This window comes from Dasypus novemcinctus, chromosome 22 (assembly GCF_030445035.2).
Source record: "Dasypus novemcinctus isolate mDasNov1 chromosome 22, mDasNov1.1.hap2, whole genome shotgun sequence".
Classification (NCBI taxonomy): Eukaryota; Metazoa; Chordata; class Mammalia; order Cingulata; family Dasypodidae; genus Dasypus; species Dasypus novemcinctus.
This window is the reverse complement of record NC_080694.1, coordinates 34678635-34965643: the sequence shown is the minus strand read 5'-3', so window position 1 is coordinate 34965643 and position 287009 is coordinate 34678635. Positions and strand designations below refer to the sequence as shown.

Below are 287009 nucleotides of genomic sequence, written 5' to 3'. Positions count from 1 at the left end.
CATGAGGCTGGAATCGTTCTTTCCCCAGGGAAGTTAAGTGAGATCAGACGCTCTATGCTTTTAAAACTTCAGTGGTAGAAGTTGTCTGTTGGAGTGACAGCTATGAAACACATGGTGGGGGGTTGTTAAGGGAGAGCCAAGATTGTGTGACGGTGAGAATGCCTGGGGTCTCCTAGGACCTCCAGCTTCACAATTCAGTAAACACAAGCATCCTTCAGAATTCTATTTCCTCTCCATAAATATCTGGTTACAATATCTTGAATCCTCAGGCTGAAATCTGTGGCACAAGAACCAAAATTTAGAGCAGAGTGGGGAAGGAAAAACAATAATAGCAACCATTAATTGGACACCGACTCTCTGCCAGACTCTAAATTAGGGAATTCACACCCAGAGCAGGTAGAGATGTCACAGGGTACAAAGCTTAAACACACCAGACGTGTCACATTGCCACTCTTCTTTAACTCCATTTCATCTCTACCCTGAGTCTCCATTCTGCTTAGCGTATTTGCTCCCAGGTTTTCTCAGTCGTTTCGCTTTAAATGCAGTCAATTCAGATTTGGGTCCCTTTCCTTCTTTCCAAGAGGGCATCAAAGTTTCAGAAACCAGTTGTCAGGGGAGAAGGAGTGGGAGAAGTCTGATATGAGGCCTTCTTCTGCCCAGCTTGGAGCTGCCCTGGGATGTGACTCTGCCTGATTGATGCTCAGTTGTTGGACTCAGTGGCCCCAGCATCTCCTGATCAACCCATGGGACCTTGCTTGAAGTGATCTCACATGGTGGGTGGCACTTTCCTTCTTCATTTTCCTCACTCTTGAGGTGCCTGTGGTTTTACCAGCTCTCAGGCTAATTTCTGGTTTTCCCCTTCTGCGTACATGAAGAGACTGCACTTCCCATTCCCTTGAATTGGATGGCCTTGCGACATGTTTTTCCTGACAAAATGTTAGCAGAAGTGATGTGTGTCACTTCCAGGTAGAAAACTTTAGGAGCCAGGGAGGAATTCACCACCTGCCTTTCCCTCTGCACGGTGATCAGCAATGGTGGACTTCCCATCATGCCAGATCCCTGGGTAATTTAGTTTGCTGGGCTGCCAAAATGCCACATACCAGATGTGGGTTGGCTTTTGCAATGGGGATTTATTAACTTACAGACTTACAGTTCTGAGGCCATGAAAACATCCACCTCAAGGCAACATCAGGCCATGTTTTCTCCCATGTGGACTCCTCTATCACATGGCAAGGCACATGGCGGCATCTGCTGGGCTCTCCCCTCTCCTCCAGGTCGCGTTGCTTCAACTTCCTACTTCCCTGGCTTTCTCTCTCTTAATCTGAATTCCTTCCTCTTATAAAGGACTCCAGAAAGAGGATTAAGACCCATCCTGGGCCACACGTTACTGAAGTAACCTAATTAAAAGGCCCTTAACTGAAGTAACCTCATCTAAAGGTCCCACCCACAATAGATTCACACCCACAGGAAGGGAGTAAGTCTAAGAACACACTTTTCTGGGGTCCATCCAGCTCCAAACTGTTACACTGGGTGAGGACAACAGGAAGCAGGCACATCCCCCTCAAGATGGACATGCTGCAGGAGCTAGAATGAAACGTTATTGAGGGAAGCGGATGTGACTCAACTGATAGAGCATCCCCCTATCATATGGGAGGTCCAGGGTTCAAACTCAGGGCCTCCTGGCCCGTGTGGTGAGCTGGCCCACACACAGTAATGCTGCACGCAAGGAGTGCTGTGCCATGCAGGGGCATGTAGGGGAGCCCGACATGCAAGGAGTATGCCCCTCATTGAGCTGCCCCACGTGAGAAAAGCGCAGCCCACCCAGGAGTGGTGCCATGCACACGGAGAGCTAACAAAGCAAGATGACGCAACAAAAAGATTACAGATTCCCGGTGCAGCCAAGAATGCAAGCAGACACAGAAGAACATGCAGCAAATGGACACAGAGAGCAGACAACAGGGGATGAGGGGAAGAGGAGAGAAATAAATAATAAAAATATTAAAAATTGAAAAAAAACCTCTATTGAGATTTGGGAGTTGTTACCATTGCATACCTAGCCCATTCTAACTCAGATGGGGGAGATTTGAGAATGTTCTCTGGGGCCATGGGAGAAAGGAGGTTCCCGGGGCCTCTCCACACCTGGCCTGCCCATCATCGTTCTCGCACTATTGCTTCCACTCCACGATGGGCAGGCGTCCTCTCTACCAGGTTTGCTCTGATCCCAGCCTTCCACTGGTAAGTGGGAGCACTCGCCAATGCCCAAACATTTTGGAGTCTTCTATTATCATTTTCCACCAAAGACTTGGCCCAAGATGTAGAAATAAGAAAAGGGAGCACGCCAGACTCTACTTCTGTTGTTGCCATTGTCACCGTCTTCGTCTCAGGATCTGTTCCAGTTCCCAGGGGCAGTATGGCCCACTAGTCATTGATTCACTCTCCAGCGTATTGTTTATGCTGTAAACTTCATGCCCGTGTCATCCACAGCTCATCCTCCTCAGTTTCTCAAGCCTCGGCTCTTGCACATCAAAAGCCTTTCCTCTCCAGAGTACCATCTCTGAGTTTCCCTTTTCTTTGTAAATTTGTAACTTCTATTGAAAAATGTACCCAAGCAATACATATACATACTTAAAATCAAAAAGAGCTACAAGCCTTTTGGAGGAAAATCTTTAACTTTTCCAATAATTCCAGTATTTATAGCCATATCCGTAAATAATATCATTAGACCACTATTTCTTGTTTTATCAATTTTAGACATTATCCATTAACTTCTTGTTGTAGAAAACAAATATTTAGTTCCTCCTCCACCACCCTCCCAATACTGGCAAGTTCACCCCCTCAGTTGTTACAATGGCATGACCTTGAACTGTGATTCATTCATTCCTTTCAAATGGTTTTTCCTTCTGGATCTAATAATAGTAATCAATTTTTTGCAGATAATCATTTTTCACAGGCTTGCTTAGTTTTCAGATTACTAAGTCTTCCAAAAATTTCCAACAGAATTATAAAAAACCTCTGAGTACTATCGTTCAGATGGCCAAACAGGCCTCACTGGATTCCGTTTTTTCGAGGATGTGCCTCTCCTGGACCCCCGTCCTGCTGCAGTCTGGACTGGGAGCCTGTCCGTCTCCCACACAGCCTCCCCCTGGCACTCCCTTTGCTTTGGCTGGTTGGGGACGCCCTGCTCTCCAGAACCCATACCTTCCTCATTCTTGGCGTACCTTTTAGTTTGGGTAGCACATCCTCCAATAACTTCATGAGAAAATCTGCATGGGCGGGAGATAGTTTTAAGACCATGAATGTCTGAAAAACGTCTTTGTGCTCCTCTTCTTCTGGATTAATTATTTGGTAGGCTGAAAACCATTCCTCCCCGGCCCTCCATCTTCCATGGTAGCCTTTGAGAAGCTCCGCTGAATTTGGATTCTCTCTCCTTTGTATGTGACTTTTTTTTTCCCCTTTCTGGACAAGTTTAGGATTTTCCCGGGCTTACCTGTATTTAGGATTTCAGTAATGTGCCGAAGGGAGGACACCTTTTCATGTGTTGTATACTCGTGTTTGGAGGAGCTTTCGGTCTAGCAATTTAAGTCTTTCACTGTTGAGTTGGATGCTTAAGATTTGTGCTCTTGATTTATGTTACATCTCAATAAAACATTAAAGAAAAGGAAAGGGGCGATGTATTTTGGAGTTCAGAAGCAGAGACGTTAACTCTTTTGATCTGTGTTCTCTCCCATGAGATGACATTCTGCTAAAGAAGAGAAAAGGTGAAAAGGGAGTCTGTTTTCCATGAAAACTTTGTGTGGGAAGAATGTGGCTAATATCTCAGGATTTTATATTGCACAGTTTCCTAGCTTATCCAAGCTTTACAATTGTTCTGTAAGGTATGTGTATCTATTTTACTGATGAGAAAATCAAGGCTCAGAAAGTTTAAAGTCACTCCCCCAAGATCGCACTGCTACTCACATTTAATCTGATTTGGAGTCCTGTTGACCCCCAAGCTCATGTTCTTAATCATGAATCTGTCATGCTTCCCTAGGGAGTGATAAAAGGAGGGAATGGAAGAAAAGAAGAAAAATCAGGCCTCTAGCAGATAAAAGGAAATGCCTGTTGCTCCTCATGTCAAACCACAGACTTGAAAGCATTGGCTTTTTTATTTTCTCTCCCTCTACTCTGTTAGGGAGGATGATGAATCTCGTGGGGAGACTCAGATGAAAACCTGAGCTCCCTGAGGCCAGAGAGAAGTATTTTATGCTTGTTTCCTCCACAGAACCCAGCAAAGCTCAGTGATCTGTAAAATGCATTTGTAGTTGACGAAGAGGGATCTAATTCTACTGCCCCACATGGTTCTGAGACGGTAATCTATCTGCACGGAGCACACTGTCCCAGCCTTGGAGACAGGGCGAGAATAGCCAAATGGATCCCCTTCCTTTGGGACTCCTTCCCGTAAACGCGGAGTGTAAAATCCAGCTAGCTGGTCCCGGGGGGCTTCCACCAGAGGGCCAGTGATAATAGTTCCAGCATATTGCCAGTGAATCTGCCTATTTCTTTCCCATTTCAATGGTGCAAAACTCATCTCAGAGTTTGTTTCTCAAGTGACACAACAATCTCAATGAAGTATGACTCCTCACGGCTGGAAGAGAAATCTGGAGAAAACAGAGGTAAATATTTCTCTGGTAAATGAAATTGTCAATTGGATTCTCTTCCACAATTAAATTTGCTAATTTAGTGTCTTGGTTTTGCAGCACAATGATTAATACATTAAACCAATTAAACTCCAAGGAACTCTTCACATTTGTTTGCAATATTGTTTCAGAAACGCACATACAGAATTAGTCTGAACCAAAGGTGTAATTTATTTGTCTGCAGTCTGAGTCACTGAATTCCCACAAGGTAACTTTCAACTTATTCTTCCTTAGTCTCTATGGAGTTGCGTTTTTGTGAGTTTTTTTTTCCAAAACCTGTGATTTATTTAGAAGCAGGGTGCCCTGTATTTGCAATTTCAGAATTTGCTCATGTGACTTAAGAAACTTGTGAATGCTGCACTCTATGTGACTTTCCAGCTCTGAACTGGACTAGAGCAAGAAATATTGCTATTGGGATGGCTTTATCCCCAAAATTGGGCAAAATTGTCTGCCAATGTGGGAAAGATAAAATGAGAAGGTAGAGAGGCTACCACCACCTTTCAAATCTACTAAACTTGAAGGCATTATAGCACTAGATGAATATTTTACCTCAAGTTCAAAAGAAGATCTCTTCCTAAGCATTTCTTCAGCATTCTACCTAAAGATGAAAAGGAATCAAAGATGTAAACAATTATTAGACCCCAGATATGTGACCTCAAAATTTTCTAGACCAACAATCCTTGAGAATACTGTGAAATCCAATGGTAGGTGGTACACCAGGTGCCAGCCTTCCATTACAGTTTGCTGCTAACTCCCCGTATGATTGAGGGTGATTGCTGACTTCCCCGGGTCTCAGTTTCCTCATGTACACAACGGGGACAACCCTGGCAGGCCCACCTCACAAGGCTGTTTTGGGGTTCACACGATTTAATGTCTGTGGAAGTCCTTGGCAGTCCTAATGCAAAGTATTCTTATCACTGTTTTGTTTTGTTTTTAGTTACTGCTAATAAACGGTGGTGTCCACACAGAAGTCTTTATAAAAGTACCCACTGTGTTGCAGGAAGAAAATATTTGAATGCCTCTAATGTTTAGCTTCAACTTTTAACTTCCAGTGTGTGCGTTGTGATGCATGCGATCTTTGTGTATTTGGTGGTGCACTGGCTTGCTCAGTATCTGTTTGACCCTATTTACCTTCCACTTTCCTGGACCGTAGAGGCTGGAAAGCTAAAACTCCATACTGCCCCCACGCCCGTGGTGGCTGAGAATCCTCGTGGTTGAGTATGTAGCTTGCCAATAGAATGTACTCACGGAAGACTTGGATTTGGAATGGGGTTAAGAAGGAGGTAAGCAGAGCACTCATGTAAACCGGGTGACTCTGGACCTAGAAGAATTTCTCAGCAGCTTCCTGATCCCTGGTTTGCAACTCAGGCAGTTGTTCCAGTACTCAGGAGATTCAGGGAGGACTTCCCGACCCCGCAACTTCCTGGCTGCAGGGGATGCAGGAGCTTCCTTGCCAAGCCAGTTCTCAAGTGTTTTTTTCTGGGGGCAGAATCATTCCTTGAGTTCCAGTCTAGAACTTATTTCTCCAGATTTCCCCCCAAAAAGACTGTTTGAACTTTTTTTTTTAATGAATCCTGAAAAGAGAAGAATTATGTTTTTGAACTAACCCATTCCTGTGGGAGTGAGCCTCAGGTTGAGTCCCCACCCTCCTGTTAAGTCTGATGTAAACAGAGACACCCAGAGGAAAAGGAAGACATGGTATCCATCCAGCCCTGTGAGAGAGAGCACTGCAGGAAACCAGAGAAGCCAAGGGCTGACAGGTCCCGGAGTGGTGAACCAGCTGAGCACAGAGGCACAGGAAGACGGCCCTGAGGGGCTGGGCCAATGGAGCAGCTCAAGAGGAGATGAGCCATAAGCCTGAAAGCTCACAGCCGAACTTGGGAAGAAAGCGGAGAAGTAGAGACTGAGGGAGGAGGCTGGTAAGAGACAAGCCCTATGCCCAGTTGCCCATAGTTGAGCTCTGGGAGACAGTAGATTCTGGAAGGGAAGCAAAGACCTCAGCAGAGATCGGCCGACATCTTGCTTCACCAAGCGGCAGGACACTAGGATCAACAGCACCTGATTATTTGTGAGAAGGGATCTCTGCCAATGCCTTGAATTGAACATTTCATGTTCTTGGAACTGTAAACTTTTACCCTAAATAAAACCCCCATTGTAAAAGCCAACCCATTTCTGGTACTTTGCGTCAGCAGCCCTTGTGGAAAACTAAGACAGCCCCCTAATTCTCTGTTATCACATCCTTGTCTGTCTAAACTCTTTGTTATCTGCAACTGCACCCAAACTGATACAATGCTTAATAAGGAATGCATCAGCCTGGGTGGAGTGAGAAAGCAGAAGCCACACCAGAAATGTGAACAGAGAAAATACAATGCATAGTTTACTCACTAGAACAGAGGGTTAATTACAAAGAGGAGCATAGAAGAATATAGGAAAGAATGTAGGAAGCAGCCATGCCTCTAAGAAGAAACAAACTTGAAGGAGCACGTCCAAGGGAGGAACAAACGTGGACAGAGGTCTTCCTTACCTCTTGCCCAGGCTGAGATTCTGACCTAAGTGGAAAGAGAAAATTTTCACTCAAGTATCATGGACCAGGGCTGGGGGGTAGGAAACTGCCTGCCCTGGTGCCAGAAAAAAGTGGCTCAAAAGACATGCACTGGAGTGTCAGTGAGACTCCTTGGGGAGCTTCTCACTGGGGTGTCAGTGAGACTTACTGGAGGTCCACCCGCTGGGGAGTCAGCAAGACTTACTGGGGAGCTGCCACTGGAAGCTTTGCCTCACATGGTCTCCTATATGGGGAGCCACTGGCAGCCAAGCTGTAATTGACAGCGGGGAAAGTGTTGGATCCAGGATGAGAAGCTTCTCCCCCTGGCAATGTGTGACCAGTCAGGAGAGAGAACCTGCCCAGAATTTGAACAGGCTCAGTTTAATATCAAGAAGTATTAACTCTAACAGGGAATTGGAGTCATGATGGATTGGCTAGTAGAAAGTAAAGAGAACTCTAAAAAATAAAGGAAATGCAGATATAAGGCACAGCCACTGCCCCTAGGACTTAAATACAGCATCAGGCGAGAGCTGCCCCCGCCCCAGACTGAGATCAAGAGGTCACAGCCGTGGCCAACCAAATGGCAGAGAAGTCACCCTGGTGTCTTGCTGGCAGAACTTGCTGGAAATCTGCCCTCTAGTGTGCCCGGGAAAGCTGATTATGAGGAAGTATTTCACTGGAGGCACTCTACTACCAACCCCCTTGAGGGGGTGCCAGGGGAACCTGTTGGCCCCTGGGTGCTGTAGGCACCACCACTGCAGGAGGGGCTGTGAGAGCTACAGAAGCCCAGGAATGGGCCTGGGCATGTGGGAGCCACCCAGCTGCAGGAGCCAAGCAAGCAAGCACCTGGGAAGTAAGAAGCAAAACCCTTGTCCTCCTGCAATATCTCTCTAGTGCCTTCTACTGACAAAGCTTAGCATCATGCCAACAAATAAAAATATCTAAAGGGCCCACGTCCATTTTCACAAAGCAGACACAAAGGGCGAACTCGGAGCTCAGAGCAATACATTGATAGTTGGTACACAGTGTCTCTCCAGCACCCTCTTCCATTAAGTCTTAATATTGTGCCAGCTGGTAAAGGAGAACTGTTTATAGGGAGGGAGCACTTGGAGATGAGAAGCAATGCGTGGATAAGTGGCACAGTCCACCCCTTTGGCTATTTAGCTCCCAAAGGCAGCCTTGTCCACACATGTGAACTTTCGTTTCACAAGCCTATGTTTTCACCTAGCAAGATACAGCTATCCTTGGTGCAAGTGAAGTTCTCATTCCTTCCCCAAAATGAGAAGGCATACAATTCCAGTAGCCATTGTATCCCATTGCTGGCTATATTAATTATTGCTCAAATTCTGCCACAGTCCTACTGAATGGTGTCACCTCCATACCAAATGGCGAAGTTAATTTGCGTATAAAATAATGAGAGAGAAGAAGATGGTTAACATATACAAATAAAGACATGCACATACAAGCCATGAGAATATAGGCAAAGCTCATTCTGGAATCAGTTGCAAGGCTATAAATCAAATCAATGACTTTCTTATTCCACTATACATTCCATATTTCCCTTGTCCTCAGTCCAAACTTTGGCTGATCATTTGGGTCATTAGCTGATGGAATAACAACTCAATCTTTCATTCCTAATTGGGCTGAATCTTCAACATGTCCCCCTTATGTACTTATTTTTTTGTGTGGCTGAAGTTTTCCCATTAACCTTTCCTATTAGTCATAGAAATATTTAGAGATACCCCATAAATACAAGACATAGTTATAGTTCTTGGGATGGTTAGGTTCATGTGTCAACTTGGCCAGGTAATGGTGCCCAATTGTTTGGTCCATCATCAGTTGAGTTGATTCCATCTATGGATCGTTACTGAGGAGATTGCCATCAGCAGTGAGTGACATCTCATCCATTCAGAGAATTCCCATCCTACTTCAGACAGCCAGAGTCTCCTGGAGAACTCATCAAGGATCTTTATCAGAGTCCCTGGCTTGCACCCTGCCCTATGAAATTCGGACTTGTGCATTCCCACAGTCATATGAGACAATTTTATAAAATCTCCTACTATTACAGACATCTCCTTTCAGTTCTGTTCCCTAGAGAACCCTGATTAATACAGTCCTCTTTTGCCCACTGGGTAGCAGCAATTTAATTCCCTCCTTGGTTATTGGGACCAGTAGAGCAGTCCCATTTTCTACCGATTGGTTCAGTAGCATAGGGAGAACACTCCGGCCATCTTGCAAGTCAATGAAACCATTATTGTGCCCTCTGCTGGAAGGATTACCCCCTTGGGACTAAGACCTTCAAACCAGCAAAGTCCAAGATATTGAGTCAAGAACCAGAAATTCTGTGAGTGGGTTATTAGGCATGGCAGAGAGAGGAGCCAGTTCCCCTTCCACTCCTTGATTCTTAGCTCCACAGATCCTGGCGAAGGAGGAGACAGTGCCTGGTAATGGTCTCCAAGTCAAGGATATAACCACGTCCTATAAGGAGAATCTTATCTTTTCAGGATGTTGTGTCCCAACTGGCACCATAAATGAGTCTTCAGTAAGCCATTCCACTTTTCAGTTAGGCTCACCAGCTGCTTCCAGGTATGTGCTTCTGTGGACCTGAGACCATCGCTGCATGTCCTTTGTTGTGAAATGTGTTTCTTGATCAGAAGCCATGCTGAGCAGAATACCACAATGGTGGATAAGGTCCACCATCTGGAGTCCACATATAGTGATGCTGGCCAAGGCAATAGAGGCAGCCAAGGTATTTTTGCATCCAGTATGTGGTCGACACCTGTGAGGATGAATCACTGCCCCTGAAGGATGGAAGAGGCTCCAATGAATCAACCTGTTCTCCAGGCAGCTGATTTCCCCCTCCCTCCCCCCACCTCGAGAATAGTGCCTTATGGGGCTCAGTGTTGTCCCTGTTGTTGGCAGATAAGACACTTAGAAAAGTTTCAGCAGCAGCTTCCCTATCTAGAGGCAAGAGCTTCCTGGTTCCACAGCCCCTGACTATGGCAGACGTAGCTCCTCTCTGTCCAGTTCTGCAGCATTTTCTTGGGAGTCATTCCTCAAATTCCAGTCCACAGCCTGTTCCTCCAGATCTTTGCAGGTACCTAATTCCATGGATTAAACCCCTTTCTGTTTAAACTTTCTCATCTCTACAACTAAACCCTGTGTGTTACAATGCTTTAGAACTATCATTAATATAATGTATTTGCACAACAGCGTGTAAATATAAATGTACCTGAGATGCTTAATTTTTTAAATCATGTTTTTTAAGGCATGACTTAAAGAAAAACAAAAACAAAAACAATTTGGAGTCTTCTACCACAGAGCATGCCATGGTCCCTGGTGGCCATGAAATGTTTAGTGGGACTCTCTGAGTACCTTTGTGGTTATCCAAAAATGACCCAACTTCAAATTTGCTCTAGATTGATGAAGCATGTAATGCAGCTCTTTGCCATGGGCCATGCAGGGATGACACGTTTCTGAATATACTGCCCTCATGGGGAAGATGACCTTGAAATTGCTTCATTTTTCTCAAACCACCCTCTGGGTCAAATCTCTCTTCTCATGCCTAGGCTGGATCTTGGACGGATGCCATAGCCTTTTTAGTTTTAAGGAATGTCTTCTAGTTGGATTTACTTGATGCCTTTCAACCACCCCTAGCCCCAGCAATCAGCATAAAGAAGGGTGATTGGTGTAACTACTTTATAGGTATTTTCTCTTTATCACACTTTATCAAGTATTCATAATGGAGCTCAGAATATTTTAAGGAAAGAGTTCATAAAGCGAAGGACAAAGAAAAGTTATTGTCTTTTTCTGTCTGTGGCATACTTCAGAAATAATAACAGGTCTTCTTCTCCACCCCACCCCATCCCTCAATCCCCCACCTCTCCAATTTCCCCTGCTCTCCATCCTTCAAATCCCCATCCCCTCCCCGCCCCACCCCCCATTCTGACCCTGTTTATTGAGTACAGCTTCATTTGTCACTTCCGTCTCATGGAGCCACCCTGTAAATTTCCTTCACACTTCCTGCAGGGCATCTCTCTTAGGCAGGAAACAGCTTCTCCAATACTGTTATGAACCAGCTCTCTCCCCGATAAGCTACCGCATTGGTTCCTTAAGTTGGCATATTTTAGGTGTCAGTTTTCCCAACAGAGACCAGAGTTCACCAACACACAAGGACCATTCTACAATCTTTGTCACTGTCAAAGAATCCCTGAACAACAACAAAAAGCCAAACAAATCTGGAATAAGCCAATTGGCACACCAGCCATACTTTCATTTATTTCTGCTTTTTTTTTTTTTCTGATTTCAATTTTTCATCTCTGCTTTTGAGGATAACCCCCCAAATTAATGCCAAGTGTCTTATTTAAGTCATTTTAGAAAATGGTGATAATAGGGTGTGCCTGCTGCTTTTACAAAAGAAAAAAAAAAAAAGCAAGAAAGCCAGTTTTGGCACGTTGCCCCATCTCATTGTGCCCAGTCCTGTTCCCCATCAGATTCTCTGTTTTTCAGGCTAGCTTTGTGTGGAAAACAAAGTCACTTAGGGACACTGTAAGAGCTTATTGATTATCAATAGTCCATTCTGTGGTTGGTACTTAGACAAGGAGGGGAAAACAAAAGAAAAATACAAATAAGCCCAAAATTTACTTCTGCGCAAAGAAATGGCCCAAATACCAGTGTGACACCTTCCCAGGCCAGATCATTTCTTGCACTCATTAAAATTCAAAAGTGGTGATCCGGAAGGCATGTCCTGGAGATTTCCCAGAGTCTCACTAATGGGTCTCTCTAGCCTCTTTCTATCCCTTCAGCGAAGGAGGGAAAGAAATACTTAAGGTCTTGGTTCTCGAACTTGAGCCTGCCTCAGAATCCCCTGGAGAGCTTGTTAAACCACAGACGGGGGCCCCGCCCCCAGAGCGGCTGGTTCTGTAGTCTGGGTCAGTCCCCTAACTCGCATTTCTTACACATTCCCTGCTGAGCCTGACGCAGCTGGCCCAGGGACCAGTCTTTGAAAGCAGAGGTTTAAGACATGGTAAACCACAGAGGTTCAGAACACATACTCTGGTCATCAGCAGTGGTCCCAATCCTGGCTCCCACACTCACTGACCCCGAGACCTAGGGAAATTGCTGATCATTGCCTCAATTTCCTCATCTGTAGAATGGGAGAAATAGCAAGACTTGCTCCATAGAATTGTCAAGGCATTTGAACGAGTTCACATGGATAAAGCACTCAGAAAACCACCTGGCACGTGGGAAAGACCAGGCAATGTTTAGCTAGCGTTCCATTTTCATTTAGATGATGGCTCTCGGTTGTTCTGTGAGCCTGGTCCGGCCCTGAGTGTGCCAGCCTGTTGTACCATTCCTGAGTTCTCCTCTCAGCTCTACCAATTATTCGCTCTCTGACCAAGATAGTCAACTCATGCCAGGTGCTCAGTTTCCACATCCGTAACATGGGAGGTGACTTTGAAGGCTCCCTTCTAGAACAAATGCAAAGTGATTTTTGCCCTGACTGGAAACTCTTTGAATGTTCCTGGGCCATAAGCCACATGCAGGTCCCCTTCTTCTGTTAATGTTCAAACGTATCAAGACTTGGGTTTGAACTTGTTCTTGGACTTCCTTCTCTCTTTCAGGTGGGTCTCCCACCTCCCCCTTTCTGTTGTGGAGGAAAAGGGAAGGGAAGAGAGCAGAGCTGGAGGCAGTACAAACATTTCATGTATGGCACCCTCTGGGGTAGGCAGTGGTGAAAAGGGGTCAACATCTGTTTCCAGATGAGGAAACACCTTAGGAAGGTGGAGACACAAGCTCAAAGTTAACAGCTGGCAGATGATAAGGTAGACAGCTGAGCCCTATTCAGAGGTGTATTGCAAGTGCCACTAGGGTGGGGAGAAGGTGATGGGAGAATAGACAGACGGACCCAAAGAAATGTGGGAAGAGCCTCACATCTATCACCCTTGCTTGCTCCTCTTTGGTTTTGATCCTTCAGGACCGAACCAGAGGTCCATTAGTTCAGACCCTTCTGGGTGATGGGGGTCTCTAATGGCTGACCTTCTCCTCTGGTTCAGATGCTTTACAGGGGGCCAGATGGACAAGACCCCACACCTGGTAGTGCCTCCCCCACTGCTATTTCTTCCTTCTCCTGCTCCAAGAGCTCAGCCACTTCCCTCCACTCACCCTACCCCTGCACTCCCAGAGAACAGTTAATCACCTGTCAAGGCTTGGAGCTCACCTCCTCCCTCAGTGGATTCTGGAACAGATGCCCCTGTCCCCTGCACTGACAACTCTTCCCTCTTTGCAGCCTCAAGGCAGCTCAACCTACCTGGCTCCATTGTAGCCTCAGGGACATGTTCCCCATCTCCCTTTTTCCCCGTCTCAGCTATGGTTCATCTTGGAGCTCCACATACTAGGGTAGTCGCTGGTTCTTAGGGCCCTTCAGTCCACATACATTGGGGACCAATGAATGGATGTCCATATATACACCATCCTGACAATTCATTAATAAAGCTCCTATTGTAGGCACCTCACCCCTGCCCAGAACTATGCATGAAAACAGGGAGTGACATTGGCTGAAAACTCAGAGCTCACTCATTTATTGAGTGCTGAGACAGAAAACGAGCAGTTCCCGACTTCCAGAAGCTCCCAGCTGGCCATGTTCTCCTATTGGACATAAGCAATCTCACCAAATGTCAGCCTCAGACCTAACTCTGAAACCATGACAGAATGAGATGAAGCAGGCCACTCCATAACTGTGTCTAAGCACAGACAAAAACAATGTCTTGGGGATGCCCACAAAAATAAGCTCCTTCTTCGCCCCCCCCACCCCCACCCCACCCCCCCACCCCCGCCAAAAAACCCTCTCTTGGCTGAAAGGAGTGACTTTGCCAACTACGGATTTATTGTGTTCTGGTCCCCATTCCTTATAGGTAAGATTTATTGAGATGCCAATCATAGAATTGGCTCCGCTTTCTGAAAACATCCAATCTAGAACCAATCCCCTCTTCCTCAGACCTTCTCCCAAATCTTCCAACCAAGCCCAAAACCAATAATTAGTTCTGTCTAGCATCATCTTACTGAGACAAACTCCCATTCCCCATGGTGAGTGTTCTTCCCTTCAATGAGTAATAAACCAGCTGGTTCAACTATGTGTTTTCCGGGTGGTCTCTGGATGGCTGAAGGTCCTTAACAATGCTGTTCATTTGGCTTTTGTTTGATGGAGTGGGATGTGCTAATTACCAATATTTTGATGGAGTGGGATATGCTAACTGCTGATATTTTGAAAAGGAGGTGTTGAGAAGAGGATAAAATGAAGGCATTGACAAGAAGGATTTGGCAATTTCCAAAGGGACAGAAAAATTGGGAGGGGATATTAAGGTAGGCTGCCTCTCCAGTGGCAAGCCAATCCTTTCCTTTCTCTTCCAACAAAACCTTCATTAAAGTTTATATTATTTATCAAGCTCTAGAAGTTGGGTTGTATTTAGCAGGGAGGAGGGCTGGCTAAAGAAACTAGCGTATAAACAGATACCTCATGAGAAGTGGATGGTACCAACGTCCATTTGGGTTACAGAGATTTCCTCTTCCCCAGGCAGATGCAAATATTTATAAAGCAGACACTTTGGTCATGATGATAATAATAAATTCCTTTTGTCCCCAAGTATCTGTTACCATGCACTGACCATAGCAGGGGAGTGAGGAGCACTGACTGGGGGACAAATGATAGAGGGAGATCCCTCTATGACGTTATATTAATAGTAAACTCTCCAGTCTTCTAAAGAAAGCCAGGTTGCAGCCACCCTTCCCCAAGCTGGTTGAATTAGCATGGGTTTCTGACCCCAGGGAAGCCAATCCATAGGATGGCTGGTTGCCCAAGAAGTGTTCTGCCTTCAGGGCTCTGTGCATCAGGGATGACAGTGGCTAATGGATCTATTCTTGTCCTTCCTTGGAAAGTTCAGACATGAAGTAATAAAGAGTGAGCAACTGACAGGTACCCAAGGTGGACATGCAAGGCATCATCTAGGACAGTCCTACAGTCCTTCTCAAACTTGAGTGTGCACACAAATCACCTGGAGCTCTTAATAAATGTACATTCTGATTCTGCAGACCTAGGGTGGACCCAAGCATTCTGTATTTCCAAAACCGATGCCAGCTGACACTGCTGCTGCTGGACCACAAAGCACACCTTTTAGAAGGACCTCTCCTTGGGCCTCTGCCTAAAAAGGACTCCTGGGTCTGAAGGACTAAACTATTCTCAATGGGTTCATGGGATCCATAAATTCAAGGCAGTAATTCTCAACCTCTACAGCACGTTAGGACAATGCAAGGAGCTTGAAATAAATTGCCAAGACCCCATCCCCCAGAGATTCTGATTTAGTTGATCTGGGGGGGGAACCAGCATTTTTTTTTAAGTCCCCAGGTTATTCTACCACTACTGTCAGGTATCCATCCCATAGGTCATATATTTACAAGTTCACACATATACCTGTTAACAAGTGACCCTATATTTGATAAGGGTCTAGTATCCAGAAAATATAAAGAACTGCAACAACTCAACAACAAAAAGACAAATAATAACCCAATTTTTAAAAATGGACAAAGCAATTGTATAGACATTTCTCCAAAGCAGATATACAAATGACCAATAAGCACAAGAAAAGATTCTCAACATCATTAGCCATTAGGGAAATGTAAATCAAAACCACAGGCGGTATCTTTTCACACCCACTAGAATGTCTACTATTTTTTAAAAATGGAAAATAATGAGCATTGGCAAGTATATGGAGAAATCAGAACACTTATACATTGTTGGTGGGATTATAAAATGTAGCCACTGTGGAAATCAGTTTGGTGTTTCCTCAGAAAGTTGAACATAAAATTACCATATGACCTGGCAATCCCACTTAGGTATATACCCAAAAGAATTGAAAGCAGGCACTTAGATATTTGTACACCAATGTTCATAGCAGCATTATTCACAATAGCCCAAAATGGAAGCACCCAAGTGCCCGTTAGCAGATGAATGGATAAATAAATGTGGTATATTCATATTATGGAATACTATTCATCCTTGGAAAGGAATGCTACAACATGGATGAACCTTGAAGACATCAAGTTAACTTAAATAAGCCAGACATAAAAAGATAAATATCATATGATCTTGCTTTTTGGAAATACTTAGAATAAGCAATTTCATAGGGGCAGGTTGTAGATTACAGGCAAGGGGAATAGGGAGTTGCTGCTTAATGGGTACAGAATTTCTGTTTGAGGTAATGAAATTGTTCAGGTAATGGATGTTAGCAATGGTAGCACAATATCATATCAGTAATCAATACCACTGAATTGTACACTGGAAAGTGGTTAAAATGGGAATTTCTGAGATGCTTAGATGTATCATGATAAAATGTTTTTTTAAAAAAGTGACCCTAATCATAGGAATTTCAAGCACCAATTTCAATGGTGGGATAATATTGGCGGACAAGCAGGTCTTTTGTTCTTCAAATATCAGGATAAGGTCATCTTAGCTCTTTGTAAGATGGTACTTGCCAGGAAGTATAGGGTGCTGAGACACGGCATGAAGTCCCAGTTGTCTCCTGTAGAAGATAGAAATGTGCTCATTCTGCAAGAATGCGTTGAGTGGTACTGAAGACAACTACTACTAGCTCCTACCCTGCACAACACCTGTCAATCCTCAAGCAATAGGAAGAAGTCATAATCTTCCAGATGTTAACGGCTTTTTAGCAGAAAGAGGATGCCTGATGGGAATGGCCTTCGGCCATTAGTAGTTTAGGGACCGTGACGCAGGAAGATACTCCCAGAAGCATGACAATCATCAAATATATCTGTGAAAGAATGAGCCAATGCAGGTCTATCACGTTGACAGTGAAGGCCAAGAATTGAGAAAATCTGAAAATGCCATGTTGATGATAAATTTTTAAAATCATGTTGAATTTGAAAACGACCAGAAAATGTGTTCCTGTTAAAGAGTTTTACTTTTCTCCTTGCCCAAGGGTATGGCATAGGAGCACCAAATTCTAAGTTCTAGATGATCCAGCATGCACGTGAACATTGTTTTGCAACTGCCTGTTTACAGCTGCCTCTTTCCCCCCCATAAGTTCCTTCTCGGGAAGACTGTCATCTTCATCAGAGAGTCCTCCATGTCTAACATGATGCCTGGTGCTTGGGAACATCATAGGTGGAAGGGAACTCCATCAGGGCAGAGTTGCTTGTGTGCTTTGGGTAGGTGGCTCCATGCCCAGTGCAAGAAAATCACCTGCACACAGGAGTGGTTCAATGAATATTTGATGAATGAGCATCAGGTAGCAGAGGACTCCGAGAGTCAAGTTCTCACCACCCTCACACGTGCCCTCTGATCTCCAAATTATTTAATTGCCCCAGGTGGTTGCAGTTCTAGCAGAAGGGAGGGCAGGAAGAGTGAGTGGCACCAGGGACAGCCAGGAGGGACAGGGAAGGCAAAGCATCTTGGACACTGACCCCTCCTCTGACTCTAGTGGGGCAGCCTCCTCCTTCCTTGCCCACCACTTAGCTCGGATAGCCAAGAACCCAACCTACCTTTTCACAGAGTCGTGTTTCTATTAATATGTATAATGACCAAAGAGTTGTGGTTGTTGACACCTTCTCTGTCTCACACATCACACCTGCCTCCCACAGTGTCCTGACCTGGTGCTCCCAGTTTTACCCCCAAGTGGCCCTGAAAGTTGCCGTTTTTCAAACAGAGGAGACACAGACCATTTTGCAAGCAGCCCCAGGCTGGGACTGCACACCCGAAAGAGACTTCAAGTAGCAGAATTGATATTTTGGAAACAACTAGTAACCTGATGTTTGCTCACCAAAGTTGCCTAGGTTGAAGTCTATCAATATTAACCAACTAAGAACTGCTGACAATCTGCTGTGAGTCTAGGACTCTGCTAAGCAATACTGCAAGAGCTGCCAAAGAAATACCAAGTGGTCCAACCTTGGAGTAGCTGACTGCTTACCTGGGCAGGAAAGTGTAAGGTAGAGCAAGTAGGTGCTTCATTTTGTGACGTGGACGCTAACATGAACAGCAGTTCAGGGATGGGAAGGTAAACGTGAGCAGGAGTAGCTGGGGAAGGTGGGGTTGGGACTTGAGCAGGTGGAGACAGGACAGGGAAAGCTTCCTTTGTGAGGGTAATTGCATGAGAAAAAATGCAGAGGTGGCAAAGAGCTTGATGTCTGGTGGGAATACTGAGGAGGCCAGGCTTCCTGGAAAGAGATTGTGTGCTGGAATTACTAAGAAACAAGGTAATTTGTTGGGGTGAAGGCCCCATAATGAGCTCTGCAGGCAATTCTGATGCTGGTGGCTCTTTGGTCATACTTTGGTTTGGGTTCTACTAAGATCAGTTGCTTGCAGGGTCTTCAAAGGGACATCTAATTCCCAGGCACCAGAGTTGCTGGATCTATAAGTTCCAGGCAGTTGGAGAGAGTTTGACTTTAGTCCTTGACTTTCCAAGTCCAATTTCTGGGAATATATCCTAAGAATATTTGGGACATTTATTATCCAGTGTCTGGCTCGGCATGTAGGATCATATATCCCCTGGCCCTCTTTGTGGGCAGCTGTGATGCTATAGAAGAGCACTGACCTCAGGCAAGTAAACTTCTGCTCCCGACCTAGCCCCACCACCCCAGGAGGCCTAAGAGCCACAATGGTCTCAGTGTTGTCATGGGGGAAAATATTATCTGTGACAGTTTGAAGCTTTGTGAATTCCAGAAAAGATCATGTTGGAACTGATCTATTCCTGTGGGTGTGGGATTGCATTTGATTCAGTTAAGGGACCTTTTGATTAGATCGCGTTAGGGCCTTTGATTGGACTATGTCAGTGAGGCGTGACCCAGGTTGGGTCTAGGCCCTCTTGTTAGGGTCTTATATAAGTGGAGAGCTGAAAGCAGAAACACACAGCAAAAAAGAGAGCTGCCATTTTGCTCTGCCATGTGAGAGAGGACTCTAGGATCACCTACAGTTGCAGAAAGACAGAGAAACTGTGAAAGGCTGAGAGAGAGGCTGGAGGCTGGAATCAGTGGAGCAGGCCAGAGACCAGGCCCAAGAAGAGATGAGTCAGTGTGTCTGATCACCCACAGCTGATTTCAGAGAGAAGGTGAGCCTGGAGGAGAAAACAGAGCTCTGCCACCATTTTGCCTTACCACATGGCAGGAGTCCAGGATCGCCCTCAACTGTAATTCAGTGAGATGGCATCTATGATGATGTTGTGATTTGGAAATTTTCACAGCCTCAGAACCAATAAATTCCCATTATAAAAGCCACCCCATTTCTGGTATTTGCTCCCAGCAGCTTTAGCAAACTAAACATTACCTGTCCTTAGGATTGCACAAAGGGTTAAATAAGACCACAAATGTGGAGGCATTTTGTAAGTTCCAGAATTCTTGGGCACAGCCATCCAGGCTCCCCTAAGTGATTTAATAGGAAAATGAATAAAGACAACCATCTCCATCATACTGCTCTTTTGCAGGAGGGCTCTTCCTTGGGAATGATTTCCAAGAAGAAGCCAAGAATGGCAAATCCTGTGTTACGAGGATCCTCAGCTGTGTGCAGTCTCAGCCCCGACAAATGCCTGATGGGTTGGCAGCATCTGCCATGGCATGGGGAAGTGTGGGGGGGTGAGATTGGCAGAAACTTGTGCTCCTTAGCCCAGGCTACCTGTGCCTCTGCTAGTCAGTCTGGGCTCTTGCTTCTCAATTTTCTAGGCTTTCAGTAATGCTACCACCACTCTCCAGCACCAGGATTTGTCCTTCAAGGATAAGGAAGACTAGAAGCAATGTTTAATGGCTAAACCAAAAACTACCATCCTAAACCACCACGAGATACCACTTCACACCCATTTGGGTGGCTACTCTTTTAAAAATAGAGACTAGCAAGTGTTGGAGAGGACGTAGATAAACTAAAACCCTTAAACATTGTTGGTGGGATTGTAAAATGATGTGGCCATTGTGGAAAACAGCGTGGCAGTTCCTCAAAATGTTAAACATAGAACTACCACATGACCCAGCAATTCTGCTCCTAGGTATACACCCAAAGAGCTGAAAACAGAGATTCCAACAGGTACTTGAACACCTGTGCTCACAGCAGCCTCATTCACAAAAGCCAAAAAGTGGAAGCAACTCGTGTCCATCAGCAGATGAATAGATTAAAAAATGTGGTTTATATTCAATGGAATATTATGCAGCTGTAATAAAGGAAGGAAGGTCTGATACATGCTATAACAAAGTTGAACCTTGAAAGCATAATGATGAGTGAAATAAGCCAGACACAAAAGGACAAATAGGTTATGAAGTATCTAGAATAAGCAAATTTACAGATAGAAAGAGCAGAGTTTACCCAGGGATGGGAGTAGAGGAGGGTGGGATGGGGAGTGCTTAATGGGTAAAAAGCTTCTGTTTGAGGTGATGAAAAACTTTTAGTAATGGAAGGTGGTGATGGTAGTACAACATTGTAAAAACAATTATTGCCACTAACTTGTATACTTAAAAATGGTTAAAATGACAAATTTGAGATTTTACGTTCTTTATGTTACCACAAAAAAAGAAAACTATACCATCCTGTCCATTCTTAGTATTTTCAGAAACTAGCAAATTGTTTCACACTAAATTAACATTTAATGAGTGAATGCCTGCATGTTCTCATGAATGAATCATGGCTAGATGCCAGTTTTTTTTAAAGGTAAACTTTATTTCAACTTCAAAAGGTAACAGATAGAGGAGCGGATATGGCTCAAGCAGTTGGGTACCCATCTCTCATATGGGAGGTCCCAGGTTTGGTTCCCAGTGCCTCCTAGAGAAGACAAGCAGATGCAGCAAACTGACACGATGAGTTGACGCAACAAAGCTGATGCAATGAACAGATGCAATGAGCAGACAAACAAGCAAACACAACGAACAGGGAGTGGATGTGCTCAAGAGATTGGACTTCTGCCTCCCACATGGGGGGTCCTGGGTTTGGTTCCAGGTGTCTACTAAAGAAGATGAGCAGACACAATGAGCAGACACAGCAAGCAGACAAAAGGCAGTGTAACAAATTATGGAAGCATTACTTTAAAAAATTCTGTCCAGGCACATTTAGCCTAAAAGCAAACTCAGTTGTTTCTCCAGTGTTCAGCAAGATGAATAAAAGAGCACAGACTGGTTAAATGACATGACCATATTCTCCTTGTTAATGAAGAAAATGAAGGGAAAAAAACGCTTGATCATATTCATAGCTCTTAAAATGAAACCTCATATTCATTGTTTTCACCTTTACCATTGATATAGGGCCTTCTTTACCTTTGTTACAAAAATATTACAATAGTGTTAAACATAGTCTGTAAGTTACATTCGTTGTATTTTTCCCATGTATCACCATATTCTTAACACCTTGTAATAGAGGGACATTCTTGTATTTGTATTATTTAACCACAATCCTCATTTACCACCAAAATCACTATTTTATACAGTCCCCAGCTCAGCTAGTCTCTCTAGCTGTCTTTCAATTAGCATTAACCACCCTAGGCTACCACCTGCGGCCACAATCACATTCATAACTCACCAGTGTGGGTTATACTCATTAGAATGTGTTAGCAGATGCCATTTCCTTGAGCAGCTCACCCTGAACTGAATCACAAAGGAAACAAAACATGGGATCTCCCCATACCATCTCAGACAAGACAAATATTTATGATGATTAACAGGTAATAATTATTAGCGAATGTGCCCATGTTTCCGCGCCCCTCCATCCCGTTTTGCCCCAAGAGCCCTTTTTTTCCAGTCTCCCAGTTAGAGCTTCCCATGCTGTGCCATAATTACGTGGCTGCACGTTGTCTCCCTCACTAGACAATGAACTTCCTGAGGACAAGAAACACTCTGTCTTCACCTCTGTGTGGCAGGCGCCTGGCCCACGGTCTCTCCCACGGCCAGGGGATGAGTCAACCGGTAAAGGAGGAGGAAAGGTTGTCAAAATTCCAGAGCCAGAGAGTTTTTCAACCACATCTTCCTTCTCTCTCATTCCTTTCTCCCACATCTCATCCCTTAAGGGAACCAAATCAGGCACCACTTGATTTATTTTGGTCTCTGTGTCTGTGAACGCATACATTAGCTGGCTTTCTAAAAAGAGGTGGCTATTCGAAGACTGGCATTAGATGTTATTCTGGGTGCTTGCAGAGCTAATTAAGGGATTAGAACATTGCCCTCACCCCTGGCCGGAATTGCAACACTTCCTGCTTTTGAATGTAAAGCCTGCAGTAAACATAATTCACTGTCATTTTCAATGTCCCGGTACATTGCAGAGACCCATTTAAGATAAAGGACTTTCAAATGCCTGATCAGTCTAGTTTGAAAGCCTCTACAGAATGAATATGCTATAATGTATTCAAATCATTTTAAATCCGGGCCCTGCCTTGATATTTTTTTTTTTATTGTCTTCACTGATGACAACACGAGTTCAAAAAAAATTGGACATCACCAGTGAGATTGTTCCCTGCTGTCTCACACATTGGCCATTAATTCAAACGCTTATCCTTCCAGCACAATCAAATGAGCAGACAGGTTGCAAGATGAGCCCCGGGAAATATGGTTCTGTGACCCACACACAGTGAGGTGCACAGAGCTGGAGTTGCTTAAACGTGTGTAGTGTTTTTAGATTCAGATAATCAGAGATATATTCAGAGGAGGGATTTCAAAAGCTGTCGCATACAACAGAGAAGTATTTTAAAATAGATATACAGCATCCAAAATGTAAAATGAGTGAAAAAAATTCCTATTAAAAAAAGTGTGCACTTTTTTACGTAATCATTTTTGACGTGCTTTTCCAGCATTCCTTTATGCAAATGTGGATATAGTTTCATATGCTTCCTCCAAAGAGGAAGCTTTCAAGGGAGAAAAGTCACTGGCAGGGGATGTTTACTTTGTATTTACAACATATTATGACATGTTCTTACAGCATGATCTAAGTGCTCATTTAATCCTCAGATCAAATCCAAGTGGCAAGTATTATTATCAACCCCATTTTATAAATGAAGAAACAGAGGCAAATTCAGACTGAGCTAAATAACTTGCAGAAGCAAGATTTGAACCAGGCAGCGTTGGCGCTCTTCACCCCTCTTTGCCTCTCAGGTGAGAGAGAAACATCTGTCTCCAAAGGGACAGTCTCCCCCACAGTTTTCTGCCTGAAAACCTTCAAGAATCATCCCTACTTCCCAGGATCTAGAAGAGAGACCAAAGAGGTCTACGGAATGCAAGAGGCAGGGGCTGGCCAAGAGGAGACCCAGCTCGGGAGCCACTGTGGGGTCAGTCTGTCCTGAGACGTGGAGATGTTTGTGTCACCCCAGGCTTGCTGTGAGGCCGGTCCAGTGTGTGTCAAAATGCAGTTCAGCGAACCGGAGAGGTGTTGCAACTCTCCTGAGACTCAGGGCCCAGCAGGCACTTATCCAGGTCAGCTAACAGGGAGGTGAGGATGGTCAACCACCACACCAGGGAACCGAGAGTGTCTACAACTGCAAGCGGGAGAATCCCATCCATCATCCTTGTGGGATCTAAGCCCCCTCTTGATATAAAGGTGGGGTGGGCATCACAGAGGAATAAAATATGGATTAGAGTATACTTACTGGTATTCTATTATAGAATTGCTGTGACTGTAGCAATGGAAGAAATTGTATCATTGATAAGGAGACAGTGGTCACGGGAGTTGTGAAGGCAGGGAGAGGGAAGAAGAGATGTGATGGGGGGCATTTTCAAGACTTGGAGTTGTCCTGAATGATACTGCAGGGACAGAGGCTGGACATTATATATCCTGCCATGACCCACTGAACATACTGGGGGAGAGTGTAAACTACAATGTAAACCATTATCCATGTGGTGCAGCAGTGCTCCAAAATGTACTCACCAAATGCAGTGAATGTACCACGATGACGAAAGAGGTTGTAGATGTGGAAGGAGGGGGGTGGGGTGGAGGATGGGTTATATGGGGACCTCTTATATTTTTTAATGCAACATTTTCTGTGATCTGTGTATCTTTAAAAAAAAAAAAGACAATTAAATAAATTTTTTTTTTTAAAAATGCAGTTCCACCTGGATGGTCTTTTGTCTACTCCAAGACGAGATCAAAGCTCCTCGGCATGTGTGCGTGGCCCTTCTGGTCGTTTGCAAAGAGAATGGAGCTCCTGAAAATATTTTAATCTTGCTAACCTTTAAGGTGAGAACATAAGAAATGATAGGTGACAAGAGGGCTCCACAATGGATGATAAAATGGGATACGAGGCATATGAAGTATGATGGCTTTAGCAGACATGACTTCCCCAAATGGTGGTCTCATCAGAATCCTATGGACAGAAGAAGTCGGGGAGCTGGTCCAGGGGGGCAGGCCAGCGACAGGATTAGTTGATGCCCCTGGGGACAGCAATGGTCTCTAATGGAAGGAAGGGCGAGATGGTTCCAGGACCTGACAGTGTGGTGTGTTAGAAAATCAGAGCTGAAAGGCCTACCTCAAAGGACAGGTGACTTAAAAGAGATACACTGTACTCATTCTGCCAACCAAACATTTTTGCACAAATGCTTCCCATCAAAAGTTCAACATTTGTGGGAAATGGGAGTGGCTCAAGCAGTTGGGTTCCTGTTTACCATATAGGAGGTCCAGGGTTCAATGCCCAGGGCCTCCTGGGGAGGGCAAGCTGGCCTGAGTGTCACGCTGGCCTATGCAGAGTGCCGACCTACGTGGGAGTGCCACCACGCGTGGGAATTCCTCCCCGTGTGGGAGTGACTCCCGTGCAGGAGTGCCAGCTGACGCGGAGAGCTGGCGCAGCACGATGATGCAACAAGAGACACAATAAGAGACGTAGCAGAATAGGGAGTTGAGGTGGCACAAGAGAAGGATTGCCTCTCTCCCACTCCAGAAGGTCCCAGGATCAGTTCCCGGAGGTGCCTAATGAGAAGACAAGCAGACACAGAAGAACACACAGCGAATGGACACAGAGAGCAGACAATGAGGGGGTGGGGGGGAGAGAAATAAATAAATCTTAAAAAAAAAAAGTCCACCATTTGCTTCTGAAGATTCTTCATGAAAGAAGACCATGAAAGGAAATTCAACTAGTGACACAAGCCACATAAAATAACTTGAGGAGACAATGCTTACGAAAGCGATAGCATTTCTGAATTTGGGGATTTGCAAAATGCTCCAGATGCATCCTTAGGGAGTGGATGGCTAGAGTCTGCTCCGCAACCCAGACAGCAGATGAAAAGTGCCAAACAGAAAGGGGGTGCCCAGAGAAAACTCAACCTAGGCTAATGGATTGCCACGAACAACCACTCCAGATCCAGGAGAAGGCACCCCGTGGCCCAGAGGCATGCACACTCGGGCAGCGAATCCACTCTGGCCAAGAGTGAAACACTGAGAAAATCCTGGGGAGGGAGTGCCAGTCAAAGACCCCGAGTGATGAGGGAACGCAGGAACTGGCGGCAGATTAAAAAGTGCCATGGACAACACCAGGGCTTGCCTCTAACTTTTTCCATCTAGAAGAACTTACCAATCCTTCAGAAAAGAGAGACTCCATCTATGCCCTCCCTACTGTAAAAAGGTGTCCTTGTACGAATAGTTAAGAAAATCACAGGCAAGTTCACCCACAATTGTGTTAATTCTTCTCAAGAGATTCCTTGTGTTGTTTGCAAAACCCCGAGTTAACGAGCACACTTTATGACAAATAGGGATGAGTCTTAAATGGAATATAACAACCATAATAAAAAACAATGGACAAATTGACCTACACTCAAATTAAATACTTGCAGGTAACAAAAGACACCACCGACAAAGTTAAACAGCAACAAAACATTTGGCCACAGCCTGGATCAATGCGTGCAACTGCTAACGGGGCAGAATCCAGAACATATGGAAATCTCTACGAATCATGATTTTTAAGACTGAACACTTGGGAACAACCTACATCTTCACCAACAGGAAAATGGATGACTAAGTTGTGATCAAGTCACAAGATTCAATACGAATATAGCCGTTCAAAATGAATGTCACCGTTCTCCAAGTCTCAACAGGGACAAATGTTGAAATTAGAATTGAGCAAAAATATAAGTTGCAGGAAAATGCATAAAGTGTTCTTACATAAAAATACCAAACTACTACCGAATATTGATTATGTACGCATATGCCATGGAAAATATGAAAACATGGATGAAAAAGATACCAGTATCAGAACAGGGGTTCCTCTGGGGAATGGAGAGGGGAGAAGGGAGGAAGCCAGAGGAATTACTACTCTAGTTTTTAAAATTATGAAACAGGGATGGCTATAGGTTAACATCTGTAACCTCTGGATGGTGCAATGTTATATTAGTTTCTGGACTTTCCCATATATGTAAAATATTTCAGAGAGAGATTGAGAGAGAATCTTGGAGGCGTGGGAAACAAGATAACCTCCAGCCATACTAAGCATCTTCTTTTCCCATCCATAGTCAGGCAACAACTGCATTACCTGGAAGCTTGTTAGAAATGCAGACTCTGGGGACCCACTCAGACCTACCGAATCAGAATCTGTACTTTCACAAGCCCCAGGTAATTCCTTTGTACACTGAAGTTGGAGCAGGCTACACGAGATTGCCCCCGTCACCCCCATCACTCCTGCCCCTTCCACCTACTGCCATTTTGAAGCTGTCTTTTGTTGCAGGTCACAGAGTCCCGAGACTTCTCCAACCCCTCTCAAGGTCAGAAGTTGCTCTGTGTTTGCCAGTTGCCCCCTTTTACCAAAACACGCAGCATTATTATCTGCAGGACCATACATTCCTCAGGAGTTGTGCTATATCAAACTTGGGGTTGTGGGTCTGTTTAGTCTGCTGGGCTGCCAAAGGCAATATACCAGAAATGGGCTGGCTTTTACAGTGGGAATTTGTGAAGTTATAAGCTTATCGTTCTGAGCCAGCAAAAATGTCCAAATAAAGTCTTCATCGGGCAATGCTTTTCTCCCCAAATACCAGTTGCTGGCGATCCTGGGCTCTCTGTCAAATGGCAAGGCAGCTGGTGGTGTCTGCTGGTCTCTCCCTTCTCTTCCATGTTTCGTTGCTTCAGCTTCTGGCTCCCATGGCTTTCTCTCTGCTCCTGCAGCTTTCTCTCCATCTGTCTCTCTCTCTCTCTCCATCCTGTTTATAAAGGAGGCAGTAAGAGGATTAAGACCCACGCTGGATCACGCCCTAATGAAGTAACTTAATAAAATGGCCTCAACTACAATAGGTTTACATCTTTAGGGATGGGTTAGCCCTAAAGACATGATTTTCTGAGGTCCACAAAAGCCTCAGACTCCTACAGCTGCCTATCACTGTATGTGCACACAGCCTCTGTTCCACACACATTTTTTGAATGACGGAGAATTCGTGTTTTTAGACCCTGGTAAGGCCATCTTCGTCTATACCACAAATGTTCATCCAGAGACCAGAGTTTCTGATTCTGGAGCACTTTAATACTTGGATTTCATTTCTTACTCTCTTTTTAGGTTGCAAATCTAAAGTAAATTAAATTCATTTAAAAATTACTAGCATTTTTTTTTTAAGTACAGCTTTAAGATTTTGGAACAAAGTGCTTTTTTTTCTTCATTGAACCTCTTCATATATTGATATAGAGATTTCTCCACTTCAGAAACTCTTCAGGAACTGGATTTGGCTCAATGGATAGAGCATCTGTCCACCACATGGGAGGTCCAGGGTTCAAACCCCAGGCCTCCTTGACCCATGTGGAGCTTGCAGTACTGATGTGCGCAAGGAGTGCCGTGCCATGCAGGTGTGTCCCCTGTGTACAGGAGCCCCACATGCAAGGAGTGCGCCCCACAAGGAGAGCCTCCCCATGCGAAAAAATCCAGCCTGCCTAGGAGTGGCCCCGCACACATGGAGAGCTGGCACAGCAAGATGACGCAACAAAAAGAGACAGATTCCCGGTGCTGCTGACAAGAATGCAAGCAGACACAGAAGTGCACACAGTGAATGGCCACAGAGAACAGACAATGGGGGATGGAGGTGTGTGAAGGGGAGAGAAATAAATAAATGAATAAATCTTTTTTTAAAAAAAGAGAGAAACTCTTCATCTTTTAAGGAGTCTTGGGCACCATCTGATGAAAGATGTGGAACTTCTCTCCAGATGAATATACACAATTGGCATCTAATTCCAGGATCCCACAAATCACAAGGAAAGAGCTTTTGCTCTGTCCACAAGACCCCGCATGACCGCCCTCACTTTACTTGGTTCTTGAGTTTTCCCCTGTGTCCTAGGAGGAAAGAAATGTCAGTGAAATTCCCACCATATGCCTTCTTTGAAGGCAACTTCATTTCTCTCGACGAAAACAATCCCAGCAACTCACCAAAAATGATCACCACCTTAAAAAGTCTCACCACGGTTGGTGGGTAAAGAGATGTTCTAAGGCTGGTTTCCACCTACAGGTCTAGAGGACAGGAAGTTACCACTAGAAACAACCATTCCTAGTCAGAGACAGGGGTGGGAAGAAGAGGGAGGAAACGAGAGGCGGAGGCAAGGAGAGAGGACGAGGGCGAAGGCTGATATAACTCCATCCAGACCACAGCTTTCAGTAGGGAGCCTTAGCTTGCCCTGCCCTTAGTAAATGGACCAAATCAGGAGCTTATCGAATGCTTTTTCCCTCTTAAGATACATAGAGAGGGTGTTGGTAGTAGTTGGAAAAGCAGTGGAAATAGTTCATTCTATTTACTAGATCATCAATCCATCGAATGGTTTTATACACTACAATAACAGGTAACACCCAAAGGAAGCATGAGATGGGAGGGGCAACTGGCATTAAAACTCTGGTGTGGGTATCAGAAGCACATATCAGAAGCCTCCAGATTGGTTTTCATTTGCCTTAAAAAAAAAATCCACACCCACCACCTGCCTCTAACCAAGCCCCCCTTAGGGGAAACAACTTGGGGAGGCAGTTCACCTTCCCACTCTTGCTTCAGTCTGGAACCATAAGTCACTTAAAAGAATAATAATAATAATAACGTGTTTGCATAGTTTTCAACTTTGCAAAGCCCTTCCTCTTTGTTTTGGTCTGTCATTTAAATTATTACGTTTCCAGAAAAAAAAAGAGCTGGGTGGAAACTTCTTCCTCCCTTCAGCCCCACAGCTCCACCCCCAGCACAGCCCCTGGGAAACACCCGCAAAGTCCACAGCCTTGTCACGTTCTGACTCAGTGCTGAGTCACCCGAGCCTGGGCTGTGTTTTGCTCTGTCTGTGTGTGGAACTCTAAGGTGTTTGTGAAATGACTCCCTGGGGGCCCACAAGGAAGCACTTTCTAGATTCCGAGCTCTGAGGTCAGAGGTTGGCTGAAAATGACTTAGAAATGTTTGGAAAAGGCTTAGGCATTTCATGCAGGGCAGAGTTCAGCGAAGAGACTAGCCTTTCCAGAAGAATTCCATCTCTGGGATTCATGAAGAATCGGGACGTAAAGAGACACTGTACCAATAACAGTTTTACTCTGGATTTTAATTTACTTTTTTTTTTTTAAAGATTTATTTATTTATTTATTTATTTCTCCCCCCCACCCTCCACCCCAGTTGTCTGTTCTCTGTGTCTATTTGCTGCATTGTCTTTGTCCGCTTCTGTTGTTGTCAGTGGCACGGGAATCTCTGTTTCTTTTTGTTGCATCATCTTGCTGTGTCAGCTCTCCGTGTGTGCAGTACCATTCCTGGGCAGGCTGCACTTTATTTCACGCTGGGCTGCTCTCCTTATAGGGCGCACTCCTTGCGCGTGGGGCTCCCCTATGCAGGGGACACCCCTGTGTGGCAGGGCACTCCTTGCACACATCAGCACTGCGTATGGGCCAGCTCCACACAGGTCAAGGAGGCCTGGGGTTTGAACCATGGACCTCCCATGTGGTAGACGGACGCCCTAACCACTGGGCCAAGTCCGCCGCCTTAATTTACTTTAAATATTGCATTGAAGTTTTAAAAAGAAGCCACCCTCATCAAAATAAGAGAAGTAAAAGAAGCACTTCCAATGATGGAACTTGCTTCCTCCATCTGTGGCTGATGAAATTTATGAGTTTGGTGCTAACAGGGGAGTCAATTAGATGCATCATGGGACAGCTGATTTTGCTTTGTTTCACTTATTCTACCACCATTTATCGAGCCTCTTGGAGGACTTATAGTTTCATGGAGGGGCTCAGAGAGACCCTGTTTTAATACACATAAGTTATTTGTTTCCAGAGATATGAAGCTAAAGAATGACCAGGGAAATCCACCATTCATGCTAGAGGCTAAAATGCCCTATTGGTTGTGTGCCAATTGTTTTGTTATTGACGGTAAGGTACTCTCTGGGGAGGCAGCATCGAGGAGGTATTGATCAGGAGTCAGAAAAACTGAGCTCTAGTCCCAGACTGGCCTCTAGGGAACTCTCCATTTAGGGCAAAGGATCCATTCCATTTTCCTGTGCCTCAGTTTCCTCTCCCAGAAAATGAGGCCTCAGGTCTACGGCCAGAGGTTCCATCTAGCTTCCTTGTTCACTGTCACACAAAATCTGTACTTTCCTGCCTGGAAAAGGGAGGCATCCTTCATTTCCTGTTGGCTTTCTAGAAAGAGAACCATTCTTGGTGACTTGCAAATAGGCTTCACAAGCTCAGCACTTAACAAGCCACTTCCTTTCCTCTTCTATTTTGACTAATCACCTAAGATAGCTATTAAAACAAAGGAGAGACCCTTTCTCCTTGCCCTGGGCATATGTTACAAGTGGCTTTTTGAAAGCGCCACAAAGGACTTAATTGGTCTGAGTTCACAGTTGGGTTTAAGGAAGAGACCATCTCTTAGCAACAAAGAACTTCAAAGAGGGAGGCCCAATTCCAGAATTGAGGAGAGAGTTAGAGACTTCAGGAAGGAGAACAACTGACTCCTTTCCTGAGGTGGCCGGTTCGCCAGGGAAGACCCTATCAAACTATTGATGAAGGAGTGTTTGTAGAATCTTGTCCAATCGGGAACAGCAATGGAGGTCTCATTCTGAGATCTCATTGCCTGGGAAAGTGCCCAGCGCCCCCATCTCACTCTTACTGCATTGAAAGGGGAAGAGAAGAGGGGTTGGGGAGAAGGTCCAGAGGGGCAGGGGGCTGCTCTGGTTTGCTAATGCACAGCTGGAGCGCGGGACCTATCTGGTAAAAGGGTTCAGACAGCACACCTTTATATGGGGAAGGAGCATTTAAATTCCTCACCCGCTTCTATTGGGGTTTGAACGCTTTCTCACTTTCTCGTTAATTGAAAATGCGAAGGAGAAAAGCTCAGCCAAGATCAAAAGGGGGAGGGGCGTTTTAAAACGGAGGTGAGAAGAAAGCAAACTCTATTGCTGGCTCCTCAAAGGCTTGCTTCATCTCGCACGGAACAGGCACCAGGATGTTTCCCTTTCCTAAGAGCTTTTATGGGTCTAAGAGGAAAATGATTACCATCGGAGCCGCCTCAAGGACAACAGAAGGCACCGTCCACATATCACTGTCGTTAGCGGCGAGTGATAGTTCTTCGCTGAATCACTAAACACGGTTTCAGTGGACTTCGGGACACTTGCCTTCAAGTCAAGGGTGTAAAACTCCTTCACGACAGAATATTCCGAAAGAATGTGCTGCAGATTCCAAATGCAAACTCAAGAAAAGAGGGCCACAAAAGGGTTCAAACAACAGCTGCATTTTGTTAATAAGTCTTTCGTCCTATCTTTTTTTAAAAAAAGATTTATTTATTTATTTAATTCCCCCCACCCCAGTTGTCTGTTCTCTGTGTCTTTTTGCTGCGTCTTGTTTCTTTGTCCGCTTCTGTTGTTGTCAGCGGCACGGGAAGTGTGGGCGGCGCCATTCCTGGGCAGGCTGCACTCTCTTTCATGCTGGGCGGCTCTCCTTATGGGGTGCACTCCTTGCGCATGGGGCTCCTCTACGTGGGGGACACCCCTGCATGGGGTGGAACTCCTTGCGTGCATCAGCACTGCGCATTTGCCAGCTCCACACGGGTCAAGGAGGCCCGGGGCTTGAACCGCGGACCTCCCATGTGGTAGACGGACGCCCTAACCACTGGGCCAAGTCCGTTTCCCTGTCCTATCTTAAAGAGGAGAGAAATTGGTATGTACCAGGTCCAGCCTGCTTGTTTAAGAATATCTTGTTTCCATACGTAAAAGTCTCATCGGATGCAAACCATCAGGGTCAATTATATGTAATAAGATAAAATTTGGCATTATAACCATTTTTTTAAGTGAGCCATTGAAAAGTGTATTAATTACACTCACAGCGTTGTGCTACCATCACCACCATCCATGACCAAAACTTTTTCATCAGCCCAAACAGAAGCTCTGGACCCATTAAGTACTAACCCTCCAATCAGCCTCCCCCCGTCCCCTGCCCCCACCCCCAGCCCCTGATAACTGCAATCTACTTTCTGTCTCTATGGATTTTCTTATTCAAGATGGTTCATGTAAGTGGAATTATATATTGTCCTTTCGTGTCTGGCTTACTTCACTTCATATAACATTTTCAAGGGTCACCCATGTTGGTTGTACCATGTATCAGAAGTTTATTTTTTTATGGCTGAATAGTATTCCATTTTACGGCTTGAATGCCTTTTCTTTATTCATCTATTTCTGAACACACGGGTTGTTTTCGCCCATTATGGGCATTTAAAAGTCAACCAATTGGGAAGCAGATGTGGCTCAAGCAGTGGGGTGCCAACTACCACATAGGCCGTCCCAGGTTCAGCTCCTGGTACCTCCTAAAGAAGACGGCAAGACAGAAAGCTGATGCGGCAGGCTGACGCAATGAGAGGACACCAGGAAGAGACACAACAAGTGGGAGCAGAGGTGGTTCAAACCATTGGGCGCCTCCCTCCCACATGGGAGATCCCGGGTTCGGTTCCCAGTTCCTCCTAAAAAAAAAAAAAAAAGATGCACCCGCGAAGAGCAGACAGCGAGTACAAACAGTAAGGGTGGGGAGGGGGGATAAATAAATAAAAATAAATCTTAAAAAAAAAATCAACCAGTGAATTATAGATGAAAAAAGAAAGGCAAAATCATATAGTGGATCCACATGAAATGAGTTTAGATTCCCCTGGTTTGGATCCTTTCTATGGAAAGATTCCACAGGAGAGCTAGAGCTTTATTCGGCTCCCTTGAGGAGCCTCAAAACCAGCTTCACAGGTTAGAGGAATAAGGTATGGATTAGAGTGGACCTACTGAGATTCTATTCTGGAACTATGGTGATTAGTAATGGAAGAAATTGTAGCACTGATGTGAAGAAAGTGGCCACAGTAGCTGCTGAGGGCAGGGAGAGGGAAGAAGAGATACGATGTGGGGCATTTTCAGGACTTGGATTTGTCCTGGGTGATGCTGCAGGGACAGATGCTGGACATTGTATGTCCTGCCATGGCCCACTGGGTGGACTGGGGGAGAGTGTAAACTACAATGTAAACCATTATCCATGTGGGGCAGCAGTGCTCCAAAATGTACTCACCAAGTGCAATGAATGTCCCAAGATGATGAAAGAGGGTGTTGATGTGGGAGGAGTGGGGTGAGGGGGGTGGGGGATGGGGGGTGGGGGTATACGGGGACCTCATATTTTTTTAATGTAACATTTAAAAAATAATAATAAAGAGGGAAAAAAAAAGGAAAACAAACCAGCTCAGGGCTCTGGCCTGAGCTGACGCACAGAGGCCTCAGGCGGAAGGGGAGGGACCCACACGGAGGGGAGGGCCGTTGCCAACAGTGGGGTTTTCTGAACATCCCCCGCAAAGACAGAGGGGAAGATACAGGATTTTATACTCCAGTGCCTTTGTGGGAGAATATTTTTGAATCCAAAATAAAAGGGATCCAGGCACGTTTATGAGGTGCCTTCACTGTCCAGAGTTCTGTTTTGTTCCCGGAATCGGGGTTCATGCTGAACTCATCCCTGGACAAGGCGGATCATCCCTGGAGAAGGAGGGGGGAGGAGTCATAGGCGGCAGGACAGGCCTACGTAGGGCTGCCATAGGGCAGCCATCTTGAGCTTCCTAATGTGCCGCACCATCGAGGAAGCCAGTGCCAGGAGCCAAGGCAGGGGTCAGGGAAGCCCCCGGGCATGCCTTTCTATGGGAAGGACAGGGCACAGGGAGGCAGGTGGGGTGGACGCCAGGCAAGAGACAGGCCCCATAGAGTCGGAGAGACCTGTCCTCACCCCTCCGCAGAGTGCTTGCCTGCCAGAGGAAGTGTCTTACTGTAGTGAATTAGAATACTGAACGTTGGCCTGAGACCAAAGGGGGTTTCTGTTTTGAATCCTGGTTCTGGTACTGTGTGGCCTTGGGCAAATTTCTTCACAACCTCGTTTCCTCACCTCCAGAATGGTTGCCATGCTCTTCCTTCACAGGTTTCGTAGGGTCTTGTGGGGCAATTACATAGAAAGGGGTTCGAGTGAACAGACAATCTAGCAATCAAGAGTGCTAGAATGGGTCATGTTTCTGGTTATGTCAAAGGTGCAGAGAGAGATGTTTGCAGCAAGACCTGGCAAGCCAGACAAAAAAACAGGACAGAGTTCAGAGGGCTGCTCGGAGTGGCAGGCAGTGCACTCGAGCTCCATGTCTATGCAGCTCTGCTGGAGAATTATTTAGCAGGGCTAATGGAATGGAATGGCCATTGGGGATTCCAGCCTCTCTGCTCTGTTTGATTGGTATTGGACTCAGACCCCAGCCTGGTGGTGACCAAGAGGAGATAAGTTCAATATGAAGAGATGAGTGGTTGAGTCAAGAGGACCACGTCTGACGCACCTAAATCAAGTTGAATACTCGTACAGCCGTTGACAGTGGCAAATGCCCTTTGTTGATGTGCTCCCCTTTACTCCTCACTGCAAACCCATCTGATCGTTGGGTAAGACAGGTGTTACGACTATTCCCATTTTATAAGTAAGGCTCGTAGAAGTAGCCATGCCTTGCTCAAGGTCAAACAACTAGCAGGTGGTCGAGTTGGCACAAAAATTCGAGAGGTCTGAATTTAGACGTTCTGCTTTCCCTGCTATATCCTGCTAAGTGTTTCTCGGGGCCGGAAACTTTCATCCTCACTGACTTAAGCTTTGATCCCTAGAAGCAGACCCTGAGATGAGTGTTCATAAAGGAGGGCAAGGGCTGCTGCTGTCCCACACTCCTCTGTCACAGGGCGAGGGGCCACTGAACTCCCAGCTACTTCCTGCTCCCTCGGTAAATCAGCTCCAGGAATCCAAGAGTGAAGTCTGCTTGGGGCTGACGGAAGTAAAAGCAATTTGAAGCTGCCCTCCCATCCCCCCGTACCCAGCCTTCTAAACAAAAATGTACCCGGGACTTGAGGGGCTCTGGCCAAAGCCCGACAGTGTCTCCTGCAGTCTCCTTAATAGAAGGAAAGTGCTTGAATCCCAGTATCCTAATGATGGGGAGTGTTGATGGCAGTCCCACACTTGCTTGAAGTGAAAGATGGAGTTTAAGTACCTTGGAGACACTGGTGTTTTTGTGGTTAATGGTTCCTTCTATTTATTCGTTGAGGTATCCTGAAAAGTGGCAGATATTTTTTCCTGACACAGTTTGTAGCGAACGCCTCTTCCATTTCCTATTTTAGATGAGAGGCTCCAAATGACATCTATATTTTTAAAACTCTAGAATCTGCATGGCATTTCTAAGAAGCACAGTGGAAGTGGACATCTGTTCTTTCTTCTTCTGGTAACGGTAGCCCAGTTCCCCTGTAGGAAATTCTGCATCCCCCGTTCTCAGTCAGGGTTGGGATCAGGCTAAACCTGCCTCCCGGGTCATGGGACCCAAGCCCAGCCAATCGGAGCAGGGCAGCCTGGGAGCTGGGCCAGGATAGGTTCAAAAACAGCACACAGCCCAGCTAGCAACACTCCGAGCCAATGAGATGCCAAGCTGGGATATTGGGGGCTTTTAGAGAAGAGACACTGCCTTTTGGCTGGAGCTGTCAGGCATAGGTACAGAAACCACCACATAGAACAGAGAAAGAAAGCAACCCCAAGGGGTCAAGAAAGACATCACGTGAGCACCAAGACTCGGCCATGTCTACCACCATGCAACCCTTGGTCCTTTTGGGTTAAACGAGGTAATAAAGTCCCTTTTCTGAATAAGGCAGTTTGCCTTGGGTTTTCTATAACATGCATCTGAGAGAATACAGATCCACTCACATGACATGTCATCTCCTATAGACTTTTTGCTATGTAAGCAAATACAGGAGCCTAACCTGCTGCTAAAATAAATCCAGTTTTAGATACTGACAGGTAAAGTATTCCCTTGAGCTGTAGACTCACCAATAGCACGTGCTGTGCCCATGGCCACTTGTGTCCTCAAAGAATAGGAGCATTGTTCTGATTTCATAAATGTCATTAGTTCCTTGCCAACTCACACAGTGCTCTCCCAACCCTCAGGTCTGAGTTCCCACAGTGGACAGAAGGACTATTTTGTGGTTTGGTTATCTTCCAGGTATCACTCTCAAAAAGTGAGATATGATTTACCACCCAACCCAGCAATCCCTCTCCCAGATATTTATCCAGAGAAGTGAGAACATAGGTCCACACAAAAACTCTTCATGAATGTTCATAGCCAGGTTATTCATCGTAGTCCCAAACTGGTAACAACCCAAATGCCCGTTAGCAGGGGAATGGATAACAAGTTGTAGCATATTCACTCAACAGACCTTTACAAAGCAATAAAAAGAATAAAATGCTGATCCGTGGGTGAATCTCAAAGGCATTAGTTATGCTGAGTAAAAGAAGCTGGACACACAAAAGAGGACATGCCATTGAAATCCTTTTCTTCCAAGTTCTACAACAGGAAACACTCATGAGAAAAAGCAGATGGGTAGTTGCCTCAGTTACTGTGTAAAGTGGAAGGACTGACAACCAAGAGGTTTTATGTCTTGACTGGGCTGGTGGCTTCACAAGTGGTATACCTGCATCATCCCACTGTACACTAGAAATGTGTACATACAAATTACACCTGAATAAAGGTGATTTTTTTCAAAGTGAAGTATTTCCTTAGGATTTTCTTTACTTCCCTTTCAAACTCATAATGTATATGTTTAACATAGAATCATTGCATTTTATTCTATAAATGCTATAATGAAGTCATATTGTAGAAATACCACACACCGTTCAGCCCCACAGACCCAACACTTCCCTAAACCTACAGTTCTGGTTAATGTCTTTGTTTTTTTGTTAGTTTTGTTGAAGATTTATTTATTTATTTCTCCCCCCCTCCCCCCATTGTCTGCTCTCTGTGTCCATTCACTGTGTGTTCTTCTGTGTCTGCTTGTCTTCTCTTTGGGCAGCACCGGGAACTGATCCTGGGACTTTCTGGAGTGGGAGAGAGGCTCTCAATCTCTCATGCCACCTCAGCAACCTGGTCTGCTGTGTCTCTTGTTGTTCCTCCACTGTGTCACTCTTTGTTGTGCCATCTTGCTGTGCCATCTCTCCACTCAGGCCAGCACTCCTGTGTGGGGCAGCACTCCATGTGGGCCAGCACACCACACAGGCCGGCTTGCCACGCAGGCCAGCTCGCCTTCACCAGGAGGCCCCAGGAACCGAACCCCGGAACTCCTGTATGGTAGACAGGAGCCCAATCACTTGACCCACATCTGCTTCTCTGGTTAATGCCTTTGTATGTTCATTCCTGCTGTTCCTTCCGCTGGGAAGACACTGTTCCTTCTTCTCCTCTCGGCAAAATCTCATATGTGGTTCCATTCTCATTCATTCTTGCAAATATTTATTGAGTTCCGGGCCCTGTGGCAGGCAGTGGAGCTACAGAGACGAATAAATCACAGACCCTGCTCTTTTGGGGACATATACTGGAAAATGGAATTTACTTGAATGCCTTTAGATTTATACTCCCTTCGTTATCTGGCTGATAACCGTGAACCTGGAGGCTATGGCCTGCTCTATTAAATTACCTAAAATCATGTGGGTTCTTCCATACACGTGTCTCCAGACTCCCTAAAGATTCTGTGTTAACTCTAGAAAAAATGGAATCATGTAGGAGGTTAACAAGGTGAGAGAAAAAGCTCTGAGACAAAAGAAAACTTGGTTTAAATGCATTTCTGTGTGGATGATAAAAACATGATGAAATATGGAAACTTAAACTCAAAGAAAAGGAGAGACTTTAAACAGTTACAGTTGTTCTGATTTGCTGAGATAGGGCTGGAGGCCCAGCCCTCCTTGCTGACCTTCTGTAGAGGCTAGCACTGGGCCATAGCAAGACAATTTCACTGATGTTTATGTCCATTAACCTTTTGGAATGCTTTTTAAAATTCTGTTGCTATACCAAGACTTTATTAAGATTTATTTTTCAAAAAAAGTTTTTATTTTGCTCCCTATCAACTTTGAGTTCCAAACCATTACATCTTTTCTTGATTAAAAATCTAACTACAGGGAAGAGGATTTGGCCCAATGGATAGGGCATCCGCCTACCACATGGGAGGTCCAGGGTTCAAACCCCGGGCCTCCTTGACCCACGTGATGAGCTGGTCCATGCGCAGTGCTGATGCGCACAAAGAGTGTCGTGCCCTGCGTAGGGAAGGCCCACGCACAAGGAGTACACCCCGTAAGGAGAGCTGCCCAGTGCAAAAAAAGTGCAGCCTGCCCAGGAATGGCGCTGCACACATGGAGAGCTGACGCAGCAAGATGATGCAACAAAAAAGAGACACAGATTACCGGTGCTGCTGACAAGAATACAAGCAGACACAGAAGAACACACAGCGAATGGACACAGAGAGCAGACAACTTGAGGTGGAGAAGGAGAGAAATAAGTAAAAAATAAATCTTGAAAAAAAATGTAACTATAGAGATAGGACTTGCATAAATATAGGAACGTTACTGATTCAGAGTTTAAAATAAAATTTTAATATTCAAAAAGTGTTAAATGACTTTTTTAGAAAATTAGCCTTCGCACTTTGGAATAGTTTTAGACTTAGGGAAACTTGCCAAGATAATACAGAGTTACCACAGCCTCCACAACCAGTTTCACTTGTTATTAACATATTAAGCAAGACAGATACATTTGTTACAATGAATGAACCAATATCGATACATTATTGTTAACTAAAATCCGTATTTTATTCAGATTTCTACTGTTTTTCCTTCATGCCCTTTGTCTGTTTCAGGACACCACATTACACTGTGTCCTTGTGTCTCCACAGGCACCTCTTGGCTGGGATGCCTTCTTAGATTTTCCTAGTTTTTGATCCCGTTGACATCTTTGAGGAGGGCTGCTCAGATATTTTATTGAATGTCTCTCAATGGGTATTTGTCTATTTTACCCCTCCTCGAGGGTAGAGTATTTACGTAAATTATTTGAAATTCTTCGGCACGGGAAATTTATCTCTTCTCCCCCATTTATTTATTTTATCACTTGTTTGTCTCTAAGTATGGATTTGTGAATATTTACTGGAGACTTTGGGTTATAAGCCAAAATCTCAAATTGTTCCAGGTTTGGCCATTAAGACTCTTTCATTTGGCTCCTGTGTCCCTTTTGGGTTTGTCATTTTTTTCTTTGAGTACTTCTTTACCTTCTGGCACTAGAGATGCCCCAGGCTCATCTTGTATATTTCCTGCTCCAGCCCTGGAATTAGCCATTTCTTAAAATATCTGGTTCCTTTCATTGTACTTGGTATTAGAAACCAAGACCTGGGCACTAGGTGTGCTGGTTGCTACCAGGTATTAAGTCGCATTTTAAAATAGCAAAACTATTTTACTCAATAGCAAGGCAAAATTTTAGTTTCGTTTTTAAAATACACTGTTGATTTAGAAAAAAATTTCCAGTGGCTTTACCTCTGTATATATTTTTTGCTATAGGAATGCTAAATTTTTATTCAAAGCCTTATGAAGTGGCCTGCCATTTAGACAGAAGATCCTGTACCCACTTGGCCAACGTTAAAAATACGAAAATCTTTTGTGATAGGCATAAATTCATTTATTACAGGCAAAAAGTTCATCTAAAAGAAAATCTTAGTCAAAAGATCTCGCCTCAGAAATTACATCCTGTGACACATCCTAACTGATTCGTGACTCTCACCCTCCTCTAGTGTGGCAGTGTGAAGCTGGGTGGACCCGAGAAGATCATGACCTTAGAGCTAACCCATTCCTATGCATGTAAACCTACAGCAGGTTGGACCTTTTGATTAAATAACTCCAGTGAAGGGTCTTCGATTAGATGACATGCCTTAATCCTCTTACTGGACTCCTTTATAAACAGGAGAAACATGCAGAGAAAGAGCCAGGAAAAAACTCCTAGATGCTGAGAGAGAAGGCCCCAGGAGCCAGAAGTTGAAATCAACGGGACACGGAAGCTGAGAAGAGCCACTGAAGCCAGAAGCTGAAAGCGGAGACCAGGAGGAGAGGAGAGATTGACCGACACTACCGTGTGCCTGATGGCCTGCAGCTGCAGCTTGGGGGACGCAGCGCCCGATGATACCTTGATCTGGATACTTCCGTGGCCTCACAGCTGGAAGCCTTTAACCTAATAAATCCCCACTCTAAAGGCCAATCGATTTCCAGTATATAACCTTGGCAGCTGTTTAGTAAACTAAAACACCTAGCTTGTAGTCATGAAGGGAATCGGTTCAATAGCTTTAGATCTGCCTAGAAGAAGAGGCAGACCATCCAGGGCTGCGTTTTTATTCATTCCCATTTAGGATTAATAGGGAAATGGAGGGGAACGGTTGATGAAAGAGCATTATTTTAATCTCTCTTAGGAAGTGAAATTCCTTTCCTTCAATCCTTGCGACTTGATTGGTCAACCCTCCTAAACAATGATTACCATCACGTTGCTCACGCATTGCCTAAAGGCCAGTGTCCAGACTCAACAAGCTTCATTAAGCTCATTTGGGATGGTTCTGATCAAACAACAACAAAACATTATTTCCATCCTGGAATAAAATACGTAACATACACATGGAAGGCCTGGTGGCAATCTGTCCTTTTCCCTGCACGTGTATGTGTATGTATGTGTGGCAAAGAACATTCCTAAGCACAAGAGGGCAAATGGGACATTTGTGATTTTTTAGCAAACAAAAGCCGATATCAAATTTAGATCAATTCGTTAAACTTATTGTTCTAACCCAACAAAAGAGTATAAAATTAAATTTTGACCAAGCTTATAAAAGCAACTGGGCCCTATCAACCATGTTTATAATGGAGTCACTTTTTGCACAGAAGTCTTATCTTCACTTCCTTATTTATTTTCACTTGGCCTTTTGATCAGGAAGGGTGAATTTGGCTTGTTCTCAATGAGTAAGTCTTTTTCTCAAGATATTACCTGTAGCTTTCCTTAGGATAACTTAGATGACATTTTTATTATTTCTGTCACCTAACAAAAGTAGCTTTTTCACTTTCATTTATGATAGGTTTTGTAAATGTCAAGTTCCTTCTTAAAGAGTCAGTTAACATTCTAAAAGCCAAAAAACGATATAAGTAATTTTCAAATATACACAAATAAGAGTTTGAAGTAATTTGGTATCATTCTCCCACCCCCCCCCCCCAATTAAAGTAACTTTCTTTTCAAATAAATATCAAATTATTTGAAAAAAATCAAACTGCAGTAAGAAAAAGAAAAACACATGGTATGGCATGATGTGATATGTCTCTAGAAAGTATTAAAGGACATGAATATGCTGCTAAAAGCAATGTGAAATCCATTTGGCATGACTAGTATTGTACATTTTAAGTTAATTAACCTTGACACCAATTCCCTGGGATTAACTTTTACAGAATTATGGAGAACTTAAAATTAGGTTTCTGTCAACATTAGAAGTAAGCTATTATTTTCTTCTGTTATCTCCAAGGAAATAAAAATTTTCAAGTGTACTCATTGTCAGATGACAACTTTCATTTCTTTATTTTCTGAAATGTTAAGAAATGACAACCTGGTAGTTTATTTAACATGCTTTCAAAGGAAGAGAGGGTGATCTACTGCTTTCTCAACTCCTTTAGGGAGATTCAGTGAACTCAGGATACTAGCATAAATCCAGGGCAGGCGTGCTTAACCAGGGGCCCGTGAGCTTGAATTGAAATTCAAAATAACATTATTCTTGTGGGGCCGTGTTGGTGCAGGTGTGATGTAATTATTAAATAATGCACAGTGTAGTGTGGACTTAGTAAGGGGTCCATGGTCTTCACCTGGCTGGCAAAGGGGTCCATGGAACAAAAAGTTAAAAAACCCCTGCCCTGGAGGCTCTACAATTGTCACCATCTTCCTCTTTCCTCCTTCTTTTTTAGGTCTCCTTAAGATGCCACTCGTGGTATGTTTTAAGGAATTGAAGGCCAGTTTATTTGAAATTAGTTACATTTTAATCTTCTTGACTAGATTTAGGGGGAAATGTTGATCCAAAAGGGATTGAAGGCAACCTTTAATCTCATCAGCAATTTAATTACAATGGTCAGTGCCACGGATGGCTTATTTCAAACATTTAATGTTGATTCCTTTCAGCTTTGGTGTTAGAGGATGCCATTTGCTAGCACATCTCAGAATTCCCGGAATGTATTATTTGAAGTTTTTTATCCCCCTTTTTTGTACAAGGACTAACAGCAGCTTGTTATAGAAGCTCTTCCCCAGTCCACTCTCCCCCACCTAAAAATGCACATTTTTAGACATTAACAAATATCTTTCTTAACTCTTTCCTGTGGTTTTATAATCTGTTGATTATATATTTTTATATACTATAAAAATATATATTACATATAATCTATATATTATATATATAATCTATTGGTTATATATATTTATATATTCAAATAAACCATTTCAACCTGCGTGTTGAAATGGAGAGAGGCCTGGAACTTCAAGTCCGAAGATTTGGGTTCAAAACTGGCTGATGTAGGGGCATTTTTGGGATTTTGAGTTATTCTAAATGACATTTCAGGGTCAGATGCTTGACTTTATATATCCTGCCATAACCCACTGAATGTACTGGGGAGCGTGTGAACCATAGGGAAACTGTTACCCGTGTGGAGCAGCAGCGCCCCAAAATGTGTTCATGAAATGCGATGAGTGTGCCACAGTGATGGTGGGGGGTATATGGGAACCTCTTATATTTTTTAATGTAACATTTTTTTGTGATGTATATATCTTCAAAATAACACAATTTACAAAAATTATGAGATGGGGGCTGGGAGTGGGTTATATGGGAACCACGTATGTTTTGTTTTTTTAAAGTGTTTTTTTTTAATGTAACGTTCCTTGAGATCTCCTAACTTTAATTTTAAAAAAATAACATAAAAAATAAAATTAAAAAACCCCAGCTGTCTTTTCGCTGCTGCTTTCATCCAGCAGTCAGCCGCTCGGGGCTCATCTGAAGACCCGCCCAGGGAGCCGGCCAGGACTGTCTGAAGAGTGTGTCTCTGAAAGCCAACCATGCAAAATTAGCTATTATTGCCACTGTTATTACTGGAAGGGCCGTGAAGTTCACTGGCAATATTGGCTTTGTGATGAGTTAGAAGAAAACAAATGGTCCTTGTTACTTTGGGGAAAGCAAAGCCAAACGCAGAGCAGACTTCTGGAAAAGCCAGGCACCGAAGAGGAACTAAACACAATCTGTAGAGCTTTCTTTCCATTCCGAAAGAGAAACGCAGGTTGTAGAGACTGGTAACAGAAGGAGTGGTAAACAGCTAAACATTGATTCAGCGCTCACTCGGTTCCAGGCTGGGGGCTAAGCCCTCGGCGTTGATCTTTAATTTCTTTGCGGGGAAAGGGAAGGGAAAGTCAAGCTAATAAAAACTAATGTGAAGTTGGGAAAATAGACACCTCCCCGCCGGAAGCTCTTTAAATGGGGGCCGGTGTCCGCGGCTCGCTGTCTCCTGGCAGCCCTTCGGGGCTCCTTCCCGCGGGCTGGCTAATCCGCCCTCGTTACCCAATCAGGAAAGCGCGGGCCTCCCCACCCCCTCCGTTCTCACCCCCCCGGGAGCCTTTAGAAAGAGTTTCCTCGCCTTAAAACACAAATGTTCGCGCGGGTCTTCTACCCACGTTGCCCGCTGCTAAATTAACCTTCAGGGCGAAAATGTATTCCACCCAATTCTACAGCGTTAAGCCGAACAGAGAAAGGAAATGCAGAAGAATGCATTCGGTGTACTTAGCTTAGAGGGGTCCTTGGAGAAGGAGAAAGCGTTTCACTTTTTTCCCCCTGGCCCCCACAGCAGGCTGAGAACGGGCGGCTGCATCTAACGCTTCCATTAATAAACTTGGCCGCATGTGACCTTTCTCCAACATGGGTGGACGCCGGGGTGAAACGTGCCGTGCAAGCAATTATCTCTCTCTCTTTTTTTTTTTTTTTAGCTTTTTTTTGGTCTTTATTTATGCAATCATCTCTCGTGCCGGGCCCGGGGTGCAGCGAGCGAATAAGACGCCCGCAGCCGCTTGCCGCAGGGCCCGGGTTCTTTGCGCAGCGCTGCGGGGCCACGTTGGGCCCTGCAAGGCCGAGGCCGGCGGGCTTGGCCGGTGGAGACGCGCGCAGAGATGTGCCTGGAACGCGAATCCGGAATCTTGGCGAGCGGGTGGCGAGCGCCGTGACCCTGCGTGTTTATAAGGGGCATATAACTCGAGCTTGACATCTGTCCTGCTAGCGTGGTGCTCGGGGCATTGGTTTTGGGGGGGGGGGGGGGGGGGAAGAAAGGGCGATTTCCGAGTGGGGGGTGCGGCGGGTCGCGGGTGGCCGGACGCTGCGGGTGGCCGACGACCTGAGACTGGCCAGCGCGCCCCCTTGACCCTGCCGGGTTGAATCCCGCCGGCCCTCGGAGAACACAAACCCACCGCCTCCGCGCCTCGAAAAAGAGCCAGAGGGTCGCTGGAGGCTCCGGCCCCCCGAGCAGGGGATGTGGGCGGCGTAGGGGGGGGGGGGGGGGGCCTCGGAAGCAAACAGAGGTCACGGAGACCAGGTGCCCGCACGGTGGGGGACCCTTGAAGCCAAGCCTCCCCACCCGCTCCCCCGCGTACCCCGCCTCCGCCGGGACCCCGAGGCCTGCCCGGCCGTCCCCCCCGCGCCGCCCCGCGCCGGCCTCTGCTCCGCCCGCTCTTGCCCGCCGGGACTGGGAGATCGTGGCGGTCAGGCGCGCCCGCGTGTCGCGTCCTTCCCCTCCCCCGCCCCCAGCGGCTCCCGCGGCGGGATCGGCGGCGCGTCCCGGCTGGAGGGGGCGCTCGCGCGCGGAGCCGGGCGCAGCAGGTGCCGCGGTTACCTCCACCTCGGCGGGGGGAGAGGGGGCGGGCCCGGGCGCGGAGGGAGGCGGGGGCTGAGGCCCGCGGGAGGCCGAGCGCGCGGCCGGCCCCGCCAGGTTGGGATCCCGAGCTCGGGCTTCCGGAAGGCGCCCGGAGTCCGATCCGTCCAGCCCGGAGGACGCGGGGCCCCGCTGGCCAGCACAGCCGCCCGCACAGCCGCCGGCCCCGGGCTCCCGGAGCCGGCCCCGCCGGGGCGCAGCGCCGCCGCCGCCTCTGCCGCGCGCCGGAGCCGAGAGCCGCCGGGAGCCGCGGGAGCGGCCGGGAGCGCAGGGCCGGCGGCCGCGCCGGGGCTGCGGGAAGCCGATGAGCGGCGGCGGCGGCGGCGGTGGCTGAGGGCCCGCGGGCCGGCCTCTGCCCGCCCCTGGCCGCCCGGGCGCCCGAGGGGGCCGCAGGCGGCGGGCGGCCCGGGGCGCGCGGTCGGGTTCGGGGGCGGTGGAATGGGGACGGCCTGACGCCGCCGGAGCCGCGGGGAGCGCGCAGGACGCACGGACAGCGACCCGCTCGGGCGGCCGCGGGCGGGCGGGCTGCGGCTGCGGGCGCCGGCGGGCGCGGGGACGGCGGCGGCTCCCCGGCCTACGGCGCGCTCTATGCGCCGCGCTCGGCGCCGCGGCCCGGGGCCATGGCCATAGAACGGCGGCGCGAGGCGGCGGGCGGCGGGCCCGGGCGGCTGCAGCCCCCGGCCGCGGAGAACGGCGCGCTGCCGCCCGGGGACGCGGCCGCCTCGGCGCCCCTGGGGGCCCGCGCGGGCCCCGGCGGGGACGCGGACGGGGAGATCCAGTCGCTGCCGCCCCTGCCCCCTCCGCCGGCCGCCGCCCCGCACCCGGGCAGCTGCTCCTCGGCGGCGGCGCCGAGCCTCCTGCTGCTGGACTACGACGGCTCGGTGCTGCCCTTCCTGGGCGGCCTGGGCGGGGGCTACCAGAGGACCCTCGTGCTGCTCACTTGGATCCCGGCGCTGTTCATCGGCTTCAGCCAGTTCTCGGACTCCTTCCTCCTGGACCAGCCGAACTTCTGGTGCCGCGGCGGTGGCCCGGGGGCCGAGCTGGCGGGGGTCACCGCCTCGGGCCGGTGGGGCGCCCGCGACCTGGGGAACTGGACCAGCCCCCCGCCCGCCACCTTCTCCACCACCGCCTGGGGGGCCGCGGGCAACCGAAGCAACAGCAGCGGCGCCGACGGGGGCGACACACCGCCCCTGCCGTCCCCTCCGGACCAGGGGCTCAACGCCTCCCACTGCGACTGCCACGCGTGGGACTACGGCATCCGCACCGGCCTCGTCCAGAACGTGGTCAGCAAGGTGAGGCGCGGGATCGCCCCGCGTCCTGCTCGCGGGCCCTCTCTCCTCCTCACCGCTCCCACCCCTGGGGCCCCGGGCGCCCACCCCCTGCCCTCCGTCCCCGGCCTGCAGAGCGACGGCCAGGCCTGGGCCGGCGGGGCCAGCGCGGGGAGGCAGTTCCCAAAGCGCTCCCTGCCTGTGTGTGCAGGCAGCCGACTCCGCCTGCCCTCCACGGCCCCGGAGTCGAGGTGCACCCATTTGGGTGCGGAGTGAGGCTTTTGCCGCCCCCCGCCTTGACACTCCAAGGGAACCCTAGCTTTTGCTAGTTTGCGCCCAAACTCCTGTCCCCGCGCGCTGGGGAGGGCTCGCCCTCTCCCCCCAGGAGGACTCCAAACGCCGTCCTCCCTCGCTTTGGAAAACCAAGCAGGACAGGAAGTGTGGCCAGAGCAGTAAAGAGCTTTTGAGGAGGCTCTGGCCCCCTCCCCCTCTTCTTCCTCTCCATAGACTGGCATGTTGGAGTGACTTTGCCACTCCAGCGTCGCCTTAAATGCTTTCTCAGGACTTCAGTAAACTGTAGTGGCGTGCAGGAAGGACTGTGAATATGCAGCCGGGTATTCCCGGCTCCCTCTGCTCTGCCAAAGCAGGTGCTTCGGTCTGTCGAGTTGAGACCCGAGTCAGATTTAGCCAACACCCCACTTGCACTTGACGTCCAGTGGAGAGCCCCCTTGCCTCCTGGGTCAAACGTTGTGCAGGTGGGTGTAACGGTGTTAAAAAATCCTTGCCGTTGAAATCCATAATGTTCCCGTTGTCCTAAAATATAGGGGAGACTGCAGGCAGGTGGAGCAGTGTGTGTTTGCCCCTTCTGCCTTTTAAAAGGCTAATCTACGTCTCAACGTCAGTGACTACCCTCTCCCCTCCCCCCTCACCTGGGAGCCGTCCTGGACAGCATTTTAAAATGCTTTGTCTCCAGGCAGGAATGAAATTTGACAGGTAATCATAGTCAAGGCGTATATGTGCCTCCCCTCCCAACTGTGTTGGTAAACAGTTGTAGCTCATGGATGTGTAAGACGAAACTCTTACATCATCATGACCATTGTTTGAATCTGGTACCAAGCTGGCAAGAAATGCTCTGTTCTGCGGGAGCTGTCTCAATTATCTGTCCTTGCAAGTCAGAGGGGAAGGTCCTGGTAGCTTGTTTCACCTTTATCCCCCCCTACTCCCCTTGCCCCCAAAAGCCTCTCCTTTCTAAAGGCGTTTCTCTGACTGTTTCCCATTGATAGAGGGCAATATTTCCTTTGGCCAGCCTAGAAAAATCTAAAACCATGAGCACAATGACTATTTGAATCTCCCCACGTATGTCTGTTAAACTAAGGATTTGGTGACATTTTTCAAGGGCTTTAAGCCCCTTTTTAGAGTAGAGGAGGAAGAAGAGATCAAAGCAAGTGTGGTTACTGGGGGCTCTCTATCTTGGGGTCAGAGGAGGGGCGAACTTGAAAGTTAGGGGGTGGAACGGGTGCATTAGCTTTGCAGTACGATCACGAAACAGCTCTTCACACTTTGCCAACGAGGCTGGGAGGGAAGAACTAAAATAGTTCTTGAAAACAGACTTCAGAGGCTTATTGGAGACCTGAACAGTTTATTTTTTTAAATTTTTCATTAATCATCAAGAGGGTCAAAGACAACACGAAGCTGAGATGGCAATTCTGGGAGCTGAAGGCTTGGACCAATAATTAGAGACACATTTTCTTATAAGAGAAAGGCAAGAAAGGACATATTGATTTTTGTGGACAAATAAGGTCTAAATAAAGGTCTGTCCTTCCACGAGGTTTTGTTTCATAACATGGTTTAAAGAGCTTCTCAAAGCACATCTTAGCAGGTAGTAGGCAGTCTTTTTTCTCTGTGTGTGCTGGAATAGTGTCAGATGGACATGTGGGATGCATGATGTGCTGATTGGTGCTGGAATTCTAAGTGTCAGGCGCTTGTCACCTCTGGTGGTAAAGTGTAGCAGGTTTTCCGCTCCCGGCAGTATGTGAAAATTCAGGGTTTAAGGACTTGCCTTTTGTGCTGTAGTCCCCGGCTCCCTTCCGTGCACTCTTCCCTTGGAGTATTGTCATTGGAACTCCTGCAGCATGTTCAGGGAACTTAGAATATGCATCCCTATTCGATGGTACAGAATTGCTGCCAGACACAACTCTTGCTTGCCCTCTTTCTTATTCAGGGACTGCTGTCATCGCACCTGCACAGGTTAAACCTCCAAGCCAGCCAGAACCACAGTCAGAAGGGATCTTAGGGCCCACAAGCCTCTCTCCGCCTGATTAACATCACTGACTTGGAGTTATCCATGTCCTGAGTTTGAACCCTTCCACCGATGGGGAGGGAGTGTCATGTGGGCTCAGCAGCCCCTTCTGTCCTTGCTCTTCCTTGCGGGGAAGTGAGTCATTTTTGGCGACTCACTTGGGTTACTTTATGTGTCGCTGTGCAGCTCACGCCTCCCCGTGATTCTTTTTTTTTCATAGAATACATTTCCAAGTATTTCTTTCTTTCCCAGCCGAACAATCGCTAGCGACTTCAGCCCTTCCATACTTGACAAAAATCTGCCGCCTCTTCACGAGACTGCCTGTTCCAGTTGGCATGGATGTCTCTTGCCCGTGGCACTCGAATACACCCTGGCAGGCCCAGGGCGGGCTGAGAAAAAAAGAGGGCGATGGATTCCATTCACGAAACCTGCAGTTGACTGCATGAAGGGTTAAGGAGATATGACGTGCTTCTGACTCATGTTGGGACATGGTTTCCAAAAACCACCAGGTCTTACTTAGGTGGTTGCTGTCAAGTCAGCTCTTTCTCAGCCTGCCCTTGGTACATGTGTTGCCCAATTCAGGTGCCATCTTAATAGTTTTGGGTTATTAGATCTCCCCTTTAGGATCCTCCCTCCCTCCCACCTACCCACCAGCCTTGGTCATTGGTATTTTCATGCATCGTTGGCCAACACAATGCCGTCAAAATGTATAATAATGTATTTCTCTTGTGCAGCCGTTGATAGGTTTCAAAACATTTTCCCATACGTTATTTCCTTTTATTAAGACTTTTAAGAATGCCCAAGGCCAGTCTTCACACAGAACGCCATTGGATTTTCTGTCAGTTAACACACATTTGAGTACGCCAGTACTCAGAGGGACCAGGTGTTTGTGACTGCAGAGGTCTGGGTTTTATCTCCAAGCCACAGCAAAAGGTATTGTCAGCCCCTTCCTGAAAAGGACACGCACAAAAATTCCTACCAAGGACCCAGAGAGGAGACTTGGGGGGGACTGAGGGTAGGGCCAGTGCCCAGCTCATTGGGCTGCCCTCCCCCCACCCCCCAACCAGGCCATCCCCCACCCCACCCCCAGCAGCACAAATTCTCAGATCCTTGAGGTTTTGGTCAGCATGGTTTTAAAAAAAAAATCACTCTACTGATCTAAAAGTCTTTTCTCTTGAAAATTTGCCCTAACAAACCCTGTAGTGTTTTGAGTGACTCCTTGCTGGTCTAATGCCCACCTCTTTCTTGAAGCATCTCCAGAATTTTGCCAATAATCAGAGTCAGCTAAAATTTCCAAATTTTGCCTGTTTTCCATATTTGAAGTTTGGGAGGTTTGTCCATGTCCAATTTTCCTGTATTTCTTTGCTCCTCCGTGAATTGTCAGATTGCTGACCTTTGTCTTGGAAATAAACTTGAGAGTTGCTTCAGTATCCTTAGGAAGTGATTGGTACCTTTTTCTGAGACTCTAGACTAGAAGTCATTTAAAGTGACTAGGATTTATTTGGCTAAGATAAAAAGTATTTAGAAAATCCTTGCAATAGCAACAATTTCAGTCATCACCCACCTTTCTATTATCTGCACCTGATAACTTGTTTGCACCTTTAAAAGGCTTTCCAGGTATAAATATTTTTACAGTTCCAATCAGAGTGCTCTCGTAACTGAAGCTGCTGCTTTCTCTTGACACCATATCAGAAACATTTGTCCAAGTCTGCAGAAACATTTTAAAGGCTTTTACGTGGTATTTTTAACTTTCTGATTTTCCCAAACTTCTCAGATTATTTTCCTAACCCTGGCCTGACTACCATTACGTGGTCCAGGGGCAATCTTAACTTATTTTCTCTATTATCAACAATACAACAGTGAAAATCTCTACACACATCTATTTTTTTTTTTAATAATTTTTTTTTTTTGAGGGACCGGGGCTGGGGATTGAACCCAGGACTCATGTAGCTGGCACTCAACCACTGAGCCACATTGGCTCCCCTGAGTTTGGTTTTCTCATTTGCTTGCTCGTTGGTTGAAACCGAACCCAGGACCTTCCATGTGGGAAGCAGGTGCTCAACTGCTGAAGCCACATCCACTCCTATTTTTAAAACTTGATCGTAATAGCCAATGCATGCACCTGGTACAGAAAGCAGACATTAAAAGCGAGCTTTCTTCCCATCTCTCCTGACCTCCCCCTTCATGGACAGCCAGAGCTCCCAGTTTCCTATATACCCTTCCAGCAATATTCTAAGTACGTTTCATTTCTCACAAATAGTACTGTTATCCACGGGTCTATGCCTTTTCTTCCCTTAATTTATACTGGAGATTGAGAGCTCCTCATTCTTTTTTTTTAACTCCCATGCAGTATTCCAGTGTATGACTGTACTTTAGTTAACGAGTCAGCTACTGAGAGGGCAATTAGGTGGGTTCCAGACTTGGCTCTCGACACGACTGGAATGGCACCTGGTGCTCATGAACATTTGCATATGTGCCAGACGTTCTTAGAAGCGGGACGGTCAAGATACCTGCATTTTTCTTTGGACAGATGTTGACCAGTTCACATTCGCCAGCGCCGTGGGCAGTCCTGTTCCCCCCACCGCCCCGGCCCAGGGAGGTCAGCACATCATGAAAATTTCTTTCCTTTTTTTAAAAAAAAAATAATTCATTTTATTTTTAAAGAAGCTTTACATAAATGTTACATAAAAAATGTAAGGGATTCCCATATGCCCCCCCCACGCACTTCCCCTCATTAGTGTGGTACATTGGTTACAATTGATGAACATTTATTGAAGCATTGCTATTACCTGTGGTTCACAGTTTACAGTATAGTTTATACTCTGTCCCATACAATGCGGTAGGTTATGACAAAATATAAAATGGCCCATATCTGTCATTGCAAAGTCATGCAGGACAAATCCAGTGTCCTGAAAATGCCCCCATATTACACCTGGTCTTCCCTCTCCCATCCCTCAGAACCTCTGGTGGCTGCCGCCTTTGTATCAATGATAAGAGTTCTTCCATTGCTAGAATAATAATAAGTCTATAGTAAAATAATGATAAGTCACTTTAGTCCATTGTTTATTCCCCCATCTTGAGGATTTGGGGATGGTGATGCCGGGCCTTGGATCCCATAGGGGAGATGGATGGGCCTACCTTGCTTGCAGTTGCAGACTCTCTTCCTTGGGATGGTTGTTGTCCATCATCATCTCCTTGTTAGTTGTCCTGGGTGAGTCCAGTGAACATGGAGAGGAGGTGTTACAACTCGGCTGAAATTCAGGGCTCAACTGGCCCATGAAAAGATCAAAGATTTAAGTCTCTGGGACACATCTTTATCAAGTGTAGTGCAAATTATAGGTTCAGAATAAAGGGATGGAAGAGCCATATGTAGAGAACGTATGCCTGAGTCTAACTCTTTACACTGGGGAGCATAAATTCCAAAGTCAGGCTCACGGACAGGGTGCCGAAATGAAAATTTCTTATAACACAAATTTGTGCAGTAAGGTTTAGCAATTAAGAAGACATGATTTCTACATTGAGAACTATTGTAGGCCCAGTACAAACAAATGGATCAGGAAGGTGACTTAATATGTACACCTGCAGAAAAAGACCCTAATATTCTGATATTTAGTCAAACAGAAAGCTCTTAAGAGAACACACTTTAATATCCAGGCACAATTATTTAGGTATTATAATTTTTTTTTTTTTAAGATTTATTTATTTATTTAATTTCCCCCCCTCCCCTGGTTGTCTGTTCTTGGTGTCTATTTGCTGCATCTTGTTTCTTTGTCCGCTTCTGTTGTCGTCAGCGGCACGGGAAGTGTGGGCGGCGCCATTCCTGGGCAGGCTGCTCTTTCTTTTCACGCTGGGCGGCTTTCCTCATGGGCGCACTCCTTGCGCGTGGGGCTCCCCCACGCGGGGGACACCCTTGCGTGGCACGGCACTCCTTGCGCGCATCAGCACTGCGCATGGCCAGCTCCACACGGGTCAAGGAGGCCCGGGGTTTGAACCGCGGACCTCCCATATGGTAGACGGACGCCCTAACCACTGGGCAAAAGTCCGTTTCCTGGTGTTATAATTTTTGTTCTCACTTAAATGTTTAAACCAGTTCTTCAGTTTGGCTGATGTGTGTGAATCTAAGAGAAGGCACCTCCCTCTCTCCTTTTGAGAGTAACTTAATGGAGCATAGAGACAATGAACTTTAAGTAAAGATACAGTTATTTAACACAACCTATTTTAGGTGAAACTAAATTAAAATATAAAACTCTGATTTCTCTTTTTACCTCTTATGATGGCAGTGACATTCTACAAGGACACCAGGAGATGATAATCTTTGAATATGCTTTAACATAGAATATAAGATTTAAAGTTAGTGTGCATTGGTTACTACTAGGTAAAGAGTTCTATGAAAGAATGCAACTCTTTAAATCCCCATTATTTAGGGGGAAAATATATACATACTAAGATAGCTCAACTGCTACATGACCAAGCTTTTAAATGTTGGCTGGTTTGATGTGTAAGAAATTATATTTAGTTACTATTATAATTTGCACTGCATTTATTATGAGAGAGCTGAACATCTTTTGGAAATTTGGGGGGCCATTTGTATCTCCTTTTCTTTGAACTATCTCTTCATGTCTTTTGCCTTGGTGGTTGTGTGTGTGTTTGCGGGGAGTGTTGTTTTCTTACTGAATTTATAAGAACCCTTTATATATCAAGTAAATGTATCCTTTTGGGTGTCTTGTAAATGTGATTTTCCCCAGCTGTTGGGCTTTTGCTTTTGTTTATGGTGTTTTTCTTATGCAGGAACTTCTGGTTTTTATATAATGAAATATATTAATCTCTTCTTTTTATGGCTTCTGGAGTTTCTGTTAGATTTGGGGCTTCCGTACTTCTGGAATGTTAGGGGAAAAGGCAAATGTTGTCTTCTGATGATTTTATGATCTCATTACCTCTTTATTTTGGTGTTCTAGGTACCAGTTTTCTATTATTGAGCAATTAGGATGAACTGCTAAAAAAGGAGGTATTAGGTTGCTGCGTAACCAGCGTTTCATGCCGGCTTTGATTTGCTCGTAACCACTTCTGGACGTTTAGTTTGGCTGTGGCTCTTATTGATGGGAAGACCAAAAGCTAAGCAGCTGCTAAGCCGCTCTTTCCATCTCCTTTTCAGAGCCTGCGGGTCTCCCCTTTTCCTTCTTCACCATCTTGTTCTGAATTAGCTTCAAGTTCTCTTTGTTGTCTTTAGCATCTTTCCCCCCAAGTCTCCATTCATTCTGGCCTTGTTTAGGGTCATATCGGACTTTTTGGGTGTCAGCCTTGGCCTTGCCACAAACCAGTGGTGGGCGGGAGCCGCTGGGGCCAGAACTCGCTTCACCCTCGGGAACGGCAGGCTGTCCTGACACCAGCCTCAGCGGGAGTCTTTACACCACGGGGATTGGCCACTACAGATGACACTTTGACTTTTTTCTTCAGAGAGGTGGTTGTTAGACTTTGTCAGCTCCCCTCTCCCCTCTGTCTCCCCTCTGAGAGGGACCCCTGGGCCACTCCTTTCCTTTCTTTACTTTCCCTTCCCTCCACAGAGACGAGCCTATTTTGAGCCAAGCATTGGTGGTAGGTGTTGGGGTGCAACGCTAGGGGGAAATCGGTGGCTCGCCTTCCATGGAGCTCAGGGACTAATGAGTCACCCCTTAATGACTCATGGTAATAACCTCTTAATTGTAAGTGGAGCTGTGGGTGTGGAAAGAAAGAAATTGAGAAGATAGACAAAAAACCCGACCCAGCCTAGCTGAGCTGCGAGAGAGCCTGACATCTGGGAAGGTGACTGAGGTTGAGGAGTAGAGGGGCAGAGCGCGTGTGTGTGTGTTCCAGGGGGAGGGAACAGCATGTGCAAAGTCCCTGTGGTAAAACCAAGCGCCTGGAATTGAAAGGAAGCGTATTCTGTCTGGGAACCTCAGAGGAGGGGACATTATAAGCCATATTAGGAAGTTTCGCAAAGAGAGTCATCAAAGAGTATTTTATGAGGGAGGGAGAGCATCAGTGACATGGTCAGAATTTTATATATCTATCTGATTACCTATCTATAAAAGTTTCTTTGTGGCAACATACCTACAACAGAGAATCTCCCATTGTAACCACTTTCATGGGTACAGCTGGGTGGCATTAATTATACTCACCGTGGTATGGGGGGCTACCTTCACAGCATCCATTACCTGAACATTTTCATCACCCTAAACAGAAGCTCTGCACCCATGAAGCATCAGCCCCCATTGCCCCCTTTCTGGAGCCCCTGGTAACCTCTAATCTATGGTCTGTCTCTATGAATTTGCTTAATCTAGGTATTTCATATATAGGCGATCATACGAGATTTGTTCCTTTGTCCCCGGCTTATTTCATTCAACGTGATGTCTTCAGGGTGCGTTCATGTTGTCCTGTGTATCGTAACTTTATGGCTGAATAATATTCCATTGTATGGATAGACCAGATTTTGTTGATGCATTCAGTTGATGGACACTTGGGGTGCTCCCACCTTTGGGCTATTGTATTACAGCTATGAACATTGGTCAACAAGTATCTGTCCGAGGCGCTGTTGGTTGGAGATCTGATAGGGGGACTTAGGGAACTGTGCAGTTAGACCAACCCGAAGACGGCAAGTTATACAGAACCTGGCAGTAGAGGCAGACATTCTGGGAACACATGACGTATTAATCAGCCAAAGGGGTGCTGATTCAGAGTACCAGAAATCTGTTGGCTTTTATAAAGGGTATTTATTTGGGGTAGAAACTTACAGCCACAAGGCCCCAAAGAGTCCAACTCAAGGTTTCTTCCTTACCAAACTCTGTTGCCACATGTTGAAGCAAGATGGTGGGCGATGTCTGCGAGGGTTCAGCCTTCCTCTTCCCTCTTAAGGCTCCATGGTCCCAGCTTCTTCCCATCTCAGCTGTAGGCTGACATAAGGCTTGTCTCTCTCCCGGGGCTCATTTCTTTCCAGGCCTAGCTGCCTGGTCTCTTCAAAAGGTAGGCTGTAGACTATCGGGTGAATGGCTCATCTTGTCCCAGGGCCTCTGCCATGGCTATGGAACTGTCTCTCTTCCTCTGTATATCTTCTCTGTTTATCTTCTTCCGTGTAAGATTCTGTTTTATCAGCCCACCAAGAGGGCGGGGACTCAATCCTGCGCATCCTAATGACATGGTCGAATCAAAGCCCTAATCATGATTTAGTCAAGTAAATGTAAAGCCTCTGAATTTAAATCAACCAAAGGGTATCATGCCCAGAGGAACAGACCAGTTTACAAACATAATCAATATCTCTATCTGGAATTCATAAATATCAAACTGCCATACATGAGGAGGTGAAATCGGCCAGGCATGGCAAGGAATTGGAAATGGAGGGCGAGGCGAGGGACCCAGGACCTGGCCCTGAGCCTGGGATGGAGAGATGCGGGTCTGCTGAGGAGGGGGAGAGCGTTGTGGTTGGAGGTGGCCCCACCAGAGGCTCAGGGCAGCCGGGGACCTGTTCGCACTGCTCTCAGGAGAACAGCTGACCTGACGAGGATCTTGAAGAGTTGCTGTGGGAAGTCATGCTGAAGCAGATCCAGGTGGGCAAACCTAAAACCTGTGCTCAGGGCTATAAGGGGGTGCTCATTAAATTTCCCTGAAGCCAAAGAGCCCTTGGTGTGAGGGAATCATCGGGCTTGGGTTTGCTTCCATCCAACCAGCTTTAACTTTGCGAATGTCTGGGCTGGGAAAGGTTGAGCGCCCGCCATGTTGGATATTGTCTTCTAGTTCCAAGGCTTCATTTGACAGAGAAGACGGAGGCTGGGGCTGGGGTTCGTTGACTTTTTGTTTTTTTAAAGATTTATTTATTTATTTATTTCTCTCCCTCCTCCCCCCACCCTGGTTGTCTGTTCTCTGTGTCCATTTGCTGCATGTTCTTCTTTGTCTGCTTCTGTTGTTGTCAGCGGCACGGGCATCTGTGTTTCTTTTTGTTGCGTCATCTTGTTGTGTCAGCTCTCCGTGTGTGTGGCGCCATTCCTGGGCAGGCTGCACTTTCTTTCGCGCTGGGCGGCTCTCCTTACGGGGCACACTCCTTGCACGTGGGGCTCCCCTACGCAGGGACACCCCTGCGTGGCAGGGCACTCCTTGCGCGCATCAGCACTGCGCATGGCCAGCTCCACACGGGTCAAGGAGGCCTGGGGTTTGAACCGCGGACCTCCCATGTGGTAGGCGGACGCCCTAACCACTGCGCCAAGTCCATTTCCCCATTGACTTTTCCAAAGCCGCCAGCTTGTTGGGGGAGGAGCCCAGACGGGCGTCTGTCCGCCCCCCCGCCCCTGTCAATCTCCCTGGCATTCTTGTCCGCCATCCAGAGTGCCTCTCAGCCCGGGTGGAGGGGGCCAGGAGGCAGCTGGCAGGGACCCCCACCCATTTCTGGGTGATACTCTTAAACCGGTCCTCCAAGGTGGTCCTTCTGTTAGAAATCCCTATTTTTGTAACCGTACAGTTGGGGTGTTGTTGCATGGCAACCTGTGTGGGTGGACTTGAGCAGGCCACGGGGCCTGGGAGCTTTCTCTCCTCCCTGCCCCCCCACACTGCTTCACACCGCCCCCCCCCCCAGGGCCCTGCCTTGCTGCTCCTCCAGCTCCAGGCACCAGAGACTAAACCAAGCTGTCCGTGGCCCTCTTCTGGTCGGAAGGCTTCAGGGGCTCCCTGCCACCTACCGGGGAGTAAACTGCTGGCCCAGTGCAGGTGCCCCCAGGCCTTTGCACACTCTGCTGCCTCCCCATGGTGGCCCTGTGCAGCCCCCCACCCAGTCTCTGGGCTGCCTCTGTGCTGATGCTGCTCCACTTGCCGTCGCTGCTGCTGGTGGGTTGGTCCTTGCCCTTCCTGGGCTCCCAGGAGACCCGTCTATGTGCTCTCCAGCATCCGGGTACCCAGACTTGGGGGATCGTGGTGGAGAGGATGCTCGTCCACCCCGCCACCCCACAGGAGGCGCACCCGGTCATCTTTTACCCACAGAGCCCAGCCCAGCAGACGTCCAAGCTGGCCTGGGTTCCGTGATGTGAAAAGAGCGCGAGCCTTTGAGCTCGCAGGTGTGGGCTCGAGTCCCAGTGTCCTTGCTAGACTTCCTTCCCCTCACCGGCCCTCTGCAGCCTCCCGTGTCGAGGGGTGCTCGGTGCTGTGCACCTGTAAAGAACCTCACCCATTTCTTCCTCCTGTCTGTGGGTGACGACAGGCTGAGTCCTGGTGGCGGGAGCTGACCGTGCATACCTGGAAAGGTCATTAACTCCTGGCCAGCTCAAAGGTGTCTCTGCCCTCACCCAGCAACCGATGATGGGAACTAGGTGTGTCCTTCGGATGGGAAACCAGGTCACTGGCTGCCAGCCTCCAAGGAGACAGGTCCAAAGGGACCCTCAACCTCTTTTGTCCCACGGACCTCTTTGCCAGTCAGGTGAAGACCACGGACCCCTCACTAAGTCCACACTCTTCCTGTGTGTTATTTAATAAATGCATCCCACCGTCCCCGTGAGAGTCATGCTTTTTTGAGTTTCAATTCAAGCTCCCGGCCCCTGCTGTAGGAGGCTCGTTTGTTTTTGGAGGAATGAGAGGACGGGGCCCTGCGGGGGGCTGCGCCAACCTGGGTGGGTTTCCTGGGTTAGACATTGGATTTTATGCTGTTCATGGAGAACAGTCTTAGAAATGCTTGAAAGTCAGCGTCTGCTGGGCCAGGTGAAAGCGCGGCTCAGAGCGAAGGTGGAATCTTAAAGAGCAGCTGGTGGTGGCCTTGCGCCCCTGCTCAGTCTTCTCAGAGGTCAGAGAGCGACCTTGAGGGGGCAGGGGAAGCTGGGAGAAAGGGCCCCAGGCCCCCTGCGAGAGCAGCTCCTGCTCGCTGAATGGTGTGTGGGAGGCGGTGCCTTGGACCACAGTGTTCTGGAGAACTTGACCTTCAGTGGGTCGCGGTTTGGTGCCTTTTGTTCTTTCATCGGCTCAGCGTTTCCTAGATGCTGTGTATCCCCAAAGACCGGCCCTTCTTCCAAACGGGGTAAGGGGCTGTCGTTACTGATGGCCCTGTTTAGCGGATTTCCCCTAAAATAAACCTAACTGCTGCCAGCAGACAGGGCCGGCAGATCTTCAGACCGTTTTCATTTGCATAAGATTATTTTCCCTCTCCAACCTCTCTCCGTCTGATTCTTTTTGTGGCAAGGAACAAAAACAAATGTCAAATGACATTAAAAGAATAAAAAAAGGGAATTTACTGGAGAGAGGCCAGGCTGGCTGCTGGAGCCCAAGGGCAGAGCTCTGCCCGCCTCCCCGCATCTCACCGAGGCTAAGTCAGCTCTCTTCTCTTCTCCAGAAAGTGGGCGCCCTTCTCCCCCCAGGCAGCCTTCGTCTGATGCTTCGGCTCACCTGGTCCAACTCCAGATTCCTGGGAGTGAATCCGACTGGTCCAGCTTTGTGGGGAGAGGCATTCAAAGCAGGGTTGAGGTCCCCCCCAGGGCTGGGGCTGGGGAGAAGGTGTGTGTTGGGGGGGGGGGGAGGAGAAGCCCTTTAAACCCCGTGACCTCTGCAATAGTAGCTGTCCTTCATTGGGGTGGAGGGATCGGAGCTGGGCAGTCAAGAATAATCGAATATTGAGGATCTAACCATTAAATATTTATTTATTTATTTATTTCTCTCCCCTTTCCTCCCCACCCCGGTTGTCTGTTCTCTGTGTCTATTTGCTGCATCTTCTTTGTCCGCTTCTGTTGTTGTCAGTGGCACCAGGAATCTGTGTTTCTCTTTGTTGCCTCATCTTGTTGTGTCAGCTCTCCGCGTGTGCAGTGCCATTCCTGGGCAGGCTGCGCTTTCTTTTGCGCTGAGTGGCTCTCCTTATGGGGCGCACTCCTTGCGTGTGGGGCTCCCCCACGCGGGGGACGCCCCTGCGTGGCAGGGCACTCCTTGCGCGCATCAGCACTGTGCATGGGCCAGCTCCACACGGGTCAAGGAGGCCCGGGGTTTGAACCGCAGACCTCCCATGTGGTAGACGGACGCCCTAACCACTGGGCCAGGTCCGCCGCCCCATTAAATACTTTAAGCGTTCTTTTCCCTTCCAAAGACTTGGAAGGTAACTTACTTAATGCTTAGGATGGAATTGGAGGCAACACACCCCGATTCCGTCTTTTCTGGTGAACAGGGGACGCTGCCCTTGGCAGCCCCAGGGCACTATGGGGACTGCAAATTGCTACCCCCCCACCCCACCCCTACACCAGGCCAGCCTCTTATTTTCAGGACCACCAGCTGCATAATTTGTGGGGTCCAGAGCAAAAGAGAAATGAGGGGCCCCTTGCTCAAAAAGATTGAGGACTGTCAGGCCGGTGATAAGCCAGGGGCCGGCTTAGCAGCCCCCGCGCCCCTGCCGCTCCTGACTTCCAGCCCATTCTTCCTCGAGATCCCCCCCTGCAAAGCTGAGCAAGGGTTCCCTGAGCCTCCCCTTCACCCCTCTTCTTCCTCATTTCCCAAGATCCTTTTCTCCTCCCTCCGCACACCTTCGTTGGGTCTTACGGCTCTTTCGAGTTGCTTTGGGTCAAGAGTGAAAACATACTTGCTGAGGGCCTGTCCCCCTCCCCGTGGGGGCCCCGATTGCGGTTTGGGCCTGAGTTGGCGCACGGTGGACAGGAGCATGTGGGCGCCCAGGAGGCCCTCTCCCACGTCCCCGTGGCCCGAGAACCGAGCCCACGGCTTATCTGAACACCCAACGCAGGGGCTGAGTCACAGCCATGCGTGTCCGAGAATGTGAAGTCAGGAATGCCGGGTAAGTGTGTATCAGGACTTTTGTTTGTTTTAAGTGGGGGGGAACGGCGGGGCCAGTCCTCCGTCTAATTTAATTCCACTAGCACTTCTTTGCTTAGGATGGTTTTAAAACTAAAGGCCGAGGAGAGGATGCCGGCAGCCTGCGCAGAATAACGGAACCACAGGCCTCCCAGCGGTCACATTAAATTATGGATGGGCTGTGCACTCCGCACCAGAGCTTTTCTTCCCAGATGAGATTAAAAGCCGCTTTGTGCATGTCTAAAAGAGGCTTTACAAGCCGGACGCCCGCGACTGTGGCATCGAAGAACTCCACTGCCCTCGAATGAGAGTGCCCTGGCTCCTGTTGATGCCATCAAAGTATTCGGCCCTCCTTTTTTTTTTATTTTTTAAAGATTTATTTATTTATTTATTCCCCCCCTTGCGGCTTGTTCCTTTCTTTGCTGTCTCTTCTCTGTATCCATTCGCTGTGCATTTTTTCTGTATCTGCTTGTCTCCCTTTGTTGTATCATCTTGCTGCACCAGCTTTCCGTGGCGCACGGGCTGTCAGCTCTCCACGGCGCACGGGCCTGCTTTGCCTTCACGAGGAGACCCTGGGATGCAAACCCAGGGCCTCCCATATGGTAGAAGGGAGCCCAACTGATCGAGCCACAGCTGCTTCCCAGGCCCTACTTTTTAAAAAAGATTTCTTTTATTTATTTTTCCCTACCCCCTCATTGCTTGCTGTGTCTGTTCGTTGTGCGCTTGTCTTCCTTTTTAGGAGGCACCGGTAACCAAATCCAGGACCTCCCATGGAGGAGAGAGGTGCCTATCGCTTGAGCCACCTCCATCCCTGCTGTGTCTCTCATTATGTTTCCCTCCTTGTGTCTCTTGTTGCACCATCTTGTTGCATAATCTTGTCGTGTCAGCTTGCTGTGCCAGCCTGTTGCGTCAGCTTGCTGTCTTGTTCATCTTTAGGAGGCACTGGGAACTGAACCTTGGACCTCCCATGTGGTAGATCAGAGCTCAAACGCTTGAGCCACATCCCCTTCCCTGGCCCTACTTTCTGAAGACAGTTAAGCATAATCCCAATTTCCTCTTCTGTCGCCTTCCCCCTACCCCCGCCCGCTTCCACCTGAGCATCTGCTCTGGGGTGGGCCTTTGGCTGCAGGTGGGAGGAGGTGGCCCCTGCCCCCGAGAAGGATTTCATGGAGTAGCCAGAGGCCATTGGCCAGTGGCCATCAGAGGCCAGCGAGGAACAGGCTGGGACAAGTGTGCGAGGGGGTGGGTGTGAGCGCACGGGCGTGCCATATGAGGGTGCAGAAATGAGCTGCCCGTGGAGAGAGGGACCCTGGACAGGCAGGAAACTGTGCTGTGAGAACACGGGGGCCAGAACTCCAGAGCATTCCCCGCCTCGCACGGGGGCAGGGGCTGTGGCCTTGCGTGCAACCCTGGAGGAGGGTTCGAATTTTGGCAGGGGGCCTGGCACCGGCTCAGAAAGGGCCTGTCCTTGCAGGGGACCCCGCCGAGGCATGCAGGGTGGGGAGGGCTGGGTTGGCCCGGCCACGACATGGACAAAGCACAGGAGGGGGCTGGAAAGTCATCCCGTGGCGACTGCCGTTGATCTTATTTGTCTCCGGTAAACGGCGCGTCCCCCGAGATTGGTAAGCAGGGACGCGACAGAAGGGCTCCGTTCTGGGACTGGAGGGGAAAGACTCAGGAGACAGTGCTCCCCGAGCAGGGCCTGGGACCTCTGGCACGTCTGACCTCAGCCTTCTAACGTCCAACAAGTCCCCCCACAGACGTTCGCCCGCCGCCGCTCTCCCGCGCCTGTGAGTCTGGGCGTGGGAGGTGTGGAAGATCCCCCTTCCCCTGTGCTCTTGTGCTGCCCCACGTCCCCCCACGGGCTCCCTCTCTGCCCTACTGGGGGCGTTGTGCAGCACCCCTCAGTGCCGAGCCCGGGGCTGCCTCCACCACGTGGATGGCCTCCTCTGTGACTTGGACGCTAACCATTGGTCCTTCCTGCCACGCTCTCCTTGTCTTCCGGGGGCACATGTGTGTGCGGTGCCACGTTCCCCCCCACCCCGCCACATTCCCTGGGACCCCCGGGGGCCGCTCCTCCTCTACACTGAATCCTTTCCTTCCCTGCCCCAGGGGCCTCGTGTGAGTCAGCCAAAGGGGTGCTGATGCGAAGTGCCAGCACTCTGTTGGCTTTTACAAAGGGTGTTTATTTGGGGTAGACGCTCACGGTCACAAGGCCCTGCAGAGCCCAGCTGAAGGTCCCATAAGAGGTACTTTCTCACCCAATGTCACTGGCCGTGCGGTGAAGCAAGATGGCGGGCGACGTCTGTGAAGGTCCAGCCTCCCTCTTCCTCTTAAGGCTCCGTGGTCCCAGCTTCTTCCCGTCTCAGCTGTAGGCTGGTGTATGGCTTGTCTCTCGCCCCCGGGCTCGTTTCTTTCAGGGCTCGGCTGCTCTGTTCTCTCTCCAGGGTCAGCTGAGGACTATCAGGCTCATCTCTCTTCCTGCCTGTGTCTTTTCCTGTGTGAGTGTCCATCTGCCAAGGGGGCAGGGACTCAACGCCCTGCTGATGTGGCCAAACCAAAGCCCTAATCTTTATTTAATCCAGTAAACGTACCCCTTGAATATAATACAATCAAAGGGTAGCACACCCAGAGGCACAGACCACTTTATAAACATAATCTCTCTTTTTGGAATTCATAAATTAATATCAGACTGCCGCACCCGACTTGAGGCAGCCTCCAGCTCCTGCCGCCGTGCCCCATCTCTCGAGTCCCCACCGGCAATCTGGGTGTCTCCTGGGAGCTCTAGGCCTGCGTGTCCCAGTGCCCACTGGCCTCTGAGCTGACCCGTCCCCTGGCCCCCAATCCCAGTCGGTCCCTCGTCTGGCCAAGTGGCTTGCCGGCTTCCCGGCTGCAAGTCCTCCGTGGTCCCACCAGGCCTTTAGGGTAAGGCCGGGCCTGATTGGCAGGTTTGCAGGTCCCTGGTGCTGGGCCCCTCCCTGCTTTTCCTGCCCCCATCCCATAATACCTGCTCCCCGCCCTGTGCTCCAGCCATGGGTGTTTCCTCAGTTGTCCTCTGCCCGTGCACCAGCTGATGCTCTACCCAGAATCCGCCGCCCCATGCACCTGCCAGCTGTCCCAGCTGCCCCCTGGGAGCTCTTCCTGGCCCCCCATCCACCTCCTCATGCCTGTTCCTGGCCCAAATGCACGTCCTCAGTACCCGGGGGACCTGGTGGGCTCTCATTTTGTTTGTCTTTATTGGAGAAGCTGTGAGTGTACGGAACGATGGCGCAGATGCCCGTACACCACGCTGTTAGGACGCCTTGCCTTGGGACGGGATGTGGGCTACAGTGGATGGAAGCCCATTTTTCCAGTGCTACTCTTCACTGTAGCCCGCGGTTCAACTTAACTGTTTGTGTAGTGTGGGTCCATGGATTTTTTAAAATTTCATTTTTTAATTTTTATTCTACCAGTAAGCTTTTCTCTAAGGTAAGATGGTGGTTAAGAGGCTTTTGCTTTCGTCCCAGTAAGGAAACGTGGTTTGACCAGAAGAGGACCAAGAGGACGGGGCATACCTGAGTCCCAGGGTCAGACCGCAGGGAGCTGGTGCGGAAAAAAGCGATATTGTTCCTCTGAATAGCAGCTAAGTGAACTGGGGTTCGTACCGGGCTGAGCCGTTCCTTGGAGTGAAACCCGAGATTCAGCTGGCCCATCTGCATCGAGGGCTGGGGTGTGCAGAGCGCAGGGCCTGGGATCACCTGGGACACTGCTGGGAGTACCCGCGGACCCACCGTGGAGATGCCGCAGGTTTGTTCCAGACCACCGCGATGAAGCGGGCATCGCAGTAACGTTGAGTCGTATGCATGTTTTCATTTCCAAGGGCATTTAAGTGATGCTTCCACTATCCTGTGGTCTACTAAGGGTTTGTTTCCGTCTGCTAAAGGGCTGCCAAGGCAAAGTACCAGAAATGGGTTGGCTTTTATGGATGGGATTTATTTGGGGTAAAAGCTTACAGTTCCAAAGCCGTGGAAAGTCCAAACCGAGGCACCACCACAGGTGCTTCCTCACCAGAGTCAGCTGCCACGTGTGGAAGCAAGATGGCCGCCGAGCCAGCCGAGGGCAACCAGGCATGGGCTTGGCTCCTTCCGGCCTCCTGTATCAGTCCCAGTTGTTCCGCTCTTTTCCTGAGGTCAGCTGTGAGCTCTCGGGAATACGGCAGGGCTTGTTCCTCTTGAGCTGCTCCGTGGGCCCAGCCTCTTGGGGCTTCACGCTTAAGCCACCCTCTAGTCCTCTCTTCCATGGCAGGATCAAAGATGGCGGCCTCCTTTTCCTGTGTCTCCATTTTTATCAGACCCAGCAAGCGGGCAGAGGCTAAACCTGAGCCACTCCTCGCTGACATAGTAAGCCCTAAATTGTACCAAGTAATCCAATCAAAGTTCCCTCAGCTGAATTTCATGCAATCAAAGGATATCAAGCACATTAGTTTAAAAACATAATCTTTCTCCTTTGGGGATTCATAAAATAGTCTCAGCCTGGCATAATGTGCAATAGCATCATGTGAGAAAAAAAAAAGGACATCCCTTCGTTAAAACGTGACACAGAGACGGGAAGTCAGCACCTGCTGTTGGCAAAATGGCGCCAATGGACTTGCCCCACACAGGGTGGCCACAGACCTTCAGTTAGTGAAAAGCGCAATACTTGCGAAGTGCAGTAAGTCACAGCGTGGTGAAACGAGGTATGCCTGGACACCCTGGCTCTACGTGTGTTCAAGATAAACAATGAACTTTTATATTCGCCCAGGCCGGGATTTCTCAAAATCGGCACTATTGACATTTGGGGCTGGATAATTCTGTGACGGGGGACGGTCTGCTGCCCTGCAGGATGTTAGTGGCACTAGATGCCAGTAGTACCCCCGCCCCAGGTGTGACAATCAAAAATGCCCCCAGCACACTGCCAGATGTCGCTTGGAAGCTGAGTCACCCCACGTGGACGCCACTCAGAGAGCACTTGTAAGGAGCTGACGCCCAAGTGCCACCTCCCGGAAGCCCCACGTGGAGCCAGGGGGTCCAGGCGTACCTCGTTTCACGGCTGACAGCCCGGGAGCCACAGACAGGTGTTCCATCCCACGGGGTAAGCATCGCCGTTCAGCTGGGCTTCCTCTGCTCTCTGTGAGGCCAGGGTTTGCCAGGTCCACTCGCACTCCCAACAGATTTCAGCGGGCGTGTGTAGCCTTCCTGGAAAGTGCATTTTGAAAGAAGGCCCGAGTACATAATGGCCAAGTAAGCGTCTGTAACGACCAAGTCGCCTCTTTAAACATACCTCTTTAAATGCTTAGGATAACAGTTAATTCCTTAAAAGGAAAACATTCAATGGAAAGGAGAATGCATTTATCTTTGAAATGACTTTTTTCTGGAACTAACTCCCACTAAGGTGGTTTCGTGCAGTGTAGATCAGGACGAGACGGGAACGCTACTCACTTTCGCCGGTCACAGGTGCAGCTTGCCTTCCTACCTGGGCACGTGGTGGTGTGAGTGTGACCGTGCAGGAAGAGTCCCAGCAGAACGTTTCCTATGGTACTTAGGGCAGAACTTTGTCGTCTCAGAGAGTCCATGGGCAAGGTGGGAGCAGAACTACTGGAAGGTGCTCCCTCTGCATGACCAAAGCCTGGCATCTCCCCAAGGCTGCAGTTGCACCGTCCTCCTCAACATGCTCTCCCCTTCTTAGAGTATCCCCATCATCTTGTTTATACCACCGGCTTGGCCCTAGATTCGGTAGCCTTGTATATCCCTTTGAAGTGTTTGTGCTTGAAATTCTGGATATCCCTGGTATAGATCTCTCACTGCCTGCAGTAGGTGAGACAGCTCTGTGTTCTGTAGCTGAAACGAATGTCCGATCTGACTCACAGAAGCTACTTTCTAGCAGTAAATAAAGATGCTTATACCAGACACCACCCATTGAGAAGCTGTGAAATACAAGAAGTGGTTGCATTTTCACTGGGGCCTTTCCACAGCATGGGTAGTTTCTGGAGCTCTTTTGCGTGGTGAGTCATCAGATCTTCTGGGTTCCAGAGTAGGATTTTTATTATTTCTGTTTTAATAAAAGATTCGTCTTTAACCATTGTCTGGGAAGTCTCATAAGAAGCAGAGTTGTAAAACTGAATATCGTCAGGCCTGTGAAGTTTTTCTGTTTTTGTTTGTTTTGTTTTGGTCCTATGTGTCTGCGTTGATTTGTGTTTTAAGTGGACAGTTAGTGTCGCTATTTGATTAATTTCTCATTTACCTCCTCATTTCTCCCCATTTGGAAGTGGTGCTCTTTTTGGATAAGGAGTGACTAAAGGGAGGGGTTGTGAAAAAGCAAAACTGTAGTCTTGATTATGAATCTCATTTTCCATGGTAATTTCAGGGAAATTGACAATGACCATGAATTTAAAGACTCTGAGTTTATCGTATTGGAAATAGGTTTTTAAGCTTCCAAAGGGCCAATCTTCTCCCTCAGTACTGGGAGACAATAATACGCAGCAGTCTTTCTTTAGCCTTCTGTTTGAATCTGTATAGCAAATTTAGTGGCTTAATGGGATATACTTGGGAATAACTGTTAAATAAATCCTGGGATGGGAAGGTGTGGGAGTAAGTGTATGTTTCAATTAGGAGGGAATGGCGTGATGTGGTGAAGAGCCTTAAAAACTCAGGGTCGCAGGTAGGATGCTGTCTTCTGCACAGAGTGACAGGTTGGTGTGGTAAACTGATGCAACAAGGAGACGCAATGAGGAAACACGATGAGAGACACAACAAGCAGGGAGCGGAGGTGGCTCAAGTGATTGGGCACTTCCCTCCCAGATGGGAGGTGCTGGGTTCGGTTCCTGGTGCCTCCTAAAAAGAAGGCAGAGCAGACACGGAGAACACACAATGAACAGACACAGAGAGCAGACAGTGAGCAAAACAACAAGTGGGGTGGGGAGAGATAAATAAATAAAATAAGTCTTTTTTAAAAAAGCTGATAGCGCGGAGCACGCATCCTTCTCTCATCTGTACCAGCTCAGGCTGCATCTCTGCCCCTGAATCAATACCAGCCGCTCAGGGATGCCGTACCTCCTGGAGTGGCTTAGGTTGAGCTCCCTGGGTCCAGCCTAAGACGGCTGGTTCTCTGCTTTGATGCAGGAGTGTAGGTGAAAGGTATCAGGGCGGCTTTGTTTGCTTTTGATATAATCACAGTAACATCCTTGTTATGAACTGACATTCAGCCCATAACCACATTCCTGACGCACCTCAGGCCTTGCAACAGTGGTGTGAATTGTTCCAGGTCTGCTTTGGGCACCTCATTGGAAGTTGGACTCCTTAGGCAGCAAGGAAAAGGACCAGCAAATGCCTTTGCCCCTTGACGTTAATCCAGTTATTTGGGGCCCTCCTTATTCTGTTAGAGAGCTGTCCACATCCCCTGCGTTTCCTGCCCCTTTCCCAGAGAACTGTCAGAGGGAGGAGGCTCAAATCAGTCGGATATTCCTGCCCCATCTTTGGTGACCCAAGTTAAAACACTTTCTCATGTGTTTTTGTTTTTGTTTTTTTAATGGAGTTAAAAAAAAAACAAACAACGTATAGTAAAATGGGCAGATTTTAAGTGTATCATTTAATGCAGGGGGTTCTTAACCTTTTTTGTTCCACGAATCCCTCTGCCAGTCAGGTGAAAACTACAGACTCCTTACTAAGTCCACACTCCACTGTGTGTTATTAATAAATACATCACACCCGCACCAACACGTCCCCACGAGAATAATGTCTGAGTTTCAGTTCAAGCTCACAGACCTCTTGTTAGACCCCTGGTTTCCTGGCCATGTGTGTACACACTGACAACCCTGTCAACTATGGTACAGGACATTCTTTCACCCTAGCGAATCCCCCTTATGCCCTCTTCAATCAGCCCACTCCATAGGAGCCCACTGTTCAGTTTTGCCTATTTCTTGTAGCTTGCTCAAGGCTGCCAATGCAGTACACCAGAGGTGAGCTGGTGTCTACAATGGGATTTATTGTGTTAGAAGCTTACAGCTCCGAGGCTGTGACAAATGTCCACATCAAGCATCAGGCACAGCTCTCTCCCTGAAGGTCAGCTGCTGGCCATCCTGGACTCCTGCCACACAGCGAGGCATGACGGCAGCTCCGCTGGCCTCCGCCGCCTCCTCTGCCCTTGCCTTCTTCCTGCGCTGAGCGGTGGGTGCTCGGGCACGTGGCTGGTCTCTCCCCTTTCCTCAGGGCCTCCTCACTTTCACCTTCTGGGGAAAGTGGCTTCCCCGGCTCCCGGAGCCTTCCCTGTCAGCCTCGGGGGTCCTCTCTGGCTCTGCAGCTTTTTTCTGTGCATTTGTGGCTTTTATTCCTCTGCCCATAAAGGAAGACCAGAAAGAGGATTCAGACCCACCCTGGCCTATGCCCTACCGGAGCAGTCTAATCAAATGGCCCTTAACTGATCAAAGCTAATCAAAGGTTCACAGTTGGTTCAATTTAAGAACATAATTTTCTGGGGTCTACATAAAAGACTCAAACTCACACACTGTTCTGAAATGCCAAGTACGTGGACTCAGCCAGTTTGCAGATTTTGCCGTCTGGCCTCTTTGACCCGGCATTATCATCTTTGACACTGAACATCACCAGTGGCTCCTTGAGTCGTGCCCTGTCGTGAGAGACCATGGTTTGTCTATCTTTCCACCTGCTGGTGCGCATTTGGGCTGCTTCCAGCGTGTGGCTATTACGCCTAAAGCTACCGGAATATTATCACCTGACCTTCGTAAATCCTTTCCTCTCCTTACTGCCTTTCAGTTCCAGTAGCTGAAAGTTGATTGGTAGAATCAGGGCAGCCGGAGAGAAATCTTGGTTTGTTTATAATCTAGCTACGTCGCCTTCTTTCTCTTTTCTTGGGGGAGGGGGAGAGGGATGAATGAAGGGGGAAGCGGATGTGACAGGTGACAAGGAGCATGTTGGTGGGGAGGGGGCCTTGCCATCCCTAGGGGGCAGGGATCTAGAAGCCCGTTCCCCTGGCCCTACGGGGCGGCGCCACACAGCTCTGCGGGTCACCCCCAAAGCTGGCGAGGAGCCCCGGGAAAGGTGCTGGTGATGGCGCTTGTTTCCTAAGAGGCAGCCGTAGGTGTGGGCAGGTAGAGGGCGCACCTGGAGGGGGCCTCGCCAGCCAGGACCCAAGGGTGCCCGACCTGCTGTCCCGCTGTGGTCTCGTGCCCCGTGGCCCTGTCTCCCGTGGCAGGTTTGCCATCTCCCGCCGCGTGAGAACCTGGAGGGGCTGCCTCCTGCCTCTCTTGAAGAACAAGCCGTGCGGAGGCCGATGGCTCGGAGCGTAAGACACGTTTTCCTTAGAGCCTTTGGCTCATCCGGCTGCTTCTCCCCCAGCCCACAGCCAAACGCAAGGGTGGCCAAGCCCCGTTGGCAGGAACGTGAACGAGGGTGTTGGTTTTGGTGGAAGCCTGCCCTGCAGGAGCCCCTTGGTCCTGGCCATGAGGGTAAGGAGGGAGTCCGGGTGCGCTTTCTCAGCGGGGATGAGTTAGTCAGGCAAGGCGAGTGGGCCACCCAATTTCTCACGTCCCATCTAAAAACTCCTAAGGGAGTGTGGACTATGGGCACAGTTTGTACCCCTCTCCCCTGTTTAGACCTAAGAAGTAATGTGGCCTTTATTTTTCTGCGTGTGAGCTCAGTTTGACAGAGAAGGTGTCTATTCTTGTGCACCTGTGTGCACTGCATTCCTTCTTGAGCAGATTGAGCAACTGGTGCACGTTTATTAAAATCACGGTTTAGGGATGGGAGGACCCAGAGCCTTCGGCATGGATGAGGCCGGCTGCTGAAGTTACCGAGCCCAACAGGAAGGACACCCGGTGACTTAGGGTTCGACCTTCTCCCTACGTTTAGGTCTAGGGTGGCCGAGAGAGCAGTTGTGCAAAGTGGCAAAGAATGTTTGTCTCTTTAGGTCTGGTGCAAGCAGGCACATGATTTTAAAAAAACACGATTTTGGGAAGCGGACTTGGCCCAGTGGATAGGGTATCCGTCTACCACATGGGAGGTCCAGGGTTCAAACCCCAGGCCTCCGTGACCCGTGTGGAGCTGGCCCATGTGCAGTGCTGATGCGCACAAGGAGTGCCCTGCCAGGCAGGGGTATCCCCCGCGTAGGGGAGCCCCATGTGCAAGGAGTGCGCCCCATAAGGAGAGCCGCCCAGCGCGAAAGAAAGTGCAGCCTGCCCAGGAATGGCGCCGCACACACACGGAGAGCTGACAACAAGATGACGCAATGAAAAGAAACACAGATTCCCATGCCGCTGATAACAACAGAAGCGGACAAAGAAACAAGACGCAGCAAAGAAACACAGAGAACAGACAACCGGGGGTGGGGATGGGAGAGAAATAAAATAAATCTTAAAAAAAAAAAAACATTTTAAAATGGGCCTGTGTCATGGTTTCATGGCCAGCTTAGCTCAGGCACCGAGTAGTTGCAGAAGAAGTCAATGCTCAGTGAAAGAAGAGCTCCGAGCCCTTCCTCTGCGCTTCCCATCATCCCGCGTCAAGCTCGTGATCTGTGCCCTCTCCCCTTTCTAACATAACACCCAGCGCGCATCCCGCATCCCGGGCGGGTCTCCCTCTCCACTCTGCAAACCCCCCCAGCCTCCTTTGCCCCACGCTTCCAGGCCGCCACATGGGCTCTTCCTCTGCCTGCAACGCTCCTCTGTCCCTCACCTCCTGGCACACACACCTGGCCAAGGTGTGGCCGTCACATCCCCCTTCTGCTCTTCCCAAGGCTGCACAGCCTCTGATGCCCTCCTTTACCTACCTTCCACCCCAGCCCGTTCTCTCCCAGGGCCGCACCTTCTTGTTCAAGTCTCCTTTTCCACTGCTGGACCCTGCACTACTCTCTCCTCAGCGTCCGCTGCTCAGTAGGTGGCCGGTACGTGGCCTGTGCCGGGCAAGTCTATTTCTCGAGAACAAGAGCCAGCGGCGTGGTGTCGCCCGCCTGAGAGTCCAAGGCGATTGCATAAGGTCAGAAGGGACAGCCACTCTTCTTTTCCTGCGGGCGCTGCCCCTGCCGCCCTTCTCCTCCTGGGCACACTTGAGGAGAACCGGACGACGTACCGGGAGGGACGGTTTTTCTGCAAGAGAAGCAGCCACTTGCTGATGGCGAGAGGTTGCTGTGCAAGGAAGTCTAACCTTGGAGAAGAGTTTCTTGAAAATAGACTCTAGAAGACAGAGAATAGGCTGGAGGAAATCAGCTGCTCCCGTGCTTTGTGCTGCAGTCTTAATTTGGGGAAGTCTCCTCAAAGGGCTGACGCCATCTGGGTTGAAATTAATTGGTACTTTGTCTAACCCGTTTCCTTGGGTTTGCCGTTGATGAAACTGGAGTAGAAATGAACAGTTCAAGTTAAGACTTGGAGATAGACTGTCTTTTTTTTTTTTTAAACTAGACCTGTTTTGTTTTGTTTTGTTTTAGGAGGTACCGGGGAATGAACCCAGGACCTTGTACGTGTATAGCATGCGCTCAACCACTGAGCTACGCCTGGTCCGTGGTAGACTCTGTGCTAAAAAATAAAAGTATAAATAATGGCCTGGGAGTACGGGCCTACCTTGTTTTGTTTTTGTTTGTTTGTTTGTCTGTTTGTTTCCTTTATTTTTAATATTACAGTAAAAATATATAAGAGGTTCCCATATGCCCCCCACCCACTCCTCCCTCATCAACAACCTCTTTCATCATTGTGGCACATTCATTGCATTTGGTGAATACATTTTGGAGCACTGCTGCACCACATGGATAATAGTTTAGGTTATAGTTCAAACTCTCCCCCAGTCCATTCGGTGGGTTATGGCAGGATATATAATGCCCTGCACCTGTCGCTGCAATATCCTTCAGGACAACTCCAAGTCCTACAAATGCCCCCACATCCCATCTCTTTTTCCCTCTCCCTGCCCTCAGCAACTCCCTTGGCCACTGTCCCCACATCACTGCTACAATTTCTTCCATTACTAGTCACAATAGTTCCATAGCAGAATTGCGCTTCGCTTTATTGCACCTTGTGGGTATTGCATTTTTGACAAATTGGAGGTTTGTGGCAATCCCGTGTGGAGCAAGTCTGGGGGCACTGCTTTTCCAGCAGTGTGGGCTCAATTTGTGTCTGTCATATTTTAATGAAGGTATGTACGTTGTTTTTTTCTAGACATAGTGCTATTGCATGCTCTAATAGACCATGTATTGTGCAAACATAACTTTTATATGCATTGTGGAAACCAAAATATTCACGCGACTTGCTAATTTATTGCGATACTTCATTGTGGTGGCCAGGGACGGAACCTTCCATATCTCCAAGGAATGCCTGTATGTACCCACCCAGGGCTGCAGCTTCCTGGGCATTGCCCTTCTGAAGAGGCGTGGTGGCTTCCAGGGACGTAGCTTTGCTTGGAGGCTGAGTTCACACAGTTAATTGCCTTTTATTGTGGTTGACCTTTGCAAGAGTAGCTTGTATTTGTCCATCTTTCACCAATTAGTGGTTAAAATCTCTTGCAAAGAGGGAGGAAAATAGTCTTCCTTTTATTTTCTCTGATCAAGGGTAGAAAGAAATACCTCTGCTTACTTGGCATACGCTTCTGAACACACGGCTACCAACTCTCCCCACCCCCCCCCAAATCATGCGTATCGCCAAGGGTGACAGAAGTGTTTCACCCCAACCTTAAAATCCCCGAATTCCAATGCTTTCTAATTTGCATCATTTTCCTACATTAGGTCATGAAGAGCCAACAGTATACACATGCCAACATTTCTCGTATTCTCGCAGTCCAAAGATATGCCCTTGCAGTGGGAAGGGGGATCCCAAGGCCAAGTGCCTTTGGAAAATGCGGCACAGAGCCCCCTCCTCACGATACGCCTGAAAGGCTCTGAGGAGTCCTGCAGTCGAGACTCCCATCCCAGCCGCGCTGCTTCCGAAGTGTTTCGTTGAGCATCTCATTCCCTCTTCCCTTGCCTTTTGCTTGCTCTTCGCCTGGGGCAGAGGAAGAGAGACATGGGGCCCTGCTTTCCCACGGCCCCCGACAGGCTGGGCATAGGTTGCGTCCAGGTGCCTGTGTTTGAATCCCTGGTTAATGGAGAGGATCATTTTGAGGTGTCCAGGAATTCCATCTTTTCAGTGCACACTGGAGGGCTGAGATGGGATTTGGGTGCTCTGGCCGAGCTATGTGAGGAAACCCCAAGCACTGTTCATAGTTAATCCCTACAGCAAGAAAGACCGCGTTTCTTAAAGGATCCCTGGAAGAGACCAAACTGCTTATCACTTTCACTGCCTGGGCCTTCCCCCTACAGCCCCCAGTCCTCTAGGTCCTGTGAGGCTTCATTCTGTTAGCCAGTACTGTAAAACCGTGTAGCCTTCCTCGGGCTGCAGGGCAGAGAGGGGCGAGGGGTCTCCATCACAGAAAAGCTGGTGAGGCTGATGGAAAATGACGTGACCTGGCAGCCACTTTGGGCTCTTGAGTCTTCTCTCCCCTTTCTGACTCTGGCTGGGATTCCAGTGGTCCAGGACACGCTCTGTCTCTTGGCCCTCTCCCTGGGGCACTCAGCCAGGCCTGCTAGCAGCGCCCGCGTTTGCCCTCCTCAGCTTTGGCTTTGGCATAAGGACGCTTCTTGGGTTTTATTTGAGGAAACGTCTTGGAGAAGGGTCCATCAGTTGATTGGAGAAGGGCCCATCAGTTGACTTGTCCCTCATGACATCAGAGGCACCTGGAAGGGCAGGTAGGGGCCTTTCGTCGCCTGCCCCCCCCCTTCTGCTGGCCCCCTTCCCCTCCCATCTCCCAGGGGCTCTAGCCGCAGTCCACCCTCCCAGCCTGAAGTCGGGGCGAGCCTGGCAGCCAGAACACACTGTCACGTTTTGCTGTCTCGCTGCCAGCTTGGCACAGTGATTTTAGGAGGTTCATGTTTAATTTTGTGCAAGGGGCAAAAAATATAACAACCCTTCTGGGTATAAGAGGGTTGTTAGCTTTTGAGAACCAACCTCCTTTTCTTTGTTTTGGTCAGAGAAATAGTCTATTTAATGAAAGCCTGCAGAGAAGTCTTGGAAACGGAGCTGCATTGCTGTCCCCGCCTTGCCCCCGTGAGGCCAGAGCACAGGGCGTTTCACCCTGAGGTTTGGCGGAAGGGCGTTTGGAGACCCTGTTGAGTCCCCGCTGCCAGGTTGTCTCGACCTTCCCTGCCGGCTGGGCCAGCTGTGCGGACGGCTGTGTCCTGCCAGCGTCTTCGGAATGCACCCCTCCCACTTTCCGTTGTGGTGCTGGCTGTGTAGACAGGGTGTGAAAATAGCAAGACGGCCCTTAATTTGGAGCAGTGAGGGGTAAGGCTAACAGGAATAAAGGAGAGGGTAACTATCAAAAGTCTTTTTGGAAATCATTATATTACTCTCAGACTCAAATGTCACTTACTGTCACACATTAGCCCCTAAAGACCTGCGTAATGACTGGACAAAATTAACGCGCAATTGGGAAGCAGATGTGGGTCAACCAATAGAGCGTCCGCCTACACTATAGGAGGTTCAGAGTTCGAACCCAGGGCCTCCTGGCCCATGTGGCGAGCTAGCCCACACGTAGTGCTGCCACGCGCAAGGAGTGCCGTGCCATGCGGGGGAGCCCCACGTGCAAGGAATGCGCCCTGCGAGGAGAAGCACCCCGCACGAGAAAAATGCAGCCCACCCAGGAGTGGCGCTGCACACACGGAGAGCTGACGCAGCAAGAGGATGCAACAAAAAGAGACACAGATTCCCAGTGCTGCTGAGAATGCAATTGGACACAGAAGAACACACAGTGAATGCACACAAGAGAGCAGACAACTGGGGTGGGGTGGGGGGAGGGGAGAGAAATAAATGAATCTAGGGAAAAAAATTAACAAGGAATCATCACATTTTGCAAGTTTCTACCTTGGGCACATACCTGATATTATTTTGGACTCTTGTTAAAACAACCCTCTGTTATAGGTTTGTTTTTTTTAAAGATTTATTTTATTTATCCTGCTCCTCCCCCCCCCCTGCCATTGTTTATGGTTGCTGTTTGCTCTCTGTGTCCATTTGCTATGTGCTCTTTGCTGTGTGCTCTCTGTGTCTGCTTGTCTTCTCTTTAGGAAGCACCAAGAACTGAACCCGGGACCTCCCATGTGGGGGAGAAGGACTCAATCGCTTGCGCCACCTAAGCTCCCTGATTGTGTCTTTCATTGTCTTTCCTCTTTGTGTCTCTTCGTTGCATCATCTTGCTGCACCAGCTCATTGCGCCTGCCCATCGCACCAGCTCTCCCTCTCCAGGAGACACTAGGAACCGCACTGGGACCTCCCATGTGGTTGATGGGAGCCCAGTCACTTGAGTCACATCCGCGTCCCTGTTGTAGGTTTTATGCCTCCTACATCATAGATGTTGAAACTGGGACCCCTGAGAGGTTAAATCACGCCCAGGATTGCACATCTGGCAAGGGGCAGAACTAGAATTGAAACACAGGCCCATCAGACCTCAGATCTGTGTTCTGACCACGGTGACCCATTCAAAGCAGCAGCCTGAGAGCTTGTGATGGTCTCTAAATTCCCTGCCTCCAAACTCTCGTTTACTACATGAAGCTCTTCCTCAGAGAGAGTGGTCAACTACAACCAGCCCAAGTATAATGAAGCCACATTGGTAAAAATTAGAAAAAAATGCCATCTCAGGCTTCTCCAGAGATGTGTGTGCATATAAGAAGACATTTGTTAGAGGAATTGCCTCATGCGACTGTAGTGATTGGGAAAAGTCCAAATTCTGTACGGCGGGCTGCAAGTTGCGAACTCCAGTGAAGGTGTCAATGAATTCCCCAAGGGAAGCTGGCTGACGTGGAGGCAGGGATTCTGATCTCTCAAATCCAGAGTTCTAGCTTTAAGACCTCCCGCTTGGAGATTGAATGAGGAGACTCCCCTCGTTGCTGACAGTGATCTTTGTTGATTGTAGATACAATCAACTGTAGATGCAATCAACTGACTACATAGATGCAAATCCACATACAGAAGTCACTCACAGTAGCAATCAGGCCGGTGCTTGCTTTACCAATCCACGGTCACCATAACTCAGCCAAGGTGACACATGAAATTAACCACGCAATGACGTGCTGTTGTAGCTAGAGCATTTGTTGGGTTCCTTAGCTTCAGAACATGCTGTGGGCCAGTTGCAGGCTTGAAGGTTTTGTGTTCCTTGTTTTTTAGAAGCTTGTGTCTTCATGGAAAAGGGGACCATTTTAGAGTCGCTGTTGTATTGGCTTCCTTCTGAGCTGGGCAAGGCGAAAAACAACCACCTTGTTGGAAGAGATCATTTTCCCTTCCCGTCTTTCCAAGATGGTTGCCCTGGTGTTGAAAGAGGAGAAAAACTGGCTGAGCTTCTCAACTACTCTGATTCATATTTAAAAAAACAAGGTGACTCTCTGGCAGAAAGCCCAAGAGTTGGTCTCAGTGAAAATGTTGGGTTAATTTTTTTCAGTCCTTCGTGGTGGGGGGGGGGGGCTTTGGTCTGGAATAAAGATGATTAATGGAGTGGCCATTGGGTTATTAAGCATATGTGCCCCCGATGTTCCTGATTCTGAAGTGACTCACCTGGGAAGCTTTGCTGGGAGAGTCTTATGTCCCTGGGCATCGTTTTTAACTGTTGAGAAAAAATATATATTTTAGTGCAACCACAACTGAGGGAACTGGTTCTTCCCACCTCTGGTTTGTGGCAAGCGTCTTTATTTTGAACAAGTCGCTTTCGCCTCTCCGGGCTTCAGTGTCCCCACTTCTTAAAGTGAGTGGACCTTGACTCTTTCCGGCATTTCAGTGTACTACAATTCTAATGAGAAATAAAATGCTGTGATTTTACGTTTCATGGCTGCCATGAACTGCCATTCATAGGCCCTTTGCAAGTTATTTTGGTTTTGTCACGTAACAAAGAATGCCAAGGCCTGTCCCCGTTCCCCTGTAATACTTTGCTTCTGTGCGCAGGAAGTGCACGGAATACTTTGTTAGACAAATGTTATGGCCTATAACAATTTAATATAAACCAGATCGTTGATTTTTACCTGCACGAATTTGGGCTATATCTTTGACTTTGCTGGGGAAAGAACATGAGTGTTAATCCGACCTGGATTGATCATCTTTTGCCTATTGGCTGGCTGACTTTGAAGTACTTGTCTCTCTTGGCCCCAGTTTCTTCTGCAAAATGGATAGCTAGTAAATGGATACACCCGTGCTGTAGCACTGCCGTGATGCTCAAGGGAGAAAGGCTGTTTTTCTAAAACATCTGGGAGAAAGCCTAGCATGTGGTAGCTTCTTGATAAATAGCAGTTTCCTTTCTAAACCATGCTTAATTCATGTGCTAGATCTGTTCTATGGAGGCAGAATTATTCATTGTTTTACATAAAGTTCTCATATACCTGCTTTTCTTTTGGCTTTTATAATCAAAGCAGAAGCATTTTCCCCTGGGGGGCCATTACTAACAGTGGAAAGTTTGGTGGAAACATGTAGAAACTATATTGCCTATATAAATTTCGTATGATAATTATTCCTTAATTATTTAAACGAAGTTATATTTTAAGAAATCACATCAGGACCGCATAGGATAAGAAGGTAAAGGGCATGGCGCAGTGAGCACGAGCGAGCAGCAAGCCTCCTGACTTCCGGCAGTGGCCATTCCTCTGCCTCCTTTATGCGTTCGTGAGAGTGGAGGCGCCTCCGTTCTAGGGACAGAGAGTTAAGTCGCTGTCCCTTTCTGCAAGGAGCCCGCAGTCTAAGGCAGGAGTCAGCAAACTTCCGCTCTGAGGGGCCGGACAGTAAGTATTTCAGGTTCTGCTGTTAACATGCGAAAGCCACCATCGACAGTACATAAATGAGTGCGCGTGGCTGTGTGCCAATAAAACTTTATTAGCAAAACAGATGGCAGGGCCGCATTGGGCCTGCAGGCTCTGGTTTGCCGACCCCTGCGTTGGTGGGAGAATGATTTGTAAACAGAACGATAATGTATAGTGAAAGTAGGTGTGGGTGTTTATCATGAGCACAGGATGCCAGAAGGGCCCAGAAAGGTCATACCTGATCCAACCAGGGCGATCCCTAAACTGACTTTCTTAAACTGGACAGAAATTGGGAATTTTATTCATTGTGCATTTATAATTCTGTCTCCTTTTCCCTTTTCCTGTAGCTAATTGTGTGCTGGCAAAGGTAGTAGGCGCTCCTTGAAAGAAGAAACCACAAGCCGGGCAGAAACTGCACTATATTTGAGCCAGTTAATAGAGAGTATTATGTGATTTGGGCCAAAATGAGTCTTAATCTTTGAGGAGGAAGATTAAGCCTGAAAACAGGGGTGTGCATGGTGTTGTCCGGGCAGTGCAGAGAGGAACAGTCCAAGCAGAGAGCAGGGAGGACGCACGGGGGTTGGCACGGCTAGAGGGCGGCAGGGCTGGGAGGTAGGGGGTGGTGGCGGCGACATCGGGGAGCACCTGCCAGTCACCCTGGACGGCGCGTGGGCGGCGGGACCCCGAGGGGGTGAAGCAAAGGGAAGATGGTTCTCTCCTGATGCATTTCTGCGTTCCTAACCTGATCCTTCAGCCCCCAGTGTCCCGCACGTGGCTCCTTCCTGGAACTCGGGGGAAACTTTTAAACATTAATGTTATGGTACTGCTTTGTACTATGTCATAGTATCCTCTAGCAACACGTGATACCACTTCTGAATTACTAAAATTCGAGCCTTCAAGTTACTTAAGAGCGATTCGTTTGTTAGACGCTTGTGTGTTGATTTCACTTGATTGATTTCCCCTTTAATGCACAGGGGCAGCCGTCCTTCCCCCTCCGCTCCGCTCCCCTCCCCCTCCCCCTCCCCTCTTCCTGTCTCCCTCTATAATTTATAGGGCTTACTCTTTTTTTTTTTTTTAAGAAATTAGAACTTTATTATGTTTCCAGAGTGTAAACTGATTTTATATCAGGATTCTTTGATAACTTTTAAAACTGTATGTAACCTAAACTTATTATAATATATCTCATTTTTCACTTGCCAACCTAGAAAATATAGTGCAAGTTAGATTTAACAAAGAAAAAAATAATCAGTCTAAATTGCCTCCTGGAGAAAGCCAACTAACATAAAAGTACCCCACCCAAACAAAAACAAACATTCACGAAATAGATTATAGGGCTTGCTCTTAATTTCCCTTCTTAGAGGTAGCTGGTGAGGGCTTTTGCTAAAATAAGCACCTTAGAGTTTGTAAAAAGACTCTTCAAGATTCTGGGCGGACCTTGCTTCTTGGATGCTTTGACCCTCTGCTGCTCTGCAGGATGTGTATTTCACCTCCTCAAATGCCAGAGAGAGCATGATGCCGAAGGAATCAGAGCGTTCAAGACCACAGCCCTCTGCTCAGGACTTCACGCGTCCTTATTTCCTTTAAGAAGCAGCAGAGAAGAAAGGAACGCCCCGTTGTGCTAGCCGTAATCCCGCACGCCAACTACGGGAGGTCCCCACAGCTTGTCACTTTTCTATTTCCCTTTTAAATTCTCTCAAAGAAATTCCATGTATCTGGCCCTTTAAAAATGATCCGATCCCTTGAAGATAGAGAAAATCCAAGGCGAATAAATGAAGCGTGGTCATTGCTGTTTCTCTTCCACTGGGAAGGGAACAGGCACGGCCCCAGGTAGGAAGTAGGTAAAGAGAGTTCGTTTTAAGAAAAAAAAATAGATCATTGCTTAAAGGTTAGAAAGAATCTAAAATGCCTGTGTTAGTCATAAAAATGGGGTGCAGGTGAAGTTGAAGAGATTTTAGTAAAGTTGGGTGCCATTGTTGTGAGTGGGTTTCCTACAGATTCTCAGCAGTGCAGCTTTTTTATTTTATTTATTTAACCGCCCCCTGTTGTTTGTGCTCGCTGTCTGCTCTCTCTGTCCATTCACTGTGTGCTCTCTGTGTCTGCTCGTCTTCTCTTTAGGAAGCAACGGGAACTGAACCCAGGACCTCCCATGTGGGAGAGAGGTGCTCAATCGCTTGAGCCACCTCAGTTCCCTGCTTTATTGTGTCTCTCATTGTGTTTCCTCTTTGTGTCTCCTTGTTGCATCATCTTGCCACGCCAGCTCACTGTCTTGCTCATCTTCTCCAGGCTGTACCGGAAACCAAACCTGAGACCTCCCGTGTGGTAGGCGGGAGCTCAATTTCTTGAGCCACATCTGCTTCCCAGGAGTGCAGCTTTGGTTGCCAGGTGGAGCCTTCCATTTAACCTGGATACACTTGTAATCAATCTTTGTTATGATTTCCTGCAAAATGTCATGGTTGTGATTTGGGAACTAAACTAGAATTAGAAAAAGAAAGTTGAGGAGCAATTTGAGCCACAATTAACGGAAAACAAAGAAAGGGAACTCAAAAGAAAATTCCTCCAGAGTACCTGGCAGGGACACTCATCTTGTTTAAGGACGCTTGCAAGGGTGCCAGCTCTAATTGGCACTCGTGATGGTTCCTGTTGACAGAGCCTTCCCAAATTGGGGGATCAGCTCAGAGGCAAAAAGCAGAATGTAATTTGGGGTTTAAAGCATGCAACATATCTTGAATTTTGATGGATTCCTTTAGGGAAAAAAAAAAATCCATATCCTGGTAGATTAAAAACACTGAAAATCACAAGGGTAGCAAAAACTGCCTAAACGTTGAAAAGTAATTAGAGCTGATGCATTTCATCTGTGTAGCTCATGGAGGGGCACTCCTTTGCCCAACTGCAGATGAGTTCTTCCAGAATGACACCGTGTGCACGTGCATGTGTGTGTGTTTGGCCATTTCTATTGTCTTCAGTTAAATGCAGTGCACATTGTGGTTATAAAACAGCGGTTCACGAGAGGCTTCCTGAAATCCTACAGGTGGGGGGAGAAATGGTTGGAGAAGAAAGCTGACCTTACTTTTCTCTAAATCCCTGAGACGCTGCAGGAATTGTGTTTCATTGCAGCATTTGAAAATTGAAGCAGTGTTGTCCTCTTTGTAGTGTTGAGTGGATATATGTCCTTTTATCTCAATGGACTTTCTTCGGGCTTTGAGCAGATAGCTCAGTGGTTGGTAAAAACCCTTGTGGTTTGCTGATGGAACAAGCTGAGACGGGGATCTACACTTCAGGTGGTGGAACTGGAGGGAAACTTTTCATTTGGTTCCCTAAAAAGCACCTTTGCTAAAATAAGTAATTTTCAAGCCACTTTCAAAGTAAGCTCTCTCTAGGCCTGAGGATTGTGTTAAAATACATATTCCTGAAAAGGCGCAACAGGTTTGGTGTGGTTTGATTTTAAACCATTTTGTCTTACCCTCTCCACTATCAATCACCATGGGTGTTTACATTATATTTAGCTGGGTTTTTAGTTTATAGAATAATTGTAGGAAGTTTGGAAAAGCCAAGGAAAGCAAAAAGTCAAAAAACAAAATCAATCTTGATTCTGTCCCCTAGAGATAATCACTCTAAATATTTTGGAATATGTCTTCTAATCTTTTTTTTTACTTATCTTCCTTACATATATAAATAACTTCTCCATTCCCTGCTTTTTCTTCCTGAGGTTTTTTCATCCCATTAAACCATGAGCATTTTCCTCAGTCAGTTTTAAAAAGCAAAAATTTAATGGTTACATAATATTGTTGGACATTTATTTGGATTTACATTTTTTACTCTTCTAAGTGATTAGCAAGTGCATATCATTGTTCTGTGGGCATCTCTGATAATTTCCTTGGGGAAAAACATTCCGAAAAAGATAATTGCTTGGTTAAAGGGTGTACCCTCTTTAAAGAAGTTTGCTGCATATTGTCAAAATGCCTTTGAGAAACACGTGGCCGTGTTTACACTCTTAGCACAGATTTGCACCTGCTTGTTCATCCTGCATCTTTGGGAAATTTTCTATTAAAGAATTAGAATTTGATAAACAAAAATAGTATGGTACGATTTTCATTACTGGAGTTGACCCTTTCCCGAGTGTGTTTTTTAATCATTTGTATTTCATATTGTTAGTTGTTGGGGAACTTTGCCCAATTCTACTTGGATTATTAATCTATATTGATATGTAAATAGTTGATAAGTATTAAGGATACTAACCCTTTAGATGTATTTTAAAAATTTAGGTATTCATAATTTTGTTTATGGTATTTTTGATGCATGGATGTTTAAAATAATAATAACTAGTAACAATAAAATCTTCCCTCAGTTTTTATTCTTAGCTTTTATCTTTAGCAAGTCCATCCCCACTCCTCAATCAGCTAAGTAATGGGTCTTCTTCCCATTTTTCAATGTTTTTGTTTTACATTCTCTTTTTTTTTCTTCAAAGATTTCTCTCCCCTTCTGCCCCGCTCCGCCCCGCCCCGGTTGTCTGTTCTCTGTGTCTATTTTTGCTGCATGTTCTTCTTTGTTCGCTTCTGTTGTCAGCGGCATGGGAATCTGTGTCTCTTTTTGTTGCGTCATCTTGTTGTGTCAGCTCTCCGTGTGTGCAGCGCCATTCCTAGGCAGGCTGCACTTTCTTTCGCGCTGGGCGGCTCTCCTCATGGGGTGCACTCCTTGTGGGTGGGGCTCCCCTACGCAGGGGACACCCCTGCGTGGCAGGGCACTCCTTGCACACATCAGCACTGCACATGGGCCAGCTCCACACGGGTCAAGGAGGCCCCGGGTTTGAACCCTAGACCTCCCATGTGGCAGGCAGACGCCCTAACCACTGGGTCAAGTCTGCCGCCCTACATTCTCTTTTAACATAGGATTTATTATGACTGAAAATAAGCTTGCTTGCCTTATTTCTCATTCATTTTCCATCTTCTTTAGACTTTCATTCGTTTCCTTGATGACTATTTCACCCACTCCATCAAGTCAAGCAACTCGAGTATTCCTTTTTATTTAATGTCATGTTTATAAAATTTATTCCATTATTTTATCCTTTACAGATTTGGGGAGAAAAACAGTCCACCGAGATTCTTTGCAACCTCTGCCTTTGATTTTTGACAAAACATTCACAACGAAAAAGCAGAGCTCAGCAATGAGCTTTTAGGTCATTCCTTTCATTGTTTTGGTCCTGGCTGGCAAGCAGCTCATGGCGTCACCGCAGGAACCTCCCTGGCGGTGACACAATGGCACAGAAAGCAAGCCTAAGATGATGAAACGGGGCTGTGTCTTTAAGGCTTTTACGACCTTGTTCAACCTTCTGATGAGCTATTAATATGCTTGGTTAAAAGACTGAATGACTTGAGGGGCACTGTAGCTGATGTGGGAAGCAGGTGGGAGGGGGATTTGCATTAGTTCAGGAGGGAGGATGGCCCGTGGCCCGTGTCTTATTTCTTTCCCTCTGCAAACTCCACCCCCCAATATGTCATCAGGGAATAGGGTTCCACTTGCAGGCAGTGGAAACAACGCTAGGTGTTTGTGGAGATGGTGATTTAAGACAGGGAAAGAAATGCTTACTAAATTGCGGGAGCAGCTCAAAGCTGGGCTGCCAGAGGGTTCTAGGATCAACCCCCAGAAGTGGCCTGCCAGGGACCTGTGTCCCAGGAGGAGGCGGGGAATCGGCAGTGACTGTCCACAAGCACACTCTTCAGCCCCTGATGATCTCACCAGCAAAACCCACTTCCCAATACTCTCTCTTTTTTTTTTAAGATTTATTTATTTATTTATTTCTCTCCCCTTCCCCCCCACCCCAGTTGTCTGTTCTCTGTGTCTATTTGCTGCGTTGTCGTCTTTGTCTGCTTCTGTTGTTGTCAGCGGCACAGGAATCTCTGTTTCTTTTTGTTGCGTAATCTTGTTGTGTCAACTCTCCATGTGTGTGGTGCCATTCCTGGGCAGGCTGCACTTTCTTTTGTGCTGGGCGGCTCTCCTTATGGGGCGCACTCCTTGCACGTGGGGCTCCCCTACGCAGGGGATGCCCCTCCGTGGCAGGGCACTCCTTGCGCACATCAGCACTGCTCATGAGCCAGCTCCACACGGGTCAAGGCGGCCCGGGGTTTGAACTGCAGACCTCCCATCCCACTACTCTCCTAACAGCCCTCCTGATTCAAGTCATCCCTGAAGTTAGAAATCAGTTGCACACACTGTAAGTTATGTTTGGTTGTGTACCTGATGGGCAGGACTGAAATCGCGTTTGAAACCTTAGCCGCAAGGGAGTCGGGCAGTGTCAGCCTTCCCGTCCTCAGCACAGTAACACACAGTGGAGGGAAGTTGGAATAATGGATGATGAATGAGCCGACTGCTGTGTCCTGGTGGTGGTGGTGGAGCTGGACTGCAGGGGATGGATTCAGGACGCGTTTACAAGGTAGAAGAATGTCCTGGAATTGGGGATGGACTTGATATGGGGCTATGAGAAGCGGGAGGGGACAAGAGTGATGCCGGAGACAAAACCCATTGTGTGAAGTCCTCATGTGGCACTCTTGAGACCAGTCCTCTGGTCAGAATTGCTAGGCCTTTGCTTCGTGAAATGACCGGTTGCCATATCTTTCCTCCAGCAATTGCAAAAAATGCCTGCGAGCCAGTTTATCTCAAAGCTTCCTCGTGCTTCTGAAATTCTTTGCGATAATAACCGGGCCTGAACACATTATTTTCTTTATTGTATTTTTGGCAATACCAGGAGTAAAAGGGGAACGACCAGGTCCCCAGCGCCACCCTGCCCTCTGTGCTGGAATGTGCCGTGTGTCTCGAGGATTTCAAGGGCGTGTTGTCTTTAGCAGATTCCAAGGCTCCAGCGTGAGTCACCCTTCCCTTGATAAGCCCTGTGAGGCCTCCTCTGCTGATTGAGCTGTGATGCTCATCTTTGCTACTTGGGGGCACTGTCTTGTCCTGGGGCTCCCCAGCATCCTCCGCGGGGGGTGCGTGCCCCACAAGCAGAGGTCCAGCTCCCAGTCTCTCTGTCCTATTTCAATTCCCCATTCCTGTATCCTTCAATGGTAGCAGTTTTGTCGAGCTGACCACCGAGCATCTTATTTCCGTTAGCCGCTAATTGGGTGGCGGCTGCCCAAGGTCAGGTGTATTTATCAGGCGGTGTAGCTGGCGACTGTATTGGCAATTTCCCGCACTGCTCCGAGATGCTTTCATTACCATCCCGTTTGTTTCCTGGCCACCCAACATAAATATCACGTCCTATAACCAGGTCAGCTGTGGTATAGTGTGCATTTCTTAATTTCCAGAAAACTGTAGGAGATTAGTTATCTAGTAGCAATAGCTAGGGTTCACAAATTTCAGGGACCGTGAAGAATCTGAACAAATAAAATTGACTTAAAAAAAAAAAATCACGTCCTCTTCCGGGTCCCCCAACCTCACATAAACGCGTCAACGGTGCGTCTTGATGGAGGCATGTGGGGGTTACAGCAGGGGGAATGGTTCACTGCCGCGAAGGCAGCGCAGGCTCCGTCCCCGACCCCACCTTGGAATGGGGCGGGTTTGCCCGTTAAGCACCTGGCAGAGGCCGACGCAGGTGGGGGGGGGTCGTGGCATGAGTGCTCATGGGGCCCGGGGTAAGGGCCACTTCTTATCACAGTAGGGAGGTGAGTTTGTAGATGCACGTGTCACCCTTGGGGTTGAATAGTTTGAGTGCAGAGTCCTGGGCTGGGTGGAGAGGAGAGGAAAGAACCCCCCACCCTCTTTGCCCCAGGATTTACCAGCCGTGCTGATAAATGCCGGCCCATGGTTCGTGGGACTGCTGTAACTAACATCACAAAGCAGAACCTGCCTGCCTGGGAGGAGAAACGGGCTGCACCCTGCAAGTTCTTTCAGCCAGGGGATGCAAAAGAAGGTTTTTCCTGGAAACGGCATCTGCACGGTTGCTGATTTTTCAGCCTCGCCCCCTGAACTCCTAGTCTGGTGCAGTCCTGCATTTGTTATGCACAACAATACTCCTCCTGATGGTACACTTATCCTACAGCCTTTTTTTTTCTTTCATTTTTTTTTTGAAGATACATAGATCACAAAAAAGTTACATTAAAAAATACGAGAGGTTCCCGCATACCCCACCCCCACCCCCCACTCCTCCCACATCAACAACCTCCTTCATCATTGCGGCACATTCATTGCATTTGGGGAGTACAACTTGGAGCACTGCTGCACCGCATGGGTTATAGTTCACATTGTAGTTTGCAAGATTTGCCATATGACCCAGCAGTTTCACTGCTGGGTATATACCCAGAAGAACTGAAAACAAGGACACGAACCGATATATGCATACCAATGTTCATAGCAGCATTGTTCACTCTTGCCAAGAGTTGGAATCAACCCAAATGCCCGTCAACAGATGAATGGATAAACAAAATGTGGTATATACATACAATGGAATACTACCCAGCCATAAGAAGGAATACAGTACTAACACATGGGATCACAGGGATGAATCTTGAGGACCTTATGTTGAGCGAAGCAACCCAGGCATGAACAGCAAATACTGCATGACCTGTCTGATATGAAATAAGCAAACCAAGCTGTCTCAGAGAGCTAGAGACCGGGTGAAAGGTTTCTACAGCCTTTTAGCATGCCCTGCTCCTGGGAGTCGGTGGTGGGAACCTCCGCCCAGGATTGGGCCCTCGTTCGTTACCTTCAGATGGTAGAGATGAGCCAGGCAGTGCTGGTTCTCAAACCTGAACCTGCACCAGAGTCGCCGGGAAGGCGGGCTGAGCCGCATGGAGGGCTCTCACCTCCAGGGTTTTGGTTCAGGCGTTCTGGGCGGGGAGGGCCCAAGGATGTGCATTTGTAACAAGTTCCAGGGCCTGGAGCACATTTGGAGGACACTGGACTGGGCCTCGCGGGAGGCTGACCCTCTAAAAACTCGCACATCTGGATTCTGGATGACAAGATTCTGGGCACCCAGTAGTGCACCCCTCCCCCCACCCCAGCAAATTTCTAAACCTCAATAACAGGACCCCAAACCGCCCTTCATTGATGCCTCCGGGTCCTGCCTGAGCCTGGCTCTCCAGGCCACTCCAGGAGCAGGTGGCCCAAGAGGGGTGAGTCATTCCCTCCAGGTGTCTGGAAAGGTCACCTGCCTCCCCCAGGAGAAACTGGAACAACGTGAAGATAGCTGCCATCCCAGTTTGTTTTTGTTTTTTTGTTTTTGTCTTTATTTTTTTAATGTTACATTAAAAAAATATGAGGTCCCCATATACTCCCCACCCCCCTCACCCCACTCCTCCCCCCATAACAACAACCTCCTCCATCATCATGAGACGTTCACTGCACTTGGTGAATACGTCTCTGAGCACCGCTGCACCTCATGGTCAGTGGTCCACACCATAGCCCACAATCTCCCACAGTCCACCCAGTGGGCCATGGGAGGACATACAATGTCCGGTAACTGTCCCCGCAGCACCACCCAAGACCACTCCAAGTCCCGAAAACGCCCCCACATCACATCTCTTCCTCCCACTCCCTACCCCCAGCAGCCACCATGGCCACTTTCTCCACACCCTCCCAATTTGTCCAGACCAGGTGAACACTCTGTAGAGCCCGTTCTCGTGCAGAGGCTCCGCGGTTCCCAAAGCCCCCGGAAGCAGACACCCATTGCTGGGCAAGTGGTCTCCCCCCAGATGCCCGCAGTGAGCTTTGAGGACCCTCAACGCCATAGTCTGGTCTCAAGATTAGACAGGCCAGGGGGCGGGGAGACATCTGAGACAGAGCTCAGATCAGGTCTTGGCCCGGCGACTTCTAGACCATTCCACACACCCCCGGGCCTGTTTCTGTTTCCCGAATTCCTTCCGTTCTGACATTTCCCAACTCCTGATGAGGTCACTCGTAGTGCTTCTCTCCAGCTTCCTTCTTCACCCCACCCCTCCATCTCCACCATCTGGGAGTTCAAAGTCCAGGACTGGAAGCTTGCGCTGCCTGCTTGCACTAGCAGGACGGCAAGTCCAGTAGTGGTGGGCGAGAAGCCACGGGAAGAGCTGTGGGTACCGCAGGCTGGGAGACGCGACCCTGCGCGGTCCTATTTATGTGCCCATGTGCCAGAGGAGAGCTGTGTGGACTTCAGGGTGGGAACTCACAGGTGTCTCACTTGCACACATATCTTCGAGGGAAGGAGCGTGAGTTTCCCTCCCGCTTCTCCAAATGTAGGGAAGAAAAATCAGGGGGTTGTTTTTATATTTTTTAAAAGAAGTAAAAATTAGGTGTGTGTTTGGGGGGAGGGGGGTTATGTGGTAATTCCCTATACTTTCAGTGTAATTTTTCTGTGACTCTAAAACTTCACTAAAAATAAAGGTTTTTTTAATTACGGAAAAACATTTAATTGTAAAATTAGCCTGAAAGTTATGTTTCCTAGTTAACTGGTTTTCCCTCCAATAGAGGAAAAATCTTGAGTGCGGAATAGAGAAAAAAGCAAGGGATGTTTATGAGGCAAAACCAAGAACGTTGAGTTTCAGTTGCTCTTTCAGGGTTCATTGTGAATTCTCACCTTTTTAAGACTGCTTACAAAATTTGGGGAGTTTTGGGGGAAGAAAACACAAAAGTTACTTTTCATTTCCACATGTCATAGGACAACCCATGAAAAAAGTAGACAGGACCTTTCCATCTCAAGGGCTTTATAATCAGCTCTGCTGGTTGGAAAGATTGGGAAGTGGGGGGCTGGGGACCAGGGGGCATTTGGTCTGTTTGGATGCTTCCCATTCCTCTGTTTATATGTCCTGGGGTAGCTGGGACATATATCCCTAGACCTCTTGCATCCCTCTTTTTTAATCTGTCATGAACAAAAAGCATACATCTTTTGTGGGCATTCTACAATACCTCTTTGAATTTTCAAAAACATTTAAGAGACCCTTACTGGTGTTTATATAACTTAGAGCTGAAAACAGCAACATAATAAAGAGGTTGTTATTATATTGTCCTGACGATTAACTACAAACAGCATCTGTGTATGTCTCTCTCTGATTTATTTTCTATTTGCCCCTCTCTAGTGGGATCTTGTGTGTGATAATGCCTGGAAGGTCCATATCGCTAAGTTCTCCTTACTGGTTGGATTAATCTTTGGCTACCTAATAACTGGATGCATTGCTGACTGGTGAGTACCACTGTGCCTACCGCATGAACCTTTGGAAGCCACAGCATTCCTTTGCTGGCTAGAGAGAGCTGGTCAGCCTTAGCTTACTTTCCTGGGCCTTTTCTTTGCCTGTTTGCTGGTATCAGAGCTGAAGGGTGAAGCTGTCACCTGGAGAATTCAGAACTGAAAGAATTATTCAGTGCACGTAGCAGACTGCTGAAGTAAGAATTTAAATTCATAGCAATTCGCTAGCTTCTAGACTCTATCAAAACCAGCCTGCAGCCTCATCTACTAATGAAATTCAGTGTTTAGTCCACAAAGGCTCTTGAGGATTTGGGCTCAGTGAGATGGATGCAGGAAAAAAAAAAAACAGATAAAGATGATATCTGCTCTTCAGGGGAACATTGGGGGAGAGGAAGAGCTAGAGGCACCTTCACCCCATGAACTGAAAGTGCTATAGTGCCTTAGAAAGTCATGCAGATCTTAGAGGGAGACAGACTTTGTGGCTGGGTTGGCTGGAGATGCCCCTGGGAGGTCCATGGAGCTATGGACAGCATTCAGGTCCTGGATGCGCCATGTAGGCAGGGGAAGGCTGGTGATCAGAGGTGAGAATGCACGTGGTTGATGTGGGTCGGTGAAGAGGTCTAACTGCCTGGAGCAGAGGTTGTGGTACAGGACAAGTGCCGAGGTTGGTGGGATGGAGGTGGGGAGGGGAGGATGACGGCGGTGATGATGACAATAACAAGGACGACAATCCTGGTACACAACCCGTATCAAATGCTGGGCGTGTGCCAGGCACTGTGTCAAGCATTTACACACATTAAACCATTCTGTCTCCACCACACCCCCGTGAGGTGCCTCAGCTTTCTAGTTGAAAAACTGAGGCACAGAAGTTTAAGGAAAATTCCCTAATTTCCTTCAGCTTTTAAGTGGCAGAGTCAGGATTTGAAACTAAGCCCCATGGCTCCAGAACCTGCTCTTTACGAGTATGCTCTAAATGCTTATTTCAGGCACTGGGGGGTCCATTCTGTGGTCAGGAGGGCAGGGCGTGATGCACTGTGTAAGCTGAGGAGCCTCTGCACCACGCAGACGTGGGTTTCGAGTAATGGGACCGCCAGAGGACCGAGGCACGGTATAACTGTTTCCCCTTTTCAGTTCTTTTATCTTTAAAGGAAGGATTTTATGGATAAGGACACCTTGAACTCAGTACCGTGCTAAGGGAAAGCCTGATAGGGAGCAATTCCTTCCCTTTTGTGGATTTTTGGGGTTCATGATACCTGGCTGAGGATTTCCAAGGGAGCCTGGGTGGTGGGTGCAGCAGATGGGACCCAGGGGGATTCCTAGACCATTTGAAGTTGTAGAAATTCCCTTTCAGAAGCTAGCCTATATTTGAAAGTTCCGTGTGCTAACACTATAATGTGATTTCCTGTGTGTCGAGAATCTGCTTTAATCATTATTTCTAAACACTTCTTATGAATGCATTCCCTGTGGACAGTGAACAAAGAAGCCGTCCATGCTTGAGCCCCTTTGGTTTTGTGGGTGGGCCTGAAGGTTTTTTCCCAAAGCCATATGCTTGAGATCATGGATTTTTAGATGATACTTCACTGGTGTAAAATCTATTCTAACCCCAACTTTGATTTCCCAGTTAATCTGCATCGAAGCAGGTTAGGAAGGTAGAATAATGCAATCTGTGACATCTGTCTAAAAACAGAAACCGAACTGAGATTTTTTTAGTGTCCTGATTCTAAATCCAAAATATAACTTATTGAATAGAGAAAGTACACGCAGAGTTCTTTTAATGAATCTGTTATAACGGTGTAAAATGTTTCAAAGTTGTTGTCAGTTTCTCAGTTCTCACATCTACATTTTGTTTGGCCTCCACAACCACATACGTGGTTATAGCATGGAACGTGGAGATAGAAGACGAGAGCTTAGGGCCTTTGCGAGTAGCCAGAAGTCTCACAAGGCAAACCCCCCTCTCTTACTTCTTCAGGAAGATCCATGGTGGGCGGGTGAGGGCTGGGTGTGCTCCAGAGAGCCAGAGGTGGGCTGCTTTTTACCGTGTTTTTGTGGTAAGTTTGGGTGGACCTTGGTTTCAGGGGGAAACTTTGGTGTTTTCCACCTCAACTTTGGTATTTGGGAAATGGACACATTTAAAGGGAGTGGTGGGGTGGGGGTGGTGGGGTTGAATGGGACCTCATATTTTTTTAATGTAATATTTTTACAAAATCAATAAAAAAAAAATTTAAAAATAAAAATAAAATAAAGGGCACTCCCAATTCCTCTGCTTCAGCTGCATGGGGAGACCACCCCAGTGAGAGCGGTTAAGCCTTTCAAGACGGCAGTCAGCATCTGATGCTGTTTTAAGTAGTATATACATATATATATATTTTTTTTCTTTCTTTCTTTGAGAAAGGTATTGTTTTCAGCACCAACTTAGTTTGGGGACAGAGACGGTGTAATCTGCACATTAGTTTCCATGTCCACAGTAAGCACCCCGGGCAGTGGCTCTCCTTGGCTGCTCCTCCGTTGTTTGGATTTTGCTGGACTCCTACTCCTTTGGCCTCCGGAGCTCTCTCTCACCTTTTCTGCCCTCCCTGGGCCTGGCAGGCTGGCCTCTCGGGGTACCCGGGAGGAGGCCTGGCCCTCCAGCACCTGGCCGAGTTGACCCACCGGGCAGGCCAGCTGGAGATCTGAGGGCCAGAGCCACGTCTCCACAGGGCTGGCACTGCCTCCACACAGAGCTGCCCTCCCTCGCTCTGGGTGCAGAACCATCCCTCCCCGCCAGCCCCTTGGAGGACGCCGTCCCTCGTGGCTTCTCCCATCTTTCCACTCTTGTAAAGAACCCCTTTATTCAAGCTTCCAATCGCCTCATTCAAGGTGGACCTTGTCTCCTGTTGAGAAGCTCTGTTAGTGTTCTATGGCTGCTGTAACAAATTACCATGAACTTGGCAGCTCAGGCTGCACAAGGGTGTTATCTGACCGTTCTGGGGTCCAGAAGCCCAGCACACGTCCCCCTGGGCTGGTGGCACAGCATCCACTGACCGTTTGCCTCCTGGAGGCTCCAGGGGAGAATTCCTTTCCAGCGTCTAGAGCCACCTGCACTCTCTATCCTGTGGCCCCTTCCGCTGTCTTCAAAGCTGGCCGGTCCTTGTCAGGCTGCCAGCGTTCCAGTTCCCTGTAGTGGGAGAAGGTTGTCCGCTTTTAATGACTCGTATAATGAGATCCTGCCCATGGCTAATCTCCTCATCTCAAGGTCCTTGCCCCGATCCCATCTGCCGAGTCCCTTTGGCCACAGAATGCGAACTGTCCACAGTTTCCAAGGTTCAGAATTGATCGTCTCTGTGGTTTTGATCATCTGCCTTCCACCGATCCGAGCTGATAAAGTCCTCTGCCTTCCAGCGTTAGGAAAGTGATTCGATTGTCATCTCTGAGCAGATCCTGCTCTGAGGGGCCAGTTCTCAGCAAAGCTCCAGGGTCGTAACTAACATTTATTAAATGCCCTCTACATCACTGGTACATGCCTACATCTGACAAGAACGATTGATGGGCTTTTTTCTTCTTTTAGAAAAACTTTATGTCAACTTCAAAAAATAAAATAACAGACAAAAGGCAGCTCGACAAATTATGGAAACGCTGCTTTAAATACAAAGCAATTTAGAGTATTGACAGGTCCTCACTCAAAAAAAATTTGAGGCTCATTTGAGCAAGCTTGGCCTTTCTCAAGAGCACGTCGTTCCTGAGTGGTTAGCCTCGATTCAAAACTGGGGTGCTCTGACTTCAGAGAACATGTTTGCCCCACGCCCTTAAAGATGAATTTGTACTCAGTACTTTTAGGAACTCTTTGGAAGAGGGGGATTTAGAAAAGTCTCCATAATTTAAAAAAAGAAAATCGAGACTTTCCCAAAGGCAGACTGTATTTGGTGCTCATCAGCCATGTGGAAATGGAGGAAGGAATCACAACGATACGTGCCCAAACATTTAACTTTTTAATTTTTGCCAGACATTGTGGTAACATCCAGCATGTCTGTGAACGGCTGTCCCTGTTTTTAACAGACAAGGGAAGTTCAGAGAGGTATTAATAAAAATGGGTGTTAGGTTTTGTTTTGTTTCCCTGCACTTGGACAAAACCTTCTACCTGGTCTTTCCTGACCGGATTTAGTGATCCCAGCACCAGCAATGGAAAATAATGGCTAAAATCTCAGGGCAAGACAATTGCCTTACATTTGTATTGAACTCATAGCCTCATTTCACTCAATCAAAATGACCAGTTAGGATGGTTAATATTAGTCAGCCAAAGGGGTGCTGATGCAAAGTACCAGAAATCTGTTGACTTTTTAAAAGGGTATTTATTTGGGGTAGAAGCTCACAGTTGTAAAGCCGTGAAGAGTAAGTTACTTCCCTCACCAAAGTCTGTTGCCACGTGTTGGAGCAAGATGGCTGCCGGTCTCTGAGGGCTCAGCCCTCCTCTTCCTCCTAAGGCTCCGTGGTCCCAGCTTCTTCTGATCTCTGTAGGTTGGGATAAGGCTGGTTGCTCTTCCCCAGCTTGTCTCCTTGTAGACTCAGCTGCTCTGCTTGCTCTACAACACCAGCTGTAAACTATCAGACAAATGGCTTGCCTCTCTCCCTGGGGCTCCATCAAAAACTAAGCTCTCTCCTCTGCCTTGTTGTTTTCACAAAGGGGGCGGGGACTCAATATCCTACGGAATCAAAGCCCTAATCTTCATTTAATCAAGTAAAAGTGAAACCTCTGAATTTAATACAATCAAATGAATGGTATCACACCCAGAGGAACGGATCAGTTTACAAACATAATTAATATTGTTTTTGGATTTCATCAATAATATCTGCCACAGTGCCCTAAAAAAATCCTGTGTGAAATTCTATCCTGTCATTCCCTCTTCAGAATTTTCTTTAAATTTTATCCATCTCCATAGGGCGAGCTTACTTACTGGGTATTACTGTTTTGTTTTGTTTTTAATCGACTTTATTGAGAGAGAATTTATATACCGTGAAATTTACCCACTTTACATGCACAAGTCAATGAATTTTAGTATACTCAAATGAGTTATACAACCATCACCACGATCTCATTTTAAACATTTCTCTCACCTAAAAAGAAACCTCATGCCCAGACCTTGGCACTAATCTACTCCCCCCCCCCTCTCTTTCTCTCTCTCTCTCTCTCTCTATATATATATATATGCCTTTTCTAGGCATTTTAACTTCAGGTTGATGCCTTTTCACAAATAAGTCTAGGGCAGTTCAAGCCATTCACTCACCCTAGGTGGTATTTGGGGTGCCAGGCCTGGATTTCTTGCCCCCCACTCACCTGGGTGTATAGATTCTACAGTCCCAATTTCTCTGATGATTTCTAAGTCCTGGCTGATTGTGTTGCATTGATTTAGCCTCAGGTATCTTGTTTGACAGTGGGTTGTCTGCCTGTTGTTTCAATGTGTTGACGAAGGAAAGATGGACGCTTAGCCCACGAGGGATGGAGAACTGGAGATGGTCACGCCCCAGGGACCACCCTTCCTGTCCACCCAGCCATGCCGAGAAGCACATCACCCCCTGTATCTTGTAAACCTGCATGTGTGCACTGCTCTTCCCCAAATGCTGTACTCCTTCTTAGCCCTCCGCTGCTAGTTTACTTTCAGGTCCTCGCCAGCCATTGAAAGTTCATGTGATCTTCTGGGGTTAAATCCCTTAAGGATGGGTGGTGTGTTGCCATGTTGTCATTGGAATGCATGGACAGAGTGCTGGGTTCCCGGCTCAGCTCTGATAGGTTGGGTGTGGGCTCAGGTACCCCACAAAGGTGACAACCCAGTGCCTGCCTTGGCTCTCGAGTGAAGCCTCAAGGTCAGTTGTTTTCTCGAGACATTTTAGGCGGTATCAAGCATTTATGTTTGGGATCTGTTACTCTTGTCTGAGATTACCCTTAGACATACTAAGATGTGATTTACAAAATAGGACAAGCAAAACAAAAAGTAAAATGGTTCTCTTAGTAGGAATCAGTCTGAGTGTCTTTTTTTTACCCAGTAGCTGGTAGAACTCTGCATCTTCTCTGTAAATCGAGGGGGGTAGGCTAAATTTCCCCCTGCTGTCCTCTCTACCCCTAGTATTCTGTGACCTACCCAGGTGAGTCCAGGTGGTATGAAAAATTTAGCCTAGCACTCATTCAGCATACATTGAGCACCTGCTGGATACTGGGTTCCAGCATCTAGTATCCTGTTTAACGATTCCAAATTTTTTCCTTCTCCATCTGCAGGGTGGGCCGGCGGCCTGTGCTACTGTTTTCCATCATCTTCATTCTGATTTTTGGACTGACCGTGGCACTGTCGGTGAATGTGACGATGTTCAGCACACTCAGGTTCTTTGAAGGATTTTGCCTGGCTGGAATAATTCTCACCTTGTACGCATTACGTAAGTAGAAACCTTCAGAACTTGTCTTTTAAAAAAACGACCCAAAGTATCTCTGCCTGCGGGGTTCTGGGAAAGGGGCTCTGCCTTCTGGTGGTTTGGGGAGGCAGGCTTTTGGAAGCACAAACTTGGATGGCCTCTGCTGTTGTGAAAACGTCTTCTCAGGCAGGGCCGTTGAAGAGTCACGCCGCTCTGGCCAAATCAAAGATCATGGAGGTTGCACAGTTGCTTCGTGAGATGGGGATCCACCCACAGCTGATCTGGAGAGCTTTTGCTTTCTCCTGAATTTTTCCACCTGAACCTTCTGTGCTCTTCTAAATCCAGTGCGTAATTAGGCACCCCTGTACTTTGTTTTCAGGAGCATCCGAGATGCTTCTTATCATGAGGTCTGGTCTTCACATGATGATGGGCCCTTGAAGGCTGTCTTCTTTTTCTTTTTCTCGGAGGCCATGCAGAGTCCAGGTTTCCCACATTCTCATGTGGCCTTAAGTGGGCTGGACTTGAACCCTGAGCACTGGTACTAGAAAGATAATGGCAAGACATGCTGGTAGTTTTTTTTTTTAAGGACAAAGACAACTTCCTTCCTTCGATCTGTTGTCCTGGGGTTCAGTTTCACTTATTTGGAGTTGGCGCTTCCTACAGCACAACCACAAACCCACAAACCCAGAAGGAGAAGGAGGGCCTCGGCGGTGGATGTTTTGCTTATTTACTCATTGTATGCTTTTTAATCACCTTGTGGAGCTGTTAGGAAGAATGCCAGATAATTTAGGATATGTTTAGTCTGCTTCTCACTCTTTGACAATGTGGGTAAGAGTCAGTTATAGATTAAATAACAGTTCCCAGTGGGGCAAAGTAAGACTAGATCTTATTCTCTTAACTTTGCGTAATAAAAAAACTTGGTAACACTTTTAGATAACCAGAATGTTTGTTCCTCTCCTGCAGGGAATAGAAATATAATCAATGTATGACACAGTTTTATAGTCCCAAAGCAGAAATGACCATCGAGAAAGGCTGCAGATATAGTCTTTGAAACCCAAAATGGCTTTTTTGTATTCCTTCTGGAAGATTTAAGTGAATTATACTTTCTTAGAAGGCACCTTTTCCAGTTTATTGGCATTTATTTTAGAATCCTGCCCCTGGGGGGTTTCTTTTGCAGCATATATGCTCAAGGGTATTGGGGCCACGTGATGAGGGGGCTTGTCTCTTTGAACACACACCACGGGTACTGGGTTTGATAACGGTTCCGGACAAAGTGGCTGTGCCATACACTCTGTGGCTGGGACCTTGGGGACCCGCCCACACCCGTTGGGCTGTGCAGATGAGCAGGTTCTAGACTGTCCTTAGGGAGACCCCTGACCCTACTCTGAGATGCTCTCTCGACCCCTGTAAGATGGATAGACAGGGTGGTCCTCTCGTCAGGCACCGGTGCTTGCAAGGCTCCCGGGTGCTCACAGAAAAGCACTGACCCAATGCCTGCACCCTGATGGCCATTCAGAAATACAGCCCTGCAGTTGGGCAAACTACAATAACTGCCTCAGGACCTTTGCAGAGAGAGTAACCTCAGTTTCACCACCCCCAGTGCTTAGCCAACTCAGCCGCGAGACTCTTGATGGAGAATTGTCTTAAAGCAAAGGCGGCATGTTGGTTTATCTTGCAAGCCAACTGCTAATGGTTGGTAGAGGCTGCCAGAAACTCAGAGAAGACTTCTAAGGACACGCCAGGGCTCCGTGGGAAAGAATGCCTTGATTGATGAGTCAGGTTTGCCATGATCGGAAGGGGGCAGAGGGTGGCATGTGCTGCTGGTGTTTGCCATCTCTGGAGTCTGTCCCAGAGTTAACGCTACCAGGGGAGAAATTTACCTGGACTGCATTGTTTCAGCCTCATGTAAAATCGTTTTAACCAACTTCTGTATGGTTTTTGAAATTACCATTTTTTTTTGTTTTTAATGAGGCTTTAGATTACATAAATATTACATAAAAAATAGAAGAGATTCCCATATGTCCCACTTTCTCCCCCTCCCACACCTTCCCACATTAACAACATCTTTCATTGGTATGGTACGTTTGTTACAGTCAGTGAACCCATTTTGAAGCATTGTACTAACCATGGACTACAGTTTACATTATAGTTTGCACTCTGTCCCACACAGTTTTGTAAGTTATGACAAAATATGCAGTGACCTGTATCCGTCACTGCAACGTAACCGACTTGTGTTTTGACTTCGCGCCATAAGGTCCTATGAAACTTATTTCTGTATTTACTGTAAAAAAAAAATTTATGCTAAAGGGTGGTTTTTCACTAGAGTGCATGGTCAGCTATATATTTTAGAAGTTCTCTTCCATTTCAGGGACATAAAATGAGTGTGCGTATCCTAAGGAGCTGCTTTGTTTTTTATCTCAGAGGCACAGAATCCTGTACTCAGAGGGCTGGCTATAAACTTTCTCTGTAAAGGGCCAGAGAGTGGATATTTTAGGCTCTGCAAGCCACGTGGTCTCTGTTACACACGTCAACTCTGTGTTGTAGCATGAACAGCCATAGCTCATACGTAAATGAATGGGTATGGCTGTGTTCCAATAAAACTTTATTTAAAAAATAGGTGGTAGGCTGGTATAACTGATATACCTGAGTTCTTTCTTTCCTTTGATTGTTAGGAAGCTTAGAAAACTTAGAATCCAATCTTGCCTGCGTGGGGACCTGTGAATATGAACTGTGAGTTCTAACTTCCTTCCTAGTTTCATTTTAACTTTCCTGTTTTCATTTCTCCTTTGTCCCATTCTCCTGTCTCCATAATTTAAGTGTTCTTTTATTTTTTTTTTTCTGAAATAAATCAACGAACAAGACATGAATAAATGGTAATATTTTCATAGGTTGGGACTCCACATCAAAATCATGGCCATTATCGGTGCTCTGTGAATTCCCAGGTATCAACCAGCGGCCCTCTATCTAAGCAATACAGTACCTGGTGGAGCAAAATTAAAAATAAAGCAAAAGGGGTGTGAACAATTACTTGAAATTTATCAAGGTAATATTTAAGTTGTGTAAATTAGGGAGGTTTGATTGAGATTTGGCCGAAGAGCAGATCTGGGCTAGGGAGAAGGAAAGAAAGGAAATGCAGTTACCATGGATAGGTGGAATTGGGGTAGGGTGGGGGGTGGGTAAGGTGGGGAAGGATGGGTGGCCCATCTCTCTGCATAGATGACAATCCGGGGAGAAGTCAGGCTGGTGGTGAGAAGCTAAGAGAGGCGCTCCCAGTCCATATGGCAGGGTGACTCTGACTTCTCAAATTCGTGTCTTAGTTTGCTAAATGCTGCTGGGAGCAATATACCAGAAATGGGGTGGCTTTTACAATGGGAATTTATTAGGTAAAAGCTTACAGTTGGGAGGCTATGAAAATGTCCAGATCAAGGTATCACCAGAGATGATGCCATGTGGCAAGGCACAGTGGCGGCTGTGCGGGTCTCCACCTTCTCCTCCACGATCACATTCTCCCCAGGCTCACTGTGGGTGATCAGGCACATGGCAGGGCATATGCTGGTACTGGCTCGTCTCTCTTGGTTTCTCTCTGTCTCTGCAGCTTTTTCCCAATGTCTGTGGATTTTATTCCTCTGTTTATAAAGGACTTCTATAGGAGGATTAAGACCTACCCTGGGTCATGCCCTACTGGAGCAATCTAATCACATGGCCCTTAACTAATTTCATCAAAGGTTCACAATTGGTTCAATGTGAGAACAAAATTTTCTGGGGTTCCCAAGAGACTAAAACCAACACTGTGTCCTTGCTAGCTGAGGATGTGCTTAGTTCACCCTTGGGGATTGTTTATTTTCCTCGGGAGAAATTATTGATAAGTCATGTCACAGGGTTGAAGTATTTCTTGACTTTGGGTATTGATTATTTAGAAGATACATTTTTAATGGTCCTGACTTTTTCTCCCCTTCCACTATAAGCGCTTTATCTCACTTAATGCATCTGCTGAAAAGACCTGTACTTTCTCAGAACAAAGCTGGATAGCATTCTTGCTTTAGTATTGTGGGTACTTGGCGGTGTGAGTAGGGAAAGTAGCAGTTTTTGTGGATTTTGTCTGTTGCGTAGCTGGCAGAGGTTTGACTCTTAGTTTTGAGACATGCTGCTGACCTTTGAAAGTTTTTTGCTTTATTTACGAGGCTGCTTAATGGTTTTGGGTTTTTTTTTCCAGCTTTGGAACTTTTCTAAGGTACCTTAGGTTACTCTCCCCTTTAAACTTTTATTTCCTTCAGGTCACCAAAGGAGACCTGGTTGTGTAATTAGGACATAAAATAGAGTGTACTGGCATCTTTCCAGGGCTCTTTCACATTAGAGCAGAGAGCAGTTTGGCAAGAGTCTGAGAAAACAAGTGAAGCTGAATGGTTTCTCTAGGGCCATGGGGGTTCATCATGGTAGATTCCGGAACAATCAGATATATTTGGGCTACATCAATGGCTTAATTATGTCCCTTTACCTCTGGACAGACAAAACAAAACAAGATGGAAAAAAAAAAAGGTAGAAAAGCTTAACTTATCGAGGCAAGGGTCAAGGAACCATAGGCAAAAACAAGAAGCCACAGATCACGTTCTCTGATTTGTTTATAAAAATAGATTCTTCTCAAAGACCGAAGACATCGTCACTTTGCAATACAGGCAGATGCGATTTGTCACGGCCAGCATTCTTTTTACAATCAGGATTTATAATATCACACCCGGGATAATCCAGCATTTTATAATATATGTCTGTTTGTTTAAGAGAAACCAGTGAGAGGCTACTCTCTTATTTTTTAATTGATTTGGTTTGGATATAGTAAATCCTGTAAGAGGGAAATTTTTTTTAATATATTTTCTTTTTAGTGTCTTTCCTCATTTGATCTCTACTTCCCCCTCCCCAGTAACTTTTCCCCACCCCACTCTGAAATGGCAAACAATCCATTTTTCTGGCAGAGAGTTACACTGTCGTTGAATAAGCTAATTTGTTCTTCCTTTCTTTTTTTTTTTTTGTCTAACAAGGAAAATTTTCTTCTTGAAAAAGTCTCTCAAAGCTTTATGCTCTCATTAGAATAACCTTTCTTGAACCCAGACAGCCTAAATAATTGGATAAATTTTGCACATAATCCAGGAGTGACCCGCACAGTTTCACAGGTGACTAAATTACTGATTACCTGGAAAAATGAGAAGGTCAAGTCTTGACCAAACTGGTAAATAGACAGAAAAATCTTGAGTGTGCTGTGAGTGGGGAGATATTCTCTCTCACCTGTCGCTAATGGTCTCAGCCTGCACTGAAGAGGCTCAGTAACTGCTAATATCCTGGCGTGACTTTTTTTCCCACTTACTTGTCCACATACTTCTCTAATTTGATTTTTCTGAAGTAACGGACTTTGGAACATAATTCAGTCCACAGGATTGTTAAGCATCAAAGCCGTGTTGTACATTAAAAGAAAAATCGTCTGAACCAAATGGCTCCATGTAATGCAGTATCCGATGTGGAACGAATAAAGTTAAGATGCCTCTCAGGGAGGGCCACCTCCACCTCTTTTGAGATTGTCTTCTTTGGCAGAGCAAACCTTCGCATTGCCTCTGCGGGCGCGGGTGATTTCACCGCGATCCGTGCTTGGTCATCCAAGCCTACCTGTCCCCTTCTCTCCCCACCCCTTCCCCATCTCCACATCTTGGACCTGGGCTCTGTTTCCCAGTAGCAGCCAGAACTGAGCAAAAAGCACTTCCTTCTGGGCTCTGCAGAGAGGGTTTTTCCCTGCCAGGGAAATGGGTCAAAGGTTGCCAAAGGCCTTTGACAAATGATTTCATTGTATTGAGCTAGTTTTCACTAGTGTCAAAAGAATTTGGGTTTTGCACAGTGTCAAACAGAGAGGAGCAGAAGTCAGTGCAGAGTGAGAGCTCCCTGTTGTTGCTCTCTCTTCCCCTGGAAAACCTGATTAATCCTGCAGGCATACGTGCAACAAAGCAAAGGAGTCCTTTTTTTCTTTTAATATATTTTAAATTTTTTTTTAAGAGATACATAGATCACACAAAATGTTATTTTAAAAAAATATAGGAGATTCCCATATGCCCCACTCCCCATACCCCCCATTCCTCCCACATCAACAACCTCTTTCATCAATGTGGCACATTCATTGCATTTGATGAATACATTTTGGAGCACTGCTGCACTGCATGGATTGTAGTTTACATTGTAGTTTACACTCTCCCCCAGTCCATTCAGTGGGTCATAGCAGGATATATAATGTTCTGCATCTGTCCCTGCAATATCATTCAGGACAACTCTAAGTACCAAAAATGCCCCCACATCACATCTCTTATTCCCTCTCCTTGCCCTCAGCAACTCCCATGGCCACTGTCTCCACATCAGTGATATATTTTTTTTTCCATTGCTTGAGTCGCAATAGTTCTATAGTAGAATACCAATAAATCCAGTCTAATTCATATTTTATTCCCCAATCCTGAGGACTCTGGGATGGTGATGCCCACTCCACCTCTAATTTGAGAGGGGGCTTAGATCCTGCATGGCTAATGAATGGGCAAAGGAATACTTTTACAAGCGAAAAAGTAACGGGCATGTGTCCTCTTCCACCCCTTCCTCCCTCTTTCACACTCCTGAGGAATCCTAACTTCTAGGCAAACCCATGGAACGTTGAGGGAGAACAGAAGCCCCTAGTTAGCAAGTTCAGCCCTATGATGGGGGCAAGATATGGTGCCAGGTGAACCACGCTCCTCTCTGGTCTGCATGGCTGGAGAGATGAATCATCCGGGCAGGGAACTGGAAGGTGCCCCAGTTGTACCAGTCCCACAAATAAACATCATTCAAACCTCTTCCTCTCTCTGTATCCCTATGTATGTATTAGCCAAAGCTTGGATGGCTATGGTCACTCCTCTGAAGACAATGCAAAGGCCTGTATGTCTGAAAGGCATATATGGATATCTCGCGCCTTCTGCCTGTTTAAAATGGAACCAAAGGGCAGAGGGAGCTTAAGTGCCTGCAGCTCATCTACCCGGTCTTCTGCCCAGAAGTCAACACCACCCTCTGAAGTTAGGGCAAGAAAGCAGGTGCATGTTTCCTGAGCAGAGTTCAGCATCAGAGGGCGTACTTCTTTAGGGCAATTTGAATTTGGCAAAGATGGGTCCATCTTAAGAGCAGAGAGAAAAGCAGCAAAGTTTTAAAGATACCCGGGCAATTTAAAAATTAGCATATTTCCATGCCTTTACCCACACGGTGGGTGATGCCATTAAAATCCAGCAGATCCTTATTGAGTATGTGTTTCCCAGACTGCGAATTTAGTGGTGCGTGTATGCTTGGCTTGAAACAAAAGTGTTCACCACACTCTGCGGGAAGGAGAAGGGGTTGGCAATCAGCTGCACGTGAGCTCTGCAGAGAGCCGACTTGGTGACAGCGACAAATTGCTCGATTGTACTGACATTCTGTCTCCCTCACCGTAAAGTCAGGGGGCTAGGTTTTCAAACACGTGCCCGTGGACTGTGGGCTCTCTGCCTGTAACCACAGGTGGGAGAGTTGGGGCAGAAGGCAAAGCCAACTGAAAGCCATGCCTTCCAGTTTTAACGTTCTATGGCTTGCTTGTTCGAAGTTCAACCATTAGCATCTATCAGTATTGGATATTTCGGGGCCGAGACAGGTGAAACCAGGGGCATCCAACCTCCACATTGGACCCCTTCTCAAGGTCCACTTTAATAACCTGAGTTGTGGGACGTTTGTCCTAACTCTCTGGGAGGCAGTCAGGCAAGTTTCTACAGAGGCTGTCTGGGAAGAGATTCATGATAAGGTAGGATTAATCGTTAACCATCCTCGTCTGTCCACAGTCCAGATCCTGCCCTCGTGTCAACAGCCTCACCCTTCCTGACCCCTTCTGGAAAAGCCTTTCTCGCTCACTTTCCCATCTCCTTTCTAGCCTGGTGGACTCACGGGTCAATTCCAGGAATCACGTTATGCTCCTCCGGATTTTCTTTCTCCCACCTAGAATGCCAGGATTGAACATGAAGCTGAAAGTTCTGCTGATGAGAGGAGGGATTTTCCAGACATGTAAGAAAGCTATCTTGAACTGGCTTTTTGTTTTTACTCTCCAAACACCCACAAGGAAAGAGGAAACAAATCAGTCACCTTAAAAACAAGCAGAGAACACCAGACTTATTCAAAGCAGCCACATGTAGCTGGTGGGGAGTAAAGTCATTACTGGTTTGCCGAGACTCACTGTTAATTCAAAAGCCACGAGAGCAGAGAAATATAAACTCAAGTGGTGCAGAGCTGTGAAACCTCGCCGCTAGCTGCTGTGTTACTCAAACCAGCATGGCATGCTAGATAAGCGCTGCTTCAAAGAGTTCATGTTTTGTTTTTCTGGTGATCCAAGTGGAAACGCAAGACTGTTTCTTCCTTCACGTATTCACTCAGCAGACATCTGAAGCCTACCAGGTGCCAAGGAAACGATGGCTCGTTAGCCCACGTGCTGCGTGCTCACCAAATGCTGGCTGCCGTTAGGTGCTCATGGCACAAAAGCAGACACTTCCTGCTCAGAGTTTAGTGAGGGAAGATGCTGGGACATGGCCTGATTTGGACAAGGGGTCGGGAAAGAGACCCTTGAGCTGTGAGTTTGCAGAGTAAGGGAGCATCCGTGTTAGCTGTTTGCAGCACATGGTGACCGGCAGGGGACTATGGGAAGCTTCCAAGGCTGAAGGAGCCTTGGGCATTCTGGGTTATGGAGCCCAGACTCTGAATTGGCAATTGGAAAGGAGAATGGGATAACGCACAAAGACTCTGTCCTCTGTGCTGAGAAATTTAGATTTTGACGCCTGAAGGGTCTTCTTGAGCAAGAAAGGAAGACCTTCAGATGCCCAGCTCAAAAAGGTGACTCAGGCCGCAGCAGTGGGTAAGAGGCCAGGCTAAAAGCTAGGGTCTGATGCCATAGTCTTGGCAAGGCAGGAGAAGGCCATGGCCAAGGGGAAGCAGGACTGAGTCATGGTCCAGGGAGGACCAGGTCGTCAGCCCGAGCACCTGGAGCCATGCTGGTGCCTTTCCTCCAAGTGGCAGGGCAAGGAATTTGGTCCAGGCACTCTGCTTCCAAATCCAGTGGCGTTTGATGCTGTGGAGCACATCCTCCTTCCGGAGGCTTTGGCGGTGACACTGGAGGCTTCAGTTCCAGACCTGAAGTCTTGGGGTGGACATCTGAGTGGGTTTCTTTAGCAGATGATTTGCTCCTCAGGAGTAGGGGAGCAAGGTCCGTGCATCCTCAGTCTCAAGGCGGCGGTTAAAGCCTCAGCCGGAGCTGAGGTCACCGGGGATCGGGCTGCGTGCGAAAAAAAAAAAATGGGTGGAGGTAGAAGAACCAGTTGAGGGAGCCTGGCAGGAAGGTCTCAGTGGCGAAGTGGAAGATCAGAATAGGCTGGCACCAGGAAGCTGAGGGAAGAGGGCCACTTAACAACCGGGAGGGCCAGCAGTACGAACAGATGTGGGCGAGGGAGGACAGATGCCCGCTGGATGTAGGCCTGGTGGGTCAGGGGTGACTGTGGCAGGAGCAACGTCAGTTCATTAAGTGATAAATAGAATATTATTTCAAGCCTAGTTGTTTTTTTTTTTAATTCATTCTATTAACATATATCCAATCTAAAATTTCTTTCAAGCATACATTTTAATTCATGTATGCCCCAGAGAAAGAATGTCTTGTCGTTCCATCAAGTGTTTTAGAAATAAAATGACTTTCTGAGAGTGGGAAGTGGGTGAAAAAAATTGAACCGAAAGACAAGTCAGGAATGACCATTTTGCCTTTATGTCCCCTGAAATGGTGAACTCCCATGTCGCAGTAACTGGGATTTGCAGTTTATATTTGAATACAGATAGAGATGCAGTTTTGTTCTCCACGTGATGTTATCTTGCTAATGCTGAGAGGCGGTGTAGGAAGACTTGGCGTCTTCCATGTGTCCCGTCCGCACGCATGCACACTTGCACACACGCGCACACACCCTTGTGTAAACAGCTGGAAAGCTGTGGCGTGGGAAACGAGCCCACCATTGGGATGTCAGCCCTACTGCTACCCACTACCAGTTGTGATCTCAGTCAAGGTCTTCCACCGCTTGAGATCGGCAGTTTGCTCTCCTGTAAAACATGGTGCAGATGGATGAGGGCATGAAGATGACTGCCATTTGCAAACCATGAATTTCCGGAGAAATGTTGATGGGCATTTGTGTGTTTGCACACTTGCCTCTGTCCCTGCGATGGCCACCATTTTGCTGGAAACACAAAATGACCAATGCTTTCCTCCTCCAATAGAGCAGGAGATACTCTGGCGCACAGCGATCTTGGAAATCTTAGCATAAGAGAAACTTTGTTTTGGGGTTGGCTACTAGCTTAGGAGAGCACAGACTGCCCTTTGTGGTTGGGGATGGAAGGGGATCGGCGGTCAAGAATCTGCTTTGTAATCGTTTCTCCCCTGGATGGCTAGATAAATGACCTGTCTTGTAGCATTCCTTCAGAGCTCCATGAATGGTTTAAAACATCCTAACCACTTCTGTGGGGTGGGGAGCATGCTGGTCTGGAGCTATGTACCCCATCAAAACATGTTCTTAAATTTAATCCATTGCTGTGGGTGTGAAGCCATTGGCTATTGGCCCTTTTGAGGAGGTTACTTCAGATAAGATGTGGCCCAACTCAATCAGGACGGGTCTCGATTCTATTACTGGAGTCCTTTATAAGTAGAATGAAATTTGGACAACTGGAAAGCCATGGGAAGCCAGAAGCTAAAGGTCAGTGGAACCCAGGCAAGAAGGAAGAGGCCAGGAGAGACCACCATGTGCGTTGCCATGTGACAGAGCCAGGACCAGGGATCACTGGCAGCCAGAGCATGCACGACTATGGAAATATTTTGAGTGGAATGACAGACAGAGCCTGACTAGGCGATGATGATTGCTGTACCCTTGAAGAAACTCCTCTATGTGAACATGCCCCACCAACCAGCGTCCAGAGCTTTGGAAGCAGTGAGCCCTGAGGCTGGTGGGGAATACCAGCGTTCTTCCAGGTTCTTTCCCGGGAGCTGGTTACCTATCCCGGCTCTTCCCCCCAGAGTCAGCCGAACTCCACAGTGGGTGGACAGGTGGGTGGCCGTCCCCTGGAGACGGCCCCCCTGACTTTTCTGGTGATTCTCTAACTGAAGTCAGAACCGGGGGTCTTCTGGGCATTTCTTAGAGCTGTGACCTCCATCCCGTGAAGCCAGCTTGGGAGTCCGGGGATGGGGAAGGGGTGCAGCTGGGACGGGAGCTCTGGGTGAGGCCCAGGGCTGGACAGCCTCAGGGCGCGGGTGGGACACTGGGAAGGGAGGGGTCCAGGGTGGGATACCGGGAAGGGAGGGGTCCAGGGTTGAGAGCTGCTGTTGGTTCTTCCCACGTTTCTCCCTCCTGCCGGACCCTTCCGGGTTCACGGTTCACGTAGGCAGCTGTTTGTCCTGCCCCCTCCCTTCCTACCCGCACTTTTGGAGAGCATCTCGTGTTTCCTCTGGATCAGCTCTGGGAGAAGATTCCCTCCCTCCAAGTGAACATCAGAGATTTGGGATGAGAGCAGGGGGCAGGGCAAAGGCTGTTGAGCTCCAGGCCCGCTCTCCCTCCAGACTCCGTTTTCCGTAATAAAAGAGAAAATGCACCAGCCCAAAATGCTGTGACTTGGGTTTTCTGAATGCTCCTTCCCTGGCATCCAGGAAATCCACCCACTAGCACTTCTTGTCTGTATGTGTGAACCCCGGGCCTTAAGCTATAGAGGGGATGACACAGGGTTCCGAAACGGAGTAGGGTTTGGAGATCGGTATCGTTTGTCCATCTTGATAAATGGTTTTGGCTTTTTGCGTGGGGTGGGGTGACTGTTGTTACCCCCTTGCCTTCCGTCGTTGGTCATTCGTCCGCTCTTTGGCTGGCCTCCGTGTTGGCAGCTCGAGCTCGTCTTCTCTCTCATTATCTCACGCCCTTGCCTCCTTTTAGAAAGAATCATGAGAGCCCCAGGGTGGAGGGTAGGGTAGCTGCGTCGGGTCTCACGTTGAACCCTCCCTTTTCATGCACCCGGCATGTGGGTGGACACTTGGGCGAGGTCTGGTGCGACACAGCTGAGTGCTATTTTGATCTGAAGCAGTGAGGCTGAGAGAGCGAGGAGGTCACGATGGCAGTTGTTTGGAAAAAAGAATCGGAAGCTATTTATCGCACCTTTTACAAATTCAGGTCTGTGCTAAGTGATACGTAAATCAACATGTGTATATTTAAATTTCTATTAGCCATAGAAAGTCGATACTTCTACAAGCCCAGGCCATGACCTTGTCTGATTTGCTCTGCATGCCTTTAAATAATAGCTCACGTTTATTGGACTTTTTTTTACAGTGACCCTGACCTTGTGCCTAGAGTAATGTAATCGCGTCATTTAATCCATCCGTGATCCTTCAAGATGGACACTCTTATCCCCTTTGTACAAATGGAAACCTGAGTGTTAGGGGAAGGTCACTTGCCGGAGGAGCAGAACTCGAACCCAGCTCTCCGAGACTGCAAGGCTCCCATTTGTAACTGCTGCCTTGTTCCTCACACCTCTATTTTTCTTTGACTTGAAATATTTTTATTATAGTATTATTTAAGCGTTTGCACATGTCCCATAAGGCGTTTGTGCTGGTTCTTAGAGCTTTTAAAGAACTCTTCAAAACCCACATATTAGCAACTCACCATTCCAAACCAAGACAGTTGAAATGAGCAGCAGCCTTTCATGTGGCGGATGATGCTTTTTCCCTGGAACTGGATCTCCTTCACCCTGGGTGAGTTCAATAGCAGAAAGAGGCGACTTCAGATGCAATTAGAAATTTAATCCATTTTGGCATTTTAACTTGGAACCATTCCAGCGTGCTCGAGGGCTCATCCCAAGGGGTGTGGACAGTTTGAAGGTTTTGCTGGCCTGGCATATTCAGACTTCCCTTTAACATCTCTCTGCTTGCCGAGCTGTCCCCTCACTGCTCATTTTAATGGGGGTCACTCTCCTATCCTGTCTAGTTTTCTGGAAGATAACCTTAGATTTGTGACATTAATAAAATACTAATTCAGTGGGTATTTAATCCATTTACGGGGAAGCGGACTTGGCTCAACGGTTAGAGCATCCTCCTACCACATGGGAGGTCCGCGGTTCAAACCCCGGGCCTCCTAACCCGTGTGCAGCTGGCCCATGCGCGGTGCTGATGTGCACAAGGAGTGCCGTGCCTCGCAGGGGTGTCCCCCGTGTAGGGGAGCCCCACGTGCAAGGAGTGCACCCCGTAAGGAGAGCTGCCAGCGCGAGAAAGAGAGTGCAGCCTGCCCAGGAATGGCACCGCACACACCGAGAGCTGACATCAACAAGATGATGCAAAAAAAAGACACATTCCCAGTGCCGCTGACAACGATAGAAGCAGACACAGAAGAACACACAGTGAATGGACACAGAGAAGAGACAACTGGGGTGGGGGGAAGGGGAGAGAAATAAATAAAAATAAATCTTTAAAAAAAAAATCCATTTATGGCAAGAAGTGAAACCAGAAGAATTCGTTACTGCCTCTTCCTGCTGCCCTTACTGGTAATGAGGCTGGTCTTTCCAAAGATGGGGTGGGCACTGTCCGTCCACCTGCTGAGGGGCCATGGCCCTCAAGCCAGCGTGATGTCCACTGGACGCCACGTGATGCCTCGGGGCTCCCACCTTAGTCAAACTGTCAGAGCTTCATTTCTGCAGCCGTGAAACGGGGCCATTTGGCCCTTGGTTGGCAGAAAGATGAGTGTAAACACAGACGCTGTTGTGACCCCTGAAATCTTCAGGCCCTCCCGGGTCATGAGATGCTCATCCTGGCCACCCAGATGGCGCTGACGTTACCATAGACACGATTTTCGTTGACATGAGAGCACAACGTTTACAAGCTCTGGTGGGCTTCCGTGAGCTTCTCCTCAGATGCCCCAGAGCTTCCCACCTGCTTTAGGCTGCTGGGCTGCCGAAATGCAATCTATCAGGAAAGGGTTGGCTTTTGCAATGGGACTGGATTAGTTTACAAGCTTACAATTCTGAGGCTGTGCAGATGTCCCATCGTCAGGCTGGGCTTTCTCCCCAAAGACTGGTTCTTGGTGATCTTGGGCTCCTCTGCCGCATGGCAAGGCACATGGCGACTTCTGCTGGTGTCTCCTCCTCTCAGGTTTCACTGCTTTCAGCTTGTGGCTCTGTGGCTCTCTCACCATCTTTGTCCTTTTTATAAAAGGCTCCAGTAGGAGGATGGACCTTGCCTTACTGACCTACCCAAAGGCCCTTAACTGTAGCGACCTGATCAAAAGGGCCCACAGGAACGGACCAGCTTCAAGAACATGATTTTCTGGGGTACATGCGGTGTCAAACTACACCACCCCACTGCAGGAAGTTGTCCTGGAGCCTAGACCCACCCCTCTTTCCCACTCTCCAGGTCCCCACACTTCCTCCCTCCCCAGCGGCCATCCAGGCTTGGCTCCATGATTTGGTTTAGACCTGGTCCGTGTCACCTGCATGGAACAGCTCCCACTGCGGCTCCCAGGCCTCCTCCTCCAGGATCCGGAGGATGAGGCTCCCTTCCTCAAGACGTGTCTGAGCCCCTCTCTCCAAGGAGCCTGGCCAGCTCAGGGCATGACCGCTCCATGGTAGGAGATGGAATTGGGGGCTGTGCAAGGAGCTAATGGAGGAGAGGCAAGGAAGCTTCTCCAAAAAGACCCAGTCAGGGAGGGCATGGGTGCCAGAGAAGACTTTTCACCCTGGTGGTAGGTGGGCAGTGGAGAGCCATTGGGAGCTTTTTGAGAGAGAGTATCACATGCAGTGTTCTGTGGTTTGGTAAAAAATGCCCTTTGCGTCCCCTAGGCTGCCACAAAGCATGAATACTTTGTGAAGTTTAAGTTTGACCTGGTAATTTCCTCTTTGATTCAGAGGCCATCCTGGAAAACTTAAATGGAGAACCAATCATCCCAATCTACACTTCCTATGAAATGAAATTGACCAAAGCCAGTCTTGGTACTTTTGCCACTAGAAAGATAGGCTTCTTTGGAATAATCTTTCTGTTTTCCCGCATTTTACATGGTTTTCTTGAGTCTCATAGTTTTATCAGGAAAGAGAGAGCCTACCAGCCATATATAAGAATTATTGTTCGAACTTTGATGTGATCTTGGAGTTGGGAGATTGTCATGTTGCTTCCTGACACAAGAAACTCTTTAAAAGGTTTCACTGAATTACACAGCACACCACCCAGTGAGCCCCAGGCTGAAACCCTGGGTTGTGGCGGGACCCAAATCCCTTTTGTTCCTTTGTAATCGTTACCCTACAGCCCAGTGGTGTTCTCTGACCCGTCCACGGTTGAGTCTTCTTTTTCATTTCCGTCACGAGGTCACTTCAGAGTCTTATTGCACTTTCTCTTCAGGGGATAATTGCTCTTTTGCTATTTGTCCGAGATCTCCTTTTTTGGCATCGTTCCCTTTCCAACTTGTGACAGTGGAAACAAATGTTTGCACAGTTGCTGTTTCCATTCCATCGCCGCGGTTGTGGAGTTTGGGGGAAGGAGGAACCAGAGGGAGTGTTGTGACCTGTGTTGGGACTGGAAGGAGCACCACATTCCTTTTCTACCCCCCACCTTTTTAAAGATTTCTTTATCTACTTTATTTTTATTTTTTTATTTATCCCCTCCCCCCACCACCAGATCGTTTTTTCGTCTGTCTGCTCATCGTTTGCTCACCTTCCCCAGGAGGCACTGGGAACTGAACCCAGGATCTCCCCATGGGAGGCGACTGCCCAAGGTCTTAAGCCACATCCTCTCCCTGCAGGCTGCGGCATCTGCTGGCTTGTGGCATCTGCTTGTTTTAGGCATCTGCTCGTTGCGGCGAGTGCGCCATCTAGCTCATTGTGGCAGGTGCGGTGTCTAGATCATCTTCTTTAGGAGGCACTGGGACCCAAACCCAGGCCCGCCCATGTGGTAGGCAAGCCCCCAACTGGTTGAGCCATATCCACTTCCCTGTCCTCCCTTTTTAAAGGGGCGATAAAAGAACTCAGAATGGAAGAACAGATGAAAACCTTCTGAAAAGTTATGTAGACCTCTGATCTCTTCATGAATGGAAGTTCCTATGAACTGAAGACTTTGAAACAAAAGATTGGAAGCAATGGTTGTTACATGTCTCAGTTACAAATGAAAAATAAAACCAAATGGAAAAACCACACACTTTTATTGTCTCTCCCTTTCTTTCTCTCACATAATCCTATGAGATGAGGCAAGCCAATTAGAACTTCCATCTTTTTTTTTTAAAGATTTTTTTCTCTCCCCTTCCCCCCCTACCGGTTGTCTGTTCTCTGTGTCTATTTGCCGCGTCTTCTTTGTCTGCTTCTGTTGTTGTCAGCAGCACGGGAATCTGTGTTTCTTTTTGTTGCGTCATCTTGCTGCATCAGCTCTCCGTGTGTGCGGCACCATTCCTGGGCAGGCTGCACTTTCTTTTCGCGCCGGGTGGCTCTCCTTATGGGGCGCGCTCCTTGCATGTGGGGCTCCCCTACGTGGGGACACCCCCGCATGGTGCGGCACTCCTTGCGCGCATCAGCACTGTGCATGGGCCAGCTGCGCACGGGTCAAGGAGGCCCGGGGTTTGAACCGCGGACCTCCCATGTGGTAGACGGACGCCCTAACCACTGGGCCAAGTCCGCCACCCCCCATTGGCTGTCATGCTAGCACCTCTGCTTGTTTTTTTCCTGCCCTTTGCTGTACCTTAGGAGATTGGCAGGATAGAATATTTGATTCAAGGCTCCTGACGTTCCTCCATCTGGACTTTTATCCCAGCTCTGCTGGAAATAAGATATTTAGTAATGTCTATCTATGAATGACTCCCAAATTTATATACCAACTTTGATCTACCCACTGATTTCCAAACTCATTCATCCAACTCTCCATTTGATATTTCCATTTGGACGTCCAGTGGGCATTTCAAATTCAGTGTGGCCAAAATAGAACTTCTTCATTCCTCCCCTTTCCTCCGAGCTATCCTTCGTGACTCTTTCTGATCTCAGTAAGTAGAACCACTGTCCATCCAGTGGCGTGAGCCAGAAATGTAAGACATGCTTTCTTTCTCCTTCTCTCCCTTGATCCACAGGTCCTCTTGGCTGTACTTCCATACTCTGAGTCCATCTGTTTCTCTCCACCCCCACTGCAGCTACCCTAGGAAGGCCTCTTCCTTTCTTGCCTGGGCAACTGCGGTGGCTTCCCAACTGATCTTCCTGCCTTCTCCTCTCAAACCTCTACAATTAAGTCATTCATGAGCCGGACTGTATTTATAAAACATGACTCAGACTCTGTACTCGTCCAGTGTGAGCCTTTGTATGCATGAGCATTAGCTCCATTCGTGAGGAACCGAAAACCCAAGTGACAGAGATTTGCACAAAGTGGAAGTTTCTTTCCCCCATCAATATAGTCCACTCAGGGCTGGTCTGGCAGGCTCATGACAACCCCTTCGTTGTGCTGACCCTGCTGTGATGTCTACCTTCCAGCCATGGGAAAGGTGGAAGAGAGGCATGGGGACATTCCCACCCATTAGTGACCGCTAAGGTCACTTCTTGGAAGCCCGGGTCCCACTTCCTATATCTCTGAACCAGAACTTGGCCACCTGCCCACGCACAGTTGCAAGGGTGGCTGGAAGATGTAGTCTTGTGGTGCACAGCCATGAGCCTGCAGGAGGATGGCAGAGAAAGGGGGTTAACTAGACGTCTTTGCCACAAGCTCCCATGGCTTTTGTTGCCACACTCACGAGGGCTCACTTGCACTGCCCCTGCTGAGCTCACACCGCCTTCCAGCAGACTGTTCTTTGGGCTCTCTACTCACCAAGCTTGTTTGTTCCTTAGGCCTTTGTACTTGCTTCTTCTTCTGCCCGAAATGCTCCACCCACCCCCACCCCAGGCCTCCACATGCCCTGAAATGTCTTCTTACAGTGGGCTCTGTTTCGGTGACAACCGTGAGGTTTTCTCAAACCACTCAGTCTGATCTGTGCCCAGCTGATTTCTTTTGAAACATCCTGCCCCTCCCCTTTTTGAAGCATTTGCCATGACCTGAAAATACATGTATTTATTTGCATATTGGTATTTCTTGGCGTACCACCCACTCACTGCAGTGTAAACACAACAAAAGAAGAGTTCTTGGGAAGCACATGTGGCTCAAGCAATTGAGCTCCCACTTACCACATGGGAGGTCTCAGGTTCACTTCCTGGTGCCTCCTGGAGAAGAAGAGCAAGATAGCAAGCTGGCATGATGGGCAGGTGCAGTGAGCTGACACAACAAGGTGACACAACAAGGAGACCCAAAGAGGAAAGACAATGAGAGACACAACAAAGCAGGAAGTGGAGGTGGCTCAAGCGATTGAGTACCACTCTCCCACCTGGGAAGTCCCAGGTTTGGTTCTCGGTACCTCCTAAAGAAAAGATGAGCAGACACAAAAGCACACAGTGAATGGACACAGAGAGCAGACAGCGAGCACAAACGAGGCGGTAGGGAATAAATAAATAATTTTTTTTTTTTTAAAGAAGAGTTCTTACCATTTTCATTCTACTCTTATCTCTAGTACCTGGATTAGGACCTGGCATAGCTTGGGTACTTCATTACCAGTGGAATGATTTCATGGGATGTGATAAAAACCTTTCCAGTAATGAAATAGAAGAGATGTATGTGCATGATTTTAAAGTATTACAGCAGAAAGGGCTAAAATTCTCTTAGTCTAATTCCCGCATATTACAGATGAGGAAACAGGACAGATGGTGTTGTCCCATAGATGGTTACAAAGTGTGCAAGTAATTGGCTGAGATCTCAGGTGAGCCTCGTGAACAAGATGGATTAGGACTGGGTGCCACAATTATTTGTTGAGTTGATATCTGCTTGTTCAACCATCTCCTACAACTATTGAGTAATGAATTGGTGTCAGTCAGAATGTAGTCTCCATGACTTAGTGAGGTCATTTGTGTAAAATAACTTGTTAATGAACACAAGAAGGAACGGCCAAGAATGACTGATAAAATAGGGTCACCACCTTCCTTTTCCTTTCCATTGAGTTCATTGTTTATCTGGTACCTTCATTGGTAGCTCCATGAGAGGAGGGAGGGCTTCAGTCTTGCATCTTCTATTACATAATGCCTGTCCACGGTAGATATTCAAAAGGAATTTTTAATGAGTGAGTGATAGCAGCTCTAAAAGATGGACAAAACCTCCTTAAGGGGCTGCAGGTAAGTATGAGAAAGGTTCCATATCTGGAAACTGCATCCATGCATTTCACGAAAGTCATTTAAAGGGTGGAACCGGCATCAACAGTAAATATTTTTGGTCTGTGGAGCTTTTGGGCAGGACCCCAGCTTCCATTTTAGAGTCCTTGACTTGAACTCTGCATGGTCCGAAAGTGATGTTTAGAAAGCAAAGAGAGTGGATTTCGATACGTTCTACGTCCTCCATCAGGGTCTAGTTAGTGGACACACCAGACTTTCCCATGCCCAGTACAGGGTCCAGGCCAGCCCTTCCCAGTTTCCATCCAGCTCTTGGCACATGAGGCAGGTTGACAGTGAAGTCTGGGACCAAGGATGCTTACCTCGGTCTCAGGCCATAGGTTGTTCCTTAGAAGATATGTACACCTGTAGGTGAGCAGAGTGTGGACCTAGAAGTCTCGGTCTTTGGAGCACTGGGTTTACCCCAGAGCCCAAGGAATCCTCGTAGAAGGTACTGTGGGTTTGAGTGGGCCCCCTGGTCTGCCCTTGTTGGGTTTGTGTTAGGACAAGACTAGCCTTTGGGGATGGAGGACAGAGAGATTGGGGCTGGGCAGAGGGAAACAGGGCATGCCTAGCTCCTTCTGCATTCTTAGAGATGGGGGAATTTTTAAAATCCCATTTAGCAATTTCTGAGATTTGAGCGATTTTTAAAAACTTTATTCCAAATTCAAAAAATATATAACAGACAAAAGGCAGTTCAACAAGTTATGGAAGCATTACTCCTAAGAAGTTCTGTCCAGGTACTTTCATCTCATCTAATTCCAACAACTAACTCAGTCATTCCACACATGAACACAAATGAGTTAAACGACATAGTCAGGGTCTCCTTATTAATGAAAAAAAAATGAAGAAGAGAAAAATACTATTCATATCTCACAAAACCAAACCCCATATTCTACTTTTTAAAAATTATTCCTGGAGCTGGCTGAATGTAGGTAGCTGTCATGCTGCCTTTTTCTTCAGTACCTTCTCTTCCTCTGGGTCACTGGACGTGAGGCTTGGCGGAGGCCATGATTTGTGAAGGGAGTCCATTTCCTTCCCCAGACATGTGGCTCACACCTGTTGGCTGTTCAGAATGGGCCAAGGGACAGATGGGGGGTGCCTGGCATGCTGTGCCAGGAGAAGTCTCATTTCATCCCAAACCAGGCCTTTCTCTGAAACACAAGGTCACACGCATAGTTTAGCCTGTCCTTTGACTTGCGAAGCATTATCATATTTTTTTAGTTTCCAAAATTTACAAATTCTCCACATCTACCAAGCAACAACTTCCCGTTCCCCTTTACCTCAAACCCCGGGTAACTGCTAATCTATATCCTTTCTCTACAGATTTGCTATTTCTAGATATTGCATATAAATGATATTATGCAACATTTGCCCTTTTATGTCTGGATTTTTTCACTCACTATAATATTTTCAAGGTTCACCTAAGTCATAGCATGTATCGGTACTTGGTTCTTTTTTATTACTGAATACTGTACCATTGTATGGATAGACCTCATCTGTTTACCCATTCACCTGTTCAGATGGACCCTTGGGTTGCTTCCACCTTTTGACTATTGTGAATGCTGCTGCTGTGAACATTGACCTGTGTTGGAATCTCTGTTCTCAGTTCTTTGGGGTATATTCCTAGGGGTAGAATTGCCAGGTCCTATGGCAATTCTATGTCTTAACTTTCTGAGGAACCACCATACTGCTTTCCACAGTGGCTGCACCATTTGATCTTCTTTGGAGGACAATCTAATCAGGTGTGCAAAGTTAGCAACAAGGCAAACAATGGAAGCCAGTCTTTGAGACTGGTTCTCCACTAGTAGGTTTGGTGGTGTGCTCTTGGATTTCATGCAGATGGCAAGAATTTGAAATGCAGAGGTCAGCACCCTTTCCCATTCTGCCTGCTTGGCCTGGGTTGGTCCAGAAGCGTTCACAAGGCAAGAAGGGCAACCTTTTCCCTGTACTTTATCCTGCACAGACCCTAGACCAGAGACCTGTGTACTGATGGGTTTAGACCTTCATAAGGCTGAAGGAGGAGGGGGTTACAAGGAAAGATTCTGAAAAGGTGGTGAAGTGGGCTGTAAGAGAGCAGTGAAAAGACCCCAGGGCAGTCTGACTTGATGTGGCTTCTGTCTCTTCCGTGTTCCCTCAGAGGTCACCGGCTTGCTTCTCTTGTCCCAACGTCATCCTCTTCATTCTCCACTCACACTGTCCATGATGTTTTCTTTGATTGATCCTCCCACTGCCTTGAAGATTACATTCTGTGGCGCCAGCACTTGTCTCGGTCTTGAGTATTCTTATGGCCCCAAGGACTGAATACATTTGTTGGAGGAATGCTCTTTTGTGTTTCCCAGGAGGATTTAACCCCTCCCTGTTACTAGGGCCAGGGAGCCATTCTGATAGTAATAAAATGAGTCAATATCAGGAACTAAAAAGATGATTTGTCTGCTCAGAAGTAGACTGCATGAGGTCTTGGTTGGCTCTCAGAGGCAAGAGGTAAGAGGAGCTGCATCAGCTAGAGTTAGTTTATTGGGTTTCTGTTTTTTGGACAGCAAGAATTCCTTCAAAAAAATGCCATGGTGCATGCTACAATAGATTCCCCCAAACTTTCCGACTCTGGTTTCCCTGCCATAATATCTCCTTTCCTGCCAAACCCACCTTGAGAGAATTTCATCAGGGAAGCCACAACTGCTCTATCTCTTTAACTCTTTGAATACCAAGCAAATAACCTTCACTTTTTTTGGTAGCTTTTTTATTTTTAAAGAAGCTTTAGATTGCATAAATGCTTTATCAAAAATACAGGGTATTCCTATATACCCCACCCCTTCCTCTCCCACACTTTTCCCCATTAACAACGTCTTTCATTAGCATGGTACATTTGTTACAATTGAGGAACACATAGTGAAGCATTTCTACTAACCATCGTCTATAGTTTACATTACGGTTTACACTTTTCACCAAAAAGTTTTATAGGTTTTTTTCAAAATGTATAATGGCCTGTACCTGTCATTGCAATGTCATGTAGAACAATTCCGGTGTCCCAAAAATGCCCCATGTTACACCTGTTCTCCCTCTCCCTCCCCTTAGAATCTCTGGTGGCCACTGTCTCTATATCAGTGTTACAAGTTCTTCCATTGCTAGAACAATAATAAATCTACTTTAGTCCATAATTGAATTCCCCCTTTATGTTTGTTCATTCCTCAATCTTAAGGATTTTGGAATGATGGTGCCAACTCTGCTTCTAGTTGAGGGGGTTAGATCCCCTGAGACAGATGGATGGAACTGTCTTGCTTGCAGTTGTAGATACTCTGTTTTTTGGAATGGGTTTTGTCCATCATCATCCTTTTGTTAGTTGTCATGAGTGAGTTCAATTAACTGGAGAGTAGGTGTTGGCTGCATCTCTGCTGAGATTCAGGGCTCAACTGGCATATGAAGAGCAGGAAGCTTTAAGTCTCTGGCATATGAATTTAACAGTTACAGTACTAATTATAGGTTCAAATAAAAGGGGCATAATAGCCATATGTAGGAAAAGTATAAATGAGTCTAATACATTTGGGGTATAGGTTATCATATATTCCAAGGTAAGGCCCACTAATAGCATACCAAATTCCTGGGATCGTCTGCCCTGCCTATAATGTCTAAATGTCTCTAGAGCCCTCAGGAGCCTCTCTGCTTGAGGCACTGTTTACTGTGGCAGTCAGTGAGATCCTCTGGAGATGTGCTTAAGGGTAAACCCTGGAATGAGCTCCTTATGCACTTTGGAATCTCTTAGCCATAAAAACTCATTTAATATTTCCCCCTTTCAATCAGGGTCCTTTTCCAAATGCACTGTTAGTTGGCGCTTGGAAATAATCCCTCGGTGCCAGGGAAGCTCATCCTCAGGAGTCATGTCCCATGCTGGGGGGAAGGTAGTGAATTTATATGCTGTTTAACTTAGAGAGGGGCCACATTTGAGCAACGTGGAGGCTTTCAGGAGGTAACTTTTAGGCAGTATATATTACTAGGCTAAGTTTCAGTTTCACAAGAACAAGGTTCATAAGTACAAGCATCGCTATCAAGGGCCTGGCATATTGGTCAGTCCTCCTTTGCTAGGTACTACCCTTGTGCTCTAGGGATTCTTACCACTCTCTTAGAGAACATAGCAGGACTCCCCAGGATGGGGATTCAGTATTCTGTCAGTTATTGTGTGGGTCTCTACCCACTGAGACAACACCCTATGAACTCTTGAACACATTCATCTTCCATAGAGGCATGCCCCGTGCACCCCTCCCCACACATCCCCCACCACTTACACCCCACACCAGTGAACCTCCCCTGCCACAGTTGCATCCCTTCTGCAATCCAAAACCTCCCCCAAAACAAAGCTCTCCAACAATAATAGACAATAATAAAAACATAAAAATACAAAAAAAAATAAACTTTTGGCATTGTGTCTTTAATTACTTTAAGATCTGTTATAGGTACAGTGACAATTTCTTCTGCATGTTCCTCCAGTGTCTTTTTTTTTTTTTCTTTTCATTATTTTCAAAGAAGCTTTAGGTAACAGAAAAGTCAAAGAAAATAGAGGGGATTCTCATATACCCCACCCTCTCCCCCCTCCCACATTTCCCCGTATTTTTAACATCTTACGTGAGCATGGTATAATTGATGAACAAATATCGAAGCCTTGATTTGTAGCTTTTTTAGTCATTTAGTTTGAAACAATTTTAGACTTGTAGCATTATTGCAAAGGCACTAGGGAGGTTTCCCATAGACCCAGCTTCCCCGAATATTAACATCTTACTTAAGCATAGTACATTTGTCACAGCTGAGAAACTAACATTGGTAGAATACTGTTAACCAGTTTTCCCCCTCATGTTCTTTCTTTATTCCAAGATATCACGTGCCCTTAGTCCCCGTGTCTGCTTATTTCCTCCAATCTGGGACAGTTTCTCGGTCTTTCCTTACTCATTGTGACCCTGACGTGAGTCAAGAGTGTTAGCCAGTTTCTTCACTTCGGGCTTGGCTGGTCTGTCTCATGATTGGAATGCGGTTGCTGTTTCTCCCTTCTTGAGCTCTGTTTGCTAGAAGACAGTCACTAGTTCTTTTTTTTTTTTTCAAAGAAAGGAAAAGTCTTCCAGAAAAGAAGGGCAGAGTTTCTGTGTCATGGGTGTGCTGCTCTTTACCTCTTCATCCCACTCCTACTTCGGTCTCTTTTAAATTCCCAGTTCTTTTTTAGTTTCCTAAGGATTTTATGGAAAGCGAAGGTAAAAACTAAAACTGGGTGACACTATGTCAGGAAAGAGCGCGCGTGTGTGTATTTTGTGGTTAGTGTCAAGACAAGAATGCCGGTTTAGTGCCTGAACCAGGGGGAGGGTCTGGCACCCCCGTTCTCAGAGTGCCCACCTGGGGGGTGGCATTTCCTCGTTCTTTGCGAGCACCGCACCCGTGTGTACAGAGTGTGAAGGGCTCTGGGCCATGGAAGGTAGCCAGAACTCTCCAGATTTTTTTCTGAGGGTGCCTTGGGGAGGGAGAACATGCCCCTGAGTGGGAGAGCATATCCCGGGATGGGAGAGCATATCCCTGGGGTAGGGGGGGCGCATATCCCAGGGGTGGGAGAGCATATCCCAGGGGTGGGAGAGCATATCCCGGGATGGGGGAGCATATCTCAGGGTGGGAGAGCATATCCCAGGATGGGAAAGCATATCCCTGGGGTGGGGGGAGCATATCCCAGGGTGGGGGGGCATATCCTAGGGGTGAGAGAGCATATCCTGGGTTGTGCCCCAGGGTGGGAGTGTGGTCTGGGGTGGGAAAGAAAGCCCCAAGAGGGCAAGGGAGCCCCGGAGGAGGGGGGAGCGGGGGAGCACCCCCTGCCACCTCGCTCAGGGGCTGTGCCACCCCTGGAGGCCCCCTGGCAGTCCCAGACTGGCTTTGATTCTCTGTAGAAAAAAGGGCTGGCTCTGGAAGGCTGCGTGCCCGGCTAAGGCGGCCCTGCCCGGACCACACTGGACCTGGCCTCCTGAAACCGGCGGCCCGGGAGCCGGGCAGGCACACGGGGCGCCCGGTGGTGCTGGTCTCCTCCGGCGCTGAGGGCAGGGCAGCCCCCTGAAGGAGGCTCTGCTTTATCTGGCCCCCTTCCCCCACTTTCCATACGAGCTTCTTGAGGAGGGCTAGGAAGAAACAAGCCAGGAGTCCCACTTCCAGAAGCCACACGTGTCGGCTTCGTGCTGGAACCGGTGAGGCGTTCTTTTTCCCGTTCTCTGTCCAGCTCTGAAGCCAGGGCTTTCTTGGGCCATCTCCACGCACAAATGCCCTTTTGGGTCATCCTTTCTCCTTTCTCTCCTGTCCCGTCTCTGAATTCGTAAGGATGAGCTTTCAGAGCATCGGGGCCTCCCCGCCGGTTTCCACTTCATGATGAGACGGGTCATCTTGTAAACCCACCTGGCCAGGTAATTAAAGACAGGGCGGGGGGGATGTTGAAAGGTGTCGGTGTTTCCAGCGCATTGAAATCTATTCTCAGTGACTGGCAGGGACTGATGCGTAACGCGCGTGAGGAGAGCGGCGTCCCTGCACGTGGTGCGTTTAATTTGGCAGCGTCCTACTTGAGTTACAGCTGGGACACGGGCTGCAGAGCCTTGGGGTTATTCAGTGGATGTTCTTTGTGGAAGAGGAACTGAAAAAAAACATTAGATGGCCAGATTGCCCCTTGCGGAATTCAGCTCTGATGCGTCTCTGTGCCTGGCAGAGAACTGGAGTCTTGCTTCTTTGGAGGACACGGGGGTTTTGGTGTTTTCTCTATGGGCAAGGTGTAGGCTCACCTTTAGTTAGACGGACAGTGATGTCCTAGGTGGTACTCAGTGCTTGCAGTGCTTTCAGATGACTTCTTCCCTGGAACCGACCGGCTTTGAAGGGAGCCAAGACCAGGTGACAAGGGACAAGGCTAGAGAGCTGTCAACTCTTGGTCGTGCAGTTCAGATAAAACAGCCCCTGCTCTGTTTTGAGGCTTTATTTCATTGTGTGGATTATTTTTTAATAGTGTATAGGGATCTAGTATATGGACACAGAACTGTTTTTGTAAAAATAACTCATAAACTTTATTTTTTAGTATAGTTTTAGGCTTACAGAATAATTTGAGCCTAAGGTACATAGCGTGCCTGTGTATACCCGCCCCTCCTCATTGGGGTTTTAATTCGCACTTCCCTAAACATTAATGATACCGAGCATCTTTTAATGTGATTATCTGCCATATAGCATTATTAAAGTGTCTGTTCGAATCATATCCCTAATGATTAATGATACTGAGCCTCTTTTAATGTGCTTATTGGCCATATATCTTCACTATTAAAGTGTCCGTTCCAAATCTTTTGTCCACTTTTTTGCCAATAAAAATAAATCTTTTTATTCCAACATATAAAATTTTTCATTATAAACTATGTATTTTAAAATTCCAACAATTCAGGAATATATAAAGTAGAAAATGAAAATCATCCATATTTCATTCTTTCCCCAAAGATAACTATTTTTCATAGTTTGGCATTTTTTTTTTCAGATCTTTTTTTATGCATGCTCAAACACACTTACAGTAAAAATAAGTTCCTGTTACATGTACTGATTTGCAAGTTGCATTTTTTCACTAACAATATATCATGGACTAATTTTTTTATAGTGTGTAGAGTTCCATTACAGGCACAAAATCATTTTTTTAAAAATAATAGGTTTCAGTACAATTTTAGGTTTGCAGAATAATTGAACACAATACACATAGCGCTTCTTCCCTCTATTTACCCCACTTCCCAATTCCTTATTTTTGAGTCTTTGAAATTCATTGTATTCTTTGGAGAATATCTGTGAGGATCTCATCTAATTTACCACAAGCATTAATAAATAAAAGTTTATGTCAATACTTTTTTAGTAGAAGTAGCAGAGGCAAAAAATAAAGCTATTATTCAGCAGTTAAGGTACAGGTTTGAATTAGATGGCGTAATGAAGAAGCCAGAAGGCCGGGCTTCTTGCGTGTTTGCTTTGTTTTTGTTTTTGTTTTGTTTTGTTTTTTACATAGCATTATGTATATACGTGTCTTTTCTTGTCACTAGGAAAATGTGTTTCTTTGCTGATTTTCCCATTGACATGCTTTAAAGTATTTCTAATAGTTTTCACTTAGCTTTATGTTTAAAGAATTGAGAAGCATTTTCGATGAAGTGCTTGTTTGAAGTGAGTCTGAGAGATTTGAAATCTATGATTAGAAAATTGACATGGGGTAGGAGCATTTTATTTCCTTGAGAGAAGGAGCATTTGCTTTACAAAGACTCACCATGGAATGCCTTTACAATTGCCAGCTCTCTTACTACACTCAGTTTTAATTGGGTGTACAAAAAAATCGATTTACACAGAACCTTTTTTTACCCATTCCTAACAGTGTGTAGTATATAAACATCCGTTGCAATGTTGCACCTCCTAATTTTGCCCCCTATCCCCACCAGCCTTAAGTAGTGCTTAAAATCGCTACATGCAGATAAGGATTAGCTTTATCCTTGCCTTAGTTTCCTGCTGCTATGACAAAGCACACGCAATGGGTTGGCTTAAATGACAGACATTTGTTGGCACATCGTTTCAGAGGCTCTTAGAAGGCTTGCTTTCTCCTAGCCGGCAATTATTGGGATTCCAAGCTTTGCCATCACTTGGCGATGGCCTCTCCTTTCTCTTCTAGGTTCCATTGACGTCAGCTTCTAGCTCCTGCGCTTGGCTTTCTCTCTATATGGCCTCCAGTAATGGAATTAAGACATATGATTCAGTGGGTCACACTTTAACTGAAAATAACCTTTTTGAAAGTTCTTATGTGCCGTGGGTACAATGGAGGTTTAAAATGAAGAGCATCTTCTTTCTGGGGTTACATTTGCCACACCTCTGGATTGAGTAGGAACCTGAGAAGACACCAGGAGGGCACAAGAAGATGATATCGCCGCCCTTGGAACACTCTTTCTAAATGGCAACTCCGATTATGCCACTTTGCTCCATGGCTTCTGTCTTTCCGAGCCTCTGCGTTGATTCTGGAATGAAGCACCAGCTCTTCCTTGTGTCTGTGAGCTGTCATAATATTGCCCAGCAGGGTGTTCGGCTCAGCCTCCGCCACAACCCGCCTCACCAGCTCTGCTGGTTTGGCTGAACTGGCTTCAGTTCCTCAAGGCCCTTGCATTCTGTTGTTGCATGTCCAGCCTCTTCTCCCTGCTAGAACATTCTTCCTTGACTTTATCTCCAGGCAAAAGCAGCTCGCAAAGTCCTCACATAGCAGACGTGCTCTTTTCTTGCGGCTTTCCCCTGACCCCTCAAATCTGAGTTAGCGGGTTAGGTGCTCTTTGCCTGCACGCCGACAGCACGCCCTGCTGTCCCCACAGGGTCTTAATACTCATCAAACTGAGTCTTGAGTTTGCAGTTATTTCCTTTTGTTACATCTCAGATGTGTCCCCTTATTGACAGGGGACACATCTGAGTAAATGTAATACACTAGTCAAATATATGCCAGATACCAAGAATTCTGGCACCATGTTCATCTGCATACTCACAACGTGGTTTGGAGAAAGAACAGGTCCATGACTCCTGAAGTCCTCTAGAGTCGCCCTCACCAGCCACCACCCTCCCTCCCCTAAACCCCTGTGACAGTTTGAGTTGGGGGAATCTGCAAAAAAGGTTATGTTCTTAAACTGATCTATTCCTGTGGGTATGGTACCCTTTGATTGCATTAGATTCACTTTAGATCATTTGATTAGATTGCTTTTGTTTTATTTTGTTTTTTATTTTTTAATTATCTTTTTTTAAAGTTCGTAGATCACACACAACGTTACATTAAAAAACATAAGAGGTGGGAAGTGGACTTGGCCCAGTGATTAGGGCATCCGTCTACCACATGGGAGGTCTGTGGTTCAAACCCCGGGCCTCCTTGACCCATGTGGAGATGGCCCATGCGCAGTGCTGATGCGCACAAGGAGTGCCGTGCCACGCAGGTGTGTCCCCCGCGTAGGGGAGCCCCACGCACAAGGAGTGCACCCAGTAAGGAGAGCCGCCCAGCACGAAAGAAAGTGCAGCCTGCCTAAGAATGGCACCGCACACACGGAGAACTGATGCAGCAAGGAGACACAACAAAAGAGACACAGATTCCCATGCAGCAGACAACAACAGAAGCAGACAAAGACGACGCAGCAAATAGACACAGAACAGACAACCGGGGCGGGGGGCGGGGAAAGGGAGAGAAATAAATAAATAAATCTTTAAAAAAAAAAACAGAAAAACATAAGAGGTTCCCATATACCCCAATCCCCACTCCCCCACCCCCATCATTTTTTTTAATTGTATTTTTTTGAAAATACATAGGTTGCAAAAAATGTTACATTAAAAAATTTAAGAGGTTCCCATATACCCCCCACCCCACTCCTCCCACTTCAACAACCTCTTTCATCACTGTGGCACATTCATTGCATTTGGTGAATACATTTTGGAGCACCACATGGAAAATAGTTTATATTCTCCCCCAGTACATTCAGTGGGTTATGGCAGGGTATATAATGTCCAGTATCTGTCCCTGCAATATCATTTAGGACAACTCCAAGTCCTGAAAATGCCCCCAGATCTCATCTCTTCTTTCCTCTCTCTGACCTCAGCAACTACCATGGCCACTTTCTCCACATCAATGCTACAATTTCTTCCATAGTCACAATAATTCTATAGTAGAATACCAGTAAGTCCACTGTAATCCATATTTTATTCCTCCATCCTGAGGACCCTGGGATGGTGATGTCCCCTCTACGACGAGAGGAGAGTGCATTGTCAAGGCCGACGTGTTATCAGCAGACGATGTGACAAAGCCATAAAACAGAACACAGCTCTGATATTCAGGTTGCAGGCTGGGGCCAAGTTTGGGGGCCCCTCTCTCCTCCTTGTGTCCCCAATCTCTCCTCCCCGAGTCATGTCCAGTACGGGAGGCTTGAGCATGACTGACGAGCCTTCAGAGAATTCTATCCAACTTTACAGAATATTCTAGTGGCGGAAATACTGACCACATTTGTTTAACTGAGCAGCACAGCATCTTTGAAGAGGTCTGAGTACAAACGGAGGGGCGCCCTTTACTGAGCCTTCTTCCTTAAGATGAAGCGGACGCCCTTGCAATTCCAGATAGCCACAGGTGGACGAGGCGGAACTTGACCGAGAAAACAGCGGGAGCTGGGGGCGGACAGAGCTTGCGTTCTAGTTCACCCTCGGTTTTCTCGTTGTTACGTGGCGGTAAGAGGTACCTCATGCACAGCATTCCTGTGAGGAATGTGATTTGCTCACTGTGGTAACAAGTGGTTGAAAGAAACGTGGATGCAGGGAGGTCAAGATGACGGGGAGGAGGAGAAGAAGGGAAGCTGCCGAAACTAATGCTTCCCGACCGCTGCCCAGGCTGGGGCTCACCCTCGACTCCTCGTTTCATCCTCAGTGACCCCGTGGGGAAGGCACTCTTGCTCCCCCATCTTACACATGAGGACTGGGAAACAGAAGGCAGAGCACTTCCTGGGAAGCCTTTCGAATCAGGATTTCTACAATGTCTGGCCCTGGAAATCCCCACTCTCGGCCACATCAGCTCTGCCTCTCAGAAGACAGGACCAGTGCCTTACACTTTGTTGTTAGTTACCCCTCACTCCGGAGAACATTCCACTGCTCAGCCTCAGGCGGAGCAGACAAAAGCTGTCCTTGCTGTGAAAGGCCCCTTGGGAAAAAAAATTAGGGTATAAAGTTGAAATCAGCTGAGTCCTGTGCTCTAAGTGCCCCAGTGGACTTTGCAGAGTCAGGTTTATTTTTTTTCCTCACTTCCCCACAAAGAAAGGCTGGGTGAGATGCTGTGCCTCGACAGTCGCAGAGGCAGCTGCAGCTGGGGCCTTCCGTTGGTCCTCGTGATGGAGCTAGGGCGCTGATGGTGTGTAGAAAGCGGTCTGGAGGTGTCAGCCCTCTCTCTGAGGACACAACGCACCCAGGAAAGGCATCAGGGTCCTTCCACACCACGTGTGGTTCAAGCACTTTTGAAATGTGACAGAATCAACTCCAGATAACAGAGTGTCAAAGCTGTTGGGGCTTTTGGCCAATATGTCCATTGAGGTTGAGTGGGCCCATGTGACTAGTTCTGTCCAGTGAGCTGAAAGAGGAAGCGGCATGTCACTTCCAGGCTGGAGCATTTGATTACCCATGTCCAATTTGCCCATGAGCCAGCAACGTTCAAGATGGCGGCTGCTCTTTCAGCTGCATCCCCAAGGGACGATCAAAGCCCCCTCTAAGTCACGCAGAGCCCCTTATAAGTCATCCAGAGCCCCATATGAACCCTCAATGGGCATGCAGTGTGTGAGCAAGAAATAAACTTTTGATGTTTTACGACAGACATATTTAAGGGATGCTTGTTGCTGCAGCATGACAGAGCCTCTGGCTGATACACAAGCCTGGGGTTTTCTGTTGTCCTTGCAAACACCTTGTCGGCACCATATTTTTTCGCCTGACGTGAGTTAGGTGTAGCAGGAAAGAATGTTAATATTGACTTTGGATATGTAGAATTTTGTAGGGAGTACAATAAGTTCCAAAACTAGAGTTGAGTTTTGTAGGACTTTGTTCACTTTGATTTAAATCTACCAAAGTGGCTGCTTTCATGATAATGGCAAAGAAATATTTGTTTCATGGGTTGGGCCATTGATCGAGGACTTAAGAGAATAAAAATAATATTAACTGGTACATCCCAATGAGAGAATCCTAAGTGTTTTTCTTATCTATTCTTTATTTGAAATTGTTCTTTACAGGAGAGCCTTCCATAAAAATCCTACCCAACTGTCAGATTTTACAGGATGGTTTGAAATAAGTGTTGTATCTAACAATATCTTTCCTGTTTGCCCAAACTGATTCTGATCAGTTTGAAAGCACATCTCTCTACCTGTGTGTGTTTCTCTCTCTCTCTCTCCCCCCGCCCCCCTCCCAAAGATTTACACTGACCTCATTCTAAGACCCCTGGCACTTGGGCAATGTCTGCACATTATGCCTCATCCCTAACGAACCAAAATGCTGAAAGCCTTTGAAATGCTTCTGCCGGGAACTCGGGAGACTTGTTGAGTCCTGTGGGGTAATCCGAGCCAACCCCAGCTGCGTGACTTCAGCTTGACGTGCAGAAGTTTCTGGCTTAAGCACATACTCCAGAAGTTTAGGTTTTCAGCTTGTGTTCAGGGTGACTGGGGGAAGTGTTTTAGCATTTTAGCATTTAGTATTTTGGTGTTGGGAGAAAAGGAAACAGGCATCAGTCTAACCCTCCACACCCCATCAGTCCATCTGCCTTTCTCTTTCCCTTAAGCTCACCTCAAAAAACCAGGTGGAAAATCCGTCCATCTCTCCGCCACCCTCCCACCCATCGCCTCTCCAGCCTTCTCCCCCAGGCCCCCTCAAGTGCTTTACCTTGAAATTGCCGCACGATGTTCTCTCATTCTGTGACAGTGCTCCAAAGCAAAAGATAGACGTGTCGTGAAGGACAGTGAGGAACACACGCCAGACTTTCTCAGGGAGCCGCTGCTGGTTTTAGAGCGCATCGGGTGGCATGCAGAAGGTGAGCCTTGCCTTCAGAGAACCTCCTTCCAGTCCAGCAGGTAGCCAAAACACTGCTGCACGAGGAAAGAGCATTTTGGGGGCAAAAAAAGCCCTAAGCCCTTTGATGGAGGAGAAGTAAGTGTTAGAAGTGCCGCTCTTGGCTAGACTCCATCTGGGAGATGAGAACTTGTCTGAGAGGCAGGCCGGGGGGAAAAGGACCACTTTAGTGTCCTCCCCGCCTTGTGTTCCTAGGAGGCCTGTCCACCCCGACACTGCCCGGGCGGGATGGACCGTTAGCCGTTTTCACCTCTGGCATCTCAGTGCACCCACTTGACGGTGGAGGGCGAGGCAAAGGGTCCTCGGGCAGCTGAGCCCAAAGTGCAAAGTCTTTGGGGCCACTGGTGGTATCGAGTGCTAAAGGAGGAGTCAGGCAGAGAGCAATTAGTCACAAGCCTTTGAAGGATGGGCTGCCGTGGCTGGTTTCCGGGGAAGCAGCGTCCGCGACAGTGGCTGACCGGTACATCCACTGCCCCAGACACACGTGTCCTGTTCCTTGGTGGGGTGGCTCGCAGGAGCACAGGACGGCGATGCCCCAATTACGTGCGTCCTGTTGCTCTCGTCGAGCCGTGGGGCCCAGGACGGGCCTCGGCAGGCTTAGGCGTCGCGTGGTTTTAATTATCGGTGGCCACGCATCTGCGCCGTGGGTGAGGGCGGACGGGCCATGGAAGGCTGCACTGCCCTCGCCTTGCCCACGGGCTGGACGAGGAAAGAAACGCCAGCGCTCGATCCAGTGCTGTTCAGGCACGAGCCGGGCAACTGCCCCATTCCCAGAGGGTCCGTGAGGGGCCAGGTCAGAGCTAGCCCATGTCCCCAGCCTGCAGCATGAGGCCGCAAAGGCCAGCCCGTCGCACTTGTGCAGCACTGTCCTCCTCCTCCTTTTTTTCAAAGCAGTTTTATTCACCCACCATGCAGTCTAGCCAAAGTGTACAACCAGTGGCTCTCAGAGTAATCACAGTTGTGCATTCATCACCACAATCAATTTTAGCACATTTCCATTGCTCCACAAAGAAAAATCCCGTCCCCCTTCTACTCCCCTCTTACTGCCCCTTAGCATTGGTTTAGCACCTTTGAGACAACTGGTGATAAAATATTGCAGTATTATTAACAATAGTCAATAAATTGTAGTAGTTGTTTTTTCCTCCATATACCACCCTAGTATGAACTCCTTGCAAAGGTGACCTTCATTTGTTCCAGTTCACAGAAGAATATTCTTGTGTTTGTACCATTAGCCACGGGCATCGTCCACCCCAGGGCTCAGGGTGTTATGCTGTCCCAAGTTGGTGCTGTAGCTTTCCTTCTAGTGACTGTCCTCCTTCCGCCTCCAGTGCCCGACCCTTGCCTCCAGCTTTCGCTCCTGAGATGCCCTCTTCTCTGCCCAGTGTTTACACATATAATGTGTGCCTGTGTTTGTCAAGTGACCCTCTACGGTGACTTGGCCTGTATTTAAGAGGCACCAAACTATTTCTAAAGTAAGGGAATGAATTCAGAAATGGTATGGACTGGTCGAAAGTCGTGGAAACATGGGAGAAAGGCAAGAGTGGCGTGAGCCTGGAGAGAGGGGGATGTTTTCCGTAGGAGGGAGGGCTCGAGGTGGTGGTATTTGGTTGGCAGAGGGTCAGGAAAGTACCTTTTCTGGTGAGAGAGATGCACGATCCCGGAGATGGGAGCGGCATGGTGGCGGAAGAGTGGGGGGAGGTGGGAGGTGGGCGGGGGCTGGCATGACTGGCTGAGAAAGGTGAGCCCAAGTGGGAGAAGGTGCGAGAAGGTGGGAGAGTTCCCTCGCACCGCAGTTTGGCCAAGGCTCAACAACCGTTAAATGAATTGCTCAAATCAGACCGTGAATTAAAGAGAGGGAAGAGGAGGTGTCTAGGAACTGGGCTCCTTTGGTTCTGGATTTTCACTAGTGGATGGCACTCTGAAATGATTGCACAGTAAACACTTGCATTCCGCAGCCGGGCTTGGTGTTTACTGGTATGCTTTCCCTGGCACAACTGTTGAATAAAATCCACAGAATCCTTACTCCGGAGGCGTTGCGTTTTTCCCAGGAAATGTACATGGCTGTAAAATAGACAAAGGTGAACCATAGAGGAGACTCCCTAGTGCCTTTGAAAAACGGACTCGAAATGCACGTAACACCCAGATGAATTTATTTCTACTCTTACAATTCCTGATTTACTAACTACTTACCAGGCAATTGCAAGGAAACGGAAGAGGCACGTGTTTTCTTCCCAGGGGACTATTGTAATAAGAATAGGGCCAGTGGATGGGCTTTGAGATCTGGACCGCCTCCTCCTGCCCCATTAAACCAGAAATTGGTCTTTGCCAGGAGCGGCCTGGTATGTGTGCACAAGGCAAGATAATGAACTGGACGGTGGCCAGCGGCAGAATTGCTTATCCTGTCGTATTTAGTACTGGCCTTGTCTGCTCAACACAGACTTATGCGTTAGAGGCTGTGAATCCCCTCCCTGGAGAGAGGGAGGTGGTACAGGCAGTGAATTGCATCAGCTGAGAAGAGGCTGGGCTGTAGTACCAGCTCTGTTTCTCTCCAGAACTCTTCTCTTGCCCTCGGTGATGTTCTGGCCATGACCCTTGGCCAATATTGACCCATGGACAGTAGACCTCACTGCCGTGCATTAAGTGAAGGGAAGCCTACTTGGGCTGAATGTACTGAAAAGCAATTCACTTCCCGAGGGCTGGTAGCTGATATTCTATTTCCAAACACAGAAGGCATTCCCGTGTCATCATGAGAATTATCCAGACTCAGCAGCCTTTTTTAAAAGCAATATTTTGACAGGGGGTGGTTTGTTTTTGGAAGCTGGGCGTACAGAAAATGTTAAATGATGAATAGGGATGGATAATGCACCTATCATCAGCTGATTCATTTTCCCTTGGGCTCATTTTTAAATGTTTTTTTTTTTTTTGGCTTGGTTTTCTTTTTCTTTTAGCTTATGGTCATTTAAAATCTCACTCTTTGAAACTATTGAGGTGATTGTTTTCCTTTAAGCATATTTGCCCGTGTGTGAAATAATGTCTTTGAATTGTCTTTTCTCACTTCTCATCACACCCACCGTTATCCGCCCAGGTTTCTGCACTCACTCTTCAGCCGTCTTTAATACTTCTGCCACTTTTAATTAAGACACCAGATTCTACCAATTCTTTTTGGGGACATGGTTCTTAAGGCCCATAGGTTCCACCCAAATTGCAATCCAAATCTATTAACATCCTATCAGCAGACCTGGCACCAGAACCGCCCCAGTCCTGGGCTTTTCCGAGCACGCCATGCAGGTTGACATCAGGCTTAGACTCTCACAGCAGCTTCCCAACTCCATTCTGTTCCAGGATTCTGGCCCGTTTTAGCCATGCCTCTGCTGTGGCCCCAGATTAATCTTCCCAAAGACTCACTTTCCCAGCTGGTCCTTCCTTTCTTGCTGGCTGATGTTTGCTTTTAAACTCTTTAGCTTTTCACCTAAGCGTCACCATAGTTTGACTCACCCCTATTTTATCAAGGCACATTATTCTAACTCGTCTTCTCTTGGTCTCCCCTCAACTTATCATGATCACTGCTGGCTCTAAAACTTTACTTAGGTTGCTACTGCTCCGTAGAATGCTGATTTCCCTTCTGGCCATCCAGAGCTTACCTGTGAGATCACCTCTATGTGTTCCATGAACGCTTTCCTCATAGTTCTAGACTTTGCTGACCTAGAAGGTCATTCTAGGTCATTCAGTCTCCTGAAAGCTTGTTCTTACCTGTTTCTCATGGAGACGACACAGAGAGCCCACTGGCCTTGGATATGGCCACACAGCTTAGAGTCTAGCACAGGCATTAAATCATGCATACATATAATTCTCATGTTGGGTAGAATATCATAAATTCTGTTTCAGGAAAGAGGTAGGTAAAGTGCTGGCCTATTTATGCTAGTTCAGATCTATGTATACGACCAGAGAGGCAGCATGGTGTCGTCGTTAAGAACTGATTCTGAAGCCAGAGAATAAGTCACTGCTAACTAGCTGGGGGACCTTGTACACTTACTTAACCAAAAACATGCTCAGCTTCCTTTGTAAGATGGAGATAATAAAAGCACCTAACTTCCAAGGTTATTGTGAGGATTAAATGAGTTAATGGGGAAAGTGCTTAGGATGGTGCCTGGCATATAGTAAGTATCAGGTAACTATTAACTATTATCATTAGTATCTTACCACTACCATCACCACCACCACCACTATCACCACTACCATCACACAACCACCACCACCATCATCACCATCACCACCCCCATCACCATCATCACCACCATCATTATCACCTCCACCACCATCACCATCGTCATCACCACCATTATCATCACCACTACCATCACCACCACCACCACCATCATCACCACCACCATCATCACCACCACCACTCTCATCACTACCACCACCATTATCACCACCACCATCATTATCACCATCATCACCACCACCGCTCTCATCACTACCACCACCACCTTCATTACCACCATCATTATCACCATCATCACCACCACCGCTCTCATCACTACCACCACCACCCCATCACCTTCATTACCACCATCATTATCACCACCACCATCATCACCATCACCATCATTATCATCACCATCACCACCACCATCATTATCATCACCGCTACCATCACCATCACTACCACCACCGTCACCACCACATCACCATCACTACTATCTACCATCATAACCACCACCACCATTGCCATGACCACTACCACTATCATCACCATCACTACCATCTCCATCACCACCATCATCATCATCACCATCATTATCGTCACCACCATCTTCATCACCACTACCATCATTATCTACACCATCACCTTCACCACTGTCACCGCCACCATCATCACCATCACCACCACTATCACCACAACCACTGCCTACCATCATCACTACCACTGTCATCACTATCATCACCATCAACTCCATTTCTGTCTTCTACACTGGGCTGTAAATTTAGAGATTATAATGTGAATATACCCTTGAGCATGTAACGGGTGGTTGGTAAACCGTGGAGTGGAAGAATAAGTCATCTGATGCCTGGCCTCTCATGGCCCTTTGATTAGGATCCATCTCCTTTGCAGGCCTCCCTACGCTTCATCCAGCACTATTTTAGAAGGATGATATTCTAAAATTATTTGCCTAGGATGTGTTTGGGGTTCCCAAGGCCACCCACAGGTTTAATGATTCGCCAGGAGGACTCATAGGTCCCAGCATATAGTCAATATTCATGGCCATAGTTTATTATAGAGAAGGGAAACAAAGCAAAATCAGCAAAAAGTAAAGTCCAAGGGAAGCCAGGCTTAAGCCTCCAAGGGCCCTTTCCCAGTGGAGTCACACAGAACATGCTTAATTTCTCCACCATCAGATGGTGGCAGTATGTGTGAGATGTTGTCTACCAGGGAAGTTCATTAGAGTCTCAGGGATCAGGGTTTTTACTGGGGGCTGGACACATAGGCAACCTCTGCCTACCAGGGACCAAAATTCCAGACTCTCAGATGGGAAGCAGGTGTTCAGCATAAACCCCATTGTGTGTACAAAGAGATTAGGCACAATGTGTCATTTTTACCAGTTAAGGTGGTAGAAACCCTCTCCAAACCCAAATTCCCAGATACCAGCCCAGGGCAACCTTGCAAGCAGGGCTTTCTAAGGAGAACAGTCTCAGGCCTGCTATGTGAACTCTTGTCTGCACAGTGGCCTGGGCTGAAGTTACCGGTCATGTAAGCTTTTGACTAAGAGTTTTACAGGAAAAAGAGAAATCCTGTCTCTTGTTTTAGCACTTCCCTAAATGTTTGGTAATGAAGTTAATAATAATGGGGAAAGAGAGACCCAAGAATTTTGTTTTGTTTTGTTTTCATTTAGATTTAGGGTTAGATTCAGGTTAGATGTCAGGTGAGGGTAAGGGCCAAGTTAGGATTAAGTTTTGTGTTAGGGTGAAAGTTAGGGTTACAATTCAGTTTAGGGTTAGGTTTATTGTACAGGTTAGGGTTAGGGGTAGTCACAGAGTTCTAATTAGAGTTATGGTTAAGAGAAAACTCAGGATTTGAGAGGGGACTTGGGCTTAGATTCTCTGATACTTTCTCCCTCAGAGACGGGGAGCACCTAACACCATGACGTGCTTTGGCTCTGACCCTCACGGTCTCCCCGTGTTCATGGTGGGGACACGGATCAGAGCGTGTCACAAGTTCCCAGGTGCAGGGGGATGTGAGACTCTTGTCCTGGTTTCCGCAGCCACCTGGCAGTGCTGGCAGAGAGGCAAACCTGTGCCTGCCTTTGGATCCCCCCCCCCATCTTCGTTCCTTTCAGACAAGGATGTAAAGCTCCGGGACCAGCAAGCTCTCCCTGGCCTTCTCCTCATGTTCTGCTCCACCTGCCTGGCACCCATGCCCTTTAACGGGTCTCTTCTAACCGGGCAGGATTCCCGGTACAGCCGCCAGGAGTGCGGGCGCGAGCGCATTTTCCGCCAGGCTGCTATGACAAATTCCTCTCAGTGGGTTGACTTCAGCAACAGGACTTTATTGGCTCATGGTTCTGAAGGTAGCAACCGTTGGGCTTCTTGGCTTTCCCATCTCCTGGGGGTGTCCTTTCCTTTCTCTTTCTGGGTTTCCACCGACTTCTGGCTTCTCCCTGTGGCCGTCTCCTCATAAGGCCTTCGGTAATCTGGACGAAGAGCTGCGCTGGCTCAGTTGGCCACACCTTCACTAAAAACAGCCTCTTCAGAAGGTCCTGTTGTTGAGTTCACAGCCACAGGAATGTGGATTAAGGTTAAGATGTCTAAATCAGGTTCGTAATCCAGCTTTCCACTGGCATCTTGCCTTTTTTACTCAGTGTTCTCAAATTCCTGCTTCCTGGGCCTTCCCTACACACCTGATTTAACCTGGACACCCAAGGGCCATGACTGAACGGCCCAATGCCTGTCCCTGGTGGACCAAGGAGAATGAGCCAGTCTTTCTTGACCTTGCTGGTTTAGGGTTCAATTTCCAAATATTGCAGGGGTCACCTGGAAGCCGAGCTCAGATCCTGTGTGCCTTTGCCCTGGAGCCAGACATCCCAGCGCTGACACTTCCTAGTGATTTGACCTTGGAGTGGAAACTGTTCCTCAGTGTCCTCATATATAAAATAGAGATCCTAACCATACCTACCTCTTAGCCTGGTTATGGAGGTTAAGGGAGATATTATATTTCATTGATTCTAAGATGCTCAACCCCTACCCCGAAACACTCACACATTTTAGCATTTCTGCAATCAGGATGAAATTTAAAATTGATGATACATCAGGGGTTAACTGAGACCTTCTTTCTTAGGGAGACATTCAGTAATGGCACCTCTTAAAATTCATAGCATCTTAGATTCGCTAAAACACTGTAAAAAGGATACAGCACTTAACAAAATGCCTGACATAAAATAAATGTTCTGTAAGGACTCGTTCTTACTTCCATCATGCCTGCTGCTGTTATCATCATCCTAAGAACACCCTCAAAAAGGAGGTCAGCTAACATTTATTTAGCACTTGCTATGTTTAGGTGTCCAGTTCTTACAATCCACAAGACAAGTATTCTCAAGCCCATTTTACAGATGGGGAAACTGAGGCTCCAGGAGTTCAGGCAAATCACCTTTACTCACAGAGCTAGAATGGGGCTGATCTGAGAGTCTAGCCCGGGAGTCTTACAGCTTACAGACCAAATTCGGCCCACTGTCTGTTTTTGTATGCGAGCTAAGAATGGTTTTCATGTCTTTAAAGAGTTGGGAAAAAAATAAAGAGGAACGATACTTTGTGACACATGAAAATTATATGCAATTCAAATTTCAGTGTCCACGAGCAAAGCCTTATTGGAACCCGGCCTTGCTCCTTTGTTTGCGTGCTGTAATCTGTGGTGACTTTCGGAGTATAAAGGATTGAGAAGTTGGCACAGAAACCACCGGGCACACAGCACCTCATATATTTGGTATCTGCCCATTGCCCGGAAAAGTTTGCCTCCCCCCGGTCCAGGACTTGGCACTCCGGGTTGTGTTTCCTTGAGGAAAGAGTCTCTCTCGCCCATCTTTTTATCTTATGCCTTTGGTAGGCACTCAATAACTGCTTGCTAAATTGAATTTCTAGAATTGCTCCTAAGTCTGAAAAGTAAATCTCAAGGCCTGCTTGTTACCATGGCACCTGATAAACATCAAAATAAAATGCTTATCAGCTTAAGAACAGGAAAACCAGTTACAGAGACTCTACAAGGCATTTGAAAATAAGTTCATATTTGCCGTGGAGTATCACCAGGAGAGTAAATAAAATAAAGTAATTGCTGGAGAAGGCCGTGTCCCCCGGAGCAGCTGAATAGGTAAATAAATCAGGTGAAGATGTTTCCAGGGAACTGAACGCGTCATAGTTCCACATTTATCAGTCTGGCAGGCCTGGGCCCTGCCGCAGGACCAGACACAGAGAGCAGAGGCGTCTAGCTGTCGGGGAGCCCAGGCAGGGCTGGGGGCCACGGATTCTGGCTTGAGGCGTCCTCTCAGTTCCCAGGGGCTCCATTAAGCCACGGGAACGAAGACACAGTTGACACGTCCCCTGCAGGAAAACGTCGACAGCTTAGGCCAGCGAAGGGACGCTCAAGGTCAGCGTGAAGCTGACATCGACCTTGGACGCAGGCAAGAAGTTGGACCCCGGGGCCCATGGAGTCAGGCAAAGGTGCTGAGGTGAGCTGGGAGCATCCCTACGGGTCTTCCTGCCCAAAAGGAGGTTGGCACAGCTGGCCCTGCGGTGACCTGGCTGCTTCGTAGCTGCCAGCTTGCAGCCAGCTGTCAGCTGACTGATCCGTGAATTGCCCCAAGAAAGTCCCCCACTGCGTCTCCCTGGCTGGTCCAACCACTGACTCCACTGAGCCACCTTTGTCTGGAGATCCATTCTCCACACCTGGATGAAGCAAGCTTTATGCAAGTGAGGACAAAGAGCCGGGGCTACCTCCCAGCAGCCCCCAAATGCCTTCAGGTACCTCCTCTTCCCCACCCAGCTCCTCTTGCTGTTTGTTCCTAGAGGACCAAGCTTCAGTAGCCATCAAAACTCAATGAATAATCAGGAAGCGGTTGTGGATCAAGCAGTTGGGTGCCCACCTACCACACGGGAGGTCCTGGGTTTGGTTCCCGGTGCCTCCTAAAGAAGATGAGCAAGGCAGTGAGCTGACGTGACTGGCTGGCATGGTGAGCTGACACAATGAGCAAACAATAAGAGACTCAGCAAGTAGGAAGCAGAGTTGGCTCGAGAGATTGGGCACCTCCCTTCCACATGGGAGTTCCCAGGTTCAGTTCCTGGTGCCTCCTAAAAAAAAAAAGACAATGAGCACACAATGGTCAGACACAGAGAGCAGACAGCAAGCACAAACAATGAGGCAGGGGGAGAAACAAGTAAATCTTAAAAAAAAAAAAACTCAGTGTATGCAGTTTAATTTTATGATCAAATCATTCCCCTTTAAATCATTTCCTGAAAAAATGTAATTTTTAAAAATGATGGTCCACATTCCCAGATATGGCTAACCACCTCTGGTTTTATAAAGATGAGTGGAAAAAATAAGTTTAGGGGAAAAAACCCCAACCCAAGCAATTTTTAAATGTAAGTATGTGTTTCATAAGGTTAAGTTCAGATGAGTACACTGGTAGACCATTCCTAATTTTCATCCTGATAAAATCTGATGTATTTTCTTATCATTTGCCTCTTTCTCCTAAAAGAAAAGTGTGCTGCTCAACAAATATTGTGGTTATAGTATATTGAGTTTTTCACTTTTTTTCTCCTGAATATGGGGATGTAACTATATTTTTTTCTTTAAACTTTTTAATTTGAAATAATTTCGTACTTACAGGACAGTTACAAAAATAATACAAAACCCATGCAGAGAATACTGGAATACCCTTCCCTGTAGATACCCAGATCCACCAACTTTTAACATTTGCCATGTTTGCCTACCTGTCCATCTATTGGATATCCATCTGTCTGTCTATCTATCAATCTGTTTATCTGTTGTCTAAACATTTGAGAGTAGATTGTATACATCATTCTCCTTGAACACTTAATACTTCCATGTACATTTCCTAAGAACAAGTATATTCACTTAACATTGTTCCTATATTTAGGAGAAAATTTCACCAGAGAACAGTCGTGCCTCAAATATGTTAAAACCAATTTCTATTGTCAAAGCAATATTGTTTGGACACGTACACACACATTTTATGTATGAAGCATTTCATTGCTCTTTGAGTTAAAATGCTTGCATGGGCTGGTGCAGGGCCCCTGAACTTGTGGCTTCTGATTGAGAACCCAAACATATCTTGATACAAATTATTTCAGATAAGCAAGGTATACACCAAAGTGTGTAAAACACTTGTGAGGTGGCTGCTGCCTACACCTAGGGTTGGAGGAAAATTACAGAGGACCATGGTGATTTTCAGAATGCCGGGACTACAGTCCATGTCAGGCCATTGCCCCTTTTTTGTTAGTATATTTTTTATTGAAGTGTATCATTCATACAGAAACATGCATAAACGATAAGCGTATAGTAAAGATTGTAAACTTACAAAATAAACATACATAACATCACACAGCGGTCTCATACATACCCCTCCACTAACACTTTGTATTATTGTGAAACATTTGTTACAAACTATGCAAGAGCATCGTCAAAATGTTACTACTAACAATAGTATCTATCTTACATTTGGTGTATTTTCCCCCCAACCCACTCTATTTTTTTAAAATATTTTTTTATTACAGAAGTTGTGAACTTGCAAAACAATCATACACATGTGTAGAATTCCCACACAATACCCCTTCACCAACACACCACACCGTGGTGGAACATTTGTTACAGATTATGAGATAATATCATCAGACCATTACTAACAACCCTGGTCCATAGTGTACATTTGGCACACTTTTCCCATACACCTCCACTATCAACACAGTATATCTTTGGCATTGATGCGTGAATAATATAGTATTGCTATTAACCACAGTCTATAGATCACACCAATTGTAGCTTTCCCATGCTTCTCCACATTCCTACCACCCTGCAATAGTGATGTACATCTGCTCTAGCTCATAGAAGGACACTCTTGCATCTGTACCCTCAACCAGAATTCTCATCCACCTCTGGGTTTGCTGTGTTCTTCAGTCCCTAGATTATTCTTTAGCTTTCTTTCAATTGACATTTACTTCCCCTGACTACCCTTTTCAACCACAATCCCATTTATAAACCAGTTTCTATTCACTATAATGTGTTATCATCAACTCTATCCATTTCTACACTTTTACAGTCAAGTTAATTAAAACCTCTACATAAATTAAGCATAAATAGTTCTTCCCAACCCTCCTCTTATCTCCTAATAACCTATACTCTAGGCTTTAACTCCATGAGTTTATTCTTCATATTTAGTTCATATTAATGAGACCATACAATGTTTGTCCTTTTGTGTCTGGCTTAGTTTGCTTAATGTCTTCAGGATTCATCCATGTTATCGTATATGTCCCAATTTCATTTCTTTTTACTGCAGCATAGTATTCCATCATATGTATATACCACGTTTTGTTTATCCATTTATCAGTTGATGGATACTTGGATTGTTTCCATCTTTTGGCAATTGTGAATAACACTGCTATGAACATAGGTGTGCAGATATCTATTCATGTCATAGTTTTTAGTTCTTCTGGATATATTCCTAGTATAGAGGAATTGGTGGAGCAAATGGCAGTTCTATACAGTGGCTGCACCATTTTGCAATCCCACCAACAGTGAAGGAGTCTTTCTGATCCTTCACATCCTCTCCAGCACTTATTGTTGTCTGTATTTTAATAATAGCCATTCTATGTGGTGTTAGATGATATCTCATTGTTGTTTTGGTTTGCATTTCCCTAATAGCTAGTGATATGGAATAGTTTTTCATGTGCTTTTTGGCCATTTGTATTTCCTCCTTGGAGAAATGTCTATTTAAATCTTTTGCCCATTTTTTAATTGGATTGCTATTTTATTTTTGAGTTGTATGATCTCTTTATATAGACTCAAATCCTTATTGGATATGTGGTTTTCCAAATATTTTCTCCCATTGTGTTGGCTGCCTTTTCACCTTCTTGATGAAGTCCTTCGAATCACAGAAATGTTTAAGTTTGAGGAAGTCCTGTTTATCCATGTTTTCTTTTGTTGCTTATGTTTTTGGTATAAGGTTTAAGAATCCACCACCTACCACAGGTGTTGAAGATATTCCCCTACATTTTCTTCTAGGAACTTTTTGGTGCTTGCTTTTAGATTTAGGTCTTTGATCCATTTTGAGTTCATTTTTTTATAAAGTGTGAGATAGGGATCTTCTTTCTTTTGGCGACGGATATACAGTTCTCCCAGCACCATTTGTTGAATAGACTGTTCTGCCTCAGCTGGGTGGGCTTGACAGGCTTGTCAAAAATCGCTTGGCCATAGATGAGAGGGTCATTTTCTGAACCATCAATTCAGTTCCATTGTTCTGTGTGTCTATCTTTATGGCAATACCATGCTGTTTTTACCACTGTAGTTAGGTAATATGATTTAATGTCTGAAAGTGAGAGTCTTCGAACTTCACTTTTCCTTTCTAAGGTGTTTCTGGCTATTCGGGGACTCTTCCCTTCCAGATAAATTTGATACTTGTGTTTTCCATTGGTGGAATTTTTATTGGGATTGCATTGAATCTGTATATTAATTTGGGTAGAATTAACATCTTAATGATATTTAGTCTTCTAATCCATGAGCATGGGATGTTCTTCCAATTATTTAGGTCTTTTTTTATTTCTTTTAGCAATACATTATAGTTTTCTGAATACAAGTGTTTTGCATCCTTGGTTAAGTTTATTCCTAAATATTTGATTCTTTTAGTTGCTATTGTAAATGGAATTTTTTTTCCTGATTTCCTCCTAGATTGTGCATTACTAATGTATAGAAACCACTGGTTTTTGTTTATTGCTCTTGTATCCTGACACTACTGAAATTAATTATTAGCTCTTGCAGCTTTGTCATAGATTTTTCAGGACTTCTAGATAAAGGATCGTATCACCTGTGAATAGTGAAAGTTTTACTTCTTCCTTCTTATTTGGTTGCCTTTTACTTCTTTTTCTTGCCTGATTGCTCTAGCTAGAACCTCTAGCACTATATTGAACAACAGTGGTGACAATGGACAAGCTTGTCTTATCCCTAATCTCAATAAGAAAGCTTTCAGTCTTTCACCATTGAGTACAATATTAGCTGTGGGTTTTTCCTATATGGCCTTTATCATGTTGAGAAAGTTTCCTTCAATTCCTATATTTTGTAGTATTTTTATCAAGAAAGGATGCTGTATTTTGTCAGATGCCTTTTCTGTGTCAATCAATAAGATCATATAGTTTTTCTTTGATTTTTTAGTGTGGTGTATTATGCTGATTGATTTTCTTGTGTTGAACCACTCTTGCGTGCCTGGTATAAAACCCACTTGATCAAAATGAATAATTCTTTTAATGTGCTGTTGGATTCATTTAGCAAGTATTTTATTGAGGATTTTTGGATCTGTATTCATTAGAGAAATGGATCTGTAATTTTCTTTTTTCATAATATCTTTATCTCGCTTTGGGATTAGGATGATAGTGGCTTCATAGAATGAGTTTGGTAGTGTTCCTCCTTGTTCAATTTTTTGGAAGAGCTTGAGTAAGATTGGTATTAAATCTTCATTGAATGCTTGGTAGAACTCACCTGTGAAACTGTCTGGTCCTGGACTTTTCATTTTGGGGAGCTGTTCGATGACTGTTTCAATCCTTTACTTTTGATTGGTTTGTTGAGGTCTTCTATTTCTTCTGGGGTCAGTGTAGGTTGTTTATACATTGCTAGGAATTTTTCCATTTCATCTACATTGTCTAGTTTATTATGAGATCAGTAGTAATGTTCCCATTTTCATTTTTTATTTCATTTATTTGCATCTTCTCTCTTTTTCTTAGTCAGATGAGGAATCAGCACTTAATCTTATTGGGTATCCCTTATATGTTATGCATTGCTTTTCTCTTGCTGCTCTCAGAATTCTCTCTTTGTCTTTGACATTTGACATTCTGATTGGTATATGTCTTGGAGTTGGTCTATTTGGATTTATTCAAATGGGTATACATTGTGCTTCTTGGACATGGATACCTATGTCCTCCAATAGGGTTGGGAAATTGTCTACCATTATTTCTTCAAATTTTCTTCCTGCCCCTTTTCCCTTCTCTTTTCCTTCTGGGACACCCATGACATGTATGTTTGTATGTAATTTAGTTCCCTGAGACCTTATTCAATTTTTTCCATTCTTTTCTTCATCTGTTCTTTTGTATGTTCACTTTTGGAAGCAAGTCTTCGAGCTTACCGATCCTTTCTTCTCCTTCCTCAAATCTGCTGTTATATGCCTCCAGTGTATTTTTAATTTCATTTATTACACATTTCATTCCCATAAGATCTGCTATTCTTCTGTGTGTTTTCAAATTCTTCTTTGTGCTCCCCCAGTGTCTTCTTAATATCCTTCATCTCTCTAGCCATCTCCTTGAATTTAAGGAAATTTGTTTCTAAAGTATGTTGTCTCAACTCCTTTATGTCATCTACAGGCTTATCTTGTTCCTTTAACTGGGCCATCACTTCCTGTTTCTTGGTATGGATTGTAATTTTTTGTTGGTGTTTTCGCATCTGGCTTGCTAAATATATTTATTCTGGGTGGAGTTTAGGGCTTTCTTGTCTTTTCTCCCTTGCCTGTTGTGTAGCAGGATTCAAGGACATAGTTGGTGCTGTAAGCTATAGAGACTGAAGCTGCCCATGTTGCCCCAGAAATTGATGAAACTTCACTCACCTCTCTCTTCTGTCCAGAGTAGGGACAAAGCTGCAGCCATGTATAATAATCCAAGTTGGGCAGAACAAGACTATCTGTAGTTGCCCGGAGGGACTGATGAAACTTCACACGCCTTCCTCCCCTACCTTGGGCAGGGATGGAGCTATAGTTGTGGGCAGCATTCTATTTCTATGCCAAGTGGGTCCAAAATGACCACAGTTGCCCAGATAAACTGACATAGCATGAACACCCCCCCTCCCCCCGCTGGGGTTGGGAATGGACCTTCTGGGGTTACCAACAATCTTATCCATGGGGGCCAGATATGCCTGCAATTGCCCTGAGAGGCTGAGGGAGTCCTGTCCCTTCTGCCCTTTATGGGGTGGGACTGGAACCACCAACGCCCAGTAGTTCAGTCCCTGTAGATTAAAAGTACCCACCGTTGCCCAGAGAGGCTGAGGAAACACCAGCCTTCTCCTAACCTACTAGGGTGTGGGGTTGGATCCACCGGCACCCAACAATTCAGCCTCTGTAGGCCGAAAGTACCCACTGTTTTCCAGAGAGGCTGTGGAAACACCGCCCCCTCCTTTCCCATTGGGGGGGTGAGGGTGGATCCACAAGTGCCCACCAGTCCGGGCTGTGTGGACCAAAAGCACCTGCAGTTACCCAGAAGGGCTGGGCAAACACAGTCTGTCTCTTGTCCTATTGGGGCTGCAGGTAGAGCCACAGGTGCCCAACAGTCAGGCTTGTGCAGGCCAAAAGCACGTGAAATTGCCCTGAGAGACTGAGGGGACACTATACGGGGGAGCAGAGGTGGAGATGGGCTCGAAGGCACTCAACAAACCATTTCATGTGGGCTGAAAATGCCTGCTGTTGGCTGGAGAGGCCAAAGATACCCAGCTCCTCTCGCATCATAATGGAGTGCAGGCATGTAGCTCCAGGTAACTGACTATTCAGTCTGTATCAGAGGAGAGCACTTGTAGTTGCCTGGAGAGCCTGGTGCAGATCCCGCCAGCTTCCTCTCTGCTGGAGTTGGGGCTGGAGCCGAGGCTCGGGCTGCAGGCCAACCTTGGGGAAAGAAGCCAGTCCCTAACTTCATTGGATTTCAGTCAGCCCCACTGGGGTGGAGTCAAAATGGCGGCTACCGGACACTTTCCAACTTGGACAGGCTCAAACACTAGTTGTTTCTAGGATTATACTTTAGCCAGCCAAGTCCACTAACCAGTAGCTGAGGTTGGTGGACAATGTCTCTTCCTCCACCATTTATGGGAAATGGAGCTTCTAACTCCAGCCAAGGTAAAGCTCCTGAGGCGGCTTGCACTGCTAGAGTAGGATGGGCACCAGGCTCTGCGGTGTGGCCTGCAGTTTCCCAGAGAGGTGGCACAAGTCCCCCCCCAGCTTCCTCCCTGCCGCAGGTGGAGCTGGGGTTTAAGCTAGATATACAATCCGATTGCGGTGGAAAGAAGCCGGTCTCTACGGTCACTGTGATTTTCAGTCAGCCCCACTTCCCCTCATGCCAGGGATGGAGTCAAAATGGCGGCCACCAGCCTCCTTCCACTCTGGACAGGCTCACAGTTTTGCTGTTCCTAGAATTATACTTTAGCCCACCGAATTTACTAATCAGTAGCTGAAGTTGGTGCCACACCATGTCTTCCTCCCCTGTTTTTTGGGAAATGGAGCTTCCAACTCCAGCTACAGAATAGCCCCTGAGGTGGCTTGTACCATCGTGGGCACCGACCTCCGTGGCGTGGAGGGATCTTCTCACCTATCCCCTCTGCAGATGGGCAGGCTCCTCCTTCCATACTTTGAAGGTTGTTGCAGGAGATGCTTCTGGTTTCCTGAGGCCCCCAAATAGGTGTTTCGGCGAGCTCTGGGTGATTCCTAACTGCCCTGTAGCACGAGCTGACTAGGAGCTCCTTACTCTGCCGCCATCTTGGCTTTCCCTTCTGGTTTTGCCCCTTTCAGTTATTTACTTATCATTTATCACTGTGCTGTTTATCTAATTAGGCACCCTGGAGGGTGGAACCCCTGGCTGCACAGGGTTTATATCCGTTTCCTGTAGCCACAAAAATAGCTGGGTTTTGCACAGGAATAGCCTCATCTGTCTTCAGAAAAGATGTTCAAAGAGGACTGGAGGACTTATCAGCTAAGGTAAATTATTCATGGAAATATTACGAAGGAGTAAAGTATTTTCTTTAAAAAAAAAAAAAAAAGTAAACCTTACCCTCTAAGTGACAGAATGAGGTTAAAAATAGAGCCGTCTCTGGGAAAGACCATAGAAATTATAAAGAACTCAGCTCCCTCAGCAGTTTAGGGGTGTCAGAGGAGATGCCCGGAGGAAATTGTTCCCTAACTGTATTTAGCATTTTTCTCTTACCGGGTCTTTCCGCTGGTTCCTCTTCTCTTTCCCAATTCATGTTATTCTTGTCTCCCCCACCCCATCCACAGCTAATAATCTCGCGTTCAGTTCATTGGAGGATTTCATTTCCCTGAAATCTTACACTTTAAATTGCCCATCCTTGATTTTTTTTCCCACTTTTAATCGCTCTGACCCACTTTAAGTTGAAATGGAGCCAATTTGACAGAAAGGAAAGCTCCTTTAAAGTAAGACTTGTAAATCTTTTTGGGTCATAGACCCCTTAGAGAATTTGATGAAAGCTATGGGTTCTCTCCCTGGAAGAAGACATAACACATATAATTTTACATAAAACTACAGAGATTAGATCTTCCTAAAACCCGTCTGTGGATCCCAGGTTGAAAAGCACTGTTCTAAAGGTTTTTCTTTCCTAGTCCAGTTGGCAAGAGGAAGTGCCCTGTCTGGTGATGTTAGCCTGAGACCCTTTTTCCTTCCTTGTTCTCTGGTCCACCTCCCATGTAAGTGACAGTGGATTATGTGGCCAAGAGGCAGCTCTGGTTGAGCACAAAAGGGGTAATTTCCTTCCAGAATGCTGGGAAGACTTATTATGTGATGGGCTCGAGAGGGGCATTTATTTCAAAGATGTAGGTGTCCTCAAGCCATTGTCATATAAAACCAAGGCTTCAAATCTGGCTTGAAACCTGCTCATTTCCAGAAAACGCTTTTGGTCCAGGAAGGGTGGGGATGAGTAGCCATGACTTCCCAGCCCCAAAGGCCATTGCTTCCGCCCTGGCTGCTTTAGCATCACCTTCTTGTTGGGTGGTGGCCCCTCAGTCTGCTGGTGAGGATGCAGAGAGCAGGCAGTGACCTGGATGAGGTTGAGGCACGCAATAGGGCGTCATGACCTAGCCGCCCATGCTGACGAGACGCCACTAGAAAGTCTCATGGAGGTTTGACTCCACGCCCCTCTGCTGCCCCTTACCAGCTGTGGGACTCGGGGTAGCCTCTCACCCTCCCTGGGCCTCCATTTCCTCATCCGTGAGATGGAATGATCATCTCAGGATTATCTAGAGCTGTGTGGTAAAGCACACGGCCCCCCAGGGGAGGCTGAGCTCATAGTCAGTGTCAGTTCTCTTCTCTCATGCTGTCGCCGAACCCAGATGCATCTCGGCCTGCGTTGATTTCCGGATCAGAGCTGGTCCTGCCCACGTGGGGAGACGGTGCCATCACTCGTGGCTCACCAAAGGCTGAGGCGATGACATCCAGAAATAGCCACATCCCATGGTGCTCAAAGGCTTTCACTACCCGACGAACTGCTCGAAGAGTGCGCGCCCGCCTGACCCTTTGCCCTGCCTCTCAGCATGGGTTTCGGGATGGTTTTGGAAATGCACTTTGAATTTTTGAAGGCCAGGGAGCTGATGCTCTTGCCACAAAAGCAGCTGCCATCTCCCAGAAGCCAAGGAAAGGCGTTAGCGTGAGGGGAAGAGCTGTTCCTTGGAGATACGTGTGCATTTCTTCTAAAGACGTTAGTGAGGGTAAGGATAGAAGGCAGACATCTCAGCAGGCTGCAGTGGGCGCATTTAATTAGCAATTAGAGGGCCACGCTCCATCCTTCCTGCCCCCGACAAGGTAATTCCCCTGCCCTCTCCTTCTAAAGGAAATATCCAAAGTGATGTCTGCAAGGCAGATCAAGCAATGCTGACACATCTCAATGAGGCTTTATTTTGAAAAAGAGAACGGGGTGGGGAGAGAGTCCGCTTGCTTACCCCGGATAGACCGGCCACGGCTGGCGTCCCTCGTGGCTGACGTTCATCGGGGCTTCTGCTGGGAGGTGAGGAAGGGAAGTGAGTTATTTTGCTCGGTACTTCAGTCGCTCTTCTGGACCAATATTTTGGGGTGCTTATGGGAGAGATCCGAGGGAGTGTGGTGTTTTAGCAATCCTGCGGGTATAGGAAACATTTTTCCTCCTGAGATAACTCGAGTAGCCAATAATTCAGGCAGTTACTGTTTGCTTAATTACTGGTAGACTCCATGAGACATTATTTTTTGAGCCAGGAACTGGACCTGGGCACTTGCTATGTATTAACCCGTCTCCCAACAAACCAGGAGTTAGCACCATGTAAAAGATAGGAGTACAGTGGCTCCCAAGGTAAGCCAAGACTACACCGCCTTAACACGGGGGGGGTTTTAGTTCATAACCATGTGTGTCTGACCCTGGTATCTTCTCCCACAGTTTTACCACACCATAGACATGCTAAAACATCCATAATTAATCTGGCATGTTAGAGTAGCCAGAGAGAAATTAAGTGAACGAAAGAACAAGAATCCAATCTTTGGCTGACAAATTAATAAATTGTTTTACATGATACAGCTTTCTGGTTTCCTTTGTCCTTTCAACCCCTGGCATTCCCAGTCGACTTAAGGGTATGAATTCTTGTGTTACAGGATGATTTTTTTTAATGTTATAATTTTTTAAGGATAAAACCATGAACACATCCTCCAATAAATGTCTTATGGTAATAAGAGAAAATATTTTAATGAGATTATCCTGGAAAATCCAGGGTAGATAATGTCCATGGATTTAGGTCTAATCTGTGCCCTTGAATGTTCAACTCTTGGACAGAAACACTATAGAAGAATGTGTGGGGTCAGAGAACAACTGTCCCTGTTGGCTTTGCTCTGTGCCCTAAGTCCAGTACCAAAAACCATGCCTGGCACACAGCAGGGACTCGACAAATACTCATGGACTGATTGGACCACACCTAGAAGTCAACTGGGTGTTTGAAAATTTGAGAGTTTTAGGAAATCCCATTCTTTCATCAGTGCATTGTGTTTGTTGTGTCTCCTCCTGAATTTTCCCAAACCAGAAAAAGGAATTGAGGACACATCCAGTGTTGGAGCAGGTTATTAACATAGCCACCAAGGCAGATGCCTGGCCCTTCTTTCAGTCCTTGAATTTCCCCTATGTGCCCAGGTCTTCAGTTGCCCCAGGAACCTCCCAACGTGTTTGCCCTCCGCCTCACCGCCCTCTGCAGAGTGACCTTTCTAAAACACAGAACCCATCGGGACACCTTCTGCCTTGGATCCTTTCAGTCCCCAGTCCAGGGGCACCCTAGTCCAAGCATCCTGGGCTGGGCGTACCCTCCCTCATCTCCTGGCCCTCCCTGTGTTGAGTCTTCAACTTCTTATCCTGCACAGCAGAGTGAGCGCATCCCCGGACCCGCCATCTCTCTGCATTAGCCAACTCCTTTGGGGGTGGAATCTAGCTGGCTGCCCGTGAACTTCTCTTCCCTCCATGTGGGATCTCGAGGTCCCTCCCCTGTGGCTGCAGCATCCCCAGCCCCACGCCATGTGCTGATCCCCACCTTTGCCCCCGCTGGGTGCCTTGTGGGAAATAGGCCTGGCTAAACTTGCATATATTTTTTAACATACTTTTTTTATTTTTATTTTTAAAGATACTTAGATTATATAAATGTTACGTGAAAACATAGGGGATTCCCATATGCCTTGCTCCCTACCCCTCCCACATTTTCCCAAATTAACAACATCTTTCATCAGTGTGATACATTTGTTACAATTAATGAACACATATTAGAGCATTGTCATTAAGCATGGATTATAGTTTACATTGCAGTTTACAATCTCTCCCACACAATTTTGTAAGTTATGGCAAGATACATGATGACCTGTATCTGTCTTTGCAGTGTCATCAGGACAATTCCCAAGTCCTGAAAATGCCCCCATATTTCACCTGTTTTTCCCTCTCCCTTCCCTCAGAACTTCCAGTGCCCACTGCCTCCACTTCAGTGATATAAGTTCCTCCATTACTGGAATCACAATAAGTCTATAGTAGTATACCAGTAAGTCTCCTCTGGTCCTTCATTCATTCCTCAGTCCTGAGGATTCTGGGATGGTGATGCCCATTTTGCATCTTAATTGAGAGAAGGCTTAGATCCCATGGGGCAGATGGATAGGACTATCTTGCTTGCAGTTGCAGACTCTCTGTTCCTTGGAATGGTCATTGTCCATCATCATCTTGTGAGTTTTCCTGGATGAGTCCAATGAACTGGAGAGTAGGTGTTGCAAATTTGTTGAGATTCAGGGCACAACTGACACATAGACAGCTCAAAGATTTAAGTTTCTTGGATATACACCAGTCAACTCTAGTACTAACTGTAGATTCAAATAGAGGGGCAGAAGAGCCATGTATTAGGAAACCACAACTGAGTCCAACTCTGTGTCACACTGGGAAGCATAAATTCCAAAGTAGGGCCCACTGGCAAGGCACAAAACTCCTGAGCTGTCTGCCCTGCTTATAGTGTCTGGACGTCTCCAGAGCTCTCAGGACCCCTCCTATTTGAGGTATTATTTACTTTGACAGTCAATGAGATCCTGCTGAGACATGCATAAGTGCAACCTCTGGAATGACCTCCCAACTCACTTTGAAGTCTCTTAGCCATATAACTCATTTGTCTTTACCTTTCCCCTGTTTTGGTCAAGGTTTTTTTCCAGGTGCATTGCTAGCTGGTGTTTGGTAGTAATCCCTCTGTGCCAGGGAGGCTCATCCCTGGGAGTCATGTCCCATGCTGGGGGAATTGTAATGCATTTATATGCTGAGTTCAGCTTAGAGAAAGGCCACATTAGAGCAACAAGGAGGCCCTCAGGAGATAACTCTTAGGCACTTTATAATAAATACTAGACTAAGTTTCAATTTTAAAAGTAAAGGTTCATAAACATAGTCTTCAATATCAAGGGCCCATTAATGGACCATCCTCCTTCACTAGTCACTGCCCCTGTACTTGGGGGATTCTTGCTGTTCCATTAGAGAATGTAGCAGAGCTCCCTAGGATGGGAATTTGATATTCTTTTGGTTATTGTATGAATCTCCACTCACCTTGACAATCCCCCATGAACACTTGAACACATTTATATGCCTTATAGGTATGCCCGAGGAGAGCCTCCCATGGATCTTCATCACTGACACCCTGCACAGTTATAACCCTTCTGTGATCCAAAACTTCTTCAAAAATGAATCCAACAAAATAACCAAATACAATTAATAAGAAAAATAATAATGATCATTTTAAAAATAAATAAAATATTAAAAATTATTTTTTAAAATTGAAATAAATGAGGAAAATATTTTTTAAATATTTTTTGACATTATGTCTTTTATCACTGTAAGATCTGTTGTCTTGTATGTACAGTGACATTTTCTTCCATTTATTCCCCCAGTCTCTTAATTATTTTTTTCATTTTGTCTTCAAAGAAGCTTTAGGTTACAGAAAAATGACCTACAAAATATAGGGGATTCTCATGTACCCAACATCCTCCCCCTTTTCCCCTTTCCCCTATTGTTTTTCTTTTTTTCAAGAAGGGAAGGAAAATGAATGCTCCTCACCTTGTGTTCTGGTCCCAAAGTTAGGACTTGGTTGGCCTTGTAACCTTGGGCAGTCCACTTCAGAGTGCCGACCCTCAGTCTCTTAGGTCATAGAATGGGAATAACGCCTGTTCTGCCCAGTCATTGCAGGAATCAAATGCCCTCATGGGCACCAAGACATTCTTCCAAGTCACGGAACCCCATACAAGCATCTGGTGGCATCATCAGGACCCTTGGTGTGCAGAATGGATAATGCGCTTTTCTTTCCCACACATCCCTTCCCTTCGTCCCATCCCCAAGAGACATATTCCAAAAAATAGAAGGCAGGCAGAGAGCATCTGTTGGGCTGCTGGGATGTGAAGCAGTTGTGGGGGAACGGGGGTGGAATTTAGGGCAAGAGGGGGGGGTCCTTCATTGCCTGGACCATGGGGCAGGGCCGGGTAATCTTGGCACCTATTCAGGCTCTGCCCAGTGCCTAGTATTGCAGCCTGAGATCTAAGAAGGTCCTTTCCACCCTCTGGCCATGCCCTGGATGTGGCCAGTGCCTTGCTGGGATCCGCCAGCCCTGGCTCTACCCCACGTCCCCGCGTCCTTTTGGAAATGCAGAGCCAGCGCCCTGGGGGGGGGGGGGTGCAGGGCAGAGGCGCACTGCGCAATGAGCTTTCCCACGCCAGTGCAGAATCCAAGTGAGGTATTTCCTCAGCGCCCTTCTTTCTGCCTGGGCATGGGAGTCATTCCAGTGGGCGAAGACCATGTCCAGGGGGCTGTGGTTTTCTTCCTCTTCTGTGGGCTGCTTGTCTCAGCGTGACTGCCGGGAACCATGCGTGGTCGAGGGGACCGGAGGCTGCCGGGAACAGGGCCTGGGTCCCCAGCCCACTGCCCTGGCCACTGCCTTTCCCCGCGACCTCAGCCCACCTCCTCGCCCCAGCCCACCCCACCGTCTGCGTCTGCCATGGCGCAGCGTCCCTGGCGGGGACACGTCGAAGTCTGTTGTGGCCGGTGGCCTGGCCCGGGATTCCAGCCACCCGGGCCTTGCTGGCCATCCGGCTCAAATGGAAGCCGCAGGCCGTGTGAGCTGCCTTCTCCGCAGGGTTCCCGCCAGGCAGGGCCTGCAGCCACAGGCTGGCAGGGAGGATAACCGAGTTGGTAGAGGGGCGATGCAACAGCTTATGTGGTTCATTTTGGAATTACAGGAGCCTAAGGCATGCACCAATATGCCACTGCCAAAGCACCCCGCGCCTCCTATCTGCGGCCCGTGGAGAGCCCGTTCTGGCACCCCTCAGGTATTAGCACAGCGAGCAGGACACTCAGGTATTAGCACAGGGAGCAGGACACTCCGGTATTAGCCCAGCGAGCAGGACACTCAAGTATTAGCACAGTGAGCCTGACACTCTCCTGGTGGGAGCAAGTTGAACTCCACGTGCTCCTCCAACCTGGGTCTTGCTACCAGGCTGCGGGGAGGGTGACGCTGGCAGCTGGGTACGCCGGGCAGCCGGGTATGCCAAATTCTAACAGGACTCTGAGCCCTGAATGAGTCAAAGGAGAGCCCAGAGCAAACTTATTCCTCAGCCTCTGAGTGTCCTCCGCTGAAAGGCTGTTAATTTGCCAAACCAGTTTAATAGTCTGCTCACACACATGCATGAAAACAAAGAGCCGGGGCCTTCGGCAGCAAATCCAGCGCTGACCTTTGCCCCTTCCCCAGCCTCACCCCTCCTCCCAGTGCCTCAAAAATCTTTATTTCAGGCCCTTATGTAGGTACATTCGATTCATCTTTCCTCCCCTGGTTGATAGGAGAAAGTTGTCTGGGCCTGCAGCTTTACTCCTTGGATTTTTTAAGATTTATTTTATTTATTTCTCTCCCCTTTCCCCCCACCCCTCCAGTTGTCTATATCCATTTGCTGTATGTTCTTCTGTGTCCACTTGTATTCTTGTCAGCAGCACCCGGAATCTGTGTCTCTCTGTGTTGCGTCATCTTGCTGTGTCAGCTCTCCATGTGTGTAGCACCATTCCTGGGCAGGCTGCACTTTTTTCACATGGGGCAGCTGTCCTTACGGGGCACACTCCTTGCACATGGGGTACCCCTATGCAGGGGACACCCCTGTGTGGCACGGCACTCCTTGCACGCATCAGCACTGCGCGTGGGCCAGCTCCACACGGGTCAGGGAGGCCCTGGGTTTGAACCCTGGACCTCCCGTGTGGTAGGCAGACTCTCTGTCAGTTGAGCCAAATCCGCTTCCCTCTCCTTGGATTTTATCCTCCCACTTTCCACGCCTCAGCCTGGGAACGGAGAGGCCCGGAGAGTGGCCCCAGTTCTGGTCTCCTCCTGCCTTTGCAGAGAGACAAGCTGGTGCTTCCGGCACGTCCATCCCGGCCTCGTGGCGCCTCCGACGGCCGAGGAAGAGCTCCCGGGCCCGTTCAGGCACCGTTTGAGCCAGGCAAGGCCTTCCGTGTTCGGCACTTCAATTCTCGACTACAGTGTCGACTCGGTTAAAAATTAAGTGTACTTTAAGGTGGTAACTTTTTTTTTAGCTAGAGGTCCTCGCAGAGCCTGGGATTTGCTGACGGGCACGTGAGTTTCCCGGGAAGGTATATGGAATGTTTCAGATGAATTTCCTCTGCGTTCCTTTTGCTACACGGTTGGAGCCCAGGGTGACCCCCACCCCAGGGCCGGGCCATGGCTGGATTTGCGTTGATTCTGTATCTGATCATAATCCCCCAGAGCGTGGACAGTGGGTCTTTATCCTCCAGCCTCTAACATGGGGAGTGGTCCTTTTCACGCGTGACCAGTGCTCGTTGCACAAGGGCTTTGTTCCCTCTTGAGAAGGTCCTGTGCTGCTTCGTGCCCTCCCATATGATTTCGTAAAGGGATATGGCAGGGACAATACCCCGTTAGTGGTTTTCCTTGGCTCATGTAGGGCTGGTTGTCAAGATGGAGCTTTGTGTTAAGAAGGCTGGTGGCAATTTTAAGCCTGGTGCCCCACCAGCGCGAGCTTTCGTTGATGTGGAAAGATGTTCTCCAGGTGCATCACCCCAGCCCATTGCTCACCCTGAAATTAGGGGTGGAAGTACCAGGATGGGGACCACCCGAACCCCAGCTTTTTGGAAACTGGAACTGATGACATGCAGGGCCACGCCTGGGTCCTCGGCCGGGGTCGCTCTCCTATGGCTTAACTTAGACATCTCCGACGCCGTGAAGCGTTGGCCCTTGTCGGCGTCCCCACGCCTCGGTCGGGGGGGACATCGTGACACCGTGTGGACCCCGAGACAGGAGGGAGCTGCCAGGGGCAAGGGGAGGATGTGAGAGGAATCATTCATTGGCAGAAATTTAATTTATCCAACTTTAAATATAGACGGCATGGGTGTATATAAATCGGTATGTGACAATTCAAGCCCCTTGTGCAGCAGCAGCCCACCTCTTGAAGCACCTTTACTTATTTTTCCTGGTAGGAAATCAGCACAGAGGGCGTGCTCAGTTCCAAGTGCCGCGCCAAGACTTCTTTGGGAGGGAAACTCTGATCTAGGTTATAACTGGTTCGTAACTTGGCGTCGAGCAGAAAGTAGAACGTGGCAGAAGAAGAAAGGAGAAGCAAGCGTGGAGATCGCAGACGTGCTGCCGCTACGTCCTGCCCCCCTCGCCTGTGCCTGTGCTCCTGGGCGCCCCAGCGCCGTGCCCCACCGTCCCTTCTGCTGCCCTCCCCAGGTGGGGGCAGGACCCCCGGTAGCCTTGAATTCCACCTGGGTGCCATTTCCTGGCCTCCCCGTGCACCTGTCTCTGCAGCCGAGGGGCCGAGCTCCGTCTTAGCTGTCTCATCTCCACCACCGGGGCCTCTTTGGGGGCCCACAGCGCATTGTGCTTACTTTTGTTTCCTAAGCAACTGGCCCAGGATCTGGCTTAGGTGATCAGTTAACATAAGAGTAAGTGAACAGAAGTGTGGACTGGGTGAGTGAGTGAGCGAATGAGCAAATGAATGAACAAGGCTGTCAGCGTTGACCCTCGAAGTGACACAGGGCCGCAGAGTGACCTCCCTCTGCTCCTGAGCCAGTGCCTGAAATTGGCTCATTAGAATGTGTTCTCGTTCGCTAGGCTGCCTAAATGCAGATACCATGAAATGGGTTGGCTTTTTAATTTCTTTTAGGAGGTACCAGGGATTGAACCCAGGATCCCGTACATGGGAAGCAGGCGCTCAACCGCTGAGCTACATCTGCTCCCCAATGGGAGCTGGTTTTCTGTTTGTTTCGTTTTTAGGTGGTACCGAGGAGGGAACCCAGGACCTTGTATGTGAGAAGCAGGTGCTCAACCACTTTACATCCGCTCCCCTGGGTGGTGCTTTTAAAGTGGGAATTTACTAACATACAAGCTCACAGTTCTGAGGCTGAGAAAATATCCAAGTGAAGGCATCATCAGGTGACGCTTTCGTCCCGAAGACTGGCCGCCGGTGCTCCCAGGCTCCTCTGGCACATGGCAAGGCACGTGGCGGCTTTTGTTGGGCTCTCCCTTCTCTTCTCGGTTCTTCACCCTCAGCTTCTCCCTGTGGCCTTCTCTTGTCGTACCTGAATCTCGGTCTCTTGTAAAGGGCTCCAGTAAGAGGATTAAGGCCCTCCCTGATTGAAGTGGTCATGCCTTAAGTTAAGATCCTGCTCACCTGCAAAGGGTCCACACCCAGGAATGGACGGACCTAAAGAACATATTTTTGGGGGTCCATAGAGCTTCAGACCATCCCAGGGCGTGATTCTCTATCTCAAGCACCTGGGAAACTCAACCGCCCTTACACGGCAGAGCCCCCGAGCGCGGCAGCACGAGAGCCCCGTGAGTCATTTCCGTCTCCCGGTGATGGAGATTACCTGCTCCTCCTGAAGGGAAGGAGGGGGCGGCTGAGAGCACCTGTGCGGTAGGGTCGGGCAGGTCACAAACGGGGGGCGGAAAGCTCTCACAGGGACCTTCTACCTGCTTTCCGTTTTGTTTTCAACGTGCACTCAGGGTGTTTATTGAGACGGGCATCTGTCCACATGACACGAGAACCGGTCGTTGGTGGAGGAGGACTGTTCCGGGGCAAGCTGGTCGTGGCTCCGTGGGGCCGTGCTCCTTCCCGTGCTTCCACAGAGGAAGGGCAGCGTTTGGCGGGTGCGTGCCTCCACTCCCCTGCGCCGCGCTGTCCTCTCCTCGGCGCTTCTGGCCGTGGCCTGTCTTTTGGTGGCACTCCATTAATAAACCACTTCTGCTTTGCACGTGCGTAATTTGGACGCCCCTGTCCTCCCTTTATCCTACCCAACGGGGATGCCATTAAACCTCGGCAGAGGGGGCTGCGGAGTGCGGGGGGGGGGCACTGCGAGAACCTCAGAGGAGTGGAGGACAGGCGGCCCCTGCCGCCGGTGCCCCCAGCTGGGCGAGAATGGCACGGGCACCCCGATTCAAGCACCCCCGGCCCGTGGCAGATCCCGCCCGCTTCTTCCTCACTGCCGCTGCGGTGCCTTGTGATTTTGTCGTTGGCAGAGAAAACAGACCTCTCGTGGGGAAGTTTTTGAAACTGATAACCAAACCGACTCTCCCAGCCTTTTGTGCCCAGGCCTTATCTCCAAGAGTTGGCTGCGTCTGCTGATGCCACTCCTCCCAGCTCCTGCTCCTCCTCTGCCCACCCTGCTGTCCAGCAGCGCCCACTTGCTTTGCCCTTAGGGCCAGTCTCACCCACTGCCTCCCCAAGCAGCACTGGCCCAGCACCTGGCTGTGTCTTGCATGTGGTTCCTTGTATCTATTTGTGTCTCCTCCATCCGACTGGCAGCACCTTGAGGCCAGGCCCTGGCTTACTCACCTGGCCTCGCACCGGCTTGGTGCCTTGTGCGTCATCCTCGCTGAGCAGATGGACAGAGCACGCCACGGCGCACAGCCCTCCTTCTGTTTTCAGTTATCCCCCGTTTATCTGGTGTCCTCTCTGTTAAGAGCAAGCCACAGGAAGTTGAAAAAGAACCCAGTCCCTACACACAAGGAACTTTCAAGTTGGTAGCCAGAAAGGTCCATACTGAACTTTTACTTGTCCCATACTTTTAGATCCCTTTTTACTATTCTGAAAAAGGTGAAACAATAATGTCTGAAGATTTGTGGCAAATGCAGCTTGCAGGAAGCTGGGAAAAACACATGGACTCTGTTGGAAGTCATTTCCTTGTGCTAATTGTTAAGAAGATGTGGCTTGAGACTCTTGCCAAGCCACCTGCATTTTAAAAAATAGGGAGAAAGATTTCTTGATAATGATTACCGAAGATGTTAGAGAGGCTATGACAGTCTTCCTCTCCAGATTGTTTGCACTTGGAGTTTTACCGTGCATTTGACCTTTGCTTACAGGAAGGGAGGGTTTGCTGGGCAAAAACAACGGTCAACAGTCCCGTGGCATTTAAATGCAGCCTCCCTTCTTAGACTCTGGGAATGTTATGTGGGCGCCAGCTGCATGTGAGCTCTTTGCACAGTGCCTGCCTTGTTTTCTGTTCTCTCGTTTCGTGTCGTTTTCCCTCCCAGGCTGCGTGGCTAGATCGCCTGCCGCGGCATTCGGCGGCTGCTGCTGGGGCTGGAATCCAGAAGCCTGGCCCCCTCTTGGAGACGGCCCTTATTCTGCCTTCCGAGGTGCCATCTCCCACCTGAGAAATGCGGCTACTACTTTGCATCCTTATTTATAGGGTGCGGTGAGGGCCGGTGAGGTGACACCTCTGAAAATGCTTTTAAGCGCTTGGGTGGCGGCCGTGCTTTGGAGGGCTGTGGAGATCACATGCCTGATTGCAAAACCAAGCAGGCCACGCCAGCCAAGCCTGCCGCTGGGCTGCGGAGCAGGACGTTTCCGTGGTATAATGAAGCTTCCAACGTACGAGGAAACGTCTTCCGGGTGTGGTCCCCTGGCCGGGGGTGCTGATTCTAAAAGAAACACTCCTGTCTCTTGAGCTGAGGACGTGTGTGCGATGAAATTGAGAGCCCAAAGGCAGGGAGTGCTGCCATGGCTAAGTTTAGGAAAGGCATTATTTTCAGAGGCAAATGAGGAAGTGCCAGGCTGCCAGTCATTCCTGGGAAGGTTGCTGGACCCTCCGAGATGGGCGGATGGCCCTTTGACCTTGCCTGCCCGTCAGATGAATTTAGTTCAGTGTTCTGCGATCCAGTTTCTGTCAGCTGTTGGGTTGCTCACTGTTTCCTTTTGAATCTTTCCAGTAGCCCGCAGTCCAAACCTCAAGGGCTGGCATGCTTAGAGAACGCACTGGAAAGAAATCCCGTGTGCCTTGATTTCTTTTATTGTTGTTATTATTAACCACGAACTATTTCTGACACCAGACATCTGTGAATCCACTACCAAGATTAACAAATAAAAACGTTATTAATACAGAAGACCAGCCCCCAGGCGCGCCCCTTCCTCACCGCCTCTGCCCACAAGCTCACCACTAGCCTTAGTTTGGTATTTATCATCCCTGTGCATTTCTTTTCCTTTCGCTGTATCTATATTTGTCCCTAAGAAGTATCTAGAGCATTGTCTCATATTGTCCTGCCTCTTAAAATAACTGTATTGTACATGATGTCATAGTGTGTCCTTGCTCCTGCATTTCCTTTTTCATTTTATTTTTTCAAAAACTCAGTGGCATGTTGTGGAGCTTCCACCCCATGGACATGGGTTGAATGAAGGGACTAGAACCCTGTATTTTGGTAGTTGGAGTTTGGGTTAGGATTGAGCAAGGCAGTGGGCCTCCTGACCCATGCTTAGGAAATAGCAATGGAAAGTGGTAGACGAGCCGGAAAACACCATGGTTCCCTTTCCTCCCTGTTGCAATTACATTTTGGAAGGCGCTGCAAGGATAGACTGGGCAACCCATGCCCTGGTCCCAGGGCCCTGCAAGCGAGGCTGACACAGGAGCCGGTGGGAGGGCCCAGGCCAAACCTCACAGCAACAAAAAACCTTGCTATGACCTTTCCCTTCACACACAAGCTCCCCCCTGCCCAGCACCCAATGCTCCCTTTCTTTCTGTTGTACAGATTGATAAGAAGGAGAAATCTCTATTTTTGAACTCTGTTGTCAAGGATAGTGTGCTTGTTTGAGTCTTTTGTGAACACAAAAATTATGTCCTTAAACTAACCCATTCCTGTGCACGTGAACCTATGGTCTGCGGGACCTTTTGGTTAGCTTCAGTTAAGGATCTTTGGATTAGATCGCCTTTGATTAGATCACTTCTGTAGGGCATGGCCCAGGGTAGGTCTTATCCTTTTACTGGAGTCCTTTATAAATGGAGGAACAAAAGCCTCAGTGAGAGAGGCCTCCAGATGTTGATGAACCCGGGAAAGAGAAAAGACCCGAGGGATCAGACACCGCCATGTGCTTGATTACCTACAACTGAGCTCGGGGAGAAAGTGAACCCGGAAAAGAGGGCAGAGACTGGCAGAGCCATCGTGCCTTGCCATGTGGCATGTGTCCAGGATCACCAGCGCTAACCTTCGGTAAGATAGCATCTCTGATGTTGCCTTGATTTGGACTTCTTCATGGCCTCAGAGCTCTAAGTTTTGTTTTGTTTTAAGGAAGTCCCAGGGATCAAACCCAGGACCTTGTACATGGGAAGCAGGCTCTCACCCACTGAGCTACATCTGCTCCCCTGAACTACAAGCTTTTAGCCATAAACCCCACTGTAAAAGCCAACTCATTTTTGGTATATTGCATTGGCAGCCTTGAGTAAACTAAAGCAGGTATAGTAGAGCAATCAACTAGATATTTGTCTCCCTCTATTTAAAAAAAATTTTCCTCTCTCCCTCCCCCACCTTGCTCTTTTTGCTGTCTCTGTGTGATCTTCTGTATCTATTTCTATTTTTTGTCTTCTCTTCTTGTCTTTCTCCTCTAGGATTCAGCAGGATTCAATCCTGGGGACCTCTGATGTGGAGAGAGGTTCCCTGTCAATTGCACCAGCTCAGTTCTTGGTCTCTGCTGTGCTTTACCTCGACTCTCCCCTTTGTCTCTTTTTTGTTGTGTCATCATCTTGCTGCGTGACTCACTTGCACGGGCACTGGCTCACCGTGTGGGCACTGGCTCACCGTGTGGGCACTGGCTCACCGTGTGGGCACTTGCTCGCCGCGTGGGCACTCGGCTCACTGCATGGACACTTGGCTCACTGCGCAGGCACTCGGCTAGCCACGTGGGCACTGACTTGCCACACAGGCACACTTTCTCTTCTTTTTCACCAGGAGGCCCCAGGGATTGAACCCAGGTCCACCCATATGGTAGGGGGAGATCTTATCACTTGAGCCACATCTGCTTCCCTATTTTAAAAATTTAAGATCAGACATTCTACACTGAACATCATAAGTCACTCTGCCTTCTCTGACCTTCTTATTTGTGATTTTCTGTTTGAAGATGAGGAAACCTCTGGAATGCGAGGCCCATGGTTAATCTTTTTTGATCCGTGATCGTATCTTATTTACACCACATCAAAGTGGAGTGCTGCTAGTCCTTATCTTGGGGGAGATTCTTTTTTTCATTGGGGGAGGACAGTAACTCCAAAGAGAAGCAACCATTTCCAAGGGAGTGGAGGCTGGGAACCCAAAGATAAGGCTCTATGACCCCAGCCACGTTATATGGGACGTGAGGAACTGTTTTGTTTTGTAAACTCTGGCCTAGGCGTCTCAGGACTTTTTCTGTTGCCTTTACAAAGGAGAAATGTACAACACAGTCAACCAAATGCTTTGTGCTTTTAGAACAGGATCAACACTGACCATCTGGACCTTTCTGTTATGTCATGTCACCTACCCGTGGGCTGACAAGGCTGCCTTCTTCAGTTGACGGTTGACATGGGAGGACACACATTAATGCAAAAAGATGACACTGAATTACGAGATTCCATGACCAATTACATGATACCCTAGCCCACCTTGGGATTTTCCCTGCTGTAGACATAGACTAATGATGTGATTGATTAGCAGGAAATTAGAGAAGGTGAAGATAATTTAAATCTAGAGCAACCCCTCAAATGCCTTGTCTCAAACACTCTTGATGGGCCATCTATTAAGGAACAAAAAGCGCGTTTCCGTTCCTCCATGCAGCTCATGCGGTAACAGATGGCTCATCTGCTGTTTATTGAGTGCTCACTGCACACTGGGGCTCTAAGGACAAGCAAGTGTGATGCTGTGCCCTCACAGTCTGTCGTGTAACTGTGACACGTGACCGTGGTGCGGTTAGCTGCTAAACCACATGGAACCGTGGGAGACGGAGAATTGGAATCTTTCTGAGATTTTCTCCAACTCACCCACCCTGCCTTCAGGTGATGGTGCTACTTACCAAGAGGCAGGGAAGGGAGAGGTTCTGACTGTGCTAAGTGACAGCCCCTTGGTCAGTGTGTGTTTCTTATTGACCTTACCATTGAGGTGTCCAAAAAGAATGTGCCTTGCAGAGGAGGTGTAGTTCAGTGGTTGAGTACCTGCTTCCTGCTTGGCATGTACAAGGTCCTCGGTTCAAACCCTGGTACCTCCTAAAAAGAATGTGCTTTGCTCCATTCAGTGCTTTGCCCTTGGAAGAGAAGGATCAGCCTTAGCAGTGGCTGGTCCATCTGAACGAGAGCCTGCCTGCATTCCTGGTTGAGAAGTTTGCCTGAGCTTGTGGGTGGCTGTTGTCTTGGCTATGCCAATTCGAAGGAGAAATTACCTGGGATGCATCAACAAAATGTCCATAGACTATTCAAGTCTGGCCAGGTTGACCTGATTCAAAAGGTGGTTTAGCCACTGTCACTGCAGGGACCATATCAGAGAATTCAGTCAGCCTGCCAAGGAACCGCACTTGTTTCCCCTGTCTTCCCACCCATCAGAGCCCCGGAGAAAGAAATGGTCCAGGAACCCAGAGGAGCCTTTGTAGAATGGCTTCTTCTGTGCCCTCCCGCCATGGCTGGTGCCCAGTCCAGGGAGACGTTGGCCAGTGGGAGCAGCATGTGGCACAAGAATACACTTGGGTGATGCTGGGAGGGACAAAAAAGAAAGGCGGGAGCAGGTGAGAGCTTCCCTAAGGGGACGAGGACAGCACAGCCTCCCAGCTGGGAGAGCAGCGCTCAACTCACTTGGGAACAAACATTCTAGGAGAGCTGGGCTTTTCGTTCCTGTTTAACTTTTCTCCAGACATTACAGTGTACAGGGCACAGTGGTAATTCAGAGCAGTCCTCTGGTCCTCAGCTGGCGACGGCCAAAGCCAGGAAGGGAGAGGATGGGAGCAAATGCCCTGGAGACTTAGGAATGAGTTTCAACTGAAACTCCAGAGTGAGGCGGACAGTGAAAGTGGGAAAATCGGGGGGCACCTCTGCCTTGGGGTTCTGGCCAGGCTCTAGGAAACCGAACCTAGACGGAGTTCCTCTGGGTTGTTCAAATGCTGGAGAGCCCCACGGTTAAAAGAGGACTCTCCTGAACAGGTTAGGAGCACCCCTTATCTGTAACTGTGGATTACACAGAGGGTTGGTGAGCTCACGGTGCCGGATGCACCGCTGGGCTGGTCAATATTTGCACAGGCGTTCTGTTGACTTTCCGCCTTCATTTTCAAGGAGGACTTTCCACCCTGCTCCTCAGCTCTGTTGAAACAGAGCTCCCCACCAGGGCCGTCTGACACCGCCCCCCCCATACTTGCCGTGCTCACCCTCGTCCACACGTCGGACCCGACGGGGCTGTGCAGTGGATGCTCAAGCTGAGTTCACTAAAGGCTTTTTCTTCTCCTTTGGAAGATTTTGATCCCATGTTCAGCATTAAGGACAGAATTGTTCACATCCTGCTCGTTGGTTTCTAATACTGGTGTGCAGCACGGACCTCCAAAAATCTTGCTGCAGAGACTTTGGCAGTTTTCACGTGCTGGCAGAATATAGTGGGAAGACCGCAGTGGTTCCGTTTCCCATGGTTCAGCCAAGGACCAGCAGTGGGTTTTTGACTTTCAGAGGGAGATGAAGATCTGAGCGGTAGAAATTAAAGGTCTTTAAAGCAGGCTTTCTCTCCTTCTGCTATAAGCCCGTTGTTAGAGCTGGCCATTGACGTGTGTGTGAAGCCTGAGCATGAGTGTGAGTGTGAGTGGGGCTGGGGGTGTGCATGTACATGATGTGAGTACATCTGTGTGTGAAGGGGTGTGAGTTTAGGAATGCGTGTGTGCGAATGTGAGCATGTGAGTGTGTGCGTGTGCATACAAGTGCATGGGTGTGTAAGCATGTGTCCACGGCTGTGCGTGGGCATGTGCACGCGGGGATGAGTACGTAAGCATGAGCATTTGTGCATGTGGGAGTGTGTATCGTATATGAGAGTATGTTTGAGTGTGCACATGTGCGTGTGAACGAGTTTCCCTGTCAGAGGACAGGAGGCACTAGTAGTGACTCGTAGAGCTGGCCCCACTCCTGCGTCCTCCGTGGCGGCAGCAGACGCGCCTGTGCCCTTGGCCTTCATCGCACACTCCCCCCCCCCCCCCCCCCCCCGTCCGGTGGGGAGGGTGCAGTGTTCACTTGCCTCGAGTCTGGCTTCAGGTGTCAGGAAGGGCCCTCGGGCCAGCCCAGCTCCGCAGGCCTGCTTCGCCCACGCCACGGGAGGAAGCACCCTCAGCCTGGAGATGGGCTCGCCCTCCCTGGCAGGCCGCGGGGCAGCGCTTTCACTCGCCGCTCGGCTGGGGGCACAGCTCTGGAGAAAGGCCTTCGGGGCGTGCGCCTCCGCGGGCAGCCCCCACGCGAGCGGCCGGCCCCTCGGCTGCATTTTGGTGCCCGTGGCGGGATCGTGGTCCCGCCCGTGGGCGCAGGGTGCGGCGGGGACGGTGATGTGGCCAGTGACGCGGTTACCGGATGCTATCTAGGTTCTTGGCTGTGCTACAGAGATGAATTTCAAGAGCACGCAGGGTGAGTGAGGGCATAATTTATTCAGGTAGGGAGGGAAGAGAAATGGGAGAAAACAACAGAGCAGGGGTCCCAGGTAGAGAGGAAGGGGCGTGAAAAGTGATAAGGTGGGCTGATTTACAGACTACAGTTCCCCATTATCGATTTTCAATCCCCACGTTTTACTTGCATGGCCACGTGGCAGGGGAAAAACGGTGAGAGCGGTGCGCAGAGGGCAGGACCGGCCCACAGGCGAGGGCGCGCATCAGAGAGGGCGCTCAGGCCTCCTGATCTGCTTTATAAACTGTTAATTACTCCACCCCTGTGCTAATGGCAGGGGAGCCGTTCCAGCTGTTTGCTGCTTTGATTGATCACCCCACCCATCAATCTCCCAGTGAGGACCCAATGACAAAGACCTTGGGGAATATTCCAGGATTCTCCTGGCTTCTAGAAGAAGCCTTTGTTCTGGAGAGCAGAATCCTGGGGGTGGGGGGGTCCTCCAGCAGCCCTCTTGGGGTTACTGATGTCCACGTGGACTCTCTGCCAGGTTCCAGGTCCGTCTATTGATTCCCTTTCTCACTAGCCTGCTTCAGCGCCACCAGGGAGGGGGAAGGAGCTGCCGGGGTGGGGGCCAGAGAAAGGGGCATTTGTTCGGCCGGCCGGCCCCATCCGCTGGACGCTGGCCTGGCGTTGTCAGGGCAGCGGGTTTCTCGGCCAGCTCAGCCCCCTACCCTGGTGACAGCCTGGGGTTTGTCCCTCTGCCAGCATCAGCCAGTGACATCAGCTTGCTTTCCCCTCTCTCTTTTCCCTCGCCCCCCTTCCCCCCCAAAGCTAAACCACCCTCTGTTTCCACCATCCTCCGATTACCCTGGACAAAGAAGCATCCGGCTAGAATGCTAATGCCGAGACTTCCTTTACCTCCTGTGGGCCCCACAAAAGCGGGGAGGGGGTCTGCCCAGGCCTCTCCAGCTCTCACTTTCTTTCCTGTAATTCTATACACGCAGCGTTAGCCTTTTGTGCGGCCTTTGTTTGCGGCCCTTCTGAAGGGACTTTTTATCCGCCATCGGCTTTTTGAATTTTAAGCGACATTAGTTCACAGCCGTCTGGAATGACCCTCAGAGAGGAAATGCAGACTCACGAGTATAAGTTAGTAAAGGAAAAGGCCTGGTTTATTTAAAAAACAACAACAACTTTCCCACCACAAATTAAAGGCTTGAAGAAGAAGGGAGCATTAGAAATTAAAACGCCCGTTGCTCCTGTATTATTACTTTCGAAATGGATGAGGCAGAGAGAACAAGTCCCTCTCCCCCCAGCCCTAAGCCTTTCCAGTTTGTATTATTTCTCTGAGAGGAAGCTAAATCTAGCCTACCCTGAGGAATCCACTCTCATAATATAAATCACTACTTGCTTTCTTTTACAGGAGGTTCCTGATTTGCTTGCTGTTAGAAACTGAAATAAAACTATAGCATTATGAACAAGTTAAGCTCTGATAACCAATTTGACGTATTGATCAGATAACCCGTCCTGCAGCTATCAAAGCTTCCACTTGGGCAGGTGTCGGCAAACTTTTTTTTTACAGAGGGACAGAAAGAGAATATGTCAGGCTGTGCAAGCCATGTGGGCTCTTTCACAGCCACTCGTCCATAGCAAGAAAGCAGGCCCGGAGAAGACATAAATGAATGAGCGTGGTTGTATCCTGGCAAAACTTTATTTGCGGGCCCTCAAATTTGAATTTCATATGGTTTTCTTGAGTCGCGAGATACTCTTCTTCTCTGGGTTTTCTGAACCATTGAAAAATGGGAAACCAGTCTTAGCTCAGCCTGGATAAAAGCAGGCAGCCGGGGGATCTGGCCTGTGGGTTGAGGCTCATTCACGCCTGCTTTAGAGCCAGGTTTTAAAACTGCGGGTCACAACACATTTCCTCTTCAAAGTGTCACTCCAGGCCCCTGTGAACAAATCTCGCTTAAAATTCAAGGAATTCCACTTGGTGGGTCCTGATCAGTATTTTAAAAGGAAAGGAAGTGAATTGAGTATATCTCACACAGGAAAGGTTAAGCGTTGTCTCAGGAAAATATTTTGTGCGTACGGGGCACTGCACAAAATCGATTTCTTTCTCTGGGGCGTGGGCAGTAACATTTGAGAAACACTGCTTTAGGCTCCTAGGAACAGATTTTGTGTAAGCTGTATTCCACCTTATCCTGTAGTTTTTTAGCTACCCCAAGGAACACAAAGCAAAGACTTATGACCACTCGAGTGCTAATGTTGTTAGCCAACAAATGGGGATAGAAGTGAGTGTGATTACCTGCCTTCCATATATCACCAGAATCAAGAATCCCAAACTAGGTTCTCTCTCCCAGGTGTGTAACCAAAGAGGTGAAAGCTACAAGCAAATATCTGCCTTTAAAATACTAGAGGGAGTAGTACCCTCTAAATAGGAATTTCCTTCTTTCGTGTTTTACTTATTTGAGTCGTTCCACGAAGTCACCATCCCCTCTCTGCTCTCCTGCCTCCCCAGACGCCGTGATACTTAAAACAATTGGTTGTATATTCAAAATTCTTTTTCAAACAGAGACAAAATAGTGTGGGAGAATGGGGAGGACACATTTTATTCTAATAAAAACATTGAACGCCAACCATGACTGTTTCGCTGTAACTGCAAGTCAGGCTGCGGGGAGATGGAGGAGGAGGAGGAGGAAATGGTGATGATTTTGACACTGTGATATTCCATGGCACTCAGGGGATACCCAGTGAATGTCCGCTTCCTGGAGAGGTTTTGGAATGTCCAGGCTCACAGGACTGGGTTTCGGTGGCTAGAGTCCACTTGGCTGTACTGGGAAGTCCAGATTGGGGTGGTGATGGGGGTGGGAGGGAGAGGCATAGACTCTGAGGCCAGTTCTAGAAAAATGAAACAGGGATGAAGGATGGGTAGGGGGTGGTGGAAGGATGCCTGGGGACCCCCCGTTGAGTCTGAAGCTCCAGCTCATGGCTAGACCTTGGCCTTTTAGGAATAGAAGGAATACCTGGCCGCTGCAGTCTAGGGAAGACAGAGTCAGATAGCACAGGAGATGAACGGAATGAGGAGGAATATTGGAGTCCACCCTTGAAAAGATCTCCCTGGCTGAGAGCGGCCAGGAGGTGGCAAGGTGGGAGCAGAGCACACAACGGGGACACTACGCAGAGGGTGACAGTGGCTGTGGCAGGGAGAGCGGGAGAGACAGATGGGGGACAGGTGAGGGAGAGAGAAGGCCAGGCTCTGCTGAGTGATGGGGTGGGGTGGGGGGTCGAGAACAATCAGAGGTTCCTGCCATGAGCTGATGGGTGAGAGGAGTGTCTCCTGGAAGAGGGAGCAGCTGGGAGAGGGTGGGCCCCTCGCTGCTGGGTTCACGTCGTGGTGGGTCCTGCTTCAGTTGGGGGGATAACTGAGTGCTTTTGTCCCAGTTAAATTCCACTTTCTCCAGCTCTGCAGCGGGAAGTGAGCTCTGCTGGAGCTCAGCCTTGGAAGATGTGTCGTTGCTAAAACCGGTCAGTCACCCAGTACATATCCAGGGGTTGCTCCGTAGTAGCTTTTCACCAGATCCTTTAAGGGGATGTGGACACGTGAGAGAAGGGCCTGGCCTGCCATAAAGCTCAGGTCCATTGAGGAGATAAACACGTGTGCAATATACCATAACTGTACAAAACTAGAAGCAGATTAGACCTCCAGCAATCAGGAAATGGTGAAGTTTTAAGATTAATGGTGGGCGAGTCGATGTGGCTCAGTGGTTGAGCGCTGGCTTCCCACATATGAGGTTCTGTGTTCAATCCCCAGACGTGGTACCTAAAAATAAAAAATTTTGAAAAAGCATTATTAGGGAAACAGACTTGGCCCAGTGGTTAGGGCGTCCGTCTACCACACGGGAGGTCCACGGTTCAAACCCCGGGCCTCCTTGACCCGTGTGGAGCTGGCCCATGCGCAATGCTGATGTGCGCAAGGAGTGCCATGCCATGCAGGGGTGTCCCCGCGTAGGGGAGCCCCACGCACAAGGAGTGTGCCCCGTAAGGAGAGCCGCCCAGCATGAAAGAAAGTGCAGCCTGCCCAGGAATGGTGCTGCCCACACTTCCCATGCCGCTGACGACAACAGAAGCGGACAAAGAAACAAGACGCAGCAAATAGACACAGAGAACAGACAACCAGGGGAGGGGGGGAAATTAAATAAATAAATAAATCTTTAAGAAAAAAAAAGTATTACTAGTATTTTGGGAAGTGGATGTGACTCAAGCAGGTGAGCTCCCACCTACCACATGGGAGGTCCAAGGTTCAGTTCCCAGTGCCTCCTAAAAAAAGGAAGATGAACAGACACAGCAAGTGTAAACAACAAGGGGGTGGGGAGAAATAAATAAATTAAATGTCTTTAAAAAATAAGAAGATATTAAAAAAAGATTAATGGTAGAATCTCACAGTCATCACCTGCAGTGATGAAGCATTCTCTTTTGGGGGACTATTGAATGATTTGGGTATATGTTTACAGTGGGATGCTAAATAATGAGGAACAGCTTTGTTTTTAAAATAGCTCTTTCAAGGATTGGGACAAATGTACTAGAATATAAACCCTGGGCGTTTGGATTATTGGTGATTCACTTAATGTACACTTTTCTGTATTTTCAAAAATTCCATGTGGTCCCATGGTCTTGCATTTCTAAAGTTAAAATGTGGGTGTTGATTGTCCAGTGCTGCAAAGTGCTTTGTGCTGCCGGCCAAATACATGTCTTGACCAAAAACAGTTTCACCAGATCATGGAACTCTGGATCTTGACAGACAGTGACAATTCATCCTGCCTATTGAAAGAGGAATATTCCAAGTGGGAGAATTTGTATGAGCAGAGGCATGGGCAGAAAATACGGGGCATTCAAGGGGCAGCAAGGGAACGAATCCCCTAATGGGGACTATCTATGGGGATTGTAGAAGGATGAGAAGTAATTGGAGGTGCTGGAATCCCGGGCTAAGGATTTGGACCTGACAGTGCAAGGAGCGAGATGCTAACAGAAGGGGCTGGGGGTGGGTTGGGAGTGGGATAGGCACAGGATTCTTTAGGACTGTACTTCGCCTGAGCTAGAGCAATAGTGGAGGGAAATGGGAAGCCAGTCAAAGCCAAGCAGCTTTGTGGGACCCAAGGACTGAGAAGTTGTGCAGGAAGGAAGTTCTAGACCTGGGATGATTGAGGGATGTGTGCACCACAACAGGACAAAAAGAAGCAAATGAGAAGGCTGGCTTGCGTGCATGAAGGGAAAATGGGGAGTCCAGTTTCAGATGTGCCGTGTCGAATTAGAGAAGCAGGCAGGTAGACAAAAACGGAAATGCATTTGAACTTCGGTGAGAAGAACAGTACTGATGTGTGAGTTTGGGAATCATTCACATGCAGTAAGGGAGAATCCATACATGCCAATGAAGAATGTCTTTGTCTACTACTCTACCAGAGGTGCTATGACAATAACACACAAGAGGCAACTTAAACAGCAAGCATTTACGGTCTCGCTATTTCGGAGGTTAGAAGTCCAAAATCAAGGCATCATCAAGGCCACACTTTTCCCCCAAAGTCTGTAGCATTCTGGTGCTGGCTTGCCACAATCCTTGAGGTTCCTTGGCTTGGGTTCTCTGCCTCCGTCACGTGGCGCTTGCTCTCATTGTGTCAGCTCTTCTGGTTTCTGCTGATTTCCAGCTTCTGGCTCCTCCTTGTGGCTTTCTCTTCACAAGGTGTTTGGAAATACAGATCAAGGCCCACCCTGACTCAGGCGGCCACCGCTGAGCTGATGATAACTGATGGTTAGGCTAATGTGTCGACTTGGCCAGGTAATGGTGTCCAATTGTTTGGTCAGGCAAGCACTGGGCTAATTATAATACAAGGACATTTATGGGCTTTATCATCAGTGAATTTTCTGCACAGATAGCTGATTACATCTACAATCAACCAGGGAGATGGCCATCAGCCGCAACGGGTGACATTTTATCCAATCAGTTGAATGCCTTAAAAGGGGAAGTGATTCCAACATTGAGAGAGAATTTCCCAGTTTGTCTTTGGACAGCCATCATCTCCCAGGAACTCATCAAGGACCTTCATCGGACTTTCATCGGAGCCCCTGGTTTGCAGCCTGCCTGTGGAACCTGGACTTGCGCATCCCCGTGGTCATATGAGAGAATTTTATACTCTCATGCTATTGACAGATATCTCCTGTTGATTCTGTTTCCCTAGAGAACCCTGACTAATACAATAGCATCTTCAAAAGGTCCTATTCACAAATCAATTCCCACCCACAGGAACATGGAGTAAGGTTGTGAGTGTGTCTGGTGGTAGACCAGTCAACCCTACCACAGAGTGTGAGATCATCTTTGGCTTTGAGCTGCTGGAGTGAGGAAACATTTCAGGGGTATCAGGCTGAATCGCTGCTACATTGAAAGTGAAACGTTTTTAAAGGCTGCAGTGGACGTCCTTTTGCAGTAGCGGACGGGCTCACAGCAAGCATGGGTACCTTCTAACTTGAGTGTCACTTGGTTTATCCTGCTGTACCAAAGAAAATCCCCCTGTAAGCTATACGCTTTACAGAACAGGAGATGCCAAGGAAAGAAATATGCTCAGCTGTATGGACAGCAGGTTGTAAACCTTAAAAAACAAAAAAGTTTGGCATGAGGGAGGGCCAGTTATATTACATGATTATTCGGGGCAGAAATATTCTTAAGTAATAATAGAAATGCATTCCTGTAGCCAACGAGCATTTGCCCATTGGAGCATCTGTTTGTCTTGCATAAGTATTAATAAATACAAGCCCCACATTTCTCTCTTATCCTCTCTTGTACCATGTTTTTAGAACTGGGGGCCACATAGACTTTGATTAAAACTTAAAAATGTGGGAAACCTCCCTCTAGGAAGTTGTTTTCCTGAGATGAATGAAATGGATTATATGAAACTTAAGCACACGTTTTTGCATTTGTTTCTCAGTCTTTTGAATCTCTAACATTGAAGCCCCTCTGTGTGCTAATTTCCCCCCCCAAAGGTACTGGATTGGAGACTATAATAGAAGAGAGAGGCTAAAAGATTCTGACAAAGCAGGTGTCTTTTGCATTGGGACAGATGTATTTATTTATAATACACATTTTTGTTCCAGACTTAGCAACCGATCTTCTGTAGAGACAAGTATTGGACAATACATACAGCTTTCTGACGATAAAGGAAGCTTGCCCAGGGAAAAGGAGTTCACTTGCTTCATGATACTTATAATTTATTGAGTGATTTGTCAGGCTAGGGACATGGTCGCCTCACCCAGGCCGCCAGAGCTAAGATAAGAGCTTTTCCCATGCCTTTGCTGCAAGGCCAGAAAGCACCTTGGCTCAGTTTTAGCAAGGTGGCGGGTGGGTAGTTTGCAAGAAGCTTGCTTCTGAAGTTATGTGGACCTAAAGGTGATGTTGAAGAGTTGGCGATCAGTCCTAACAAGTGCTTATTTTAAGATACTTAAGGTTTGAAATCGGTTCTTTCAAGACATGACCTCAACATCTCCGTCAAGAAAAAAGTCCGTCAGGGATCATTCTGTGCATTCAAAATAGCCTCACTTTGACCTACGCAGGCATCCCAAACCTTCTAGAATTGTTAGGTTTCCAGGAAGCTCCTTGACCACGCGGTTACTGTGGAAGGTTGAGTTCTGTGCCATCAGCTTAGACGTGTTATTCATCCTAATCCGCATTCTGAGGGGCATGAGCCCGTTGTGAACAGGACTTCTGGAAGATGTTATTTTTAGTTAAGGTGTGGCCCAAGTGGCTGAGGGTAGTCTTAATCCAGATGACAGGAGGCCTTATAAAGAGCCAGAAGCTTGAAATCAGGGAAAAAATGGAAGAAGGAAATGAGAAGGGAAAATGAGAAGGGAAAGCCAAGGCACCCCAGGGGTCACCAGCACCCAGCACCAGAACGCTACAGTGTTTGGGGAGGCAGGAAGCCTTGCTGTTATCTCGAAGTTGCACCTCTAGCCTCTTAAACCATGATCCAGTAAATGTTTGTCGTTGTTTAAGCCAGTTCGTTATGTGGTATTTGTCATAGCAGCTCAGGCGAACTAAGACTGTTTTGTAGGACACTATCCTTTGGACCCTTGAACTTCTCAATAGAGCATGTGCTAGACTCCAAAAGGAGCTTTTACTCTGTTGTGTTTTATTTCTTATCCTCACTTTTTTAAAAAGGCGAAATGTAAAAATTTGACAAAGCTGAGTGTTGGGTACACAAGTATTCTGTATTATTTCTTACACTTTCTCAATATACATGAAATATTTTGTAATTTTAAAAAAAAGCTTTAAAATTGTTTTCTATTTTCCCCTCCTTAACACTTACATATTATTGAGAAATCTGGCAAAGTGTCTTTCTTTTAATCCGTTAGCCTCAGGTCGTACATCAGTGCTGTCCAATAAAACCTTTGGCAGTGATGAAAGAGTTCCATATGGACACTAGAAGTGTGGCTAGTGCAATTGAAGAACTGTATTTAAATTTTATTCCACTTCAATTACATTTGAATTTCAATAGCCACACGTGGCTGCCGTGTTGGGCAGCTCAGGTCTGGAAGAAAACGCTGCAGAAACCAGGGTATTCCCTGATATCCCCAGAGGCTGGGCTACATCTTCTAATTTGTACACCATTTCATGGTAGCAAAATTCCTCTTCAAAGATTTTCTAACCTAGGGACGAATGAGTCAAGTCTACAGTTTACTCTTGGAAACAATAGCCCAGATACTGATGGAATTTAAGTTCCTCTTTTGCCGTCCTGCGCTAGCTGTCTCAGCCTTTTCCAAAGGCAGCACTTTCCTTCCTGCTTTTGTGAGGAAGGAAGCCCCAGCAGGCACTCGTGTTTGTCAGTGATTAGCTCTTCGCTAGCTTTAACTACTGCCTCCTCCCCAAGGACGTCAGTCAGTGTCATTATGTTTGGAAGCAGATGGACAAGTCAAGAGCAAGCTGTGGTCCTTAGACATTCGTCTTGTTTCTGAGCATTTAATTAGGTCCCGGCAAACACTGGCACGGGCCCTGCTTGCTGAACTTCCGAAGAGCTGGCCATGGTGATAAATGGTGCCGATCTTACTGGGAAAAGGTGTCTAAAAGGAAGGCAGTGTATTTGCAGGATGGGAATCTATTTTGTGGGGGGGTGTTTGCTTTCTTCTTTTTTTTTTTTTATCCCCCCCCTTGCCGCTTTTTGCGTGCTGTCTGCTCTCTGTGTCCATTCGCGCTAGGTTCTTCTGTGTCTGTGTTTATTTATTTCCCCTCCCCCTTGCAGCTTGCTTGCTGTCTGCTCTCTGCGTCCATTCGCTGCAGGCTCCTCTGTGTTCTCGCTTGTCTCCCCTCTTTTTTGCCGCGTCACCTTGCTGAGTTGGCTCTCTGTGGCACCTGCAGGCCAGGCAGTGCCCCGCAGCGTGCGGGCGAGCCAGCCTTCACAAGGAGGCCCCGGCACGTGAACCCAGGGCCTCCCATATGATAGACGGGAACTCATCTGATTGAGCCACAGCCGCTTTCCTCTTCTTCTTTTTAAACAGTTTTATTCATACACCGTAAATCCATCCAAAGGGTACGATCAGGGGCTCTCAGTATAATCAGAGTTGTGTATTCATCACCACAATCAGTTTTAGAACATTTTCATTACTCCGAAGAGAAAAATCCCTTACCTCTTATACCTCCCTATTATTGATTCTTAACAATTGGTATAGTTCCTTTGTTACAACTGATGAAAAATATTACAATATTATTAACTATATTTGATGACTTGCATTAGTTGCTTTTTCCCCATATGCCACCATATCGTCAACACCGTGCAACAGTGACACGTTTGTTTCAGTGCATGGAAGAACATTCCCCTATTTGTATTATCAGCCGCAGTCATCATCCACAACAGGGTTTGCTGTGTTACAGTGTCATGTTTATCCTCTATCTTTCCTAAAAATCCAGCGTCTGCGGTCCAAGTCCTGGATGCGATAAATCTGTTGGAGAACACGTCCAGCCACCCTGTACAAAGAGAAAAAGAACATTTGGCATACCTAATAAGATTGCGATTAGGAATAAATGAGGTGATGCAGGGACTGTATTTGCTAAAAGGTTAGAGTTGTGTGTTACAATGGTGGCTGGAGGCAAGGGGGAAATCCCAGCAATTTTGCTGACACTGTATGGCAAAGGTGCCCAAACATTATCGTGCAGTCACAATCACCTGGGGCCCCTGTGATAACCTCCAGCTTCCCAGGGTCCACCCCTAAAGCTCCTGGGTTCTGGAGAACTGGGCATAGCCCCCCGAAGACTCTGATGCCCAGGATGAGGGGAAGCCACCTTTGTCAAACACTGCTTTTGGGGACCTCTACACAAAGGAAGAGCAAAATGTGTCCTAGGATGAGCCAGGGGACTCTGAATTTCATCGGGTCTGGGCCTGTACTTGATTCCGAATTTCAATTTTAAGTTTAGTACTTGGCTGCCTCAACAAAATGAGGTGGCCCTTTCAGTTTTGCTTCATCTCAGTTTCTTGACCACCCAGTGACGTTTTCAAGGATTTGAATTGTGTTACAAAGACACAGTGCCTTAAAATATCCAGCTGTTGGGGAGCGGGTGTAGCTCAGTGGTTGAGCGCCTGCTTCCCATGTATGAGGTCCCTGGTTCAATCCCCAATACCTCCTAAAAAAATTAAAATTTTAGAATTTGAAATAAAATATCTAGCCATGTTGAATTTGGTTTTGAAATCCAGGGCTCCATCTTGAAACAAAATGGTGCCCAGTTACAAGCTTTTGCACAGGCATACCCAGAATTTAAACCCGTATTATTGACCAAAAAGGACAAAATACTAGTTTAGGGGCTTCTAAACTTGGGTTATCTTTTTAACTTTCCTAGGCACCTTGCTTTCTTTGATCATCAACCCTAAATATATTTAATCTCTTGGGCCCAAGAATTTGATTAAGAAGTGAAAAAAGTACATGGAGATCCAAGCTATGATTTTTTGAAAACACCTAACTTTTCTTTTAAATAATTTACCTTAATTATTGAATTTTCCTAATGCACATTGCCTAAATTTATTTCCTTTTTCCCAAAACCAACTTGTATCTGATTGCTTGGCACAGGAGCTTCTCTCCCCCTAGTCCAACCCCTCCTTCTGGCAGGGAAGCACAATTAACAGTAGAGGAAAAATGAATTGTTCCTGTGAATTCTGCTTTTTTGCCTCTTTTGTCTTCTGTCAACTTTGTCAAAGACAGTCCAGTGTGACTCAGAAGTGCTGGCTGAACATTTACCCCCAAATTCCAGCATCCTGAGTTTGTTCTGTATGGCATAATTTACATTTGAATGTCACCTGATACCATAGAAATGATCAACCAATGACTGCTGTGTCACAGCCCAAGTGAAGTAATAGAATGACTTTTTTTAACTTTTTCTGTGTTTTCATTTTCTGGACAAGAAAGGCGGGGGAGAGAGAGAGAGAGAGAATGAACAAAACAAAACCACTGCAGAAGATTCCAGGCAGGTTTGACCATTGTATTATTTTTTTAAAAAGCTTCAATTGAGCCCTTAAAACTTCACCTTGAGGAAGGGGATGTGGCTCAAGTGTTGATCACCCACCTCCCACATGGGAGGTCCTAGGTTCTGGTCCCAGTGCCTCCTGAAAAAATAAAAACAAACAAGCAAAACTAACAAAAAAAAAAAAAAGGGAAGTGGATGTGGCTCAAAAGATTGAGCTCCCGCCTACCACATGGGAGGTGCTAGGTTCGGTTCCTGGTGCCTCCTGGAGAAGAGGAGCAAGACAGTGAGCTGGTGTGACAGGTTGGCGTGATGAGCTGACAAACGAGATGACACAAGAAAGCAGGGAATAGAGGAGGCCCAAGCGATTGAGTGCCTCTCTCCCACATGGGAGCTCCCAGGTTTGGTTCCCTCCTGAAGAGAAGACTAGCAGACCCAGAGAGTACACAGTGAATGGACCGAGGGAGCAGACAGCAAGCAGAAACAATGAGGGGGAGAATAGATAAATAAATCTTTAAAAAAAAAAAAAAACAACTCAGGGGAGCTGATGTGGCTCAGTGGTTGAGCACCAACTTCCTACATATGAAGTCCCAGGTCATTCCCCAGCCCCTGGTACCTCAAAAAAAGAAAAAATGGACTGGGAGAGAGTGTAAACTACAACATAAACTATAATCCAGGCTCTGCAGCAGTGCTCCAAAATGTACTCATCAAATGCAATGAATGTGCCACAATGATGAAAGAAGTTGCGATGTGGGAGGAGTGGGTGGTGTGGGGAGTGGGGTATATGGGAACCTCATATTTTTTAATGTAGCATTTTGTGTGACCTATGTATCCTTAAAAAAAAAAGATAATAAAAATTTTTTAAAAATACAACAGGGAAGCGGACTTGGCCCAGTGGTTAGGGCGTCCGTCTACCACATGGGAGGTCCGCGGTTCAAACCCCAGACCTCCTTGACCCATGTGGAGCTGGCCCACGCGTACTGCTGATGTGCACAAGGAGTGCCGTGCCACACAGGGGTGTCCCACATAGGGAGCCCCACGCGCAAGGAGTGCACCCCATAAGGAGAGCCGCCCAGCGCGTAAGAAAGTGCAGCCTGCCCAGGAATGGTGCCACACACACGGAGAGCTGACACAGCAAGATGACGCAACAAAAAGAAACACAGATTCCCGTGCCGCTGATAAGGATAGAAGCAGTCACAGAAGAACACACAACGAATGGACACAGAGAGCAGACAAAGGGGTGGGGGGAGAAATAAAAAATAAATCTTTTTAAAAAAATAAATAAAAACTTCATCTTGAGACAGCCTCTTGCCACCACCACTGCCCCCCAAAAAAGTTAGGCTTTTAGGATGAAATATTTTGACCCGCAACAAAAATTGTCTTTCAGTGGCATCATTTTTTAGAAAACGTAGTCCTCTCTATTTGACAGTGTCTCTCTCAACCCCCTCGGAGGGAGTGCTTCCTGAGAAACTCTTCCGTCTCCACGCAAGCTCACAAGAGCTTCCAGGGGCACCTGCACATCAGGCAGCCTCTCCGAGACCTTGCTGCGGGGACTGTTCCTCCTCCTAGGGTGCCGTACGTTCTGAACGGGTTTCCTTCAGAGCCCAGAACTTGCCAGAGCCATGACTTCCCAGCAGGCATTTTTTAATAGCATAAAATAAGACAAAGTGATACAGACTGCATATGTGCAAACAATGCCAGCGTTTATACGGAGCATAGCAGGTGGTGCTCTCAGCCGGTCAGCTTTATCCTTAAAGAACACGCTGTGAAAACATAACCCCTTCAAGCACAATTACTTAAGAATGTAAGGCCTCCATTTCTGTTTTTCCAATGCCATATGTGTCCCTTCTGAACTGATTGCATCAAGACCCACAAACTTGCAAGCTTCTCTCTGTCTCACCTCTGGTACCCACAGCCACGCTGTCCTTTCTCGGTCAGCCCCGTCTCTTTTCCAGAAGGGTTGCTCTCTGTTCCCTAAAGATTCCTCAGCATTTGCCTCTTCATTTTTCATGTGAAACCTTAAAAAATGGAGGGGATTTTTGCTTTACACAAAGGGCCATTTTCTGTGGTTAGAAATTTGGGTTATTTGGGGGCATTCATATCCAAAAAGTTCCCGACTTTTGTAAGGGCTCGTTTACAATTTTTACAAAAGTTCATTTATGCCGTGGTTTCTCGGAACTACAGGGCATTTTGTCGTACAGTCTGGTGTGGTGTGAACTTGTCCCAGGCCAGCCCATGGGGCTGCTGAACAACTCGTGTGCCCCTGGGTTGTGAACTAAGGTGCATTTTGAAAGCGTGGAGCAACCGTGTGAGCATTTTTCATTATGCTGTTATTTTCTTTGACTCTCTCACTCCAGTTCTTCCAAATAGTTCCTCTCTGCACTTTATAGGAGAGGTAGCAGGATGCAGAGCTCATTCCCCAGTGCCACATAGCTGCTACTTGGAAAACGGAAATGCAAACCTATTTCAAAGCCTGCCCTTCCCACTCCTCTCTCCACGCTGTCTCCTGGAAAATGCTGGTTTTGTGGGGAGAACTTTCTGGGCGAGCAGACATCCTCCACTCCCACCCTGACCACGGAAAGGGCAGAAGAGGGAAGGCTCGGTCTCATAGATACAGTAGTTTTTATCTTCATATATCTGCATAAGCAGGCTGACCTTTGATCCCTATTTGGGGTGCTGATGCAAAATACCAGAAATTGGTTGGTTTTTATAAAGGGAATTATTTGGGGTAGGAGCTTACAGATACCAGGCCATAAAGCATAAGTTACTTCCCTCACCAAAGTCTATTTCCACGTGTTGGAGCAAGATGGCTGCCAACGTCTGCCAGGGTTCAGGCTTCCTGGGTTCCTCCCTTCCAGGGTCTTGCTTCTCTCTGGATTCAAGGTTCCTTTCTTCCCAGGGCTTGCGTCTTCCTGGGCTCAGGGTTCCTCTCTTCCTGGGGCTGGCTTCTGTTTCCTCTGTGAGCTTACTTCCCAGGGCTCCAGCTTAAGGCTTCAGCATCAAAACTCCAACATCAGAAATCCTCAACTCTGTCCCTTGCAGTGCCTTTTTCTGTGAGTCCCCACCCACCAAGGGGCAGGGACTCAACACTCCAATGACATGGCCCAGTCAAAGCCCTAATCATTACTCAGTCAAGCCCAGGTACAGATCAGATTACAAACATAATCCAATATCTGTTTTTGGAATTCATAACTACATTAAACTGCTACAGGCTCTAACATGCAAGAAGGCTGGGGTCAGGGCTTGAGTACCCTGCACCCGCGGAATAAACAGGAGCACAGCTTTAGGACAGAGTCACAGATTCTCTGGAGACAGATCTCATCTGTCCTCATCAAAGGGCCTGCACACATGGTGGGCTCTGAGATGGGGTGGGGGGCAGGCTGTACTTGCTTTTTTTTTTTCTCTTCCTTTCCCCTGCCCCGCCCCATTGTCTGCTCTCTCTGTCCACTTGCAGTGTGTTCTTCTGTGTCTGTTTGCACCTCAGAGGCACCGGGAAACTGCATCTCTTTTTTTGTTGCATCATCTTGCTGTGTCAGCTCTCCATGTGTGCATCGCCACTCTTGGGCAGGCTGCACTTTCTTTCATGCTAGGCGGCTCTCCTTGCAGGGCACATTCCTTGAGCGTGGGGCTCCCCTACGCGGGGGACATCCCTGCGTGGCATGGCACTCCTTGCATGCATCAGCACTGCACATGGGCCAGCTGCACACGGGTCAAGGAGGTCCTGGGTTTGAACCCTGGATCTCCCATGTGGTAGGCAGATGCTCTGTCAGTTGAGCCATGTCCACTTCCCTATACCTGCTATTTTTATTTCTATCAAAGTCAGGGGAGATTTTTTAAAGGATGCATGAGCCAATCGACAGGAGGCGGCACGGACTTTAGTGGCATCACCCAAGGCAGACCTGGCTGCCCTTTCCCCTTGAACTTCTCTGCTGACCCGTCCTTCTACCATCCCCACCACCCTCCCACCCCCCAGTCTTGCTGCCTCTTACAGTCGTGCAGGTTTCAGCTGAGGAGTCCCCTTGGGAGCCCCAGCCCTCCACCCTGACCCCCTCCCCGGCGTGTCCCGTCCCCCTGGTCTCCATCTGGACACTCTTGATGGGATAGTAACTCCGGGCTGGAAAACACCAGCAACCTCCAACAAGAGAAGCAGATACAAAGGATGTAGATCATTGTATATGATCGAGCTGATCTCAGTGTAATTTTATGTAGCCTTACCATTCTCTCTCTAACAGCATTGTTCTTACAGTGACAAAAGTCATCAGAGCTGTGAAATGTTGCCGTTTTAAGGATGCAGATGTGTCATCTTGTCCAACCTCTCTTTGACACATGACACCGGGAAGGACCAGAAGGGGGCCACACCTTGCCAGGGGCTTGGGGTCACGGGAGGCAGACGCAGGGCCTGGACCTAGCAGAACAGTCTCCCACAGGCAGCTGATATCCTTGGCAGGCGGTGAGCATGCCAGTACATGATGAATGTGTGCCAGTTTCTCTGCCCCCCTCTTAACCTCCTGCTGCCTTCGCACCAGGGCTACACAGAGATGCGGCTTTGAAATCTCTGTTTATGGGAGCCAGTGAGCTAAGCAACCTGGGCATCAAATAAGAATAACACAGGAAGCGGACTTGGCTCAGTGGATAGAGCCCCCGCCTACCACATGGGAGGTCCAGGGTTCAAACCCTGGGCCTCCTTGACCCGTATGATGAGCTGGCCCATGCGCAGTGCTGATGCGCGCAAGGAGTGCCCTGCCACGCAGGGGTGTCCCCGTGTAGGGGAGCCCCACGCGCAAGGAGTGTGCCCTGTGAGGAGAGCCACCCAGCGCGAAAGAAAGTGCAGCCTGCCCAAGAGTGATGCTGCCCACACGGAGAGCTGACACAAGATGACGCAACTAAAAGAAACACAGATTCCTGGTGCCAGTGACAAGGATAGAAGCGGTCACAGAAGAACACACAGTGAATGAACACAGGGAGCCGACAACTGGGGGGGGAGAGAAATTAATTAATTAATTAATCTTTAAAAAAAAAAAAAGAATAACACCTTCCAAAAGGGGGGCTGTGCCTGTGAAAAGCCGACAAGGTGTGTGGGGAAACACCTGGCAGCGCTAAGCGCAAACCTCGCCAAGTTCCTGAGCCTCTCAGAATCTGATTAGCACATCGGGAAGAACGGCCATGGTTCCTGGCCTCAGAAGGTGAAAATAAAAACAAAAAAGGGTAAAAATAAAAGGTGCAGTGCCCAGTGCCTGCCACGCCCCTGCCCTCAATCATTAGCTGTTTTTCTTCCATACCCGTTAGAGAACCTCATAAACGGCAGCATTACCTCTGTCAAGTGAAAAACGAAAACGAAAACCCATCTGGACCGTCAGGAGAGATTTTACTGGAAAGGATGACTGCGAAGGGGGTGAGGGGCTATTGCAGCAGGGGGAGGCGACCCCTGTAATAGGGAGACCCCCCACTTGGGTGGAGAGGAAGTCACCGGGAGTGGGAAAGTGGGTCGAAGGGTGGGGGCTCAGGTAGCCCATCTGGAACAGAGGGTGCTGGAGCTGCCTGTTTTCTGGGAGGTGCCCTTGAAGTTGAGGGGTCTGAGAAGGAAGGAAGCTTAACCCAAGGTAATTAACAAGCATTTTGTTCAATTGATTGGCGGGGCAAGCCACTGAGCCGATCATTTATGAGGCAAAGAATGGCAGCGCAGGGGGGCCTGTTCCTGGCCCTGTCGTGGGTCAGCAGGGGGACCTTGTGAGTCTCATCTAAGTCCTTTGGGGAATGGGGTTCTTTGCAGCACCCCATTTTCCAGTCTATAAGGGGAGGGGGCGACTTCTTAACCTTCGCTGTTTTCCGGGCTAAGATCATGGGGCTCAGGTCAAGTTTACCATTTCGTCCCCTCCATCTCTTAAGCAGCCAGTGTTCATGGGAGCTGTTGTGTATGTGTGTGGGGGGGGTGGAAACTGGCATAACTGAATAGGCCCGTTGGATTTTCTGCCTGGCGTTGAGGAATTCCCTGCATTTTTATTTAGTGCAGAGCTCTCCCTAAAGGCCAACGCCGGGACAGCGCCTGCTCTTCCCATCACCCTGTCTAAAATAAGCCGCAGTCCCTTCTTCATTTACCTGATTCTTTGGCTTCCCTGGAAATGGTGCCGCTCTCGTTTTTGTCGTGCTCTAAGTCAGCAGACCTTTCCTGAACGTCTGGTAAGCACAGGCCGGGCGTGAAGAGGGACGCGGAGGCCAGCAGGTGGCGGCCGTCCTCAGGGAGCTGACAGCTGTGCGGGAGAGGAGAGGGTGAGGGTCTCCAGGAGCGGGGCACAGAAGGGATGAGAATGCGGGGCACAGGGTGCTCGGGGGCCAGGAGAGGCTCTTCTGGCCTGGAAGTCTGGGTGGCGACGGAGGGGGGTGCCCCTGAGCTGCGCCTGGATGGACAGAAAGGGTTTCACGTGGAAAAAGGCAGAAGGGGCCAAGAGGCCTGCTGTGGGGAGGGGGATGATTGCAGCGTCGAAGAGTGTAAGCTTTGGTTGACGTGATTTGCCCAGAACGTTGAGTTGTGCAAGGGAGAGCAGTGAGACGGGAAATGGGACTGAGAAGAGATTTGTGGGCGGCGGACTTGGCCCAGTGGTTAGGACGTCAGTCTACCACATGGTAGGTCCGCGTTCAAACCCCGGGCCTCCTTGACCCGTGTGGAGCTGGCCATGCGCAGTGCTGATGTGCGCAAGGAGTGCCCTGCCACGCAGGGGTGTCCCCGTGTAGGGGAGCCCCACGCGCAAGGAGTGCGCCCCGTAAGGAGAGCCGCCCAGCACGAAAGAAAGTGCAGCCTGCCCAGGAATGGTGCCACACACTCAGAGAGCTGACACAAGATGACGCAACAAAAAGGGACACTGATTCCTGTCCCGCTGACAACAACAGAAGTGGACAAAGAAAGACGTAGCAAATAAACACAGAGAACAGAAAACGGGGGCAGGGAGAAAGAAAGAAAGAAATCTTTAAAAAAAAAAAAAAAGATTTACGATGGCCCAGAATTCAGACTTGAGCTTTTGGTTGGGATTTTTTTTTTTTTAAGATTTATTATTTATTTATTTCTCTCCCCTCCCCGCCAGTTTTCTGCTCTCTGTGCCCACTTGCTGTGTGTTCTTCTGTGTCCACTTGTATTCTTGTTAGTGGCACCAGAAATCTGTGTCTCTTTTTGCTGCATCAGCTCTCATGTGTACAGCCCCACTCCTGGGCAGGCTGCACTTTCTTTCACGCTGGGCAGCTCTCCTTACGGGGCGCACTCCTTGCACGTGGGGCTGCCCTACACGGGCCACACCCCTGCGTGGCATGGCACTCCTTGAGCGCATCAGCACTGCGCGTGGGTCAAATCCACAAGGGTCAAGGAGGCCTGGGGTTTGAACCCTGGACCTCCCATGTGGTAGGCAGATGCGCTGTCCATTGAGCCACATCTGCTTCCCTGGTTGGGATTTTGAAAGTTGTTGAAATAGGAGAGTGTTGCCTGAGGGACCTTCATCCGTCAGCACAGGGGCAGAGGCACTCAAAGGGAAGGCTTTCTGGCAGAGGAAGCCCTGGTCAGGGCACTGCTGGAGCAGCCGGGCCGGGAATTAGCGGATGGGGACGGACGAGCGGTGGGCCGCCAGGGGGCTGGTTCCAGCAACCCTGAGTCAGGGATCCCACTGCAACTCCCATTCCCAGCGCCCTTTACTCCTTTGGAAAGCCTGGTTCACCTGCCGAGGCAGGTGTGGTGCGGCTCTCCTGGCGTGTGTGTTCCTGATTCCCCGAGCCTCTTCTGGGCTCAGCAGGGCAGCGTTTGCAGATAGCACCATCTCAGTCCAGATCTGTGACAGCACGTGGGCAACCTCAGACATCTTAGGACCGGAAGGATCTGCGGAGACCCCGGGAAGAAAAGCTCCTGGCTTCCAGAAAAAAAAAAGAAAAATTCCTGGTCCTCCCACAGAGGTGGGGCCGCTGGCCAGGGGTCTGAGAGCGGGGTGGCTGTGTCAGGGTGACCGAGCAGAGAGGAGAGCACTGCGGTGTTTTGCCCTTGGGGAATGAATTTGAGTGGGGCTGAGCAGGAGTTTGGCTCGATGGCCTGGTGGATTTCAACGGGGGAGTATTCTCTTACTTGCAGATTATGAATATGCTACTCAGCATATATTTATGGAGCCCTTCTCTTGTGACCTTAGCAAGGCAGGGCGCGGTGAGCAAGGGGGTGACCTTGGAGTTCCCGGATCTGAGATTTGTGCCTGCTGGAACAGGGAAAAGAATTTCCCCCAAGAGACGGCTGCGCGAGGGGATAGGATAAAGGACCCACACTGGCCTCGGCACACAGCCCTCCCCTGTCGAATGCTGTGCTCCCAGCCCCAGCCCTGTGCATGAAGTTCAAAGGCTCTGTCCAAAACAAGACAGGATCTTAGACTGTTTCAGAATAGCCCAAGACCCCCAGTTCCCCTGGGCGGTGGGGGAAACCATACTGCTCCCTCCCTAACCATCTCCAGCTGCTCTCGCCCCACCTGACCCTTCCTTTCCTTGGCTGCTGCTGTTGGGTTTTGAATATAGCACGAAGGGGTCTTCTGATTTGGTGGAGGAGGAGAAAGTTAATTTTAACCGATGACTGTCATGTCAAACGTGGATTTCGGTTTTTATTGTGATCTGCAGTTAAAAATAAACCCAGAGCAATCCAAGTGATTTGTGTTTTCCAGAGGCAGCACGGTGGGGCCAAGAGAGCCCCAGGCTTTGAACTCGCTTCTCGGGTTTTGCCACTAACTACCTCTGCGACCTTATTTTCCCCTTGAACAAAAAGCGCGGCTTGGACGAGGCTCAGTGGTTGCAGAATAGCGGTCTGTGGGCAGAATCCGGCTCCTGGTCATGTTCTGTTTGACCTACACAGCGTTTTCTTTTCTAATTGAATGTAAATGCCTCTAACCTGGGCAAGCACGCCGAGATTTGCCACAGTGCACCCCTCCTCCACCCCCCCCACCTGCCCCAGGTGAGTGTCACACATTGTCGTCTGCCTGGCATTTGACTTGGCCAGCCCTGATGGGGATCCCCTGGGTTTCCTTTCATCTAGGCTAAGAGTTCAAATAGGCTAAGAGTTGAATTTCTTTACAACGCCAGGTCTTGGACACCTCTGCCTGCCTTGACCTTTGGGTACAGAAGAACTATTTTGTTCAATGGGAAAAAAAATAAAAACCACATGCCTGGTGATGTTTTACAAGCATCAAGCCAGCATCTAGTTACTCCAAGGCCGGTAGGCCAACAGATGTTAGAGGCATTAATACAGCTTTATGTTTATATGTTAATGTTGCACCGGGAAAAATAACCATGGGCTTTCAGAGAGGTATAAAATTCTTCTTAGGGTGTCATAGCGCCGTGGTTCTCAGAGCCGGGTTCCTGGGCCAGCAGTGGCAGGGGCGCCTGGGAACTGGTTAGAAATGCAAAGTCCTGGGGCCCCGCCACCTTGGACCTACGGAATCAGCAACCCCCGGTGGCCCAGCAGTCTGTTGTTGTCACCTCTAAAAAGGGGTGATAATATACTGCCTATAGGGAAGTGGACTTGGCCCAGTGGAGAGAGCGTCCGTCTACCACATGGGAGGTCCGCGGTTCAAACCCCGGGCCCCCTTGACCCGTGTGGAACTGGCCCATGCGCAGTGTCGATGCGCACAAGGAGTGCCCTGCCACGCAGGGGTGTCCCCTGCATAGGGGAGCCCCATGCACAAGGAGTGCGCCCCGTAAGGAGAGCCGCCCAGCGCGAAAGAAAGTGCAGCCTGCCCAGGAATGGTGCCACACACACAGAGAGCTGACGCAACAAGATGACGCAACAAAAAGAAACACAGATTCCCGGTGCCACTGATCAGGATAGAAGCGGTCACAGAAGAACACACAGCAAATGGACACAGAGAGCAGACAACCGGGCGGGGGGAGAAATAATAAATATACTGCCTAACCCCTGGGGTTCCTAGGATGATTCAAGGATTTGTGTCTTGTCAGGGCCACCGCAGTGGTGGCTAAACGTTAGCGCACATCAGAATCACCTGCAGGAACTGTTAAAGCAGCTGGCGGGGCCTCATCCCCCGAGTTCCCGGCCCCTTAGGTCTGGAGTTGTGCCTACATTGGTTTCTGCCACGGCCCCGATGCGTGTTTCTAACACGCTGACTGTGAGGTGCTGGCCTGGACCACACTTGGCGGCCCCCGGTGCTACCGCCTCAGGGAGGACGTGGGGACGGGGAGAAGGGGTGGGTGGCTATTCTGTCGGGGTGCTTGTTTTAGTTTCCTGGGCTGCCAAAGCAAATACAGTAACATGGTTGGGCTGAAGCAATGGGAATGTATTAGCTCGGGGGTTGAGGCTGGGAAAAAGTCCAAATCAATGCGTCATCGGGGTGATGCTCTCTCCCCAAAGTCCGTGGCTCCCGGGACTGCTGCTGGCACTCTGCGGTCCTCCGTTTGTCCCGTGGCAAGGCACGTGGTGGCCTCTTTTGGTCTCGTCCTCCCCCTCCAGGTTCTGTTTCGGCTTTGTGCTTCCTGTGGCTTGCTCGCTCACTCGCTGTGCTTGAATCTCATTCTGCTCATAAAGGATGCCAGGACTAGGATTTTAAGATCCATCCTGGGTGACGTAGCTTCATCCGAAGGTCCTGCTTACAGTGGGTCCACACCCACAGGAAGGGGTTAGATTTAAGAACATGTTTTTCTGGGGTACGCACAGCCTCCCACCACTACGGTGGTCAAGCAGAGCCTCCCCGACAGGGTGACATTTGGGCGGAGACCCAGAGAAAGGGAGGCCCAAGCCAGGTGTCTGTGTGGGCAGGAAGGTACCAGACAAAGGGGACAGAGAGCAAGGGCAGCTGCAGAAGGGGGTACCCCTTCATGGGCTTGAGATCCCTGAGGCCCCAGGGGAGCGAGCAGGGGTGGCAGGTGGCGGGGATGGGACCAGGGAGGGAGGGGGACAAGCCTTCGGGGGCTGACCTGAGGTGTGACGCTGACATGACGCTGTGACTCTCTGGGGCTGCCTCTCGGGAATGAACTGTATCAGAGAAACACCCGCAAATGAAAGTTCTTCTTTACAAAATAACCCAAGGTAAAAAGAAAATGCATCATGAGCGATGGAATTAGAACATTGCCCTTTGCACCCCCTCGTGACATGGTTGATGGAGGCCCTGATCATCAAAGGAAGAGAAAGCCCTAACGAAAATGTGGATGAAAAACTCTCCATCTGTTGAGCCCACTGGTCATGCTTGTCCACTTGTATGGACTGATCTCGACTTAGGAAGAACGTTAAAACACAGGTTTCTGTTCCCCCAATGTATAGGAGTTAGACTCATTTATAATTTTCCTATACTTGTCATTTTATTTGAACTATTAGTAGCACTATACCCATTAAATATATGACCCAGAGATTTCAGTCTTCCAGCTGTTCCTATGCTGGGTGAACCCTGAATCTCAGGAGAGTTTCAGCCAGCACCTACTCTCCAGTTCATCAGATTCACCCAGGACAACTAGCAAAAGGATGATGATGGACAACGCCCACCCCAAAACACAGAGAGCACCTTCAACTGCAAGCAAAACATTTCCATCCATCAGCCCCATGGGATCTAAGCCCCCTCTCGATGGGAAGCAGAGTGGGCCTCACCCTCCCCAAATCCTCAAGACTGAGGAATGAACAAACATAGGGAGGAAATGCAATGACCTAAAGTAGACTTATTATTATTCTAGTAATAGAAGAACTTGTATCATTGGTATAAAGGCAGTGGCCACCAGAGGTTCTGAGGGGAGGGAGAGGGAAGGCTTAACACGGGGCCTTTTTGAGACATTGGAATTGTTCTGCATGACATTGCAAAGATGGATACAGGCCATTATTGTTAAAACCTATAAAATTGTAAAGTGGAAAGTGTAAACCATACTGTAAACTATAGACCATGGTTATTAGCAATACTTCAGTATGTGTTCATCATTTGAAACAAATGTACCACTAAGGAAAGATGTTGTTGATGTGGGGTGTGGGAGGGGGAGAGATGGGGTATATGGGAATCCCCTATGGTTGGTTTTTTTTTTAAAGATTTATTTATTTGTTCCCCCCCTTGTGGCTTGTTCCTTTCTTTGCTGTCTCTTCTCTGTGTCCATTCGCTGCATGTTTTTTCTGTATCTGCTTGTCTCCCTTTGTTGCATCATCTTGCTGCGCCAGCTCTCCACGGCACATGGGCCAGCTTGCCTTCACAAGGCGGCCCCGGGACGTGAACCCAGGGCCTCCCATGTGGTAGACGGGAGCCCAGCTGATTGGGCCGCAGCCGCTTCCCTCCCCTATAGTTTTGATGTAATATTTATGTAATCTAAAGCTTCTTTAAGAATAAGATTTAAAAGAGGCTGTTTTGAGATCTATGTCTAGGGTACAGTTTTGGATGTGGTTTCTTACATACATAGGAATCAAATAAACCAGAAGCATATGAAGATGTAGCAAAGCAGTTATTGACAGAGAAGTCAAAAATCCAAGTGTAGCTCAACTTTGATTGCTTGAACTGTGAAATAACTCTTGGGTCCATAAACTTGGACAAGCAAAGGCAGTCATGGAATACAGCTCAGTCTGCAAGGAAAGCATGCATCCTAATACCCACACAGATGAGGCTAAGAAGACTGATGAACAGTGGAGTTCTTTCAAGAAAGGAGAAGTGGAGCCCAATCAAAGGTTATCTCACATCAGCCGTTCTGAGAGGTCTCTATCCTGTGGACCCAGTGACGTTCCATAGCTGCTGTATGTGTCTTTCGTACTCTCTTTCCCCAAATTCAATTTTTACTGTGGTGAACTTGTTCCTTCATCACCTATGTATGTTTTTGGGGGGAGGCAGGGAGGGTCAAACAAATTGACCCTTCAGTTTGTGGGATGCAGTGACCATATACAACATGAGGAGATAATGCAAACTCTTCTCCAAAATGTGGCATAAACATAACCCCAGAGTCCCTGATAATTCATGCTCACCAACACCGTTCTTAACCACCTGAGTTATACTATTATGGGATATATGTATTTGTATGTGTTTTCTGTAGGGGTATTTCACTGAGGTTTTAGTTGGCATTTCCTGATTTACATATGTGTTTTGACCATGATGCTGTCCTTTGATTTGAATTGCCTGTTCACATTTCTTGCCAATATTTTCACTGGGCTGTTTATCCTTTCTTGATGATTTGCAGAAGTTGTTTACATATTCTGGAAAGAAGTGCTTTGTTTGTTATATTTTTTTGCAAATATATTATCTTACTGTGGGTCACCATTTCCTTTACTTTATGGTATCTTTCCATGGATAAAGTATCTTAATTTTGGTATCCCCATTTATCAATATGTTCTTCTTATGGTTAGTGGTTTGTTTCGTACTTATGAAACTGTTGCCTTCATGAAATCAGTAAAATAGTATCCTATGGGGGAAAAAAAAGAACTCTATTATGACCCGTTGAGCCCATTGGTCAATCTTAGCATCCGTCAAAGTGGGTGTGTCCCCCAGGTGCTGCTGCAGAAAGCCCGGGGCCCCTGCGAAACCTTCCTGCAGAAAAGGCTGAACAGCAGTCTAATTGGGCCTTCAGCTCTTACTTTCAGTTAAAAAGTTGAAGCAACCTTTAAGGCAAATCTACCCAGGCCCTGGGAAATTAATGGCATAAATCAAAACTCACTTGCTTTCTTCTACTGGCGAGTGCTGTGAGGGGGAAACGGAAGCAGGCTAGGACTGTTCTAGTTTGAAAGAGATTTAACAGGTGTGCAATATGTGGATCTTGTTTAGATCCTGATTTTTTAAGAAAAACAAAAACTATAAAGAGACTTTTCTGAGGTAGAGTCATTTGAACACAGACTGGATATTGGTTAATACTACAGAATTAATTTTGTTAGATGTGAAAATGGTATTATTAGGTAAGAGCATATCCTTTTTTTAGAGAGACAGATAATTGTATTTACAAGTGAAATGAGAGGATTTCAGGAGTTTAATTTAAAATATTATAGGAAAAAGAGAGAAAGAAAAGCTGCAAGAGTAGCAAAATAGTAGAATGCTAAATCTAGCAGATGGTAGATGGGGATTCTGTACACTCTTCTGCCTTCTTAAGTTTTTAAAGATAGAGATGTTAAGAGAAGATGGGAAAGTGAGAGAAAAGAGAAAAAGGTAGGAGTTGTCTGGAGAGACTGAGTTAAATAGTTTAACTTTTTGAGAACTATACAGTGGCTATTCTGATACTGATTATTTAGGAAAAGTATGCCAAAGAGTGAAATGGCGTTTCCTATTACTAGATGTTACACAGGAATAATAGCATAAAATCATATTGAGCTGCATTCTATGTACACGAACCCAGGCCCTGATGTCCTGATCACTTGCCAAGGTTTGTAAAAGGTCGCATAATCCTTCCTACTTTTGACCTTTGGGGAGCCAAGTCCATGCTGTGGTGGGGGCAGGGTTGGAAATACATCAGGACTCTTTCTACTCTGCCATGCTTCTGAGATGTTCAGATCTGAAGGCTTGTGAAACTTTCTTTGACTCAGATGCACAATAAAATTATGCAAACAGGATTGGTCAAGTGTGATTTCTGTTCTATGGAATCGGAGAGCGCCTGAGGAATTGGGAATTTGAGAATTATTACTCTGGGATTGGCAGCTGGAAAACCTGGATGGTAATTTCAGAACTGTATTTTTTGTGGGGTTTTTTTTGTTTTTAGGAGGCACCGGGGCTTGAACCCAGGACCTCATACATGGGAAGCGGGTGCTCAACCACTGAGCTACACCTGCTCCCCTCCAAACCTATGCTCCTGATGCATAAAACCACCCAGTCTCCCTTCTCTGCTCGTTCATTTAACTTGCAAATGCCAGGCAGACCTGAAATGCATGGGTTTAAATGAAAGTGAGGTGGTTCTGATACTTGAAGTCATTTCTCTCCTTGGGTTTTTTCTGCTCTTATTAAATACCGCAAAACCCAAAGTGATATTAATTTAAATTCAACATGTATTGCTGAACATCATATTGTTTTTAAACAGGTGAAATAGCTCTGCAGTGAGCCATCAAATCCCTATCCCTCATTCCAAGTAATGGTAATGTTCATTTATTTTTTTTTAAATGACGTGAGGTAGTAGAAATAATTTATTACCTGTATAGAACACTGTCCCCTGTAGCGTATAATGAGCAGCTGGGTTTTGTAGCTGATCACTCTCCTGGTTGTTATCAGCACGTGGGTATGGAGACGTGACGTTGGTTTTGCTGAGTTTTCACCTGAGATGGTAGTCCGCTCTGCCGGGTCCCTGCCTGACCTCAGCCAGGATAAATAGAATCAGTTCTGATCTACAAGGCCGAGGAGAGACGGTCCCAGGTTGAGTGAGGGAACTCGAGAGGAAGAACCTGTTAGACATTCATTCATTGAACAAGCCTTCCCGCCCCCTGCGCACCCCCAGCCGGCCTCTGAGACCCCGCAGGAAGGAAGGAGAGGCCCTCGCCTTCCCCAGCCTGTGTCCCCGAGCTGGCCCCACGGGCTCACCTGAAGCCAGCTCCCTGCAGGAGGGAGGGGGCAGGACAGGGGCACGAGGCCCGCCGCCCGTGTCACCTTGGGCAGGCTGCTCCATCCCTCTGAGCCTCCTTGTGTGAATTGAACGCCCGCGTCAGCACCGACCTCAGGTTCAAAGGGTGAGGAACACCCACCCCAGCGTGGGGCGCATGGCGAGGGGACACCGTGACCCAGCCCCGCAGACACAGCAGGTGCTCAACCGGCGGCGAGGTCGATCCTGCAGGCCAGGTCGACACGTCTGGCCGACGCTGGAAGGGTTTGTTGGCCGTACTCAGACCTTCTCTGTGTCTTCATTCTCCCTTTCGCTAAAGGGAGGAGACAGCGCTTTCAGAATTTTTGGGCCATTCCTTGGGGATGGGAGCTCCTCAATCAAGAAGGCAAAAGACGTGTTCCTCGAAGAAGGGGAGCTTCGGGCCTACTGTGTTGACAGTCACCGCTCCAGGGCTACTTGGGGCCACACGACCGGCGATTTCGGGCCCTCGTGCTATAATAAGGAAGCCCATACTGACATGGCAAAGGCCAGGATTCCAGAGCCCTGTGCTCTCGACCAGGGCAGGAATTATTGGGTCATGTGTTCACACCCAGACCATCATGGTGAGTGTGATAAAGAGGGGAGGGGTGCCCTGTCTCCCGACCGGGTGCTTGTGAGGGAGTGAGGAACAGGGTGGGCCCAGGGGCTGCCTACGGCCCCCCGGGGCTGAGAGGGAGCCAGGCTGGGCCAGCCGTCCAGTGCCCGCCCTCGGGGGCGTCCTGCCCACACCCAGGGCTGGGGTGTCTCTGGGGAAGCTGGGCTGTTTGCCAGTCCGTGATTTTATTCTCCCAGTGGCCCAAGGACACTTCCAAATTCGTCACTGGGTAGTAGGGGCGGGCTGGGAGAAGAGAAGGAGGGAGCAGGAGTCTCGCCACTGGCGCTGGGTCTGGAGCGATGGCCTTGGACTTGTGCTCACACTTGTGGGGTGGGGGGCAGCGTTTGATCCGCTGCAACCCAGGGGCCTCTCTGGGGACCTGCGCTCAGGGGGATGCTCAAATCCTGCCCCCCCTGTACGGCATCCTCATCCCTGGGCCGTTACAGGCCTGTCTGATTTGGGGGCCTGAAATCGGCCTGGGGGAACACCGCCCTGTCTGCAGCCTCCTCCGCCCCCTTCTGCCCGGGAGCCGTGAAGGTGGCCCGTGTGGGCGTTTGTTGGGGCTCAGCCAGGCTGATGGGGCAGGCCTTTCCAGTCCAGGGATGGCTAAGGGCGGTGCGCAGGCACGGTTTTGAATTTGAGCCCCTTGCTGACCTCGGGAGGGTGTCCCGTCCTCAGCTCTGAGGCTCACTTTTCCTCACTGCAGACCTCTCTGCTGCTTTCTTTGGGATCCTGGGTATAAATCCAGAAGGGAGAGCAGAGGCGGGTTTTGGGGGTGGGTTTTGTGCAGAGGCGCTGCTCGCTCCCCCCTGCCACCTCTGCCTTCTCATGGCCCCTGGTTCGGAACTGGGACCCCAGGCTACGGGGCAGAGATGCTCTGGGAAGCCTCGTCAGCCTTCCCCGGCCAGCAGAGCCTGCTGAGAAGGAAGCATCCGCTCACAGGGGACTTGTGCATTTTGACCAAGGTCCTTGAGGTCCCAGGTGGAAGAGCTCGATTAGCTCGAGTTCATCTCTTGGCCGTTGTCAACCCCATGGACAATAAACAGGAAGGTTTCTAGACATGGTAGACACGGGCCAGGCACCTTCTAAGCGTTTCCCCGTGTCTTCCGGCCGCCATAGGCCAGAGGTAAGATTGTGTTTGGCTTTATGGACAAAGAAGCAGAAGCACAGAGGGGCTCAGTAACTTCACACAGCCCCGAAGGGAGAGGCAGAAGGACTGGAAGCCCTGCTGCTGGGCACAGCCGTCGCTCTCCACCACGACACTGCAGGGCACAGCCGTTCGGGGAATACCTGGTTCTCTGGCTGAAAAAATTGTTATTTGAATATACTCCGTTGTTCCTAGCCAACTCTGATCCCCCAAAATCGTGTAGACTCATTTTAGAGAGGCTGGGAACTCGGAGCAGCCAGCAAGAAAATATATACTCTCCCCCCACCACCTTCCCCAAGCAGACATACAGATTTTTTAAATGTATTTTAGAAAGAATAAGGGTTGGGTTTTTTGTTTTGTTTTGTTTTAAAGATTTATTTTTAATTTATTTCTCTCCCCTTCCCCCCAGTTGTCTGCTCTCTGTGTCCACTCGCTGTGTGTTCTTCTGTGACCACTTCTATCCTTATCAGCGGCACAGGAATCTGTGTTTCTTTTTGTTGTGTCATCTTGCTGTGTCAGCTCTCCTTGTGGGCGGCACCATTCCTGGGCAGGCTGCACTTTCTTTTGCCCTGGGCGGCTCTCCTTACGGGGCACACTCCTTGCGTGTGGGGCTCCCCTACGCGGGGACACCCCTGCGTGGCATGGCACTCCTTGCGTGTGGGGCTCCCCTGCGTGGGGACACCCCTGCGTGGCACAGCACTCCTTGCGTGCATCAGGACTGCGCATGGGCCAGCTCCACACGGGTCAAGGAGGCCCAGGGTTTGAACCACAGACCTCCCATGTGGTAGGCGGACGCCCTATCCATTGGGCCAAGTCTACTTCCCAAGGGTTGGGTTTTATTCACTTACCTATTATAGGAGGGTGGCAGATTTTTTAAAAGACTGGTTCCAAAGGGTTTTTTTTTAAAATTTATTTAATAATTCTAATTACCAAATCCAGCAAACAGTAAGGTAAGTGTACATATATATATTTGAACTGGGATAACAGAATGCTAAAACTTTGTTCTACCTGGTATAATTTGGCAGACAAGTATTTTGAAGCTAGGGATGAGTTCTGCCCACAAAAGCTTTGTATTTCACCTGGGACTTCTTCCTTAGATGTTTAAGTACAAGGATCTCAGTATAGGGGCGTCATTCTTATCCAGCAATACAGCAGATGTCCAGGGGATTGTGAGCAGCAAATGAAGTGAGGCCTGCTATGGCTGAGAGTGCACGGCCGACAGTAGATATGTTGTACGTATTCAGGGTGTGTATGTGGGGGGGTCTATATACATTAAGTTGTATGAGCAAATCTTTTTGTTTTTTTTAAGATTTATTTTTTCTTTATTTCTCTCCCCTTCCTCCCCTCCCCGTCCCCTCACCCCAGTTGTCTGTTCTCTGTGTCCATTTGCTGCTCCTTCCTTTTTGTTCTACTTCTGTTGTTGTCAGCGGCACCGGGAATCTGTGTCTCTTTTTGTTGCGTCATTTTGCTGTGTCAGTTCTTCATGTGTGCGGTGCCACTCCTGGGCGAGCTGCACTTTTTTCACGCTCTGCGGCTCTCTTTATGGGGCACACTCCTCACACGTGGGGCTCCCCTACGTGGGGACACCCATGCATGGCATGGCACTCCTTGTGCGCATCAGCGCTGTGCGTGGGCCAGCTCCACACAGGTCAGGAGGTCCTGGGTTTGAACCCTGGACCTCCCATGTAGTAGGTGGCCACTCTATTCATTGAGCCAAGTCCACTTCCCTGAGTGAATCATTTCTAATATCATTGTTTGGCATCAAATGCCAGCAAAACAATGGGCTTTAAAAGCCCATCAGACCTAAAGGTAAGAGGCCAAGGAGTGGACAAATGAGACAGAGCCTGAGGGCTGAGCCAGAGAACGTCGGCATGTTGAGGCTCACGTAGACACGCTCAGGGGTGCTTCCCTCAAGAACTGCATTTCCATCTGTCACGGTCTCCTGCCTTCCAGCACCTTCAGCATTTCCCAGTTAGCCAAGGCACCCCCTGAAGGGCCTGTCATCAGCCCACCAGGCTTGCCAAAGCCGTAAGGGCTCCTAGTTCACAGGTCACCCTGGTGATGGGGCACCACCTGCACGCTACACCCACCAAACTCTTCACTCAGATCATGTGGCTGGTTTCAGCTAGTCCTGCTTTGATGCCAGCACTTGAATGGGTAAAATTCAGGTCATGGGTTCAAGTCTGAAATTTGGTCCCTCTGCATGAGAAACCTCTTGGCAGCTCCGGGGCCCTTCCAGGAAGCCGGGGACGGCTGTGTGGAATGATGGGAGCTCCAAGCCGCAAGGGGCCTAGAGAAGCCGCTGCGCTCCCACCCTCTCTCTGGGAGGTGGTGGGGAGGGAGGTAGCCGGTGGAGCCAACACCCTCTCCCCAACCTTCTTGTTGCCAGAACAAAGATAAGAGTCCTGATGGAGTTTGCTTCTGCGTGCAGAATTGACTCAGAAGTTCCGTTCTTCAGCCTCGCACCCCTCCTTTTGTCACATTCCCCTCTCCCTGTGCTGTCGAATCCCTGCGTTGCATCTTCTCACCTGTTTTCACTGCAGTTTTGCTGATTCATCCAGGGAGACCTACCCTAAGGCCACCTGCGTACACTGACACAAAAGAACCGGATACTACCTGCTACCTCCATGTGGTTTTTTCCCTAAAGATTTGCCTATTTTACTTTATTTATTTATTTTTAATTTGCTCGCCTTCTTCAGGAGGCACCGGGAACTGAACCCGGGACCTCCCACACCCGAGGGCCCGAGCCACACCCTTCCCGGTGGGCTGCAGCATCCGCTGGCTTGTGGCATCTGCTTGTTTAGGCATCTGCTTGTTGCGGCGGGCTGTGGCATCTTCTTTAGGAGGCACCAGAACCCAAACCTGGGACCTCCCATATGGCAGGCGGGTGCCCAACTGGTTGAGCCACAGCTGTTTCCCGCTCCGTGTGTGGTTTTTTTTTAAAAGATTTATTTTTTATTTATTTTTCTCCCCTTCCCCGCCTCCCCCTGTTGTCTGCTCTCTCTGTCCATTCGCTGTGTGTTCTGTGTCTGCTTGCATTCTTGTCAGCAGCACTAGGAATCTGTTTCTTTTTGTTGCGTCATCTTGTTGTGTCAGCTCTCCGTGTGTGCGGCACCATTCCTGGGCAGGCTGCACTTTCTTTCATGCTGGGCGGCTCTCCTTACGGGGCACATTCCTTGGGCGTGGGGCTCCCCTACATGGGGGACACCCCTGCGTGGCAGGGCACTCCTTGCGCGCATCAGCACTGCACATGGGCCAGCTCCACACGGGTCAAGGAGGCCCGGGGTTTGAACCCTGGACCTCCCATGTGGTAGGTGGATGCTCTATCCGTTGAACCAAATCCACTTTCCCCACTCCATGTGTTTTGATGTCGATGCCTCCCCCCAGCTGGCCACTGTCCTGTGAGGCTGTAGAACCTGCTCCAGTGTGGCCTGGGAAGAGACACAGGAATTGGGGTGCAGTGGGGGGTGATGGTCCCTACTGGCAGCACTGCGAGGATGGGCTGGGGCCCCATCTGAGGCCGGGCTTCTTGGGCTGGGGTCCCGTGTGGGCCGGTAGGATGTGCCGGGCGCCTTCTGGACCTCTGGGTCAGCCGCAGTTCTACCAGGGAAACAGAGGCAGGAGGAGATCTTTCTTTTTTTTTTTTTTTTTAAATATTTATTTTTTTTTTTTTTAATTACATTAAAAAATATATATGAGGTCCCATTCAACCCCACCGCCCCCGCCCCCCGAGATCTTTCATAAGAGGTTTCTTGCGAGGAATCGACAACCTCGATCCACAGGGCAGGCCATCAGGGAGGGCAGGCAAAGTTCCCGGCACAGGCTGCCGTGGCCGTCCACAGTGGAATTTCTTCCTCCACAGGTAAGCCTCCGCTGGCTTCTAAGGCTGATGGGACCAGGCCCACCTAGGGAGTCAAGGATAACCTCCCATACTCAGAGCCAGCCAAGGGTGGACCTAAATGACATGCACGAAATACCTTCTCAGCGGGAAGCAGATGTGGCTCAAGAGAATGAGCTCCCACCTACCACATAGGCGGTCCCAGGTTCAGTTCCTGGTGCCTCCTGGAGAAGACAGCGAGCTGATGTGACAGGCAGGCGCAGCAGGCCCACACAACAAGATGATGCAACAAGAGACACAAGAAGGAACACATAATGAAAGACACAACAAAGGGAGCGGAGGTGGCACAAGTGATTAGGCGCCTCCCTCCCACATCAGAGGTCCTGGATTCGGTTTCTGGTGCTTCCTAAAGAAACAAGGAAGACGAACAGACACAGCAAGTGCAAACAAGGAGGGGGTGGGGAGAAATAAATAAATAAAATCTTAAAAAAAAAAAAATACCTTCACAGCAACATCTGGTTAGTGTGTGATTGGAAATCGGGGGGCGGTACCCAGCCATGCTGATCCCTCCAAACACCACCACACCCTCCTTCCGAGGAGAGACCGTGGAGGGGCGGATGAGAGCCAAGCCTTGATAGCTTGTTTCCTCCTCTCTTTCCCTGAAGTTTTCCCCATCCAGATGGCATCACTTTCTTTCCCTCCAGGATCCGTGTAAGAATCTGAAAACCAAAAAGCAAATCCTCTGGTACCTACAGCCTCCCACACAGCCCAAGGGGCCCTCCAGGTCTCTACATCTGCTCGCCCCACGCCTCCCCCGGAGCTCCCCACACAGCTGTGCTCTTCCTGCGCCCCAGGAAGCGGGTCCCCACATCCGTCCAGGCAGTGCCCCCACGGAGTCTCTTTAATTTCTTTTTCTCTCCCCTCCCCCGCCCTATTGCCTACTCTCTGTTTCCATTCGCTGTGTTTTCTTCTGTGTCTGCTTGTATTCTTGTCAGTGGCACGGGAATCTGTGTTTCTTTCTGTTGCGTCATCTTGCTGCATCAGCATTCTGTGTGGCGCCATTCCTGAGCAGGCTGCACTTTCTTTCGCGCTGGGTGGCTCTCCTTACGGGGCGCACTCCTTGCGCATGGGGCTCCCTTACGCAGGGGACACCCCTGCGTGGCACGGCACTCCTTGCATGCATCAGCACTGCAAGTGGGCCAGCTCCACACGGGTCAGGGAGGCCCAGGGTTTGAACCCTGGACCTCCCATGTGGTAGGCGGACGTTCTTTCCATTGAGCCAAATCTGCTTCCCAGTAATTTCTTATATGATCATACCTATCACACACTTTTTAAAAAAAATAAGGAAAATAAACACTCTATTAACAATAGGTAAACATAATCATAGAAATATTTTTAAATCTCCATTCTGTCTCCTTCTCTCTCCCTTCCTCCCTCTGCCTTCAGTTTTTTCAGTTGCCAACCGCATATACCTGAATTTGCGTGTGTTGAGTTTGTATAAAACGAGATCCTGCTGGATTATATCGAGTAAGGGTGAGGACTATTGCCCCGGCTTATAAATGCTGGCACAAGGCATGTACAGTCAGGCCCTGCATTCTTTTTTATGGTCACATCACCCTCTTTTACAGATGAAAAAACCCAGCTGTGAAATGCCTTACCCGGGCCACAGGTTCATAAGTTTCAGGAGGTAGGATTCGAACCCAGGCACTAGACTCCAGACTCTACATTCCTAACCACAGCCGTGAAAGCCCTCGGGCTATTTTTATGTTTGAACCTTCCCTGCATCCCTTAGGATGGCAATTTATTGTGACCCTAAATGGCTTTATACAATCAAGGGGGTGTCTTGCTGACTGTAAGTGGAAATCTACTAAGCCGACAGGGGCCTTGGCCCCACTGGCGAAGACAGTCTAGGGGTACAGCTTCCGGCTGAGGGTCTCCCGCGGGGCCGCCGACAAGGCGCCGTAGTCCACGCCCTCGCACAGCCTTGAGGGCCAGCGGGGTTGGGGACACCGTTGTCTGCTGGGGGCAGGATCCCTGCCTTCCGAGTCAAGGCCAGTGCCCTGGCCAGCTGGCTTTCACCTCTCCAAGCTGTGCAAGCCACGGCTCCAGCTGCTCCAGTTTGCAGACCCAGGCCCTGTCCCTCGGCTGCAGAAATGCCCCAGCTGCCGGCCACTTGCCCCCTAACAGCTGCCCGCGCTGAAGACTTTAATGTTCCCGTGGATCGCCTCTGCTCTTCCGCTGCAGAGAAACTGCTTTCTCATCGTCCAAAAGGAGCAGGTTATTAATGGCAACCCAAGTGCCTGTGGTTCTTCAATAATTGCTTTTCAAAAAAAAATCTGTGTGCACCTTCAGAATGTGGTTGGATTCAAGCAGTTAGGAAAATTTTCTGATGATGCAAGGCAAAAAAAAAGGACTATCTGGGAGTGGTCACCCCAGCCTCCTGCATCAACTTGCTTTGTTTTCCCACTGACCCAGCCGGAATGCTGAAACGCCAAACACCTGGGGGAACGCTCTGGTTCTTATTCCGCTTCCAGAGGTACCTGTCTGGGAGGTGAAAACACGTCTCCCGCTGGGCGGGGTGCCTGTGGTTTGAGGGATTTTTCCCACAAGTCACCCCAGGATCTTGCTGAGATGCAGGTGCCGATTCTGCAGGGCGGGGGCCCAAGTTTCTGCGCTCCTCTCCTGTTCCCAGATGATGCCAGGGCCAGTCCAGGGACCCCACCTGGAGTGGCAAGGAGTTCCATTGCTGGTCAGACCCCGATGGAAAAGGGAGGGAGGACCTTACAAACGACAGGCGAGGACCATGCAATCCCTGTCACCTTGGCAGCCGTTCTGCAATAGCTGCCGATCGCAGCAGTTCGTTCGGAGCAAGGGGCGTCTGGAGAACCGTTTGCCCATCAAGGGGCTATTTTACTTAACCATCTGCAATCTGGGAAGTGGCCTCGGGTCCTTGGCATCCTCATGCCCAAGTCTGTGGGGTGAGATGTCCCAAAAGGGGACAGTAGTGGCAGACATTTCCAGGCTAATGGCATTGCTCAGTTAAAGAGAGAGATTGCAGAGAAAAGCCAGGCTGTCGTCCCAGCAAACACGTGACACAAAGCCTTGTGCAATGCTGCAGTTCTCGTTCTCTGTGTTGGAGGCTCACCTGGGTGGCCCAGTGCTCTGTCTTCTTATCCGATGCCCCAGTAGAGCCTGGAGAACCTGAACTCACCCTGGCTGAGGCAGACTTCTGGTTTCCATAGTAGTAAATCTACTGCTGGCCCTTCGAAGTACAAACTAGAACAAGCAACTGTTAGCCTTTGATATTTGTTGCTGTTGTTTTAAGGTTCTGTTCTCTGTTTTAAGGATTCTTTTAAAGAGCAGAAAGGCCATATCTGGGTGAACCTGGGGCCTGCCAGGAAGTAATCTTTTACGAGCCCACTGGCCTCTGGCCACAAGAGAAGTGGCATCGCAGGAAATGGCCAGGAGCGGCTATTTAATAATCCCGGTTCCTAATTAAATAGCGGAAAACCTTTATAAGCTATATTCGGCGAAGCGGTGCTTCTCCCCTGCTCCCCGATAGCTCTGAGGACAATCTGTTTGTTTGTGGCAGAACAGGAATGGAAACTTTGATGACGTTATTTCTTTTTCTCCCTGCAGATGAGCTGGTGCAGGTACTGGCTGGCAGGGTGCCCTATCCCCTTGTAGCCAAATCAGCATTTGTCTCTGCTCCCCTCTGACCCGCTGAGCTCTGGTCTCTAACCACAGTCTCCAGACACAAAGGCCCGTGGGTCCTTCTCTCTGTTTAATCATTTCAACTACACTTAAAAAAAAAAAAGCAAGAAAGAGAGCTTTAGGGAATTTTGCATGTTATAGAGGAAGAACCGCAAACAAATTTCCCTGCTCTGTGGGGGAAAGCGTATGAAACCCAGCTGCTTCTCCTAGGACTAAGGAACGTAGTCCGAGCTTCGCTGGGGGGCTCCAGTTTCAGGTTCTGAGATCATCTTTTTGACTCAAGGTGCAGTTTACAAGAACGAATTCTTGCACACAGGGAGGGAGGTGGTCTCCTTCCAGTCGATGGGGCATTCTTGAAGGCGGCAGACACGGTGTTTAGTTGGGGAGGTGCGAATAGGTCACAGCCCTGTCCCAAAGGAGCTGGCTATCCACTAGGCGCAGAGAAAGGAATGCACCTGGCGCCCTGGCTGCAGGGGATAAGAGAACTCCCACATGGAAAGGCGCCTTCCGGGTAGATCTGTAAGATCCAGCGCTTTGTTGCTTGTTTCTGTCCTGTTTAAGTAGATGAGCTGTCCTACAGCTTCCACCTGTGATCTCACAGTAGGTGTAGGTTGCCGGCACCCAGGGTTCTCCAAGGTCAGCAGAAGGGATAGAGGGGTGGTAGGGGCAGTGGAGGTTCCTTGGCCCTGTCCAGAGGCCGAGAGGCTCCCCAGCACGTAATGGTGAAGGACGGGAGGGCGGCAGGATGGACTTGAGAAGGGACCACGTGGGCTGGCCTGCATGCCCTGGCTTTGCGCAGAGCCCGCCGCGAGAGGGCGCAGAGGACGGGGCGCAGTGCGTGATGGACTCCGTCCCCTCAAGAGGCACCTCTCCTAGTGGCCGAGCTAAGCCACGCTGACTGTCCCTGCCTTGTGACCTTGAACTCTGTGGCCGTGACCTTGACGCTGTCCCTCCCGCGCCGGGGCGGGGCCTCCATGCCGACACGCCCCGGAAGCCCCCCGCCCCCCGCAACCCCGTGGAAATGCTGGTCCGATTCTGGGGGGGGAGGGGGCGGGCGGCACCCCGTGCCCCGGGCGGGCGCTCACGTCTCCCCTCTGGTTTTGTGTTGCAGGGATAGAGCTGTGCCCGCCCGGCCGGCGCTTCATGATCACCATGGTGGCGAGCTTCGTGGCCATGGCGGGCCAGTTCCTCATGCCCGGGCTGGCCGCCCTGTGCCGCGACTGGCAGGTCCTGCAGGCGCTCATCATCTGCCCCTTCCTGCTCATGCTGCTCTACTGGTCGTAAGTGCCGCCCCGCGCGCGCAGCGCCCCCTGGGGGAGGGGGTGGGGAGCGCCGGCCTCGGGCTGCCGTCCCCAGGCTGACGGCGGGTCTGCTCCGCCTTGCCCGGGCGCACGCGTGCAGCGGGGTGTGTGCGGAAGCGGACTCCTCGGCTGACATGTGCACGCTTGTCTGTGTGTGTGTGTGTGTGAGGTCCAGCACAGACTTCCTTGCTTACATGCGTGCGTGGGGGGGTGGGGTCAGCATGGACTTTTCTGCGTCAATGTGTGTGCACATGTATGTGAGGTTAAGCACGGACTTCCCTGTGTGCGTGCGTGTGTGAGGTCCAGCGTGGACGACCCTGTTTGTGTGTGTGCGTGAGTGTGAGTGAGAGAGGTCCAGGATGAATTCCCTGCACACACGCATGTGAGGTCCAGCGCGGACTTCCCTGTGTGCGTGTGCGTGCGTGTGTGTGTGCGTGGTTCAGCATGGACTGCTCTGCTTACGTGTGTGAGTGTGTGAGTGAGAGAGGTCAGGATGAACCTCCCTGCATGCATGTGTGCGTGTGAGTGCCAGCATGGGCGTTCCTGTGTGTGTGTGCATATGTGTGTGTGTGCATGTGTGAGTGAATGAGAGAGATCCAGGATGAATTCCCTGCACACACGCATGTGAGATCCAGCGCGGACTTCCTTGTGTGTGCGTGCGTGCGTGTGTGTATGTGGTTCAGCATGGACTGCTCTGCTTACGTGTGTGTGTGTGTGAGTGTGAATGAGAGCAGTCCAGGATGAATTCCCTGCATGCACACATGTGAGATCCAGCGCGGACTTCCCTGTGCGTGTGTGTGTGTGTGTGGTTCAGCATGGACTTCTCTGGTTACATGTGTGTGTGCGTGAGAGCGGTCCAGGATGAACCTCCCTGCATGCATGTGTGTGTGTGAGTGCCAGCATGGCCTTCCCGTGTGTGTGTGTGTGTGTGCATGTGTGGGAGTGACAGAGGTCCAGGATGAATTCCCTGCACGCATGTGAGATCCAGCGCGGACTTCCCTGTGCGTGTGCATGTGTGTGTGTGTGGTTCAGCATGGACTTCTCGGGTTACGTGTGTGTGTGTGCGTGAGAGTGGTCCAGGATGAACCTCCCTGCATGCATGTGTGTGTGTGAGTGCCAGCATGGCCTTCCCGTGTGTGTGTGTGTGTGCATGTGTGGGAGTGACAGAGGTCCACGATGAATTCCCTGCACGCATGTGAGATCCAGCGCGGACTTCCTTGTGTGTGCGTGCGTGCGTGTGTGTATGTGGTTCAGCATGGACTGCTCTGCTTACGTGTGTGTGTGTGTGAGTGTGAATGAGAGCAGTCCAGGATGAATTCCCTGCACGCACGCATGTGAGATCCAGCGCGGACTTCCCCGTGCGTGTGCGTGTGTGTGTGTGGTTCAGCATGGACTTCTCCGGTTATGTCTGTGTGTGTGTGTGCGTGTGTGTGTGCATGAGAGCGGTCCAGGATGAATTCCCTGCATGCATGTGAGATCCAGCGCAGACTTCCCTGTGCGTGTGCGTGTGTGTGTGTGCACGCGTACGTGGTTCAGCATGGACTTCTCTGCTTACGTGTGTGTGTGAGTGTGAGTGAGAGAGGTCCAGGATGAACCTACCTGCATGCATGTGTGCGTGTGAGTGCCAGCATGGCCTTCCCGTGTGTGTGTGTGTGCGCGTGTGAGTGCCAGCATGGCCTTCCCGTGTGTGTGTGTGAGTGCCAGCATGGACTTCCCTGTGCACGTGCGTGTGTGCATGTGTGTGTGGTTCAGAATGGACTTCCCTGCTTCCATGCACATGCGCATGTGTGAAGGAAAATGAGGATTGTCCTTCCTTTTTCTAAATTTTATTTTATTTTCAAAACTTGGAAAAAACTTGATTGTGTTTTGCAGCACAAAAATTTCCCGCATTAACCATTTTTAAGTGAAAAATTCAAGGATATTCATTACATTCACGATATTGTGCTAACATCGCCAACTTCTTTTACCAAAAGTTTTCTGTCCCCCCAAACAGAAGCCCTGTACCAATCAGGTAGTAACTCCCCCTCTCTGCCGACCCCGTCTAGTAACCTGCAATCTACTTTCTATTCTAGAACTTGCCTAGTCTAAATACTTCGTAAGTGATGTCATATGATGTTTTTTGTGTCTGGCTTATTTCATGCAACATGATGTCTTCAAGGATATTGTTTAAACTGTTGATCTCGGCACATTCTCCCATGTAGACAAAAGTAGACAGAAGAGTAGAATGAAACCTTCCTGCCCCTCCACCCAGCTCCAAGAATCCACCCGCTGTAATCTAGCCCCACATCTGCTTTCTGCTGCCTACCCACTGAGTTATTTTGACATGAGTTTTTAATGAATGGATTTGCCAAGAGCCAGAGGGTTCTTTGTATTGGGAGGGGGAAGTATGGAGATGTTAAAGGAGTGATTTATAAAAGCCCCCTATATCCTCTAGATCAGGGGCAGACAAACTCCAGCCTGTGGGCCAAATCGGCCCATGGTCCAGTTTTATAAATAAAGTTTTATGGGAACACAGCCATGCTCATGTATTGACATCTTCACTGTCTGTGACTGCTTCTGCCCTGTAAGCACAGTGCTTAGTAGTTGGGAAGGACACCTGATGGCCCACAAAGCCGAAAATATTTACTCTCTGATCTTCCATGCAGAAAAACTTTGCTCACCCTTGCTCCAGATGAGCCTAAAATGACTTTTTAAAACATGCATACCTTTTCTTTTTTTTGACTTGCCGACTTTAGGGGGGAAAAAATATAACTGAACAGATTGGTCTAGCCCAGGAGTCTTAACCAGGGGTCCACAAACCCCTTGTCTATGAGCTTGAATTGAACAAAATCAACTTATTATGTTTGTTTTCTCTGACCTCTAAGTGAAATCTAGCATTTCCTTCACTTAGGAATATATGCAATAAATACAGTACACTAGTATTCATTTCACCTGCCTGGCAAAGGGGTCCGTGGAACAAAAAAGGTTAAGAGCCCCTGGTCTAGCAGGTATGGCCTGGGCAACAGGATTTTTTAAAACTCCTCAGGGATACACATTCAGCCAAGGTTGATTGCCATGGCTCTGTGGGTAGAAAAATGTTTAGGAGAAGAATGATTTTTTTACCCCTTTTTAAAATTTATTTTTTTCTTTTTTTTTTTTATTGACTTTGTAATAATATTACATTAAAAATATATATGTGAGGTCCCATTCAACCCCACCCCCCCACCCCCCCCAACAACACTCGTTCCCATCATCCTGACACATCCATTGGATTTGGTAAGTACATCTTTGGGCACCTCTGCACCTCATATACATTGGTTCACATCATGGCCCATACTCTCCTCTATTCCATCATGTAGGCCCTGTGAGGATTTACAATGTCCGGTGATTACCTCTGAAGCACCATCCAGGGCAGCTCCATGTCCCAAAGACGCCTCCACCTCTCATCTCTTCCTGCCTTTCCCCATACCCATCGTCCACCATGTCCACTTTTCCCAATCCAATGCCACCTCTTCTATGTGGACATTGGATTGGTTGTGTCCATTGCACCTCTATGTCAAGAGGAGGCTCAGATTCCACATGGATGCTGGATGCAATCCTCCCATAAAATTTATTTTTTTAATAAAATCTTTTTTTACTTTCCCTTCCCTGCCCTCACTTCCTCCCCGCCAATACCCTCGTTTGCCTACTAGTACAAATTATTGGCATATATGTTATATATACCTGCTCTTTGTTCACTCGTGGGAAGCAGATTTCTGGCAAGACGTCATCCTTTGTGCCCTGGCTTCACTAGTGTGGAGGAGGCTTCCTTCTTCTAACGTCCAGGAGGGACGTAAGCCCACCTTGAGCTTGCTCGTGCCCCATTTCAGTTTCAGCCGCCCAGCAGGGAAGTCGGGGTGAGCAGGGAAGGGGCGTGCTGCGTTTTCCTCCAGAGCCGGTCCTGCTGGCAGTAGCATAAGCAGCTTGAGCTTGAGCTTGAGCGGCTGCCGCGGATCTGGCAACAACAGGGAAGAAAGGGCCACCTGCCGGCGAGGCCCCTGACCAGCAGCGGCTGCCCTGCCTGCTCCTCCGGCCAGCCACCTCGCTCCAGCCCCCCTGGGCTTCTCGGAGCGGTGGGGGCCTGTTCTGGTGGCTTCCACGCACCCCCTCTCGCACAAACCGTGCACATTTCAGGAGCCCCATCTCCCTCCGGCAGGGTGTCCGGAGGCAAAGAATAAATCACATCCCCTGCTCAGGAGGCAGCTCTTCTCCTTTTATCTTTGAAGGAAGCCCTTCCTGCTCCTTCCCTAGCTGGGGTTCGCTTGTGTTAGAATTCAGGGGCGTTTCTGGACCTGTCGGGTGCTTATAGGGCGTTTTATCAGGTGGCAGGCAACTTGCCAGATATTAAATCATTCAGTCCTCATATTTCATCACCCCAATGTACCGATGGCAGCACTGAAGTACGGAGGGGTTAGGTAACTTGCCTAAGATCAAACAGCATGCTCTGGGCTCACAGTCCCTGCACAGTCACCTGCCTTCCTTCCATCTGCTTCTGTCCCTGACAGCCTGAGAAACTTGCCTTCGGGAGGGTGAGCTCCACCCGCCCCCAACCCCAACACATCCTTTGATGGGTGGTCAGGCCCCTGGGGGCTGGGGGCGTCAGTGGGTGCAGCCTGAATGGCTTGCATCACTCCTCCTCTCCCCACTGCCTCCCATCCTGGTTTAAGGAAAAGGGTGGCAGAGAAGGGCTCCTGCTCCCAGGCTTCAGGGGAGTTCGTCGGAAGCAGCCTCCGGGGCTGCCCCTGGCACTTGTGGGAAATGGCCGGGGGCTAGTTAATCTTTTCCTTTATGAATTTGAACCCTAAAAAAATACTCAGGGGAGGTGCGAGACAAGGTACGATGTCCATTTGTTTAAATCCTTTGTGTAAAACCTCAAAAAATTCATGGACCCCTGCAAATGTAAAAATGGCATGGTATAGCTCAAAGGGCCTCCCGGGGATTTCCATGAGCAAAAGCGTGTACCCATGGCGATCCCCGGCACAAAATCCTGTGGTTAGGGCTTGGGTCTGCCATCTGGTATGACAGTGACCTCCAGTGGTCGTGGTCTGACCTTGGGCAGTGATGGAACACCTCTCTGTTAAGAGGGGGTCACCGTAGATCTTATCTCGGGAATGCATGGGGAGGAAGTTTGGCTTGGAGTTGAAGAGCGCAGATTGGGAGCTCTTGACCTTGGGCAAGTCATTTCACCTCTCTGTGCTGCAGGCTCATCAACTTGACATAATAATCATCAAGCGTCGGTTAGGAGAAGTCGACGGATTCATGAATGAGAAGCATTTAGAACCATCCCTAACACTTAGTGCCAAATCTGTGCTGGCGGCTCGAATGCTAATTAATAATGATAATATCTGAGGTGCTTAGCATATGTCTGGTTTAGAGTAAGTGCTCCAAATAGTGTATGTTATTGTTGTTATTGTAATCTCTTAGTATGTCACAGGGCTTAGGTGTCATGGGGCAGGTTATAAACAGTCAGTGGAGAGAAATGTATTCCCGGCCCCTTGCCTGAAAGGCTGTACAAGAATTACTAGATTTTACAGGCTATCGAGGTGCCTCCCTTTTCATCACTCCCCCTAACTACCTCCCTCCTCCCTTCTGCTGCAATGGGAGCCCCCTGGCTCCTCCAGGGTTCCTCCTGTTGGACGGGATCTACCGGGGAGCACATGTGGGCTGCAGCCCCAGCTGGCACGGCGGCTCTTGGTGGCAACATATTGAATGTCGGTCGCTGTCCTCGAGTGAGCAGATTGTTACTGTGTTCCTGAGGGGCCCCCCCCTCCTCCGCCGCGGGGTATGTGGTATTTTGGAGTAAGCCTAATGAGCAGACAGGGAAACCCGTGTTTTAACAAGGACCAGAAACCAAGTTGCATGGATGCGGAATGGCCACGGCGGAGGGCCTTTGGTGATGCTTAGCCTGAACGGGCGAGATGGCGGGCTAGGCTCACTTGCGCCAAATACAACACATGCACCTGCAAATGCTGGGCAAGTGGAACCCCCAAAATTTACAATGCTGAGCTCAAATGCAAAAAAGGGAAGTTCTTCAGGACACATCTGAAAGAGAGGCCAAGCCCGGGGTTGCGCAGGAGCAGGTGCTGTAGGCAGCCCACGAGGAACCGGCACGAGGAAGAGGCTCAGGTTCTAACACCGGCAGAGGGGGCTGGAGCTGAGCTCACGGGCCCCTTATGCAACTAGAACTGAGCTCCTGAAATAAAAAGCAGGACTAGAAACATCTTTGGGAACTCAGCCCCAAAGCTAGCAGGCTGCCTTGGACCATGGTGGGGGGAAAAAAAAATTCACCCCTTGAGAAACTGGAGCCTTCAAGTCTGTTCCATGCATGGAAACGTGTTCCAAATTCCAACCATTCCCTGAGGCTGAAAAATCAATATAAGTGCAGGTGAAGCTCAGGGAGCCCTGAGCCAAAACCCAAACCTCCTAGGAAGCATCCTTCGACCCAGGCATTCAGACTCACCTGGGAGAAAAATTCTCACCAAAGATGAGCTCACAGGCAAAACTTCACAGTCATGGGCAAACCGTCAGGAGGGTCAGAAAACCAGCTGGGAGATCTGTATCTCAAGAACTTAGAAAGTGGAGCAATCTGAAAGAGAAGTTTATTGGGCTCACGTGCTGAGGATTTACCAATGCCAAATACTGCTGTAGATACTGAATGTTCTAGAACACGTCTAGACATGGCCAGGTCTCTTCCCTCATTACAGTGTGCTGTGTAGAGCGGGGAGGGATTCCCCAGACGATAAATCCATAAACCAGCAAAATGAAGAAAACTGAATGAAGCCTTGGGGAGAGAGTAGGGAAGTCCTCCTCTGGGGAGGTGGCACTTGGGCTGAGCCCTCAGTGACCAGAGAGAAAGAGGATATCTCAAAATGTGAGGACAAAGCCTTCCAGGCAAATGGGAAGAGCGGAGCAAAGGCTGGATTCAGCACGGCCTGTTCTGGAGGAGGAGAAAGGTGGCCGGAGACGTTGCACGTGGTGGACAAGAGCAGGGACAGATGTGGAATTCAGAAACAGAAGTGGGGTACTGGGGGGTTTTATTCGAAATGCCATAAAAATCATTACAGGGCATATTAGGGTTCTCTATGGAAGCAGAGCCGACAAGAGGTATCTGTGAAGATTGTGAGATTTTATACAACCGTCTCACGTGACCATGGGGAGGCATGAGTCCAGATTCCACAGGGCAGAATGCTGGGAACTCCAAGGAGGGTTTTTCAATGAATTCCCCTGGAAAAGCTGGCTGGCCAAAGAAGAGATGAAAATTCTCTCTTCCGATGGCTGAAATCTTCAGTTCTCCTTTGAAGGCCATCGACTGATTGGATGAGACAGCTCTCAGTGCTGAAGGCAGTCTCATCAGTTGATTGTAGATGCAATCAGCCATAGACGCAATCAACAATACTGATGATTTAAGTCCATTAAATGTCCTCACAGTGATAATCAGGCCAGTGTCTGTTTGCTTGACCAAACGACTGGGCACCATTACCTGGCCAAGTTGACACGTGTTCTAACCATCAGAGAGGGCTTGGAGCTGGGGAGTGCTCCAGCCAAGTTCATACTTCTAGAGGCCCCCTCTGGTTTCCATGTGGACCTCGGGCAAGAGCTGAGGCCAGGCAGACAATCGGGCTCCCGGACTGGGGATGGGCAGCCGTGGTGCCCAGATAGGACTCAGGCTTGGGAACTAGCAGCTGGGCAGGCGATAGTGCCATTGCCTGACAAGGGTGTACAGTTTCCTTGGCTGCTCAGGCAACTATGGTGCAGTGGGTTGGCTTAAATAATTGGATTTTATTTGGTCATGGTTTTGAGGCTAGGAAAAGGTCCAAATCCAGGCAATGCTTTCTCTCCAAAGTCGATGGCATTCTGGGGGCGTCTGCTGGCGATCCTTTGTGCTTGGCTTGGCACATGGTGGTGTCTTCTGGTCTCTCCCTTCTCTTCTGGGTTCCATCAGCGTTCAGCTTCTTGCTTGCTATGGCGCTTTCTCCCTCTCTGTCTGGATTTTATTTTGCTTATAAAGGACTCCAGTAATAGGATTAAGACCCATCTGATTGGGAGGACCACACCTTAACTGAGGTCATCTCATCAGAAGCTCCTGCTCACCACGGGGGGTACTTGTAGCTCCAAACCACCACGGGGAGGGTGGAAGGCTTGGCAGGGGACGCAGCAGAGTCCTGGTTCCTGGAGCAGACTTTGAAGGTAGCGAAAATGAGACAACCAGCTGAGCACAAGTGGAGACAGTGGCCACGGGAGGTGCTGAGGGCAGGGAGAGGGAAGAAGAGGTGTGATGTGGGGGCATTTTCCAGACTTGGAGTTCTCCTCAATGACAGTGCAGGGACAGATGCAGGACATTATATATCCTGCCATGACCCATTGAATGGACTGAGGGAGAGTATGAACTACAATGTAAACTATAATCCATGCGGTGCAGCAGTGCTCCAAAATGTACTCATCAAATCAATGAATGTACCACACTAACAAAGGAAGTTGTCAATGTGGAAGGAGTAGGGGGTGTGGAAAGGGGGGGTGTATGGGAACCTCTTATATTTTTAATGTAACGTTTTGTGTGATCCATGTATCTTTAAAAAAAAAAAAAAGATAAAATTTTTTAAAAATTAAAGAAGAACTCCAAAAGGGAAGGGTTTCGACCTGGAGGCCACTGCTCAGGATCGTAGCTGCAGCCCTGGGGCATTATGGGGTCACCTGTGCTCTGGGGTGCAGTGGCCCTGGGAGGAGAGGCCAGCAGGGAGAGGCAGGGACAGCGTCTGCAGGGGAGGTGGGGACCGCAGGTAGAGTCCGGCCACCGGAAAGACGTGGTACCTGAACGGTTTGTACCTGAATGGCCAGGGGCGAGGAGTGTCATCCCTGCACTGCCCCAGGCTGCTTGGACTTGCAGACAGCCGGCTTTAGGTAGAGGAAGAGCTTCAGGGCCAAAGAGAGCGAGAGAATGTGCTTTCTTGGGTGTCGGCATTTTAAGGCTTCGCAGAGTCCTATTCATACTCACGTTGACTGGAAGCAGGGAAAGAAGGAGAGCGAGTACTTGGGAATATTTTTTAGAGTATGTAAATCCTGGCAGAGGGTGAGGTCGGTCCTCTGACGGGTTCCTGAGGCTCAAATCCTACGTGGCCCTTGTTCTTTAGGATTCTGGGACAGGCGGATGGGTTCGGCCATGTCATTTGGGTCTTGGTTATCGCTTAGGAAACGGCAGGGACACTTGAGGGCTAATTAAGAAGGAAGTCATACTGGGCAATCCTTCCTCTCAAATAAAGGGAGACTTCTTCCAGGGTCACAGCAAACAGATGAAGAGGCAGGAAAAATATACTAAATGCAGGCCAAAGGGAGAGTACCTGAGGAACTCTGCCTGGACGTGCGGGGAAGTGGCAGGTGATGCCCGATGGAGGAGCGCGATGGCAGGGGCTGGCGCCTTCTAATCACGCCGCTCAGGGGAAGGTGCCGCTTCCAGCCGGCTGCGGCTCCGCACGGCCCACCGGCTCGGTGGTGGCACGCTTCTTTCCGCGGGCTCTGGGAGGTCCATCCTGGGTAGCCCCTGGAAGCCACAGGCTGGAAGATCAGGAAGGCGACAAGCTGCACTAAGCAGGGTCAGCCTTTGTGGATGCGCGCACCGTTCAGGAGCTGCATGGCGGCGAGGCTTGGCACAGGAGGCTGCCCACGTCATGTCTGTCCAAAGCATGAGAGGGTGGAGGCAAGGAAGCAAAGGTAAAGGGGGGTGGTTCCAAGAGGTACTGAAGATGGGGGAAACTCTCCCCCAGGGTGGGGTTAGATGCCATCTCCAGAAAGATGCTAAGTCCAAGGTAGTGTTTGTAAAACAAGTCTCTACATGTTTGCATCTCTGCTTTGTACCAGGCATGTGCTGAAGGCAGTGTGATGCCAATCAAAGGCCCTCACCCAAAGGCTGCGAGTCCACCCTCCTAGGAGAGGGTTTTCTAGGCGTTGAAGGGCCAGGAAGGTATCTTCGTAAGCAAGGCAGCCACAGTCCTGCCTTTAGCAGGGAAGGCAGCTCTCACGCCTTCCGCAGCCTCTGCCCCCTCCCTGCAAATGCAGTGTAAATGTTTGCCGAGTTGAGCAGTGTCCTGAAATGTTAGGGCACACCTGCCCCGGGGTCAGCTCCAGCCTTCTTCGGTGTGAGGATCTGTTCGCTGCAGTGCTCTTGGATTAGTTTGGAACTGGTAAGGCTGGGATTATTCCTTTTTATAGGTGGGGGAAACTGAGTCATCAAAAGGCTGCACCAAAACGCTCAGGAGTGGGGGAGAATTTTCAGACGTCAGCAGTTCTCAGCGTGGTCCTGGACCAGCAGCTTGTGCATCACCTGGGACCTTGTTAGCAATGCCCATTCTCAGGCCCCAGCCCGGATCTACCCTACCAGGATGTCTCAGGGTGTGTTAAGAAGCCACCCCGGGTGATTCTGATGTATGCCAAAGTTTGAGAAGCAGACTCAAATGTTAGCAGATAGGTGGCAGGCTACCCATCATAGAAGAAAAAGCACAAAATCCTATCTATGAAAAGTGGCACCTGACCCCATTTGTTCTTTTATTATCATCATCGTCATTAGAGACATTGTGGGTTTACAGGAAAATCAGGCAGAAAATAGAGTTCCCTTCTCCCCCTCCCCATTATTTTTTTTTTTTAAGATTTATTTTTATTTCTCTCCCTGCCCCAGTTGTCTGCTCTTTGTGTCCATTCGCTGTGTGTTCTTCTGTGTCTGCTCGCACCCTCGGTGGGACCAGGAAATGCGTCATTTCTGTTGTGTCATCTTGCTGCATCAGCTCTCCATGTGTTCAGCGCCACTCCTGGGCGGGCTGTGCTTTTTTTGCGTGGGGCAGCTCTCCTTGCAGGGCGCACTCATTGCACATGGGGCACCCCTATATGGCACAGCACTCCTTGCACACATCAGCACTGCGCATGGGCCAGCTCACCACACGGGTCAGGAGGCCCTGGGTTTGAAGCCTGGACCCTCCATATGGTAGGCGGATGCTCATCAATTGAGCCACGTCCTCTTCCCAACCTCCCCCGTTAATAATACCTTGCATTACATACTTTTTCCTTATGGAGGCGCCAAGAGATATCATCCAAGGTTGCATCGAATATGGACTTACCATAAATCAACATGATGTCACTGCTCTGTTGGGAAGTTAAATGGATGCTATCCCTGAGGTGTCCAGAGACATGTCAGTCTCCATCATCCCAGACAGTTGAAAATGGTGAAGGAACAGGAAAAGGAAAAATCGTGGTCCTGGATCTAGCCGTTTTATTCTGCTCTCTAGATACAGGAATGTACATGCACGTTTAACTATCAGTGCATAGGGAAGCAGACTTGGCTCAATGGATAGAGCGTCCGTCTACCACATGGGAGGTCCATGGTTCAAACCCCGGGCCTCCTTGACCCGTGTGGAGCTGGCCCATGCGCAGTGCTGATGCGCGCAAGGAGTGCCCTGCCACGCAGGGATGTCCCCGCGTAGGGGAGCCCCACGCGCAAGGAGTGCGCCCCATAAGGAGAGCCGCCCAACACAAAAGAAAGTGCAGCCTGCCCAGGAATGGCGCCCCACATATGAAGAGCTGACACAGCAAGATGACACAACAAAAAGAGACACAGATTCCTGTGCCGCTGATGAGGATAGAAGTGGTCAAGAAAAACACGCAGTGAATGGACAGAGAGCAGACAACTGGGTGGGGGGAAGGGGAGAGAAATAAATAAAAATAAATCTTTAAAAAAAAAAACCATCAGTGCATCACGGGGTCCTGAACTGGAGCCCTGGGTGATGGGAGGGGAAGCTCTCCCTAGTCTGACTTCTTCTGCTCCCTTTGGGCAGCCAGGGCGCTGCAGTGGAATTGGCTCTCCAGCGTGTCCCTGCAGCCCTGCTGGGGAGCGGCTGGGTGCGAGCTCTCCTGCACCCTCCCCTAACACTTTAGTCAAGTCCCTGGTTAGGACTTGCCCAGGTGTGTTTCGGAAGAACAGCAGGTGTGGTGGGAAGCACGCAGGTGGTGAACTATTAACCACATTGTCATCAGGTCAGAATTTGATCCTAACGAGAGAAAAGTGCTGCTGGCAATTGGTGTGATTGTACAAAGCATCTGGGAAAGCAATAAGATGGATGTGATAAACCAGATGGAAAATGGGGAGGAAACTAGAGGAAGATCGTGGTACACCGCTGTCACAGTGGAGAACGAGTCCCAGTATCAACTCCCTGAAGGAAAGTTACAGTCTTGAAATGGAAGAAATTACGGCATGCCATTGTGAAGAACTCGCTATAGGTAGGCGAGGAAGAAAATGGAGAGGTTGGGAGTGCAGAAACCCTTAGGAGAAAACATCCTTGCAAAATGGATTTCAATATTTTTTTTTAATTTCCAGAGGGGCCAAAAAGTCCTTTTAAAACATCTGAATGGCCACAGTCAAATATATGTCCCCTGTACAAAACAATACTAGGAGTCCTGATATGGAAATGGCCCTTCTTCTTGGTGCTTTTATTTATTTTTTAACATTTTTTATTTATTTATAAAAGCTACTTAAGAGGAATAGAGTATGGATTAGAGTGAACTTACTGATATTCTATTCATGAACTGTTGTGATTAGTAATCGAAGAAGGTGTGGCCTTGGTGTGGAGAAAGTGGCCATGGTGGCTGCTGGGTGTAGGGAGTGGGAAGAAGAGATGTGATGTGGGGGCATTTTTGCGGGTTGGAGTTGTCCTGGGTGGTGCTGCAGGGACAGTTACTGGACATTGTATGTCCTCCCATGGCCCACTGGGTGGACTGTGGGAGAGTGTGGGCTATGGTGTGGACCATTGACCATGAGATGCAGTGATGCTCAGAGATGTACTCACCAAGTGCAATGAATGTCTCATGATGATGGAGGAGGTTGTTGTTATTGGGGGGAGGTGGGGGGTATATAGGGACCTCATATTTTTCGAATGTCACATTAAAAAATCAAATAAAGACAAAAAAAATAATGAAAAACAATGTTACATAAAAAAATAAGGGATTCCCATATGCCCCACTCCCCTACCTCCCACCCTTCCCCACATTAACAATCTCTTTCGTTAGTGTGGTACATTCATTGCAATTGATGAACACATTCTGGAGCACTGCCACACAGCATGGATTGTAGTTTACACTCTCTCCCACTCCATTCTGTAGGTTATGGCCATATATATAATGACCCGTATCTGTCATTGCAGTGTCACTCAGGACAATTCCAAGTCCTGCAAATGCCCCCATATTGCACCTCTTTTTCCCTCTCCCTGCCGTCAGCATCTCCAGGGGCCACTGTCTGCACATCAGTGATGTAATTTCTTCCTTTGCTAGAATCACATAAGTCTCTAGTAGAATACCAGTGAGTCCACTCTAGTCCATATTTTACCCCCCAGTCCTGAGGATTCTGGGGTGGCGATGCCCACTCCACCTCTAATTGGGAGGGGGCTCCCATCCACATGGCTGATGGCTGGGGCTCTCTTGCTTGCAGTTGTATTGGTGCCTTTAACTATCAGTAGAAATGCTTTGGCCAGAACACCAATTTTTAACCTGTCTGGAGGTTTGCCCCGCGTGGGGGATGCTTAATACTTCCCGTCCCTTCCTGCCGGCAACCCTGGGGAGGCAGCTCCCAGGAGAGATGAGGAGACTGAGGCACGGGAGTTTCAGAGAGTTTCAGAGATATCCTCAGGGTCCCCTCGCTGGCAGTGGGGCCAGGGTTTGAACCTGCGGGCAGACTCAGGAGTGTGGGCTCTGACCCCCGGCTCCTAAATCAGATGTGGAGCGCTGCTGTCGCCTATGGAGAGGGCAGCCCTGGACTTGGGGGGGCAGCGTGGCCACGGGTAGAACGATGTGTGCTTGGGCTACTGCTGCCCTTCAGCCAGGAGGAAGTTCTCTTTTGCATGTGCCTTTTATTTATTTAGGATCCTGTTTAACCTTTACAAAAACACGCCCTTGGGCACGAGGACCTGCCCCCAGGATATACTGGCAAAGGAGACAGGTTGATTTTGCTTTGTCGAGATCATTTTAAAATATCTTTTTTTTTTTTTTAAGCTATAGGGCTAACCCATTGCTGTCCAGCCTTTCCCCCCTCTCCAACACACATTCCTCTATCAAAACCAGTCTTATTTAAAGGGGGTCAGGGGAAGTGGACTTGGCCCAGTGTTTAGGGTGTCCGTCTGCCACATGGGAGGTCCGCGGTTCAAACCCCGGGCCTCCTTGACCCGTGTGAAGCTGGCCCATGCGCAGTGCTGATGCGCGCAAGGAGTGCCCTGCCACGCAGGGGTGTCCCCCGCGTAGGGGAGCCCCACGCGCAAGGAGTGTGCCCCGTAAGGAGAGCCGCCCAGCGCGAAAGAAAGTGCAGCCTGCCCAGGAATGGCGCCACACATACGGAGAGTTGATGCAGCAAGATGACACAACAAAAAGAGACACAGATTCCCGTGCCACTGACAACAACAGAAGCAGACAAAGAAGAACATGCAGCAAAATAGACACAGAGAACAGACAACTGGGGCGGGGTGGGGGAGAGAAATAAATAAATAAATCTTTAAAAATAATAATAAAGGGAGTCAACATACTATGTCATATAAAGAGACTATTACAAGCAAAATAAGGGACGTGGGATCCCTGAACACGAGGAGAGAAACTGAATTCGTCATGCTCCCAGTCATATCACCCAAGAAAAAGTTTTCCTCAAACAGTACAGTTGAATAATAAAGAGCAGGCAGCCTCTGGGAATGCGAGTATATATGGGAGAATTGTTTTTACAGGTTACCAGATCATTTTAGGAGACTTCAACTTTAAAGCCAAAAAAAAAAAATTGTTTTTTTAATTGAATCCTACTTATCTACAAATTATCTAGATTAAGGAACCTTTAGGTCATGCCGACAAATAAAAACGATAGCCCATATTTTCCTCGTAAAAATTGGAATAAGCCATGAAAAGTGTGATTAGAATGTCCTCTACGTCTGTGTTTTGGGACTTGCCGATGGGCTGGAATTTTAGGGAACCCTCAGGCGAGAGGCTGCCCCACTTTTAATTTCTGAGTATGCAGAGATTAACATTACTTATATTATTATGTAAAATAATATGAACCCCCGTGGCCGACAGAACTGCACCCAAGTACAAGTGGAGAGAAGCCCGGGATGGTGGGGCCGCGTAGACCTAGGACTTTGATGTGCCGTACAAGGGTGCTTTGGAAGAACACGGAGCTCTAGAGGCCAGTTTGGTTATCGCCAGTGCCTTTATCCCTAGCTGGCCCATGCCTTGGATGCGCCCCAAGATTCCCCTGCCCCACCCTGAGGAGATGGCGGAGGCTGAAGGCCAGCTCGAGGGTCACGGCAGCCTTGAAGCGCGTGGACCCCAGGCCAGCGCAGCTGTGGGTGGTTCCGGGGAGGTTGAGCTGTCGGGACCTGGCAGAAGGCAAGGCGTGGCCATCTGGCGAGCTGGTGCAGGGTGCTCTCGCCATCTGCTGAGTGGTTGTCCCTGGCAGCTGGCAGAGGTGCACATGGGCGGGCGAAAGGCGTCAGGCCGAGATTGTCCACGCCACCCATCAGCTTAGCCTTCAGTCTCTCGAGGGACTGACAAGTTCAAGTCCAAAAGCACTGGTGGTCCAGGACAGGATAATTTAGCAGCTATTAGGATCTGATGACCGGCCGTGTATGTTGGAGCCTGACTAGAACCAGCTGTCAGGCCACCCTGATGCAGGGGCGGGGGGTTTGTGGCCATGGACTCCATTTGTCATCCTGCCGGGAAGGAGGGCTGGCCAGGCAAGCTGGGAGAGGCGACTGTTCAGGGGAGGCCGATGGACAGACCGCAAGGCCGCTAGCACAATGCCGGTTAGGAGGAGAGGCACCATATACACCCTCTGTTCCTTCTGCCCACGTATCTGCTCGAAGCGATTCTCATATCTCGCGCTTTTGTTAGGATTCACAAGAATGCCAGATTCCCTCTGTGACGAATTTTTTTCTTTCAACTTTTTATTTGGAAATCATTTCAAACTTACAGGACAGTTGCAAAAATAAGACAAGACCCATCCAGAAAACTGCCCCTCATGCCCGGATACCCAAATCGATTAACTGTTAACGTTTTGCCCTATTTGCCATACAATGATATGGCATCTATCTCTCCATCTACAGGCATCTGCTAACTATCCATCATCGCTCCGTGTCTCTGTCTTCTGCAGCATTAATGCCCTCCGTACCTTCCACTCTTCTGCTGCCAGATATTTGTTTACATGGATAAATTAGTTTGCTATTACCTTATCCAGCCTGGCAAAGACCTAAAACAGCCTAAGAATAGTTGGTCATTGTATTGCCACGATCAGCAGCATCTATTTTCCCCTTTCAGAAGGAGGTGAAAGTTACCGTAATAAATCTGGAGAGGGAATGTTAGAGCCAGCTGAGGCCGTGATTGGCATTGCACTTCCACCTTCCCCACCCCCAGTTCTACAAGTGCAGGAAATCGAGGCCTGGAAGAACTGAGCGATTTGCCCAAAGTCATAGAACTGGTAAAAAAAAAAAAAAAAAAAAAGCCAGGGTTCCTGAAATGTCCCCTCCCTAATTTTTCATTCACTGAAGAATTTGGTAACTAGGTATATATCTTTTTTTTAAAATAGAGACACACAGTTCTGAGCTTACATGTCAGGTAAATTTCAGGGGTGGTAATTGGAATTATTAAACATTTCCGGTCTCTGCAAAGAGATTTGTTGGAGGAGCCCATTTGCTTCTTTTTTTTTTTAAATAGTAGTTTTTTGAAGATACATAGATCACAAAAAAATGTTACATTAAAAAATATAAGAGGTTCCCATATATCCCACCCCCACACCCCCACTCCTCCCACATCAACAACCTCTTTCATCTTTGTGGCACGTTCATTGCATTTGGTGAATACATTTTGGCGCTCCTTTGTAAACCTTAGGGTTTAACCATCTTAAGAGCCAGTCTTTGTTCAATTTCATGATACTCATACCTTCTCCTTGACTTCCTAAATGACTAATCTCTTCCAATATCAGGAACTTTAATTTTTTTAAGAAAAAAGAGCAAATTCATTTCCATTTACTATACCCTGAGCTGAAGCTACCTACCTTATTTTTATACATACCAGACAGACTGAAAGTTTTTTAAAAATCCATGTAGAAGCTTATCTGCTGGAACCAAGCCTGTATCTTTGCAAAAGCTTTGAATGAGAAACATAAAATGCTCTCCTCCAACAGGTATTTAATTAAATTTTGAAAACCTTTTCAGAATTTCATAACACCCTGATACTTAGTAATCCCCCCCCCCAAAGTGACAACAGCTGCAATCACCTCTTTACCTCAGAAACTCCTTAGTACACTTTAACCCCATTTTTGCATACACATTCAGTAAAACCTCATCTCTATAAAGACTTCTAGGATTTTATTTCCCCAGTGCCCACTTTGTGTCCTTCGCACTATATTGACTAAACTTACCTGGCAGAAGCTCTTACCCTATGAGGCATTTATTAATCTACATGGATCTTCTCCCCAACTACAGAGATTCTCAAGAGAAAGACACAGTGGACCACTAATCACATCTTCACACATTCATACACATACACACACTCACCGCTTCGGGCCCATTGGTGGGGCTCAGTGCATGTCTAATCCCTGAGTGCCATCAGGGCGCATCAGAGGGGAAGGCACACCTGTTCACAGGTGCGTCAGCCTAAAACCAAACAGGTTGGGGGAAAAGAAACACCGGGAGGGTAAAATTCATAAAACATTAGCAGTTGTTCTTATTTTCAGAGTAATTTCCAGAGAAGAGACACGCTCAGGTAAAGAATGTCCACTTGGCGTTTTATCAGAGCGGTGCTGAATGAATTAGCAAGAAGGCAGGCTGGATGGTAGCCTCATCTAGGTCAGGCTCTCCAGTGGAGAAGAAAAATGATCCTTATCCTCACGAAAGGATCACAGTTGCAAGTTTCCATGACTGATTCTGCTGAGTAATTATACAGGTTACAGGGGCCAAGGTGTAAAACGGATCAATGAAACGTGAATCAGATGGGCTTGAGACGGAGCCAAATAACAGGGAAATAGGAAAGAGGGCAACGCTGGGAACGTGGACCCAACGCAATGCTTTGCTATTAAATTACCCATTAAATTTGCTATTAAATCACCATCTGAATGTAGCCAAGCAGGGCTGAAAGAGTAGAAAAAGACATCGCCGTCCCTGCTTTAACCGCATGCTCACGCTCTCATTTGAAGATGCACATGTAGTGGTATAAGTTAAGGAAACGGGGGGGGGGGGGGGGGGGAGTTAGCTCTTTTGATACAGGACTGCCGTTTCTGTGACACCACTGGGAAAAGAGTCCCAACTAAGTAAGTTCCCCATATGACTGTTTAAGAAGCACTGCTTCATCGTGGCTATTTTGGAAGGACACCATTCTAAAATATATTCTTCCTGCTTCCTGCAGACATGTATGAAGTAGAGAAAATTACCCTCGTCCGGGGTGCCGAGGGCCCATTTTGCCCAGTCAAGTCATTACGATGGGAGGGTTCCACCCACCCATCTAGGCAGTGAGGGCCAGGGGCAAGTGCAAATCCAAGGGCGCTCCAGCTCGGGAGTCAGCGGACCTCCTGGACGGCACTGGCTCCTTTGCTGTAAAGTGCGACACCTCCAGAGGTCACCGAGCAAACTGGGCGCGAGCACCTGGGCATCTCCATTCTTGGTTCCGTCGCCTTCATGCTGTTGGTGTGTCCGCCCTGTGTGCTCCACCCCCACTCCCAATTCTGATTTGTGGCCTGGGGTCTTCTAACCCAGAATTCACTTGTCTCTGTAAGAACCGGGAGGACCCTTCTGAGAATAAGATGAGCGTGCTCAGTGAACATGCATACATATATGTATGTGACTCCCCAGGATTTGGAAAGACTCACGTCAAAGTGGTAACGGGCAACCTCCCAGCAGCAGGGAGGGGAGACAGGACTAGAGGTCTAAAAGAGGATTTTCATTTTCTTTGTAATATTTTAGTTTTTAAAGTAGAGAATGGATTCGTCTACTCTTGCTTCATTAAAACTTAATCCCGGGAAATGGACTTGGCCCAGTGGTTAGGGCGTCCGCCTACCACATGGGAGGTCCACGGTTCAAACCCCGGGCCTCCTTTACCTGTGTGGAGCTGGCCCATGCGCAGTGCTGATGCGCAAGGAGTGCCGTGCACGCAGGGGTGTCCCCCGCGTAGGGGAGCCCCACACGCAAGGAGTGCGCCCCGTAAGGAGAGCTGCCCAGTGCAAAAGAAAGTGCAGCCTGCCCAGGAATGGTGCCGCACACACAGAGAGATGATGCAACAAGATGACGCAATAAGAAGAAACACAGATTCCCGGGCCGCCAACAACAACAGAAGCAGACAAAGAAGAACATGCAGCAAATGGACACAGAGAACAGACAACTGGGGACGGGGGGTGGGGGGCGAGATGGGGAGAGAAATAAATCTTTTAAAAATAAAAAATAAAAAAAAACTTAATCTCATAACCCAAGCCCAGCCCCTGGGCCGTGTGGGCACTCAGCAAGTCCCAGCTACCCCCGCCCCAGGTACAGCACCGTCATCATCTACCCAGAACTTTCAGAGCCAGGGGAGTTTTTCTGAGCTTCGTTCAGAAAGATAGGCCCTGTGCAAAATCCTGACCCTTACTGCACACCCTCAGGATCTGTGCGCCGCGCCGTGGTCACGGGCAGGGGTGATCTGGAGTGTGGTGTAAGCAGCCTCCCAGCCTGAGGTCAGGCTCAACCTCCAAATGAGTTCTAGGCTGGTTCAGGCCTTGTTGCCAGATGGGTTCTGCAAAAAGGGTAGTGTGGGATTCTTTTTTGTTTTTTTCTTTAAACTTTGTATTTTGAAGTAATTTCAATTATAGGACAGTTGAAAAAATAGTACAAAATCCATACAGAGAAGGCCAACATATCCCCAGTACCTAGTGGATTAGTCAGGGTCTGTAGAGAAACGGACTCAACAAGCAGTATCTGTCGATAGCATGTGATTCTATGAGTCCCTCACGCAGCTGTGGGGATGCACAGGTCCAGGTTCCGCAGGCAGGCTGCAACCAGGGGCTGCGATGAAAGTCCAGCGAAGGTTCTTGACGAGTTCTGGGAGATGTTGGTTGCAAACAAGGTGGAAAATTCTCTCCCAATGCTGGAATCACTTCCCCTTTTAAGGGATTCAACTGATTGGGTTAAGCGTCACTCATTGCTGATGGCAATCTCCCTGATTGATATAATTGTAACCAGCTATCTATGATTTACCACTGCAGTAAAGTCAATGGTGACTGAAGTCCACAAATGCCCTTGTATTACAGTTAGCCCAGTGCTTGCTTGACCAAACAACTGCGCACAATTACCTGGCCAAGTTGACACAGTAGCCTAACCATCATACCCAGATCTACCAATTTTGATATTTTGCCATATTTGCTGTTTCATTCTATCTGTGTAGCATCCATCTATGTGTCTATTTTCCATCAGTTTTCTGAACATTTGTGCATAGGTTGTATACATCGTGCTTTTTGAACCCTTCAGTACTCCCAGGCCCATTTCCTAAGAACATGGATATTGCCTTATGTAACCACCCTAAGTGCATTTGACAAGTTCAGGGACTTTATACACAGCTTCATAGTCTATATTCAAATTTTTCATGTCCCAGTACTGTCCTTTTCAACCTTTTCTCCTCTGGCATTTGATCTCATCCAGGATCATGTATGGCATTCAATTGTCATTGTCTGTTTAGTTAGAATTTTTTGGATTCTGGATTGTGGACCTTCTAACCAACACGATTGGAATGAGACATCCCAAGACACAATTCTGAGACGGCTCCCAGGGCCGGTCCATCCCTTGCCTGGGGGCGGGAAGCTCATCTCCAGGAGGGAAAACGGGCTGAGCTGGGTAGGAGGGTGACCCCTGCGATGACCCGGGGGCCCCGGGCCATGAGGACCGCTGCCCGCGTGTGCCGCTGGGTCTGTGCCAGCATCCCGGCTGGTGTGTAAACCGTTCCCTGCAGCCAGGGCACAGCACATCCAGGTACCACCTGCTCAGCCTGCTCACAGTCAGAAAACATCTGTTGGGGAGCTCATCCAAATTAGCAAGACTTCTAAACAAACGAGGGCACGCATCAGCCCCGCCACCCCCCTTCGCTGTGTCTGCACGATGCGTGGCCACTCGCAGCACATCCACCTGCTTCTCCTGGCCTTGACCGCTCAGCCGGATGGGACTGCCCTCCGCCGCAGCACCTCTGATCTTGTTTTCCCTCCACTCGGCCCCTCACTGCCCACATAGGGCCGTGAGCTTTAGAAGGAGCGGTGGAGACTTCCATTTGTTCCCACATCCTTCCTGCTCAGAGGCTTCCGAGGCTCACCAACACCTTGGCTTCCAGCCCTCACCTATCAGGTGTGAACGTCAAGATCCTCTAGATTTTTCGAGCCTGTTGTCGCCCTCCGGTGAGGGACCTGGCAAGCTCCTGCCTCTGTGACTTCCCCAGCTTCCTTCCCTCCTCCCGCCCCAGAGACATGTTACGGTAACAGCCAACTACCAAGATTCTTTTTTTTTCAAAGCAACAAAAGTCCCTGCCCTCCCAGCCACAGCCACTTCTTGCCGCTAACCGCTAACCGTAAAGCTATCTGCCAGGGAAACTCCTTGGGCGCCAGGGAAACCCCTTGGGCGCGTATGGAGTTATAATCACGGCCACCCTTTAACCAGCCACCTGCGAGGGTGCTTCCACTTTCCCTGGGAAATCACCTGAATTCTCTGAGGTTCGGCTCCGCTTGGCTCTGCTGTGGGCCGGCTGGCTTGCTTTTTAATTTGCACGGGGTTATTACATGGTGTCCTTGGCAGCAGCGATTTCATTAGATCTCCATAACGGGGCCCCACTGCACGTTAGCCAAACGGAAACCACCAGCGCCGGCCTTTCCCCCAGGCCCACCGCCTCGTTACGACTTGGCAGCGCATTTAAACGCACAGAGGGCGACGTAAAAACTCGGGATTTATGTGCCCCGTTAGCCTGCGTCCTCCTGGAGTGCCTGAGGAAGCGTAGTGAGAACAAGTTTCCCAATCTCCCGTCACCCTTGAGCGCCACAAGTTTCCCAATCTTCCGTCACCCTTGAGCGCCGCCTTCGCGTCTTTGGTCTGTCCCTTCGCGGAAGGCGGTGAAGGGTGCGGGCTCTCGGGCCAGCCCTGCGGGTTCGGGTCCCAGCTCTGCCATTTAGCAGCCGTATGTCTTGGCCAGCGCCCTTGAACTTTCTCTGCCTGAGAAACGGGGATACGAATAGCAGTACCCGCCATGGGCTTGGAAGAATCAAATTCCGGGGGAACAAAGGAAAGGGGGGGAGGGGATAAAAATGAAATAGGTAAATAAATAAATAATAAAAAAATAGAAATTTCCAGGGGAACGCCTAGAACAGAGCGGTCAGGCAGTCGATTCACAATAACCATCCACCGCAGGAGGCCAAGTTCATGGCCACGGGGCATCTGCCAGCCCAGCCCTAAATCTCCCGGCCAGGGTGGGGTGGGGTTCCTGTAGTCGGTTCGCTCTGATCCTGAGGTTCTGTAATTCCCCAGGCCCTCCCTGAGCCTTGGCCCTCTCCCTCTTCTCCCCATCCTGTCTCATCTCACACGTGGCCTTCTGGTTTCCCCAAACTCAGGAGGCCACCGCGCGCCTCCGGGTCCTGTCCCCACCCAGGCCACGGCACCCCAGGCCTGGCCAGCACCCCTTCACCTTCAAGGTCAGCCCGAGAGGGTCGCCTCCTCTTCAGAGCCATCCTGGCCTGGAGCCGCCCACAGCCTCTTTTCCGGCTCCCACTGGCTCCCACGGAAGTGACGGGTTAAATCACTTTTCAGTCTATAATGCGTGTCTTTGCGCTTTCATGGACTTGATTTGCTCATCTAATAGAGGGATAAAAGAAAAAACTGTTGTACCAATGTGGAAATTAGGATCTCACAGGTCAACTGAGCAGTCCACGAATCGGGCAGGACCTCACCCAGGAAGTGGGAAGATGGCACCCAAGAGGTATGGAGAGCTGGTGGGCTGTGTTTGGTTTGGTTTGGTTTTGAGTTTCCAGGGGCCAGGAATTGAACCCGGGAGCCTTGTACGTGGGAAGCCAGCGCTCAACCACTGAGCCATGTCCCGGAGTTGGTTTTGTCATTTGTTTTGCTTGTCTTTGTTTTCTCAGGAGGCGCCAGGACCTGAACCTTGGACCTCCCATGTGTGGGAGGCAGGCACTCAACTGCTTGAGCCTCATCTACTCCCTGAACTGTTTTTTTTTTTTTGGCCTTGGGTTTTGGGTTCTGGGAGAGCCACTGGCTCAAAAGAAGTAGTAGCTAAGTTACGTTTCAGTTTGTCGATGTGGGGCTCCACCTTGGACCCTGGTGTGTTATTCAAGACTAGTTATTTCAGAGGTCCCTCTACAAATCCTTAAATTGCTTGAGGTCAGGGTTGTATCTGATTCATTTTGTAGCGGTAACACTCAGTACGTGTTGGAAAAATAACTTGGTGACTAAACGAAGGCTTGAGCTCCAAAAGAGGCACACGCCTACTTCGTAAATCCTGAGGTCACGCCATGCATCGGTTCACAGTGCTGTCCTCGAAACCTCTTCTTCATCTGCGAATCCCAAAGGTTCTCCGTGGAGACTCTTGCTCATAGTCATTTCTCATAAGGTTGTTTGTTTTTGTCAGGTTTTCATTATCCAGACGCAGTTGCGTTTAGAAACAATTCAGGGGTGATAGTCAAGGGAGCAGAATGGTCAGGAGGCGGCTGTACTCACCAATGCTATCAGGGCGTCTGTCGGTAGCTCTGAAACCCAGCAAGAGGTGAGACACTTGGGAAGCGGATGTGGCTCAAGCAGTTGGGTGCCTGCCTACCACCCGGGAGGTCCCAGCTTCACTTCCCAGTGCCTTCTAAAGAAGACGAGCAAGACAACCAGCTGACACGATGGGCTGGTGCGGCAAACTGATGCAACAAGATGACGCAACAATGAGACACAATGAGAGACACAACAAGCAGGGAGCGGAGGTGGCTCAGGCCATTAGGCACCTCCCTCCCACATGGGAGGTCCTGGTTTCAGTTCCCGTGCCTCCTAAAAAGAAGACGATCAGACACAGAGAGCACACAAAGAGCAGGCAACGAGCACAAACAACAAAGGGGAGAAAGAAAGAAAGAAATTAAATCTTTTAAAAAAAAGGGGGGGGTTGGGAAACTCATCCAAAAGATGAGCACTCTCATGGCATCTGAGAAGAGGGGCAGATGACTGTCCTTACTGCTCTTGATTAGACTGATGGAATTTTAGTAACAAAATAAAATGTCTGTCTATAGACATATGACCAGGCTTTTCCTTGATGACAAATGACACTTCTCAAATACTCGTCTTTGGATTTCCCAGGGGCTGTCACTCCCCTCCCCTTCAGGAATCAAAACTGTTGATTGGGGGGAGCAGATGAAGCTCGAGCGGTTGAGCGCCTTCTTCCCACATGTGATTTCCCAGGTTCAATCTCCAGTACCTCCTAAAAACAAAAAACAAACAACAAACAAATGAAAAAAGCCAGCCCAGGGAAGCCGACGTGGCTCAGTGGTTGAGCACCAGCTTCCCACACGCGAGGTCCCAGGTTCGATCTCCGACCCCAGTACCTCAAAGAATGAAACGCAAACTGTTTGTCAGGGAGCACGTGGCCACTGCTTTCCCTCTTGCCCCCCACCACCATCAGTAAAGCTTTGGGGTAAGTGGAGACGCGGCCGTGGCATTGCTGGGGGAGGGCAGAGTTGCCCTGGTGCTGTTTATGGCTCCGCAGCCTGGATGGCCCCTGTGGTTCCAGAAGGGCCTTGGGCAGCTCCCGCTTCTGCCCCCTCTCCCGTGGGCCTTGTCTTCCCTGCCTCGCATCCGCAGATGGCCTTGGTTTTCAAATTCTGTTCCCGTCGTGGAGTTGAGTCCCTATGCATTTGAGAGGAAGCATTTTGACCTGCAGTAGAAGACCCCGACCTGCACCTGTTATCTACCACATTTTTTTAATCCAATTTGACATTTGCTTTGTTTTTTTTTTTAAAGATTTATTTATTTATTTATTTCTCTGCCCCCTCTCCGCCGGTTGTCTGTTCTCTGTGTCTGCGTGTCCTTCTTTGTCCACTTCTGTTGTTATCAGCGGCACGGGAATCTGTGTCTCTCTTGTTGCGTCATCGTGCTGTGTCATCTCTCCGTGTGGGTGGTGCCATTCCTGGGCAGGCTGCACTTTCTTTCATGCTGGGTGGCTCTCCTTACGGGGTGCACTCCTTGCGCGTGGGGCTCCCCTATGCAGGGGACACACCTGCATGGCAGGGCACTCCTTGTGCGCATCAGCGCTGCGCATGGGCCAGCTCCACACGGGTCAAGGAGGCCCGGGGTTTGAACCGCAGACCTCCCATGTGGTAGGCTGACGCCCTAACCACTAGGCCAAGTCCACTTCCCTGTTGTCTAGTACATTTTAACCCTCCCACGCCACCAGCAGAATAATGTGTGCTATATACTGGGTGTTTTGAGAGACCTTTTTTTTTTTTTAATTGTTTTAGGGGTTTTTTTTTCTTCTTTATTTTCTTTTAAATGTTACATTAAAAAAATATGAGGTCCCCATATAGCCCCCACCCCCCTCACCCCACTCCTCCCACATCAACAACCTCTTTCATCATCAAGGCACATTCATTGCATTTGATGAATACATTTTGGAGCACTTACTGCACCACAGGAATAATGGTTTACATTGTAGTTTACACTCTCCCCCAGTCCACCCAGTGGGCCATGGCAGGACACACAATGTCCAGCATCTGTCCCTGCAGTACCACCCAGCACAACTCCAAGTCCTGAAAATGGCCCCCGTCTCATCTCTTCTTGCCTGTCCCTGCCCTCAGCAGCCACTGTGGCCACTTTTAAAAAGACTCTGAGACCCACTCAGGGTCCTGTCACTGCGTGTCAAGGGCCCCTGCTTGAGGAGAGAGCAGCCCCGCCCTGGCGCCCACGGCTGCTGCCCCGTGCCCGCCCCGAGCCTGCGCAGCCCAAAGCATCGGCTCAGCCGCTGCCACCGTGCCGAGGGGCCAGCCCGGCGGCAGAGGTGCCCCGCCACACCAGGCCACTGTGGAGAGGACGGTCAGCTTCTGGGCTGGCCTCAGCCTCCCCGGGGCCGCGTGGGAGAAGCCGCTGTCCCAGCCTCGGCTCGCTCAGAAGCCGGGACCCAATGACCCAGGGAAAAGAAACTCGACCAAAACCTGTGTTCCGACCTACAGTCGGGCAGCGCGCCGGCCCGTTCTCTGAGGCCTGGGTAACTCAAGCAGACGAACCGGAAGGGAGGAGGTAGTTTTGAACCACCCCAAAAATAGGCCAGATTTAATAATCGTCTGTGGGATTCTGCAGGCAGTAATGCGTTTTCTGATAATAATTTAGGAAAATTAAAAATGAATGAACCGAGATTGCAACCTCACCACTACCCCCATCTCAGAACAGGTAATATTTTACATTTCCAAGCTTACCCGTGGAATATATATTGGAAAAATTACTAATGGAGATCATAAAATATTTAGAATGAAATCACGCCACAAACCACATATCAGGACTTGAGAGATGGAGCAAAAGGGATCCTTAGGGGGAAATTTAAAGTCTTAAAGGCATATATTAGAAAAGGAGAATTAAAGTTAATGAGCCATGTGTCCAGCTCAAGAAATTAGAAGAAGACAATAAACCCAAATATATGAGAAAGAAGGAAATAATAGGAGAACTTAAACAATGAGGGTTGGCATTAGTGTTCAGTTATTTCATTATAAAGAAAGGATCTGTTAAAAACATGGCAAAATGTTAATACCTGTTTAACGCTGATGTCAATGCTATACACCGAGGGTTTTTTCTGTGTGTTTGAATTATGTCCAGAATGATTTTTCTTAAAATTAGAGACCAGTCAAATAAACGGTAACTTTGATAATTTTTTAAAAAGTCAGTGCCTACCATTTGAAACCCAGGTTTCAAATTGGGCTTCCATGTGTCACCTCTGCAGGAACCCTTCTGCGCACTGTGCCTTAAGGAGACAGCACACAGCTTGCCCCTCCACCGAGGCTGCGCAGGGCGTGGCTTTTAACTCTCGGGGAAGTCCCCCGGCTCCCAGAGTGAATTAACGTGAAGATGCAACCGTTTTAGTCTGCTGGGCTGCCGAAAGCAGAAATAGATGGGAAATAGGTTGCCTTTTACAATGGGATTGATTAGTTTACAGGCTTACAGTTTCGGGGCTGGGGAAAATGTCCAAGTCAAGGCATCGCTGGGCGAAGCCTTTTCCCCGAAGCCTGACTGCTGTTGATCCTTGGTGCCTCTGCCACATGGCAAGGCATATGGTGACATCCGCTGGGCTCTCCCTTCTCTGGGCTTGATGGCTTCGGCTCTCCGTCCTGTGACTTTCTCTTTCAGCTTCGGAGGTTTTCTCTCTCGCTCTCTCTCTCTGCTCATCTTTAAAGGGACTCCGGTGGGGGGATCAAGACCCACCCTGGGCCACACCCCTACTGAAGTAACCTAATCAAAAGGTCCCGCCCGCAATAGGTCCACACCCACAGGAATGGATTAACTTGAAGGACATAATTTTCTGGGGTCTGTTCAGCTTCAAGCCATCACACTGCCCATCCCAGAAGGACTTCCACATTCCCTGGGAAACTGCCCCTTAAAATACAGGAACAAGCAAGAAAAACTTGATTTTTGTTCCAATAGCTAAGAGCGGGGAACAAAGCAGTTATTCGATATTGTTAGTGGGTAGTTTTGAAATAAAAATGTACCACTAATACTCTTTTAAGCTTCTGGATTAGTTTTAACTCAAGACTACCATGAGATTGTAAGACAGGTGTTAGTTACTAAGGATAACTTTTTAATCAATGTGAATCATGATTTACTTGATACTATGCACTCTGTAGCTAAAATGGAACCGGTGGTAACTAGAACACTGCAGCTGGCAAGAGGCTCCAACTGTCAGCCCTCACTTTGACTTCCAGTTTTTGTTCCCCCAGTTTTTGTCTGCTGCCCGTTTTTGTAATAAAGTTTTTATGGAGCACAGGAACATCCATTCATTTACGTATTATCCATGGCTACTTTCATTCTCCAAGGCAGAGTTCAGTAGTTACAACAGAGAACGGATGGCCTACAAAGTCTAAAATCTTTACTCTCCATCCCTTTACAGAAAAAGTTTGCTGAGCCCTGCTCCAAATAGTTTTGTCATTCTCTTTGATTGACTTACAAATCACTGTCATACACATAAGATTCCAAAATGCATCAATATTAATAAAACACTGGGGTTTTTTTTTTTCCCTCTGGGGCTCCTCATAAGATTTCATCCAAAAAAAAAGCAGGTTTCTGTGGCTAATAAAAGTTGAAAATCACCGTTCTAGTAGCATTCATCTCAAGGAAAAGTATGGCATGCAGTTAACAGCAGAATGAAAAGATTTCTCTAGATAAGGCCCATGAAAGTTTCAGCCTTCAAATGTTCAAAAACTTAAAATAATTACTGCCAGGTGGTTAGTATCAGGGTTGATTTTTTTTTTAACTTAGAAATCTTTCTGTTAATAGTTGTTTTTCGTGACAGATGATTGGCATTTGTTTCTGCCTGCCTTAGAAATCCACGGGTATCTTGGAAAATATTCAACGCCAATTTCTTGACACAGATAGTAGAATGCCCTTCACCCTTGCCACGTTCCAAAATCTCAAAGTAGAAACCCGTGCGTGCCAATCTTTTCTCCCAACTGGGCCCGCGAGAGCCCTGACCACCCACCCACCTACGCAGTTTGCAGGCCCAAATCACGCTTCTTCGTGCCCTGCAGTTTGAGGGCATCCACTGACTCCCTTTTCTGTCTTTGAAGGATTTTCCCAGAGTCCCTGAGGTGGCTCATGGCTACCCAGCAGTTTGAGTCTGCAAAGAAGCTGATCCTGCACTTCACACAGAAAAACTGCATGAGTCCCGAGAGTGATATCAAAGGAGTGCTGCCTGGTGAGTACGTGTTGGCCTTGAACAGCCATACCTGGGCAAGGCAGGGGCACCTGCCTGGCCTGGTGCAGTGGATTCACTGCATGGCACTCCCCAGGACGGCTGCCGGTGCCATGTAATTCTGGACCCAGCTGGTCTGCAGTGGGCAGCAGCACCCGTTCGAGTCTGGGAGTGTGACTGAATTGTAATTTTCTCTACCTGTGCAAGTGTCAGTTTCTTTCGTCCAGTAGCCTATCCAAAACCAGAAGTAAAGGGTGACTCTAATCTACTCCTCATCTTCGAGGGACTATCTGGGAAGGCCTGGCGGCCACCTTGCCTGCTCGCCAGGTGTCAATGCCGTGAGAGCCCCACTACCTCTCTTTTCCTAAGTGTGACCTTCAAAGAGCCGCCATGTCTATTTCTGGCCATGACCTATTTGTTGGGCAATGGACGAACTGGAAAAGCAAAGTATTTCTGGTTTGTGGTTCAGACCTGTAGAATTTTTGTGTCTTGGGAGCATTGCCACAAAGTTGGGATGTGTAAGTACCACCAGGAAGCTGTTAAATTTCAGATCCCTGGAGCCCTTCTCTGCAGTCAAAGATATGAATCCATTGGATATGGACTAAGCCCTGAGAACGTGCATATTTCATGAGTACCAGACAGATTCAGAGGCCAGTCGTGCACAGATATATCTCTGAAAACCATCAGTAAACCAAGACCAAGCTCGGACCCTGTTGTAGCTAGTTCTGCTGCTGAAAAATTGCCTGGGAGAGTAATCTACAAGCTCTTTTCCAAGGGAAAAGATCCACACTTACCCCCATCATTTGCAGTCCTTGGGATGATGATTTCATCCAGCAAGTAGTTTTTAAATGCCTGTCATGTTCCAAACACTGTTGTAGCAGCAAGGAATTAAGAAGACAAAGCTTTGTTCTTAAGGAGCTTACACGCAAGAGGTTCAAGACAGAGAATGGACTTAAATATATAATACGTCAGGAGAGATTGATGCTATAAAGAAAATTACAGCAGTGCAGCGGGACAGAGGGCAGTGGTGGTGGGTGATAGCAGGCAGATGGTTGGGGACCCCTTGTCTGTGGTCACATGAGAACAGAGACCTGAGGGAGGCAAGAGATGTGCCCTGCAGCTGCCCGTGGACAATGATGTTTTAGTTGCAAAGGGCTGCCAATGCAAAAATACCAGACATAGGTTGGCTTTTATAATGGGATTTTATTAGCCTAAAATCTTACAGTTCCAAGGCTATAAATATGCCCAAATCAAGGTATCACAGAGATGCAGTCTCACCAAAAGTCGGCTGCTGACAGATCCTGGGCTTCTGCCACGTGGCAAGATGGCGGCTGGACTCTGCCTTCTCCTCCAGGCTCACTTTCTCCTTGAGCTCAGCTACAAGCAATCAGGAATAAGGCTCCTCTCTCCCTGGCCTATCGGCTTCAGGCCGCTCCACTGATTCCAGCCTCTGGCCTCTCTCTCCACCTCTCAGATCCCTGAGCTCCATGAAAGACGGGGTTTCTCATAGGAACGGACTAGCTCCAAGAACGTGATGTGTTCTGGGATTCACAAAAGCTTCAAACTGTCCCAAATGGGGAAAACGGTGCTGGGAAATCCAAGTCAGGAGAATCAGGGCCTCGTGGGAGAGTAGGACTTCCGGAATCACCCAGTCCATGGGTTTCTAGGGGCTTCACTTTATTTTATTTTATTTTTAAGATTTACTTTTTATTTATTTCTCTCCCCCCCCCCCCCCCCCCCAGTTGTCTGCTCTCTGTCCATTCGCTGTGTTCTTCTGTGGCCGCTTCTATCCTTATCAGCAGCACCGGAAATCTGTGTTTCTTTTTATTGCGTCACCTTGTTGTGTCAGCTCTCTGTGTGTGTGGCACCATTCTTGGGCAGGTTGCACTTTTTTCACACTGGGCGGCTCTCTTTATGGGGCGCACTCCTTGCACGTGGGGCTCCCCTACACAGGGGACACCCCTACTGGAAGGGCACTCCTTGCACGCATCAGCACTGCACGTGGGCCAGCTCCACACGGGTCAAGGAGGCCCGGGGTTTGAACCTTGGACCTCCCATGTGGTAGGCGGACGCCCTAACCACTGGGCCAAGTCCACTTCCCAGGCTTCACTGTAGACTCCCGATTCTAAAGGTCCAGGCAGTTGAACAGAATGGCAGGCCCTGTAGAGACAGGGACAGGAGATTTGGGCCACCTTCACCCAACAAGTGGGACTTGCTCTTCCTGGCCTGTGAGCACAGGCAGGAGAGTTCAGGGAAACCTAAAGCTCTCACTCTACAGTGCAGAAGGACGAGAGCCAGGTCTGATGTACCTGGAGGGGATTGAGTGCAGGCGCTTTGCTAAGTGGTCGCGATCATAAATAAGAACATTTCCAGAGTGTTTGTCTTTCAATCCCTTTTCTAAATGATTTAAAAATATTAACATATATTAATACTTAATCTTAAGTGCTCTAATGTATTAATTTCTATTTCTTCACAACACCCTTCAAGAGAGGGGTTGTAGGGAAACGGACTTGGCCCAGTGGTTAGGGTGTCCGTCTACCACATGGGAGGTCCGCGGTTCAAACCCCGGGCCTCCTTGACCCATGTGGAGCTGGCCCATGCGCAGCGCTGATGCGCGCAAGGAGTGCTGTGCCACACAGGGGTGTCCCCCGCGTAAGGGAGCCCCACGCGCAAGGAGTGCACCCTTAAGGAGAGCCGCCCAGCGCGAAAAGAAAAAGTGCAGCCTGCCGAGGAATGGCGCCGCCCATACTTCCCATGCTGCTGACGACAACAGAAGCGGACAAAGAAACAAGACGCAACAAAAAGACACAGAGAACAGACAACCGGGGGAGGGGAGGGGAATTAAAATAAATAAATAAATCTTTTTAAAAAAAAAAAGAGGGGTTGTAATTGTCACCATTTTGCAGATGAGGAAACTGAGGCACAAAGGTCAGGACACTTGTCTGAGGCCACATGGCTAGTAAGTAGTCAAACTGGACTTGAACCCTGGAAGTCTGGCTGGAAGCTGCTTTACTACACTGTTTCCAGGAGACGAGGGAGGCTTTGTAGACGAGGTGCTGATATTCCTGTATGGGTAGGATTGAGACTTTAGTGAGCTTTTCTCCTTTGGGGCCATCTACGTTTCAGAAGGTCCAGATATCTGCCCCAAACTTCTCAGGCCCCATTCCGGAACAGGATCATGCTCCAAAGCCTTACAGAACCTTGGTTTCTGGCATTTATTTAATTAAATCATCACTCCCCTGCTTCTTTCAGGCTAAAATCTTGTTTGGGAAAAGCTTGTTTCCTCTATCTGAATTACACGGATTCGTTTCCCTCCTGTTCTTGGAAAGTGGCATAACATCTTTGAAAAGCCCTCTTGGCTTGTGAGTCTGGCTGGTGTCTCCTTCCCTCCAGGTGTTGCAGGCAGGTGGCCGGGCGAGAGGTAGCTGGTGCGCGCGAGCGTGACTTAACAAGGCAGGGGGCGGAGGGGGGCAGCCTCTGGGGCCCTGCTCCCCTTCCAGCTATCAAGCACATTCGTGTCAGCCCCTGTTGCAAAGCTCTGCCGAGGGCTTGGGGCAGCGCGTGTCGGTTCCGGCTGACTACACCCTCTGCTTCCAGCCTTCCTAGTCTAGACTCCTCGTTCTGCTTGGAAGCTCCCTCCATTGCCTCCCCGGGCACACGGCCAGCAACTGAGCTGGGCCCGTCTCTTCCCCAGGCCAGGTCACCAGCCTGCCAACTGGTCTACCCCTTTGCTCCCAGCCTCCCTGCCATCATCCCTTCTCCCTGAGCAACCAGGCGGGGTAGGATCGGATCCCCCACCTGCTCAGAAACTCTCCAGGGGCTCCCCACCCAATGGCTTAGGCCCTCTGGCTTTCTTCTGGTTTCCAAAATGTATCACCCTCTCGCTCAGCACGGGGCCTTCCCCTGTGGAATTCCCTGTGATTCCTCACCACTCCATGCTCTCCTGGGCCAGCTCCTTAGAGACCGAGCAAGCTCCCAGCTCCGCAGGACGCGTCAGCCCTCCTCTCAGACACTGGCTATAGCTGGAGGTGCTGAACCCTGCCTTCCTCGTCACAACCCCAGCGAATGACCATGTAACTCCCCGTTAGCCTCTGTCACCCCACGGCGCTCTGAGGTCTGGCAAGGCAGTCTGCCGGTGCCTGCGTACCCCCAGCTCTAGCGGAGCACCTGACACCATGGATATGTCTTACACCAATGACTCAGGGTCTCCCACACTCAAGGAGGGCTAGGGAAGTTTCTCATGGGCATCAACCACAGCCATGGGCTGCAGCACTGCTGGGTAAATGTGTGTCTCAAGCTGGCACGCAGGTATCAGAGCAGAGTGGGGGTGGTGAGGGGGGCTCAGAGGCCAAAAGAAACCTGCTGTCCCAGCGTCTTCCGATCCTTTTCCCCTTTGAAAGTGTTCTTCAGCTTATCTTTGAGCATGTCTGATTTTCTTAGTGGGGTTCACAGCTGAGTTACTTGCAGCTATTGGGGCACCCTCCCAGGTGTCATCTTCCCCATGTCACTGCTATAACCAGCGCATCACAGGATGCGCCCTAGCTCACCTGCCAGAGATTTTAAAAGTGTATAGGAGGGAAGCGGATTTGGCTCAACTGATGGAGCGTCCGCCTACCACATGGGAGGTCCAGGGTTCACACCCAGGGCCTCCTGACCCGTGTGCAGCTGGCCCACGCGCAGTGCTGATGCACGCAAGGAGTGCCCTGCCACGCAGGGGTGTCTCCCGCGTAGGGTAGCCCCACGCGCAAGGAGTGTGCCCCGTAAGGAGAGCCGCCCAGCGTGAAAAGAGTGCAGCCTGCTCAGGAGTGGCACTGCACACACACAGAGGTGATGCAGCGAGATGACGCAACAAAAAGAAACACAGATTCCGGGTGCTGCTGACAAGAATACAAGCGGACACAGAAGAACACACAGTGAATGGAAATAGAGAGCGGACAACTGGGCGGGGGGGGAGGGGGCGCAGGAAGGGGAGATAGATAGATTAATTAATTTAAAAAATAAAACTTAAAAAAGTGTATAGGAGGGGAAGGAGTCCTGCTGGTTTCAAATGTGGCCATGTGGATGGCAGCCCAGTGGAAAAAGAAGTCCTGGAACAAGGGCCACACTCAGCCTTTGGTAATAAATTGCAAAGCCTTGGGCCGCACCCTTCACGTGCATTATTTCCTTTAAGGCTCATCGGAGCCATAGGAGGGAGGTAAAATGAATATCCCTACCCAGCAGGTGGGGAAAAGGGGTGCAAAGAGGCTAAGTGCTGGGGGGAAACTGCATCCCAGGCCTGAGGCTGCAGGTGGAAGGAGCTGTCCCCTGCAGCGAGGCCCACGGCAGGCAGGGTGACTCGTCCCCCTTCTCTTTGTCCCGGGCGGCAGCCACCAGAGCTGGGTGCCCTAGCCCGGGCCACAAGGGGCAACCCTGATGCTGTTATTAGAGGGTTGGACTTCAGGCCCAGTGGGCCTCCAGCGCAGCCTTTACCAAGATCAGAGGCTGGATGTGGCCGCTCCCGCCTGACCCGTTGTCTTGTCCATCTGCTCAGAACCTGATGTCCAAAAGAGGTTCCACGGAGTAGGGCACCTCAGGGTCCCCAGCGTGAGCTACCTTGCTCAGAGTTGCGCGGCTGGGATGTGAGGAGCCCGAGACTTGCGCGCGGTCAGGCTGGTTCCAGGGTGCCTGCGTTCGACTACTTGAATACACCGCTGCTCCTACTGGTATGAAGGAATTCAGCCTCGGTAAAACCATCTGTGCATCAAGAGAAAATCCCAGAGTTTAGCAGTGCGGGCTCCGGTGTCAAAAATGTGGATGCATGTTGAAAATTGAGGTGACACTGTAATAAGGTCCGTATTGACACTTACCTCCTCTCACTTGCCAATGGCCTCCTTTTCCAAAGCTCTATCCAAGGGGTAAAGGGCTGCAAGGGAGGGTGAGAGAACAGGAACTTTCTCTACCCTGAGCCTGGGCTCAGGACCTTGGAGCTGGTAGTGTGTGCATTTTTTTTTTTTTTTTTGGATGAGTCTTGTGGCAGCAGTTCTTTGCTGTCATCATCATCGTCACCTTCATCTTCTCTTTCATTTGCCATAACTGGTGCTCTCTGAATTGCACAGCAGTCCTCTAGCTTTGAACACAAGGATAAAAGCCAAGCCGGTTACCGCATAACCCCACCTGAGTTAACCTGAGTTAACTCTGATGATCCGTCTGGTTTTTTTTGTCTCGGCACTTTCCAAGCCTGATCATGAATGATCTGCTGTTAGGTTGACCTTTTGTAACCAGATTCCCAAAATACAGAGAGATGGTGGCTCCTCCCAGTGGATTTCCAGGACCCCCTTGCCCTTCTCTGGCTGGTGGTGAGACACAACCTCTGGGTCAGCTGGAGGCCTCGGGCTGGGAAGGACCTGCATGATGAAGTTGTGTGGGGAGGCTTCCCACACAGTAGTTCATTTGGTCCTGGTTGTCCCAGGTAATGGATGAGGAAGCTGAGACTCAGAGCAGCTAAGTTACTTTCCCAGGGCAGCTCAGCTAGGAAGGGTAAGAGCCCCCTGCCTGGTTCCTCGATCCCCACCCCACCCCACAACTGCTTCCCCGCATCCCGGGGAGCTGGACAAACGGTTAGGAAAGGAGTTGCCAGCCTTGTCTGATCTGGTTCTGTAACAGGGACCGAGAGGGGCCCCTCATTTTTAGTTGAAATACAAAAAATAGGAACAAGGGAAGCGGACTTGGCCCAGTGGTTAGAGTGTCCGTCTACCACATAGGAGGTCTGCGGTTCAAACCCCAGGCCTCCTTGACCCGTGTGGAGCTGGCCCACGCTCAGTGCTGATGCGCGCAAGGAGTGCCCTGCCATGCAGGGGTGTTCCCCGCGTAGGGAAGCCCCACGCGCAAGGAGTGCGCCCCGTAAGGAGAGCCGCCCAGCGCGAAAGAAAGTGCAGCCTGCCCAGGAATGGTGCCGCACACACGGAGAGCTGACACAGCAAGATGACGCAACAAAAAGAAACACAGATTCCTGGTGCCACTGATAAGGATAGAAGCGGTCACAGAAGAACACACAGTGAATGGACACAGAGAACAGACAACTCGGGGGGGAGGGGAGGAGAAGGGGCAAGAAATAAAGAAAAAATAAATCTTTAAAAAAAAAAAAATAGGAACAAAAACAGATTCCAGGATGGAGTAGGAGATACCTGGTTTGTCAGGAATTAAATAGGCTCCCTGTGATCTCTGGTTTGAAGTTTTTCTACGGAGTCTACATCAAGAGGGTTGAGGAGTTTGGGAAGGGTCAGGGAGAGGGAAGTTTTTAGCAGTGGCTTCCTCGAAGCTCATGGTCTGTTTAACTCTCCATACCCCTTTTCCTACTTATTTCCACATGCAAAGACTTGAGCAAAGGCCCTGCGATTTCTGTCTGGTAACTAAAGAGCCGGTTCCTTTTCCCAGCTGCTAAAACAAATACCTTGCAATGGCTTGGCTTAAACAAGGTCCTGCTGCCGGTGTCAGAGGCTAGAGGCTTGCTTCTGGCTGCCTGGTGATCTTCGGGGCTCCCTGGCTTCTCCGTCACGTGACAGTGCATGTGGCGGTGTCTTCTTTCTCCTTCGGGTTCCGCTGACAGCCGGCTGCTGACTGGTTCCGGCAGCTTCTCTCTCTTTAGCCTGGGATGAAACCCCATCCTGACCTTAACTGAGGGACCCTCCTTTAAAGGTCCTACCTATGATGGCTTTACCCCACAGGACTGGATTAAAAACATGTCTTCTGGGGCACGTAACTCCAAGCCATTGCCAAGACCAAAGGCCTTTATATTCAACTTCTCTTAGGGGCTCTACGACATCGTCTCGATATTTCTTATAATTCAGAGGTTGTGCAGTTTTGTCCCTCCCTTTGTGCGAAGGAAGCTTCAAGTTGCTGTTGATCGGCTGGAGGTATCAGTAACGGAGATCCTAACAAAATATCGATAGACCTAGAAAAGTTAATCATATTCCATTTAGAATAACGTGGCTACCTCTGTAGGCTGCAGTCAATTCTTTAGACGCTGGGTTTAAACTAAGGTTTAATGCTACAAAACATGCCATGTCATAACATAATTGCTATGGTTTCTTTAGCAGCATCTTATTTCATATCCAATTAATACGTTAGGAATTGTATTTAGACCACGTTTTTTTTAACTCTAAACTTACATAAACATACTAATGGGCATTTAAATTTTCTTGGTGCAAGGATTACAGGATGTGAAAATGTGGCTCTTATACTTGGTTTCTGATAATGTTTATAACAGGAGAGATACTCTGCACACTTGACTTTTTTTTTTTTTCAGTTTTTAACCATAGGGAGAGGATGTCTATAAATCAAATTAGCAAATTTTTACTGGGGGGAAAACAAAGGTAAAAAGGTCACAGAGGTCAAGAGGGTCTGAGGGGGAAGCAGATATGGCTCAACGGATAGAGCATCTGCCTACCACATGGGAGGTCCAGGGTTCAAACCCAGGGCCCACTGACCTGTGTGATGAGTTGGTCCATGCGCAGCACTACTGTGCACAAGAAGTGCCGTGCCACACAGGTGTCCCCCGCGTAGGAATACACCCTACATTGAGCTGCCCTGAAGGAAAAAAGCGCAGCCTGACCAGGAATGGCACCACACACACGGAGAGCTGATGCAGCAAGATGACACAACAAAAAGAAACACAGATTCCCAGTGCCACTGACAAGGATACAAGCGGACACAGAAAACACACAGCGAATGGACCCAGAGAGCAGACAATGGGGACGGGGGGGAAGAGGAGAGAAATAAATAAATCTTTTTAAAAAATAAAAATTTTAAAAAGAGGGTCGGAGGACATAGGCAAAAGGCCAGTAGCTCTGACAAGTGCAGAGCTCAGTTTTTACATCTAAATATGGAAGTAAAGAAGTTCCGGAAACTTAGATGGCATGTGGCATAACCTCAGACATGGAAAAGGTTGTTCTTTTTCCCTTCTATGCCCCTTCTGGGGACATTGAAGCCAAAAAAAAAGTTTTAAAAATAAAAACTCCTTAAACTTTCATGGTTACAGCAACATATTTTCCTTCAAATTGCACTTAATAAAAAATAGATATGTGTATGTACACATATGCATGCACACACAGATATGTATGTACCTGTTTTAGGTAATACTCAAACATCATCAGGAACCCTTGGGTGGAGCGGAGAGTGGCAGGGAGAGTTGAACGTGGGGTGTCCCAGGGGTGGCGGTCACCCCATGATGGGCCAGTGCAGGGGCTGGAGGTTGATGGGACACAGACCGCCAGGGTGCTCGTGCCTCCCCACTCCAAGGCCATTTTATTTCCCCACTGAGTGTCCGGGTTTCCTCGGAGGACAGGGTCTCCCCACTCTCACTACTTTTTTTTTGTAGACATTATTAGTCAGCCTTCTCTGGAGAAACAGAATGGACTGAAGCTATGTGTAAATACTGTGAGGTGTTATGAAATTGCCTCACACAACAGAGGGGATGCACAAGTCAAGATTCTGTAGGGCAGGCTGCAAGCAGGAGCTCCAAGGAAAGTCCTCGATGAATTCCCCAGGAGAGGCTGGCTGGCTGAAGCAGAGCTGGAAGCTCTCCCTTCTGACTGCTGAGATCACCTCTTCTCCTTTTAAGGTCTTCGGCTGATTGGATGAGACCTCTCACATTGCTGAAGGCAAACTCCTCAGTTGATTGTAGATGCAGTCAGCCATAGATGCAATTACTGATATTTAAGTCCAGAGAATGTCCTTATAGTAACAGTTGGGCCCGTGCTTGTTTGACCAAACAACTGGACACTGACACCTGGCCAAGCTGATTCCTGAACTTAACCATCACAATCCTACCTTTTAATTCGATTGGTTATTTTAAAAGGAGGAAAAAAATTGCTAAAAATCCAGTTTCAAACCAGAAGACTCTATACATTATAAAATGCTCTATCTTATTTCCATGGTTTGAAATTCATCTCTCCACTCAGGATAACGGATTTATTTCTAACCATTTATTGTAGATTTTGCTGGAAACAGAAGAAATAATTTTCTCTTTGACACAATTGTCCCAGGGGAACAGAACAGATGTTTTTCCAAATCAGAGCACGAGTCTTCCTGAAATGTCAACGTCTGATAATTAGGATAGAGTAGCAGCCTGGAATGTCCCTGGTCTTCCCTTATTTTTCGAGACCTTGACCGGCCTGAGGAGCTCCACCCATCCCTTTCTCTCTGTTCATTCATCAGTCAGGAGATTCCAAGCAGCCACGCCCCTGGCAAGCTGCCGGAGGCTGGACCTCCACTCACACCGTTGGGCAGATGCTACAGCCAAGGCGTTTCCTTGGTTGAGCTTCCTTGTTGAATAAAAATCTTTTTTTAAGATTTATTTAGGGAAGCGGACTTGGCTCGATGGTTAGAGCATCCGCCTACCACATGGAAGGTCCATGGTTCAAACCCAGGGCCTCCTGGCCCATATGGTGAGCTGGCCCACGTGCAGCGCTGATGCGCGCAAGGGGTGCCCTGCCACGCGGGGGTGTCCCCCGCGTAGGGGAGCCCCATGTGCAAGGAGTGTGCCCTGTAAGGAGAGCCGCCCAGCGCGAAAGAAAGTTTAGGCTGCCCAGGAATGATGCCACACACACAGAGAGCTAATGCAGCAAGATGATACAACAACAACAACAACAACAAAAACGAGACACAGATTCCCAGTGCTGCTGATAATAGAAGTGGACACAGAAGAACACACAGCGAATGGACACAGAAAGCAGACAACTGGGGGTAGGGGGTGGAAAATGGAAGAGAAATTAAAAAATAAAAATAAATTAATTTTAAAAAAAGATTTATTTTTTATTTTTTTATTTTTTTCTCTCCCCTTCCGCCCCATTGTCTGCTCTCTGTGTCCATTTGCTGTCTGTTCTTCTGCATCCACTTGCTTTATCCAGCAGCACTGGGAATCTGTGTCTCTTTTTGTTGCGTTGTCTTGCTGGGTCAGCTCTCCGTGTGTGTGGCGCCACTCCTGGGCGGGCTATTCTTTTTTCACGTGGGGCGGCTCTCCTTGTGGGTTGCACTCCTTGCACGTGGGGCACCCCTATGCAGGGGACACCCCTGCATGGCATGGCATTCCTTGTGTGCGGTAGCAGCACTGCACATGGGCCAGCTCACCACACGGGTCAGGAGGCCCTGGGTATCGAACCCTGGACCCTCCATGTGGTAGGTGGGTGCTCTGTCAGTTGAGCCATGTCCGCTTCCCTTCCTTGTTAAATTGACAGACCCACAGCAGTACCTTAGTGAACCACCTGACATTATCATCCTGACCACGGCGCATGGCTTGGACCCTTTCAGAATGGTTGCCTCACCCAGTTTGAGCCTCCCAGGAAACTCAGGCTCCTAACTTTGTAGTCACTTATGTCCCTTTGAGCCCAAACATTTGTCCATCCTGTGTGATACCCCTACCTCCAGCGACAGTTGCCCAGGACCTAAAACATGTACAGAGACGTAGATACATGTATGTGTTCATAAAACATATACATCTCTTTTCCATTCATCTATTAATCACATGCTCAAGGCGCAACGTCAGAAGAGTAGCTATAACCGTCTTCCATTCTGTGCCACGACATGAAGCTTTTCAGCGAGCAGTTCTCCAAGTCCCTGAGCCGTGGGAGATGCGGACGCTAGAAGAACAGAGAACTGCTTGTTTGGATTTGCCAGGGACCTAATTAGTGGCTCCCTAACCTAAAATGCCTTCATTAAGTTCCTTACGCAGGCAAAAGTGCAGTGCGTGTCCGCAGTTTGTTTACTCGTGTGTACCCTGCCTGGTTCCCAAAAAAAAAGGTCCCACGTTGGAAATTGATACCGCCAGCCTCTCTTGGCTCCTTGTCAGGCTCCAGAGGGACATTCTAACTGAAAGGTGGCGTCTCTGCGACCACGTTTTCTATGCTCAATGCAGAGACCCTGTCCCCCGGTTCAAAGCAAAAAAACATCCCCTCCTGGTGGTGCCAGAACCCGGGGCCGCCTGCGAGGGTCGCCTGCTTGTGTTCCCTTGCAGAGCTGGAGAAAGAACTTTCCAGAAGGCCCAAGAAGGTCTGCATCGTGAAGGTGGTGGGGACCAGGAACCTGTGGAAGAACATCGTGGTCCTGTGTGTGAACTCGTGAGTGAGGGGGCGGGCGGGGGGCGGGCGGGGGGCGCTCGGGGGGCAGGCGGGGTCACTCCTCATCTGTGGAGGGGAAGGACTTATTTGGAGAAGAACTGGACCCGCTATTGCAGCAAGGGCCGGCGGTGCTGGCTCGCAGTGGTGACGCACCCCCCCCCCCCCCCCCCCCCGCCCCTGGCGAGACCCCGCCAGCGGCCCCCTCCTGGCGGTGGCGGGCGCCCCCTGCCGGCGGTGGCCCTCGCCGTTCCCGCTGTCTGCTGGCGTCGGGGCGCCCCAGGCAGGACACCCTGGGAAGGGCGGCTGCTCCTGTCAGCGTGCCCCGGGGAGGGCTGGGTCTCCGTCCAGCTCTCCCCAGCCTGCCCCCGGGGGCCGGGGCCGGGCGCGGGAGTCACCTCCGCCTCTCCCTTCAGCTCCATGGAGGCTCTGGACACGAGAACACGCTGCCCCTCCACCTCCGGGGCTGCCCTCACGAGGCAGGGCCAGGAGCACTCTCTTTTTCTCCCCCCACTGCCGTCACCATTTGGGCAGCTGGGGTGCTCCCGCCCCATCCCCTGCGCCCCACTTCGGCCACGATCACTCCCTGGGCCTCATCTTCTCCAGTCACCCCCATCGTCTTGGGGGCTCCATGGCACATACCCGTGGCGCGGCTTGCGCGCGCTGCCCTCCTTCCTGGCCGCCGCCCCTCCTTCCCTCAGCAGTGCTTCCTGACTTCCAGTCCTGGGGCCCAGCCGCGCCCTCACGGTGCTGCACCCCCTCATCTCCGCCTCCCGCCTGGCCCGCCTGGAGCTCACGCTCCATCACTGACCACTCGCTACCCAGCCCTCCAAAGCTACAGCCCGCGGGGGCTGGACCTTGCTGGGTGTATGCTGGGCGGGGGCTGGGCCTTCGCTGGGTGTCTACTGGGCGTGTGCTGGCCGTTTGTTGGGTGTCTACTGGGCGCGTGCTGGGCCTTTGTTGGGTGTCTACTGGGCGCATGCTGGCCGTTTGTTGGGTGTCTACTGGGCGCGTGCTGGGCCTTTGTTGGGTGTCTACTGGGCGCGTGCTGGCCGTTTGTTGGGTGTCTACTGGGCGCATGCTGGCCATTTGTTGGGTGTCTACTGGGCGCATGCTGGGCCTTTGTTGGGTGTCTACTGGGCGCGTGCTGGCCGTTTGTTGGGTGTCTACTGGGCGCGTGCTGGCCGTTTGTTGGGTGTCTACTGGGCGCGTGCTGGCCGTTTGTTGGGTGTCTACTGGGCGTGTGCTGGCCGTTTGTTGGGTGTCTACTGGGCGTGTGCTGGCCGTTTGTTGGTTATACACTGGGCATGTGCTGGGCGTTTGATAGGTGTATACTGGGTGTGTGCTAGGCTTTTGGTGGGTGTATGCTGGGCATGTGGTATGTGGTTACTGGGTGTATACTGGGCGTGTGCTGGGGGTGTGCTGTTCTCTGCCACATACAATTGGGGGTGGCTGGAGTTGGTGACTGGACAACCAACTCTCCATCTGGTTGTCCTCACTTTAACGTCATGGCCACCAGTGTCCAGTGAGTGCTCTCCACTGCCTGGCGCCTTCCCTCATTTCTCCTGCCATCTCCACCTCTTGGCGCCTTCCCTCATTTCTCCCGCCATCCACGGACTTTGCACCTGCACCTTCCCTCTCCTTCATCACCGGTTTCTCTCTTCCCCCTGAACCTGTCGCATCAGCACATAAACATCCTCATAGCGCCACCTCTCCCAGAGCCCTCTGCAGCCATTCTCTGTCCCTCCTCTTGCCCCACCTCTCCCCAGACCCTGACGGCCAGGCTCCCAGGGTCATGCTCAGCAGGGCACCTAGGGGCCTGCCTGCGGTCCAGCCCAGCACTCACACTTCTGTCCCTGCCTTCGACTGACTGTCAGGGGTGTCGACCCCTCCCTCCATCTGGGAAGGCTGGAGTCCTGCCTCCTTGCCATACATCCCATCCTCAGGGCTCCCACCTCAGCCCTCCAGTCTGTCCCTTTGACCGCTTCAAATGGATGCCCAAAAGCCCTCTCAGAGTTACTGTGGACCAAAATGGAGTGCTCGGGGTCCCCTCCCTGCTCCGTGGGTGCTCCCTCCGCACCCCCACAGGGCCACCGGCCGTGCGCCCAGTCTCTCCTGGTCCCTGCACGGAGCTCCCTCCACCCACCTGCCCAGACCAGCAGCCTCCGCGGCATGCTGCCCCGCTCCCACCTCGGCAGTCCCACGGGTTTACCTCCAAATCCGTGGCCACCTTCCGTCTCCCCGCGCGCTGGGGGGACCCGGCCTCAGCAGCCCCCGGAGGACCAGGCAGCCCTGCCCGCTTCTGGTCCTGTCTTTCCCACGGCAGCCATAGCCGCGCCTTAAGGACACTGCTCCGTGGCGCGCCTTGCCTCCCCCGCCATCCCCGAGCCCCCCAGGACGGGCTCCTGCCAGCCCTCCAGGGCCCTCTCCCGCCAAGCAAACACCAGTCCCTCCTCTGTCTTCCCGACGGCTTGCCGCGTGGGGGGTACACGCGAGAGGCGCGCGCTCCTCCCCGCGCGCTCCTCCCCGCGCGCTCCTCCCCGCGCGCTCCTCCCCGCGCGCTCCTCCCCGCGCGCTCCTCCCCGTTCCTTGGCCGGTCCCCTTACGTGTCCCGCCCCGATGCCCTCGTTGCCGGAAGCGTGCGGGTCTGCGTCCCTGCGGGGGGCTCTGGGAAGGGGGAGCGAGAGCCCCTGCCCCTCCCTGGCACTCACGCGGGTGCCCCCGCACAGGCTGACGGGGTTCGGCATCCACCACTGCTTCGCCAGGAGCATGATGGGCCACGAGGTGAAGGTCCCGCTCCTGGAGAACTTCTACGCCGACTACTACACCACGGCCGGCATCGCGCTGGCCTCGTGCCTGGCCATGTGCGTGGTGGTGCGGATGCTGGGCCGCAGGGGAGGGCTGCTGCTCTTCATGATCCTCACTGCCCTGGCCTCGCTGCTGCAGCTCGGGCTGCTCAACCGTGAGTGCGGGCCGGGGGCAGGGAGGGGGCGCGGGATGCGGGGTGCGGGGAGGGGAGCCGGGTGGGGAGGGGAGAAGGGAGGAGGGCTTCTTAGGGGTACTGGAAGGGGTGGAGGTGGGTGCAGGAGGGGGTCGTGGGGGTGTGGGAAGGGCCCACAAGTCGGTACAGAAAGGAGGCTTGGGTGGGGGCTGGAAGGGGCTGTGGGGTGCAGAAAGGGGAAGGGGAGGGGGGCGGGCTCCTTGGGGTACCAGAAGGAAAGGAGGTGGGTACGAGAGGGGGTCCTGGGGTGTGGGAAGGGGCGGGGGGTTGATGCGGGAAGGAGGGTGGAGTGGGTGCGGGAAGAGGGGCGTGGGGGCTGAAAGGGGCTGTGGGGTGCAGAAAGGGGAAGGGGTTGCCGGTAGGGGAAGGGGGTCTTGGGAGTGTAGGAAGGGACGAGGGGGGATGCAGAGTTGGGGGGGTTGTGGGTAGGGGGACAGGGGTGTGGGAAGGGGCTGGAAAAGCTTCAGCGGGTGGAGAGGAGCACCTACCACCTAAGGGCTCTAGGGAAAGGAAGATGCTAGGAGAAGTGGTCTCCGGGGCCCGGAAAGCAGGCGTGGCGTTATTCCAAAACCAACAGCCTGGAAGAAAAAAACGCCTTGGGGAGGACCCAGCTTTAATGAAAATGTTCATGGGCCTGAGGGGGGCCTTCCCTCCTCCCCTCCACCGCTCCACGGATCCCCACAGCCTGCTCTGTGATTCCAGAGCAGGGGACTTTCACTCTTTGGCAGGGCGTTTCTAGGTGAGGCATCACCTGGCAAAGAAGAACAAAGCAGTGTTTCTTTCATGTGAAATTAAAGGGGAGATGAAATCCGTTTCGACACGCTTGCATTGGAGCACTGCGCTGAGATGCCCCCAAGCTCACTAGAATTTCTCAGTAAAGGGAAAAGAATTAAAACCAAGGAGGGACAGGTGCAGGGCATTATATATCCTGCCATGACCCACTGAATCGGCTGGGGGAGAGTGTAAACTACAGCATAAACTATAATCCATGCGGTGCAGCAGTGCTCCAAAATGTATTCACCAAATGCAATGAATGTGCCACAGTGATGAAGGAAGTTGTCAGTGTGGGAGGAGTGGGGGGGTGGGGAGTGGGGAATATGGGAACCTCTTATATTTTTTAATGTAACATTTTGTATGATCTACGTATTTTTAAAAAAATAAAAAGACAATAAAAAAATTAAAGCTAGTGGCTCCATCCAGCCACTCTGACTGCAACGGGCAAGTGAACCGCAGCTCCTGGTGAGCAAATGCTGCCCCCCGGTGTGTGGGGAAGCCCCAGGATCCCTGGTGCTGGGTGGTTGGAGCTGGTCTGGGAATGAGCCAAGCCTGCAGGCTCTCCCCTCAGTCCTAAGCGAAGCACCACTTCTTTACTGGGCATGCTCAACGGAGCTGCTAAGTTAGACTCTCATCATCCAGTTGCACAATAGACCCGAGGGCTGGAGAAACAAAAAGCCTTCTAGTATTTCGGGTTTTCATGTCCTCTGAGATGCAGGAATCAGTCTCCAGAAGAGAAGGGGGAGAAAGGAAAACCTCAAAATCCTCCTCGTGCAAACTGGTTTATAGAAGGGCTGATGGGGAGCCGATGTGGCTCAGTGGTTGAGAACCCAATACAAGGTCTTGGGTTCAGTCCCTAGCACCTGTGCCTCACACACATAAAAAAGTCAAATAATAAAGGCTTTTCTCCAAATTCACTTCAAGAAATAAGTTAATAGAAGGGCTAGTTTCCATCGTGGGAGCAGATTTTCTAATTTATTCGAGTTCGTATGCATGCCAACTCTTGCTGGGAGACGACCTTATGTTCGGCTGTCGCTAACGGCCCCTGGGAGGGGGTGTTTGTCGTCTTATTCTCGTCCCGCTGGTGGCAGGCAGGGGCAGTCCCACCTGTCCAGGCACTGCGAGTCGCCCTTCCAGGGCCCCCCTGCTGAGCCCTCGTGGCTTAGGGGAATACGGCAGTGGTGCCTCCACCCCGGGGTGACGGACACACTCTTGGGGACCCTGAGCAGGAATGTCTCGGGAACTTTGTGGACGCGACAAGCTGCTGTGAGGAGCAGGTCTTGGCGCACAAATGAGTCCCCTGCCCGGGGCCCCACAGCCTTGATGCTCTAAGCCCAGCCCAGCAGGGACTGGAATAATTTTGCACATGATTCAGTTCACTTTGGTTTGAGGTCGGGGAGAACTGCTAGGGGCTCTGTTCTGAAGGCTCATTTCCCCCTTAGTTGTTAGACCAGGATTTGGGGTTCTCCCCCTTAAATTTTTTTTTTTGAAATAATTGTATACTTCCTGGACAGTTACAAATATAACACAGAGCCCATATGGAGAACTCCAACTTACCCCCCCACACCCAGATCCCCTAGTTTTAACATTTTGCCACATTGGTTGTACCAATCTATCCATCTATTTATCCGTCCACTGTCTAAACATTTGAGAGTAGGTTGTACATCTTGCTCCTTGAACGCTTAATACTTCGTGTGCATTTCTGAAAAACAAGGATATTCATACATGTAATGCCAGGAGGTCTTTAGACCTTTGTGTAGTCCAAGTGCTAATTCCAGATATGCCTGAACTCAGACCACCCTGCAAGTCTCCCAGCAGCAACTTAGCACTCTGGGCCCGGGGGGTGCAGGCTAGCTGTCCTCTTGGGCTGCAGCCCCCTTGGGATACGGAGTTTGCTTTTAAATGCATCACTGGGAACCTGCGCTAACTTCATACCTGATGTGCGTTCTTCACTCCTTCCCTCCTTTCTCTTTTCTTGTATATGTGGGCGAATTCGCTTCCGCGGACCCAGTGATTGGAAAATACAGCCAGCACCCAGACTCAGGTAAGTCCCCGAGCAGGTGGGCCGAGCACTTCCTTATGTTTTTGTGACATCCGGTAGGCGTGTTCATCATGATTCACAGACTGTGATTTCCCTCTCCTCTCTCTCTCTCCACCTCCCTCCTCTCCAAGAGTTGCAGCTGAAGTTGGCCGTAGGTTGGACACTATAAGCACATATTCGTAATCTCTGCTCCCCCTTGCCTCTAGAGAGAGCTGCACCTTCACCCCTCGCAGTTCCGCTTGGCATGCATCCCCACCCCTTCCCCTGGCACCCGTGGTCTGCAAGCCCCGGGACTGGTGCCAGCAGCCTGTCCCAAGGACAGAGCCTGGACAAGATCCGAAAGCCCGGATGCGACTGTAGCCTGCTCACCATGCTGCCGGGGGAAGCTGCTGTCCTTCCACCTCATCCCTTTAAAGTCACATAAACTCGCTGCTTGGGGTCCGCGGGAGCCCGAGGGGCCACCCCTGCCTGGCCTAATTCCCGCAGTGCCTCGGGGCGGGGCGGCCCCTTTGGAATGAGGGCCTCGGAGCCTGCGCTCGTGAACCAGCCGTGGGGGAACCCGAGCTGCACCCCAAATGCGTGAGCCACGACAGCATGCCGTCGTGAGGCGCTCGGTCCCACCTGCCCTGAGAGCTGACTCGGGCTGCGTACCGGAGCGGTTTCCCTCGAGGCCCACCAGGCTCCTGTCCTCTGGGTCACCCAAGCTTCTGTTCTCTTACTCTGACACGGATGACGGTGCCCTGTCCCCCATATTGGCTTGTTCAAATCTGAGCGTGCAGCCGCCTCGGCTCTCGCGTGCAGGCACCGGGCACGAGGAAGGCTGGCGCTGGGGGATGTCGCCGTGGCCCAGGGACCGCCTCCCGCCCTGCGCTCGGCCCGAGGAATTGGGGGAGCCGGCAGCGTGAGCCTGGGTGCGCAGGCTGCCGGGGGGGTTCCCAGGGGCCTCCCGGAGCCTTCCGCCCTCCTGGGCCCTGAGGTGCTCCGTGGTCTTTGGAGGGAGCCAGGCACCCCTGTGTGCTCCCCGCAAGCAGGGGGCAGAGGTGCCTGGGTGTGGCCTGGGCCTCCCTCCCCACTCCGCTCGGCCGCACCCCGCCCTTCCCGCTGCTCGTCCCCCTTCCTCCCGCCTCCCTCTTACCTTCCCCCCCTTCTTTTGACGCTCCCGCCCCCCCAGGTATGAGCGACAGCGTCAAGGACAAATTCTCCATCACGTTCTCCGTGGTGGGCATGTTTGCCTCGCACGCGGTGGGCAGCCTCAGCGTCTTCTTCTGTGCAGAGATCACCCCGACGGTGATCCGGTGAGTTCCAGACGCCCCCTCCGACCTTTCCCCAGTGCCCAGGGCTTGTCTGCGGGTCCTCGGGTGAACTTGGCCCCAGGCCCCTAAGGGAGCGCGGTTCAGGGCCAGGGAGCCACAGCAGGACCGGAGACGGGAAATAAGTAGAACAAGTGTTTACGTCCAGGCTTCAATGAAATCACAAGCCGTTAACTCTTCTCAGAGGCCTCGGGTGAAACATGTTTCAATATCTACTGAGGCCTTATTAGTTTTAATAGTTTCCCAGTTGATTTTATCCTAAGGAAATATTTAGACCAGTATATAAATTTTTTGCAAAAAAAAAAAAAAAAAGGTAAAAATGATACACACACGCATGCACACACATGCACGTATATATGTAAATCTTATTAGGATGGATTGGTTAAACCAGCTATAGTTTATAGAATACTTCGCAGCCATTAAGATTTGATATCTGAAATTGTCGTTTGGTCCATTTTTGGGGGGTGGGGGGCGGTTTAAAAACATTCTGGAAGAATACCAGATATTAATGGAAGACCAGATGATAAAAGCATTTAATTTTTCGAGTTCTTTTTTATATACTCAGAGTGTTTTTTTAATAAATAAAAGAATATTCTAATCAATAGGATTTTAAAACGCAAGACGTATTTCTACTTAGGTGCCATATGACAAAATACTTTTTCCTAGATGCTCAATACAGACTAATGTTCTTTACTTAACTAAGTACGGTCTTTGGCATTAAGCAATCATGGTCATGAATATTGCATTTGTACTACATTAGAGAATTTTTTAATGAAAGACTCATACACACAAAATCTGTTTCAAAATTTAAAAATACAGGAGAAAGGACCTTATTTTTTATTGGCCTGTGAAGTCAGTAGCACTAATCCAAAGGAAAGCCTCAGTGAGCGGAAGCCTAGCAAGTGAGGTCATTTATTTAAACAATATTTATCAAGAACCCGCCACGTCAATACGACCAACGTACGCCTGGCCCGCACGTAGTTTATTGGGGTTTCACACTTTCCTGAAAGGCATTATTAACTTGTGCTTCTGTTTAGTTCATGAAGTGAGGTTTAGCCCCTTCTGGAGCTATCTCTAGAAATGGGACATGCATGCCATAAACAACCAAATGCTGTTAAGATTTACAGATGACAACAGCGGTCTGCCTTGATTTAAAAGGACATCGCTGAACTGCAACATCACGGCATTTTCCTGGTACTTACTGTCGTGACTTACCAAGAACCTCATTTTGACTTACGCCCCCCTGATCTTTTAATAGGAAAACTGAGCTTTTCTAATGCACATGCTTTTTTAAAAATATAGATCGTGATATGGGCGGTTGTTCAGCTGTGAGATAAAACCCAGACGTCAGGCAGGTAGCATCTCGCACCCTTCTTTTCCCACATGATTAGATAAAGTCAGGTAATCGCAGTTTCAGGCAGGCCGTGGAGAGACTCGTGATTTTAACTCCTCTGCTGCTGGGAAGGACCTAGGGAGAAGGCAGGAGGCCTGGGGCCTCTCTTTTTCCCTGTGTTTCCAGCAGTCGTGCTGACGGCAGGCTTTTCACATGACCTCCTTTTAATTCAGCCTCTCGGCTTCTTACAAAACATGCCAAGCCTGGCGGCTGCTTGGTGCCTGTGAGAAAATCTCGTTGACTTGTATATTGGATAAAAAGGCAGGGAAGTGCAGCATAAGCTCTTCTGTTCCTACCTTTTGTGTAAGCAAAGAGACAAGTCAGGAGTTGATCTCATGTTTGCAGTGGCAAAATATCTCTGGTGTACAACAGTTTGGTGCTGGGTCTTCTTCTCTGCCTAGTGAAATGTCCCTCTGTTCATCTATAAAAGCACAGCCGTGGTGATTCTTTCAGCAGAGCAGAAGTCGAGGTGATCCCCTGGCGGGGGGCAGTTTCCGGAGCATTCTGCAGCCTTGGCGTGATTCAGTACATCTCTGGAGCTGGAGGGGTTGGGGGGAAGCAGCTTTACTCTGGAAAGGGAAGTCGCCGGGGCCTCGTTATGCATTGTTCAGTTCTGCTTAGCAAGCTACAGCGAAGGAAATCCTCTTCGGCGCAAACCTGGAAAAAATCATTCGGGGGTAGAAATTCAGAGACCCAGCTGGCCAAGAGGACAAACTAGGAAAAAAAATCTTTGCCCCTTGGTGTGTCCTGCACTTGCAGGGGATGACAGGAAATTCATCCTCTCTAAGGAGGGGAGGGGGACTCCCCTGGCCAGCCTGGGGGGATTTCTTACAAATCTCACCGCTCCCCCCTCCACCCTCCCCACAGCAGCAGCACCCCCACCTCACTCGTCCACGCAGGAACAGTTCCCCCCCAGGGTACCCCGGAAGGCTCTGTCCTTTCTCGTCCACCCCCACCACGTTCAGATAAACCCAGGAGCAGCTAGATGGCGGCTTGAGGTCTATGGGCCCCATTTTTCTTAACAATGACCCTTTCTCCATGATGTTGTATCAAAAACAAAACTTGTGCGCCAGAAGGCCGGAGGTAATGGTGCCCAGATTGACGGCCTGGAAACAAACCTGCAGAAAGGCTTGTGGAAATCCGCTGCCCACGGGTGATAAAGACTCAAGCAGACGACACGTTGTCTCGTTCAAGTCGGCCCTGACGTCACGGTCCAGACACAGTCCCCTTCCAGTCGACCTAGGCCAGACGGCACTCGGCTTCGCCGCCAAGGCTTTTGGGGTGATGGAAGGACTGATCGCCTGACAGGGCCCCAGCTCTCCTTTCTCTGGGGCCTGGGGACCCGGATCCTGAAGCAGTTGATGGCTTTTTTATGGCAGGCCGCCTTTTCTCCCGTCTGTCCTTCTAGAAGCTGCCACAGGAGCCTCTGGGCCTGCCCTGCCTTCCCTTTCTCATCAGGCATCGGGAAATACTGAGCTTGAGGTGGTGAAACCAAGAGCCTTCCGTTGTCAGGAAGGGTTCCTCATGGGTCCCCTGGGGACGCGCCTCCAGGCCTCTCCTCGGCCCCCTGAAACGCTAGCTCCTCTGAGTCCACCTCAGGGCTCCCAGCTGGTCCTGCCTCCTCTAATGCTGTGGAAGACCAGGGGACCGCTCCGAAGGTCAGCACCTGGCTCTCTTCCATGTTTGCTGTGCCCTTTGGCGTCTGTTTGCCTTCTTGTCAACTATGTTCTTAAGAATGATCTGATGTTTGATGACCAAGACTCAGTGAGTGGCAGCAGAAGCGAGGATTCCCCCAGGGCCTAAGGAGAGCTGGGCTGAGGGAAGGAGGGCCCACCTCGCTGAGGAGAGCTGGGCTGAGGGGAAGGAGGGCCCACCTCGCTGAGGAGAGCTGAGCTGAGAGAAGGAGGACCCACCTCGCTGAGGAGAGCTGAGCTGAGGGGAAGGAGGACCCACCCCACTGAGGAGAGCTGAGCTGAGGGAAGGAGGGCCCACCTCGCTGAGGAGAGCTGAGCTGAGGGAAGGAGGACCCACCTCGCTGAGGAGAGCTGGGATGAGGGAATGAGGGCCCACTTCGCTGAGGAGAGCTGAGCTGAGGGAAGGAGGGCCCACCTCGCTGAGGAGAGCTGGGCTCAGGGGAAGGAGGACCCACCTCGCTGAGGAGAGCTGGGCTCAGGGGAAGGAGGGCCCACCTCGCTGAGGAGAGCTGGGCTGAGGGAAGGAGGGCCCACCTCGATGAGGAGAGCTGAGCTGAGGGAAGGAGGGCCCACCTCGCTGAGGAGAGCTGGGCTGAGGGAAGGAGGGCCCACCTCGCTGAGGAGAGCTGGGCTCAGGGGAAGGAGGACCCACCTCGCTGAGGAGAGCTGGGCTCAGGGGAAGGAGGGCCCACCTCGCTGAGGAGAGCTGGGCTGAGGGAAGGAGGGCCCACCTCGATGAGGAGAGCTGAGCTGAGGGAAGGAGGGCCCACCTCGCTGAGGAGAGCTGGGCTGAGGGAAGGAGGGCCCACCTCGCTGAGGAGAGCTGGGCTGAGGGAAGGAGGGCCCAGGACCTGAGGAGAGCTGGGCTGAGGGAAGGAGGGCCCAGGACCTGAGGAGAGCTGGGCTGAGGGAAGGAGGGCCCACCTCGCTGAGGAGAGCTGAGCTGAGGGAAGGAAGACCCACCTCGCTGAGGAGAGCTGGGCTGAGGGAAGGAGGGCGCACCTCGCTGAGGAGAGCTGGGCTGAGGGAAGGAGGGCCCACCTCGCTGAGGAGAGCTGGGCTGAGGGAAGGAGGGCCCACCTCGCTGAGGAGAGCTGGGCTGAGGGAAGGAGGGCCCACCTCGCTGAGGAGAGCTGGGCTGAGGGGAAGGAGGGCCCACCTCGCTGAGGAGAGCTGAGCTGAGGGAAGGAGGACCCACCTCGCTGAGGAGAGCTGAGCTGAGGGAAGGAGGGCGCACCTCGCTGAGGAGAGCTGGGATGAGGGAATGAGGGCCCACTTCGCTGAGGAGAGCTGGGCTCAGGGGAAGGAGGACCCACCTCGCTGAGGAGAGCTGGGCTCAGGGGAAGGAGGGCGCACCTCGCTGAGGAGAGCTGGGCTGAGGGAAGGAGGGCCCAGGACCTGAGGAGAGCTGGGCTGAGGGAAGGAGGACCCACCTCGCTGAGGAGAGCTGGGCTCAGGGGAAGGAGGGCCCACCTCGCTGAGGAGAGCTGGGCTGAGGGAAGGAGGGCCCAGGACCTGAGGAGAGCTGGGCTGAGGGAAGGAGGACCCACCTCGCTGAGGAGAGCTGGGCTGAGGGAAGGAAGACCCACCTGGCTGAGGAGAGCTGGGCTGAGGGAAGGAGGGCGCACCTCGCTGAGGAGAGCTGAGCTGAGGGAAGGAAGACCCACCTCGCTGAGGAGAGCTGGGCTCAGGGGAAGGAGGACCCACCTCGCTGAGGAGAGCTGAGCTGAGGGAAGGAGGGCCCACCTCGCTGAGGAGAGCTGGGCTGAGGGAAGGAGGGCGCACCTCGCTGAGGAGAGCTGAGCTGAGGGAAGGAAGACCCACCTCGCTGAGGAGAGCTGGGCTCAGGGGAAGGAGGACCCACCTCGCTGAGGAGAGCTGAGCTGAGGGAAGGAGGGCCCACCTTGCTGAGGAGAGCTGGGCTGAGGGAAGGAGGGCGCACCTCGCTGAGGAGAGCTGAGCTGAGGGAAGGAAGACCCACCTCGCTGAGGAGAGCTGGGCTCAGGGGAAGGAGGACCCACCTCGCTGAGGAGAGCTGGGCTGAGGGAAGGAGGGCGCACCTCGCTGAGGAGAGCTGAGCTGAGGGAAGGAAGACCCACCTCGCTGAGGAGAGCTGGGCTCAGGGGAAGGAGGACCCACCTCGCTGAGGAGAGCTGAGCTGAGGGAAGGAGGGCCCACCTCGCTGAGGAGAGCTGGGCTGAGGGAAGGAGGGCGCACCTCGCTGAGGAGAGCTGAGCTGAGGGAAGGAAGACCCACCTCGCTGAGGAGAGCTGGGCTCAGGGGAAGGAGGACCCACCTCGCTGAGGAGAGCTGGGCTGAGGGAAGGAGGGCCCACCTCGCTGAGGAGAGCTGGGCTGAGGGAAGGAGGGCGCACCTCGCTGAGGAGAGCTGAGCTGAGGGAAGGAAGACCCACCTCGCTGAGGAGAGCTGGGCTGAGGGAAGGAGGGCGCACCTCGCTGAGGAGAGCTGAGCTGAGGGAAGGAAGACCCACCTCGCTGAGGAGAGCTGGGCTGAGGGAAGGAGGGCACACCTCGCTGAGGAGAGCTGAGCTGAGAGAAGGAGGGCCCACCTCGCTGAGGAGCCTGGGCTGAGGGGAAGGAGGGCGCACCTCGCTGAGGAGAGCTGAGCTGAGGGAAGGAAGACCCACCTCGCTGAGGAGAGCTGGGCTGAGGGAAGGAGGGCCCAGGACCTGAGGAGAGCTGGGCTGAGGGAAGGAGGGCCCACCTCGCTGAGGAGAGCTGAGCTGAGGGAAGGAGGGCCCACCTCGCTGAGGAGAGCTGAGCTGAGGGAAGGAGGGCCCACCTCGCTGAGGAGAGCTGAGCTGAGGGAAGGAGGACCCACCTCGCTGAGGAGAGCTGGGCTGAGGGAAGGAGGGCGCACCTCGCTGAGGAGAGCTGGGCTCAGGGGAAGGAGGGCGCACCTCGCTGAGGAGAGCTGAGCTGAGGGAAGGAGGACCCACCTCGCTGAGGAGAGCTTGGCTGAGGGAAGGAGGACCCACCTCGCTGAGGAGAGCTGGACTGAGGGAAGGAGGACCCACCTCGCTGAGGAGAGCTGAGCTCAGGGGAAGGAGGGCCCACCTTGCTGAGGAGAGCTGGGCTGAGGGAAGGAGGACCCACCTCGCTGAGGAGAGCTGGGCTGAGGGAAGGAGGGCCCACCTCGCTGAGGAGAGCTGAGCTGAGGGAAGGAAGACCCACCTCGCTGAGGAGAGCTGGGCTGAGGGAAGGAGGGCGCACCTCGCTGAGGAGAGCTGAGCTGAGGGAAGGAGGGCCCACCTCGCTGAGGAGAGCTGAGCTGAGGGAAGGAGGGCCCACCTCACTGAGGAGGAGGCTGGGGAGCTGGGGAGCCGCCTCTGTCCTTGAACTTAGCACAGACTGAAGCACCGGTGGTGCAGGTCCCTTCCCCAGCCTTGGTTTCGTCTTGAAGTGAGAATTCTCGTGCCTGTGTAGAGTGAAGCTCTGAATGATGGAGAAAGAGGCTACATTAAGGCCCATTGCTCAGGAAGTTGCAGTTGATATCATTCCTAGCTGAATATTTTTGGCAGTAGGTTTATTTCTGTAGAAACTGGTGTGAATCGTGGGTTGTTGTTGACATCAGAGAAATGTAGTAGAGGTACACTCAAGTGATTTAAAAGAGGAAGTGAAATGGGAGGTCGGTCTCTTATATTTTAATGCAAGCTGGCCATAAACAAAGCAAAAGAATTTTAATAAGAACAAAACAAAACATAAATAATTGCAAGGTGGTGACATCTGCATGTTGAGCTGAATGATTGAGAATGCTGGAATTCTTAATTCAAGCTTGCTACAAATAGGAGTTAAGGTCTGCCTGTCCATCAGTCTTTCTGTCCTTAAGGTTATTTAGATGTTATTACTAGTAGATAATACAGTGTTTGTGTTCCTCAAGCACGAACAAGAACTTGCCCTCTGGTTCTCTGTAAATGTGGGGTTTGCCAGCTCTGTAAACTTGGACACGTGCTGCCCTCTAGTGATAAGCTTGAGAAAGGCCGAAAACACAAAGCATTTGGGGACAGAAAATAAACGTACATGCTTTCTATAAACTGGGGCTTCAGAAGAGAAAAAGGAAAGCCAGAAATGCGTACCAAATTCTGCCCCAGTTGTTCCTAATCCTCTGAAATTATTTCAATGTATTCTTGTTAGAAAACCAAGCAAAATTGTTTTCACGGAATAATACAGATAACGATACATTGCCTATTATATGTGCATGTATATATATGTTGTATATTAAGTGCACACGCCTGTAGAGAGATAACTTTTTAAAAATGAGCCTACCTCAAATCAGATAAATTTCATTTCCTTAACAAGGAGCAACTTTGGTCTGGAGGTAAGCACCTCCTCTAAGAATGGATCTGTGTACACCACTCTTCGTGGGCCTGTGCGCTCTACCTTTCTAGAATGTTAACACACAGGCAAACTTGTACTAGAATATTAATCCACATGTAAAGCAAAGTTAAGACCTTTGTGCTCGCCATTGCCAACACACTTAGTGACAAGGGAGGGCCAAACCCCAGGAGGCCCTGCAGAAAATGACATCTGGCTGGTATCAGGGACCTCAGGAAGACACGCTCGTTATCCCTGGAACCTGGTATGTCCCTTGCAACGTCCCCTGTCTTCCTCAAGTGGCCACATTGAACAGAGCCTAAATGCCTATTTTAGGTGTCGGCGTTTTTCACCTTGTGAATGGGTTCCACTGCCTTGCTCTTTAGAGCGGCCGTCTGCATTTAACCTGTCCCAGTCATTTGGGGGAGCTGACCCTCCTACCAGCGTGGTCCAACAAGGATGTGTAAAGCAGAGTGAGCCACTGGTGCTCGAGCAAAGAGCCCTTGCCCTTGATGGCTCATTGGCCAGTAGAGACGAAAGGCATAGGAGCAAATGCTGTCAGAAAGATGCGTGGTCTGAGCCGCTCACCAGAGAAGGGGGTGGGATCTGGGGGACACCAAATACATATATTGCTGCCCCTTGCTCGTATCCCTGGGATGGCACAGCAGCACAAGGGTGCAGCCATTTTTGCAGCTCTTTCCCTTGGCGAAGGGCTCTCTAATGCAGTGCTCCAGCTTGGGTGGGAACATGGTCCAGCTTGGGTGGGAGGTGGCGCTTTGTTTCCTTAAACGGCTACAGCCAGGGAATTCGATCACTCATTGAGTGCATTTGTTACCTACTGCTGCGTAACAAATTGCCCCAAAACTTAGGGGCCGGAAATGACACACATTAACTTGCGTTTTCTGTGGATCAGGAATCTGGGCGTGGCTTGGCTGGGCCAGCTGCTTTAGGGTGTCTCACAAGACTGCAGCCAATCCAGATAGGACTTACCCAGCACAACCAAATCCTGAGCCCCTCCCTGCTTGAGCCGGAGGTGGCCTGGGGCAGGTAGGCTACTGCCTGCAAAGACAGGAGGCCGGTTTTTAATTGAGAGGAAAGAAAGGGCAGGGAATGGGCTCTTTTAATGTTTTTGTTGTGAAATATTACAAAATGGGGTGGGGGATTCCCTGTTTTGTCTCTCCCCCCACAGTTATCATTCCTATGTTCCATTCTTTGGGAAAAGATGTTGGAGAATCTTTTATTCTTCCTGCCCATACCAAAGATCTCTCGGTCTGCCGGGTAGGAACGCAGTCCTTCCATCTGCTTGGATGGGTGCCCTCCTGGACACCCCTTCTTGGGAGTCCCCCTGCCTGCTCCGGCCCCTCCCTTCCTAGCCCAGGGCTGCTTGTGGCCTTAGGGCCGTCCCCCTCCTGTGCTCCCAGGTTCCTCTCACTCTGGGTCCACCTGGGACTGGCCTAAGATAGGGTCTGTTGTCACAGGGCCCCAGGTAGCAAAGGCAGGACTGCCTTTCCCGTCCTTGTGGATAGCAAATCCCTGTAGGAAACCCCGGGCATAGAGGAATAGATTGTGCAGCTCTGCGGTGGGCTGAGCAGGACAGAAGGCCTGGCCGAAGCAGCAGGTGACAGTACAGAGGGAAGCAGGTGGCCAATTTCTCAGTTTGGGGGAAGGAAAGGTAAGGCCTGGGCAGCCCCCAGCCACCCACCCAGACTGAGAAGCTTTGGGGGTTTCTGTCTCGTGGGCTGCCTTTTGTGACGTTTCATCTACATGGAATCCTATAATCATGTAACATCGTGTTTTTGAAATTCATCCATGTCGCAGCACATATCAGTACTTCATTCTTTTTTATTGCCAAATAATATTTCACTGCATGGAGAGACCACATTTTGTATATCCCTTAACCAGTTCATGGACATTTGGATTGTTTGCAATTTGGGGCTAGGATGAATAATGCTGCAACAAACATTCATTTATATGTTGTCCTGTGGACATATGTTTCATTTTTCTTGGGTAGGTACCTAGGAGTAGAATTGCTGGGTCATACATAAGTTCATGTTTACCTTTTAAGAAACTGCCAAACTTTTTTCCAAAGCAACTGCACCATTTTGCATTGCCACCAGCAGTGTATAAGGGTTCTACTCTCTCCACCTCCTCACCAGCACTTGTTATTGTCTCTTTTTTATTATAGCCATTCTAGTGGGTGTGAAGTAGTATGTGATTGTGGTTTTGATTTGTATTTCCCTAATTGTGAACGATATTGAGCATCTCCTTGCATGCTTACTGGCCATTTGTATACCCATTTGTCTTTTCAACTATTTTGCCCATTTTTTAATTGGGTCATTTGACTTCTTATTAAGTTATGAGTTTTTTATTTCTTCTGGATATAAGTCCCTTATATGCTTTGCAAACATTTTCTTCCGGTATATAACTTGTTTTTTCTATTTTCTTAACAGTCTTTGGTAGGGCAGAAGTTTTTAATTTTGATGAATTTTGATCCAATTTGATCATTTTTTTTCTTTTAGGAATTCTGCTTTTAGTATCATTTCTAAGAAATCTTTGCCTAACCCAAGGTCTCAGAGATTTCACCTGTTTTCTTCTAGAATTGCTAGGGTTTTAGCTTTTACATTTAGATCTATGGTCTGTTTTTTATTCTTTTTTATAAATGATGTGAAAGGTCTAAATTTATTTTGCCTTTGAACAGTGTGTTGTTTCTTTATTACATGTTGAAAAGACTATCCTCTCCCCCATTGAATTTACCTTTGTCAAAAAGTAATTATCCATAAATATAAAGGTTTCATTCTTTTTTCTATTTTTTTTTTAAAGACTTATTTTTTAACTTATTTCTCTCCCCTTCCCCGCCACCCCCCCCCCATTGTCTGCTCTCTGTGTCCATTCACTGTGTGTTTTTCTGCGTCCGCTTGCATTATCCAGCAGCACTGGAAAACTGCATCTCTTTTTGGTTATGACATCTTGCTGCATCAGCTCTCATGTGTGCGGCGCCATTCCTGGGAAAGCTGCACTTTTTTTTTCATGCAGGGCGGCTCTCCTTGTGGGGCGCACACCTTGTGCGTGGTACACCCCTACATTGGGGCGCCCCTGCGTGGCACAGCACTCCTTGCACGTGGGCCAGCTCACCACATGGGTCAGGAGGCCCTGGGGATAGAACCCTGGACCCTCCCTATGGTAGGCGGATGCTCTATCAGTTAAGCCACGTCTGCTTCCCAGGTTTAATTCTGAACGCTCAGTTCTGTTCCATTGATCTCTATCAATACACCAAGACCATGCTGCCTTAATTACTACAACTTTATATTAAGTTGGGAAGTTAAGTCATCCAACTTTATTCTTTTTCAAAACTGTTTTGGCTATTCTGAGTTTTTGCATTGCCATATAAATGTCAGAGATAACTTATTATCTTTAAAAAGAAAAAGTCTCCTGGAATTTTGATATGTTGACTCTCTAGATCAATTGGGTAAGAACTGCCTGCCATTTTAACAATATTGAGTTTTCCCAGAAATCCATGATCATGGAATGTCTATCCTTTTATCTTTTTAAGTTTCTCTCAATAACGTTTTGTGGTTTTCAGCTTATGAGTCTTGCATTTCTTTCGTTGTTTCTAAATATTTTAGTCTTTTGATGCTTTTGTGACTGGAATTCTCTTAATTTCATTTCAGATTGTTGCTAGCATGTATACGTACACTTGACTTATGTGTATTGATCTTGTATTTGTGTCCTTGTGAAGCAGTCACTTTTTGTGAGTTAGGAGTCCCCTACAGGGCAAACCAGGAGAATCACAGACTCTTCAAGCTCTGGGAATTCACAGCCCTTATATCCCACCTGCTGCAGGACCCCCACCCCCTTTACCCCACCTCTGCCTGTGCATGTCCAAGGAGAAATGTTCCCTCTTGGGGGGGAGGGGCACTACTTCTTGAATAGTTTCATTAGAAAATTCTTCCTTAAACCTGCTGATATCTGTGTCCCTGAAACTTCTTCCCACTGACCCTCGGCTGCTCTCTCGTGCCAGGCAAACCATTCTGCTGCCCTTTCCTTGAGCCCCAAGGCCACCTCTGTCCCCCAGCTCTAGGCACAGTGGGAACCTGCTTCCTATTGCCTGAACACTGCTGCTCTCAGTGAGCCAGCAGGGCACTGCCCTGTCGGTGGCCACGTGGCACCAGCGCATGTCAGTCGAGGCTTCAGCAGTCCCTACCCCTCCCGGAGCTCTGAGTGGGTCCCCTCAGGTGGCCCGGGATGGAGACAGCAGCTCCTGCCATCGGCTTGCATTTAGGATTCCAGCTTAGGGCTGCAGTGAGCTCTACATAGGCTGGCTGCTGGAACCTTCTGGCACAGCGTTTCACGGAGATGGGACAGTTTCTCCTGCTGCTGTGCAGAATAGGAAATACGTGGGACACAACAATAACTGACATGAACTCCCAGTGCGAGGGCTCTTTCCTTTCAAATAATCTTCCAGCCTCTCCGCTTACAGCAAGGGGAGGCTCTCCATTTGGTGTCAGTGTGTCTTTACCTGCCTGCTCTACCTTGTGGTCATCCTCCCACCATTTTTAAAGTAAAGAGGTGGGATTTGGGGAAATATAATAGCATAATTCAATAGCACCTGGTTTTTCTTTCTCTTTATGGTGAGAAGCGTTTTTCATTTACAGTAGTATAAAGTCAGCTTTCAAGATAAGTTTATTTTGAGTTGATGGGTGAAAACATTAACTGAATGAGGGCGTGTCCAGATGCTGCCAAGGACGACAGCGTGGGACCGCGCGGTGTGGGTGGGGGTGCTGCAAGGGCTACGAGGATCTCGCTTCCCAGCCCCTGGCCCAGCCGCTTTGTGGTCGAGGCGGCCGCGCACTCCGGCAGGGGACGTTGCGAGCGGCCCCTGACGTGCGCGCCTTTCCCTCGCAGGTGCGGCGGGCTCGGGCTGGTGCTGGCCAGCGCGGGCTTCGGCATGCTCACGGCGCCCATCATCGAGCTGCACAACCAGAAGGGCTACTTCCTGCACCACATCATCTTCGCCTGCTGCACGCTCATCTGCATCATCTGCATCCTCCTGCTGCCCGAGAGCCGCAACCAGAGCCTGCCCGAGAACATCTCCAACGGCGAGCACTACACGCGGCAGCCGCTGCTGCCGCACAGGAAGGGCGAGCAGCCGCTGCTGCTCACCAACGCCGAGCTCAAGGACTACTCGGGCCTGCACGACGCGCCGGCCGCCACCGACGGGCTGCCCGACGGCGCCACGGCCAACGGCGTCAAGGCCATGTAGCTGCGGCCGGGCGCCGAGCCGCGGGGCTGGGCGCGGGGCTGCGGGCCCGCGGCCGGCCCAGGCAAGGCCACGGCGCTGCCGCTGGGCGCGCGCGGGGCTGGGCACAGGTGCGCGCCCGACGGACTGCCTGACGGAGTCAAGGCCACGGCGCTGCGGGAGTCAAGGCCACGGCGCGGCGGCCGGGCGCGCGCGGGGCTGGGCACAGGTGCGCGGCCGTGGGGCAGGGAGCAGCCCTCCTGCCACTGGGCCGCCGACCCCGAGATTCACAAGTGGTGTGGGGAAAAGGGTGTCTTTCTCAAAGCCCGAGGGTCGTGGGTTTCAGGACTGTAGACTCTATGGAAACAACCCTTCTGAGACTTTCTTTTCTGCCATTAAATGTTTGTATTTATTTTGGTCATTTTTACGAGAAGCACTTTATTCCCTTTTCTCTCAGTGACCCCAAAATGAGACCACTTCCTTTGGAAGAGAGGGGCGCCCATTCCAAGGAAGGCCCTTTCACAAACCCAGCGGCGGCATCTCCTCTAGGGGTGCTGTCGCGCGACTACTGCCCCCCAACCCACACTGGGGAGAGCCAAGCGGCTTATTGGGGGGCCGAGCCCCAAGGCTGCCTGCCCAAGTCAGAGACCCGGAACACCACCGTCCACCATTTCCACGACTGCAGAGACAGTGCGATGTAGGTTAGGTTTTGCTCGAGCCTGTGTGTTCAGAAGTCTTTCATTTTTTTTCCGTTTGTAAGGCAGGCGCTTTCTGCTCCGTGTTCAGTGGAAGCCGTTCACAGACGCCACTAAAACCAGCTTAGTGTCTCCTTCAGGGCCGTCCTTTTGTACTCAGTGCTGGAAGCTCACAGGGAGGGAAGCGCACATGAAGTGATCGATGGCCACCGCGCCACCGTTTTCTGACACCACGTCTGTGTACTTCAAGTACACGATGAAAAACCGTGCTGAGGTCTGCGACGCTTTTTCATTCATCCCACTTCCTGGATTTTAGCTCCAGCAGAAAACTCTCCTTTCATTTCCTTTTGTTTTGGTTTTTGCTGGCACTACTTGAAAACGTGGCTACTTTCTCAACTAAAAAATAAGAGGAGACATCACTAAAATAGACTAAATCCACAGGAGAGAGAGAGAGCCGCTACCCACACCCAGAGCACACACCTCGTAGGAAATCACCAGCTTCGATGACCTGACCGTCAGCTCTTACTGACTTCACGCCAGAGACTGGAAAACCTGCGGGAAATCCTCAAGGACTGGTTTTCCTCAGGCCGCCTTTGGTCTCCTCCCCTGCTTCTCATCGCTTCCGTCAGCTCCGAGAGGAGGCACAGGGCAGGGAGCAGAGGCTTCTCACAGGGGAGTCCGCCGGCCTTCTAGCCCCTCAAAAGCATCGAGACAGATTCAGAGACAGCAATAATTAACCAAAGGTCAATTCCCACCCCTGGCCCCGCTACCCAAGGGTTGTAATTGTGTTGCTTGTTTTGTCCTGGACAGTGGTTTCCCCTTACCTTTTCAGGTCAAACTTGCTCCCCCTGTCTACAGGGGTGGCTCAGAGGACACGCGGAGGCTTCCTCCAGGCCACTCAGGAGGCCCTAGACATCTCCTCCTCTAAGCAGCAAGCCTTTTTGGATCAGGTCGATGCCGCTTTGTAGCAACAATCACTGGCCTTTTGCCGACAGCCACGGGTTCTTCCTGGAATTCAGAGAAGGGGCCCCAAGCAAGAGGCTTCTGCTGTCCTCCACCACCCCTGCCCCCCACCCCACTGCACTTTGCCACGGGCCATGTCCCCCCAGGGAATTCTTGGTCTAGGGCCTGTGTTCAAGCAATTAGATGACTTCCAGCTACCTGCAGATAGAATCCAGAAAGAGGTTCTCTTAACCTGTCCTTTTCTCCCATCCCACCTTTTCACCTGGTCTGCTACTTGCTCTTTCTGCCCATTTCTCCCCTTCAAAAATGGTACAAGCATCAGTACCCACTGACTTGATTAAAAAGGTGGCGCAGGAGGTGAACAAAGCCGAAGCACACTGTCTAGTCTGCAGATGCGAGGAGTTGCAAGAGCCTTATTCGAGAGCCAGGTGCTTGGGGAAGAGCCTGACCAGCCTGTCCTCAGTCAACCTTCTCCAAGCCCAGCTCCCCTCGCCTGTGTCAGCCTCTTTGAGTCGCAGCTATTCTACATTTCCACCTTAGTCCTCCGCGTTCACCTTTACAAAGGCCTTTCTCTGGATGTGTGCAGCCTTCGCGTGCCAAACTCGTGAAATGCCTTCTGCCTCTTTTAGAGTTCTTACTGCAAAGCCGCCGGCAGTGCATCCCGTTCAAGACAGTGGGTGGCACAGACGGCAGCCAGGTCAGGAGGGGAGGCATCCCCGGACACCTCACAATCCATTTGCTGCACCGTGGAGAGACTTTTCAAATAACGGCAACTGTGAGCGTCCTTGGCTTGCTGGCAGGTCAGGTAGCACTTTGTTCAGAAACGTGCTGAAGCCGTGGTGTGCTGGCAGTGAACTCTAGGAAGGTGGTGGCAAGGTACAGCACTCACAAACTTCTGTCCCAAGGTCTCTGATCTCCATCTCAAATTACAACAATAAAAACTCGGGCCCGACAAGGACGATACTGACCGATCTGGCAGTCAGTTCTGATTCTACAAGTGTCGAAGAGAAGCAAGTTCTGAAGCCTGGGCTTTTGGAGCAGAGGCAAGTGCTATTTCTATAACCAAAGTCTAGCGGGTTTTGGTGAGACGAGACTGACTTGGCAGCGCCCTGGGCGCAGGGCGCCGCTCGGTGTGGAGGCCCTGCCGCTCTGTCCAGGCAGCTTCGAGGACGGGGCTGAGTGCCGGTGCTGCTGGCTATTTCAGCTTCTGGGCATCTGCTTAAGGGACTTGTACTCAGTGTGGCCAAAGCTGGGCAGAGTCCCTTGAGTCTGGCACCGAGGAAGAGAGCCAGGCATCCGGCTGGGACATACATTTGGTCCTGCCCTGCTGCGCAGGAGGGCACAGTGGCCGCAGGCCCCACCTCCAGTCTGTCATGCTAGAAGCGCCTCTGTCCTGTTTCCCCCGTGCTCAGGAGGGGAAACGCTTCTCAGGCACCTGCCGCTTGAGCCAGCCCTCCGCCCCTGCCCAGGGAGAGGCTCCACGTTCCAGCCTCTCTCCCTCCCCCACCCACTCTGTGCATCCCCCTCTGACCCTAAACATCCGGGAGCTTGGGTCTCCTTTCAATCAATTATGCACAAATGGGAACTGAGACGGGGCTGGATAGATCTTCGTTTTGTCCTTTTCCAGATGTGAGTGGTTCTTATCGAATTGGCCTACATTTTAGTGTCCCCCAGACAGCAGGAAGGAGTTTCGGATGTTTTGTCTTCTAAGAGTGTGCTTACCTGCAGCTGGAGGGAAAGGACCGGTGAGCTGGTTTGGCCACAGAACAGAAAGAAAGCAAAAATAAACCTCGTAAAGGAAGTGCTGCACTCGACATTACCACTTCCTAGAGCCAAACAAGAAGTCGCTGAGCTGAAGTGCCATGACATGTGTGTGTGACATCCCAGAGCCCAGCCCTGGCCTGCCGGTCTCTTTCCTTTAAAGGACAGCACTTCCCTTCCGTGTCGGGTGTGTAAGGTTTGGGGGAAGCGGTGCGCTGTGTTCTGTCTGGTGGGGGCACGCCCCCGCGTGTCCTGGCTGTGGTCCCATGTCCGATTAGGTTTAAGGTAAGAACTGTGTTCCTGTGTATGTGTTGACCGTGCCATCTGGTGACGCTCGGCCTTGGCACAAGCCAAGAGCGAGTCCGGGACTGTCGTACAAAGCTAAGCGTCTGCATGATGTCACCTCTGTTGTAACTCGGGGGGGAGTTTGTATGTAAATGTACAGAAATAAAACGTTGCCCCATTAACACACTTCCTCTGGAATGTCTTCCCTACCTCACCCGATGGTGTCCAGTGAAGGACCTTCCGCTACCGCTGACTCTGAGTCATAAAAATGCCCCGTGTTCCATTTCAAGTCTCCGGGCGTGACGGTGCACCGCTGTGTAAACCGAGGCAGCACTCTGGCCCCGAGAGGGGCTGGCGTCCCCACGCTTTGCCTGGAGAGCCCTAGCCGTCCGAGGCAGTCGGAGGCGCTCGCGCCTTTGACACAGGTTGTTTTCAGACCACCTGAGAAACGCGCGGCCGTCCCTAAACGTAAGGGGGATCTCCTCGTCGGTTCGTGTTCCACCCACCCCTGGCCTGAGGGTTCCTGGAGAGGTTGAGGAATGACTCTCACACTGTGATTCTGTGAGGAAAGACTGGTCACCCAGAAGCCTCTTCTTTAATGTAGTATTTTTTAACAAGAAAACACTATTTCTTTAATAAAGTATTTATACCAAACTCTTCTCTCAATAGCCCTGACTTTGTGTTACCTGCTATTCCCAGAGAGGTGCCGCTGTGCTTTCCAAGGCGGGTCCCCGGAGGACAGCACAGCGGCTCTGCAGGAGGGGAGCATGGCCGAGCCCCATGCTTACTCTCCAACGTGCCTTGAAGCCCTGGGCTGAAGGGTCACCGCCCCCAGGGTGCCAGCCACTGGCTCAGCGGAAGGTTGCTGCCACTGCGTGAGTCGTAGGGTCTTACCTTCCCGGCTGCTCTGACAAAGACCACACAATGGGCTGGCTTGCCAACAGGAACTTGCCGGCTCATGGTTTCAGCGGCTACACGGCTTGCTTCCTCCAGAGTTCCAGAGCGTTCCGGCTGGTGGGCAGTCCTTGGGCTCCTTGCCTTGCTGGCCCTTGGCAGAGTCACGTCTTCTCTTCGGGGTTCCGCTGAGCTCCAGCTTCTGGCTTTCTCTACCAGCCCTCTGGTACTAGGTTAAGGCCCATCCTGATTCAGGTGACCATACCTTAACCGCAAGTATCAGTAACATCATCACCGAAAGGTCCTACTTATAATGGGCTCATAGCCACAGGAACAGTTTTAAGATTGAGAGCGCGGTTTTGTCTTTTTTCAGCCGACCACGGGGCCTCCACTAGCCACATGCAGTAACAGAAGGCTCCAGCTGCACCCTGGAGACTTTGACCCCTGGGCTCAGCCTTGCCTGCGCTGAGAAGCACTGGGCCTCCTTGAAGATTTGCTGTCTGGTCTCTGGGGTAGGTCAAGGCATGGGTCACTGATGAAGGGCCCCAGGGGATTTTAGGGTGAAGCCAAGGTTAGGGACCCCGACCCATGAAATACTGGCTTTGGGAAAGGGATGTAAAAGAAAATGTATATCGTGTGATGCTAGAAAGACTGGAATCCATTTCAAACCATAGGGGGAACAAAGGCTGAGGATTAAACATGACCAAAACAGGGACTTGGGCCCAAAGGGAAAACCATGAAATGGTAACAGAAAGAGCAAGGAGGAGCGTTTAGATCCAATAAAAAAATAAAGGAGAAAAAAGGATAGTTGACACCTGAGTTGCCCAGACTTCCAGTTCACAAAGCCTCTGCATATTTAATCCAGCGCAGTGGGTGCTGCCATTCCCATTTTACAGATGAGGAAATGGCCCAGAGAGGTTAGCGCTGCCACAAGAGGACAAAGCAAGCAAGGAGTGGGGCTGGGCTCAAGCCCAGGCTGAGAGAGAAGTGCCCTGGAGCAGTCTGGCCTCAGTGGAAAGGGCAGGAGATGATGCAACAGCCTCAGGAGAAAACAAACCCACGGCTCCTTTATAAAGGCTCGGCTTCATTCTCGTGGGGAACACGCGCTGTTGGGTCAGGACTGATTTAAACTCTTCCTTGGATTATCAGATTAGCCCCCTTGAATCTCAGCCAAGTGGAACCCCACAGTAAACCATTTCTCTCAGCGAGAGGGAAGTGTTTACGGCCGATTTTGCTTTTCTCCTTCCCCAGATGGAGCTACGTGAGCCCAGCCCCCACGAGGGGAAGAAGGGCAGTTTGTAAGCCTAACGCTTTCAAGATGCCACGTAAGCCAACCAACTGAGGAACGCGGTCTGTTTATTTAAAAATGGTATCATACATAAGTTACAAATCCCGCCGTCCGCCCAGCAGCTAGAACTTCTCCGGGAAGGCCTCCATCTCCTCCTTGATCCTGTTCTCCACCAGCAAGGCGAAGCTGCTGTCGGTGTTGAGGAGGTTATAGCTGACGAACACCTGTTTGTTGGTCTTCCTGGCTGGAAAGAGAAACGGGAGGGAGGCACCTGCGGGCTCCTTGCCTCTCGTGCCTGCCTGAGGCCGGGGGCGCTTGGGGACAGAGCCCGGGTTTCAACAGAGAGGAAGGAGGTTCTACCCTGAGGTTCTACCCTGGACAGCCCGTTGGGCCGGCAGCTCCTCCTCTAGCACAGCAGCTCAGGGCGCCCCAGGGCGGCACACCCTGTCACCTGGGGGCATGTGGGAGCTGCCCCTTCACGTGCCCACCTCAGTTCCAGAAGCAGCAGGGGGGGCGGGGCGGCAATCTAGGTGAGGAGCCCTCGGGGAAATGCAAGCACTGAAGCCCAGGAACAACTGCAGCAGACGGATAGTTTCTGTTGTTTGTTTTCATTTTAAAAGCACAGATAATTTATCATTTAAAGTGTCTAAAATAAAATAGTGAAGTTCTCCTTTAGTACCACTCCCTCCACCGATTCCACACCCCTCCGAGAAATCATCTCTCATTTCGATTCACTTACACACACACACAAGTGGACACTATCAATTTGGTGATGGCTGTTTCAGCCCCTTTCTACAGAACCAGTAATAATAAGGTAAACTGGTACAACTGCAAACATCACGCTGACGCCCATCCCCAGAATCGGACCTGAAGGCAAGCCCGGCAGCGAGCGCAGAGCAGCTCACGCTGCCTGCTCGGCCTGCCCCCTTGCTGCGCCCACTGGCCTGAGGGCAGGGGAGACCTCTGGCCCAGCCGGCAGCCCACGCTGACGTCTGAGCCTCGCCGTCCAGCAGCACCATCAGCAGGCAGAGGCAGCACGGCGTCCCCTCGCCACGCGCCAACACCCCTGCCCGATGTTGCCCCCAGGGCGCTCCTCCGGCTGGCTGGCCGCCGTCACCCCCTGGGCTCCACAGGGAGCAACGGGAGGTGCCGTGGTTCTGAGGAGAACTGATCCGGGCTTCTGGAGACCTGGAAGCCCCTCTATAAGCTGAGGGGAGGGTGGGCCTCGGGTCCCAAGGCCTCTCTCTCAGGTACGGGGCCACGTGCCTCTTCTCAGGGCAGCCTGACTCACCTGTGGAGAAGGCGAGAGTCCGTCCCTCTGTCCTGCGGACAGACCGTGTCTCAGCTCACCTTCAACAGACTACCCCACTCCTGTCTACCAGCCCCACTGGGCCCCGCCTTGGAAACTTCTAGATGGGCACAGGTGTTAGAACTCAGAAGAGCAGAAATGGCCTAAGGGCCCAGTGTTTCAGAGGACGACCCTGCCAGCCCGTACCTCAACCTACCAGGCCTACTAAGCCTGAAGGCTTGTTCCAACTACAGCTTCTCTCTGAAGTCCTCCCCAAAAGCCTCAAGCACCCCCACTGCCGCACGTCTCATATTTTGTTACAAATACTTCTCTCTCTCCTCCAGTAGATCAGGGGTTCCCTAAAAACACAGGGAGAGGAGCTGGTTTGTTTTTTTCCAGCGCCAGTGTCTAGTTCATACCTGGTGGGGAGGAGCCCAGTCAACCCAACGTGGCCCTGGTTTATGCTGTTGTCCCAGCTTAACCAACTGCATCCCCTTTCACCCTAGCAAGGACGTGTCCCAATGCACATGACAAATTATATGATCACTCGATTAACAGGCGACTGATAACCGCTGATGAGCAAAATGCAAAGCCACTGATTAAACAGGCTTTAAGGGTTCCATGAAAAACAGCACGTCCCAGGGTCAAGTGCAAACAGAGGTCTTCAAAGTCATCTAACCCACTTCCCTGATGGTCATTTCCTCGTCCTTCAGTTAACGGCCCTTGAGTGCACAGCTGCCATGTGAGAGGTGCTGTGCTGGTAAGTCCACCTGTGACACAGGCACACCAGTGAAGGCCTCAGTCAGTGAGCATCTAAAGGCATGACCAGTGCCGAGCGCCTGCCCAGCACTCAGCACGAGAAAGCCCCGATGCCGTCACGCCAGTCATCAGCGTGACCTCTGCTGCCCTAAGCAAGTCCCAGTCTAGTGGGCAGACAGACACGGGCAGGAATGCAGTGGGAAAGACAGACTCAGGCCCTCGGGGAAGCACTCAGGGCAAGGTCCCAGCCTGGTGAGGCCACCGGAACCTGAGTGTCCAGATAGCGATTTTTAAATAATAACTCTTTTTATATTTTGAATTTCCTGATAGGCCCCTAGCTTTCACCCAGAGTAGTTTTTCAAAGAATATTTATAAAGTCAGCTTTCTGCCATGAAACTGTTATCCATGGGGGCTTAAATTCCCAGGCCAGACCACAGATGCCCACTTAGCTCGCTAGGCAGCTGGCATGCCTTTCCTTTGCAACACTGTCACAATAGCAAACAAAAGGAGAAAAACAGCGTATTATACTGACTCCAAGATGTCACTAGCTGTGACTTCTTCGTGGCTAATTTCTGTAGACAAAGAACGAACCCTGCCATCAATAAGAGCCCTGCCGTCAACTCTAAGATGCACCCCAATTTCAGAGGGGTTAAAATGTGAAAAAATGTGTGTTTGGAAGTGTGACGGGAAGCAGCTGTTTAGGTAGCTTGCAAGCTGGTGCTGGAAGGAGAGCTGACAGTGTTTCCAGCAGGGCCTCCTGTGGGTTTGCACGGTGTCCTATGCAGCCCCGGGGGGAGCTGGGCCCTCGGGGTGCAGGGCTTCCTCCGTCACCCCAGCCCACCGCCCGCAATATCCATTACCCAGGCGTGCAGGGACACGAGGGGGTCTGGGAATCACCAGTTCCGGGATGGTCACAAACAAATCGAGAGCATTATAGAAACACTGCCAGAGGGACCCACGGAACCCCACCCCTTCATAGCCTAGCTTCACGGCAGGAAAGCCCCTCGCCCCTGGGGCCCGCTGTGATTTCACCCATTCTAATTGCTAAGATAGGTCTCGGCAGGTTGCAAAAACATGTCCCCCGGCACCACGTCACACAGTCCTAGCTCTGCCCCCAGAGCAGCACGGAGTACAAGGATCCCCAGGCACATCACAGTCCTCCAGGGGCTCCTGTGCCTGCCCAGAGCCCTAACGGCACCTCTTGTCCTGGCAAGAGCCCTGCCTCCTTACAAAACACCGTTTCAAGACACCTCCCCTTTCTCATTAGCACCCCCCCACCCCAGACAACTGGCCAGCAGAGCACAGGGCAGTGCTGGACTACCCTTTCCTGGGGTCCCCTCTGACCTTAAGCTCTTTTTTGCATATGAACTGACCTCGGGCCTCCATTCCGAGGAGATATCTGAGCCTAAGCCAGGTGCTTTACTTTCTTGGTACAAAACTTCATCCTCTTATCTGGGCACACCAGCCAAGCCCCGCCCTCTCTCAAATGGCAGCCTGTCACCCTGCACTGTGCTGAGCCCTTCCAATTCTGTCTCTATAAACGTGGGCATTTTCCCCCATCTTCATCCCACTAGGGATGGGCCTCGAGTAATCTGCTTAACACTAGGCGCATGACCCCTTAAACACTTACAAATATACACTGACGGGCTTGGAGGCAGAGGGGCACCGTGTCTTCACTTCACTTTCATGTGGCTCAGGAGAAAAATACTGGGGCAAAGAGAGGCAAGGGGGAGAATTACAAGACCTGAGTGAAGTTGCAAGCAGGACTTCTTTGGAACTTCTTGGAACTTTTCTGTAAATCTGAATTGCCTCCTAGTAAAAAGTTACCAAAATCATTTACTTGTCAGGTTTCTGCAATTCCAAGCTAGAGAGAAAGTGCATTTGATGTTCCTAGAATGCCAACTGCCTCCCCAGTCCCACCACCACCTCCACCCTATTTGTACCCAAAACTCGGGTGACAAGTCTAGATGGCTCCGCCCCTCAACCTGCGTGGCAGTCTCCCCTGCTCTGCCTGCACGTGCTGGGTACTTTGTCCTCAGCTTTGTGGCTGCAACTCAGCATCACTCAGCTATAAATTCCTGCTTGCCAGGTGTATTGGTCAGCCAAAGGGGTGCTGATGCAAAATACCAGAAATTGGTTGGTTTTTACAAAGGGTATTTGTTTGGGGTAGGAGCTTAAAGATACCAGGCCATAAAGTATAAGTTACTTCCTTCACCAAAGTGTATTTCCAAGTGTTGGAGCAAGATGGCTGCCGACATCCACGAGGGTTCAGGCTTCCTGGGTTCCTCCCTTCCAGGATCATACTTCTCTCTGGTTTCAAGGTTCCTTTCTTCCCAGAGCTTGCTTCTTCTTGGGCTCAGGGTCCCTCTCTTCCTGGGGCTGGCTTCTGTTTCTTCTTTGAGCTTACTTCCCACTGACCCAGCTTAAGGGCTTCAGCATCAAACTCCAACACCAAAACTCCAACATCAAAAACCCTCAACTCTGTCCTTTGCCATGCCTTTTATCTGTGAGTCCCCACCCACCAAGGGGCGGGAGAGAAACACCCTAATGACATGGCCCAATCAAAGCCCTAATCATAGCTTAATCAAGCCCAGGTACAGACCTGATTACAAACATAATCCAATATCTATTTTTGGAATTCATAACCATATCAAACTGGTACACTCCACCCTCTGATTTCCAAAAAGACATTACAATATTCGAAAAAACCTTAAATCAGTAACAAGGCAAGTACTAAATCATTTCACAATCAATTTAAAGAAACACAGTTTGTCTTAGGGCAAAGTCCTATCTGCTATAGACCTCTGAAACTTACAAAACAATTTATCTGTTTCCAATACACAAATGGACAAAGCATAAACATTTTCATTACAATACGGAGAAACTGGGAGGGAAACATGAGTCACGGGTCCTCTACAGTTAGTAAACTTGCAGGGCATCCTCCATTCAATTTCAGTCTGAGAGTCATTCTTAAGATGATGGTTTCTTCTCCTTGGGGCCATATGGGAATCCACCCTTTCCACAGTCTTGCCCAATGGCCATTTTCTTGGTTCCACCCTCATCAAGCATCTGGGTGTCGACCAAACTCCAGACCTCACCCTCCAAGAGTGTTGGGGTGATTGCCACACCTTATCCAATCTTTGGGTTAGAGTCTTAACACCCCCCCCCCCCCAGTACAGTGACATGAAGACAGCACTCCCCCTAACCTTTGGCATATAGGCTCAACCCTCTCAGAGCAATGAGTTGACCACCTGGCCTTCCCTAACCTTTGGGGGACAGGTCCACCACTCTCAGACCTGTGGGGTGCAGACCTTAACTGCCCTAACCCTTGGGGAATGTGCTCCACCCTCTCTGTACCCTGGGGTGGCAAAACTCTCCCAGAACATCAGACAGGAACATCCACCCTCTTCAACAGCTGGGGCAAACTCACTCTCTCTGTACACATGGGTGAGGTTCCTCTCTTGGCCCAAGGTGAAGTCTTAATTCCAGATCTCAGCTTCCATGGTTTTCCTCTTGAATTTGTTTCCCCTTCAGTCCCTCCTTTCCATGACCCTTTTATTACAGGCTGACGGTGGTTTTGTGCATACAGCTCTCTCAAAAAGCTTGTTGGTTTGGCATACAGGAAGCAGAGGTCCAAGTCACAGACAGTAAGACTCTCCACAAGTCTTTCCTAGATAAATGCATCTTCAAACCTGATTTACAAGTTCCAAGTTTAGTTAAGTCCTCCAGTGGGGCACTTTCATCTGGGAACTTGATTTCCAGAGGCTTGGAATTTCCAGAATCAGTTCCTGTTTTCTTTGTGCCCAACAGTTCAGTCCTCAGCATATCTCTCTCATCTAGCATTTTGCAATAAGCTGTAAGCAGAAGCCACGCTGCATTCTCCAGGTTTACTTTGAAAATTTCTTCAGCTAAATGCCTAGGTTCGCCATTTTCAAATTCTGCCTTCCATAAAACATCAGAAATTAATCTAAGTTCTCTGAAACATTAAAGCACGGATCCCCTTTCCTCCAGTTTCCAATAATAGTTTCATCATTTACTTCTAAGGCATCTTATCAGCATCCATACTGCTATCAATAGTCTCTTCTTCAAAGCACTGTAGGTCTTTTCTTCCAAGCATCTCACAATTACTCCAAAAAATACCACTTACCCATTTATAAAACCATTCCAGCGGTTCAGTAATTGCAAAAGCACTTCCCCACTCCTTGGTACCAAATTCTGTATTAGTCACCTAAGGAGTGCTGATGCAAAATACCAGAAATTGGTTGGTTTTTATAAGGGGTACTTATTTGGGGTAGGACCTTACAGATACACACCAGGCCATAAAGCATAAGTTACTTCCTTCATCAAAGTCTGTTTTCACATATTGGAGCAAGATGGCTGCCGACATCTGCCAGGGCTTAGGCTTCCTGGGTTCCTCCCTTCCAGGGTCTTGCTTCTTCCTGGGCTCAGGGTTCCTCTCTCCCTGGGGCTGGCTTCTGTTTCCTCTGTGAGGTACTTCCCAGGGCTCCAGCTTAAGGCTTCAGCTTAAGGCTTCAGCATCAAACTCCAACATCAAAAACCCTCAACTCTGTTCTTTGCCATGCCTTTTATCTTGGTGGGTGGGGACTCAACGCCCTACTGATGTGGCCCAATCAAAGCCCTAATCATAACTTAATCATGCCCAGGTACAGACCAGATTACAAACATAATCCAATATCTATTTTTGGAATTCATAACCATATCAAACTGCTACACCAGGGATCAGGATGATAGACTTTTCCTTATACAGAACCTACCGCGGCTGAAACATAAGTGCCTCAAAGTCAGCAACTGGACCCACTCACCGCGTTCCAGCATCGGGGGCACGGCAGCAGGCTCCAGCGCTGAACTGAAAGGTCATTCTAAGACAAGCTGCTGCTGCACCCAGAGGACGCGGGGGCTGCCGAGGCTGTGCTGGAGTCATGCTTGCCCCACTAGGGGCAGGCTGGGTTGGGGTTTGCAGGGCGCACACCACTCTTCCCCACCCTGCCTGGGAGTTCCCAGGAAAAGTATGTGGTGGGGGCTGGAGAGGTGGAGCCTTCCACCCAGGCACCCTGCCATGCCACCCACTTTCCACTGCATTCAGCTAGCACCAAGCTCCTTTCCAAGCCCTGGACAGCAGGGTTCAGCCAGCTCCCCACAGACTCCCGGACCCACGCCTGGTGGGGGGGTTCAGCCAAGCCCCTGCCATCCCCCCTTCCAGCTGTGCCCTCTCTGGTACCCAAGGTGGCAGCTGCACCTCAGAAGGGGACTCCACAAGCCTGTCACTCATCAACCTGGATGGCAGCCAGCGGCAATATGGGATTCCCACAGGGCAGGCTGGCCGTGTGGCCACGGTGTGGACGGTCAGCAAAGATGGGCTGGGACCCGAGGCCAGCCACGCTCGCCTGGAGGGAATCGGCTGCACTTTCCCCTAATGCAAAGGCTCTCTGCTCTGAAGTGACCTTCTCTTGGTTCCAGGGGGCAGCGAGGCCCCGAGGACCACTTGGGGACATGGGCATGTGTGCCCTGGGCAGCCCCAGGCCGGCGGTACATACCTAAGCGCTGGGCCAGGCCCGTGGACGTCGTGTCAGAAGAGTCTCCGAGGAGGGAGGTGGACACTGGGACAGAGTCCTGAAAGCAAAGCAAAGAATGCGGTGCTGCTTCTCCCCCTGGAGGAGCTCGCCGTGCCGCTGCTGCCCGAGTCCTCGTGAGGGTGGCAGTGCCAGGTTCTGACAGGTTAGGAGATGGAAGGGCTTGCCTTGGCGTCAGCAGCCAACAGGCTCATCACCCGACACACATGAGACCGCTGCCTCGGGAACAAACTGAAGAGAAGCCCCGGAGCTGTCAGTGAGTTCCAGGGCTCAGGTGACATAGTGCTCCTTTCAGTGCAGGAGACCCCAAAGGTGCTGAAGGGCAGCAATACAGCAGGAGGAGGGCAAACAGGACCATGAGGGCCACGGCAAGAGCAAAGCTGACCTGCACGGGGGTGCTAAGAGCCTCCAGGCCCCTCTCACCCTCCAGAGCTGACAGCTAAGGCAGGAGGCTTAGCTCCTCATCTCAGCTCGTAGGAACACACCCCTGTGCCCCTCTGCTTGGATTCTGCAGGTTCAACAAGAGCCTTGGGACTTGGGGAAAGGCCTCCAGCCACCAGGGTCCAAACAGTGAAAATAAAATTTCGGAATGCGCTTGGCTAGTACTCATTTCAGATAAGCCAATAAAACCAAAGGAAGAGTATAAATAATGCTAGCCCTTCTGAAATTAACTTCTTTGGAAGTAATTTCCCTTCCCGTTAAAAAAGGCCTAGCTTAAAAGAAAACTCCACCAACTTATAACACACCCAAAGCTACTCTTATTAAAATAGGAGACTCTGGAAGAAATGGCTTCAGTACAGAGGTCTGAGTGTTTGGGAAGCAGGGAGGCTTTTGGAGGGACTGAGTGTGTGCAGTCAAGGTGCTGGAGATCAGTGCCCTCCCACCACCATCTGGAAAGACACGGCCGAGCTGACCAGAAAGGTGCTTTGTACAAACCCCTTGTCTGGGAAGCGGACTTGGCCCAGTGGTTAGGGTGTCCGCTTACCACATGGGAGGTCCGCAGTTCAAACCCCGGGGCCTCCTTGACCTGTGGAGCTGGCCCATGTGCAGCGCTGATGCGCGCAAGGAGTACCCTGCCACACAGGGGTGTCCCCCGCGTAGGGGAGCCCCACGCACAAGGAGTGCACCCCGTAAGGAGAGCCGCCCAGCGCAAAAGGAAGTGCAGCCTACCCAGGAATGGCACCACACACACGGAGAGCTGATACAGCAAGACGAGGCAACAAAAAGAGACACAGATTCCTGTGCCGCTGATAAGGATAGAAGTGGTCACAGAAGAACATGCAGCGAATGGACACAGAGAGCAGGCAACTGGGGGGGGGATTTTAAATAAATAAATCTTTAAAAAAAAAAACAAACCCCTTGTCTTCTAAGGGGTCAAAGGAACTTCCACACAGAATGAGAACGGAAAGAGGACCAAAAACCACATGGCAAAAACAAAAGCACTTACTGCACACATTTTTGTTAAAAAAGATAGAGAAACACAATCCTAAATAATGAATTTACTGTTTACATAATTCAAGTTCAACATTTAGCTGAAGGGTGATCCTTTTTACAGTTAAAATCTCCTGAAAAAGAAAATCTACCTCAACAGGATGAACTTTTCTCACCAAAAAAAAAAGTAAAAACCCCACACTGTGACTCCTCCTTAACCATTTACTACTTTCGAAATCAGAGGGTGACAAGCTGGCCTCCCAGGCAGGCACACGCCCAGGTGAGTCTGACTGTGCCTGGGGCACCTGCAGCACTTTCTCTCACGCAGCCAAGCATGTCCTAGACTATCTGAGCAGACACAGGGTCCACCCCGCGTCCTCCCGGCCAGCCCCGCATCCGCCCTGGTCTGGGCTGTGAAAGAACACCTCGGGGGACTGTGTCAGCCTAGCTCTGCAGCCTCTCTAGGCCCAAGAGGCAAGCCAGCTGGAGGACCACAGCCGTGGGTGGTTCTGTCCCATAGGTCTTGCTTCTTTGTGTGCAGTTTGCTTGGGGGAAATGGGTAGGGGGAAGGATTCCCCGCAGACCTTTGGTGCCGTCCTCCACACAGAGGGCAGCCAACTTCCTCAGTGAAGGGCCAGAACCTAAATAACTCAGGCTCCATGGCTCACAGGGCCTGTACGACTCGATTCTGCTCTCCTAGACAATACCTAAATGGAGGGGCATGGCTGCGTTCCAGAAACTATTACAAAGTAGCTGGGCCAGCTCATAGGCCACGGCTTGCTGACTCCTGCTCCACGGGAATCTTTGTGTCCTGCCTTAATCTGTGGCGTGCATCTCTTCTCGCCGGCTGGCTTGGTCCTCTGCCCCAAGAGGCCAACAGAAGGCACACAAGGTTGCCAGGGAGTGGACCGGGGCTTCCGGTAGGTTCACTCCCTGAGCCCTGCCCCTTTTCCTTTTCCTGACTGGTCCTGGAAGACTCTGAATTTCCAACTGAGAACATGTATCCTACTGGAGGCTCTGACCACAAGTGGTCATGCTCCCAAAGCACTCACTGGAGGAGCCCTGACTCATCACCCCAAAGCAGCACGGCATCCAAGGGCTGAAACAGGGTTCAGCAAGCACTGCCTGATCTTACCACTGGGCAGCACTGGGCGCCACATGACCCACAGCCTAACCAGCTGTTGATTCCACTGCCGGCTGCCCTTCAGATAACAAACCTCACTGCCTCTCTGGCTTTGGGTTACTGGAAATTCTTCCCTGGGGAACCCCAAGGAAGGAGGGGTGAGGAAGGGCTCACTCACTGTCAACGGTATCTCAAGAGCAGCCACCCTGAGTCAGACCCTGGAGATGCAAGATCTAACAAACACCCTTATCCTCCAGTGGAAGAGCCTGACAGTGCCCGGCAGGTAGGAGCAGGTCAAGGTGCTGCAACAGTGGCGTGTGTGAGGGCAGGAGATCCCAGGGTCCCGGGGAGCCGAGCACGGGGTTCTGAGGGTCACTCTGGCGTACTGGGTTGAGCCACTTTCATCAAAGGTCTGAGGAGAGAAGGGTGGCAACGGCTGACTCTTCACACCATCACTCTGCTGCCCTGTGGAGATTGCACCAGGAGGAGCAAAGGTGGAAGCAGAGAGAGGAGAGAATACAGAGCCTGCCTCAGGGGGTTGAAGTGAACAAGGTGAGAGGTGACTGGATTCCTAGAGATTCACTGATCTGGCAGGTGACATCAAGAGTGGCTGCAAGGATGTAAAAAACCCTGCGCCACCAGAAGGGCTGAGCTGACATAGGGAGCGGAGCGAGGAGGAGGGTTAGGGGAGGGGCGGGCTGGGGGCGTGGGGAGGATCAAGAGTTTGGTCTTGAACATTTAAAGGATGAGCCCCCCCGTTAGACATCCAGTGAGGCCCAGCAGGGCGAAGGGGAGGAGAGGTCTGGGCTGGCGATGTCAGTAAACGCAGGTGAGATGGAAACAGTGAAGGTAGGAGAGTTAAGGAACAGGTGCCCCCCACCCCCGGCAAGGGAACGGGGAGGAGGAGCCGGCCAGGGGGCGCGCCCGGGGAGGGGCGGGCCCCGGCGCCCACGTGCCCGCCTCACGGCGCCCCGCAACCTCCGGGTTTTACATAAATGGAATATCCTCCCCGCTCCCTAAGACATCCCAGAGCGGTCGGGGCAGGCCCGGGGCGCACCCTGGGGCGCCCGGCCCGAGCGCCGGGGGCCCACCCGCGGCCCGCACTCACGTAGCGGCTGCACATGGCCACGGCGAGGTTGCGCAGGTGCGGCGCGGCCCCCACCCACAGGAAGAGCGAGTCCGTCAGCCGCATGACGTGGAAGTGGACGAGCTGCTCCCACAGCCTCGCGCTGAAGTTGTGCAGGGACACGTCCCCGCCCGCGGGCCCCGCCGGCCCCTCCATGCCCCCGGCCCGCGCGCGCCCCGCCGCCAGGCCCTACCCGGCGAGCGCCGAGCGCCAGACCCGCGCCGCGGAGCGCCGAGCCACCGAGCGGCTTCCGCTCTCGGCCCCGGGGGGGGCGGGGCCGGGCCTCGGGCTTCCGGGGCGGGGCCGGGCCTCTGCTGCCTGCCTCCCGCCGGCCTGTCGGCTCTGGGCCGCCCCTCTGCGCTGCCCGGAAGCCTGCTGTCACCGCGGGCAGGGGGTGGGCGCGGCCGGAGTCCCCGCGGCGGCGCCAGGGAAGCCCGCGGAGTCCAGCCCTTCACCCTGTTACTGTTTATGAACGAAACGGATGTGCTGAAGCTAGCCATCTGGTCTCCCCAGCGCCTGAACCGGCCTTAAAAGAAAATCTCAATTAGAAAGGGAGTGGCCGTCACCATCCCAGAATCCTCAGGATTGGGGGATAAAATATGGACTAGAGTGGACTTACTCTAGCAAAGGAATTCTAGCAATGTGATGCTAGCAATGGAAGAAATTACATCACTGATGTGGAGACAGTGGCCCCTGGAGGTGCTGACAGGCAGGGAGAGGGAAAAAGAGGTGTAATACGTGGGTAATTTCAGGACTTGGAATTATCCTGCGTGACACTGCAGCGACAGATATGGGTCATTATATATACGGCCATAACCTACAGAATTGAGTGGGAGAGTGTATACACTACAATGTAGACTATAACCCATGCTTAGTGACAGTGTTCCAAAATGTATTCATCCATTGCAATGAATGTACCACACTAATGAAAGAAGTTGTTAATGTGGGGAAGGGTGGGAGGTGTGGGGAGTGGGGGCATATGGGAATCCCTGGTATTTTTTTATGTAATCTTAAGTGACTTTTAAAAATAAAATATATATTTTTAAAAATCAACATTTTTTTTTTAAAGATTTTTATTTTTATTTATTTAATTCCCCTCCCCTCCCCCGGTTGTCTGTTTTCTGTGTCTTTTTGCTGCGTCTTGTTTCTTTGTCCGCTTCTGTTGTCAGCGGCAAGGGAAGTGTGGGCGGCGCCATTCCTCGGCAGGCTGCTCCCTCCTTCGCGCTGGGCGGCTCTCCTTATGGGTGCACACCTTGCGCGTGGGGCTCCCCTACGCGGGGGACACCCCTGTGTGGCACGGCACTCCTTGCGTGCATCAGCACTGCGCATGGGCCAGCTCCACACGGGTCAAGGAGGCCCGGGGCTTGAACCGCGGGCCTCCCATGTGGTAGACGGACGCCCTAACCACTGGGCCAAAGTCCGTTTCCCAAAAAATCAACATTTAATTCAGTTCCTTGAACAGCGAGAAGAGCTTCCTCTCATGGCAGCATGTTTGGGTTTTGATTTGCTTTACCAATATCCTCCTCATCTTAGCAGCCCTGTAACTCCAAAGAACACCTTAAAGGTGGCAAGGATTTTGAGAGAAACCTTCAAAAGGAACTACCTTAAGTGAGTGCAAGGATGTGTAGCTGTCTCTAGACTCCAGCCACCTGAACTGGAATTGTGAGTAAGCAAGGGCCTTGTGCTAACTTTTAAACCTCTCTGAAACTCAGCTCCATCATCTGCAAACTGGAAATAGGCTTCTTTCACTCAGCATAATTATTTTGACAAAATTTGTCCATGTTGGTGTGTACACCAATGATTCATTCCGTATTATTGCTGTGTAGTATTCCACCAAGAAAGGATAAGAGGACAAAGAGGGCAAAATGGTGGCCATCAACATCCCTGCTGAAGAACTCCTTAATAAATTTTAGTCAACTTAATTTCAGCACAGAGCTGATATAAGTAAGCCTTCAAAGGATTGAGAGAGAGTGCCTCAGGAAATACTTTGTCATTTTCTGTTGCAGTCACTGTTGCAGTTTAACACTGTTGCAGTTTAAGCCAGAAGCAACAGAATTCTGCTTTTAAAACTGATAGGTCTGAGTTAACTAAATTGAAATTAAGGGGATAAGTATTTTTATAGTTTTGTTCTATTTGCTAATTATCAATAATCCAACAATTTAGTTAATTAATGTATATAATAACTGCATATATATTTAAATGTACATTTGAAGTTTTGACCAGCAGTTATAACCTGGGAAACCGTGGCTACAATCAAGATAGTGAGCCTGTTCATCACCTCCAAAGGTTTCCTCAAACTCCTTGGTAATCCCTCCATCCTACCTCCCTTCCCACCATCAGTGATCTGCATTCTAGCACTACGGATTAGCTTGCATTTTCTTGATTTTTATATAAATGAAATCATTGACTGTGTACAGTTTTGTCTGGTTTCTTTCACACAGCATAATTATTTTGAGATTTATCCATGCTGGTGTGTGCACCAAGAGTTCATTCCCTTTTATTGCCGAGCAGTATTCTAGTCTTTGGCCACATCATAATTTGTTTACCCCTTCATTTGTTGATGTTCGTTTGGGTTGTTTCCAGGCTTTAGATGTTACAATAAAACTTCTGTAAACATATGTGTACAAGTGAGTCTTTGTATGGACATGTGTTTTCATTTCTTATAGGTAAATACCTAGGAATAGAATGGCTAGATCGTATCGTAGGTATATGTTTAACTTTCAAAGAAAACTGCCAAAACATTTTCCATGATGATTTACCATATTCCTTTCACACCAGCAGTGCAAGAGATTTCCATTTCTTTCACATCTTCACCAAGCAGTGGAGACCATATAACTGCTTGGTATGATCAGTCTTTTTAGTGTCAGCCATTCTAATAGGTACATAGAAGTAGCTCACTGGAATTTTAATTTGCATTTCTTTGGAATTCATACCACCCCCTAACACAAAAATTTACTCAAAATGACCACAAACTCAAACATAAAACATAAAACTATGAAACTATAAAACTATGAAATTTCTAAAAGAACATAGGAGAAAATCCTCATGACTTTGGATTTGGTGCACATTTTTTAGATAAGACACAAAAAGCATGATCCATAAAAGAAGAAATTGATAAAATGGACTTCCGCTCTGCAAAAGACACTGCTAAGAGAAAGAAGAGACAAATCACAAACTGGGAGAAAATCTTTGTAACGCATGTATCTGATAGAGGATTTTTATCCAGAATATATAAAGAACACTCAAAACTCAATAATGAAAAGACAAACATCCAATTAAAAAACAGGTCAAAGATTTGAACAGGTGTTTCACTAAAAGAGATGCACAGATAACAAATGCATGAAAAGATGTTCGACATAAATTGATCATTCCAGTACATAGCACTGATTAGCATGGTCGGCAATATAAAGAGAAAATCCATTTCATCTGCTCATACCACCTAGGTTGATGGGTTATTGTGTGCCAGTCAGTCACAGTTTTATCTAAAAGAGATTCTGATTCAGGATGGTGCACTGAGCGCACATACATCATCTCTTCCTAACATAAATCTATTAATATGCTAGTAAATGAATTAAAACATAATCGCCCAGCAATGAAAAGAATGGGAAGATAGCTATCTTTAGACAACCCATTTTGGGAAGACAGAAAGTGGATATCAGAGCCTTCTCTAATGAGGCAGAATGCAGAGGAATACGGCCAGAGGGTGGGTGTAAAAGAAGCAGCCCACCCACCTGGCATTACCCAAAGGTCCCCAAGCTTGGAACCTGCAGCTACGATGAAGGGCAGGACTGACATGTGGGACAGAATAGAGGGAAGTGAGCTAAGGCTTTCTCATTATACATGATCATGACAAATAATCCCAATCAACCTCCACTCCTCTTACATACCCTCTTACTCTCCATCTCCCTTGAAAACGAACAAACATTTTCAAATGCAATTTATCCCTAAAGAACTTTAAAGAACCATCTGGGGAAAACTAAGGCCCCTAGTCAACATCAGATTGCCTAGCTGTCTTCTCCCATATCCACCCAGCCCAATCCAATGCCTTGCTCCTCTCTGCTCCTAAGCTGGGAGCAGGACATTGCTGGAGGAAACCACGTAAGGCAGCAGCCACCACCAGTCACGCCCTGTGATGGACTGAATCGTGTGCCCCAACCAAAGAGTGTTCTTCATCTTCATCTGCCTTCCTGTGGGGCAGATTGTAAGTACGGCCCTTTGAACAGGTACTTCAGTTAAGATGTGGACTCCTTTGTGCACAGGATCATGGAGAATCCTAGTTAGGTGTGCCCAAACTGAATCTGGGCAGGCCTTCATCCGATTACTGGAGTCCTTTATAAGTACAAGTAATTTGGGTGCCGTCTATCAAAGAAGGCCACAGGATGGGGGCAGAAGTCAGCAGAAACTGGAAGAGCAAACAGAAAGAGAGAGAGATGGCCCAGTGGCAGGAGGCAGAGATGGCGGCTAAGGAACCCCATGGATTAAGCCAGCACCAGAATGCTGCCGATGTTGGGGAGAAATCATGGCCCTGCTGATGCCTCCGGTTTGGACTTCTATCCTTCAAAACCATGAACCAATAAATACTTGTTATTTAAGCCACCCCGTTGGGGGGTATTTGTCACAGCAACTCTGATGATCTAAGACATGCCAACAGCAGCTGTCCCTAAAAACACTGCTCTGCTCTCCCTATATCATGAGCTCATTCTCCTTGAGGACTATCCCACCCACCCACAAGCCTTTACCCAAACCCAGACTGAGGTCAGCAGATGACCCTGCTTCTGATTCCACAAAGAAAATAGGGATGATCAAGCTTGATTTCCCAACTCTTTATCCCACTTCTCAAACATCTTCCTCTGCCCCCGTTCTTACCATCCCCCCCCCCCCCATTATAGTGACAAATGTCCCTCCTCTTGTCGATGGTTAATCCACCCACCTGTGCTCTGGCCCTGTCCTTTCCCATGCCCTCAGGAGCCTCACTCCATCAACCATGGTGGCATCTCTCAACACTGATGGGTGCTGGCATGTGCCACCAAGCTCCCCTTCAAGGAAGGACTCTTCCCAGATGCTGGAAATGCTCTTGGCAGAAAGCCTTCCCTGTCGCCTCCTTCAGAGTCTGTACCAGCAGCACAGAATGCTGCCTCATCTGAGGTCTCACCTTCCTGGGGAAGCCCACAGCCAATGAGAGATGGAGGCTGCAGGATAAAGGCTGGACCACTGAGGCCCAGCAGGAGAACTCTGATGGGCCATTTTAGCTCCAGAATGCCCATTAAGGTGGCCAAGCCTGCAGTACTATTTTATTTTTCCCTGCAAGGCACTTATGTTTCCCTTCTGCCCAATCCTGCCCCCTGCCCCCATCACAAGGCTGATCCCAAAGGACACTCCCTTTGGCAGTTTGATATTATTGATGAATTTCCAGAAAAGATATTATGTTTGTAAACTGGTCTGTTCCTCTGGGTGTGATATCTTTTGATCATATTAAATTCAAAGGTTTTACATTTACTTGATTAAATCAAGATTAGGCCTTTGATTTGAACATGTCATTAGGGCAAATCAGGATTGAGCACCCTTGGTGGGCTATATAAATGGACAATCACACAGAAGAAAATATACAGAAGGACACAGGAATAAAGAGACATCCATAGGCACAGCAAAGGAGAGAATTTACATCCTGGGGCCCCAGAGAGGGCTGAGACATTCACCTGATAGTTTGCAGCTGAAGAGACCAGAGCCCTGAGCAGATGAGAAGGCCTGGAAAGAAACGAGCCCTCCAACCTACAGCTAAGATTAGAAAAGCTGGGTTCACAGAGCCTTAAGAGGAAGAGGCAGGCTGAACCCTCCCAGAGATGGGCAACCATCTTGCTTCAAAACGTGGCAACAGACTTTGGTGAGGAGTACATCTTATGGTACCTTGAGTTGGACTCTTTGGGGCCTTGTAACTGTCAGCTTCTACCCCAAATAAATACTCTTTATAAAAGCCAACAGATTTCAGGTACTTTGTATCAGCACCCCTTTGGCTGACTAATACACTCCCTGGTAAACATCCCACACTCTAATCTCCAAGTCAGAGTCAGCTTCCTAAAGGTCCAATCCATAAGAGTTGGTGTCCAAAGTAGTTCAAGAAAGCAGGCAAGAGTAAATGGCTTGGGAGCTGTCTTAGTTTGTCAGGCTGTGTTTTAATTTGCTAAAGGCTGCTGATGCAAAGTACCCGAAATGGGTTGGCTTTTACTATAGAAATTTCTTAGGGTGGAAGCTTAGAGTTTCACAGCTGTGAAAATGTCCAAATCAAGGCATCATCAAGAGATGCAGCCTTGGGAAGCAGATTTGGCTCAACAGATAGAGTATCTACCTACTACATGGGAGGTCCAGGGTTCAAACCCAGAGCCTTCTGACCCATGTGGTGAGTTGGCCCATGCGCAGTGCTGATGTGTGCAAGGAGTGCCCTGCCATGCAGGGGTGTCCCCTGCATAGGGGAGCCCCATGCACAAGGAGTGCACCCTGTAAGGAGAGCCACCCTGCATGAAGAAAGTGCAGCCTGCCCAGGTGTGGTGCCGCACACATGGAGAGCTGACGCAGCAAGATGACGCAACAGAAAGAGACACAGATTCCCAGTACTGCTGAGACAAGATCCCTGGTGCTGCTAACAAGAATCCAAGCAGACACAGAAGAACACACAGAGAATGGACACAGAGAGAAGACAATGGGGTGGGGGAAGAGAAATAATAAAAAATTAAAAAAAAAAAAAGAAAAGAGATGCTGCTTCACCAAAGGCCAGCTGCTGGCGAGCCTGGACTCCTGCCACGTGGTAGGACAAAATGGCTGCAGGTCTGCCTTATCCTCCAGGCTCACTTCTCCCCAAGCTCAGCTTCAGGTGACCAGGCACATGGCTTATCTCTCCCTCTCCTCCGGGCCTTGTGGCTTCAGCTTCGACTGCTTTGCAGATTCTAGCTCTGGCCTCTCTCGACCTCTCAGGGTTTCTCTGT

General features: G+C 49.1%; 2 protein-coding genes across 2 annotated transcripts; one reads left to right on the top strand and one right to left on the bottom strand.

Moving 5' to 3' along the window:
* The first annotated feature begins 46033 nt into the window (after window positions 1-46033).
* On the top strand, window positions 46034-267186 carry SLC22A23 (solute carrier family 22 member 23). Its single transcript, XM_004483396.5, has 10 exons — window positions 46034-46720; window positions 89633-89736; window positions 95984-96138; window positions 201823-201991; window positions 230832-230959; window positions 242946-243048; window positions 245775-246007; window positions 248832-248864; window positions 250033-250156; window positions 262495-267186. Exons 1-10 carry the CDS (start codon window positions 46049-46051, stop codon window positions 262850-262852), a joined length of 2079 nt encoding a protein of 692 aa, XP_004483453.2. The 5' UTR covers window positions 46034-46048; the 3' UTR covers window positions 262853-267186.
* Window positions 267187-268765: 1579 nt separating this feature from the next.
* Window positions 268766-280221, bottom strand: PSMG4 (proteasome assembly chaperone 4). The gene is made up of 3 exons (XM_004483395.5): window positions 280015-280221; window positions 276317-276392; window positions 268766-268958 (listed from the first exon to the last, which is right to left on the bottom strand). Exons 1-3 carry the CDS (start codon window positions 280186-280188, stop codon window positions 268837-268839), a joined length of 372 nt encoding a protein of 123 aa, XP_004483452.1. The 5' UTR covers window positions 280189-280221; the 3' UTR covers window positions 268766-268836.
* Between the last annotated feature and the right edge of the window lie 6788 nt (window positions 280222-287009).

Coding starts and splice junctions, on each gene's coding strand:
- SLC22A23 (XM_004483396.5), top strand. CDS start 46,049: ATGGCCATAGAACGGCGGCGCGAGGCGGCGGGCGGCGGGCCCGGGCGG. Junction 46,721..89,632: donor TCCAGAACGTGGTCAGCAAG/GTGAGGCGCGGG, acceptor GCCCCTCTCTAG/TGGGATCTTGTGTGTGATAA. Junction 96,139..201,822: donor TCTCACCTTGTACGCATTAC/GTAAGTAGAAAC, acceptor TTTGTGTTGCAG/GGATAGAGCTGTGCCCGCCC.
- PSMG4 (XM_004483395.5), bottom strand. CDS start 280,188: ATGGAGGGGCCGGCGGGGCCCGCGGGCGGGGACGTGTCCCTGCACAAC. Junction 276,393..280,014: donor TGGCCATGTGCAGCCGCTAC/GTGAGTGCGGGC, acceptor CTTTGCTTTCAG/GACTCTGTCCCAGTGTCCAC. Junction 268,959..276,316: donor GGGCCTGGCCCAGCGCTTAG/GTATGTACCGCC, acceptor TTCTCTTTCCAG/CCAGGAAGACCAACAAACAG.